The sequence below is a fragment of the Mesoplodon densirostris genome, chromosome 4 (genome assembly GCF_025265405.1).
Source record: "Mesoplodon densirostris isolate mMesDen1 chromosome 4, mMesDen1 primary haplotype, whole genome shotgun sequence".
NCBI classification, from domain to species: domain Eukaryota; kingdom Metazoa; phylum Chordata; class Mammalia; order Artiodactyla; family Ziphiidae; genus Mesoplodon; species Mesoplodon densirostris.
Window position 1 is genome coordinate 10484115 of NC_082664.1, and position 288358 is coordinate 10772472.

General features: G+C 46.5%; 2 protein-coding genes across 5 annotated transcripts; both read left to right on the forward strand.

The window, feature by feature from the left end:
• The first annotated feature begins 4923 nt into the window (after positions 1-4923).
• Positions 4924-122614, forward strand: CLMN (calmin). The gene is made up of 13 exons (XM_060097909.1): positions 4924-5005; positions 86606-86667; positions 90151-90246; positions 92885-92968; positions 98509-98601; positions 100347-100537; positions 102850-103043; positions 105007-105089; positions 110595-112202; positions 115072-115268; positions 119709-119769; positions 120378-120448; positions 122449-122614. The coding sequence occupies exons 1-13, from the start codon at positions 4924-4926 to the stop codon at positions 122612-122614; spliced, it is 2988 nt and encodes a 995-aa protein (XP_059953892.1).
• A 46270-nt stretch (positions 122615-168884) lies between these two features.
• Positions 168885-238322, forward strand: DICER1 (dicer 1, ribonuclease III). Of its 4 annotated transcripts, XM_060095687.1 has the most exons (29): positions 168934-169347; positions 188538-188601; positions 190109-190209; positions 194109-194297; positions 194946-195108; positions 196095-196225; positions 197165-197299; positions 197753-197913; positions 200004-200172; positions 201437-201909; positions 207661-207793; positions 209024-209266; positions 209858-210012; positions 212598-212730; positions 213721-213796; positions 214468-214607; positions 216302-216481; positions 216710-216923; positions 217127-217280; positions 218273-218455; positions 218734-218839; positions 219276-219451; positions 220417-221197; positions 223997-224152; positions 227211-228096; positions 230143-230411; positions 233123-233285; positions 233377-233452; positions 233805-238322. In XM_060095687.1, exons 4-29 carry the CDS (start codon positions 194154-194156, stop codon positions 233968-233970), a joined length of 5766 nt encoding a protein of 1921 aa, XP_059951670.1. In that variant the 5' UTR covers positions 168934-169347; positions 188538-188601; positions 190109-190209; positions 194109-194153; the 3' UTR covers positions 233971-238322. The 4 variants fall into 4 exon arrangements, with proteins under 4 accessions (XP_059951671.1, XP_059951672.1, XP_059951670.1 ...); XM_060095686.1 differs by lacking the exons at positions 188538-188601; positions 190109-190209 and having other exon boundaries at positions 168984-169347; XM_060095688.1 differs by lacking the exons at positions 188538-188601; positions 190109-190209; positions 194109-194297 and having other exon boundaries at positions 168885-169347.
• Positions 238323-288358: the final 50036 nt, after the last annotated feature.

The window sequence follows — 288358 nt, forward strand, 5'->3', positions numbered from 1 at the left end:
TCTCTACTACCAGCCTTGGCATCATTTCCCGCAGTATTCCTGGAAGTGGGTAGCAATCAATGGGGAAATTTTAGCAGGAAAAAACGAGCAGATGGACAGACACTTGGCATTCCTAAGGCATAGAGGAGACCCTGACTCTTGAGGAGCCCAGGGCTCAAAGAGTTTTTAGAGTTACGGTTTGGTGAAGTTAAATACAATTTATTTATTCATACATGCAACTAAGTTTTATTGAGCACCTACTATGTGCCCAGCATGGTACTGGGCTCTGGTAAGACAGTGACGAATTAGGCAGCCCTGTTTGCACAGCATTCTTGAGAAATTTGCAGTAAAATGGGCTTAAGAGGCATGCACAAGTACAAGAACAGGTGCCACAAAATCCCTTAGCCAGCCACCAGGTACTGTCAGTTCCACTCTCTGAATATCCTGAGAATCCATCTCCACAGCAGCTGCTCTGGTGTGGACTACCACCGTCTGGCACCTGTGCCACTGAGACCAACAGGGTCTCCCGAGCTCTGATCCCTTCCCACACTGCAACTCAAGGGACAATGTGACCCGTTTTCATCCTGCAAAGGCTCCTCTCTGCCCTTACAACAAAGTCCAAACTCCTGTGCTGGGACATCTCCTCACAGGCAGATTCTCAGTCTTGTCCTCTGTTGGATCCTCATGCAGGGCCAGGCCACAGGTGGGCATTCAACCAATGTTTGTTAAATGAATAAATGAGGCGGGATGGGGGGCGGGAGGATGGTCTTTACCTTACAATGCAGCCTCATGACATCATAATGCAGATACCCTGCCCAGAAGATGATCTTGGTCTATTTGAAGGATGATTATTGGTTTATCTAGCTAGGATGCATCACAACCTCTTAACTGGACTTAATATGAAACTCCTAACAGTTTCCCTGTGCTGATGAGTGCTATGACTTTAACGGAGCTATGATTTTTACAATGTTATATAAACATGACAAGGCATAGGTGTTTGGGGCAGTGAGGGCTAGGGACAAAGTCTGGTCTTGCCTTACTCTGTGATTTTGGACAGGTTACTAAGCAGTTTTAAGCCTTACTCTGTGATTTTGGACAGGTTACTAAGCAGTTTTAAGCCTTACTCTGATTTTGGACAGGTTACTAAGCAGTTTTAAGCCTCATCTAAAAATGATCCCTGCCTAGCTGGCTTAACGAGGTCACTGTGAAGACCAGATTCGCTCTGGTTGAGAAAGGACTGTCCAAACCCTAAAGGGCTGTCCACACAAACGGGGCCATGACAGTGACCAGAGAAAACAGCTTCCCACTATAGGATGTCCCCATCACACTCCTCCCCTGGAAGTGGTTGGGAGGGTCCACCAGGATTATCTTTGTTGTTTGTCTTCTTTCCCAGTGGGCTTGTGGGTGTGGTGATGTAAACCATCTGTCCAGATGATCTGCGTGAAGTCATCAGTCTCCACTTGCAGAGACAGGAAGATCACTGCGCCAGATGTTGCAAAGTCCTTACGTGGGCAGGGATGTTGGGTTTGATGATCTCTGAGGTTCAGACCAGGGATTCTCCGCAATTCTTTTCCTTTCCCTTGGCAGGAGTCAGTTTTAAACAATGACAAGGATTCTAGCAGAATTGGGCAATTTCTAGAAAATCTGTTTCTGGAAACTCCCGGGAAGCCAAGCCTTCAGGCAGACTACTTTTCCTTCTCCAAAATAAAAGTGCAAAAGAAAAGTAGTACTGTTAATTCATGCAAGAGGGCAAATAACCGAATCCCCCTTGCAAGTCACACGGCCCTCTCTCCCAGCCAGAACTCCAGACCCGGGAGGGAGGCTGCACAGGCCTGAGGAAGGAAGGGACATTTCACAATGTGGTCCTTGCCCGGTGCCCAGCAGCATGGGTTTTGCCCATTACCAATATGCAAACATTTTTTGATCACCTCCCCAGAAGTTTGCTTGGGCCCAGGACATGGAGGAGGGGGTCAACTGTTCGTCATTTGGTCCCGGCTTTCTGAGTTCAGGTCAATAATTAGTCATGTATTCATCCATTCACTCAATATTGAGACCTGCCTCTGTGCCAGGCACTGCGCTAAGTGCTCAACTAGAGAAATTAAGAGACACAGCTCTTGGTCTCAAGTAGTTCACAGTTCATGAGAGGGCGGTAACCATCAAGTAAACATATTATACAAGAGTAATCCAGATAAAGGTAAAGGGCAGGGAACAGGAAAGGGAAAGGGCATTTCAGAGGCAGCGGACTGAGTAGAAGCCTGGAGGTGACCGGGTGTGGCCATGACCTGCAGTACTTGATCAAAAAGTGTAAAACCAGGATTGACGGACAAAGAGGTGGCACAGGGACCAGTTGGGGAGGACCAGAGTCCAAAGACACTGAAGGGTAGAGGGGTGATATGGACACATTGGTTCAATGACTATTCAAGTACCTTGTAGAGGCCAGCCTCATGCTCAGGGCTGACGCAGGCTCCCATCCCACTTTAAAAACCACCTAAAATTCTTTCCATTTTGATGCAAAGAGACGTTCTTTGGGCTGGTGATCCAACATCCGGTACACAGTTGGTGCTCCATCCATGGTGACCGTGGCCCCTCCCTGCCAGGGGGTTGTTGCCACCTATGGCACGTTCCCCAAAGATGCAGCATTTCATTCACAGGAACAGACATCGTTGTACGATGAAAAATGGCCCATCCCTGCAGCTAACATCCACACCGCGTGTTTAAAGCCTTCTATTCCCTGAGATCTTAATGTCAAGGAAGGCTGATTCTCTTGGCTCTTTACTTGGAAAAGAAAACGACTTTCCTTCCAACTTCAGCCCATAACAATTATGTGAAATAAATTGAAGTGTAAAAACAGGAGATGGCTAGCCGATGGGGCACAATTAGGTAAGGTTTGGCTTCTAGTACCCTACTCTGCAGACACAGAAGCAGACCCTGCCCCCTGGAGTGTGAAATGACCATGCACTTTTAAATCAAATCGGGGAGAAGGTAGCACCAGCCTCAGCCTGGGGGCATGTGTTTGGACACCCGTGGGTCCCCATTGGCAACACGGGGCCTCCACTGTGCTCCCAGACCCGCAGATGAGGTGAGCTGGGGCAGGCTGGGAACTCCTGCAAAGGGCCTCCAGAGGTTAAAAGAGAACTTATTGGTTTTCTGTCTGATTGTAAAAATATGTGCTCATGGCGGGAAACTTGGCAAATGGAGAACAAGGAGAAAGAAAAAAGCAAGCTAGAGCTCCGCACCCTGACAGTAGATTCCCGTTCGCCCTCTGGATCAACGCCCCCCACGGGAGACGCAGTGCACGCGGGCAGCCACGTCCCTGGCTGTGCCATGGGGATGTCTCCACGGACCCCCTGCCCAAACTGCTGTCACAGCGGTGGTTCCCTTCATCCTTCAGGCTCAGCTCCAAGGTCCCCATCCCAATGACTTATCCCAAGAGGATTTTTTTCTTGAACTCACTTCTGTTTGCAGTTGTCTGGTTTCTTTGTTGGCAGTCCGCTGTTCCCAGGAATTTGCCTAAGGTAAGACATCTTCAGCTTAGGGCCCTACCTCAAAGGCACAGGGTCTGTCTATCAGCGGGGGCTCCCTAGTTACTTGTTAATTAGGAAGTAGGCTATCTGGGTTTCTAGTACTTCAGTACCATAAATATGGCAACGATGAGCACGGCCCATATATATAAATGCTCACTGAGCCCTACCCGTTTTTTCTCTCCTGGAATATCTCATATATAAGCCATTCTCTCTTCTCTCTTTCTGCGTGTGTGTGTCGGTATTTGTTTTCTGGAAAGGGTCAGAGTACTGAGCTGGGGGCTGGGACCTCAAGTCCCTAGCTCATTCTTCAGCCGTCGGCAAATTCCAGAACTCCAAAGTCTCCTTTTTTCTGTGTTTTAAAAACCAATAAAGAGCTCTGCCTAAGGTATGAGTTGTGAGCACCAAATAAGAGAAGATCCTGGAACTCTCAAGACTCAAAAGAAACAGTGAAGAAACACACACACACACACACCCCACCGGAAAGGCCCATACTCATTTTTCACTTTCAGTAAAGCCCCAGAGAGGGTCACTTGGAGATTCAGGGGCCCTGGACTCCATGGGGTACCCTAGCTCCCGGGGTGTCGGCTGCTTCTCCCTCCTCCCCAGAATCTGGGGTCATCTCTGGACTGGATCCCCGGGGAAAAGGTTCCCAATATCCAGACCCAGGAAAGAAGTCTTTCTCTCCTCGAGTCCCCAATCTGGAGACAAACGAGCGAACCTCCCACAACATCATCTCCACACTCGCTGGCCCCCTACCCAGCCCCTCCCGATGACGGTAGGTGTCCTTGGGGCGATAGGCACGGCTTGGGGGACCCCCCTCCGCAGGGGGCTGCCTCCCCCAATTTTGCGGGGGCAGAGGACCTGGGGTAGAAGAGTGTGGGTGTCAGGTTCCTATCTGGGACCCGGCTGGGGTGGGGGAGGCGCTGGGAGTAAGGGTGGGAGGGAGTGGGCCCCCCTGGGTACCGGGACCCGCGGGCTCACCCCGGGTTGCGTCACCCGGCCCACCGCCCACTGAGACATCACAATCAGAGGGCGGGGACCCCGCGCCTCATTACCAACCCGTCTGCAACCAAATATTCCAAGCAACAAACACCCCGGAAAAAAAAAAAAAAGAAGAAAGAAACCAGCCGGAGTCCAGCCTCCCTCCCCGCCCCTCCCCCTCGCACCCCGGGGCCCCCGCCCCCGGATGCGGGAGTGAGCGCGAGCCAGGCGCCCCGCTCCCGTCCGCTGCCCGCCGCCCGCCCGCGGCGGGGGCGGCTCGTCCGCGCGCCCGCCCCGCCCGCGCCCCGCCCGCGCCCGCGCTCCTCCGGCTCCGCGGCGCCCTCGCCGGGTGCGTGCCTCTTGCACGCCCGCCCGCCCGGCTCTCCGCGCCCGCCGCCCGCGCCCGGCCCCGGCGCCCCGGCCCTGCTGCCCGCGCTTCATGGCTGCGCACGAATGGGACTGGTTCCAGCGCGAGGAGCTCATCGGACAGATCAGCGACATCCGAGTCCAGAACCTGCAAGGTAACGCGCCCAGCCTCCCGGAGAGGGTCGCGGAGCGGGGGAGCCCGGGAGCCCTGGGAGCGGCTCCCCCCACCCCCACCGAGGAAGCTCAGACCGGCGCTGCCCCCTGCCCCGTCCTGACCCGGTCCTGTCACTTACGGAGGGGAAGGGGGTCGAGACACCCTCCCCCAAACCCCGGCATTGCCTCCCCGGCCAAATGAACAGTGGCCCAGGGGGTGGGGAGGCACACGTGTGTGTGTGTGTGTGTGTGTGTGTCGGGGGGAAGCATCCCATTTGCTTGCGGGGGGCGGGGGCGTCACGATTCCCACCCCCGCCAGCCGCAGCTGCGAGTTTGGAGAAGTTTGTACTTGGGCCTTGGGGGCGGCGGCCCAGGTCAGGGAGGGGAGGAGAAAGTGAGATGGCGTGTGTGCGTGCGTGTGTGTGTGTGTGTGCGCGTGTGTGTGTGTGTGCGCGCGCGCGGCCCAGGTCAGGGAGGGGAGGAGAAGGTGAGATTGCGTGTGTGCGTGTGTGTGTGTGTGTGTGTGTGTGTGAGTTCACACAGTTCTTAAGTACCTCCGGGGCTAGGGGAACTGAATGGGGTGCGGCGCCTCGGGGTGGACGGGGGAGAAGGAGGTCAGAGGCGCGGGTCGGTGGGGTCAGGCGGCCTCTTTGTTCGGGGAGCTGCCCCTCCCCCGGCCCGGGGGTCACCCTGCCAGGGGTGGGAGCGGGGGGTAAGGGCGAGAGGCCGGCCCGCCGGCGCGCGACGCTGGGACCTGTGTCTGCCTTGGGACAAGGTGAAAGAGACGCTTGGGAGCCGGCAGGTCTGACAAGGGCTGGTGGAGGGGGGGGGGGTCTCCCGCCACAGACGACGTGAATTTATCTTCCAGAGGAGTTTGTTCATTGTGGAAACTTAGCACAAACATATTTAAAGGAAAAAAGTCACCAACAATCACCCCATAACCCATGCACACACACACACACACCCCACACACGAAGAAAGCCGCTTTTCATGGAGGTGTACTTCCAGCCTCTTTCTTTTCATATGTGGACTTTGCAGAACTGGACAGAGTTCCACCTTCCGCCTCTCTTCACCCACACAGACCTGGACAGGGAAGTTTAGCAGCTTCCTCTACGGGCTTGGGTTTCTAGAGATTGCAAGGTCAGGGGGCGGCTCAGAGAGAGCTGGGAGGCCTGGACAGAGAGGGGGTGGGGCCGTGGGTCCCCCCTCTCATCCCAAGCAGGTGCCCTGCCTTTACTGCTGGAGGGCAGAGAGCCCCAGCGGTCAGGGTGCAGTCTTGCGGGGTGACTAGGCAGTCAAGTTTAAACATTACGCCTGATAAAATGTTTCCTGGGAGCCCACATGGCCTGCTCCACCCCTAGGTTGGGCAAGGACAGTGCAGGCAGAGTTGACCTGCCGTGGGGAGGAGGGGAACCTAGTGCACTGGACACTGGAAACTTGAGTTTGCTCTGGGCTCCCCTGATTTTTTCTTCAGTGATTTGTGTAAAGTAAGGAGGATTGAGCTGGAGATGCTGAAAATGATCTTTTTCGCTAAGCCTCACGTCTGGGTCCTGTTGCCTGAGAACTGACATCCTATTTTGGGGGTGGGTGTTAGTATCTTTTGCTGAGATGGCATCTGGTTTGGGCTGTCAGGTTGTGTGTGTGTGTGTGTGTGTCTTAGGCAATCAGTGGGTGTTTATTAAGCACATACGAACCAATTCTTGGTGCAACAACTTCCTGCACTCCTCAACTCTCGGTAGAAAGGAGATCGACTTTTGTGAAGGGATGTTCAACAATATGAGCAGCTAGTTACACCTGGAACAGTGAGAGAAGGCTTCACTCAATGGGGACAGTTTGAAATGGGTCTTGAGGGTTGGGTAGGAGTTCACTGAGTGGGCTCCTCTCTCTCAGCTCCCAGTGAACTGTCCTCACTTTTAGGCAATTGCCAATTGCAATTTGAGCATCAATGGGCTTTGCCATTTTAAAAAATAAACTTTTAACTTTATGTATATTAATGATTATGTGCATGTATCTAAAATATGCATTAATCTCAAGTACAAGCCCAACACATTTTTATGTATGGATACACCTGTTTAACCACTGCCTAGATCAAGATGTAGAAGTTTTCTAGCACCCTGGATGGATGCTTTGTCTCCCTTCCCACTCCCCTCCTCCAACAAAGCAGCTACTACTTTTATCTTTATTGCTGTAGTTTTGCCTCTAGAACTTCTTATAAAATTGAATAGCACAGTATATATACTCTTTTGAAATGGCCTTTTTTTTTTTTTTTTTTTTTTTTTTGCGGTACGCGGGCCTCTCACTGTTGTGGCCTCTCCCGTTGCGGAGCAACAGGCTCCGGATGCGCAGGCTCAGCGGCCATGGCTCACGGGCCCAGCCGCTCCGCGGTATGTGGGATCCTCCCGGACCGGGGCACGAACCCGCGTCCCCTGCATCGGCAGGCGGACTCCCAACCACTGCAAAACGGCCCGTTTTTGCTCCACATTATGTTGGTGCGATTCATCCATTTTCTTGCTTGTATCAGTAGTTCCTTTTTTAAGAGAGTTTTTATAAAACTACTGAGGCAGTTTTACATATTGTAAAATTCAACCTGCTTTAAGTTTATAATTCAATGCTTTTTAGTAACTCTGCAGGGTTGTGCAAACATCCCGACAATGCCGTTGGGGAACACTTTCATTACCTGCTCACGGCCCCTAGTGCCCAGCCTCTGTGTCAGTCTCGCTCCCAGCCCTAGATCCAGGCTGTCCATAGTTCCTTGTTTTCGCCGAGGACTCTTCCATCATATGGATGTACCACAGTTTGTTGATCTGTTCTTCGGTGAGGGGCGTTTGGGTTGTTTGCAGCTGGGGGCTGTCCTCAGTGGATGGAGCTGTCAGTCCTGGCAGGCGCTGTGGAGTTGCTGCCCAGTGTCGCTGAGGAGAGGCTGGGAGAGGCAGTGGGCCAGGAATCTGTCTTGTCTCTCTCCATCTTTCCCTTGGCATCCCCGTCTCTTAAGGATGCTAAACAACCATTTTCTCTCCTTGTCTCTGTGGTGCTCAGGAAGTCCAGCCAAAGGGCTGGGTCCAGAAGGCGGCCCTCGCCATGCTTAGAACGTCTGCCTAAACCAGCTGGTGGGTGTTGGCCGGCCCTGGACGTGTCTGGGTGACATATGGGCCATGGGCGGGGGCCTTGTTCATCTGAACTCAGCATGGGTGGTAGTCATGAGTCCAGGCAGAAGGGTTGTTTTTCAAACTCTGTGCTTCTTTCGCGAGCACAGGTAGAAGCAGTTGTCGTGGTGATGGGACGCTGGGTACAGGGGAATTTCACAAATCTGCCATCATAGGGACTGAGGCGGATCCCCAGCCTCCATCAGGCTTTTGTCTATGGCCCTGTGGAATTGTGGAATCCATGCAAAATATGACTGTGATGTCACCAGACCATCCCCCAGGTCGGGGGGAGCAGGGCAGAAAGCGTGGCCTCTCCCAGGCGGGCTGTGACAACTCACTGTACCTGACACATGGGCACGTGAAGTCCTCTTGATGTGCTCACTTCGATGGCTCAGAAAAGTGTCTGTAAATGAAGGACTCCCTGGCAGGGAGCATGATGTCCATCTGGGCGAAGCTGCCTGTGCCACTCTCACAGGGTCCTTCGCAAGGAAACGGGGGCGGCCCAGCTGTTGACCTTTTCAGAAGGGAGAACGTGGAATTGCAGGATGTGGGCAGCTGCCACCTGGTGGCCCCCACTTCCTTGGAGCCTCATGGGGTAGAGCTGAGGTTGGAGGCGGCACTTCAGGTCTGTGCCTTAGTTCTCAGCCGGGCTGTGGGCAGCAGGGGCTCCGGTGCCTTTCCGATGACAAGGCTGCCTGGCTGCCCCCTCTCCCTCTTTGACTTGGCCTGAGGGTCCAGCTGAATGCTCCACCAGTTCCGAGGTCCCCTGCCTCTTGGTCCAAGGCAGGTGTCAAGCCAGTGTTTGGAAGATGCTCTCGTTTCTGTAGGGAGCCTCCACCCGCGCCCCCCCCCCCGCCAAGATCCATAGTCCTTTTCTGCTGAGTTTAGCAAACATGTGCCAAGCATCTAGCATCGTGCAGACACCAGGAAATGCAGAGTTGGTTCTTGTCCCTGCCTTGAAGGAGCATGAAGGCATCACGGCACCCGGCCAGACCGGGGTTGGAATTTTCTGCTTCTGGCAGCACAGACGTCCGTTCAGTTCGGGACCGTCTCCTGTTGCTCTGGTGCCTGTTGGGTCTGATGCTGTGAACTTTGACCTCATTGTTCCGGAGCGACTTGGCCAGAGTTGGAGGTGGACGGAGTTAGATTAGGCTGGGCAGATGTGAGGCTTTCCCACTGCATCTCTGGGGCAGCCAGCTAGGTAGGGGTGTCCAGCACGGCCAGCTGAGCCCCGCTGGCTGGAGCTCCCTGAGCATCAGCCCTTCCCCTCTGCCTTAGTGCCTCCCTCAGTCAGAATTTCTTGGGAAGCAGTACCACCCAGGGTTAGCAGACAGAAACTGTGACTCAGGGCACTTGGAACTGACTGCCAAACAGAGGTAGTAATAGTTAACCCGACTTCCAGCAGCCTGTGTGCCAGGCACGGCGCGAATTGCTGTGTTTTAATGCTTCTGCAAGCCTTTAAGGCTGTGTCAGAAGTGGAGAGGTAGAATGACTTGCCCAGGGTCGTGGGCTTGTAAGTGGAGCTGGGCTTTGAACCTGGGTCAGACTAAGGCGCACTTCCCATCGCACTGGCTCTGTAAATCCTGGGCAAAGGCTGCAAGGGTGAAGGAGCTGGTAGCCTCAGGTCTGGGAGCTGGGAGGGCCTCTCAGAGTGGGGGCCTTGGAACCAGACCTTGAGGGCAGAGCAGAAACTTGACTGCATGAGTTCTGTGCTGCACAGCCCGGCAGGCAGGAAAGTGGCTGGGATCTCCTGAAGGCAGGCTCAGGGGCGGGACTGTGCCTGCGTGCTCAAGATGGGCACTTGCTTGCCTTATTACCCACTTCCTCCTTTCCTTCCACCGGCCCAGGCCCTCCTCACTCCTGCCCAGTCTCCGCAATGACCTCTTGATGGCTCCGGGCCTTGTGTCACCTCCTTCAAGCCACCCACCACCCAACCACCAACACATGTCCCTGCTAATGCCTTCAGCGGGTCTCCAGGGCCAACCTCTGGGCCTAGGGCAGCTCCTGTCCACCCCAGGACTGACAGCATCATTGTCCACAAATGCCGGGATGTAAGAAAGGTCAGGCTGCACTGGTTTACTGGGTCAAGTCCAGGCCCCTTTGCCTGACGGGTGAGGCCCTCTGGGGTCTGGTTCGAGATGCCACACCAGCCTCCCCTCCCACTCCCCGCACCCAGTACCCTCCCCTCCCATTCCTTAGGTTCTTATCTCCAAGCCTCTAGACCTCCTGTGCAGACAGCCATGGGATTAGGGATGTCGCCTGGTCAAAGTTATCCAAGACCCACAGGAGCCAAGGAGCCGAGAGGGGACCTTTCCTGCTTCTGTCTCCCTCAGCTCTTGGAGGGCACAGCAAGCTGCTGGAGGTTTCTGTATAAAAACCAAAGAATACGGTATTCGTCTTTCTCTTTCTGACTTCACTCTGTATGACAGACTCTAGGTCCATCCACCTCACTACAAATAGCTCAATTTCGTTTCTTTTTATGGCTGACTAATATTCCATTGTATATATGTGCCACATCTTCTTTATCCATTCATCCGATGATGGACACTTAGGTTGCTTCCATGTCCTGGCTATTGTAAATAGTGCTGCAATGAACATTTTGGTACATGACTCTTTTTGAATTATGGTTTTCTCACCAAACGTAAAATAGATAGCTAGTGGGAAGCAGCCGCATAGCACAGGGAGATCAGCTCGGTGCTTTGTGACCACCTAGAGGGGTGGGATAGGGAGGGTGGGAGGGAGGGAGACGCAAGAGGGAGGAGATATGGGGATATATGTCTATGTATAACTGATTCACTTTGTTATAAAGCTGAAACTAACACACCACTGTAAAGCAATTATACTCCAATAAAGATGTTAAAAAAAAAAACAAAGAAAATCAAAATCAGAGGTTTCACCATCCTCCAAGAACTTGTTGCCCATTAGGGCCCAGCACCGGGGCTGTGTGCTTGGTTCTAAAGGATGAGTCATCATGTAGGACGTTGCTTTCGGCCCCCCAGCTGGAGTCAAGTCACTGGCTTTGAGTTAACTCTGGATTTTGCCCACAAAGGGCTGTGTTCCAGCCCTGGCTGCATCCCTCCCTCCGGGTGTGGATTCTTCTCGAGCAGCCTTTCCAGGTGGAGCATTTGAGCAGCTGGGGAAGACACAGTCAGGACAGGGCCGCTGAAGGCCTGGGTCTGGGTCCTGGCTTTGCTGCTCACTTGCTGTGGGATCCTGGGAAATCTCTTCGCCTCCCTGTGCCTCAGTTTTCACATCTGCAGAAGGAGAGGGCTGGACTCTCAGGGGCTCACATGGCCCACCCACCGCCGAAGTGGGTGTAAGGAGGGTGGGACCTGGACAGAGATGCCCACATAAAGCCATTGTCCTCCCAGCCCCTGGAACACGTGGGTGGGTGGCCGTCGTGCAGCTCTGGGCACCGCTGAGCACAGCTGGCTGCGTTCCTGAATTCTTTTCACTGCCAGGTGCAGGAGACTCACTCCCACTACGGGTTCCGTGTAGAAAGGGTCGCAGTTCATGAGCTCTGTTGTTAAAGTACATGTGGGTAAATGATGTACCTTCTTGGTTTATGCTTGGCTGATGAATTATGTGTTTCTATGAAGAGCCCAGGAAAGGCCTGGGATACCTACTCTGAACTAGCTGGGCAGAGTTGAAGGTGCCCTCGGGGAGGTTTAGGGACCTGCCCACGGTCCTGGCAAACTGGGCGGAGGGGGGCACGTCCTGCACATGCACATTTGTACTGAGGAACGTTCGAGACCAGGTAAAACAGAAGCCCGCCGCCGAAAGGGTTTGTCAGCTGTGAGAGGGAAGCCCTCCATCCAGAGGGCAGACCCCGGAAGAGGTTTCTCCCTGAATCCCTTGTTAGTGGCCACGGTCGTGGTTGACCTTGACTCCATCAGAGCAGTCCCGCAGGGTGAGGTGAGGCTTCTGAGCAGATCCAGTGCTCTGGGGAAACAGCCCTTTGCCCAAGAGGCCAAGATTACATTAACCTCCCTCTCGGACCCGGGGAACACTCTGGCATTTAATTTTTGCCTGGAACAGCTGAGGCACGGGCAGAGTCCTGCCCCACAAGCCAGAGGTCACGCCTGCTCCGCTTCAGAGGGGAAGAGAGAAAAAGAAAGTAATTCTCTTTTTAGTGGTTGAACCATTAAAAGTAAACTCCCGGTTCCCATAGCAACCTTTTCTTATTTCCTCCACCCCCTCCCTGCACCTCTTCTTTTTAAAAACAGTGGTGGATTGTGTCAGCCACAGAAGGAATTAGCGGCGGCATCAAACATCACAAGTGTGGCTTTAAAGAGTCTTTCACAGTTCTTTCCCCTCACTAGTCTGTCTGCTTTGCTTTCATTAATTTTTTTTCCTATCAGAGCAGGGATTGGTGAACTACGGTCTGAAGGCTGATCCAACCGGCTACCTGTTTTGGGGAATAAAGTTTTATTGGAACACAGCCATGCCCATTTGATTGCATATTATCCAGGGCTGCTTTTTGCACTTACAATGGCAATTGAGTAGTTGTGACAGAGGAGATCCACAAAACCAAAAATATTTACTCTCTGGCCCATTTGGAATGTGGGAATCCAGAGAGCTTCCTGTGGGGTGGCAGGGACCTTGTTCTAGACCCAGACTCGGGGCACCTGACAAGTAGGAGATGTTTGTGAATGGCTGCTGCATGTGTAACAGCCCAGCCTTCTTTGCAGAGGGCTGATGCATGCCTGGAGTGGGTTCTGCACCCGCTTTAGAAATGGACTTCCCCACTGGAAGGCTGGCCATTTGTTCAAATAATAGTTATTGAGTCCTCCCGCAAATGCTGGGAGCTGGGATGGAGGGATGGATGGGACACTCTGGGAGTCCCTAGTACCCAGAGGACACGGGCATCATGAGGCTAAGATGAGCATTTTAGGACTGAGGATGCCAAGGTGTGTGCTGCCAGGAATATGGGGGGAGGGGAGGCATGGTCCAGCCTTAAGGGTGGTGGCCTGGAAAAATCTGTAATCCCAAAGGCAGGCAGTGTGGAACCAGGGGGTAGGGGAGTATGGTAGGGGTTTGGCAGGGGCCTCTTTGGTGAGATTGCAGCCAGGGTTGGGGGGGGCCAGTGCAGGGGAGTGGGTCCCAGAGGACCCATGCAGCTGCATTCCCCTTGACCTTCCTGAGCACCGGGATCCACTGCTTCTTGGAGGTGATGGTCCAAAGCTCCAAGGACCACGAAAAGCCAGGGAGGATTTGGGGAATTTTGCAGAATCCCTGGAGTCATTCTGGTGTCAACCACCTCCTGCAGAACTGGGGGGTCTAACTGGAAGACACTGGGGATCCGATGACGTCATGCCCCACTCCTGCTTCCCCCTCCTGGGGGCCCTCCAAGTAGGCAGGAGCCTTTGCAATATTTATATCCCTTTTCAACTATTTTTAATCTTCTACGGTATGACATACTTAAAAAGCAGCAGCGTTCCGTGGCCTTCTCGCTGCGAACTGGGGCGAGGTGGGGAGAGGGCACAGAGATGGCCTGACAGTTTGGTGGTGAAATAAGTTAGCCCTCGGATGGGGTCCTCCGCCGGCCCCTCCCTCACCTCCCGCGTCCTCAAGCGTCTCTCTCATCTACACCTTTCCTTTCTTGCCTGCTTTTGCGAACATTCTCCTTGTCAGTTGCTAGGACCACTGTTTTCCTGCTTCCGGCTTCCCGGGTCCCACTTCAGCCCTGAGATCCGGTCTCTCCCTCGCCAAGTCCCTCCTCTACCAAGACTCCTCTTTGCCCTCAGGCAGAAACCCTGCTGTGTGTTCTGGGCACCCTCACTTCTGCCCTTTCTGGCATCAACCAGCTGCACCCGGAAATCATCCTGTTTATCCCACAAACCACTCCTTTCTCGTCCCTGTACCTTTGTCTGCATGGCTCCTTCTGCAGAGAATGACCGTGGCCGCACCTACGGCAGCCTCCCTATACCCCGCCTTGGGGGACTTCACAGCCACCTCCCCTGGACTTCCTGCCGCCCAGCCCTGAGTAGGTCCCTAGAGGCGTGCCTGCATTTTTGTCCCACCAGCCCCCAGCACGGAGTAGGTCGCCAGAACTGTTTGCCAAACTCCTGTCGGCTGAACTATGGTCCACATCCTAATCCCCGGAACCTGGGAATGCGTTACCTTCCTGGGTAAAAGGGACTTTGCAGATGTGATTAAGTACAGAATCTTGAGAGGAGCCCAGGTTATCCAGGTGGGTCCCATTAATCACAAGCATCCTTATAAGAGGGAGGCAAGAGGGTCAGAGAGGAGATATGTTGATGGAAGCAGAGGTCATAGCGATGCCATTGCTGGAGGGAGCCATGAGCCATGGAGTGCAGGCAGCCTCTAGGAGCTGGAAAAGAGAAGGAAATGGATTATTTTCCTAGGGCCTCAGGGAACACAGTCCCGCTGATAATTTTGATGGTAGCCTGTCAAACCCATTGTGGACGTCTTACCTCCAGAACTGTAAGATAATACATTGGTGTTGTTTTAAACCTCTAAGAATGTGGTAATTGGCGACAGCAGCAACAGGAAACTGATACATGAATGAATCACAAGTGGCTTATCAAGCCTTCTCCTTTTTCCTGGAAGAGACACATCTGGGGGACATTTGCACACCTGGAATACCCTTTAGGTTCTGTGGGAGTGTGATGGACACCCAGGGTGGTGGCGCTGAGCTGAGTCTGAGCCAGGAGTGCAGAGACCTGGGCTCTGGTCACAGGGTTGGCGCTGCTTGGTTGTGGAACCTGGGAAGGCTGCCTGACCAAGGGCAGCAGGGCAGGACTTGAGCGGACAAGAGAGGGAGTCTGCTTGGGCTACAGAGACTGTCTGCCCAGAGGTCCAAATGCAGCAGTGCTGTGATCCGAGATACACACCGGGCTGTGCATAACCAGGGGACGACGTCATGGGCTGGCCCTGTGGCCTATGTCCTGGGGCCCTGGCGGTGTGGATGGTGTAGCAGGAAGCGGGTAATGACACAGCAGCCTCCAGGTACACACCCTGTTGTTTGGACCCTGGGCTTCAACGTGCTCTGGCACCAATAACATCTCTGTTCTAATCGTTGTGTTGTTTTAGAGTTGAGATACACGAACTCTGGAAACGCTGATAACTCTGAGTGAGTCAAGTCTGGAATATTTAGGATAAACATTCTTCTATTTCATGTGAAATATCAAAGTCTATTTGGAAAACAAGAGAGCATCATTAGAGGATTGGCTTATATGCAGTTCCTGATTTTTTTCTACATTACATCAAGCATTAAACGTACAATTATGAGGATCTTAAATTCCCAGAGAATGGGAGGAAAACCCTAATCGTGCCTCACTGTTTAAGTGTGGCTGAATGACGTCATGCTGCACTTCTGTTGTTTCATTTATTTTCTTGAACTTCCCCTCTCTGCTAGGTTGAAGGTCACCCCATAACCTTCACCGCTCTGCTTCCATCGGCTCCATGGTATTGTTTATGAAACCAATAGTGATCATTGATAATGACACTTCCATTTTTTCTCTTTCTACTTATTTTTATAAAACAAGGATGAATTGCAATCAGATGTTCCAGTAACTCCCCAAACATGCGGTACAATGAAGACGGCAGTGTAGCTAAAAGGCTCCCCTGTGCTGTAGCTAGGCCCCTTCCTTGTCAGGGTGATTTAGCCAAGACGCAACTTGAGTGACTAAAGAGAATTTGGGGCATTGCTGTTGTAAAATGTATAATATAGAGTACAGGTTCTATAAAAATCAGTCAAGTCGGGGGTTGTCTTAATTGGTTATAGGGCATTGATGTGGTGATTATGGGGAGTCTGGGGGATGGGGGTTGACCCCTTGCTGGGTCCTGCACTGCATCTTCCAAATAACCCCTGTGGTGGGCATTATTATCTATCTGCCCAGAAACTAAGGCTGAGCAAGGGTGTCATGAATGCCAAGCTACTGAGCTAGTAAGCCGTAGAACCAGGAATCAGAACCAAGTCTGGGAAGAGGGAGTACGTTGCGGGGAGGGGACGCTAAGAGGGGAGACTGATGGGATGTGGCCTTGGGGGAGGGGAGAGACTTGATGAGCCCTGGCTCAAGGCCTCGCTGGCTGTGGATGGGCACTTGATTTGGAACCCAGGAAGAAAGCTGGGCCAGGCTAAAGGCTGTTTGGCAAGCAGTCAGCCAGCCTTGGGTATTGCTTCTTATCAGAGTGGGCTCAGTGACTCTGCTGTTTATAGTCACCTACGTACCACACTCCTCACACTGTGACAAAGTAAAGTCTAAATTCCTAACTGATGATTCCTGACTAGTGATTCCCAGGGGCAGATCTGAGAATTGAGGGGACAAGGGTCCCCTTTTCAGAGGTTGAGAAGACGAAATCCTTGTAACCTTGAATTATGGCAGAAGTGACTGGAGGCAGCCATGGGAAACCAGCCTGCCATCCTCATCCTGGGCCGTACTATGGCCGTGGCAAATGATAAAGCACAGTCATCCCCATGACATCATTTTAATTCTCCTGGAACGCTCTGAGGCTGGTGTCATAGCCCCACTCTACAGATGCAGACACTGAGGCCCAGCGGAGTTCAACCACTTTGCTCTGTCCCGCAGCTAGTGAGCAGCAGTCTCAGGTTTTCTTTCACACTCCGGTGTCTGGGACTTACCCTGGACCTGCATACCCACCAGCACTTGCTGAGGCTGGTCTGTGCCAGGTTATTCACTTTCCCTTCATGTACACAAGGGACTGTGTGTGTGGAGCTCTCCCTTGGAGAACCAGTCTGGCCTTTGAGCCTGACTCTGATCGAAAACAAAACGAAACATGATACCTTCCAAATCAAAGCTGAGGGCCTTGGACCTGGGTGGCAGTGTGTTGGCAGGCCTGGGTGATAGCCTGTTGAGTTCCCAGAAGTGTTGTGGGCAAGAGCTAAGTAGTGGCATGTGATGACTCACTTGTGGGGCAGTGGGGGGATGAGGTGCCATGATGCCACAGGACCAATGATGGGCTGGCAGAGGGGGAGGCCAGGAACCAGACAAGTGTTACCCTTGATAGACTGTGACCACCCAGGGTGGGCACTGCTGCACTTGGATTTGCTATTAGTGGTGGCTTGTTGACTGTTGGTTTGCCTTGGTAGACCAGAAGGCTCATTGGATCGGTCCCTGGGGCCTGTCCACCACTGTGTCCCAGGGCCTGGCCTCCTGTCACAGGCTCAGTGTGTGCTCAGTTCATACTGGTTGAATATATGAATGGAGACTCACAAAGAAAGTGTAGATTCTGGGATCTAGCAGAACTGGGGTTTAAGTTTTAGCGTCTTTTTAGTGTTGCCTAGCTGTAGGTAGTCTGAGCCTGACAATATCTTTTTGGTGAAGAGGGGGATAAACCCAACTTCTCTTAGTTGTGAGAGCATTCGGTGATGTCACATGTCTTCATCAATGTCAGTTTCCCTCTCCCTAGCCTTTTCCAAGTCGTATGAGACTCTACTTCTCCATGGTTTATATGAAAAACAGTGGTTCCTCCTTGTTGCCCCTTTTCCCAGAGGCAATCGCTTGCAAATTATTTTAGTGCAGCAGTCCGCAGCCTTTTTGGTACCAGGGACTGGTTTCGTGGAAGACAATTTTTCCACGGACCAGGGCAGGGGGAAGGCTGGGGGGGGATATGGTTCTGGCGGTACATCAAGCGATGGGGAGCGGCTGTAAATACAGATGAAGCTTCGCTCACTTGCCTACCGCTCACTTCCTGCTGTGCAGCCCGGTTCCTAACAGGCTGCAGACCAGCGCCGGTCTGTGGCCCAGGGGTTGGGGACCCCTGTTTTAGCGGATGATTTTGGTATTTTCTTCCATGTCTGTAAATAACATGCACGTATTCCTTTGTCTTGAGTTTTTGGTTCTGGGTTCCTATTTCCTGCTATGGAAGGTAAGGCTGTAGGTCTCCCTTTTTACCTCTTTTAACCTCAGCTCTTTCCTGTTCTCCCAACTTCCTGATATATTGTCATCATAATTTTGGTAAGATCAGTAATTGGGGTTTACACTGTTCCCACTAGACCAGTGAGATTCAGAGCTTCGTCGTGGAGGAAATTATGATCACCTCTCCTGCTGTACTTTCTGGTTTCCTTGGAGTTAAAAACTGTCTACTGTTGTTGGCATATGTGCTTAAATTCTTCCTCAAGTTAGTGTTAGTGTTCTGGATAGCCCCTCACGTTGTTTGGATGCATCAGGTAAATTCTCTCCATTTCCTCTTCCTGAGCACTTCAGGATCCTCTGACCTGTCTCCAGTCTGGACTCACTGTCCCCCACACCTGGGACCTGGCTGTTACCTGGGCCGTCTGTCACCATCACCTGTGGTTCCCTTCTCTCCTGGGTCAGATCTGCCATTTCCTGTCTGCCTCGTATGGCTTCATCCCTTGAATACAGGAGCACATCCTTCCTGAGAAGGTGTGCCTAGGGGGTGAATTTTCTGAGAACTTGCACGTGGAAAAGTCAGCTTATTCTCCACTAATTCTTTTTCTTTAAATATTTATTTATTTATTTATTTTGGTTGTGCTGGGTCTTAGTTGCAGCTCGTGGGCTCCTTAGTTGTAGCACATGAACTCTTAGTTGCGGCATGCATGTGGGATCTAGTTCCTTGACCAGGGATTGGACCCAGGCCCCCTGCATTGGGAGCATGGAGTCTTAACCACTAATTGTTGATTGCTAGATTAGCTAGGCATCAAATTCAAGGTCGGGAATCATTTTCCTTCCAAGTATTGAAAGCCTTGCTCCACTGCCTTCTGGATTCCAGGGTTGCCGTTGAGAAGTGTGAAGGCATTTTTGACCCTTTGTGTGGCCTGTTTTGTTCTCTCTGGAAGCTTATAGAATCCTCTTTTTGTCCCCAGTGCCCTGAGACGTCAGGGTGACCAGCCTTGGTGCTGGCCTCTTTTCACCTGTCATGCTGAGCTCTTCTCAGTGAGACTCTTCCAGCTGGAACTATGTCTTTCGGTTCTGGGAAATTTTCTTGGATTTTTCCATCATGGTTTCTGCTCCTTGGTTTTCTCTAATCTTCTAGAACTCCTTGTATTTGGATATTGGTCCTCCTGGACTAATCCTCCGATTTTCTTATCTTTTTCTATTTTCCATCCCTTTTGCTTTTTTGCTCTACTTTCTGGGAGATTGCATCAATTTTATACTCCATATCTTAATCTACCACATTTTTAATTTGCAAGAGCTCTCTTATTCTTTCTTTTTGAATTTTATTTTATGTTTTTAATACAGCGGGTTCTTATTAGTTATCTATTTTATAGATATTAGTGTCTACATGTCAATCCCAATCTCCCAGTTCATCCCACCACCCCCCTCCACCCCCCACGAAGAACTCTTTCTTATTCTTAAGAGAAGTCCAGAATCTTGTCTTCCACACTGACAATAGTAATGATGGACAGTGGTGGCCGGGGTGATGCTTTGAAAGGCAGTGGTTGAGAGCACTGAGCCACATGGCCTGCTTTGAATCTCGCCTCTGCCACTTCCTTGCTTTGTGACTTCGGGCGAGTTATTTAATCTCATTATTCTTCAAACACCTCGTCTTCAAAATGTGAATAGTACTAATGTCTGCCTCAGGAGCTGCAATGATTACAGGAGTGACTACAGGGGAAGGGTTGAGAGCTGCCCATGCACACTGGATGTGCTGAAATGTGTGTGTTCCTTTTGCCTCTCCCTCTGTTTACTGCGTTTGTTTGGTCTGGAGCTTTCACGTTAGAAACTTCTTTCTTTAGCTGGCTGACTCATTCACAGTCCTTGGTTGGCTACTCATATTTAAGAGTTGGGAACTAAAAAGTATCCTGCAGGCTCTGAGCACAGGGGGCAGGACTCCTTGACTAGAGCTCCTCTGATGGGTGCCCTGTGGGTTGTATCACAGGGAACCCCGGTGTCACTATTTTTAAGTCTTTCCTCCTGGGTGGGCAGACTCCCCACGGAAGGGTCTTACAGTCTCCTGTCTGGAGGGTGAAGGTCGAGCTGCTGGGGGTAAGGGCTGGGGGTCTGGGAGCTGAAAGAAGGAAGAGGGCTTAGGACAGGGAGGTCCTCTGCATCCAATATGTGTAAAATCACTTAATCTGCCTGTTTTGAGTACAATTCACACTGAGACCTTCTGCTTTACCCTCTTCAGGGGATAAACTTCCAGCCTTGTGCCCGATGGAGGAGGGACAGTCCCCCAGCTAGGAGACCTGTGGGAAGGGATACCAGGACCTGTCTGGTTCTCTCCTCTAAGCCTCTTTTTGCGTTCCTCCGTCCCAGCCGCGTTTCTAGAGACACCTGTCATCACTCTTCCCTGAGCCTTTGGGATATCCGTGTTGTATGTTGGGTTGGTTATTGTCCTTTGTCGCTGCCACTTGGATATAGATTTCTTGAGTTGGGTAAATCAGGTATCAGAGTCTGGTCTTCTCTGCACCCTGCAGAATTTGTCCCTGTGTCCCCTTCTGTCCTTTGCCATCCTGGAAGGTTTCTATTCTATATACACAATACATCCAACAGCCAAGATCCCTTTACTCTAGGTTTTAGTGGAGCTTCCAGATGGACTGGAGTTAGAGCCCGTGTTCTGTGTGTCCTCTTCTCTGAGAAGTCACTCCCTCACCTTCCCAAGTGTCTCGGGACAGCCGCGGAGGAAGCTGGCAGGCGGGTGCTGCGTTCACCTTAGCCTTGAAGATTCCAAGTGTGAAGATGCTTGCTTGGCGATGTTCCCTTCCCTTTTGACTGTTTTCCAGAGCCCGCTGCTGAATATTTGTTACCAGGAGACCTCGGGAAACTAGCAGGAGGGCTTCAGTCACCTGATGGCTGTTTTCCCAGCCACACACTATGGTTACCTGGGGCTGGGGACCCAAGGCCTGGGGCTCAGGGATCTGGGTGGGTGGAAGGACTTCCTCCCATGAACTTGCCACTGAGCTTCCCCCAGGCCTCAACACCCTCGTCAGTGGGCTAAAAGCTCCTCTCAGCTTGACAAGGTGGGGTTTTAATCAGAACCCTGGCGCTAACCTTTACGCGCTTGTTTTTGCTGTTCTTGTTTTAAAGCTGCAGCCTCTGCTGCCCATGGGTTGCCTTGGCGCCTCGGGAGACAAAAACCAAACCACTGAAGGGAACAGGTTGTTTGGTTTCTACATTATTTGATGTTGGAACCCTTCCTGCTTTTATAAAACCTTCCCAAGCCCAAAGCCACAGGCTACCTGGGGGAGAATTGGCTGGGACCAAGCTTTGAAAGTTAAGCCATTCTGCATGGCAAGATTAAAGATTATCCAGCCTGAGCCTCCATCAGACACTGCCAGGCTGACTTGTCTTGATAGTCTAGATCTTTTTTTTTTGCGGTACGCAGGCCTCTCACTGTTGTGGCCTTTCCCGTTGCGGAGCACAGGCTCCGGACGCGCAGGCTCAGTGGCCATGGCTCACGGGCCCAGCCGCTCCGCGGCATGTGGGATCTTCCCGGACCGGGGCACGAACCCGCGTCCCCTGCATCGGCAGGCGGACTCTCAACCACTGCGCCACCAGGGAAGCCCCGATAGTCTAGATTTTTGAGTGGGTTGGATTACCCGGGAGGAGGAGCACAGGAGAAACACCCTTTGAATAGTACAGTAAGGACCGAATCAATACGTGACCCTCCAGGACCCCTGAAATGATGCCTCTTTATCCCGCAGCCCTTATCGAGTAAACACAGTTGATCAATAAGAACAAAACCAGAGAAAGAAGAGCCTGCTTGGTCTACAGCAGAATGAGGTGTTGGAAACCAGGGGTGAACTTGAATTTCAGCTCCTTCACTTTGTAGCTGTGGAACGTTAGCCAAATTACGTGTCCCGGCGGAGTTTTGATCTCTTCCACCTGTAATGTGACTTCAATCACAGGAATGCCCTCCCGGGGTTGTTTGGAGGATTCAGTGAAACTGTGATTGCTGAGTGCCCGATACTAATCAGGACCTTTTGAATAAATGTTTCTTTTTTTAAATTTAAAGTAAAAGAGGAATTGTGTTGGTATGGTGGTCGATGTTTGGGTAGGGGCTCAACTGAATGGCGTGAATGAATCCATCACTTAGTCAATATATTGAGGTCAGATTTGGTGTCTATACTCAGGGGTCACGTCCTGGAGACCACGGAGCAGTAGTGGACAAGTGCTAAGTAAGTCGTCTAGTTGGAGGCCTGGAGTCCCTTGGAGATGGGTGAGATGATGGGGGCCGAGCCATCCAGCAAGGTGCCGGCCGTGTAGCAGGACCTTGTGTTGGGTGGAGATTGAGGATGGTTAGGTGGAGGTTGACAGGGCTGGCTCTCCAAGTGAGGGAAGAGGTTGGTACAAGCCATGGTGCAGAGGCAGGAATGTGCTGGAGTCTTCCGAAGGTGACTGGGCCAGCCTGGGTGGGTGGGAAAAGGGCCCAGAGGGGACAGTGTTAGTGGATTCTCATTACGAATGAAGTGCCCTTTTGGACTCATTTTTCTCTGCCGCCATTTCACCCTGGGGGTGTGGCCTGGGCTGGCCTCTGGCCAGTATTTCACAGTGTGTAGGTATTGGGGGGATGCTGTTGGGTTTTGGAGCAGATGGTCCTCCTTGGGTGGGCTGTTCCACGTGTTACAGGAGATTTAGCATCCTTGGTTGAGCCCACAAAAATGCCAATCACGTGGGCTTCCCTGGTGGCGCAGTGGTTGAGAGTCCGCCTGCCGATGCAGGGGACGTGGGTTTGTGCCCTGGTCCAGGAAGATCCCACATGTTGCGGAGCGGCTGGGCCCGTGAGCCATGGCCGCTGAGCCTGCGCGTCCGGAGCCTGTGCTCCGCAACGGGAGAGGCCACAACAGTGAGAGGCCCGCGTATCGGAAAAAAAAAAAAAAAAAGCCAATCACGTGACGGTCGAAATCTTCCACTTGGGAGAGTGGTACCACTCATCTGAGTGCTAACAGGGCACCATGTATGCAGATGAAAGGGGGAAGCTGTGCTTTTCCAAAGAGCCGTCTCCACTCTCGTACACAGAGGAGCTATGGTAACCGTGTGTGCCCCTCACTCAAAAGAGTCTTTGATAGGAACCTCCAGCTTTGAGGCTCTTGGAAAATCAACGGTTGATGTAATAGTTGTTCTGTGAATTGTGTCCATTATAACCAAATCCTCGCCAGTTCTTGGAAGAGTCCAGCAAAGTGACGCAACAATGCTTGACCCTTTGGACTATTCTGTGGAAAATTACTCAATGCGTTAGGTGCAGATGCTGCAACGTTTATTTGTTTTCCAAAATACTGCCTCTTTTCTCTCCAAGTCAAACCAACCAGAGCCCTTCTGGTTCTTGAGTGAATGAACTTCACACAACGGCCACTTGCAGCAGATGTTTGTTGAGTGCCTGCTTTGTGCCAGGTGCTCTTCCAGGCTCCAGGGAGATACAGCCCTCGTCTCTGGTCCATGGCAGGGTATCAGTCCCCACAGTCCCGCCAGGATATAAGGATGACTGTGATGGCGGACCATCGTGAGAGTGTCCAACAAGGGAACCCTGCAGCAGGTACCATGAAGGGCTTTCAGACAATGTGGCATTTTAAGTTGAAAAGAGAAGGATAAATGGGAACTAGCCAGATGGAAGGGGGAGAGGGACATTCCGTGCAGAGGACACAACTCACCCAGAGGCTGAGGGGGGGCAAGACCGTGGCTCATGGACACGGCTCTACTGACGGGAGGGGCCAGGGGTGGGCTTGGGGGCTCTATTCAGTCTGGAGCACCTCGTGTGTGGAACCCTTGAGCCCCACCCTGGGTGAAGATGTCTTTGGAGTTGGAGGTAGAGCTTCTGGATTTTTCCCATTCAACGAAGCAATAGATTGGGGCGCTGGGCCATTATCACAGGGACCAAAAAGTCTATGATTCGCTTTCTTTCTTTCTTTTTTTTTTTGGCTGCACTGCGTGGCATGTGGGATCTTAATTCCCTGACCAGGGATTGAACCCATGCCCCCTGCTTTGGAAGCACGAAGTCTTAAACCACTGGACCACCAGGGAAGTCCATCACTTGCTTTCCAATAGGCTCAGCTCTGAAGAGGGGCTCCCCACCGCTGATAGAACATGGGTTAGCTCTGACACTGGTTCCCAGAGTTGGGGTGCCTCGGGCGCAGCAGGCACTGTGGTACTGGTGCCCCGTGGGTATGTCCTCTCCTCTCGCCACGCCCATCTCTCTCATTTCCTCTTCCTGCCCTGACCCAGTCCAGGCAGATCTGCCTCTGAGACAGACTGCTCCCTTCAAGTTTCATTTTTCTGGGTTGGGGACGATGAAAATGCAGATGATGAAGGCAGTATATTCACCACCTGTATCACTGTCATGTCTCCATGTTGAATACCGACTGTGTGCCAAGAACTCTGTTGGGTATTTTATATTTAATTCTCACTGTAACTGTATGAGGAGGGGAATCGAGGCTCAGAGAGGTCAAGTACAAGGTTCATGGTCACACAGCTGGTGAGCGGCCAGGTCAGAATTCGGCTTTGGATATTTCTTGTTCCAAAACCTGTTGTTCTTTCTGCTAAGCCACCCTCATCCCCCAGTTGAGTCAGCCACTGTGATTAACAAGCACATGGCTCTGGCCTCATTCAGTCACCTCTTTGGACCTCAATATCCACAGTGTAAACTGAGGGGTGAGCTGCCTGCTACGGTAGCCACCAGTCACCTGTGCCTATCGAGACTGTGTCTAGTCCAGATTGAGATGTGCTGTGAGGGTAAAATGTAGAAGAAAATTGGAAAAACTTACAAAATTGGAAGACTTTTGGAAAAAGAATGTAAAACACGAATAGTTTGAAAATATTTTGCTTTAATGTTGAAATGAAAATACTCTGGATATAGTAGGTTAAATAAAGTATATTATTAAAATGAATTTTGCCTGTTTCGTTGGACCTTCTACAACATGGCTACTAAAAAATGTAACATCACACGTGTGACCTGCATTGTATTTCGACTCAGCAGGGCTAGGTTAGGCTATGATTTCTGAGAGCCTTTTAATGCTTCAATGTGCAGACTTCGGGGCTTGCATCTCTCTTCTTCCTGTGCAGTGTCTTTAAGCCCCAAGCCCCCTTTGACTTCCTTGCCCTATGGTTGACTCTCTAGGGGGGCTTTTATCCTGTCTCCTCCCTGACTTCTGACTCCATCGCAGGAAAGAAACTCACCTGCTCCAGCTTCACCCGCTGCCCTGGACCAGTTGTTTCACCTTTCTGAGTCTCAAGTGCCTCAACTTTCAAACGGAGGTGAATCTTGCCCTCCTCACAGGGTTGTTCTGATAAGGATGTTGGTAAAGCCCCACGCTAGCAGGAGCTCTACACGCACCCACCCCCTACTCAACATTCTGTAGCCGATGTTTGTCACCCTCCCAACAGATTCCAGTTGCGGTTGTCATCGTCCCTGCCGTGGATGGTGTCCATTTCATTTCTCTAGCAAATGTGTTGGTGATGGGATGCCGCAGAGTCAAATGAGCCACCCGCCCCTGCTGATCTGCTGGTCCCGAGTTGGGGGTGGTGGTGAGGCTGCCCCGCCCTGTGCCCTGGAGGCCAGGATGTGCGTTGGAGTCTGGATTTGACTTTGCACCTGGTGCAGGGAACTCAGAGGCTTCTGAGCAAATGGATCAAGTACGTACCTGGAATCCTCTCTCCGCTGGCCGTAGATCCCATGCTGGTCCATCTCTTTGGGCTTCAGGGGCCTCAGATCTAGAAGCTCTGGGTTTGAAGAGTTAAAATGGTCATTAGGGTACCAGTGGGTGAGCAGTGGTGATGAGGGGGCAGGTATAGGACAGAAGGCTGTGCTGTCTGGAACAGAGCCCTCACGTGCCTCAAAAGCCATGGGCTCCAGGGCGAGACCCCTGACCTCCCAGGCCCTGTTCCCCAAGGCACTTAGAGGAAACCAAGTCCTGCCTAATTAATAATGTATGCAAAGCCCTTGGCATGGTACAGCAGTGTGTACCCGCTGGGTTAATCATCTGTGGCAATTGCTGTTTTTGTTTTCACAGGGTTATAAAAGTCAGACAATCACATTTTGGGGCCACCACCCTAACACAACTGCCGCTGTTAGTTTTGTGTGGTCCCTTCTGGTCTTTTTCATATGAGTTTGTATTTTTCACACTTGTATCCCTTACCCGTTTGAGTCCTGCTTTTTCCTTTTCCCTGTCGCATCTGATCCAGCGCCTTCTTCCGTGCTGTTGGTGGCCTCCCTGGCACCCCGAGCTGGCGCCCCTAACCCCTCTGCCCTCAGCATCATATCTCAGCTCTTGTCCTTTCCTTGTCACTCTGCTGTGACTTGTCTGCTCCTCCATCAGACGCGAGCCCTTTGCAGGAGGGTCTGGTCTGAGCCACCTCCATGGGCTGGTTCAGCAGTGCCCATAGAATGGACACACTGCGTCCCACCGAGCACCCGGGCCGGACTATTCTTAACCAGCTCCCTCCTGGGAGGTGTGAGGTTGCTCTCCAAACAGAGTTGCCTTCTTGAGCATCTGGCTCTGTACAGCTGTCTCCACTTTGGGGTGATGTATTCTCAGGAGAGGGTCCCTGAATAACGATGACCAGGTCAAACATCGTGTGGCTCTGGATCAACATTCACGGTGAATTTTAATCTTGGGACCGCCTCTGCCCTTCTTTTTGGGAGTGGGGTTCTGGATCCCCCAGACTCCCTTTCACTCGGCACTTAAGCAGAAAATGAACTGTTAAGCCGGCTCTGATGGGAGAGGGTCAAGTGAAGAATACAAATGAAGCAGAACAGTCCAACCAAAGCTCGAGTGGACCCAGCTGGCACGGGTCACGGGGAGCCGATGGACGGCCGTCCTGGGAGAGCCAGGCATGCAAGCCGGGGAGTCCTCCAGGGCAGTGTGAGCCTTCAGAGCCACACAGGGCAGCTCCCTGAGAAAGGGGACTGTACGGGCAGGTGCGGCTGTGGTGAGGGGACAGGAGGAGGGGACACCCCAGCAAGTGTCAGGAGCCGGGGGTGGGACGGAGAGCACGGAGCTCAGAGCCCGACGGCCTGGGCTGAGTCCTGGCTCTGCCTCTGAGCTTGTTTCCTCATGCATAAAATGGTGCCGCTGTAAGGAGTGAGACCTGGCATCCAGCTGGTAACTCCACCAGTGGAGGAGGTTACTGTTACTGAGAACAATTCCCCTCTAGGCTCCTGGAGGGAGGGAGTCGGCTTCGTGCCTCGTGGAGCAGAGGTTCTCAAACTAGGTCAGTGGATCTCAACTCGGGGTGATTTGACCCCCAGGGGACGTTTGGCAACGTCTGGGGACATTTCTGGTCACAGTTGCAAGGATGCTCTTGGCACGTAGTAGGTGGAGTTCAGGGATGCTGCTGAATGTCCCACAATGCACAGGGCAGCACTCACCACAGAGAACGAGCGACGCAGCCCAGAGCGTCCACACGGCCCTGCCTTTGACGCCCGGGCATCCTCTGGAGGCCTTGTTGAACCACCGCTGGGCTCCACCCCCGGGAGGTCTGGGGTGGGGCCGAGCATTTGCATATCCAGCAGGTCCCCAGGTGCTGCTGGTCCCTTGAGACGGATCCATGAGCCAAGCGTACCGCCACCGCCTAGACTCCTAGCTGACGCTCTTTTGGGAGCTCACGGTGTGCCAGACGCAGCGTAAAGGGATCACCTGCATTTCACGGCCGTCCCCTAAGAGAGCTGCTTTTATCAGCGCCCCTATTTTGCAGATGAAGAAACTGAGGCTTGGGCTTCCCTGGTGGCGCAGTGGTTGAGAGTCCGCCTGCCAATGCAGGGGACATGGGTTCGTGCCCCAGTCCGGGAAGATCCCACATGCCACGGAGCGGCTGGGCCCGTGAGCCATGGCCGCTGAGCCTGCGCGTCCGGAGCCTGTGCTCCGCAACGGGAGAGGCCACAACAGTGAGAGGCGGGCGTACCGCAAAAAAAAAAAAAAAAAAAGAAAGAAACTGAGGCTCAAAGAATAGGATTCCCACTAAGTATCTGGACACATCACCCCCGGACGGGGGGCTGAGCTCTCCTCTGGAAGGGCCCGGCCTCAGCCCAGCGACAGCCTTCTGGCCCTGCAGCTGCCAAGAGGTGAGATCACCCGCCCCTTTGTCTCTTCCCAGAGTTCTGATTATCAGCCTCACAGAGGGAGGAAGGGGAGGGTCCCTGGGCTTTGGTCCCAGGCTCCAGAGGAGAAGGAGGAGGGGGCCCAGGAGGGCCCAGGAGAAGCCTGCAGGGCGCCAGCTCTGGGGACCTCTGGTCTCCCGTCCAGGCGGCTGGGCAGGACCTCAGGGCTCAGACGGGGGTGTCGCTTGGCCTGGCCCCTGCCCAGGTGCTCCCGGGGGCTCCCCCCCGCCTGGAGCCCCTTCACCCCCCTTTGTGTGGTGGGCTTTGGTGCCGGCAGCTGGAGCCTGACGGGCCCTCGGAGGACAGGAGACACTGGTGTGTGGACGGCAGTGCCGGTCTCGGGCAGCAGCGCCCCTCAAGCCGGGGTTTCAATCTTGCCTCCTCCTGTGACTTTGCCCAAGCGACTGTGTCGTGGGAAATGGGGGGAAGTTCTCCTACCTCCCGCAGGACTGGAGTGCAGATTAATTAATGCCCACCATCTCTGTAACCCAGACCCGATGCCCAGCAGGCCCTCCAGAATCAGCAGCTACTGGTCCTAAGCTGATGGGAGGCCCTGGCATCCAGACCAGCCTCCTGGCCTCAGTCTCCTCACCTGAGATGGGGGTTTGAAATGGCTGGCCTGCCTTCCTCACAGAGCGGTGGGAAGGTCTGATGAAGCCTGGATGAGAAATGCCCCTCCCTCTATACCCCACCTGTCTACCTTTGCCACTCACCACCTCCAGGCAGCCTTCCTTGATTTCCACCCCCACCCTGCTTCCAGTGCCCCAGTGCTTAGCCCTCTGTCCTCGAGTGGGTGTTGACAGCCCTCCCCTCCGCGTTGTGAGTCCTCATGGGGCCGGGGCCCTGCTGTGGTCCTCCTGTGTCCCCAGTGCCTGGTGCAGAATGAGTGCTCGACAAACATTGCAATGAAGGCATGGAATGGCAGGATGAGGGACCCGGTGCCTGAGGACCTGGTGTTTCTTGCTCCTACTTTCAGAGCATCTCCCTTCTGATATGGATCCCAGTGGGGGCTGGGCACTGAGGAACCCAGAAAGTTCTCTGTGGGCTCTGGGTTTCCCCAGCGGCTCCCTCCTGACTTGGATGAGCCTCCTTGGGTTAGGAGAGGGACTGGTGGAGCCACAGGGTGGACCCTGGGCAGCCTCATCGCCGCACCCTGACCTGTTGGCTCCCAAACCATTAGTGCTCCGAGGACAGGATTTTGTCTTGTTCATTCACTGATGCTTCCCGAATGTTTGGAACAGTGTCCAGTACATAGAGGACACTTGAAAACAGTTGCATGAATGAATCCTGGCAAGTGCTGGAAGTGGCTTTCTGTGGCGCATAGAAATACCTGGAACCTGATGGTAACGTAGGAGCTTTTTTTTTCTTTTTTCTTAAAGTTATTTATTTATTTATTTAAATTGTTTTGGCTTCGTTGGGTCTTCGTTGCTGCACGCAGGCTTTCTCTAGTTGCAGCAAGCAGGGGCTACTCTTCGTTGTGGTGCGTGGACTTCTCACTGCGGTGGCTTCTCTTGTTGCGAAGCACGGGCTGTAGGCGCACGGGCTTCAGTAGTTGTGGCTTGCGGGCTTAGTTGCTCCGCAGCCTGTGGGATCTTCCCGGACCAGGGCTCAAACCCACTTCCCCTGCATTGGCAGGCGGATTCTTAACCACTGCGCCACCAGGGAAGCCCCATAGGAGCTTTTAAAATACGTTTCCTTCCAAAGATACCTTGGAGTCAGGAAAAGCCGTGTGGAATCCCATACTGGCCACTCTGGCTGTGTGACCTGAGCAGGTTATGGCTCATCTCTGAGCTCTCTTTGCTCTGCCGTAAAGTGAGGATGAAATACCCAAATCCCGGGGGGTTAGGTCGGCTATGCTTGTTGTCGTGCAGCCATCTCATTTTATGTTTGCTTCTGCCAACTTGGCTGCCCCTTCTTTGTGGGTATAGATGTGCCTTTGTGAGCAAGAGCGTATGCTCCTCTGTTATGGGTCCTCCTGGGTTACCCTGGGGCCGGTGTTTCAGCCCGAGACTTCCGTAGCCTGGGTGGAGAGCTTCTTCCTCCCTCCTACAGATTGTGTGTTTGGGGGAGGTGACACTGACAAGTGGGGGAGTCGCATTCTTGTCACCAAGGTCACCATCTCTTTGCACGACTGACCCCTTCCTCCCCCCGGGGTCCCCGGGCTGGTGACTCTGTGGTCCCTTGAACAGTCTCTGTCTTCCTGTTCCAGTTTGTCTCCAGGGGTGGCAGACGGGACAAGAGAAGGCTGTGGTGGCCAAAAGGGAAGCCTTTCTCAGGCAGTGGGGGGTGACCTGGGATGGGCAAGCTGAGTCTAGCAGCTCACCCTCAGGGAGATCTTTCCGTCCATAACAAGAGAGAACACAGGCTCCCCGTTGTGCTTTGTGGTTAACTGGAGCACAAGACTTGTCAGGAGTTGGAGGTGGGGGGGGGGGAGTGGGAGAGGAGGAGGGCTGCAGGCAGGAACTGGTGGGGAATTGGGTGCGGTGGGGTGGCCAGGTGGGCTGGGTCTGGGTGGTGACTGACCTTGCAGTTGGAAGGATTGTCTAGAATGCTGTGCCTTGACAGTGGTCCTCTCTCTGCAAGGGCTGGCCAGGCCTTGGAGCAGCTGAAATATTCCTACCCTGTCGGTGGGAATGCAAAATGGCACAGCCGCTTCGGCAAAGTTTGGTAGTTTCTTATCCAGTGAGACATACACTGCGATTCGACCCAGCAGTTCCCCTTCTTGGTATTTACCCAGAGTAATGGAAACCTGTCCGCACACACAGCTATATGGGAATATATGTGGCCGCTTTATATCGTGTGCGTGGACACGATGCGCATGCCCTTCAGGCGGTGAATGGATGCAGGCGATGGTACCTCCAGACAGTGGAATGCTGCTCAGCCATGAGAAAGAAAGAGCTCCTGGTATACATAACACGCCTGGATCTCCAAAACACGCTAAGTGAAGGAAAAAGATTCTAATGGCTCTACATATGATTCCATGTAAATGACATTCTGGAAAAGGCAAAATAATCAGAATTTTAAAATGGCCTTGTGGTTATCAGGGGCCAAGAATTGGAGGAAGAAGTTTGGCTCCCATGGGGCATGGAGGGACTTTTGGGAGGTGATAGAATATTCTGTATCTTGAATGAGGTGCTTCCATGATTTTATTCGTCGAAACATGAGAAAGAGTGAATTTTACTATATGTAAATTATACTTCAATAAATCTGACTTTCTAAAGAGACAAAGAGTGAGAGGGAAGCCACAGACAAGCTGAGAATCTCTGTATCACAGTTGTTTTCGTAATGCTGGTGTGTCCATTTATACAGAACGGCACACAAGTGGCCTTTTTTGGTCCTGTGACCGCTGATGTAAGTAAGCCCTTTCTAGACTGATCTTTGAAATCTCTTCCTCATAAAAACCACAGGACCCCACTGAGCTCTGGGCATAGATTTACCTTGTAAGTGAGACTTTGCAGACTTCTTTCAAGCCTAGTAAAGTGAGACCCGCAGTGAGGGCCACAGGTAGGAGTCTGACAGCCACCCTTCCACTCCAGGCCCCACAGGCACCAAGCCCAGAGTTCTCCCTGGGAGCACACTAGCTGGCCTGCCTTTGCTTTCTTTGCCTCCGAGAGAGACCTGGGGGTGATGCTGGACCTGTCTCGATTAGGTTTGGCTGCGAGTTACTGAAAGACCCAAATAACAGTGTTATGAACAGATATGCGTTTCTGCGCGGGCAGCCCAAAGCTGGTAGGCCACTGTCCACCACAAAACTCTGAGGGACCCAGGCTCCCTCGAGCTCATCGCGCTGTCATCTTCCAGTGTAGCTCTGACTTCACAGTCCAAGATGTCTGCTAGAGCTCCAGCCATTGCATTAGTGTTTCAGGCAGCAGGATGGAGGAAGGGACAATGAAGAAGGGTCAAGGGGTGAACTCTAGCTCTCTGTTCGTGGAAGTTTCAAGAAACTGCCCCTTGGCGTTTCTGCTTTCATCTCATTGGCCAGCATGTGGTCACATGGTTGTAATTAACTGCATGGGAGGCTGGGAAATAGAGTCCATGGTGCCCACCTAAAAACAGGGGGTCTATTTTTATGGAAAAAAGAGGGAAGGGATATTTGAGGTGAGGGGCAACCAATAGTCTTTACTGTAACTCTCAGTTTCACCGTGTCTTTGCTGTGGGGCCTTGGACCAGTCTCTAACCTCTTGAGGTCTTACCTTTCTCATCTGTAAAATAAGCACAATAACTCCTTCCTCACTTGCTGGTTTTGGAAATGAAACAAGCTAATGTATATAAAATCCCTGGGGCACAGTTTCCCCATGGTAACCATTTTTATTATTCCCACTGTGTTTTCTGTAAATGGTCTCTGGTTATTAACATCTGGGCTAAGCAGGCACAGCGGAGAACACCATAAAGAGGGGACACACTTTGCAGATACCCAGGATCCAGTTATCTGACCAGATTTACTCAGCAATTGACTCTGATAGGCCCTGGGGACCAGGCTACTATACACTAGTATCACTGCTAACTTACTCTGTGGCAGGCACTGTGTGCATGCGACAATGCTCTTACCATCCCTGTTGGGCGTAGGGGGTGAGGCCTGAAGCACTGAGAGGCTTAGGGACGTGTCTAAAGTCACATGGCCAGTGCGAGGTGGGGGGATTTGAGCCGGGCAGTGTGGAGCAGGGTCCGGGTTCTCTCGGTGTGTCGTGGGTACCCATGGCTTTGTGCAGGGACAGACTGTGCATCAGGGCAGGACGGCAGGGCAGGGGGTCAGGCGCGTTACACGGGGCCATGGGAACCCCAAGATCAATGCCCCCTTGAAAGAAAAGTAACCGGGTAGAGAGATGGTGTAGGCGGAGGGTGGAGGGCACGCCAGGCAGGGGGAGGAGGTGGCGATGATGAAGCGAGCGGGGTGCGCCATCGGCAGTGGGCTAGAAGAGGTCAGGGCGATTTACTCCATTTCCGGTTGAAGTGCTGGTCTTCAGAATAATTACTGAATGTGGGGGGCGTGTCATCGACAATGCGGGTACCGAGTGATGTGAATCCCAGCCCTGCTGCTTGCCGGCGGTGTGACCCCTCTGAGCTTCTGATTTGTTTTTCCCCCTGTATTGTGGGCCCTACACCAAGCCTGGGTGAGAGGAGTGGGAGTTTCCACTCAGGAGGCACCTGGCACCTCTTGGCAGTGGCCTGTTCTCCCCTGGACTGTCCTGGCCGTGGCCCTCACCGGCTCTGTGGCCTCCTCTGCACCCGGCTGGGGGTCTGCTGTGCGGATGAGCCCCCTTGCATGTCAGGGTCCACAGTGCCCTCTTCCTTGGGTCCAGAGCCAGACCCTTGTCCTGCCTTTACACAGGCCCCCTGCGCCCGGGGGTCAGCCAGGTCCTCAAGGTGGGAGAGGGGCCCAGGCCCCCTTCATTGCCACATCGTTGACAGTCACATTGCCATCAGTGCCTTTTCTCTGCAATTCCCTCACTCAGAGAACGGGGAGGAGAATTTTGCTGCATTTAAAAGCCCCAGGATGGGGGCTTCCCTGGTGGTGCAGTGGTTAAGAATCTGCCTGCCAGAACAGGGGACACAGGTGGTTTGAACCCTGGTCCGGGAAGATCCCACATGCTGCGGAGCAACTAAGCCCGTGCACCACAACTACTGAGCCTGCGCTCTAGAACCCACGAGCCACAGCTACCGAGCCTGCCTGCCACAACTACTGAAGCCCGTGCACCTAGAGCTCATGCTCTGCAACAAGAGAAGCCACCACAGTAAGAAGCCCACAACAAAGAGTAGCCTCCGCTTGCCGCAACTAGAGAAAGCCCACACGCAGCAACGAAGACCCAATGCAGACAAAAATAAATAAATAAATAAAAATTTTTTAAAAAGCCCCAGGATGGACCTCAGGCTGCTGACAGAGTTCCTCTCCGTGTGCTAGACCAGTGGTTGTCTGATAATTTCCTCTTTTCACTTATGCGTGTTCCCCAGTTTCTCTACAAACAATATGTTGAGTTTTTACTAATAAGAAAAGCAAAGGTTTTGAAGAATGAGCTTCCAACATTTTGCCTGGTGCGTGGGAGGCATTCTTCCGGGCCCCGCCCCCAGTCCTGCCTTCCCACAGACACATCCACCCCACTAGATCATCTGTCTCCATTTTAGCCCACCACTGTAGATGAAAATGGAATGTATTAAAACTCATGAATAATTCACATTACAAAAGGAGTATTGGCTTTACAACGTCTGCTTTCAGAGTTCATTGTCTGACAAAGGCTGCCTAGAAAACCTAAAATGTTAGCCAGCCAGAGAGTGGAGCTACCCATTCTGTGCAGTTGTTGGCAGGTCATTCTCTCCTGGGCCTGTTTCTTCACCCAAAAAAAATACAGGGTTAGATTTGGCTGCCTGTTCTGATCGATGGTTTATGCCTGTCTAGGTAAGGAGAGGGGCCAAGTCTGGGCTTGGTGGAATGGCGTGCTGGGTTTGATTAGCAATGTCTGCTGTGACGCTAGTTGGGAGTATTTAACACGAGTGAAGGATTTACTGTCCCAGGACTAGATTATCTCAGAAATCTCTCCCCCCCCTTTTTTTTTGCCACTCTGTGCAGCATGCATGATCTTTTTTTTTTTTTTTTTTTTTTTTTTGCGGTATGCGGGCCTCTCACTGTTGTGGCCTCCCCCGTTGCGGAGCACAGGCTCCGGACGCGCAGGCTCAGCGGCCATGGCTCACGGGCCCAGCCGCTCCGCGGCATATGGGATCCTCCCAGACCGGGGCACGAACCCGTATCCCCTGCATCGGCAGGCGGACTCTCAACCACTTGCGCCACCAGGGAGGCCCAGCATGCATGATCTTAACCACTGGACCGCCAGGGAATTCCCATCTCAGAAATCTCTTTGACAGACTGTGTATCTATGAGCCGTACCCAGGGCCAGCCACATAATTGGTGGAGCCCAGTGCAAAACAAAAATTGGGCTCTGGCTGAGAGTGGGGACATCCGTCTCCTTCCCAGGAGCTCGCTGCCCCAGGCCGTCAGACAGGAGTTCCCTCTAGCCCAGGATGGGGCCGGGGCCATGCTTCCAGATGGCTGCGGGCCACTCCTTCTGTGCCTACAGATTCCCGGGTCCCCAGCGTCCCAGCCACAGACCTATAATGCCTCTCCCCCTATTCTCTCTCTGCTCTTGGGCCCAATGCCATCTTGTCTTTGGCACCCACCCCCCTGACTGTAAACCCTCCTCCATTGGCCCCCTGGTGACTGTTCTAGAACCATCAACTTCGGCAGCTCCATGAGGAAGCTGGCCTCAGTGCCTGTGACCTACAGGAGGCTGGAGCCAGGCTTTCAAAACTGCTGCCTGCCGGGAGCGGGGGCGGAGGGAGGGGAAGCCTGCCAAGACTTGGCTGTCAGGTGGGCCTCCCTTGCCCGCTACTCTCCCTCCCTCCCAGCACCTCTTGATTGGGCATCTACTATGTGCTAGACACGGTTCTAGGTGCTGCGAACACAAGGTGGTCCAGACAGACTAGATCCCACTCCTCTGGAGCTTCACATCCTCGTGGGGGAGATAAGCTGTAAACAAGCGCACAAATAATCAAAATCTGGATGTTAGAAGTGCCTGGAGGAAAATTAAGATGGCTTTAGGGAAGGAGGGGGTGGGGGAAGGGGAATGTGGAAGCCAAAATATTGGACCCCAAAGAAGTCCACATTCTAACCCCTGGAACCTGCAAATATGTGCCTTTCCATGACAAAAAGGCCTTTGCAGCTGTGACTAAGAGATTATCCTGGATTATCCGGGTGGGTCCAGCATAATCACACGGGTCTCTCTAAGTGAAAGAGGGAGGTGAGAGGTCAGAGTCAGAGTGATGCAGCTTGAGGAGGGCTTGACCAGCTGTTCCTGGCTTTGAAGCGGGAAGAAGACCACAAGCCAAGGAACATGCGTGGCCTTTAAAAGCTGGAAAAGGAAAATGCGTTTTCCCCTAGAACCTCCAGAAAGAATAGGGCCTTGATTTGGGCTCAGGGAGTCTCATTTCAGACTTTTGACCTCTAGCACTATGAGATAAATTTCTGTTGTTTTATGTCACCACGTTTGTGTTGATTTGTTACAGCAGCCAGGGAAGACTCATACAGGAAGCTCTTTGCGGTCAGGGGAAGCCTCTGAGGAGGTGAGCAATGAGCAGTAGCAGCTATGCAAAGATTTGAGTAAAAAATACTTTGGGCCTAGGAAACAGCGAGTGCAAAGGTCCTGGGGTAGGAGTCATTTGTGGGTCGCTCTTGTCATGGCCAGCTGTCACATGAAGTGACCTGGTCCTTTGATCAACATGAGAACTCTGACCTTTGCCCCACCAGGCCTCTGCCTCTGCTCATGTTTTTCCCTCTGCCCTGCATACTCTTTCAGCCAGCGCATTCCTACGCATCCGAAGAGGTCCAACCCAATGTCTTCTGAGAAGCCCCTCCCGACACCACCCCTGTACAGACTAACAGTTTCCCCCTTTTCCGTCCTCGGCTCTCATCATCCTTATTCTGTTGCATCAGTCACTTGTTTATACATCCGTCCCTCTGCTGGGCCATTCCCCAGGAGGAAAAGCTGTCTCTTTTTCTCCTATCTTTAGCACTTGGTACAATGCCTGGTATGCAGGAGGTGAAACATTTGTTGAGTACCTGAGAGCTCTGACCTGTGAACTGCTTTTTCTGAAGCCTCCTGCTTACCCTCTCCAGCTACCAACCTCTTGGATCAGCCTGAACTCACCAGCTTGTGGGCGTGGCAGCCTGAACACATTTTCCCCAGAGACAGTGTCCTCCACCCTGTAATCAGGACAAAAAATGCCTTGAGCTTATCACGGGGCCTTATCAGCCAGGAGCCCAGCAGGAAGCTCACAGGGGAGAGTCTGCAGGGTTTGGTGAAGGGCTGTTTACAGGGGTGGGGCGGGAGAAGGGCCCCAGCAAGGGAGGCACAGCCCTCGGGGACTCACGGCAGAGGTGGGGAGCTGTTACAGGCAAGGAGAAGGGTGGAACTGTGGGAACCCCCCAAAGCCGTAGACTGGCAAGGGGTCCCCGGTGGGAGCTGTGGGCCGAGGTGGGTGAATGCAGCCCTGGCTGAAACAACAACTGGGGAGGCCAGCATGAGAGCAGGGGGATGAATCATCGGGCCCCTCTCCACCCCCATCTGGTCCTGCCAGCATCTCCCAGTGGTCAAACCCAGCAGGTGGCCAGAGGACAGGGGTGCCCAGAAGCTGCAGGCTGGGGAGGGGTCAGCCTCCCAGATGGGGCATGAATTGGAGGGAGGGGTTAGGCAAATGGAAACTAAACAGCACAGGAACGTGCATCCTAATGTTCAACCCAGCACTTTAAAATAAGCATCCTTTTCTGCATGTTATTATAGAGCAAGGGTAACTTGCCCAAGATCGAGCTGCTGGGAAGGAACAGGCGAGGGAGGGAGCAGCAATGTGGGTGCAGGTCTGTCTCCCGGGTCTTTCTGCTCAACCTGACCCTTCCACCCAGTTGCCAATGGGCTTGGGTCCCTGAGCACCTACTGTGTGCAAGGTGCCTGCCAGACAAGCACCCCAGCCCACCTCCTTCCAGAGGCGTCCTGGGGTTCAGTCTCCTAGAGCCTAGCTTTCTTCATCCTTGCAACAATCACACTTTGTGATTCTGCGGTTGGGTGTGTTTTCTTGCTACCCCAAGGCAAGCAGGGACCAGGCACCTTGCTCAGCACTGTTGCCGCATCCAGTGCCTGGCGCATAATAGATGCTCAGTAAATACCTCTGGAAATATGCACGCATCCTACCCGTTCATTGCAGGTCCTTCAGCAGGCAGGCTGACCCTGCTGTCCGGGCTGCTTGGGGTGTAGTGGGAGGGTGTTGCCTGGGGCAGTGGGGCAGCTCTTCAGGGTCAGACTTCTCGCCGCACCCTCCTCCTCCCTCCCCTCCTCCTCAGCATCCCATTGGTCTGTTCTTAGTGGGGATGTGGGCAGCCCACACCCACCCCCAGCCAGGCATGGGACTGGCACCCTCCCTGCTGGCAATGAACAAGCTTTGGCTGCAGCATTAGGTGAGAGACTAGTGGAAGGGATTTTTTTCCTCTTCCTTTCTTTATGCTTCCGCCTTCCTTACCACTTGGAACCCCAGGGCTGATTTCTGAGGAGATCAGGTTTGTCTGATAGCCCCAAGGAGGGAGGGAAGGAGCCTGGGCCCCATTCTCAGCCTTGCAGGGACAGCTCAGCCTGGGGATGTGTTGTTGCCACGGATTTCTTTTCTCATTTCACAAAGCAGTGAGGGCTTCCTGGGGGCAGTGCACCAGCATGGCTCTGCCCTTCCCCACTGGCACGGATGCAGAGCCAGTTCAGAACTGTTCCTGGGCATGGTCCAGAGGGAACAGTGAAGACCAGAGCCTGGCAAACTTCCCAGGAGAGTTTCAAAAATATATATGTTCATTTGATTTGATTTAAAAATAAATTAGAGAAAGCTTTGAAAATAGAGGGGGAAAAGAAAGAAAAGTACCTTCACGCCCATTCACTCTGATATAATTATTGTCATTTGTATCTTTTTTTTTCATTTTTAATAATTTCCTAAATACATTTTTATTGGTTCTCACGGCCATAAAAGGCTCCGTGCAAAATTGCTTTCTGCTCTGCGTCACTCACCGACTTCCTTTTCCTGGGACTTGGTTGCCTCCATCTGATGATGTCTGATGGCTGGTTGGGTGAGCTGGGATTGAATTCGCCATGGCCTTGGAGAGGCACAGACTCCGGGCCTCCTGTCCCCACTGCATCCTGTGCTCTCACAGCCCTGGCCTCTCCGAGCCTTATCTTGCCCTCCCAAGCTGGTCTGTGCTAATCCTTGGTAATTTTTCTCCTGCTCCCAGCAAATCCTGGCTCCCGGGAAAGCTGGTGTTTTTAGCAAGGTGGGAGACGGGGCAGCCTGGGAACCTGGAGAGCAGGTGAAGCCAGCGGGCCCCCTCGGCCCCCTGAGTGGGCAGAAGGGAAAAGCTGTTCTCAGGCTTCTGACCTGAAGCTACTTAAAGTCAAGGGCATCATCTCCTGGGAAGGAAAATCAGTGTGTAAGACAGTAAGGCTTTTTCCCATAGCAAGCGGGGCAGCGAGTCCTGGGAGGGCAGGTCTCTCATTACTGGTCTTGGTTTGTGTTGTTGTTATTTAAACCATTCTAGGGGAGGTTATGGCATCTCTGGAGGCTTTTAAAAATAGCACAGTTTCTGGTTTTAAAAGTAGCACATGTCCACTGTATAAAATTGGGAAAATATCCAAAATATAAAGAAGAAAATAAAAATCATCTCAAATGGCACCCCCCAGAAATGACGACAATTAATATTCCCTTACATTTGCTTCTCAGGCTTTTTTCCCTGTAAATGTGTTGATGGTTTGAGCATAAATGGTTTAACGCACAGTCACTTGGACCTGCATTCTGGTCCCAATGTCACCGCTTACAAGCCGAGTAATAATTGAACTAAAGACTTCTCTCCATGTCTCAATCCCTTTCTCTGTGAAATGGGCCTAAAGTCGGACCTCCCTCACGGGCTTGCAGTGAGGCTAAATGACATGTTGGGCCCCAGCACAGCGCCAGGCACACGGTAAGCGTTCAACAGATGCTTGTCGCCATTAGCAGTTTTGGTCAATCGTATACACAATTTTGGACTCTGCTCTTTTTCATTTTGTATTAAGATCTCAGAATTTCCCTTTGTCTTAAAAGCTGAATAAACATCATTTCAGTGGCTGGTGAGAGTTCTCCCTATGACTTATTTAGCCACTGTTTACCATTCAGGTCTTCTCCAGCTTTTCACTGTTTTTGATACATCCCACTGTGGTGAAGTTCCTTGCCCACTCATTCATTCTCCGGGTTTCTGATGATCTTTAGGACAGATACGGCCGTGCAAACATACTGGGGTCACAGGCTACAAGAATGTCTGTCTGTGGCTAACGCAAGACCACGTTACTTTTCAGGCGGGTGATACCGCTTTACATTCCCTGGACGGCTTTGCTAGGACCGGTCTCCCTCCCCTCAGCAGCATTCTGTGGGGTTTGATGTTTATTTGCACAAGTAACCATCCCCAGCGATGCCTGTAACCAGGAGCCTCTGTGGATGAGAGGCAGACACTCTGGCCAGTAACATTTCCAGGGAGGATGCAGGTGTCCGGTTTTTGTTTTTTCTCTGGCATTGGCAGTATGCAACCCCAGTTATTAGCTCCGAGAAGGCGAGAAGGGCGGGAGCTGAGGGAACAAGATGATGCCGATTGGCGTGGACAGGAGGAGGCATCTGTTTACAGAGCCATCGCTAGGCAGCTGGACTCTCATTTCACGTGGCCGCAACAGGTGGTTTCCTGGATGGCGAGCCAAGTCCCAGGCAGTCAGGAGGCGCCACGCCTCCCACTCAGTGAGTGGATGGTGACATCAGTGACCAGGGACACGGAGGCAGCCCCAGTCCTGCTCCAGCCACAGCTGAAGCCTTTTCCAAGGTGGTTTCTTTTTAAATTGTTCCTCTTCTTTTGGGTTGGAGCCTAGCACATAGCTAAGAGGCTATTAATAATAATGAGAGCTACAGCGAATATTTCAGAGAGCTCCGCTCTTTCCAAGCATGTTTTCCTGTGATCTCCCCTGCAACCATCTGGGATGCATGCCCCTAGTAATCCTAGTTTCTGGGCATCATTATCCCTGGACTGCTGAGACTTACTGGTCCTGTACCAAACACCACCCCCTGCCCCCCACCCCCCGCCAATGAGCTCTTGGAATCTGAGCAATACAGACAAAACAAAACAAATATAAACTAAAATGACACCCATTTTACAGATGAGCCTCAGAGAGGTTAGCTTGTGCACGCTCACCCAGCTGAGGAGGGGCAGAGTCAGGATCTTACCAGGGTCTGTGTGTCTCCAAGATCCGTGCTTCTAACCTCCACTGTATACTCCCTTCACACAGCTGGTGTGACTGGGGCACCCACGGCCGTTCCACTGGGTGGGGCTGGGAAATTCGGAGAATAGCAAAGCTGATCTGACCTTCAGTACCTCACAGCATCTTAAGGAGGTGTGTGAGTTTCCTATGGCCGCTGTAACAGATTACCACACACTTCGTGGTTGCAAAGAACACAACTTTATTATCTTACACTTCTGGAGGTCAGAAGTCTGATGAGGTCTCACTGCCCAGGGACCAGCAGGGCTGCATTCCTTCTGGAGGCTCCAGGAGAAACTGTGTTTCCTTACCTTTCCTAGCTTCTAGAGGCCACCTGTGTTTCCCGGCTCTCAGCCCCTTCCTCCACCCTCAACGCCAGCAGTGTCTAACCTTCGGTCTCTGACTCCGCTTCCATTAATGGCTTTCTCTTCCGTCTTCTGGGTCACATCTCCCTCTGCCCCCTTCTTATAAAGATTTGTGATGACATTGGGCCCATCCAGAGAATCCAGTAGAGTCTCCCCACCCCAGACCCCTGCATCAGAGACTCTGGGTGCGGGGCCGGGCAGTCTGTGTGATTTGGATGCGCGCTCGGGGTTGACAACCCCTGCACTCCGGGGATGGGGACACACACAGACCCTTCTCTCCCTCTCTGAGTCCCTGAAAAATACACATCCGGCTGCTGCCTCCTGATGCAGCTGGCTCCCCAGAGATGCCGGGGTCCCAGACCTGTGCTGAGGAGGACAGGCAGGTTGAGGCCGGCCCCACACACCTGGCCCTCTGTTTGTGTGATGCACTGGGCTTCGGTGGAGACTGACCACAGGGCTGGGCTAGGAGGTCACAGAGACACTGCCTATCGGACAGAGGGTTTGTGGGCAGAGAGGGCTGGCGTGGGCGGACAGGTTTTTGTTTATTTGTATAGATGCAGACATGATGCTCAAATCCACAGGATTATCCTGGTTTGCCAAGTCAGCCCATCAGAATTGCCTCTCACTCTTTCTGCAGATTCACAGGAGAGGAGTGTCCAAGGGGAGGTTCAAGGAGCCGGCTTAGGCGGGTACTGGGATTCTGCGAAGGGTGATGGGAGCAAAGTGCAGCAACCCTGGGGGAACGTGACCTGGGAGGCAGCTTAAGCTATAGCCACTGGCCCTTTTTTGCTGGTTGCTCACACTTCCTCCCAAATTACAGATGTGCCTTTTACGTTGCATGTCTGTCTATCTGCAAAACCTCGTGCAGACTTTCTGTGGGTTCACATGGCAAGCGGAGGGTGCTGAGTGAAACCTCAGTGATCCCAAGTGATGTGCCACGAGGTCTGGGCCTTTGAACTTGCTGTTCTCTCTGCCTGGGGGAAAGGAGTCCCCCGTCTTCAGACGCTTCATCTTCATGTGTTTAACTCCTGGGTATTTTATTGTATTATTATTTTTTATTTGAAAATATAGTGTTTTTATTTTGGAGGATAACTTTTTTTTTTTTAACCAAAGTGCATAAAATTAACCATTTTAAAGTGTACAGTTCGGTGGCATTTAGTACATTTACAGTGTTGTCCAACCATCACTGCTATCTAATTTCAAAATATCTTCATCACCCTAAAAGGAGACCCTACACCCATTAGCAGTTAATCCCCACCCTCACCCCCAACTCCTGGCAACCACTAATCTGCTTTCCGTCTCTATGGATTTGCCTGTTCTGGATATTTCATGTAAGTGGAATCATACGATATGTGGCCTTTTGTGTCTGGCTTCTTTCATTTTGCATAATGTTGTCTGGGTTCATCCCTGCTGGGCTGTGTATCATTGCTTCATTTGTTCTTATGGATGAATGATATTCTACAGTATGGATATTACATCTCCCCTGCCCAATCTCACTATAGTGAGATTCTCCCATCTCACTATCTGGGACTTACTATTTTAAAGTAAATTTCAGGCATGGTGCCATTTTATCCATAAATATTTTAGTATGTTTCTTTAAAAGATAAGGACCCTTTAAAAAAGCGTGGCCACATTATCGTGGTCACACCTAAAACAATTCATGATAATTCCTTAATATCCTCAAGGAGCCAGAGGAAGCAGTTTTTCAGCCTGGCATTTGGCACCCAAGTTTACCTCGTCTCCTCTCCTCCTCCTCCCCCAGACCGAAGATCTCACATCGACTTTATCATGTGGTTCCACGTGGATCAATTGTCAGTGGCTGCCTGAGGGCTCAGTGCAGAGGTATTTTGAGGTTAAGTCTGGGATTGGTGGGAAAGTGCAGTGGTTGATTAATAATGCCTGTCATGGGCACCAGTGGAGGATGTGGTAGCACCATGGACCCTTTACTTTAGCCACAAATTTTAGAGAGTCTCTCTGCCTTTATTCCAGGAATCCAGGCACCTGTACATGCTCCCTGACATTCCACCCACCCAAGATCTTGCCCTGTTTAATACCCAGCTCAAAGTCCACTCTTCTGAAACCTTCCCAGGTCCTCCAGTCATAATTAATCTTTAACTCTGTTGGACTTTATGGGTCCTCTCCTGTGTCTCCAGAGGAAGAAGCCATCTTCTACAATTTACTCAGTCTCCCTAGCACTGTATCAACAGCACAAAAAAAGCTAGAGTATTACCTAGAAGCCTCAGCATTCAGACGTGGGCCCTGCCTTCCTGGCTGAGATTCATATTCTGTCTGTCTGTCTGTCTCTCTCTCTCTTTCTCTCTCTCTCTCTCTCTCTCTCTCTCTCTCTCACACACACACACACACACACACACACACACACACTTGAATTTTCATTTTTTCATTTTCTGGAGAGAATTCGATGACCTAAAGGAATGATTCTAGTGGGTATAATTTCAGGCACCAGCTAAGGATAGGTGGTTTAGGGTTTAATTTTCATCCTATTCAAAATCAAATTCTGAAAGCTGTGGCATCATGCAACAGAAAACAGCCCTGGAGCTGAATCCCCAAGAATTGCTCCCGCCCCGGCTCTGCTCTGTGACCTTGGGTGGGTTGCCCCCCATCCCCTGGTCCTCTGTGTCTCCCTGTGCACAAACGGGCGTAGGCTCCATGATCAGTGATCCCCCTGCCGGTCCTGCGTCTGATGGCCCTCCACTCTGCCTCTGACAAAGAAGGGGCTAGTCCTGCTGACGTGAGGGCTTTAAGCAAAAGAAGCAGGGAGGTGGTTAGAAGTAGCCCGTCTTCCCTGTCAGCACCCTGTTCTGGCCTTTTATATGCCTGGCTGCCCCTGACCAGGAGGAACGTAAAAACTTCCAGGACTGAGGCAGGAAATGCCCTGGAAATCAGGTCCCTTGACTCTGCCCCAGACCCCCAGGAGCCACTTCAGTGCCTGCCTGCCCCTGCATACTGGACTCAGCTGCCCATTTAAGCCGGCCTCACCCCATTCCCCACTGCCTCAGGGTCAACTCTGAACAAATCACTGGGTCTTTCCTCAGATCTGACCCTTCCCAACCCCCAGCCCCCAGCTCCTGCTCTCGTCCAAGCCCCCATCACATGTGCCTGAACTGATACAGCTTCCTAACTGGCTTCTTGACCTGTACTTGCTTCCCGCCCCAGCCTCTTCTCCATAGGCTGACAGAGTGGTGTTCTGACAAATAAAGTCTGATTTGGCCATTCCCTGTGGTTCTGTAGAAGTCCAAACCTTAGTGCAAGAAAAACGTTGAAGATCTGGCACTTGGCTTCTGCCCATCCTCTGCCCCTGCAAGACCAAACTGCTCATGCTTTTCTCACATACTGTTCCCTGCACATTCTTTTCTCCAGCAGCTGTGCCTGGTGAACTCTTATTCATCCTTCAGAGCCCAATTCACATAGTCTCATCTCATGCAGCTGATGCTCTGAAGAAAATGACTACCCATGACCAGGGACACGTAACCAAGTCCAGAAGGTGTGTCCCACAGCAGATAAGGGTGGAGCAGTTCTCTGGCAAATTGGGTGATGGAGGAGCACATGCCTACCCACTTCCCTCTCTCCCTTCATCTGCCAGTGTTGGAGTAGCCCATCTCTGTGCAAGGAAACAGCGTGTTGTCACAAACGGTCATCGGGGGTTGGAAGTCAGAATTTCTAACAGTTGCTTCCAAATGTCCATACGTGGATAGAAAGATTTCCGCTAAGAGTGACTTTGAATGGGTCCATCTTAATTTCAAGCCAAGATATGCTGTCATAGCAGATTAAAAGAAATCTCTGGAGTATTTCCCAGTGATAGACTTCGTTCTGGTTCTGCATAGTAGATTACTTGTGTGTGAGCATGAAATACCTGCCACCTATTTCCCCTGGCCTGATGGAGCATCTCTGAGCAGAGAGACCACTTCGCATTTTCAAGACCAAGGGATTCGTGCATCCAGAGGTCTCCTGAGGCAGGCAGTTTCAGACTGACTCAGAATACTGCCCGGGAAAGCGCTTATGTATCCTTTTAAAGCTTAGCCCCACAAAGCATCACCTCCTCTGGGAACCTTCCTTGATTTCCCCCAGTCAAGGGGATGAGGAGCTTACCTCTCCTGGAGATGGTCACTTGGGCTTATTCGCTTTTAGACCATGAGCTCCTGGAGGGCAGGGAGGATGTGTTTTCATCTTGTTATTTCTTGTGTCTAACACAGTGCTGGGCACAGAGTTAGTGCTCAGGGTTTGTTGAATGAATAAATAATCACTCGTTGATTGATTCGTCTGGATTTGGGGGAATCCCTGACCCCCACCTGATTCTCTGTGCTTTGCCCTCATCTTCCCATTTCATTTTTTCACTTCCTGTTTCTCTTCTGCTCTTGACCAGCCTAACTAATCTCTAATCACTGCCCGGAATTGCTGTACCAAAGTGACAGCCACTTTGTATTTGAAACATCAGAAGGAAAGTTAGCGAGCTTACCAAGATTTCCATCAAAAGGAGTTTGGATCATCAAGAGATATGCTTTGGCTATCTAGAGCCTGCGTGACTTGGAATAGCTCTGTCCTGATGACCTGCCTAGACGCTGTTCTTTGAAATGATTCAAAGGGGTCACAGGTGGGACATGAACTTGCACCTAAGACTGGCTCCCGACTTGCTCGCATCCCCAGAATGTAAATTAATCAGAAGTCTGATGTCTAAGCTTGATTCTTCTTCTTTGGACTGGCCTAGGTCCCCACCTGTAAGATACTCTTGGTGGCCCGGGACTGGGGGAAAGGGGCACTTGGCAAAGGCTTCTTGGCACTAACTCCATTTTATTCTGAGAGCACGTTGAGAAGGCCTGTCCCAAATGCTAGCCTCTGGTTAAGGCCTTGGTCAGTGGGGAAGATAGTGAAGGGTCCCAGCAGCAGGGGCCTCGGCAGTGTGACAGGCCCCTCCCTCCTTATGTCCCTGTATCCATGACACCAGGAAGTACCCGTTCAGGACCCTGAGATAGATTCCCTCACCCACTTCTGCCTGTCAGGAGGGGATGATGAAATTGATTCCCCCAAAGCTATTTCCTAGAGCTACTATATATTTCAATCCCTATTAATTTAAAAAAAAGTGATTACAGAATATTGCAAGCATTCACCAAAGTAGAAAGAATAAGGCGGTGAACCTTTTTCCCTCTGCAGCTTTAGCAGTGATCGAGCTGCTCGCGTGTCACCTGTGACCCCAGGCCGCCTCTCCCACCTGCCCTGGTTGTTTTGAAGCAGATCGCAGACCTCAGATCATTTTGTCCACAGATGTTTTGGCAGAGAACTCTAAAAGAGACTCAGCAATTCTTAGAGGGTTTAGATGGATCAGTGCCGCTCCTACCCCACCAGCCAGCCCGGCCCCAGCGTGAGCTCCCCGGCCTCTGCTACACTACTTCCCTCAGCTTCCACCTGCCCTTCCACCTCCTCGAACAAGCATCTTTTTTTTTTTTTTTGCGGTACGCGGGCCTCTCACTGTTGTGGTCTCTCCCATTGCGGAGCGCAGGCTCCGGACGCGCAGGCTCAGCAGCGGCCATGGCCCACGGGCCCAGCCGCTCCGCAGCACGTGGGATCTTCCCGGACCGGGGCACGAACCCGCGTCCCCTGCATCGGCAGGCAGACTCTCAACCACTGCGCCACCAGGGAAGCCCCGCAAGCGTGTTCTTATTCCTGCCTTATTATTGCCTTTCCGTGGGATGTTTGCATTCTAAACATCCCACAGGTGTCTGTGGTACTGAACTTGACACAGGGATATAGAGTGAATCTCACCGAAAAGATACGTACAACGTGCCTGACCTCTTTCAGAATCCATGCTCACCTGTGTTGTGCATGTGCATGTGATCATATAAATCTGCCACCCCATTTCCCTCAAGTCTCTACTCAAATGTCACCTTTTCAGTAAAACTTCCTTTGCCAGGGTTTCTTGACCTCAGCCCTAGAGACATGGTGGGACGGATAATTCTATGTCAGGAGGGGCTGTGCTGTGCATTGGAGGATATTTCACAGCCTCCCTGGTCTCGGCCCGCCAGATGCCGGTAGCACCCTCTCCCCAGTTGTGACAATCAAAAACGTGTCTAAGAATTGCCAAATGTCCCCTGCGGGCAAAATCGTGCCAGAATGAGTACTATTGGTTTAAATTTTAATCGGGAGAAATAAAACACCGCTTTTCATCCATTCGCCCCTCCACCCGCAATCTCCACCCCCCTCCCCTTTCATGTTTCATTTTTCTCTTTGGCCCTTATGCCCAGCTAACAGACTAGACATTTTACATATTTATCCTGTTGATCGTCAGCCTCTCCATATCAGACTTTCAAGTGTCAAGCATCTGGGACTTTTATCTGCAACATTTGCAAGATACCCTCCTATGCTGTTTCCCCAGGGCCTAGACCACTGTCTGACCCATAGGAGTGATCAGTAATTGTTTGCTGAATGAACAAGTGATCGTTTTATAACAATACTGCAAGACACACACAGGAGGAAGAAGGCAGTCAGGGGCTCCCCCACAAAGAGCCACAGGTTTGGAGACATCCTTCCAAGGCAGCGTGCTGGGACCAGCTCCCTGGGGCTCAGGACACGCTTCCCTCCCAACCAGTGGCCAGGGCCATGTGCCCAGGTGTCCAGGAGCCTGACAGGATATGACATCTGCCCACCGCTGCTGGGCAGAGACAAAGGCAGCTTCCTAGGGGATATGTTTACTGATCACATTATGGCATGATGACAGCTAATCACGGGTCCATGACTGCCAAGCATGGGCAAGGGTGGCAATTAAAATACCGACTGACTTCATAGTCCTGGATGTCTTGAGAAATTTGAAAGGTGTGGTTAGTGCAGTGTGGGTCTGATGGGGGGAAAAGAAAGAAAACAGGCGTTTCCAAGCAGAGCAATGGGGAAAAAAGACCAGAGGAGGGAGAGACGGCTATGGGTGTGCAGATTTGAGAGCTGAGCATTTCCAAGAGGAAACAAGCTGGAGCAAAAAAACGGGGGCAGGGCTTTCCTGGTGGCGCAGTGGTTGAGAGTCCGCCTGCCGATGCAGGGGACGTGGGTTCGTGCCCCGGTCCAGGAGGATCCCACACGTGGTGGAGAGGCTGGGCCCGTGAGCCATGGCCGCTGAGCCTGCGCGTCTGGAGCCTGTGCTCCGCAAAGGGAGAGGCCATAGCAGTGAGAAGCCCGCGTACCGCAAAAAACCAAAAAAAAACAAACCAAAAAAAAAACGGGGGCAGAGGGACTTCCCTAGTGGTCCAGTGGTTAAGACACTGCACTCCCAATGCAGGGGGTGCGGGTTCAATCCCTGGTTAGAGAACTAAGATCCCGCATGCTGCATGGCATGACCAAAAAATTAAGAAAATTAAAAAAAAACAAACGGGGCAGGGACTGCACGGCAAATGCGGGGAAGAAAAGTTATAATAATTGAGGAATAGAAGGATTGCAGTAAAGGGTGGAGTGAAACTGATCAGTAAGCCAGAGCCCTAGTCATGAACCCAAGAAGATAACAAGGTAAAACTCTTCCTTATCTTTCTCTGCCATAAACGTGCCTAGAGAAAAGGAAGTAAATCAGCTCTCAAACCATGTGGGTAAAGAATCTGTTCTCTATTTATCAACTGAAGTGGGTAAAGCGTTCAAAATTGGACAGCAGAGGGCTTCCCTGGTGGCGCAGTGGTTGGGAGTCCGCCTGCCGATGCAGGGAACATGGGTTCGTGCCCCGGTCTGGGAAGATCCCACATGCCGCGGAGCGGCTGGGCCCGTGAGCCATGGCCGCTGAGCCTGCGCGTCCGGAGCCTGTGCTCCGCAACGGGAGAGGCCACAACAGTTGAGAGGCCCGCCTACCGCAAAAAAAACAAAACAAAAAAACAAAAAACCCCCACAAAATTGGACAGCTGAACTGAGTTCAGAGTGAGATTCTGAGTGCAGGCTTGGCCGGATGGAAGATGATTCTGTAGGAGGCCTTTGAGAGGGTTCTGAGGATGGCATGCGATCATTTTCCTGTTGGGCCAGTTCTGACAAACAGAAATTTGTAGCTGTAAGTACTGTTATTGACTAAGGTGTGTAGTCAGAGTGGAGACCAGGTGGGTGAGGGCAGAGGCGGTACTTATGGAACCGCAGGTCAAGTGCCCACTCCCACTTACCTGCCCTGCCCCAGGCTAACTAAGATAGTCAAGGTTATTAAATCCCCTAGACGTAGCAGTGAGTGTATGGATGCACTAAGTGTATGTATGATTGTTACTGATCCGTCCCAAACACCACTGAGCCTTTTGGGGCCTTTCCTGAACACGCTTGTTTTGTTGGGAGTATTATTTATTTAGGGGTGAGCCAACCTCAGTTGGGGTGCCAGGCCCAATCAGATGGCAGAGCTGGCCACGTGCAGCTCCCAGTTATAAGTGAACTAGACTGTCATAAGCACTGCCACCTTCTCCTCCTTCCTGATAAGCACCAGGCCCAGATGAGACACACGGAACCCTCCTGAGCAGGGGTAAGGGATGACTTCTCCCAGATGTGTGACCTCTGATGGGATGGGGTGGGGGGGATTCACTGGTACAGATCACTCCAGAAATGTCCTCAGAACAGATGCCCACACCATCCTCCCTACACCTCTCAGCCTTCCTGACATCCTTGGTGGCTTTTCACCTGCTGTCCCTCTTTCTGGAACCTTCTCCCACCATTCTGCCAGCCTCTGCAGGGCCCAGTCCTTTAGAGTCTGCCGATTGGAGGGTGGGATATTATATGTGCATTTGTTTATAAAGCGCTAAAATATTTCTGGAAGAAATCACAGAAACCGCAACTAAATCACTTGCTTTGGGGGAGGGAAATTGGCTGGAGAGAAAGGGATGGGAGACTTCACTTTTATTATTTCATAATTCAATTTTATTTTACTTTTTGAATTTTGAACCAGGAGAGGGTTTATTCGAACGTACATTGTGAGGGAGGCTTTTCACAACCTCGGCCCCCATATTTTCCCTTCGGAGCACTAATGAGCAGCTTACAATTATTTTATGGATTCATTTGATGTGGCCTTTCTTCTCTCCTCTAGAACTTGAACTCCACTCAGCCAGGGCCCAGGTCAGCCTAGTTGTTTGGTATCTGGTACAGGCCTGGACACACAGCCTGACTTGATGGTTGGATAAATTAAGAAGGAATGAACTAACTCAGGACATGTGGCTGGTGTACTGTGGTACTGAACTTGAATCTATAGCCACCAAACTACCCACTTTAAATGCTGCTCCGGATGTCAAGGAGCTCACGGTTGTCCCTTGAGTTTACTGCTGAAATGCCTGAGATGCCGGGCCCCCCAGTACAGGGTCTGGCACCTAGTAGGTGTGCAGGAGAGATCTGTTGAGTGTGTAAATGGATAACTTCATCTCCCCTCATTCTGAAGCGTTTCGGAGTCTCCCTCACCCATTCTGTTCCCAGGCCCCACTGAGGCTTGGGCGTTGTCTGTTGCAGCAGTGAGCATGACTCTTATACCCCCTCATCCTCTCCTCCTACAGTGCCCTCCCCGGCCCTCCCCTCCGCAGCCAGCAGCCTCCCAGCAAACTCCTCCTCTATCTCAGCCTCCCCTCTTCTTCACAGCCTGCTCTACCCCCTGCTCATCCTTTCTCTCTCTATTTTTCTACTGGTGGACTGAGTACCTCCCTCTACCCAAGGACAATCCCTGATTTAACATTTTGACATTTTTCTTTCCACACTTTTCTCCATGCACCTATTTATATTTAAAAGAAGACAGGAGTTTAAAAAAATTTTTATTGGAGTCTAGTTGATTTGCAATGTTGTGTTAGTTTCTGCTGCACAGCAAAGTGAATCAGTTATACATATGCATATATCCACTCTTTTTTAGATTCTTTTCCCATATAGGTCATTACAGAGTATTGAGAAGAGTTCCCTGTGCTGTACAATAGGTCCTTATCATTTATTTATTTATTTATTTATTTATTTATTTATTTATTTATTTATTTTTTTGTGGTACGTGGGCCTCTCACTGTTGTGGCCTCTCCCATTGCGGAGCACAGGCTCCGGAAGCGCAGGCTCAGCAGCCATGGCTCACGGCCCCAGCCGCTCCGTGGCATGTGGGATCTTCCCAGACCGGGGCATGAACCTGTGTCCCCTGCATTGGCAGGCGGACTCTCAACCACTGCGCCACCAGGGAAGCCCTAGTTATTTATTTTTTATATAGTAGTGTGAATATGTCAATCCCAATCTCCCAATTGATCCCTCCCTCCCCCTTTCCCCCTTGGTAACCATAAGTTTGTTTCCTACATCTGTGACTCTAGTTCTGTTTTGTAAATAAGTTCATTTGTACTGTTTTATTTAGATTCCACATATAATCGGTATCATATGATATTTGTCTTTCTCTGACTTACTTCACTCAGTATGACAATCTCTAGGTCCATCCATGGCATTATTTCATTCTTCTTATGGCTGAGTAATATTCCATTGTATATATGTACCACATCTTCTTTATCCATTCCTCTGTCCATCACATTTAGGTTGCTCCCATGTCCTGGCTATTGTAAGTAGTGCTGCAGTGAACATTGGGGTGCATGTATCTTTTCGAATTACGTTTTCTCTGTACATGTACACCCAGGAGTGGGATTGCAGGATGATATAGTAGGTCTATTTTTAGTTTTTTAAGGAACCTCCATACTGTTCTCCATAGTGGCTGTATCAATTTACATTCCCACCAACAGTGTAGGAAGGTTCCCTTTTCTCTACATCCTCTCCAGCACTTATTGTATGTTGACTTTTTGATGCCTGGTGTGAGATGATACCTCTTTATAGTTTTGATTTGCATTTCTCTAATAATTAGTGACATTGAGCATCTTTTCATGTGCTTTTTGGCCATCTGTATGTGTTCTTTGGAGAAATGTCTATTTAGATCTCCCATCCATTTTTTGATTGGGTTGTATGTGTTTTTCATATTAAGCTGCATGAGCTGTTTGTATATTTTGGAGATTAATCTTTTGTCAGTCTCTTTGGTTGCAGATATTTTTCTCCCATTCTGTGACTTTTGTTTTGTTTATGGTTTCCTTTGCTGTGCAAAAGCTTTTAAGTTTAATTAGGTCCCATTTGTTTATTTTTGTTTTTATTTTCATTACTCTAGGAGGTGGATCAAAAAAGATCTTTCTGTGATTTATGTCAGAGAGTGGTCTTCCTGTGTTTTCCTCTAAGAGTTTTATAGTATCCAGCCTTACATTTGGGCCTTTAATCCATTTTGAGTTTATTTTTGTGTATGGTATTAGGGAGTGTTCTAATTTCATTCTTTTACATGTAGCTGTATAGTTTTCCCAGCATGACTTACTGAAGAGACTGTCTTTTCTCCATTGTATGTTTTTGCCTCCTTTGTCATAGATTACTTGACCATAGGTATGTGGGTTTATCTCTGAGCTTTCTATCCTGTTCCATTGATCTATATTTCTGTTTTTGTGCCAGTACCATATTGTCTTGATTACTGTAGCTTTGTTGTATAGTCTGAAGTCAGGGAGCCTGGTTCCTCCAGCTCCATTTTTCTTTCTCAAGGTTGCTTTGGCTATTCAGGGTAAAAGAAGACAGGATTAGTGCCCATCAACAAGAGAGCAGGTAAACAAATTGTGCACTAGTCACACAATGGAATAACATGGTACACAGAAATAATAATAATACTAAAAGATCAGACTATTGACACACGCAGTAATATGGATGAATATTGAACATTAACAGAACAAAAGAAGACAGACACAAAAAAAACTCTGTACTCTGTGATTCCGTTATGTGAAGTTTATCTATGGCAATGAGAGTCAAAATAGTGCGTACCTTTGGATATGCACTGGGAAGGGGCATGAGAGAACTCTCTGGGGTGATGGAAATGTTTACAGTCTTGATCTGGGTGGTGATTATACAGATATACATATAGGTTAAAATTCATTGAGCTGTACACTTAACTTTTGTATGTTTTGTTGTACTGAAATATGCTTCAGTTGGAGGGAATAAAAAAGAGAGTCTTGTGCTCTATGTACTGCTCTGTTCCCTGACACTTTCACCTCATTTGTTTAAGCATACTGACATTGTGTAGATCTGCCCTGTAATTTTAGTGGCTACATAGTATTCCATTGCATGGATTCATTTGTATCTTCAGACCAATTTTGTTCCCTGGTAGAAAATCCTTCTGAAATGATGTAAGAAGAGAAGAAAAACCCAATATCTTTGACATCATCTTTGTGCTTCTCAGGGATATGATTCTGCAGACAGGCCAGGAGAGCGTGGCTGCTGTTCTGGGATCAAATTGTTCAGAATATTTTGGTTCATCAGGAACAACTTATAAAATTGAGCCAGGTTCATCAACATTAAAAACTTCTATTCTGGGCTTCCCTGGTGGCGCAGTGGTTGAGAGTCCACCTGCCGATGCAGGGGACACGGGTTCGTGCCCCAGTCTGGGAGGATCCCACGTGCCGCGGAGCGGCTGGGCCCGTGAGCCATGGCCGCTGGGCCTGCGCGTCCGGAGCCTGTGCTTCGCAGCGGGAGGGGCCGCAGTGGTGAGAGGCCCGCGTACAGCACACACACACAAAAAAACTTCTATTCTTCAAAGGAAAGTGAAAAAACAACCCACAGAATGGGAAAAAATATTTGCCAGTCATATATCTGGTAAGGAACTTGCATCCAGAATGTATAAAGAACTCTTATGCCTCAATAGTAAAAAGACAAACAACCCAGTTTAAAAATCAGCAAAAGATTGGAATAGACACTTCTCCAAAGAGGATATACAAATGGCCGAAAAGCACACGAAAAGATGCTCAACATCATTAGGGAAATGAAATAGAAACCACAGTGAAATGCCACGTCACACCCACTAGATGGCTAAAACCAAAAAGACAGACAATAACAAGTGTTGACAAGAATTTGGAGAAATTAGAACCTTCATACACTGCTGGTGGGAATGTAAAATGGTGCAGCTGCTTTAGAAAACAGTTTGGCAGTCACTCAAAATTTCGAACAGTTACTATAGAATCTAGCAACTCCACTCATGGGTGCATACCCAAGAGAAATGAAAACATACATCCACACAAAAACTTGTACATGGATGTTCATAGCAGCATCGCAGAATTATTCAAAAACTGAATGTCCAAATGTCCATCAACATGAAATGGATAAATGAAATGTTGTGTATCTGTACTATGGAATATTATTCAACTGTAAAAAAGGAGTGAAGCACTGATTCATGCTATAACATGGATGAACCTCAAAAACATTATACTAAATGAAAGAAGCAAATCACAAAAAGCCACATATTATATGACTCCATTTATATGAAATGTCCCAAATTAAGGGAGGCAGAAAGTATATTAAAGTTTGCCTGGGGCAGGGAGGGGCATGAGGAATGGGGAATGACTGCTAATGGGTATAGTATTTCTTTTGAGGAAAGTGACCTGAAATTGGATTGTGGTGACGTTTCCACAACTCTGCACGTATACTAAAAACTACAGACCTGTACTTTAAATAAGTATATAGTTTGTAAATTATACCTCGAAAAAATGAGTGAGGCATTTGGCAAATATAAGGGGGAATTAATTATTTTTCTTTGAATTACCTGGAAAACGCTGAATGAGGTGATGATGATGGGGAGATAGTCAACAAAGACAGCATTAACTGGACCACGGTTTGGCCAAGATGTGGCACGTTGTAGGGGGAGGGTCCCCACTGACAGCCTGAATCCTGGGCTTGTCTCTCCTTGCTGGCTGTTTGACCCTGGCCAAGTCATCCCACTCCTTGGATTTTGTTTTCTTCTTCATAAAATGGAAACCAGTGTTAGGGGAATTCCAGCTAATCTAACAGATAAGCCCATACATCACAGTGGTTTCACGTAGCAGAAGTTAATTTCTTACTCATGCCAAGTCATACTGCCCTCCAGCTGGTAGATGGGATGGGAGAGAGAGGGCTGATGACCAGGCCGGGAGTGACACACATCCTTTCACCGCATCCATTGGCCAGAACTCTGTCACATGACCCCAGCTAGATACAGGGGCCAGGAGATGCAGTCGCCTCCCAGCAATGTCTCCACACTGTGAAAGGGGAGCCTGAACCTTGGTGGGCAGGCAGCTGGGCTGGGGGATGCAGGAGGGGAGTCTGGGAGTCAAGAGGCCACATCATTGTCCATGGGACCAAGAGTACAAGCCCTGTGGTGAGTTGAAAGGCACCATATGGACACAAAGTGCTGTAACCTTTATCACGAGTCACGAGCTGGGATGAAGTCCTTTCAGTTCTGCCAGGGTCAGGCCATCTGACCGCCTTTCAGGAGATCTGCCAATCAGAGGGGAAGCATATTTTTACAGGAACACCTATGAACTCCCAAATCAAAAGACCGTAGCATTGCTTGCTTCCTCCACTTCGTTCAGGTCTGAAGCCGAGGACTAGATGTGACCATCCCACAAGGCTCTGCTGACTCAGACGCTGACGGAGGCTTCTCCCCTGGCCTAGGCGTGAGTTGGGTTTCACCAGGAGATGGCTCACAGCTGCGAAGAGGATTGTGCTGTGGGGCTGTTGCTATAGAGAAAATCTGATTATATTCAAACTCAAGTTCATTCAACCAGAATATTCTTTTTCCTCAAGGCTGGAGAATGTCACAGGGAGGCCCTCCCTCCCTCCGCCTACTTCAGGCTACTGGAAGGCCAATGTTTAAGAGGGCCGTGTCTGAGCATGAAAAGAATGCCTTGTTCCTTCTGATCCCAGCCAGCTGCTCGAAATATGATTCACTGGAAATGAAAATGAGAAATTGATATGGTTGGAGCAATGGCAAACGGTTGCAGCCAGGAGGTCTGATTCACAGGTAGTGACTTTCTCCACTTTTCTACACTCACGCATGCCACAGTGCAGCCCTGTGTGTATTAGGGTTCTTCAGAGAAACAGAACCAACAGGATGTGTCTATGTATATAGATTTATTTTAAGGAATTGGCTCATGTGATCATGGAGGCTGGCAAGTCCAAAATCTCCATCAGGCTGGAGACCCACAGAAGAGTCGCAGTTCAAGTCCAAAGGCCATCTGTGGCAGAATCCCTTCTAACTTGGGGGAGCTCGGTTTTTGTTCTGGTCCAGGCCTTCAACTGATTGGATGAGGCCCACCCATGGTACGGAGGGCATTCTGCTTTCCTCAGAGTCTCCTGATTTAAACGTTGATCTCATTCAAAAAGAACCTTCACAGAAATATCCATAATGATATGTGACTACATATCTGGGCGCATAGCCCAGTCAAGTTGACCCATAAAGTTAACCATCACACCGGGTTTATTACAAACATGCTCACAGAAGTGGTGGGCTGGCCTGCAAAGTGCATGGATGCCAGGAAGCTTGGGTGTGAATCTTCCCTCCTGAATTTTCTAGGGAGGTAACTGTAACCTTTCCGAGCCTCTGTGGTCTTGTAAAAATGCTGGCCATTTATTGAGCCCCTTCTCTGAACAAGGAGAGTGGATTCGTGATTCTCCCCAGGTTTAAAGACAGGGCATTTAGGGGACTGGCCCAGGGTTGGGTTATACAGCTGCTTGGTGAGGAGTGGAACCTGGAATCCAGGTCTGACCCCCACGCCTGGCTGGTGCTCAGTCAGTAACAGGTTTTTCTTCAAAAGGCCCCTTCGGGGATGGTGGTGGTCAGTCTGGACTCGGAGAGTCTAAGGCCATAATGATGATGGTGACAACCTTCTTACTGGTGTTTGCTGTGCCAGCCATTTGTCTACGCTCTTCCCAGACACTCATTCAGTCCTCACAACCCCAGGAGGTGGGAGTGGCAATGATCCCCAGCTTTACGTCCTGCCACCCAGAGGACCAGCCATGTGGCCTGCGGCACGTTCCCTGACTCCCTAAGCCCAACTTCCTCAGCCAGAAAATGGTGAGAAAATCTGGAAAATAGCCCCTACCTTGAATTTAGTAAGATTGGATAAGATAGTATCTCTAAAGTACGTGTAGCAGAGTGCCTGCCTGGCAAACAGCAAGCACTCAAGAAACAGTTTTCTTTTGCTTAATTTATTTATTTTTGGCTGCGTTGGGTCTTTGTTGCTGCGCGCGGGCTTTCTCTAGTTGCGGCGAGCGGGGGCTACTCTTCGTTGTGGTGCACAGGCTTCTCATTGCAATGGTTTCTCTTGTTGCGGCGCACAGACTCTAGGCGCACGGGCTTCAGTAGTTGTGGCTCACGGGCTCTAGAGCGCAGGCTCAGTAGTTGTGGCACACGGGCTTAGTTGCTCTGCGGCACGTGGGATCTGCCCGGACCAGGGCTCGAACCCGTGTCCCCTGCATTGGCAGGCGGATATTTAACCACTGTGCCACCAGGGAAACCCCAAGAAACAGTTTTCTATTTTGATTAGGCATTTAATAAATGCCAAGTGGATATCTCTTGGCTGATTCTCTGCTTGCTCTAGATCATTTTTCAGGTCGTAGCTTGCTGAGCTGTTCTCCAGTCACTGAAACGTATTTGTCTTTCGTGGAGGGAGATAGGGTTGCTCTTCTGGTAAGCAGAACAGCTGCGGAAAGGCTAAATACTCAGTAGCCAGGCTAAAAACTGGGTTAACCACAGGGCAGATTGAGAAAATATCAACTTGAAGAGAGTCACCAGAGCTGGCTCTGAGATTGGCTTTAATGCTCTTGAACAGGTGATGACACTTGATTGCTGATGCCCTGCGAGAGGTGGGGAGACACGGGGAGAGTTCAGGTTGATTTCCCGGGACACTTGGGAATGCAGGCGGGGATGCTGGCTGAGTCTCAGCACCTGTCATCCAGGCTTCTGATGCTGGTTCTCCTGGGCCCTGGGCCGAGCTGCTGCTCGGAGGAGGAATTCCTAGGAAAGGCATCTGGAGAAGGAGCTACGTGCGGGTTGTCAGGATCCGTTCCTCATCAGAACGAAGTTGACGGATGCTTTAGGAGGCCTGGGAGTGAGAGGACGGTGATGGCTTCCAGGTTCTCGCTGTGGATGGGCAACGGGCTGTGGAGATCCCCGTGTTACCTGGCGGGACGGGGGAGCCAGCACACCTGCAGGCAGCCTAGGGTGGGCAGGGGCGGAAGAGCCACCTGCCAACAGCAGTTACGTGCTTTGCTGGGCCCACTGCAGAGGCACAGGCCTCAAGACCCTGGTGACTCTCAAACTGGAGAGTGCAAGGGGAAGCTGTTAATTACGTTCCTTGCACATTGTCCACGGATTCCGTGTTTGCACTCCGCCTACTCGCTAACTGGATTTGTAGCCCCCACATCAATACTCGTGGCGCTTTCTCGGTCATTGGCAGACGCGCACAGAGTGGCCAAACATTTGAGCATGGAACACACATGTTCCAGCTGAGATGGAACAAAGCATCAGTCTGTCTTCTTGTTTCAGTTCTCATGCTATCAACAAGTGTCCCTTCGAGGTCTAGCTAGTGCCACATTTTTAGCATTTTTGTGCTTTTCGCTGGTGATCTCATTGTTTAAAATGCCCCCCACACATCGTGCTAAAATTCAAGAAGGCTGTGATGTACCTTCAAGAGAAAATACACGCATTCGATAAGCTTTGTTCAGGCATGAGTTATAGCACTATTGGCGCTGAGTCCCATTTCTTTCTTTTATTTTTTTATTATTATTTTTTTTGCGGTACGCGGGCCTCTCACTGTTGTGGCCTCTCCCGTTGCGGAGCACAGGCTCCAGACGTGCAGGCCCAGCGGCCATGGCTCATGGGCCCAGCCACTCCGCAGCATGTGGGATCTTCCCGGACCGGGGCACGAATCCGTGTCCCCTGCATCTGCAGGTGGACTCTCAACCACTGTGCCACCAGGGAAGCCCCCATTTTTTTTTTTAATGATAGAAATAAATGTTTAATTACATTTAAAAGGCATAGCTGTGTATAAGAGCAAGCTATACATCTCCAAGGACAATGTATTAACATGAAACACAATGAACATAAAAACAACAGTGACTGACTGCTAACTTTGTGTGCTTCCTGGACTCTTGGAAATGAACACAGGAAAAGGTGGCCTGGAGGTTTTTTTTTCTTGCTTTCTGCTTTATAACAAAGTGAATCAGTCATACATATACATCTGTTCCCCCATCCCTTCCCTCTTGCGTCTCCCTCCCTCCCACCCTCCCTATCCCACCCCTCCAGGCAGTCACAAAGCACCGAGCTGATCTCCCTGTGCTATGCGGCTGGGAAGCCCCCATTTTAAAAAAAAAAATATTTATTTATTTATTTATTATTTATTTATTTATTTTTGGCTGCATTGGGTATTCATCATTGTGCACGGGCTTTCTCTAGTTGCAATGAGCGAGGGCTACCCTTCGTTGTGGTGCACGGGCTTCTCATTGCAGTGGCCTCTCTTTGTTGCCAAGCATGGGCTCTAGGCACACAGGCTTCAGTAGTTGTGGCACACGGGCTCAGCAGTTGTGGCTCGCTGGCTCTAGAGCCCAGGCTCAGTAGTTGTGGCGCACGGGCTTAGTTGCTCTGCAGCATGTGGGATCTTCTCAGACCAGGGCTTGAACCCAGTGTCCCCTGCACTGGCAGGTGGATTCCCAACCACTGCGCCACCAGGGAAGCCCCCTGAGTCCAATGTTAAGGAGTCAACAGTATATATTAAGTAAGGTGTCTTTAGACAGAAACACACATAAAACAAGGCATGTATTGATTGGTTGACAAAAATGTGGCCAGAGGTTCTCAGGAACCCAAACCCGTGTTTCCCCAAGCAATAATTCAGTACTTGCTAGTTCAGTGTTCGTGGTGACTTTCTAGAATGTGACTACTGTGAATAATGAGAATCAACTGTATTACCTTTGGTCAATAGGAACAAACTGGGTCATATAGGCACTTAAGACCTAATGCAAAGCCATGGCTTCCAGGAAGCCTCCTCTGGTTTCTCCAGCCTCTGAAGATCTTTCTCCTACCCTGTCTCACCCACAGTATGTATTATTTACCACTGATTTGACATGTGACATTGACTGCAAAATATTAGTCATTTTTCCCACACATTTATCTTACAGAATGACAATGGCATGAGCTTCTTGAAAGCCGGGAATGCGTTTGTTATAATTCTTTGGGCACTGCTCATAGTAGAGTGTGTTTGAGTCTTTCTGCAGATATTTGATTCATTAATTTGATTTGCATGTTGGATTCATCCTTTTAATGAGCAGATAAATGCAAGATTGAAGGAAGGAAGGAAGGAAGGAAGGAAGGATGTGCTTACTGAATGCCAGGCACCCACGGGAGGCAGTGATGATGAGAAAGTCCCAAGACAAAGAATCCCGGGTGCCGCAGTTGTGGGGAACAGAGAGGAGGTGCCTCCCCATCCTAAGATGGGTAGGGTGGACATCAGAGGAATTTCATGAGTAGGTGGAGAAAAGCAGGAAGGGTGTTCCATGCAGCGTGAACAGCATGTGCAAAGGCCCAGAGGCATGGTGGGCAGGTGTGTTAGGGAGCTACAAGACGTGCAGCAGCCAGGGGAGAGTGGGCGTGAGGAGAGGGGAGGACGGGCAGGCGGGCCGGGCCCCCGTGGCCTCGCATCTGCACGCTGAGGAGTCCTGAGTTAGGAAGGGCCTTTGGGGGGTTAAGCACTCAGGGGTTTGTGGTTAGCCGTGATGCACTGGTCCTTAATTAGCTCAGTGGCACACGCACATAATTCAGAACAGGTATCCACCCTGTGCTGGCTGGTGGGGTCAGAGGACTAAGGTGTCCCAGGGGCTCAGGGAGCTCATGCCCAGGAAGGGGAGACACAGACCAGTCAACTCCTTTCCCAGCCCCACCGGATGGGTGTAAAAACAGGATCCCCAAGCAGGTCAAGATCGTGTTTTTCTGTCCTACTCCCAGCAGCTCTGTGGGAACCGCGGCCCAGCCCTGCCCTCTCGCTTCCTCCCAGATGGTTCTTGAAACCCCAGGAGGGTCTGGGCAGAGGTGGGGGTGGGGCACCCTCCTGTGTCCTGTGAAGGACCCTCTCTGGCACCCGCCGGGCTGGTCCATGCTACCCTTCCTCCCTGCTCTGAGGTCAGGCCTGGGGTGGGGGCAGCTGGTGGACGGCCAGGGCCCAGCCAGCGTCCAGCCAGCGTCCAGCCAGCATCCGAGCTCTCCGCTTTGTCCTGTGTCACAGCCACACATGGTCACCTCCCTGCATCCTGCCCTCGGGGGGCGCTGTCCGGCTCCCACTCCTTTCCCAGCCCTGGTGGGCCAGCCGCTCATGCCTCCAGGTCCAGGAGCAATCCCTGAAGAAACACACACACACACACCACACAAACACACAGACACACACAACACAGACACAAACACACCACACAGACACACACACCACAGACACACACCACAGACACACACACACACCACAGACACAGACACACACACACCACAGACACACACACAGACACACACCACAGACACACAAACAACACAGACACAGACACACTCACAGACACACACCCACACCACACAGACACACACACACACCACAGACATACACCACACAGACACACACACACACCACAGACATACACCACACAGACACACACACACCACACAGACACACACACCACAGACACACACACTCACAGACACACACCATAGACATACAGCACACACACACACCACAGACATATACCACACAGACACACAGACACACCACAGACACACACACCACACAGACACACACACCACAGACACACACACACAGACACACACACCACACAGACACACCACACACACACCACAGACACACAAACACAGACACAGACACACACTCACAGACACACACCCACACCACAGACACACACACACTACAGACATACACCACACAGACACACACACACTCACAGACACACACCATAGACATACAGCACACAGACACACACACACACCACAGACACACACACCACAGACACGCACCACAGACACACACATACCACACACACACCACATACAAGTACACACACTATATACAAACATCCACGTACATCACATACCCTACACTACCTTTACACAGCCAACATACGACACACACTACTCACACATGCACACCACATGTACTACACACAGCAGACACACAAAAATACCCACACACAGTCTAGCCCCTCCAAACACACTACACATGTGCTATACACACCATACACATACACAAATATGTATATTTACACATCTATATACACAAACACACCATACACACATACACCACCTCCCCCACACCACATGCTACACACACATCCTACACAAACACACACGCTATACACAAACATCCATACACATCACCTACCCCACACACACCTGTACGCACAGCACACGTATCACACACACTACATACTCATACACCCCCCCATACACGTACACCACACAGCCCTCACACACACCACCCCTTACACACACCCCTACACCACACACAGACACACACGTAGCAGACCCACACGCACGCACACACGTACACGAGGTGCTGTGCCGCCTGTGGCCGCAGGGCCGGCCCCCTGTGCTCCCGCCTCCTCAGATGTGTTGCCTCCCAGCGCTGTGTTTTTCGTCTCTTGGAGCCTTTATTACAGGCCCCTCGGCCTGAGGCTCCCCGCCAGCGCTTGTTAGCATCAGGCACGCCACACGGGTCAGGCAGCTGCCCCCCGCCGGACGTGAGCTCACCCCGTCCTCCACACTGGGCTCTTTCGGGGCGTCCAGTGAACCACGCACACTTCATTCCCTCTTCTCTGGGGATGAGCCCACACCTGGAAGCTTCTTCGTCCCAGTACATAGAGACCCGGCTGGCTTTTCCCACCAGCCCTTCGGCTTAGAGCGGTCTGTCCAGGAAAGATGGAAATGTGTCACCTCCTGTCGGAACATTGTTGTCAAGGAAACAGCAGGCTTCCTTGAAGGACTGGCAAAGGACAGAGAAACTTCTGCAGCTCTTGGGGCAGCCTGACTGTTAGAACAGAAGGAACAGCTACCATTGCAGGTGTGCCCGTGAGGCAGCTTCCATGTGTGCCTGCTTTTTCCTTCTTATCACGACACACCCTGCACCCTGGGGCCACAGGTGTTGCTTTCGTAATTGCACAGGTGGGAAGAATGAATGTCAAGGCCTCTGTTCGTTTGTTAGTGCTGCGTAACAGAGTACCACAGGCTGGTGCTCTAAGACCAGAAATGTATTTTCCTACAGTTCTGGGGGCCAGAAGTTCAAGATCAAGGTGCCCTCAGCATTGGTTCCTTCTGAGATCCATGAAGGAGGGCTCTGTTCCAGGCCCCACTCCTTGCGTTGTAGACCGCCGTCTTCTCCCTGTGTCTTCACGTGGTCTTCCCCTGAGTGTGTGTAAGGACACCAGTCCTATTGGATTAGGACCCACCCTAATGACCTCATTTTAACTTAATTATCTCTGTAAAGACCCCATCTCTAAATACAGTCAGCTCTGATATCCTGAAGGGTTAGGAATTCAACATACGAATTTCTGAGGGGACACAATTCAGCCCATCACAGAGAAGTTAAGCAAATTACCCTGGACCACACAGCCGGCTGGTGGAGCTAAGAGAGAAACCAACATCTCCCAGCGGCAAAGGCCATGCAGGGCCAGAGCAGAACCCAACAGCAGTCTTCTTGGAGACGGTGGTCTCCCTGGCTCTGTGGGGACTGCTGGGGGTGAGGGGACTTGATGAGAAAGGATGGAGCAGAACAGAACCTTTCCATCCCTGCTGATGCCTTTATGTCCTCAGCTCCGGAGATGCCCTGCATTCCAACCAGAAGGACCCATAGGGTCAGGCATGGAGACCATTCCTTCTGTTGCACGTACTCAACAAATTCTAGTTCTGAAACTCCAGCAAGCGCCCAAGCCTCGTTTCTTCGTTGGTGAGATGGTGATAATAACACCTGCTTCTTAGGACTCCTGGTAGCAAGTGACAGAAACCTGACTGGAACTAATCTAAGCGCAAAAGGGAAGGAATCTGCTTTTAAATTTCAAGAAAGAGGAGCCAGAGAAGCCACTGGCAGGGTCGGGGTGAGGCTGAGCCCCAGGAGTAAAGGAATCCAGGACTCAAACATCACTAATTGTTTTGCTCCTCTCTGCATTTTGACCAGGTCTCTCTTAAGCCCTAGACCAGCTTTCTCCACCAGGTGGGAAATGTGGTCTCCATGAGCCCCCAAGTTCAAATATCATGGCTTCAGTCATGGGAGGGACATCTCCGATGTTCTCTGTAGTCCCAAGTCTAAAGCTCCCAGGGAAGTAGCTCATTGGCTCCGCTGGGCTCCCGTGGCCTTTAAGTCAATCTAACTGTGACCAGGGAGGGGCAGGGTCCTGAGACGTGGCAGGGTCCGAACACAGTAGCTGCAAACCCCTTATAACCCTGTGGCAGGGGCAGGGGAGCAAGTGGGCAGTCTCCCAAAGACAGAGTTTGAACACACCATCGTTGAGAAAATTAAACAAGATGGTGGTGAGCGCTCTTAGCTGGCTGCCTGACGCTAGTTAGCTTCCTTCTACTCCACCCACCCATGAGGTAATGCCAGTTAATTGGAAGAGATTAATTTGGATTAATGAGGTGCAGTTCAAATATTGTAAACACTTAAGCACAGAGTTACTCTATTAGCAAAACATTTTCAGTGGCTCCTGCTGGGTCTTTGTCAATGGATAGACACCTTATTTACAGTTGGCATCCTTCACGTCCAAGAGAATGACTTGGAATCTACTACGTGTGGAAGATAAAGAGGGAAGAGAGAATCAAAACAGTAACAAATAGCTCCTCGTCTAGACGCAGCTGGCAGCAGGTCCTCGACAGTTGTTTCACTGGATGAACGAAGTATAAGTCGTCTGTTTCACTCTGGCCTCTGCCTTGGTTTACTTCTCAAAGCTAATTCGCAAACACTGCAACCGGGATGAAAGATCACACCTTCTAATTCAAGGAATCCATAGGAATAATGGCCTCATTGTATGTTTGGTCCAAAGGAACCGCTTGGGTGGTATTCAAGGCTCTCTCACCGAGTGTCCCCCCGCACCCCCGTTTTTGCCCCACTTCTCCCTGCCAGGGAGCTGGGGGCTGACAGGTCTCAGAACCTACAGCCTTCTCTGTCCCCCTGCAGGGAATGCCCCCCCCCACCTCCCTCTCTGCTGACCTTGGACCTTCAAGTTCCTGCTCCAACTCCACCCCACACGGGAAGTTCCTGAGCGGGAGTTCCATCCACCACAACAGCCCTTCTCCGAGCATTGAGTTTCCCTGTACCTGTGTGCCCAGCAGGGTGCTGACCGGGCCCACATATTCAGCAGTTTTTCTCTCCTGCCAACACAGACACACACTATGCGTCCAGTACATTGCTCAGTTTCATTTTTAAATGAATAAATGAAGGAACGTCTAGCCAGGAGCCACCTGGTCATTTCAACGTCTTGAGTGAACATTTAAGAGATGGTTGGGAAGAGAGGTGTTGGGGCCTCACTGGGTACCCAGCCAGTGTGCAGGGCAGATGCCCTCCCAGGAGCACGGCAGGTGGGGGTTACTCTAGGCGGCTGGCCTTTCCCAGGAAGAAACGAGCTCATAAAGAAATCATTTTCTAAGTGTTAAGCCCGGCAATTCTCTGTTGAATCACAAAGCGACTGACTGGTTGCAGTTTCTTCAGGCAAGATTCACTGTCTCTCACACCACGAGAGAGTTCCTTCACACTAAACACTCATGAGCCTCATCAGATTGTGCTCTTTTTGTCAGTCGAATTGGGTTTAAAAGGATGTAGGGAGCTCCATGAAGTCCTTCCTGATCTGACAACTCACAACCTGGAAAGGTAGGCGCTGTGTGTCCCATTTTACAGATGTGGAAACTGAGGTGCCCATGAGATTGCATCTGAAACACACTCCACTTAGTTGTTTCCAGTTTGGGTGGTTGGGGGTCCCAGTGGACATGAAACTCAGGAGGGTTGGTGTCGGGGAAGTTGTCTGGAATTCACCCTCATTTCTGACACTAACTGCAAAGTTCAAGGGGTTCCCCAAACCACCCTCAGGTTTGATAATGCATTAGAAAGACACAGAGCTCACTGAAAGCGGTTCTACTCACATTACCCTCCTGGCACTGATGTGTGACAGTACACACAGGCATCCCCCACTAGGGAAGCTCGTGTGAGCTTCAGTCCCCAGGGTTTTTACTGGGCCTTCGTTAAGTAGGCATGATCGATCAATCGATTGATTGATTGATTGGTGGCCCACGTGGTTGTACTCAGTCTCCAGGCCCACTGGTACTATGTGACCCACAGCCCCCATCCCAGGTCACACTGTTGGTCTCTCTGACGTGGTCAGCCCCTGCCCTAAACGAGGACACTCCTGCTAGATGGCGTAGGTCACCTCCCAGAAGCCAAGGGCAAAGGCTAGTCCTCTCTTTGGCCAAAGTCAGATTCTGTGCTACTCAGAAGTGCTGGCAGGAACCAGCTTTGACTGGCCTGATGGCTGTACATGTGCTCACCCTATCCCAGGGCTGGGGCTTCCCATCTGCTGTTACTGCAGTGTGTCAAGTTCTAAGCATTCTGTAAACACCTGCCCTCACTGCATCCTCATGCCAACCCCACGGTGCTTTAGACTGTCCCCCCACTTTGCAGATGGGGACAGTGAGGGGACGCACTTTGCCCAGCAGTGCAGAGCCGGCACGTGGTGGAATCAGAATGCCTCGGGCCTTTACTGTTGCTGCGTTCATTTTTAAACTTTTTAAAAACATGAGTAAGTTGCCGCCCGACTTCAGATGGCCTGCTCAGCACCCCTCCGGTGCTCCTTTGGTAATTTCCAACTCCTTGGAGAAGGAAGGACCATCCTGAGTGCAGTGGTCTTGGGGCCAGACTCAGCCAGAGCTGGGAGGAAGAGACACAAAGCCGTAAAGCAGCCGGGAGGGAAGTTATTTTTCAATCAAGTTGGGCTTTGCCTGCTAATCCTTCCCTCTGCAGGGGCCGAGGGCAGAAAACTCTTCTCTGCGTGAAGACTCCAAGGTCTGGCCCCGGCCCTTGGACCTGAGTTTAGAACCTGGCCTTCAGCTTTGAGAATAAGCAAAAGTAAAGGAATGTCTCAGAAAACCACCAGGCCCGGAAGAGTTCCAACTGCTCCTTATGAAAGAAGCGATTGAAGGGAGGGAGGAGGGGGCCCCTCACCAACAAAGACGCCACAATTCTCTCCGTGACACCGCTCGCTCTAGAATTTAGAGCACATTTGCTTAAGACATTTAGAATTCCTTTTTTTTTCCTCCTGTCTGATCCTGAACACAAAATTCCCTCACCTCTCTGAGCCTCAGTTTCCTCATCTGTAAAATGGAGATATTAATACCCACCTCACAAGTGCCCAGCACAGAGCCCAGAACTCAATAAATATAGGGTCCTAGTTTTCACAGTTGAGGGTAAGAGAGGATCTTTGTGATTTTAGTGCCAGGATGTCAAGTCCTTGTTCTGTAATAAATGAGTTCTATTTATAAAATTGAAGACATTCTGGATCAGACACCTAAAGAACAAATGTATTTAAAAGAGTGCAAAGACCACTTGACTGGGAGATGAGTCTCTTTTACTACATCTCTGATTTTATAGGGTCAGTCAGTGAGAATACAGGATTCACTTTTACGGCCAGAGTGATTGGACCCCATCCACAAAACAAACATCAGTGGGCAGAGGCACCAAGGTTTTCCAGAACACAAGATGGCGGGTGGTGGTTTTATCATCATCACCTGAGAACTAAGAAGATGGACATTGTCTTTGGCCCTTCAGTGCTCTCCCACTCCCCCTCCACCCCCACGTGGGATCGCTGTGTGTAATCGCCAAATGCATATACCACATGGGAAATAAAAAGGGCCTCAGGAAACCTAGAGGTTAGAGAGGGTGATGTTTGGTTCCAGGTGGTCCCTGGAACAGATTTCCTGTATTGTCGTTAAGAAGCAGCCCTCTCCTAATACCCTTTCAAGATCTCATAGTCTTTGCCACCTTTTCGAACACCTTTCCAACCTCCCTGCTGCTCCTCCAGCCCACCCCGACACACGCAAACATTGGCTATCATCTCTGAGGATTTTGTCCCATGCCCCCCGCCATGTTGTTCAGAGGCCCCAAGGCATATACAGTATTCCTGAACCTTTGCTTATGCCTTAATGTACTGCAGTCATTCGTTCTTTGCACCCTGCAGTGAGAGACAGGCTTCCTGGCTTCGCGAGGTGACCTCCAATAGGATTAATCTGCAGGGTTTTAGAACCTGGATGACACATCCCTAGCTCTTCACAAGTTGGAAGTGTTTCTCATTTCTCACTCGGATTCAGCAGCCACCATTTACTGAAGTTGGATGATTTTTTTGAACAGAACATAGATGTTAGGGGGAAACATAAAGGAGAGGGAAGACATCATGGAAAACCTGGTGCCTATAACGTGGCCCCTGAGCCATCCTATCTTGAATCATTTTCCTCTGACTTCATGAGCGAATGAACGTGAAAGAGTTTTGCTATAGAAATGTAAGGACCCACAGGTGCTTATGCATAAATGTGCTTATTACTGAAGTATTAACAGCACCCCCAAACTTGGAACTAGCCTAACTATCCAACGATAGGGATATGGTTGAGTAAGCTTTGAAGAGTTTACGTTGGGTTTATCACGTCATACAAGAGAATGTGTATTGTGTCAGTTAAGATTGTGTTGAGCTGCAAGTAACAAAAACCCAACTTACAGTGACTTCATCAAATAGGATTTATTTATCTGCAGCCTGGAGATAAGCAGCTTGGGGCCAGTTCTGGGGCCCAGTAGAGCCATCATGGAGCCAGCTGCTTCTATTCACTGCTCAGTCATTCCTAGCAGTGACTGTTATGTTTTCTAGCTTCATAGTTTCGTGACTGGAAGCCAGAGGATTAAAGGCAAAGTAAACCTCAGCCTTTTCTGCTCCCTTTTACAGGGCACTCCTGGAAACCCCACCCCTAACTTCCTCTTCCACTTCATTGGCCAAGCTTTGTCACATGACTCCCCCGGACTGCGAGGGAGGCTGGGAAGTGATCATTTTTAAACTAGGCAGATTGCTGGCTCAAAATCAGCATTCCATTAGTTGAGAAGAAGGGAAGGACGAATGTTGGGGCGGCAAACAGTGGTTGCTACAGGCCACTCCATTAGCTACCCACCATCCATACATAACCTTTTTCCATCTCAGAAATCATATGAATGTTCCGTATCAGAGCATTCCCAAGGAAAAGTCAGAAAATTTCACTCTGAGCCAGGACTCAAAATCCAGGACCATGAAGAGCTCTGCCAGTTGCCTATCAGGTTTGAAAGTGTCTGTCTGGGGGCTTCCCTGGTGGTGCAGTGGTTGAGAGTCCGCCTGCCGATGCAGGGGACGCGGGTTCGTGCCCGGGTCCGGGAGGATCCCACGTGCCGTGGAGCGGCTGGGCCCGTGAGCCATGGCTGCTGAGCCTGCGCATCCAGAGCCTGTGCTCTGCAATGGGAGAGGCCACAACAGTGAGAGGCCCGCGTACTGGGAAAAAAAAAAAAAAAAAAAGAAAGTGTCTGTCTGGTTCCTTGTACCTATAAACTAAAAGATAAGTAATTTGCCTCCTCTCCCAATACAGCCAAGACACAGCGATGGAGCAGGGGCAAGATTGATGACAGTAATAATAATAATGACAATAATGATAATAACTATTACTACTACCCTTCAGGAAAGGTGAGAAAAGGTATTGAGTGGCAAACAACAGTGCCCACCCCGCGGAATACCATATGGCATGTATAATATGGTCGAAATTATGTTCAAACAAGCAAGCGAAAATGAAAAACATGTAGAGGAAGAATGGAAGGAAATAAGCTTGCCTTGGAATAATTGAATCCATGTGACTTTTTTTCTTTCCGTTGTATTTTCTGATTTTTGTGTGTGTTTTAGGTATCTATTAATTTTACAAACAGAAAATTCTTCTGTCAAATCTGGCATTTGGAAACATTTCCCCCAGTGGTATTAAGGATAAAAGATGAAAAAAGACTGCACGATGCACAGGGTTGGGTACACAGCAAATTTTTTAAAGTAAAGCTTAAAATTTCTATCACATGTATGCACATCATTTAAAAAATTAAATATACAGACAAGCTTGTAATAAAAATTGTAGTCTCCTTCCCTAGCTGTCTGCACTTTTAGGCCCGCTTCTACCGGGAAGCCCTTTTATAGGTTTTAGACTTTTGAAGATAGGGCTCTTCCTGGGTAGAAGTTGTGGTTTAGTGTGGGAGAACTGACGAAATATATGAAATCGCTAATAGCACAGCCTCGGAAAGTAGGCATCCCTCTGCAGAGGGACCCGCCAAGGTGGCACACAGCGTGGCAGGAGGTGGTAGTGACCTAAATTGGAAGGACTTAGAATAGTTCTGCTAATGAGCTCCGCCCTGGTTTACTGCGAAGTCTGGGAGTGGTGGTGGCATCCGGTGTCCCAGTCAGGGTTGAGGTCGGGAGGCAGTGTGCCCAGCAGGCTGGGTTTGACACAGGCTCTGGGGCCAGGCCTGGGTATGAAACCTGGCTCTGTTACTGACCACATGGGTGGCCAAACTCGTCCCTGCCTCGGTTAGCGCATCTGTAAAATGGGAATCAGGAATGTTCAAGTTAAGGACTGTTTGTTGTTGTTTTTAACATTTATTGATGTATTTAATTTCCCTATTTCTTCTTGCCCTGATTTTGGCATTTTATAATTTGCTAAGGATTTATTTTAGTTATGTTTTTGAACTTCCAGAATACAATTATTTTATCTTCATAACAATGTGTTTGGATCCAAATAAGGGCCATACATTGCAATCCGAGGGTGTCCCTTGAGCCTTTCTTAATCTATCGGTGTCCCTTTGTCTCTCTCTTTGAATTTGCAGTTTGCTTGTTGAAGAAATTAATGGGGATGCTTTTAACTGCAACCAACAGAAACTCACAAGAGCGTGATTAAGCTAAAAAGCTGCCTTTGCTCTAAGAAAAGTACAGGGATCCCACTGAATCCAAAGGCCAGGGTGTGTGTAGCAGGGCCTCGAGAATAGGCCCGAACAGAGCTCTCCTTTGTACGCTTTCTCCCTCTCCGTCTCTCCCACCCCATCTCACATCTCTGTGTCTCTCTTTCTTTCTGATTGATCTGTTTCCTCTCCAGTCTGGGTGGCAGCAAATGGCCCCTGTGCCGCTTGCTCCATTCAAGGGACCAGTCAGATGGAGGCTGGAATCAGACCCCGTCTGATTCCCAAGAAGGAGCTCAGGCCTAACCCTGATCCAGTGGTCGTGTTGTTGACTTTCAGGGTCCCACTGCCTTTACCACCTGGATCAATGACGAGGGAGGGGCATCCCCATACCAGGGGGTGCCCTGCAGGGAACTCAGGCATGCACACCACCATGACAGTACCCATCCCTTAGGGTCACGGATCAGAGAAAAGAGATGAGCCATGTGTAGCACAGGGCACACAGTGAGCCCCAAAATGTGGCAGCTTTAGCAACAAAAAACAGACACCAGAGACTCTTAGGAATCATGAAGATTAGTTCACGCACAGTGGTGTCACGTGGCACGGTGCCCCTTTTCTTCCCGAGGGGAAGCTAGACGCAGTATCTCCATTGGCTGTTCATTTAAGCCAAGTGCTGAGATGCCTAACCTGGGCCAGGTAGTGGTCTTTTTGCAGTCAGCCTTGTTCTCTTGATACCTGAACCTGGGAGAAATCCAGATCCAACTCTCACTGATAGAGCCATGGTGATTTGTTCCACCAGAGACAGATGGTCGTAAGCCCCTCAGGCCAGAGCACCAAAGAGTTGGTCCCCATACTGATTCCTGGGTATCTTCATCTGGGCTTTCTTGGTTCAGTCCTATAGATGCCACCTGTGACTTAGCTCTCTGGAACAGCCTGAGCAATACTGTAAAAAGGGAGAAGACCTAGTTTGTGTTCCTAGAGCCACACCCGGTGAGGTCAGATGGACAGATTGGAGGTCAGGGTCGCCGCTGGGAAGTGAGTGATCCAGGCTGTATCAGGATGAGCATGGTGGTTTTGGAGGCCAGATGCAATGAGCGCTGTGGTAGGTGGGCTTTCCATTGATTGACTGATTGATTCAACAAGGATCTCTACTTATACACCAGGCATGGGTGGGGTGGAGGAGGGTAACAACCATGTACAAGACACTCTGTTTACTTATGGATTTACTGATTCACATGTCTGTGCATTCATTTATTATACTCTGCTTTCTTGAACAAAAACATTTAAGGTAGTTTACCTGATCCATAAAATAAAGTTTTAAAGTTTATAAACAAAAGAATCTGTATCAGATTCAGTTGGCCCTCAATATCTGTGGATTCTGCGTCCGTGGATTCAGATAACAAATATTCCAAAAAACATTTCCAGAAAGTTTCAAAAAGCAAAACTTGAATTTGCCACGGGGACAACTATTTACGTAGCACTTACATTGTATTAGGTCTCATAAGTAATTTAGAGATGATTTAAAGTATATGGGAGGATGTGTGTAGATTATATGCAAATACTGCAGTGTTTTATATAAGGGACTTGAGCATCCACGGATTTTGTTATCCATGGGGGTCCTGGAATCAATCCCCTGCAGATAACAAGGTATGACTGTAATATTTTTGTAAAAACTGAGGTCCAGGGGAAAGTTAATATCCAGATATGCAGGCCACAGTTCCGCTCATTTGTTCAACTTGGCCTTCAAGTTTAATGAAGAATTTCCTGATGGCAAAGTGAAAAAGGAAATTGAACTGGTTATGAGATTCCTCCAAAGAGGAATATTTGCAGTGGACCCTGTCCCTTTGTATAAGAAACCTGTTCAAGAATCTGTTAGTGATACGGTTATGTCCCATCTTTTTGTGAATTAGTGTGTTTCCATCTCCTACATAAATATACAGACTCATTTTCAAGTAAAAATTCACCCCTAACCAACCTGTTACAAGAACTAGTTTTCATAGCATATCTGGTTGGAGGAATTACAGTAGTTATCAGGAGAGGTAGCAAAACCTTCTTCCAGCTCACCAGATTTTCCAACAGCCTAAAAAAAACATTTACCAGGGCTTTCTAGCCAGAATCTCAGAGTATCTGTGTGTTTTTAGTTTTCCTCTAAAACGTTAAGATTTGAAGAGCTGGAAATGTTTTGTATCCCATCCCACTGTTGGTCAGCTCTGATGGCCTAGCTTCCTGATATCAAACTGAAACCTGTCATCCTCTAGCTCCTAACTTGTACCCACTGCGCTTTCCCCTTTTCCATAAGACAAGCTTTGAGATCATGGAAGCCTGATTTTGGAGAGGTACTGAGTGCCTCATCCTGGGACGCATTCAAGTAGCCCCTGGACGACTGCCTCGACGGCAGTGTTGGATGAGAAGCTACCCTAAGTATTTAATGGCCTCTCCAGACAGAACACTGAACTGCCGAGTGCTCTGATGGGCAGAATAATTCTGGGTTCCTTGCGGTGCTAAGAAAATGGGTGAGGGAGATTACTCTCCTTGGACAAGGCTTAATCTGCTAAGAAATTTTGCCTCCGGGTAGCTCTGTTTGATTTTTTTTTTTTAAAGCCTGTTTCCATTTAAACTTTACAAAAGAAGAAGGAAAAAAAATAATGATTGTGTGGGGTTGTTTTCCTTCTCCATGTTTGCTCCCTTGGATTCTTCAGACAAAGTGGATATTTAGCAGGGAATGAGGAGGGAGAGGCTAGGTGATAGGACTTGGCTTGAAAAAGGCCGGCTGCTGAAGGAAAATAAGGACAAGAATCACTTAAAAGTCTGGTTGCCCAAATGTGATTTTTCTTCCAGTTTTGGTGACGGGAGGAGAAAATCCAGGTGGATTTCTCTGACTTGCAGGGACCAAATACTCAGTTTTTCTGCTGCTCTTATTTCCCATATACCTTCTGCCCCACCCACCCCACCACTGCTGTTTGCTTTTCTTATAACAGTAAACAGAATGCAAACAACCTCCTGCTCCTGAAGCCCCAAACTGACTTTTAAAAGTTGGGCTGTGGGGCTTCTCTGGTGGCGCAGTGGTTGGGAGTCCGCCTGCCGATGCAGGGGACACGGGTTCGTGCCCCGGTCTGGGAAGATCCCACATGCCGCGGAGCGGCTGGGCCCGTGAGCCGTGGCCACTGAGCCTGCGCGTCCGGAGCCTGTGCTCCGCAACGGGAGGGGCCACAACAGTGAGAGGCCTGCGTACCGCAAAAAAAAAAAAAAAGTTGGGCCATGAAGGGTATGGCCACCAGCAAAGTCTAGAATGGCTGATTAAATCAGGCAATGGGGCTTGTGAAGTCTAGAGCAGGGCTTGGCAAGCTGCGGCCCACCACCTGTTCTTACAAGTAAATGGAACACACCGTGCTCGTTTGGGTATGCCTTGGCTGCTTTCTACCACCACTGCAGAGTGGACGAGTTGCCAGAGACCATACAGCCTGCAAAGTCTAAAACATTTACTATCTGGCCCTTGACAAAAAAAATTTGCCAACTCCTGGCTGAGAGCAGTGGTTCTCAGCCCTGGCTCAGTGTCAGGGTCACCTGGGGAGCTTGAAAAATGCAGATGCCTGGGCCCCGCCCTCAGGGATTCAGATTCAATTAGTCTGGAATGGAGCCCAGGCATCTCTGATTTTTTTTTAAAGATTCCCCAGGTGACTGTGAGGGTTGAGCATCACAGGTCTAGTCTCAGTGGGTTTTGTAGGATTACCGAACTGGAATTTGACATTCTACAGGGTTCTACCCAGTGGCAATGGTCTGCCCTTGACCTCAGTGTGAGTGCAGTCCTTGAGGTCTGAACCATTATGGCTGTGGCATAAGGGAGACCTTGCAATGACAACATTCCTCCAGTGACCCTGGGAACTAAAGGTCCCTGAAGAAGGTTGAAGGTGACCCACATTACCTTGAGGTGTGTGTGTGTGTGTGTGTGTATACACTCAGGCATGCACACACACGTGGGCATGCACAAGTGTGTGCATTTGGATGGTTTGTGTATATAGATAACCTTTGTCTGTTTTCAAACATACGCATTTCAAAAAGGAACCCATGGTGTATGAAGCATTTGTATTTGTCCCATTGGCAGTCTCTGGGCTCTCAGGCTAATAATTAACAGGAAATTTGGGGACACTTCCAGCTTCAGGAGAACTTGACACCTCTTGCCTTTCCCCATCATAATTTCCAGTGTTACCTCTCCTGCTCAGGGCAGGAACTTCTGTTCACGCTGGTGTCACTGTTCGTTGGCAGTTTAAAGTTGTAAATGGGAATTTCAGGGTTTGTCTGTCCCCAGCATTTAAGGCAAATATTAACCAACTCGAGTTACGCTATCTTGGTCTCCCACGTGGCTCCCAGGGCCTTCGGCCCCTCCCAGCAGCTGTCCCCTCCCGCCTGCTCTCCAGGACACAGTGCTGTGTCTACTGCTTAGAATGGCCAACTCATCCCAGTTTGCCTGAGACTTTCCCAGTTTTAGCACTGGAGGTCCTGTGTCCTGGGATCCCCCTCAATCCAGGGCAAACCAGGGCAGTTGATCACCCTAATTCTAGAGAATCTCACAGCTGATTGGCCTTTGCATGTACATAAAAACATTGGCATCTGAAGGGTGAGTGTGGGGCTTTATTAAAAATGCAAATCAAGGTCATGTGTATGCAGCTGAGCGTTTTAATCTCCTTTTTAAAAAAGAGCTGAACCCAAGAAGTCAAGCTAATTCTTATTAGGCCTGTTTAAGCTCTGTTCGGAGACAAAACACCAGGTCAGCCTGTATTCTGCCGAGCTAACCTGGGTGTTAAACCGATTCTTTGTGAAGGTTCTTCAATAAGATGTTTGCTTTGAAGGGTTCCACCAGCCCAGAGGTGCCGTGGAGAGGGTATTGGCTCACCAGGCTAGACTCTTCCCTCGGCTGTGCAGCCAAGCACCTGAGCAGGTCACTTCCCCTCTCTGAGACTGAGTTTCCCCATCTGCACCAGAAGCACCATCGCTCACCTGTTGAGGTTGCCGTGAGGATTCAGTGGCGGAGTATTTCTCCCTGTGCCTGGAAGAGGCTACAGAAATGTTGACTTTTCCCTTCTCCCCTTCCTCTCTTGCGTAGGGGAGGCTGGTTCTCGCTTAAGGCAGGTATAAGCCTGGTTGGCCAGCTGCTATAATAACAATCCCCAAAGGACTCTGGCTTAACTCAGTGAAGGTGTATTTCTCACTCACTCAACAGTCCCACAGTGGTATTCCTCATGGGGTGGTACTACTGGGCGATCCTTGTCCCAGGGGGGATTTGGGAGTCCAGACTCCTTCCCTACTATGGCTCGGTCCTCCTCTACATCCTTGGCACAAGGCAGGAAGCATTGGCCTGGCCTTGTCTGAAAGTGGCATGCTTGGACCTCCCCGCGTACCATTGGCTGGAACGCAGCCATGAGGCCTCCACCACCTGCAAGGGAGGCTGGGAAATGTAGTTTGGCTCTGTGCCCATGAGAAAAAGGAAACAGGGTTTGCAAACACATGGGAGTCTCTGTCACAGGAAGTGTGGCTGCCTAATTCAGTGGCTGTGAGGACGCACTGAAGACATCCCCCATGAATAAATGTCTCTCTGTATTTCCAAAGCAGGATTCTACAAGAAAGTTGTGATCAGTTTTACCCAGAAAAGGGGTCTGGCTTCAGATGAGCTTGACTGAGACCAAGTGAAACACGTCTTTATTGCAGGACTTATCAGAGCCTTAAAAATACCGATCATAAATATCCATGAGAGGAAACAGAGGATGCACTATTTTTTTTTTTTTTTTTTTTTTTGCGGTATGCGGGCCTCTCACCGTTGTGGCCTCTCCCGTTGCGGAGCACAGGCTCCGGATGCGCAGGCCCAGCGGCCATGGCTCACGGGCCCAGCCGCTCCGCGGCATATGGGATCCTCCCAGACCGGGGCACGAACCCGTATCCCCTGCATCGGCAGGCGGACTCTCAACCACTGCGCCACCAGGGAGGCCCGAGGATGCACTATTTCCCAGCTTTACTGGGTTCCTCTTTTGAAAGTCCTCTTACAACTAGCCCTCTGCAGAATGTGGTTTGGAAAGCACTGTTTTAGAAGTTACTCAAGTTAGTATTCAGAAGCCAGGATACTTTCCTGAAAATACTGGTATTAGAAAAAAGAAAATCATCTTAATCTGTGGTCCACAAGGGAGAGTTCAGTCCCCCAGGAATCACGGTCTCCACAGGATGGGAAGAGAGTATGTTTCTATCTTGTTTCCCTTCCTTCCTTCCTTCCCTCCTCCCCTCCCTCTCTCCATCCTTCCTTGTGGGACCTGGCAAAGGAAGCCCAGGCGGACGGGGTCCACATTCTTCTTTTCCATGGTTGAGTGTAAGCATCGACCCATTTGCTTCCTGGATGGGTGTGCGAATGATCTGTCCGACGCCACTTAACTCTCCATCTCCGTTTCAACTGGATGCGTCCGGGCAGTCTGCCTGACTTGGTCATGTCACCCGGTCTGCCCATCTGGGTGGATGTTAAAATCCTTTTTCCCAACCTGGGTTTTCATGGCTGGCTGGCTGGCGTCATCTGTCATAAATCAAGGTGGACCGAGGTTGAGCCCTGAGGTTAGACAGGATCCCTCACAGAAAAAACTCGAGCGGGTTTATTTTTTTATGTTAGTCACAGGTACCCGCCCTGAATATATATACATATAGCTTAAAAGTTAATTTGGTGTGTAATTGGGACTAGCTGTTTAGAGCCCTGGGTTATGTGTTTGAGAGCAGCTAAGAAGCAGGGGCATGGCGGGGCAGGACGTGGTATGTTAATTGGTGGCCTCTGGGACCTGTGAGAGAATTGGATTTAAGTCCCCAGTTCGAATGAGCTTGGCAGTTTTATTGGAGTCTCCCCAGGTGCATATTGGGGAGACCACCGGTTTGCACAGGCTGGAGCCCGGACTCCCTCTTGGTCCTGAGGCCCATCGGCACATCCCCAGCCCCACAAGGGACAAAGGAGAGAAGGCCGCAGAGGAGCTAGAAAGGGGGTGAGAGGGCCCTGCCAGCTCTGCCTGCCACTTCCCTGCACACCGATTGGTAGGAGTTGCATGCTCCTTGGCCTGTGGTCCCAAGGAGGGTTTTGCATTTTATTACCAAAGTCTCAATAAAAGGGACTTGGGTCAGAGCAAACATTGGGGGAGGAAAAACAAAGGAAATTAAATGCAAAATCACCGCCGGTGCAAACCACTGGGAGGCCTTGGCTTTTAATACCACCAGAGCCGATGGTGGGAAGTAGCCCCCCGGAGTCGGAACCGAAGGCTGCTGGCCTGGTATTCCTGAAGCCTGGCTCCCCTCCTGCTGAAAAAGAAATTGCCGTTTAATTTGTTTCTGAGTTTTATTTCTCAAATGAACCAGCATGGGGCCATGTAATGAGGTTGTGTTTCTGGGAGGTGTTGAAAGATGGGGAGAGGAGTGAAACCACGAGGCAGGGGACCCGGCCTCTGCGGGGGGCGGCCGTGGGCTCCTGGGGGTCCAGCAGTGCCGAGGGCTGGGCGGGGACAGGCATGCAGGCCCCCCCGCAAGGGCTAGCTTCTTTATGTGCTGTCCGTGGGGCGGCGGGGGCCCTTGATCCTGGGTTAAAGATCCCCAGCTGATGGAAGGAGCTGGCACGGCTGAAGCGAGCCAAGGGGGACCCTTAGAATGAGTAGGGGTCTGAGCCATGGAGAAAAAGAAGGATATTTGGGAAGAAGGATAGTGGCTTCCCAGCCAGTGGAGGAAGTCAGCTCAGACCCAGAACGGGAAAGTGTATGTGTGTCTCGGGACGTCGCTCGTATAAGGTGGGGCAAGAGGTTTCTGGACCAGGATGCTATCGGACGAACCCCTTGAGACTGTCATCATCGGGGGCTGTGGCTTCCCCTGGAGCTGAGGTGGCCCTCTGTACAGACCCGGGCTTCTGGTGAACAAGGCCTGGGGTGCAGGAGCCAGCGCGTGCCAGGGTCCTGCCCTCACACAAAACAGGAGTAAAGCTTGAAAAATACGGGGCCTCCTGCCACCCTGCCTCCTGGATAGAGAGGGCTGAGTGGGGGACGTCAGTGACCTTTCCACTGGGGACAGGGAGGGCCCACCAAGCTGTCACCAGGGTAGCCACGCCCCATCCTACAGAAAGCTGTCAGTAGGGCCCACGTATGGGTCCCTGAAATGCTGTGAATTGTGAGAAGAAACAAGTCTGTTTACTGAGGTCCTCTATGTGTCCGACACACATACACACACACACACACACACACAGAGGCATCATCGTCTCATTTGGTAGTGGAAGGCGTTGTCTCTATTACACAGAAAAGAAACTCAACTTCAGAAAAGTTCAGCAGCTTGTCAGAGGTTAGCGATAACAGCTGCAGCTGCGTTTGTTCAGCACATGCGCTGTGCCCAGCTCTGGGCGAGGGCTTTGAGCTCCTGGAGGTGAGGCCACAGCTTGCCCCAGCCGCCTCCCTTCCATCCGGGCAGTGCCCCTGCGGCTGGAAACAGGTGCCCCCAGCTGCCGCATCTGGATGGACGTCAAAGGATAAGCCTCCCCTGCGGGATTCTGCTGTGCAGTCCTCCTAGGCAAGCTCTGATTCATCTCTCGGGAGTATCAGAGCAGCTGCATGAATTTAGTGACGTAAAGCATTATCAGGAAAAGCATTTTTGACAAAGCAGGAAAGGAATTTTTGTTGCCAGCGCCAATGAGCAATACTGTAGCCAACCCGGGAGCCCTATCCGTGTCTCCATCTCAGGGTGAGGGGTGGCACCGTGGGCCTGGCTTCAGAGCGCCGGCCCTTTCTCCTCTGCCAGGTGACGTCCCATTGCCATCTCTACTCTGCCCGAAGATGACCAAGGAACGGTGCCACTTGTCTCTTCCCAGGAAGACCTAGGTTCTTCAACTGTGTACTATCATAACCCCCGAGCTGGTTCAATTCAGATTCCCAGGCCCTGGCCCCAGAGAGTGTGACCCAGTAGGTCTTGGCTGGGGTCGAGGAATTAGCATTTTAACTGTCACCCCCGAAGCCCAGAAACTCTTGATATTAGAGATCCGTGGGCAATGCTTTGACGAATACTGAGTCTTTAGGTGATCACGTCGCAGTTGTGTACATGAGCACCCACGTGCATTAACTCTGAGCCTGTGTGTGTGCGCGTGTGTGTGTGCACGCATGTGTGTGTGTGTGCGTGTGCGTGTAGTTCTAGGAGGATGGTCATTAAAATGGCAATACTGGTGATCTCTGGGTGTAATGATTTCACGAGGTTTGAGATATATTTCTCTATGCTTTTCTTTCTTCCTTTCTTCTTTCCTTCCTTCCTTCCTTTCTTTCTTTCCCCCCTCCATGCAGCTTGCAGGATCTTAGTTTACCAGCCAGTGATCAAACAGGGGTCTCCAGCAGTGAAAGTACCAACTCCTAACCACTGGACTGCCAGGGAATTCCCTCTCTATGCTTTTCTATTATGATGAGCATATTATTTTCATCGACAGATAAAGCCATCAAGGCTTTCCCATGGGCGGGGAAGAGCAGACTATTATAGAGGAAATATTATATAGGAAGTAGGTTTGAGGGAAATGTGGACCTACGGAAAGACAGCCACAAATGTAAATGAGTCTTTTTTTTTCTTTCTTTTTTTTGCGGTACGCGGGCCTCTCACTGTTGTGGCCTCTCCCGTTGCGGAGCACAGGCTCTGGACGCACAGGCTCAGCGGCCATGGCTCACGGGCCCAGCCGCTCCGCGGCATGTGGGATCTTCCTGGACCGGGGCACGAACCCGTGTCCCCTGCATCGGCAGGCGGACTCTCAACCACTGCGCCACCAGGGGAGCCCCTAAATGAGTCTATTTTAACTCCCAGAGCTAGTATCCCTTTTTCTGTGGCTTCCAACCCCTGAGCCTGCCATTGAGAAGGAAGGAATGTCACACCTCCTGTTTTCAAATTGCCTGTTCTAGGCAAAGCCCGGGCCAAAGTCATGCCTTGGAATTTGGGATGGTGGAGTTGAGCCAGAAGGCTGGGCCGCCCCTTCTGTGCGTCTCTGGCGTCCCGGGCCTGACAGCCCCTCCCCGTCTCCACCCGACCTGGTGCTCGAGCATCCTGGCCGCCAGGCAGAGCTGGGATGGTGATTTTACAGCGCTGTTATTACTCCATTGTTGCCCAGTAAACCCACACCAGGCCCCACAAACACTCCTCAAGAAGGCCAGACCCTTCCTGAGAAATGGTTTCCTACACCTTTACAACGTGATAGGTGCCGTGGACAAAAGGGGCCGTTGGGTTTATGGAAACGATATAAAGTTTATAGAGTCTTGGCAGGGCCAGAAGTAGAAAAGGCCTGTGGGATGGGGGTGGGTATTTGGAGATGCAGAAGGCCCGGAAAGGGCAGCCGACCTTTGTGTGGAGACACCAGATAAAATACCCCAAGGGCATGCGGTGTGCCATGGGGCTGGGGGGAAGGTGGCCCTTCTGGAACAGCCGTTGGGAATGCCTTTCTGACGGATCCCTTTTGATCTTCACAGCATTCCTGTGGGGAAGGCATGGTTATCCCCATCCTGCAGAGGGGAGACTGAGGCAAAGGTATTTTGAAAGTTCTGACTTTCACCAAGGTCAGCTAATGGTCTAATGGTGTGTGACTCTCAGGTGGGCCTTCTGGGGCAGGCTAAATTCTCGCATTCTCTCTCCTGTGTATTGAGCGGCATGTCCTAGTTTCAGGAACAGAAAATATGGTCTCCGTACCCTATTTCTGTTTGGGACTCATCTGCTATTTGTGACCTAGTCTCACAGTCCCCTGGTGTCTTCGGTCATCACCTTGCCCTCCTATGGCTCCACTGTGCTCTTGAAGCTGATTTGTGCCCGGATTCACCCACTGGCCTTGGCTGGAATGGAAGTGAAGCCACCCAGAGGTTGGCTGTGGATCAGGGCAGGGCTAAAATGCTGTCTTTGCCTTTCAGGATCCCTCCGTGTCCCAATTCTATGGGGGGGGGGATCATCTTAGGGCCCCCAGAGGAGTCCCCCATGGAGTCTGAAATCACCTCCTCCCATCCCATCAGCTCTTGAAATTTCTAATTCATTTCTCCTTGTTTATGTGCCTTGCGGCATCCGTGTTTTCTCTCTCCTACTTGGCTGTGAATTCTTGGAGTGCAAGATTCCATGAATGCTTAATTCTTCATCTCTGATTTTGCCCACTGGGTTGGGCATAGTTCCCAGCAAGTAGTAATCATTGAGTAAGTATCAGCTGGGAGGCCGGCTGAATGGATGGATGGATGGATGGATGGATGGGTGGATGGATGGATGGATGGTTGGATGGATGGATGGATGGACTAATGAGTGGGTGGATGGATAGATGGGTGGGTGGATGGATGGATGGACGGATGGACGGACTAATGAGTGGGTGGATGGATGGATGGTTGGATGGACTAACGGGTGGGTGGATGGGTGAGTGGATGGACAGATAGGTGGCTCAGTGGGCAGACAGATGAGGCATATGTAGACTAACAGACACCCACTTCCTCATTTACACCCACTTCCTCGTTTGCACCCTTCTGCACAGTTAAACTAACAGCCTACGCCTGGTTCTCTTAGGCTTTCACTGAATGCACTTCTGTTTCAGGAGACAGATTTCGCTCTCTCTGAAGCCATATGGAGAAACCAGCCTGAGTGCTTGAACGTGTGTGTAAATACTTTACAATCCCCATAAACTTGTTTAAAGACAGGTGGGGGTGAAGATATAAACTGGGGCAGCCTTTTGGGAGGGCAGTCTGGAAGCAGCTATTAAATTTTCAAATGTGCCCACTACTAAGACCCAGCAGTTCCGCTTATCGTCGTCAGGCCTAAGAACTATAGTCACACGTTTGTGCACAGAGACTCACATGCCAGGTTGCCTGTGCCAGGGTGCTGGCTACTGCACTGCTCCGCACAGTAAAAAACCAGAAATAGCCCATGTCCATCAACAGTGGGACAGACACTAAACTATGGGAAGACCCACACTATGGAAAAAGCTGCAGAGGCAGAAAGGTCTCTCCCATCTTCTGGGAAGTTCTGGAACTCTGTAACTCATGGCCCTCAGCACATGCCCCCCTCCTGGCTTCGCTTCCATCAGCTTCTTTTCCTTCCTCCCTCCTCCCGCCTCCCACGAGAAACAGTTCACTAGAATGAGCTCTTTCATCCTTATGCCTGCTAGTCAGTGACCTTCCCTGACGGAAAAAGAGGAAAACGAGAGAGAAGCAGTTATGTGCATAATTACTGTCTGCTGGCTCTTCAATTAAAAAGATTGAAAGGCACAATATTAAAATTTGATTTACGGGCACCACTATCTACCTAATAATGAGGCTGGGAGGAAAAAAAGAACCACAGTTGCTGGAGAAAACCATAGCCTTTTTTTCTCCGCCAAGAGATAAATTGCCTCTCATTTTCTTATTGCTAAAGAAATATGAAATGGTTTTAAGCATATGTGATATGTTCTTCCAATATGTTGAAATCCAGAACTTAGTAATTTAGGAGTCCTCTGGCTCCGACATTTCCAGGAAGCTTCCTGAGAGGCGTAGCGTCTTGAGCTGCAGGGGCTGCTACTATGGTCTCCGGGGCGCCCAGACCCAGGCACTGGCACCACCGCCTATCACGGAAACTCCCTCCGGGTCCCCAGGCGCCAAGCCAGCTGATGCCACAGAGCCCAGGAGCGAGTGGGGAAAGCACAGACTCTAGTTCCAAGTCCTAATTTTGTGGCGTATTAGCTGTTTGATCCTCAGTTTCCTCATCTGTAACATAGGAACAATACCCTCACTAATTGCGTGACGCTGGGCAAGTGCCCCAGTTTTCCCATCTTGAAGGTCCCTCCCTGCGAGGGTTGTAGGAAGGATTAAATCAGTGAATGCGTGTAAAGTGCTTAGATGGGTACCTGCCACATAGCGGGTGTTCGGTAAATATTTTTAAAATCATTATCATTACTACTGCAGATGTCTTTGTCGTAATTTTTGGAAGAGATGGAATTCAAACCCAAGCCTTCCATTTCCAGGGAGCTGGCGGATGAGGGGCAAACAGACAGATGCTCAGCTCTGTCTCTCTGCAACTGATGTCTGGGGCAAGTTAGGGTACCTCTCTGAGCCCCATTTTGTTCATCTATAAAATACTAGTTTCTGCTTCGCAGGTGGTATTGTCAGGCTTAAAGATTATTGGAAACAATGTGTCCAGGACACAATTAGTGCTGGGTAGATAGATGGCAATGACTCTTGAAAAGGAAAGACCTTTCCTCCTAAGAAACCTGTTTGGGAAATTCTGTCCTGTGGGAGAAGGGGTCTGTGTCTGGTTGGCGTCTTCCCTGCTTTCTGGGGCTCTGCAGAACTCTCCCCTCCTGGGGGGCCCAAAGTATTCCCTGGCTCTAAAAATAATTGCTACAAAGAAAAAAAAAATGAGCAGCTATTGTGCCAGGAACCCTGTTGAGCTTGACCTCCAGGATCGCAGGTCAGTCTTTTTTTTTTTTTCTTTTTTTTTATTGTCCCATAAGTCCTTTAAGCTATCTTCACTTTTCTTTATTCTTTTTTTTTCTGCTCTGAAAGGAAGATTTTAAACAAACAAAATGAAAGGGAGCAGAATATGCCATCCCCAACTATGTCACTTTGGCATATTGACTTTTTTGAATTAAAGTTACGTAAGACACAGTCAGTGCAAGAAGGACACTCTGACCTCATTTGTCCTCCTGAAAGCAGGAAATACATCTTCCATATGAAAGGTACCCTCCCTACATCCGGAAGGTAGAAGGCATCCTTATCACCAGAGATAGGGAATTTATGGCCAAGAAGGCTGTATAAACAAACCTTGTTACTTCTTCACTGATTTGCTATCCCAAGCCCAAACCCCTTTGTCTTGTCAATTCTTCACAAATTTATTATTTTCTTGTCTAAAAGGTATAAATACTACCCGCTTTGGTCACTTCTTTGAGTCTCATATTTTTACGGACTCCCGTATGTACAAAATTAAATATGTTTAATTCTACTGTTAATCTTTCTTATGTCGTATTAATTATTAGACCAACCAAAGAACCTAGAATGGAAGAAGGAAAACATTTTCCTCCCCTACAAAAATAACATAAACGTGAAAGAAACAACTAAGCATAGTTAGCTATAAGGCCCTTACCACAGCTGATCTTTGAATGTAAAATCATGGAAAGGTACCAGTGTGGTTGTAAGTTCAGTTATGCTGTTTGTAGCACTAGGCTGTGTATGTATTCTGCACCCAGTTCCAGTGTGGGGGAGGGCAGTTGTTTCTTCACATCAAGAAATTCTTGGGCACCATCTTGGTGTCCTATAACACTACTCAATTCTGACACTATCTACATGGAGATAACATTAGATCCCATAGGTTAAGGGTTCAGTCCTACAAGGTGGTGCCTCTTCCTTCAGATGCCAATGGTAAGTCCAGGTTGTCACCTGTGCTTCTGACTGACTGGCTACAGATGGGAGATTCCAATGACTCCCTTTCCTTGGGTTTGATTAATTTGCTAAAGCAGCTCACAGAACTCAGAAAAATCTTTTATTACTAGATTACTGGTTTGTTATAAAAGGATATAACTCAGGGCTTCCCTGGTGGCGCAGTGGTTGAGAGTCCGCCTGCCGATGCAGGGGACACGGGTTCGTGCCCCGGTCCGGGAAGATCCCACATGCCGCGGAGCGGCTGGGCCCGTGAGCCATGGCCGCTGAGCCTGCGCGTCCGGAGCCTGTGCTCCGCAACGGGAGAGGCCGCAACAGTGAGAGGCCTGCGTACCGCAAAAAAAAAAAAAAAAAAAAAAAAAAAGGATATAACACAGAAAGAGCCAGATGGAAGAAATGCATAGGGCAAGGTATGAGGAAAGGGCACAGAGCTTCCATGCCCTCTCTGAGTACACCATTCTCCCCAAATCTCCAAGTGTTCATCAACCCAGAAGTTCTCCAAGCCCCCCCGCAGGTCAGTCTTATGGCAGCCTGGAAGTGGGCTGTCACTCATGTATCTTCATGGGGAAGATCAGATATGGGGATAGGTGACTGGCCCAAGGACACGAAGCTGGGAGGTGACCAGGCTAAGAGTCCAAGCCAGGACTGTCAAATTCTCTCCACCACCCTTTCCCGAGCCCCCTCCCAATCCCTAATCACTGACCTCCCCTCCTTCCCTCCATCCCAGCTCCCCTGACCCATCACTACCGCCAGGCAGGCGTGTGGCACCATCACCTCATGCTTTAAATTTGTATCTTCCCACCAGTGCTTCTTATGCTGGAGAGTCAAATGCCCAAATGCTCACGTTAGCTCGTGCCTAAGATTTTGTTCTGTGTGTCTGAATTCGTGGGTCTTTAATCTATTGAAGATACTCAGGGTTGGGCTGGAGAAAATGGATTCTTGGTGCTCCCCAGCCCCTTGCCAGCCTCCTTCTGGGAAGGTCTCCATGGGACCTCCGGGGTTCCCCATCCTACAGAGATTCCATAGACCCTCCCCTTGGGAAGAGGAGGGTGGGATTTTGCATGTATTTCTTTGCACCCAGCTAATGGCACTTCTTTGTTTTCAGTGGAGAGGGAGAATGTGCAGAAGCGGACTTTTACCCGATGGATAAATCTCCATCTGGAGAAGGTAAGCAGGGCACTCGGCTTGTTTTTAAGCGATGGATTCCTCCATAACTGAGTGCACAGTTCAGCAGAGCGGGGGTGAGGGTACTCTGTGTTTCTGTTGTGTTGTTGTTTTTCGTTCATTCATTTAAACATCTGTTGAGTGCATTCTCATTGCCAAGCGTCAGGCTCAGTGCTGGGAACATGAAGGTGAGTAAGACATGGGGTTCTGACCTCCTGGGGTTATCAGTCTAGCTGGGAAAGGAGAGGGTCCATCTTTAAATAGGGATCGCTGAGCAAAAGTTAGGAAACATTCAAACATGGGGCTGAGGGGATCTCGACCGCTAGTCTGGGGTGGTCAGGGAGGCTCTCGTGAAGACCCATTTATAGGTATTTGGGTTGACTGAAGCAAAAATTCCTCGCACTTTTTAACCAAGCCAGATTCCCTGGCTCATCACATGATGCTGCTATTGGTCAGCAATATTATCTGCTTGTTTGGGTGCATCGAGCACACATCTCCTTTAATCCTCAAGACAACCCTCCTACCCTGCACCCCCCATCCTGTTACGAACGAGGAAACAGAAGCCTGGAGACATTGAATCGCTTCTCTGCAATCCCACGACGGAGAAGAAAGCTCTTCCTGTGGCTTCTCCTGCCTATTCCGCTTTGTGACACCTCTTCTCCCCTTTTTCTTGTTTTGCTAACATACTCTGGCCAAGCAACATTGAAGCGCATTTTGTCTGCCGGCTTCTCAGGCACACAACCCCTAAAACAAAAGCAGCTGAACCAGACACAAGGATGAGCATCAGAGAAGGGGCGGGATGTGAAATGGATAAATAAACAGCTCGGAGGAGGAGAAATCTGAACCCTCCTCCACCACTAGGTTAGCCCCACCCCACCCCCACACCCCCACACCCCCACCCTGACCCCCACCCCACCCCACCCCACCCCCGACAGAGAACATTCTAAATTGCCCGGGGCTGGGGGAGGAGAGATTATTTTTCTTATTATAAGAAAGCTGGTTTATCAGGATTCATTTTACTCACTTCACATCTTCTTAAATTCTACTATCTGGTTCTCCAAATAGACCCAGCCGGTAGTCTCATGTCTTTCAAAGCTGGTGGTATTCAAGTATCCTACTTCAGTGAGTTTAATACCTATATTTTCTTCTCTCCTCTCCCCTTAGAAGGCACAGGAGTAATATTAATGGCCCTTAGAGTTAACGCCAAAGAAAGGTTCTTAGAGGAAATCACTGAAATGATTAGAAAGCAGAGAAAATAAATGTGGTTTTTTAGGAAGTGGAGCTCTTGACCAAAATTTTAATTCATGTAGCATAAACTTTAGGCCTATAATATTTCCCGAGCAGACGCTTGACCACCCGCACTTCTATTCCCCACCTGTAGAACGGGTTCCGCTCTGCCCAGGAGGCTCCTGAACTCTTCAGGGCAAAGTCTCTCTATGTCATGGATGAAGCGTTATAAATCGTTGCCAGTTGTTTTGACTATTGGTGCATTTTCGGCAGTGCTCACTCAGTGAAGTGTTATTTTTGGAAAAAAAGGAAAACCGTTCCCAAAATCTGAGTTCACTGAACTCCTAAATTAATGCCTGATGTGTATCAGGGTAGCTGGAAATTCCTCCTGGCAGACGGAGTTTAGTGTATTTCTTTCTTTCTTTCTTTTAATTAAAAAATAAATACAGAAAAGTACAGAGGGTAATAGAGCAAATACCCTCGCACTCACTCACCACCACCCCCAAACGAACCTCTGTTGGCATTGATTGCATCCAGAATTTTCTCCGTGGCCATGCTTCTGCTTCCTTTTTCGGGGCAGGTGGGTAGCACCCACTCTACAGATAAATCAGATAGCACCTAAAACTGATTCGTAATAAACAGGGCAAAATTCACAGCCCTGTTTCCAACCTTGAGACTTTCAAGAACAACTTTTCATGTAAAGGAAGCCCAGGAACTCCTTGGGGAAGTGGGCTTAACTGCAATTTGAAGGCTGTCAGAAATATTTACGGGGTCTCTGGCTTCTGGAAAAATTCCTTAATTTACCCAAGGAGTTAGATCATGAAGAAACCCCTGGCGGTGCTGTTTACTCGGCCATACCAATCTCATGAAGCCCATGGAACGTCTGGGGCCCCGAGGAGTGTTTTCACTGGAGTGGGTTCAATTTCTCCTCCTGCCATCTTGCAGATGGATGCCGGCCAAGGCCCCGCTCGCTGCTGCTGGGCTGAGGCTCTTACAGACACTGTCAATGGAAATTATTCTCCAGGTTCAGCTCAAAAGCAAGGTTTGGCCACGGTCGGGGCTGCTAACTGGAAATTTTGTGAGTTCATCTATCAGGGGCTGTTTTGTTCAGGTCTTGCGTTTCTGCCCTGCGTTAACGGGAATAACATTTCCGTAAGAGTCTTGGTAACCTGATACCGTCATGCTCTGTGTGGAATGTTCCTGCAGGGCAGTGGGGAGTTTGCAAAGAAAATAGTTTGCCTTTGCGTTCAAAGTCGCTGTTGCCCTTGAAGCAAAGCCCTTTTCTGTGCACCTGTGGGTGGAATTGCCCGGTATTTTGACTAACTGGGAGTCAGGGGGCTCGTATAAGAGGTAAGGAAATGCCACCTCCCGAATAAAAAAAGAAAACATGAACCCTCCAAAGCTTTCACGGGGAGGAGGACTTCCTGGAGAGGAGGCCTTCCCAGAGGAAAGGGTGCCTGGGCCACAGCTCCAAGATTTCCCTGGCTCTCTGATGGGTGACAGCCACCATTCCTGTCCCCCAATTAATCCGGTCTCCTGTGGGAACATGCCCCTTCGTTGTCCCCAAGAGCAGTAAGTGTTCTAATGCTCCCAAATGCCCCAATACCAGAAAGTCAATAGAATTTATGCCGGGGGGTTAATTCAAAATGCAGGTTCCTGGACCCTGTCCCCCAAGATTCAATAAATCCTAACCATCCTGCGTTAAAGGAGTTTTTATCAAGCTTGTTTAGTCAACAGAAACCTTTCTTTAAGTAAAGTCTTCCTGGAACCCTAAATAGAGGCCAGTAAGAGCTATCGAAGGGAGTGCCGTGACTCAGCCTCCTCTGGGACCCCACCTGCCCTCACAGGGCTCCGTGAAGTGCCCTGCTGAAGCTCTGTTCTGGGAAGCACAGTTAGGAAATCCCTGAGCTGGGACATCTGCCCAACAAGTTCCAGCTGGCCCCGCGGACCCCAGGCCACACCCAGCCAAACTCTTGGTGGACGCAACCCCGGTTCCTCAGACCTCCCCAGGTCAGAGAGGAAAGCAGGGGGCTTCTGACTTTTTCCACCCAGAGCCTCCTCCACAGCTCCCCAGCGCACCCACTGCCCACAGGCCACCTCCAGGGAGAGGGGATCGCTACCTCCTTGGATCGGCCCTGCTGCCTGTAAGCACATCTGGATGTCCGGAAGTTTTATCTCCAGTGAAACCTGCAGTTCTGAAATTGTTTTGTGGCTTACACAGATCACTAATCGGCTACTTTCTTTCCCCCTCTTCCACAGTGCAACCCACCTCTAGAAGTTAAAGATTTATTCGTTGATATACAAGATGGCAAAATCCTAATGGCTTTGTTAGAAGTCCTGTCTGGGCGAAATCTGGTACGTATGCTCCAGAAGGGTTAGGAAGAAGTAAAAATGCAAAGGAAAACATTGCCGAAGGGTTCTTTTCTGTACAGATCTATGTGTATGTACATACATACCTGGCCATCCATAAATCCTATGACGGGAAACCTGGGAGGGTGACATTCCTTTCTCGGTGACTAAGACTGATACATACAGTCATGTGCAACTAAGCAAATATACTTTAGCAAGTAAATAAACAAATGTCCCATGTTCTCTGTGAGTCCAGAGCTAAGGATCATGACTGAATCATGACAGTTTAGCTGGCCAGCCATGAAATGACCTAGAATGAGAGCTAAGAGTCAGGAAGATGGAGAAGAAAGGCATCTTATCAGCCAATATCTGTAATCCACCCGAGGCTAAAACTAGATACACAGAATTCTAGAAGCTTCTTGTGAGTACGACCAAAATTGAATTGAACCAGCTGATCTTGGGGTTCCTTCCACCTTGGATCTTCACCAGAGCTCTCCATGTTGCCTGTATCTGCTGTACAGAGGTCGGTCCTCTCTCCCCAATTCACAGAGCAGGGTTTAACAGCTTCCACACTGTTGGCGTTTCAGCTGGGGTAGTTCTTTGTCATGGGGGCACTGACCTGGGCATTGCAGGGTGTGTAACAGCAAGCATCCTTGGGTCTCTATCCACTGGATGCCAGTAGTACCCCCAGGTTTGACAACCAAAAATGTCCCCAGGCACTGCCAGAGGTTCCCTGAGGGGCTCAGTGATCTGGTCGGAATACCAGTGGTGTACAAAAGTGCCGTGATGGGGTATAGCTCAGCCCATGTGGACCTCTCTGGATTTGTTCTTTTTTTTTTTTTTTTAAATAAATTTATTTATTTTATTTTTGGCTGCATTGGGTCTTCGTTGCTGCGTGGTGCGCGGGCTTTTCATTGCGGTGCCTTCTCTTGCTGCGGAGCACGGGCTCAGTTGCTCCGCGACATGTGGCATCTTCCCGGACCAGGACCTGAACCGTGTCCCCTGCATCGGCAGGCAGATTCTTAACCACTGCGCCACCAGGGATTGCGCCCATCTGGATTTGTTCTTAACTGTAGCTTTAAAGTCAAGAGCCCCTACTTCTGTTCTCAGATCTAATGTGGCTGGAGTCTTATCACACCCCTTCCTTGCCTTTGCTTTCCCAATAGCCTCCCCACCCCGCCGCAAGGGGGCTGTGCAAAGTGATACTGTGAATTCTAATGAAGGGCAAAGCCACTGCAGTAAAAGGAGTACAGTAAGTCCCCTACATGTGAATGAGTTCCATTCCGAGAGCGTGTAAGTCCAATTTGTTCATAAGTCCCACAAAGTTAGCCTAGGTACCCATCTAACACAATCGGCTATATACCACTGCTTTTAGGCTTGCTTCCGGACATCCTGGGCTTGAAATAAAGATATTATACTACTGTACTCTATACAGTACTGTACAGTAAAGTACACAAAAGCACAACCACTTGTAGAGGATGCACGCACGTGGCAAGACACCAGACATGTGAACTAACTTACATGATTGGACGTGCAGATGCACATTCGCATCTTTGAAAGCTCACAACTTGAAGGTTCGTGTGCAGGGGACTTGCTGTATTTGGTTTCTTTGCACATCTCACAATGGGCTGGCAGCATACTCTCTAATAGGCTTCCTGAAAAAGCGCCTTCTAGCCCCTCGTTCTGTGTTCCCAGCAGCCCAGGCTCCCACTTTGCTGCCAGGGCACTGGTCAGGAGCTACCATGTCCTTGCAGGGCCTCTGTTGGGAGTCTTTGAAGTGGAGCCCAGCCAAGAACATCCAAGACCTCACCCATTAGCTTGCCTGGCAGTTCACACCATGTGGAAGTGATACCCACTGGCTTGCCTTATAGTGTAAAGCCACCCACCTGGAGGAGTGGGGACGGACTTCAGTTTCAGGATGAGTTTCCTCTGCTGGTGCCCCTAGTGGGTAGGACTAGCATTGTCAGAGTTTTTGCTTCTGCAGACATCTTTCTGTCTCTGTCTCTGTCTCTGTCTCTGTCTCTCTATGTTTCTCTGTGTCTCTCTGTGTCTGTCTCTTTCTCTGTCTCTCTGTGTTTCTGTCTCCGTCTGTCTGTCTGTCTCTGTCTGTCTGTCTCTCTCTCTGACCTGGGATAAATGTCCACAAAGCTCTTGGCCAGAAAACAGAAACATCTGCAGCCGCCAGGGAGGGCTTACCGGATGATTTAGCAGCTGTGGGTGACACTCCCGGCTGACGCTTTCTGCCCTGACGAAAAGCATCAGTGCAGTGAGACGAACATGTCACCGACAGTCTCTGGAGGAGGGAGGAGTATCAAAAGCCAGGAGCTGGGTCAGGGAGAAAAATTGGACAAATCTGTTCCTTGTTTAACCCCTGGATTCCCCTCCTTCACCAACTGGAGTGAGTTTGGTCCCAAGAACCATAAATAAGGTGACCGTCGGGGGCCCCTGAGGGTACGGTTGTGTATCCTGGGGCCCCGTGCCCGGGTTTGGATGGGGGCCGTGTGGGCTCTGCTATGAGCCCCAACCTGCTCTTGAGACTAATGTGAAAAAGGTAAAGAAAAAGACAAGCACGTCCAACGGCACCGCTGGGGACTGAGTGCCTGTCTTGGCTTAACTGCTTGTGTTGTTCTGGTTTGTGTTACAGCTGCACGAATACAAATCCTCGTCCCATCGTATTTTTCGGTTGAACAACATAGCAAAAGCACTTAAGTTCTTGGAAGATAGCAATGTAAGTATTTGAAACACATCTTGTTAACACAGACTCCCCTGTGACAAAAAGGACATAATTTGAAGTTCAATGCTGGTCAGAAGAGATGCGGGCAAAAGGGACCCTGCTGAGATGGTCGAATGAAACTAAGTTGAAATGTAACAGAACTCACGCAGCTAATCCATCAGCGAGAGATACAGTCCCTGACTCCCTGCCCGCCCCTCCATCTCTATCAGGTTCTCAGATGTTCAGAATTTAGTTGACATTTTCTTTTTCATTTTGGGGGCTAAGAGCATGTCAGCGTGAAAAACTTTTTCTTAGAACTCAGAATATGGGAGAAGCAAGGAGGAAAAGGGGGCTAAATGAGCCGGGGGAAAATTACATAATTCTGGCCCCTTTGATATAACTTTCTCGACTTAAATTAGCCTTTTCTGTGTTTTGAACTCTGCTTCACGTCCTTCAAAACTGGGAAGGAATGGCCCTAGAGGGATGAAATTTCCAAAGTTCCCCTTTCATTAAGTTTCACCAATTAAGGACCACGTGGGTCCCTGCATTGGGAGGGGGAGGGGCCGTGCAGTGGTGCTGGCACTTAGCAGCCCTGGGTTTCATCCCAGCCCTGATTCCCCAGTCTTCTGAGTCATTCTGTGACCCCTTAGCATCCTTTCAACACATTCGTTTTCTGCTTAAACCAGCCCCGATCAGATCCTGTTGTTTACCATCAGGAACCCCAAACAAATTGCACTTTGTGATGATGTTCTGCTGTACATGCCGATGTGTCGGACAAGCTGAGGGGTTTTTACTGCACTGTCGCCCTGCCTCCAGCACAGCCCGTGGAAGGAACTCTCAGTGTCACTCATTCAGATTCTAAGGCCTGGGCTGATAAGCCTGGATCCCCACCCATGTCCTGGCTGCCAAGGGCAGAGAAAAGCACCTTTGGCTTTTGAAGAGGGAGGTGTACTCTGCCTCCCATACTGTGGGGAAAGCCCCAGACCTAGGAGGGAGTTCAGGTGGTGACGGCCAAAAAGCATAGCTCTGGTCATAGCAGCATCATTCATAATAGCCAAAAGGCAGGAGCAACCCAGATGCCCATCCATGGACAAAGGGATGCACAAAATGTGGTCTATCCATGCAATGGAATATTATTCTGCCATGAAAAAGAATGAAGTGCTGATACAAGCCACAGTGTGGATGAACCTTGAAAACATTATGAAAGATGCCAGACAAAAAGGACTGCTTCTATGAATCGATTCCTATGAAACGTCCAGCAGGGAAATCTCTCGAGTCAAAAAAGAGATGGGTGTTTGCTCAGGGTTGAGAGAGGTTGGGGGATTAGACAAGTGACAGTTAAAGGGTATAGGATTTCTTTTTTTTTTTTTTCTTTGTGGTACGCGGGCCTCTCACCGCTGTGGCCTCTCCCGCTGCGGAGCACAGGCTCCGGACGCGCAGGCTCAGCGGCCATGGCTCATGGGCCCAGCCGCTCCGTGGCATATGGGATCCTCCCAGACCGGGGCACGAACCTGTATCCCCTGCACCGGCAGGCGGACTCTCTACCACTGCGCCACCAGGGAGGCCCAGGATTTCTTTTTGAGGTGATGAAAATGCTCTAAAATTATGGTGATGCCAAAAAACCATGGAATTGTATATTTTAAATGGGTGAATTGGATGGGATGTGAATTGTATCTCAATAAAGCTGCTTTTAAAAAAGCACATCCCGTTTCGTGAAAACGCTGGCCTCTCTGCAGAGTCAGTTTCGCCATCCGCCTCGGTGCTGACGGCACGTTCAGGGCACCGCTGCCACGGCTTCTGCTCCTGGAAAATGATGTAGACGCCTTGAGCCTCCATTTCCACATCTGTTACACAGAGGTGATGAAAGCCAAACCTACTCCAGAGAGTTGTTGAGGATGGACTGTGCCCGTCCAGGTGGGGTTTAGCCAGGTGCGGGCACAGGGCACAGGGCGAGGGCCGCGTTCGTTAGCTGTGGCTCCTGCTACCTCTCCCCAGCTCCACAGCTCCACTGTCTGCTCCTGGAAGGGAGCGTTAGGTGTGGCCCTTCTGGGCAGTGTCCACCCCTGAATTCCGAAGAGCGTTGTTCTTATGATAACGTGGGGGCTTGGGACCACTGCCCGGGATGCTCACTGTTCTTCCTTCCAGCTTGTGAACCCCTAAGTAATTTCCTCTCTGCCAGCTGCCACGTGCTGATGGGTCTGTACTGTAGGCAGAACTCTCCCCCTGCATGTACAAAGTGTCTTCTGTGGGCCCAGGGCTGTACTCAGCCTTGGGGACATAAAGCTGCATTAGGAGCACATCTCCGCTTCAAGGAGCTTAGAGCCTCTCAGAAGAGGCCTCACGCAGACAGCAGGCTGCTCATCAGTGCAGGGGCCCAGGGAGGAGCAGTGATCCTGCAGAAGCGAAAAAACAAACAGCCTGGGAGCCTGCTGGGGGGTGTTGCAGGGAGGACTAGCCCATGCTCAGGGGTGGCAGGCCTGGCCTTCTGTAATCCATCCCTAAATGTTTCCCCAACTGCAGTAGCTGCCTTATGGTACAAAAGAAAGAACAGTAAAGCTCCCTTCTCCTTTATTTTTTATTTAAAAATCTGGAAATATGCCAAATGTGGTTGTGTTATGTCAGCTCTTTGCCCCATTGGCTCCCGTGGCCGGCAGGTGAGACAGGTGAATGGCCCCATGGGGAGGAGAGCACCGGTGAGTGAGGCAGGTGGAAACTGGCATTTTGGTTGCAGTCTCTTTCCCATTGCCAGAATCCACAGAGCGCTCCTGGGCCCCTGTGGCCCCTTCCTGTCCCACTGTCCCAGCTGGAGGGAGGACGGGCCACAGTGGCTCTCCTGAGCCAAAAAAGTGCCCAGAACTGGGTGGTCGATGCCAAGCGGGTGCTGGAGGGGCAGCAGTCAGGTCCCACTTGCCCCAGGACTCAGGTGCTGTTAGTGTGGCCAGCCTCTGTCCCTCCCTCTCTCCCCCGAAACTATGAGGCTCAGAGCATGGTGTTCACTCCTGTGTCAGAGACCCGCTGCCCCACAGGACCAGCTCTGTGTCCTCCGGCAGGTCATTCAACCTCTCTGAGCCTCAACTTCCTCATCTGTGCAATGGGTATAGTATGACTAACCCATGAGAACCACTGGGCAGAAGTCAGCACTCCCCGGGGAGGGCATTACCGTGATGACCATTATCACTGCCCCACGATGGATGTGCCAGCCAGAGGGGGAGAAGGAATATTCCCAGAAGCCACTTGGTCCCTTTATTGTCAGTGTGGTGAAAACAACCAAGTTAGGGGGAAGAGGAGGAGGAGGACATTGTCCCTGAAGCTTCTGACTGATGTCTGGCTGCTACATCGTCTGTTTGCCAGGGAGAACCAAGCAGTGGCTGGGCACTCGAGACAAGGTCTTCGGGAATATCCATAATCCCCGCCTTCCCTCAGCCAGGCTCCCCAGTCCCTGTGGCCAGGAGAGCGCTTTATTCTCCAAAGGTGACGGCTGCTCCCCGCCCCCCCTCCCTGTCCCAAGAGGGTGCACCGTCCTAGTCCCCACATCCCTACAAGGCAGCTCTGTGATTTCTCACCTTGGGACACTTTTCATGAACCTCAGCTCAGAGGCCATGCTGGGCTTCCTCCAGGGGGTAGTGAAGGCCAGGATTGTCACCTTGACTAAGTGCTTTGATGTGACTCCCCCGTGCTGGGATGTGATCAGTGAGCCACAAAAACGGAGGGAGCTGCCAGAGCACAGGTCCAGGGTACACGATCAGCCACAGACCGCAGGTGATTCATCCCATGGGACATGTGGCCGTGATGAATATGGACGGACTATTGGGCCTGAATTTGATTGGCTTTGTTGTTCACAATATTGACAACTTCCTTCAGCCTCTAACCCGCCAGTGATGAGCTTGTGCTCTCTGGATTATTCTCTGGGCATCAACCTGCAAAACACACCTGAGCTAGGGACTCAGGATTCTCATCTGTGATTAGGAAAGCCCAGGCCCTACTGACGGGTGTGGTCAGAAACCCCTGATGAACTGGTAGGATCAGAGACCCATCTTTTCTTAAAGCCCCAAAGGAAAGAGAGAAAGAAGTATTTGTGTGAGACGCTCTCTTTGTGTTTTCTTTCCCGAGTCTCCTGAGCAGAATCTTATGAATCAAATTTGGATTTGAAAGTTTACCTTGGGACTTCCCTGGTGGCGCCGTGGTTAAGAATCCGCCTGCCAATGCAGGGGACCTGGGTTCGAGCCCTGGTCCGGGAAGATCCCACATGCCGCGGAGCAACTTAGCCCGTGCGCCACAACTACTGAGCCCATGCTTCGCAACTACTGAAGGCCGTGTGCCTAAAGCCCATGCTCCGCAACAAGAGAAGCCACCGCAATGAGAAGCCCACGTACGGCAACGAAGGGTAGCCCCGCTCGCGGCAACTAGAGGAAGCCTGCGTGCCGCAACAAGACCCGACGCAGCCAAAAACAGAAAAGAAAAAGTTTACCTTGATTTACTTGATTTCTGCTCTCCTCCCCCTGAAGAATGGAGTTTACATTTGGAAAGCGTGGTAAAGGATGAAGAGGCGGAAAAAGTGACACAGATGGATGTGGCCTGCAGTCTTCAATATTTACTCTCTGGCTCTTTACAGAAGTTTGCAGACCCCTGATCTACATACTCAGGTTTTGTTTGCGGAGTAAAATGATGGCTTAGGGCTGTGGTCCTCAAACCCAGGCGTGTAGCAGAATCACCTGGAGCTCCGGTTAAAATGCAGATCGTGGCCCCTCCCAGGGTTTCTGATTCAGTTGGTCTGGGGGAGAATTTGCGTTTCTAAGGAGTTCCCAGGTGACAAGGCTGATGCTGCTGGTCCAGGGACCACACTTTGAAAACCAGTGCCTCAGGCATTCGCCAAGGGCGATCCTCTGCGGTCAGAACATAGTTAAATAAATCACGTAATCTCTTAAGGGTTTGTTTCTCAAATATGCCCATTTGAACCAGTCAGTAGGGTATTTTGTTACGGAATGTTGCAGAAAGATGCAGAAACGCTGGGTAGCGGCCTCATCCCCACGCACTATTTCTAATGAGTAATGGATAATTGTCTTAGCTGTCCGTGTTCCTTGATCGCTGATGTCAGTGCTGCGTTTATCCAAAGACGTGTTATAAATCTGGAGGTTTGCTGGTGTTAGTGTAGTACACAGACCGCCCCTGGGCATTTACCGTCTGTTCTTGGAAAAGGATGACTTTCTTACTAGGTGTGTGTCCTGGGCACGTTACATTGACTGCTCTGGAATTTCTTTACCGGAAATACAGAGATAATAGAAGAATCTGTGATGTGGGGTTGTGAGGATGAGCTGGGAGGATGCACACTTGTAAGGAGCTTAGAATAGTGTCTGCGCGTGCGAAGTACTATGCACGTGTTTATTAGACACACTTACATACACTTTTGTAGGTTGGGGTCCCTGAGAGGTGGCCTGGGGCAGCACCGAACAGCACAGGTGAGAAAGAGAAACAGGCCCACGACGACAGCATCAGAAAATAACACGTTGCATCCTGTTTGGACACTCTTGTTAAGCTTATAAATTGCTTCTCTCCAGGTAAAACTGGTTAGCATCGACGCGGCAGAAATAGCAGATGGCAACCCCTCTTTGGTCCTTGGGCTGATCTGGAACATCATCCTCTTCTTCCAGGTAAAGTCATTTCTTTCCTGTAACACACGGTAATGATCTCCAGCAGCACAAGAGTGGAGCTGGATGGAGGGAGACAGTGAGGTTTCGTTTCTAACAGATTTCGACGTTTCTGTTTCCTGGGAAAGAACTGGAAGAACCTGGTTGCTAAAGGTTTTGAATTCCTGTGATTCTAAAAGTGACGTGAGCTCTGTTCTCCTCTTGGTACTTGAAGAGTTAACTATTTACTTCGAAAAGTAATTTTGTTCTAAAGTGTCACAAGAGCTGGGGAATCCTTCCAACCAAAAATTGAACTTGGTAGAGTTACTTTCCTAAAATGACTTGTATTCATCCGATACGGTTAAAGAGCCTGTCCAAAGATAGCTCTAGGAAGAGGTGTGTGTGACAGGAAAGACCTTGCTTTTCCATCCTGAGCACCCTCAGCCTCCATCTGGAAATGCAGGTTTTATAGAGCAAGGGCAGGGTCTGTGGCTGGAGTATGAAGGGGATATTTCAAATTGTGCTCAGGTTCTTTTTCCTGAGTAGGAGGGAGTGAGCTGATGTTTTATCTTCTAAAATCCCCCTCTTTTGAAATAGAAAATCGTGGCTCGTTGCTTAATGGGTCTCCCAAGCATAAAAATGATCTTCACGGAGGCTCATGCTTACATTTTAGAGAAGAATGAGCTCAAACAAGGCTTGGAGACAATAGCCTTGAACTTATAAAACCAAAGGCTCCCTCTGAGCTTCAGTTTCCACATCTGTGAAATGGTAGCAGTGCTCCAAATATGTGGTGAGCATCAAGAGATGCTACGTGGGAAAGCCCTCTGTCAATTGTACAGTGTCATATACAGGCTTCGGTTACTGATGTTTGTTCTTCAACTCCCTGATAGACTGGAAACGTCCTGAAATGTGTAAAAAGTCCTTAACTCCACTCTGGATCGTCATTCATTTATTTGGTAAATGTCTAGTGAGTTTCTCCCATGTGCCAGGCTCTGAGCATACAAAGTCTTGCTCTCACGACTTTCTGGTGTCTCAGACAAGTCAGTCCCATATTATAGAATTCTGTGGTGCAGGCCATGGTCAGCATATGAGCAGAGTGTTGTAAAAGCTCCAAGCTGGGGCAACTATCTCAGAGGGGGAAGGGGGGAGGGGAACACTTCCTGGATAAAGTGACACCAGAGCAGGGTTTTAAAGAATGAGGAGTTCGCTAGACAAGTGCCTCTCAGACTTTATTGTGCAAACCAATCACCTGGTATGCGGGTGGTATTGAAATGCAGAGTCTGATTTCGTAGGTTTGGGGCGGGGCCTGGGGTTCTGCATTTCTCACAGGCACCCCGTGGTAAGAGCACATTTTGAGTAGCCAGGAGTTCAGTGTTGGAAGGGAGGGACATCCAGGCAGCAGGACCTGGGTGAGCACAGGCGGTGGGGCTTGAAACAGCATGATGCACTCTGGGAGCGACGGCCATGGAAGGACGGGGTAGGGGTAGGTGGAGTCAGGTCAGGAAGACCTCATCTGCAGCCTCTGGCCAGAGCTAAAGAGACTCCAGGAAGACATGATTTTCCCTGCAAAGCATCACTGCACGCACCACAAGCCACAAGAAACAGCCAGGCCATCATGAGTACTGCCCTGACCCCCGACACACGACCCTCAGGAAGGGGTTTCTCCCGATCTGGAGAACCAGTTCTGCACAGCTGGTCCCTCCAGCCGGGGTCCCCGAGGGACCGAGCTGGGTCTGCCTCCGGGGTCTGAAACACCGTTTTCCTTCCAGATTAAAGAACTCACCGGCAACCTCAGCAGAAATTCTCCGTCTTCCAGCCTGTCACCCGGCTCGGGGGGCACAGACTCAGACTCCTCCTTCCCACCCACGCCCACCGCAGAGAGGAGTGCGGTGATATCGGTGAAAGACCAGAGGAAGGCCATCAGGACACTGTTGACATGGGTGCAGAGGAAAACAAGGAAGTAAGCCGCACGCCCTGTTCCCCAGCACCCCGTGCTGCCAGGCAGGGGGAGGAGGGCTAAGAAAAAGGGCATCACCGTTTACTCAGTTATGTGCCCGGAGCTTCACATAGACCCTCAGAAAAGGGATTCTGTCAGTTTCTGTTTCTGCCACAAAACTGTATACTCACCCCATGTTTGGTTTGCAGAAAGCTGATGATAGAATTTGAATCGAAATCCCAGGGGCCTTCAACACATTAAACCCCAATGTGGGGATGGTCCTTGGATCCTAATAACATGGACACATTTATTATTAAGCTTCTGGGTATCTTTCAGAGTCTGTACCTACTTAAAAACGAGTAACGATAAAGGCTGCAACCTATCAGAGTCAGGTCTGGCCCTTCCAAAACTGAGACAGGTGAACTGGAACCAAGTTCCTGGCCTTCTGTTTAACCCCTTCCAGACTGGGGAGACCCTGGTGAATCTCTTACCTTTCTAAGCTGCATCTGTTAAGATGGTGACTTACCATTCACCCCCTTATGGGAGAGTTAGGGTTAAATGAAATAAACTCTGTGAAAGCACCTTGCAGAGTACCAGCACTTAGTAAGTGCTCAGCAGCGGATCCTGGCTCCCCAGTGTATGGAAATAAAAGATGGCAGGAAAAGGGCTTCCCTGGTGGCGCAGTGGTTGCGAGTCTGCCTGCCGATGCAGGAGACATGGGTTCATGCCCCGGTCCGGGAGGATCCCACATGCCGCGGAGCGGCCGGGCTCGTGAGCCATGGCCGCTGAGCCTGCACGTCCGGAGCCTGTGCTCCGCAATGGGAGAGGCCACAACAGTGAGAGGCCCGCATACCGCAAAAAAAAAAAAAAAAAAAAAAAGAAAGAAAGAAAGAAAACAAAAGATGGCAGGAAAAAATAAAAGATGAGAGAGAAGTTGGATCTTTGGGGTTTTGATTAAGGGGTTAAGCGTGATAGAGTTGATTAATGTGAGCAACCAGTAAATGGTATTTTAAAATAAATCAACCAAAAGTGAGCTCATTGCCAGGAGTTAGGGTGGCTATAACAGAGAGGAAGGGCCTTTGAGGGGAGTAGAACAGTCTGTATCGCCATTGTGGCACTGGTCACAGGAATGGGTGCTTGTGACAAAATGTCACGGCACTTACACCATCCCCGTGACACTGAAGCCAATGAAATCCTAATTCGGTCTGTGGTTTTAATAGCCCTGTACCCACGTCGGCGTCCTGGTTCTGATAACACACGCCGGTAACGTAGGATGCTGCCGTTGAAAGAAGCTGGGTGAAGGGTCTACAGGGGCCCTTTGTACTGCTGTTGCAACTTCTTATGAATCTCAAATGATTTCTAAATAACAGGATTTTTTGTTTTGTTTTGTTCTTTTGCGGTACGCGGGCCTCTCACTGTTGTGGCCTCTCCCGTTGCGGAGCACAGGCTCCGGATGCGCAGGCTCAGCAGCCATGGCTCACGGGCCCAGCCACTCCGCGCCATGTGGGATCCTCCCGGACTGGGGCACGAACCCGTGTCCCCTGCATCGGCAGGCGGACTCTCAACCACTATGCCACCAGGGAAGCCCCAGGATTTTTTTTTAAAAGAGAGTTCAGGGATCACAGTTGAGAGATTGACAGGGGCGGATATGGTCTCAAAGGATGGAGTCCAAAGGAAATTAGTGCCTGGCAGGATTATCTATCTTTGTCACTTTTAATGTTATGATTTTATTTATATTAATCATGACATTAGCTATCCCTTAGTGAGTGGCTTTCATGTGCCATCTGCACTGCACATTAAATTGTCCACGTGACATGGCCGTTTTGGGGGATTCAACCTAATACTTGCCCATGACAGCTGCCCTGTTTTATAAATGAGTTTGAGGCTTATAAGGCCACAGCACTGGAAGCACAGTGGGGCAGCCGAGTGTGAACTTGGGTCTTTCTGGCTCCATTTTTTTACACAACACATCTATGTTTGCTGCATTTTGAATATCACTGATAAAAGGAACAGTGTATAAAATGACTCCTTTATATATATGTGTGTATAAATATGTATATATCTGGGAATTGGGAAACACAAGGTTCTATTATGTCTATTATGTCTATACATAATATGTCTATTATGTTCTATTATGTCTCCTCGTGTGCTGTACACCTTCCTATCCTGTTTGTCTGGAAAAGGAAATACCAATGGTTCAGTGCAGCTATCCCGATCCTCAGGGCCTGGGGCCTCTTGGCCTCCCCAGGTCAGCAGCTCCCAGCCCCGCTCGGAGGCCAGCGAGGCATCCTCGAGTCTGCTTACTGACCTGCACTGAGGCTGCTCCTTTTCCTCAGGTATGGCGTGGCGGTGCAGGACTTTGCAGGCAGCTGGAGAAGCGGGCTGGCTTTCCTGGCAGTGATCAAGGCCATCGACCCCAGCCTGGTCGACATGAAGCTGGCGCTAGAAGACTCCATGCGGGAAAATCTAGAGAAGGCTTTCAGCATCGCTCACGACGCCCTTCACATCCCCAGGCTCCTGGAGCCAGAAGGTAGATGTGGTTCTCTCTCTCTTTCTCTTTCTTCGTAATATATATATATATTTACGTATGTAACACCTGCCGTCCAATCTGGAGAATACGGAAACATCTAATGAAGTCGTTTTTGTATCTCCTGTATTCCTGCCACTGAGCTCATTTTCCCAGTATTTTTCCTTACATCTAATTACAATTTTTTTACCTAATTGGGATCATTCAGTGTATGTGTGGTTTTGTAGCCTACTTTTTTTTAAACCTAACATTATAATTGTGACATAAGTATGCTGAGAGGAGGTCTTCATTACATATTTTTATTGGCCACATAATGGTCCATTTAGTGGGTGCACCAAAATTTACTTAGCTCTTTCCTACTGGTGGACATCGAGGTTCTTTCAGAATAGTCATGTTTATATATAACGCTGTGATGAACATCTTATTGGTTAAAGCTCAGTGTGCATCTCAGATTATTTCCTCCAGGACCAGGTCCCAACAGCGGAATGAATGACACAGCTAGAAAGTACACACCTTTTTAGGGCACTTGGTTATCTCTGTCAAATCGCCTTCCATGTGGATTAGGCTAACTTAGGACTCCCTCTGGCAGTGCGTGAGGGTCCCAGCTCAACAGACTCGCTGATGGGGCAGGCAGTGAGCTGGCTGCTGGCAGGGAGGGACTAAGACAGTAGAGAACAACAGAATCTTGGGTACACGGAGAGCTGGAGTCTTCATTCCACCTTCTCTGCTCATCAGCCACTTGTGAGGCTTCACTCAAATCATTCCCCTTCTCTGGGCCTAGATTTCCTGAAGTGCACAATAAAGAGAAAAAACCTCCCTGGTCTGTGGGATCCTTCACGATCAAGCATCCCAAGATCCCATGTAAAAACCGTGTGTTCTTGTTGGTGAGAATGTAAATTGGTGCAGCTCTTACGGAAAACTGTGTGGAGGTTCCTCAAAAAATTAAAAATAGACAATCATGTGATCCAGCAAACCCTCTACTGAATATATATCCAAAGGAAATGAAATTTTTAAAAAAACAAAAATAAACCAACCACCTCAGGAAATCCCTGGCAGTCTAGTGGTTAAGACTCAGTGCTTTCACTGCTGTGGGCCTGAGTTTGATCCCTGGTCAGGGAACTAAGATCCCACAAGGCGCACTGCATGACGAAAAACCCCCCCAAAACAAAAAAAAAGCCCCCCCAAAACAAACAAAAAAAAACAAAAACAAAGGAAATGAAATTGCAATCTTGGAGAAATATCTGCACACCGGTGTTCACTGCAACATTATTCACAATAGGCAAAGTATGGTAACAACCAATGCGTCCAACAGTGGATGACGAGATAAAGAAAATGCAGTGGGTATGTTCAATGGAATATTATTCAGCCATGAAAAAGAAAGAAATCCTGCCATTTGCCACAACACAAATGAACCTGGAGGACATTATGCTGAGTGAAGTAAGCCAGGCACAGAAAGACAAATACTACATGATCTCACTTATATGTGGAATCTAAAAAAGCCAAACTCATAGAATCAGAGAGTATAAGGGTGGTTACCAGGGGCTGGGAGTTGGGGGTAGGGTGGGAAAAGTAGGGAAATGTACAAACTTTCAGTTATAAGATGAATAAGTTCTGGGGAGTCTAACATGCAGTATGGTGACTATAGCTAATAATACTGTATTGTGTACTAAAAATTTGCTAAGAGAGTAGATCTTAAGGTTTCTCAGCACACCAAAAAAACCCAAAAAACAAAAAAGGTAACTCTGTGAGGTGATGGATGTGTGAATTAACTTGATTGTGGGAATTATTTCACAATGTATATGTATGTCAAACCATCATGTTGTACACCTTAAATATATACAATTTTCATTTGTCAATTATACCTCAATAAAGCTGGAAAACAATTTTTTAATTAAAAATGTTTTAGATAAATAAAATAAAAACCGTGTTTTGCGTGTCCTTCTAACTCCTGTGTCTCTCTTAACAGACATCATGGTTGACACGCCAGACGAGCAGTCCATCGTGACTTACGTGGCTCAGTTTCTAGAACATTGCCCGGAGTTGGAAGCCGTATGTCTGTTTTCCTTACCTATAATTCAGAAACCATACATTTCCATCAGCTGGCGATCACATGAAGCTTGGGGTTCGGGCTGTGTTGTTCTGTGTGACAGCCGTAAGGGTCAAAACTCGATCTCAAGCACCTTGAGCGTTGCTTTGCCACTTATTCATTTCAAAATCATAGATAACGTGTATGACATTTAAAAGCAGAGTGGGAAGTTAGGCACACCTCTTACAAACCTTCCCATCCCAAACTTTATTAAGATTAGAAGAGATGCCCACTTGTATTATGAATCAGCTACTTGATCTTCCTAGATGTCAGATGGAACATTTTAGCAGTCTACCAGATTTTATCAGAATGTGAAAAGTCCTCATAGGCAGTGACCATTCAAAAGCATGCCTTTTTATTTTCAGAATCTGAGTATACTTGGTGACAGACTTTTTGGAGCAGAATCAGACCTTTTTTTTTTTTTTTTTTTTTTTGCGGTACGTGGGCCTCTCACCTCTGTGGCCTCTCCCGTTGCGGAGCACAGGCTCCGGACGCGCAGGCTCAGTGGCCGTGGCTCACGGGCCTAGCCGCTCCGCGGCATGTGGGATCTTCCCAGACCGGGGCACGAACCCATGTCCCCTGCATCGGCAGGCGGACTCTCAACCACTGTGCCACCAGGGAAGCCCCAGAATCAGACCTTTTAGAAGTTGTCATGGCTCTGTTGAACCTCCAGCCAACCCGTGCATAAGCCCAAGATGATAATAACGCTGATCACAAGGATAACAACAGTCCTTTATTGAATTTACTGGAAATCTGCTGAACACCTACTGCTGGCACAGGGGAACTTAGCAATAAAAAGATGGATGAGGTCCCTGACCTTTTGTAGCTTTGTTCTAATAGAGAAAACAGTTGACAAGTCAGCAAACACATCATCATTTCAGGTAGTTAGACGTACTAGACAAAAAGGAAAAAAGCATCAAGAGCTAATACTTGCAGGGAGAATGGGCTGCTCTTGTAGCTGGAGGCTTGTCAGGTAACCATCCCTTGTGTCTCTGGGCTGACTGCCACCTCTGCAATTCCACTTGACTTGGTATCATTATTTTCATTTTGTAGAAGAGAAAACAGGTACTCTAAGAGGCTTAAAGAGCTCTCCAGGGTTGCCCAGCTACCAAGTGCAGAGCTGGGGTTTGATCCCAGTTCTCTGCGGTTGCAAAGTTCAGGCTTTTAGATTCCTTACAACATATGCTGAAACTGAGACCCCATTTGGCATAGCTCAGAAGAGCCAGACTGGGTCTTCCCCAGGATGTGGCTTTCATTCCAGTCCCTACCTATGTGTGTGTTTCCCATCTGTTTCTGGCCCACAGATCACTTTCCAGGGTGCTTTAGAAGCAGGCATTCCACCGGCTGGAATGTCCGTTCTTCCACTTGAAGCTGTGTGACCTTGAGCTGCTTACTTAACCTCTCTGATACATGTCTCTATGAGATGCCATCTGTAAAATGGAAAGATGACTCACATTTCAGAGTTACGTGAAGAATAAATAGATACATAAAGTACTTACTCCTGTGCGTGGCACAGCAGTTGATGCCCAGAAAATGGTGGTGATATTATTTTGTACTTTAATCTTCATAGACCATTACTAAATTCTGAAATACTAGGCACCAGGGCTTTTATTAGCCCTGAGCTCTTAAGCTGTAGGCAGAGTTTAAAATTAACTAAAATTTATGATATTTGTGTGAGTCAGGGTCACGGCCAGGATTCAGTAGATCTGACCCTTGGATCCTCCCCAGTGCTGGGGTCAGAGACTAGGGTTGGGGCAAGAGAGGTTGAACAAGATATGATACCTGGTGTAGGTCATCCTGACTCACGGAACACAGTGCATCACCACAGAACAGTCCATTCACATCCCCAGGGGAATACAGATGAGCCATCCCAGCTAATCTAGACTCCCATTAAACTGCTGGGTTTTTTTTGTTGTTGTTGTTGTTTTTGCGGTACGCGGGCCTCTCACTGCTGTGGCCTCTCCCGCTGCGGAGCACAGGCTCCGGACGCGCAGGCCCAGCGGCCATGGCTCACGGGCCCAGCCGCTCCGTGGCATGTGGGATCCTCCCGGCTCGGGGCACGAACCCGTGTTCCCTGCATCGGCAGGCGGACCCTCAACCACTGCGCCACCAGGGAAGCCCCCTAAACTGCTGTTTTTTTTAAGCTTAACAATTCAACTGAGTTTAGTACATTTCAGTAAACATTCATTAAGCCCTGACCGCGTACCAGACACTGTGCCTGGCTTTATGGCCCGACGTACGGTTTATTTGGGTAGACATACCGTATGCACTTGCAAAGAATGTGTCTTGTGCAGTGAAAGCTTTGACAGTCTTTAAATATCAATTAGGTTGAGTTGGGTAATATGCTGTTCTAATATCCTAGGGACATACTGACTTTTTTTTTTGCTTTTCCTATCCATGAGTGTGAGGGAGAAACGTTGAAACTCTCTGACTCATGATTGTGGATTTGTTGCGCTTCTCAGTTCTGTCAGCTTTTGCTTTATGTGTGTGGAAGCCCTGCCACACATGTACACACATGTAGGACCGTTGTCTCTTCCTGACGACATCATCAGTTTATGTCTATTTTTATTTTAGTTTGTCTTGGAGTGTCCTTGGTCTGGCAGGAATATAGCCATACCAACTTTCTTAGGATTAGTGTTTGTGTGATACATCTTTTACCATCTTTCTCCTTTCAGAGTACGCTTATGTTTAAAGCACATCTCTTGCAAATAGTATAGAGTTGGGTCTTGTTTTTTATCCATTCTGACAAGAATTAGTGTGTCATTTTATTCGTGTATTTTTTTACCATTTACTTCACGTAGTCTACCAGCTGGCTTGTTGTTTTCTATTGGTCCTATCTGTTCTATGCTCCCCCGTCCTTCCTTTCTAACTGTTTTTCTGATTATTCAATTACTTTTTTTTTTTTTTTATGTGGTACACGGGCCTCTCACTGTTGTGGCCTCTCCCATTGCGGGGCACAGGCTCCGGACGAGCAGGCTCAGCGGCCATGGCTCACGGGCCCAGCCGCTCCGCGGCATGTGGAATCCCCCCAGACCGGGGCACGAACCTGTGTCCCTTGCATTGGCAGGCAGACTCTCAACCACTGCGCCACCAGGGAAGCCCTCAATTACTTTTTTGGTTTCCATTTTATCTCCTCTGTTGGCTTTAAAACAACATCTCCTTGTTTTATCTTTTTAGTAGTTTTCCTAGGGGTTATAATATTCATCTTGAACGTAACTCAGTCTACTTAGGATTACTATAATACAACATTAAATAAAACGCATATTTATATATTTGTATATATGCAACTATTTCATTCCACTGACCTCTTCTCCATTCCTTTGTGCTGTTATTGCCTGACTTTCTTCTGCACATGTATTATTTGTGCTTTAAACAGGAGACATTTTAAGAAAACTTTTAAAATAGTCTTTTATATTGGCCATACATTTACCATTTCAGGTACTTTTCATTCCCCCCTTCAGCTCCAGGCTTTCATCTGTGATCCTTTCCTTCAGCCTGAAGAAAAACCTTTGTATTTCTTATAGTATAGGTTAAGCAGTTATTTTAGACTCTTTATTTACTAGTTCTAACCCCAGGTTATCTCTGGGTCTACTTCTAATGACTATTGTTTCTGCTGATTATGGGTCTCTTCTCTTGCTTATTTGTGTCTTAAATTTTTTTTATTTTATGCTAAACCTGGTGTACAAAAGAGCAGTACAGTTGAGGTAGATGACATTTTCCCCCCAGAGAATAGAGCCCTTTCCCAAACAAGGGCCTATAATGAGGAGCTGATCATTTTGACCTTCTCAAGAGTTGATAAGGGTTCTGTTGCAGTTTTATTTAATTTCAGCCCTCCAGTTTCAAGTAATTGTATAATGAGGTCAATCCACTCTCCCTACCAGTGCATTGGGAGCCAAGCTCTGCAGTACCAGCAAGATTGCTCTCTGCTTTTCAGCCCTGCTCTCAGCTGCTGCATCTTTTTGTTTCTAACTGAAGTGTAGTTGATTTACAATGTTATGTTAGTTTCTGGTGTACAGCAAAGTGATCCAGTTACATACATATATTCTTTTTCATATTCTTTGCCATTATGGATTATTACAAGATATTGAATATAGTTCCTTGTGCTATATAATAAGTCCTTGTTGGTTATCTATTTTATATATAGTAGTGTGTATATATTTACCTCAAACTCCTAATTTATCCCTCCCTTGCCTTTCCCCTTTGGTAACCATAAGTTTGTTTTCTATGTCAGTGGGTCTGTTTCTGTTTTGTAAATAAGTTCATTTGTATCATATTTTAGATTCCATGTATAAATGATATCATATGATATTTGGCTTTGTCTGTCTGCCTCACTTAACTTAGTACGATAATCTCTATGTCCATCCATGTTGCTGTCAGTGGCGTTATTTCATTCTTTTTTATGGCTGAGTAATATTCCAGTGTGTGTGTGTGTGTGTGTGTGTGTGCGTGCGCGTGTGTGTAAATATATACACCACATCTTCTTTATCCATTCCTCTTTTGGTGGACACTTAGGTTGCTTCCATGTCTTAGCTATTGTGAATAATTCAGCTGCATCTTACTTAGCAAAAGTCCCTGTGTGGGAGAATTAGTATATGAAGAGAACTAGTTTTGTGTTTGGGCCCCTTCTAGTTTCAATCTCTCATGCCAGCCCACACAATCACTAAATATTTAGCTGATCTTTCCTTATCTCGGATGAGTTCGCTCTCCTGTCCATACCCAGACCAGGCAGTGGCCCACAGGTATGAAGTCACGGACAATCTCTGCTCACTTAGGAAGGGCTCATCCTTCTCCAGAGTTCAGTTCATTGATATGTCTTTGCAGCCATAGCTTTAAAAAAACACATTTGGGGCTTCCCTGGTGGCGCAGTGGTTGAGAGTCCGCCTGCCGATGCAGGGGACATGGGTTCGTGCCCCGGTCTGGGAAGATCCCACATGCCGCAGAGTGGCTGGGCCCGTGAGCAATGGCCGCTGAGCCTGCGCGTCCGGAGCCTGTGCTCTGCAACAGGAGAGGCCACAGCAGTGAGAGGCCTGTGTACCACAAAAAAAAAAACAACAAAAAACCACATTCTTTTTTTTTTTTTTTTTTGCGGTACGTGGGCCTCTCACTGCTGCGGCCTCTCCCGTTGCGGAGCACAGGCTCCAGACGCGCAGGCCCAGCGGCCATGGCTCACGGCCCAGCCGCTCCGCGGCATGTGGGATCTTCCCGGACCGGGGCACGAACCCGGGTCCCCTGCATCGGCAGGCGGACTCTCAACCACTGCGCCACCAGCGAAACCCCCACATTCTTTTTAACTTTGGTGTTCTCACATTTCAGCAGGAGCAATAGTCATTTGCCAGTCTACATGTGCATCAGAACACTCCATTCCTTCTGAAGTGCTTTTTCCACTTCGGTGTTTGTGTTTTGAGAGGGGACGTTACGTGACACTTAGACGCTCTGCTGATTTCACGTTGCCCTATATTTCTTGGCAGGAGGATTTTGCGGATTCCGACAAAGAAGCCCCTATTGAATCCACCTTCGTTCGCATCAGAGAAACCCCTTCTGAACAAGAGAGCACCGTCTTCCTTCTGACTGAGAATGGGGAGCGTGCCTACACCGTCAACCACGAAACGAGCCACCCGCCACCCTCCAAAGTCTTCGTCTGTGACAAGCCTGAGGGTGTGAAGGAGCCCTGCGTTACCAGCCGGGAGCTGGCAGACAGCTGCTCTGAGTTCATGCACCAGATCATTGACCAGGTTCTCCAACCAGGGCAGATCAACAGCACCAGCGAGCTGGCTCCAGAATCTTCCATCTTATCATCCAGAAAGGACAGCCAGAGGTCCACCTCTCTGCCAATCAAGAAAACTGTGCACTTTGAGGCTGACACCTACGGGGATGCCTCCTGCAGTAGGGACCCTTTCTACAGTCCAGACCTTCGCTTCGAAGGAAGCCCAAGAGAGACCAAGGAGTCGTCCAAGCAGGACGGACAGGTCTTGGCAGCTGAGGTTGCTGAGGAAACACCGAAACAGGAGGCCCCAGAGATCCTGGAAGCAGCCTCCAGTGAGGCCCCCAGCGACGTGTCTTCAGTGGATGGTAAGGTCAGTCATCCTCCAACTCCCCAGACCTCTCCCTCCTGGAATGGGGCGTCGGAGAGGGCAGCTAGCCCAGGGGAAGAGGGCCGTTCCCCCTCAACTCTGGGAGAGGATACCATTGTGGCCGATTCCATGGAGATCAAGGTTAAGCTGCTGACTGTAGAAGCTATGGATAAGGAAGACTCTTTCGAAGGCATACCATTAAAAGCCTCGAAATTTAACAGCGACCTCGTAGATTTTCCCTCCACCAGCCAGGCTTTCTACGAGGTTCCTTCGCCTCATGAGAAAAAACCTGCCGAGGAGGAGGTGTCAGAGGATAGTGCTGAGAAGTTGTGTAAAAGGAGAGGTAAATCTGCCCACAGGAAGACAGATGTGGATGAGCCCCCCATAAAGCCCAACCAGCAGGAACCTCACAAGGATCCTGGACCAGAAGACCAAGGCTATTCTTTGGCCCCTGAGGAGGCACCGGTGGATAAAAAGCCAGAAAAGGCCAAGCACGAGTCCCCCTGGCGCTGTCGGGGTGAGGAGGACGGGGAAGCCGAGGGCCCACGGGGCCTTGGGGGAGAATTGCCTTCCAATCCACCAAGCAGCAGCAGCAGCTTGGAGACCCTCTGCAGCTCCAGCGAAGAAGGCCTGGATTTCAAGCCGTCTCCACCACTCTCCAGGATCTCCATCATCCCCCATGACCTTTTCTACTACCCGCATTATGAGGTTCCCCTGGCTGAGGTTTTGGAGGCTTATGCAGAAGGCATGGAGGATTTGAAAAACGAAGAAGTGGACCTCGAAGAGCCAGAGGGGTATCTGCCGGGCCTGGGGGCTGGGGAGGATGAGGCCAGGGAGGCCGAGGCCTCCCAGAGCAGCTGCAGCTTCCCTGGGCTGGGCAAGGACCACCCCCAGGCCAGCATCGTGGAGGATGCCAGACCAGCCTCGGAACCCAGGCCGCCATCCCCGCAGGAGGACCACCAGCCAAGGGAGGACGCAGAGAGGGTCCCCGTGCAGGACCACCAGGTACTTGACTGCGGGTTCGGGAACGCTGAGTGGGGAATTCTGTGCTTCTCCTAAGCTCGGCTTCTTCCTCCATAAAATAGAGAAAGGCAGCTTCCCTCACAGGCATCCCAGGTCCAGAATTTAAGGAGACACTCACTCAGGCTCAGGCAAGGTCAGGGTTAGCACCCGAGAGGAGCACTTGTCAATTTTGCTCCCTGGGTGCCTCGTTGGCCTCCCCCTAGTCTGGGCCCTGCCCACAGGCTGCCAAGGAGATCTGATGAGGTCGTGCTTGAGGTGCTTGAGGGTCCAGCATAGTAGTAGCAGAAATCACTTTAAGTAGTAATCGCAGCTCTGCCTAGCATGCGCTTAGTGAAAACCAAGCCAGACCTCACACTGGACTCCAGCCTTGATTTTTAAAGGCCTTTTGCCTGTTGAGCACTGTTGTTTGGCTCCTGTGGTTAGAAGTGGGCTGTGTAGACAGGGCAAGGCGGACGCGCACTTCTGAGCCGGAGCAGCTGGGCACGTGCTCTTCTGCCACCTCGTGTCTCCACGTCCTCTGGCCCAGCAGCTTCAGAGGGGCCCCCCAGAGTGAGCAGTGAGAGGGTGTGGGGAACCCTGACTGCATGTCCCTCTGGGTGCCCCTCCCCGCCCTCCCCTCCGGACAAGCCCACCTCCTCCCTGCCTCCCAGCCTGCCTCTGGGCTTTGCTGGAGCTGGTCCCCCATCTGGACGCCCTTCCCCACACTTGGCTTGGCGAGCGCTTACTCATCTTCAAAGCCCAATGCCAACAGCACCCCCTCCCGGGAGCCCGCCCAGCCCCTCTCCAGGCAGAGCGGTCACTCTTCCATTTATAGTGATAACATTCTCGATGGTTCTCTAGTGGACTGCTGCTGCTTTCGTGGGTTGTGATTTTCTCTCCTGGGAGAGAGTGAGCATTTGTGTATTAATCTCTGGGCTCCAGAGGCCAGCCTGACAGGAAACAAGGTGCATTGCATGACAGTTTGGGGTATCAGGTGAGGGCAGGTAAATTAAACCCTGAGGTGCTAGGAAGTCAGGACAGGACCCAGCGGAGGCCCAAAGGTGCTCGGAGGGGTGACAAAGCCTTGCCCTGGGGAGGCTGCAGGAGAAGGGGAATCTGAGTAGCCTTAAAAGGCATTTAGGATTTAGATGGACCAGAAATGGTAGCATCGTTTATGGGTTTGCCAGCTCCAGGCGGTGGGGAGTAGCTGCCCGAGCACTGGGGGCCGCAGAGTTCTCTGACACTAAACAGTCTAGAAGCCACGTGTGGCCGGACCTATCCTTTGGTGCCGAGCACCCATTCTCTGTCCGTTTTCGGCTGCAGAAGAGGGCTGGGTGGCTCCATAGGTGCAAGAGGCCTGCCTGCCACCTTCCCCTTCCGCCCAGGGGCAAGGAACCTAGTCCTGTCCCCTGCCCCTAGCCCTCAGTCTGCTGTCTGTCAGAGCAGGCTTGTCCTGTGGGAGACCCGAAGATCCGGCGGGGTGAGAAATGCCCCTCAGTGACATCAGGTCTCGGGGTCCCCAGGTTGGGGGACGACAACAGCAACTGGGGTGATTCTCTGGATTATTACAGGCCAAAAGTTCTTTTAGAACAAAAGAAAGGGGACTGGGGTTGCCCTGAGTTGCCTTTCTGCCCCTCTGTGTGACTTAGAATGGCTAATGAGCGCCTGAGTTCCCCTCCCCCAGTGATGGAGTGTGGCCTGTGGGCACTCAGATTAGGCGTCCGACGAGCAGGTGCCCACTGCTCCCAAGCACACCTTGCCATTGGCTCCCGAGTGTAGCCCTAGTCTTGATCCCTGTGAGTGAGCAGGGGCGGGGGAGGGGAAGGGGTGCAGCCCAGGAGGACTTGCCTCCTGACCGAGAGGATGACAGGGGGTGGAGAATTTCTCTGATACCTGGCCCTTCTTTAAAAAGAAAAGAGAAAACTGTCTTCTAAATGGACTAGAAAATGGCAAGTTCTACTTCTAGTCTTTAAGAAAATGAGTCCTCTCCTCATTTCACCTTTCCGAAAAGGTAGCATTTGCTCCTTGATGATGGAGGAGCAACTGGCCTTTCAGATTGCTGAGGGCGGTTTTAATTTCTGCAGGGAGCTTTGTTCTCCTGGGCTGCACGGCCGGCCACTCTGATCCTCTTGTTGGGACACCTGTTGAGCAGGTTTTTCCAGCCCCTGTGAGAATGCTTGAGAGGTGCTGCCAGCAATTCTCACGCTTCTCCATTTCACGTGGGGGCATCACTGGTGGGTTTCAGAGTGCCTGGGCGGGGGGGTGGAGGTCAAAGATCTTCCTTATCATATAAATGCTACAAAGGTGGCACTACCATACACCTTCGGCCAAAAGCACAGTGAAGATCCATCTCTCCAAACACAGGAGCCACCTTCACACCCCTTGGCTCACCTGGCCTCTAGGATTTGTTCCTCTGTTTAAGTGGATGACGGTTGTGTGAAGGGTCCAACCACTGTCCATTGTGAGGGACGTCCTTTATAGGAAGCACTGTGGTATAGTGGGAAGAGGCTGATAATCATTATACCCATTTGACAGACAAGGAAACCAAGGATCAGAGAGATAGTCAGTTGCTCAAGGTCAGATAGCTGACTTAGCCAGGATTTGAAACCAGGTCTTACTGACTGTAAAACCCATGCTGTTTTCGATCAATTAGTCTGGAGCATTTGGAACTCTGCCCGGGGAGCAGCAGTTCGGGTGGGCTTCTCCTCCATGGTGGGCTGTGCTGGAAGGAACCCATGGAAGAGGCAGGATTGGAAGGGGCACCCTAGCTGGCCCTCGGAGTCAAGGTGGAGCAGGGTGCTGCTGGGTGGTGTCACGCACTCAACATGTCAGCATAAAATTCTGACTTGTGTTTGGTTGTCATATCCTTCAGTCCCAGGAATTTCCAAACTCGGAAAACTTAGCAAACCCATTAGAAGAAAAGGTAATGGAAGAACCGATCAGCAGTAAAAAAAAGGAAAAAAGAAAACATGTGGACCACGTAGAAAGTTCAATATTTTTAGCACCCGGAACTGTTTGCTCCTCAGATGACCTGGAAGAAGACACCTGTGACCACAATGTCCTTTCCAGGTATTTGATTAACAACTTCTCACCCCAGAGCCTGAGCTGGGAAGCTACTCTCTGAACTCATCCCATTTCCAGTTTCTGATTGGATGGGGGATGCAGGGGTGGGGCTGGACAGCAAGGGAAACAGATTCAGGCAAAGTCCTCTTTCTTCACACCTGGGCTCCCCCACTGACCTCCCCCAAACAATATCAGACCTGCCCGTAATCAGCAAAACCAGAAGCCCCTGAACTTTGCCTTCTCTCCTCACTCCAAGGAGCTTTGGGTGGAAACTGGCAGTGAGCAGAGAGGTGGCTGAACCGTACATAGGGGTCGGGTATGAAAAGTAATAGCCTTGGAGACTCTGCCGGCCGTCTGTGGCCCCTGATAACCTACGGTCAGGCTAGGTAGAGACCAAACTTAGCCGTTTATAAGCATCTTACAGGATCAGTAGGGAGGCACTGCATATGCGTGGAGGGGACCATGTATCACTGTCGCATGGAAGCTGGACTTTAATATGACCGCTTCACCCACGAGTTTGGGTCCAAGGCAGTAAGGGTGGTCGATTCACCACAGGGGAGGAGGAGGCAGGGAGGATACTGAGCTCTGAGTGCCAGGAAGCGTGTAGCACACATCTGCTCTGTCACTCTGAGGCCACTGGATGGTCCGGATTTGTCCCGGGGAAAATAGGTAGCTGCTGAATGTCAGAAGACCCTGGTCTCTCCCCATTATCCCTCATCATCACAAAGATCACCATTTACAAGCCCTTATGTATCGGGCATTTCCCATACATGTGTTCATCAATTCTCGTGGGCACCCCGATAGGCAGGTAGGTGGGATTGTGCATCGCTGGGAAGCTTGGAGGGTACCTCCCAGCTTAGGAGATGGGACAGCTGGGGTCTTGGACCCAGACCTGTCAGGTGCCATGGTCCACGTTCCTTCTGTGACCCCGCGTTGGCTGTGCTGAGTGAGCCATGCTGGATGTAAAGGGAAATTATTGAGATAAGCCCTGGGGGAGTGAGTGGGGGAAGCGCATACAGGGAGAGCCGGAGGAGAGGCCGGCCGGTGCCCTGCTTCCCACCTGCCCTCCTCTTGGCTCCCGTGCTGAGCTGTGGGGGACAAAGGGAGGGCAGACGGGAGCCCGGGGGAGCAGGCTCAAGGCACCACGGAAGGCTGCTGCTACCTTAGCCCGTGACTCCCAGAGTCCTTCTGCCTGCCCTTGGCTGTGACTAGCCGGCAGACGTCTATGTCTCACGTGCAGCTGGACCCGACCCCGCCCTAAGTGCAGATGAGCGCTTCCAGGCAAGTGGTCCAGGGCTGTCATCTACTCAACCAGAACTCAGGAGGGGCCACTGGTCATTTGCCAGACTGCCCCGCTTCTCCCTAAGCAGTCTTTGAGCGGTCACTACGTGATGGGGACATGGGGACTTCGGAAGAGGTCCGCCACGGCTCCGCCCTCCAGGATCTCCCAGCTGGAGGGAGAGGAGACGTGCTCCGTCTATCCTGCTGGGACTGGGTGGGCACCTTAGGTGTGAGAGGCAAGTGAGGTTTCCCGGTGAGACCTCAGAGGCAGGCGGAGAGGGTCAGGGCAGCCTAGGCGCTGAGATGTCATTTGACTTCCGCCTTGAGGGATGAGTGGGATTTGGGTTTGGGAGAGGGAAACGGGACTTTCCAAGTGGAAGAAACAGCCTGAGGAACAGCTGGCACGTAGCAGGCACCTCAGGTAATATTTGTTGAATGCGAGGGGGCACGGGAGGAGAGACCAGGGGGGCATGGTGGGGCAAAGCAAGTGAATTGGGTGCGTGCTGCTTCGGAAGGACCAGCAAAACCTGCCCCGGTGAAGATGGAACCGTGGGGGAGGGATGTGGAAACCTAAACCGGTATTTCGGTGTCTGTGGGCGTGAGGCCTGGCTGACCTTTCAGTGCAAAGGTTTTACTCCGATCTCCCAGTTCCTCCATCCCATCTCACGTCAGGCAAAGCTGTAGCTATTATGAAGCATTTTCGCCGAGGTAGAAGCTACACGCCAAAAGTAATCAGACAGCATAGAGGGGCGCTCATGCCCACGAATGAACGCGCACCCCGGCGCCCGTCCTGTGCTCACGGCCGTCTCACCTGCCCTCCCCGTTTTACACTCGAGAGAACTGAGTTCAGAGAGGTCATTGCCTGGCCGAGACTATGGAATGAGAGAGCCCCGGCATCTCTCTTCCCAGGGAAGGCACAGGATGTTTTCCTGGCTGTCAGTCACCCCCTTGGCTTCCCGTTGGTCTCAGCAGAAAGGCCGCTGGTCCAGAGCCTGCAGGACCCCACCCCTCGTGGCCTGTCCCCCAGCCTCATCTCCGTCCACCCTCGGTCACCCTCTCCCCCATCCCTAGCACACTAAGCACCCTGGCCTTAGTTGAGGTCCTGGAATGCCCCCCAACATAAGTTCCTTCATCCTTGAGGACCCTCTGTCCCCTGCCTGCTCCCTTGGGTCTCAGCTCCACTACCACTTCCTCCAAGCAGCCTTCTTGGATTCTTCCAGCCTATTTTTGATTCCCCTTTCTGTATTCTCATAGCCTCTGTTCTTTTCCTCCACAGCATTGATCAAAGCAATAATTTCTATAATCATTTATGGAAGGATGTATTTATCACCTGCTCCTCCCCTAGACGGTGAGCCAGCTCCCTGGAGGCAGGGAGGGCACACCAGCGTATCCCAGCATTTAGCTCGGCACCTGCCTTATAGTCGGCATCCAAAGAACAAGAGTTCTTCGCGGGGGATGATGAGTGAATGGCTGTGCTCGCAGTCCACGGCAGGCTCCTGGAGGAGTGGGTCCTCAGCATCTAGCTCGGGGCCCCGCACACAGTAGCCTCCTGATCATGCTTTGCTGAAAGAATGAAGTTCGGGATGCAAACATGAATACGTCTCATAGTGATTTGACTATAACACAAAAACCACCTTCAAGAAAGCATACTGAAAAAAAAGGGGGAGAGGGAAAAATGAGATCCACCCCCCCCCCAGGGATGAGCTTTTTTACTAGAAAACATTACAAATATGTGGTCTGGGGGGGAGTGGAGAGTGGTCCTGTGTTTCCAGGACCACTTGTTGAGTTGACTCTTATGGGCACTGTTGGGTTCCAGGCACCAGTGTCTTTTTTTTTTTTTTTTTTGCGGTACGCGGGCCTCTCACTGTTGTGGCCTCTCCCGTTGCGGAGCACAGGCTCTGGACGCGCAGGCCCAGCGGCCATGGCTCAGGGGCCCAGCTGCTCCGTGGCATGTGGGATCTTCCCGGACCGGGGCACGAACCTGAACCCATGTCCCCTGCATCGGCAGGCGGACTCTCAACCACTGCACCACCAGGGAAGCCCTATTTTTTTCTTTGTAGGTGCATTTTGTTTCATTTCTGTGCTGTGATACCAGCCAGGAAAAACTAGCACAGGCTTTGGATTGAGGAAAAGGACTGAAGTTTCCCTAGGCCTAGCCCCGCCCCTGGCATGTAGTAGGTGCTCAAAACCTGCTAGCTGGAAACGTGCCCCAGGAAAGGGAAGAGCTTGGGGATGTTTGGAGGACAGCCATGGGCGGGAACAACAAGGCTGCCAATCATGGGAATAAACTCGTGAGTCAGGTGCCTCTTTCCCAGACCCCATAATGCCACATAGTAGGTCTGCCTTGAGGAAACTAACACGACTGTCTCTGTATCAGGCCCATCCACATGCAACACCTCTTTCTCCTGTGGAGCAATAGGGCAGGGCCACTTTGACCTGCAGTAGGCTAGTATCCCCGCCAGCTCCATGAAGTAGGTAGGGTGGGAATGATGATCCATTTCACAGATAAGGAAAACTGATCAGAGATGTAAATACTTGACCAGGGTTGCCAGTTAATCATCCAGGAGCCAGGATGACAGCCCAGGCCTCTGGTTGGGTATCTTTTTGCCTTAGCCCTGAGTGAGCCAGCTTTATTGGAAGATCAGAGGAACACATCAGCCTCAAAGATATAGTCAGAAAATTAGCCTTCTCGTGTATGAAAGGAAAAGAGGTGGTCAGCCCAAGAGCTAGGCAGTCAGCAGCCTGTGCACAGCAGGGAACACTGCAAAGGGAGTCCAGGGCCCAGGTCTCAGCCCAGGTCTGACTTTAGCTTGCAGAGGACATCTGGTGAGTTCCAAGACTACGGGATACTTAGAAAAAGAGATCCCTTCCTGCCCCCAAATCCTATGATTTTTAAGAATATGTGGTCTGCTTTCTATTTGAAATTCTTTCTCACTGTTTTTTTTCTTTTTTTTTCTTGTTAACGAGGGCTCAGTGTGTCCCTTTCACATCATCCTGCTGTTTGTAAACACGCTCCACCCCGAGTGGGTCTACTGGATACCATGTCTCATTTCCATCACTAGGTCAGAAATCAGAGCTTGCCTAACTCCACATGTGGCAGCCTCAGGATGGGGGCAGCAAGAAGTTCTTGGTGGCACCAATTCAAAACGTGTGTTTATTTTGCAGGACAAGTCACAGTGACTCCAGCATTTACGTTCAACGACATGCTAATAGGTCTTCGGAATCGGTTAGTATGTGAATTTCTTCTTCTTTCATCCGGCCCCTGCTAATCAATTCCTTTCCATCCTTCCTCCTCCCCAGCCCAGAGCTTTGAAATTACTGACTTGCAACAGCTATGCTTTGGGATAGAAGACAAGCAAATTGAAACCTTGTCACTAAGCATAGTCCGATCAGATGTCCAGTTTGGGCAATAGGGGATGTAAATAAAGTGATGATTTTAAAGCCCAAAGGCATCTTTGTCATAACAAACGCATCTAAGACCCCACCCCTGCACACACATCCAGAAAGATCACGTTCAAAGACAGAGGTGCCCCATAAGCAGAGGGTTCACTTTGTCTTCGCAACCTCTTAGCTGTGGATGTGTTGGGACCCAAAGCCCTGGGATCCACAGCTTGCCCTGATTCAGGTTGTTATGGAGGAGGGGACCCTTCCGTCCCCCCGTGGGAATAACGTAGAACACTGCATAGTCATTTTACTTTGGAACTTGATGTTCGCAAGATTGAGAAAATCATGGCATGCTCGACTCTGTATGTTTAAAATCACTTCATTTTCTGTTTCAGAGATTTCATCTTTACTAACTGGGTTGTGGGGTTTTGTTTATAAATTTCACTGTAGGATCGTTTTAGCTGTGTTCAGCTGAGGAACGCACCAGATCAGGATGACAGAAGAAACCGAACGTTAACCAGGTAGGTGGCAGTGGTCCAAGCTTGGTGGGGCTTAAAAGGATATTTTTTCTTTAATTACGCAGCCTACCTTCTGGGGGTGGCTATTCTCCAACAAGGCTGTGTTGGATAACAGTATTAATAGTCTGGACTCATGCAAGAAAATACCCGTTCTGGAAAAAATGAGTGGAAATTGAATATGAGTGGGAGGGGAAATTAGATATGAGTTCATGTTGATGGGCAGGGCATGGTTCAGAAAATGACTCGGTTTAAAGACAGGTCTGGGTCATGAGCCTGTGGCTGTATTTAGATGACACAGTGGTATAAGCTGGCCCTCCGAGGCAGATACAGGCAGAAGAGGTAGGGACGGGATACTGTGTGTGTTCTAAACGCAGTAGCCCCTGACAACTGTGTTCATTCTGTGTCACCACTGCAGGTACAATACTCAGAAGCTCACTGAGCTGATTTTACAGTTTTGTGGCATCAGAACAGACATGAAGAGGGAATGCAAACATGCCAGGATGTCTATGAAAGTATTTCTTACTGTTGGAGAACAAAATGACCTAGACTAAGAGTGTCGAATTGCTGTAACACGGCCCGTTTAGAACATAGGCAGGCAGAGAAATCTAAAACTCTGACAACTCTGAGATGCCCCTATCTCTGTTAAAGTTATTGAATCACTTAATTTAATTGAGTTTTTAAAAATATTTGCCACGGATCTGAATTGGCTTGGAAGGACTTAGATGATTGGAATGGAGAGACCTTGTCTGAAAATTGCCCAACACCCAGGAGTGTAATCTTTACAAGTCCACCTGTCTGGCTACTAAAAAAAGAGGCAAGATTTGTTTCCCTCCCCTGCCATAAAATGGCAATATTAATTCACGTTTTCCACCAGGTTTGACATCCTCATAGGAAAATAGTACTTTTAGCTTTTATGAGATAGAGTCTTTGAAAACTGAACCTGCAAGGTTGAGAAGTACAGTCGTGTTTTCCATGCTTTTGAGCATTTATTACCCTTGCAATAAAAATATACAGTTTAAAATTTCTCTAAAAACAGTTTTAAGGAGGAGAAAGAAATTCTGTCCGTTGTCTGTTATCTGTGTGGGAATCGCTCAGTTTCCAGACCAGGGCAAAGGTTTAATCCCTTCTTGGCCTGGCCTTTCACTGTATCAGGAGATGGTCTAGGGAGGAGGAGGTAGTTTTTGCTTCTCATAATCTCCATCACCCTGATGACCCTGAGAAGCCCCAAATGACCCTGAGAAGCTTACACTCTAGGTTCTACAAATGCATCTGCAAGCAGAGGCCCCCAAGCCCAACTGCAATCAGATTATGGCTTCTGACCCTTTCCTGTCACCACCACACAGTCCCCTTCTGGGCTTTCTCCACCAGGCAAAACTAAAATGTCACTTTAGCACTACCTTCTGTTAAAATAAGAGAAGAAAGATACATCTGACCAAAATCTGGTAACCTGGTAATTATTTGCAAGGTTAGATTCCAAAAACAAAAACAAAAACTTGGTGGTACAGAGGTGTGTCTTTTTGTTGCTGATGGCTGTTTTTAAATGATCAGGGAACCTCCGATTCTTTCTTCAGATTCCTTAGGAAGTCTCCTCTGTTCCTAGGGAAGAACAAAGAGGCATCAGCTTCTAACTCTGCGTTAAGGGCACTGCGGTGTAAGGGAAAGCATCCTGGACTGGGTGTAGACCTGGTCCAGGTCCCAGCTGTATCACAAAGTCATTGTATGGCCTTGAGCAAGCCCCCTCCCTCCCCCTCTCCATGAGGCTCAGTATACCCATCTGCAGAATGGGGCTAACAGTGCCTCCCTCTTGGCGCTGTGAAGATGAACTGAGTGGGGTTGAAAGCTCAAAGCACCCCGGGACCCAGCCCCCTCCGCCTGGGTCTGCACCTCACTGGGAAGCCCTCAGCTCTCCAGTTGGGCAGTGAGGCTGGCGTACAGGGAGGGAGGGGGCTCCACTGGGCTGGGGACCCACTTGTGACTGCCTTGGTGTGTCTCCCCTCCTGCAGGAAGGCCAACAACTTGGAAGAAGCTGGGCTGCAAGAGATCCACAGCCCACAGAGCGACTCGCTGATGCAGTTCGTCCAGCAGCCAGACACGATGTCCTTTATCTTCCTCTGGCTCCTGGTTTACTGCCTGCTACTCTTCCCCCAGCTGGACCTCAGTGGACTCTGATGCGTGCGTCTGCATAATAAAACAACAGGATCCTGGCCAGGGGTGGGCAGTCTCCTTACTTCCTTTTATTGCCTGTTCTGGATGGGGCACTTCTGCAGGTGGTGGAGGACCTCCGAGGAAACTTAAGACTCCCTCTCTCCACTTTTCTTTTTCACGTTTCCTTTTTCTCCTGTAAGTCCTAAGCATGCTTTTCTCTTTGGCTGTGGACTCAACAACACTCAGGTGTGTGGCCAGATCCTTGGGCGGGTTTGTTTGCGTGCCTTGCTCTGTCAGGTATTAAGCTTTGTTACTAGTACTCATAACTGGGTCTTAGCTCGCCCCACGTGCTGGTTTTTAAGGTCCCAGATGGACCTGAGTTTTTCGCCTTCTGATGAGAAATAGGATGGATGCCTCAGGGAGACCCCCACTGGGAAGAAAACTGCCCTACTTTCCTCTGAGAGGGGAGTCTGAGGGAAGGTGCTGGGGGTCCATGCACCTGTTGTGGTCTGGTGATTGGTCGTTTCCTTTGGGGGGGTATCAGAGCAGCACAAAGCTGCCGGGTCCAGCAAAGGGCGTCCGTGAACGGCAAAGTTCGAGGAAAGTGAAGGCTAGGTCGTGAGCTGCAGTGCACACTTGTTCACCCTCGTTTTCTTTTTTTGTGGGGGGCATGCATTTTAATTTTGCTTTTGCATTGATTGAACTGAGGTAAAGCTGTGATTTGCAAACCTTTCCCACCTATGGAATCCTCCTTTCAAGTGGATTCTCAGGGGCCAGTCTAGTTGATACATGAAAAGCAGAGCTTTGGCTGACACAGGGCAAGGCCTGGGATCCCTCTCGCTTTGCCCGGGCAGCTCCCAGCTTCCACTCGTGCCTCCTGAGGCATCTGTGCTAGTACCCAAGCCCTGCAGGGCACTGTCCAAAAAAAGCCCCCGAAAGCCCCGAGGAGGAATGCAGAAGTGGCCTGGCTGAGAATGAGCTCTGACTGATGTTAGAGCAGGAAGTGGTCCAGCACGTTCCTGCTCCGAGAGGGCTTTTGTGCACACCTGCCTCACAGTGCGAGTCTCAGCACGGGCATCTTCTGTGGTCAGTTAGGATGGGTTTCTTGAAAAGGAAAAGGGTTTCTGGAAAGCACCCCGAGAAGTAACCAGAACAGGCAGGTGGTGAGAGGACAGTGGCATCCGCCTGCCCTTCCATCTTCCTTCTGCCCTGGGCTCCCTCCGCTTCCTGCTTCCTGTCAAGATGCAGGCCATGCGTTCCTGTGTATTACTTCCTCCTCCCATTGTCCTCCCCCTCAGAAAGCGTGTCTGTGGTGAGACTTATAAAACCACAGCCTATTAGGTCAGGAGGGGCATTCAGACAGCATCTCCTCTGCTGAGCCCAGAGAGGCGGAGATGGTTGACCAAGATCACACCGCCAACCAGGAGCGGACTTGCAAGTGTACCCAGGCCCCCTGATGCCCCATCCAGAGCTGTCCCCTCTTTTAGGGAACTTCCATTGGGCCCATGAATGTCCTGAAAAAAAAAATAATAATAAAATGAAGAGATAAGAATGTCCTCATTTAAACAAAACCAAAATTTTTAGGTCAACCACTGACCTTTGTTTTTTCTCGTGTTTTTCCCATGAGGAAGCTTTGTTCGCTTTCAGGCTCATTGGATGTTCCTTCTGGAATACCCTCGAGAGCTCTAACAGCTTGTCAGCTGACACACCAGCTTTGTTGGTACTCCAGGAATCACGCTTCTCTCTCAGCAAGGCAGGGATTTGCTTATTTCAAGCAGGGGGTCTCAAGTTTACAGAATTCCAGCATGGCCAAAAGAATTGACGTAGCGCATTTGAGTCGATGACAGCCAAAGCCTGGCCTCTAACCCGCTCTGGCTATAGGCTGCTTTCTCTCCACGAACGAATCTAAGCCTTCCCAGCTGAAAGCTGTTGGGGGTTTGGAGCGATTCCATCTCGAAGGCCTAGTGTCCCATGGAAAGTGAGCTAATTAGTGACCTCCCTGGCATCACTGAAAGCTGAAAGATACAGATCATAACGATTATGTGTGTGATATTTTATAACCCTGGACACCATGCAGTCCTCACCTAAATTAGATGCTTGAAAAGCCAGGGAAGAGCTGACCCAAACATTAATCATTTCATTTTACGGGTCTAGACCTTGTTCAGAAAAGTCTCTGCAGGTTTCTTCTCTCACCCATTACAAAGTGTCATGTTGTTTAAAACCATCCACTGGCAAGATGCCTGAAAGTCATTTGGTTCAGGGTGGCAGCAAACTGATTTTTTTTTTTAAAGAAAAAAAAATCTCACTTGATTACAGGCGTGTGTGAAAGAAGTCAGATATAGAAGGTGGGTGAGAAGCCTGAAGGACAAACCACTCCATGGCTTCTATTTAAGAATTTATTTTTAATTCTTATCAAGTAATACATGTTCCTAGTTTAAAAAGAAACAAATACTATAAGACTTTTAACGAAAACGAGCAATCCCCTATGGGTTGCTTTCTAGAAGTAACACTTTCACCTCTTTTAGCTGTTTCTTCTAATATTTACCTTCGCATTTCTACATAACATGCTTATTCTTCTTTTATTTTTAAAATTAATCTAGAAACATCTACTGGCTTGCTACCGTGGTAGAGAAGGATCTTGCTCTTACCCATACTGTGCTTTGTTTTTCCAGTATAGTTGGATGTGTTATTTGGTACATCTCTCTTCATTGTGGGCATATGAGGACTGTTAACTCGTGAGCCAAGTAGTGTACTATAGTTACACGTCCTTTCTCGTCACATTTTTTCTCCCTCCTTGATGATGGATGATTGATGATGATGATGATTTTGGTGTGGCATGTTCCTTCGTAACTTTCTTAGAAAAGAACGTGGGAAGTAAATATTTTGAGATTTTGTATAACTTAAAATATCCTTTTTCTGCCCTTACCCAGGTGTAGCTGGATATAGAATTGTGGGTGGAAAATAATACCCTCCCACCCACCCACCCCCATCGTGGTTGTTGAGATTCCTGATGCCATTCCGATTCCCAGGCCTTTAGCTGTGACTTGGGTTTCTCCACCCTCCTGGGAAACATGTAAGATCCCTTCACTCTTAGTGTTCTGAACTGTCCCGATGGTGTTGTACCCTTGATGGTGTACCTCGTGCTGGGTTCTCATGAGAAACTTCTTAAATTTTCTTGTAATTGTTCACATTCTTTCTTTCTGTACCACCTGCTGTTCCAATGTTGGACTTCCCAGGCTAGACGTCTAATATTTTTTTATCTTTTCTATTTCTCATCTCTTAATTTTTTTTGATCTGCTTTCAAAGGTAGTTATTTAGCTTTATCTTCTCAATATACCTGATGAATGTTTTATTCATTTTTAATTTCCAAAACGTTTTATAGTGTCCTGTTCTTGTTTCATGGGTGCGGAACTTATTTCTCTGTGGATGTTCACGATAGTGGGGTTTGGGGGAAGTTCTTTTCTGCTCTCTGTTTTGCCTTTATTTCCTCTAAGTTCTCTTTCTCTTAGTCGCACTCTCTCTCTTTCACATTACAGGTTTTCTTCAGATATCTAGTGATCCTGTGGATCGGTTCATGTGTAAGAATGATACATCACAAAATGGATAGGAAGTTCTGTGTGTCAACTGGTGGATTTTTCTGTAGGGTCCCCAGGTGGGCGCCTGGACTCTTCATGGGAGCACCACACATATCAATATTTGCAGGTCTTTTCTCACTGTGTTTCTTTAGAGATATTTCCACTTCTCTGCTGCCTGAGATAAAGGGACATAACGCTGAGCTGCTAGTAGCCTATGCAGGGCCCTCATGCAGTTTCAAAAAGGGCATTCCCTCTGAGTGGATGGATGACTTAGAAATAGGTGCCCCTCTGAGCAGAAGCCACCCGTGGGCACTTGGCCAAACTGGCAGGAGGCATCTTTTGCCTCTTTCTCCAGGGAAAGGCTTGAGGAACAGAGTAAGGGCTAGGTTTTAACTCGCCAATTGCCCCCTTAGCCAGGCACCTTTGTGCCGTGCACGGACTGGAGGGCCGTACCCAGAGATGCCGGCACACACCTGGGCGCCCGCATCCTGGCTCTGAGCAGCCATCTCATCACAGTCGGCGTGTGGACTCACTGAATCGCTCCCGCTTCGCTGTGCCTGGCGTCCCTGGGTTAGAGCTCCTCCGCTTCCCCCCGAGGAGCAGGCTGCTGACGCCGCTGGGTGCAGGTGCCTCCCCTCTGCACAGGCGGTGCGTGGTGTTGCGATTCCTCGGCCCTGCTCCCGTCTCCCTCATTTCTGCCCCCGCCGTAAGTGGGTTGGCATCTCGCGCCTGCTGTCACCTCCTCTTCATCCCTTTGTCTTTATGATTCCATCACTTCCATTGCTTTGCTCTTATTTCCCTGGGGTTTCACCGGGGAAGACACCATCTTGAGTCGCAGGTCCCACGTTTGCTGTCTCCCTGCTTGTTAGGTGGCTCGCTGCTCTGTGGGCACGCTGGTGAACGTGCCCGGAGTCCTGCTCAGCCACGGTCTGCGAGTGCCTTCGTATAATGCTGGGCCAAGTGAGGAGGGGCGGGAGGGCACCTGGAGCTCCCCTGGATGCCCCAGCACAGATAGGACTCTCCTTCCTTCCCTCCTTTCCACCTCCTGCGCCGACGAAACTATCTTAGAGCTCCCGTTCCCCGCCACACTCCCGCTTCTCAGAGTCATGCACTTTCTAGGTTTTCTTTGCCACCGTCACTTCACTGGGAAACAGGTCGTCCGCACTGGTGTCGGCCAGCGAACAAACTGGCTGCTCCCTCTCTTGGATGGCCGTTTGGAACTTGGTGAGCAATTCCTCCTGGTCAAGCCTGGCCTCTGTAGGGAGTGGGGCTCCCACCAGCACTGGGAACCAGGGAGTACCCCACTCTGTGCCCCCCTAGAAGCCACCCTGGGCACAGGCTGCTTCTCCCTTTCTGGGGTTCAGCTCTCTCTCCCCGTCCCCATGCAGGGCGAGCCTGCTCTTTGTGAGGGTCGAACTCATAGAAGGCAGGAGATTTGGAGGCTGCCTGCCTGTGTAGTCGATCTTCCTAAATTATAGGTTATTTGATAGCCTTAGGGATCACGGAAGGGTCTAGTGCCTCATTTAAGAAATGAGAAAACTGATGATCAGGAAGGAGAGATGACTAGTCACACTGCTGGTTAGTGCCCTCGGGAGGGACGTCTGGATGCCAAGTTTTCTACAGAACTCCAGCCTCCAGCCACTGCAGCTACACTGCACCTCCCTCGTCACCAAGGACTCAGAACATCACAGAGCTGATCTCTCAGACACAAGCCAGAGTAAACAAGGAAAGAATGTATCTCTGAATATCAGAATTCACGGCGGTTTCTTTGTTAAGGATTGTTCTCTTTCCGTGGTCGTGTCATTGGAAAGTGCACACTCTTTCATGCAAGCTCGGGTTTTCTTAACTCTCCAGGAGGCCCACTGCTGTTTGGAGCCGTGGCCTCTCTTTCCTTTTGGCTTGGAGACCTTCCCAGCCATTTCTGTTCACGTCCTCAAGTCCCCGAGGTGGTCTATGTGGGAGTTTCAGATCGACGTGGTTCCTCAGAACCTTCCCAGTGATACTCTGGCCGGGAAACAAGAGCCCACGAAACCCTCCGGGTCCACATGTGTTATTTCTCTTGCCCTGACATTGCATCATCTCTGCTGAAACCGCCTTTGGGGAGAGACTGAACGTCTTGGGGCTGCAGCTGCTGTCTGGAGTCCCCACTGAATAGCAGGCTCTTCCTCCGGCCCGTCCAGCTGCTCTCAGGATGAAGGCCTTGGCCTGGGCTGAGCAGCTGAAGGCTGAGAGCTGGCGTGAGTGATCACTCGCTTATTTGCTGGAAATAGCGGCGGAGTTCCCCGTAATGGTTAGCCAGTGTCAGGGAGCCAAGAAATGAGACATGGGTTCTTTGCTGGATGTTGAGTCCTGTAGATCTTTTCGGCTCTTCCTCTTGTCAGGCACCTTGTTGAGGAACAATAGTCAGCGCAGGGAAGTGAGCCCAGTACCCGTGAAGTGTGGACTCTGCATGCATTGCGCCCAGAATCTTCCATTCCCGTCTCATGCAGACCCCGTGGCTTCAGGCGCCAGGTGAGCCCTGGCCCTCCTTGCTCGGACGTGTGACAGCACCACAGTGACCTGCAAGCCTTCAAAGTCCTCCACCCCCGTGGGCGCGACCAGCTTGGGAAGGGGCAAAGGCCTGGAGACTCTGAGCCCCTACTTCCCTAGGGTCAGCAGAGGTCATCAGAGTTCTGGGGCCCCTCTGACCTTTCTGGAATTGCCGGACCCCTCAGCGGCGGGAAGACCGACTTAGGTGCTTATAATTTGTTCTGAGAACCTTGATGAAAACCCAGCCCTGGGCTGTAGCACCAACAAGCCAGAAAAATATCCTTGTTTATGGGAAGAAGACAGCCAGTATTTTACGCTGTTTGACCACATGGTTTTAAATACACACACCACTCAATAATCCACCGCCCTGCTCCCACTGCTAACTTCAAAATCCCTGACACTTAGATGTCAAGGCCAGCTTTCATCTAGCAGGAATCTCTTTAACTGAAACTCCCCCCACCCCTTTCTTTTTATCATTCCCTTCTCCCTTCTCCAGGAGGTTTTATGAAAAAGGGGAAGAGGGCAGGTTCAGGAATCAGCCAGATCTAAGTTCAAGTCCCAGCTGTGTCTCCAGATATCTGGATGACTGGGCAAATTACCTCTCTGAGCATCTTCTGTGCAGAATTGACACTCAGTACATATTTGCTGAGTGAATAATAGCTCCCTTGTGAGCTTGTTACAATGTCGTAAAATGCTCAGTAGCTCCGTGTCTGCGTGTCCCTCCTCGCCAAGCTTTGACTAGACCTCCTTTCAGTTCATTCAGTTTACCATCACTTCTTCTAGCCTCTCTCCAACCCGCCTCCATCTTGCCAGCTGCTCTCTCAAACCTAGCTCATGCCTTTTACAAGAGGAAGCCAAAGCCAGCGTGTACCCACGAACTCACTGGACCCTTAACAACCATCCCGGGAGGTGGTTCTTTCAGAGAGGAAGCTAAAACACAAGAAGGAAAGATAACAAGGTCATAGAGCTGGCAAGTGGCAGGACCGTGATCATGGACTCTTCCTTCCAGACGTTGAGTTCCACCCTAGACTTTGCTGCTTGTCACGCCTTTATGTGATTCTGATTGTTGGTGACTTTGGCCTAGTTGGCAAGCGTGGGTGGAAATCTCAGAGTTGGGCGGGTTTAGCAGTCGCATTGCACCCCTCACCTGGCGTTCTTCTCCTTCCCAAGTTTCTGCATACTTTGACCCCCACCCCATTATCAACACTGCTTAAATATCTCCTTCATCCTCATTTGGTAAAAATGACGAATATTGTCCATCAACTATACTTCAATTAAAAATAAATTAAAAATTTTTTAAATGACTGAAAAATTTAAAAAAAATTTAAATGACTGGAAAATTTAAAAAAAAATTTAAATGACCCCAAGTTCAGGTTTTAACCTAAGGTTGCCAATTGACAACCAAAAGGACTGCGTCTAAAGGGCCTTTAGCAGCCTAACCTCAGTACCTAACATCCCAGATTGAATGCCTTTAATTAATGCCCCCAGGTAGTCACTCTTCACTTCTTCTCACACATGCTTTTCAGAGTAGAAGTGAGGCTTCCTCCTTCAAAAAGCAAATCTCACTGTGCGGGGCAGAGCACAAGTAAAATAGGGATGAGACCATGGATGACTTGGAGGAAGTTGGAACTGGTCGGCCTGTGAGATAGGAATCATTATTTTTCCTTTGTTTTGAATTGACAAGTTGTGATTTTTGCATTGTTGCAGAAAGGAATAGAAAAATGTCTCTTAATAGGTTTGTTTTCCATTTTCAAAAGTTCAGACTTCTTTTAGACCCACCGGAAGCCAGTAATAGCCTATTCTCTGTAAGACTTTGCTATGAGGACAGCCACAACATGCCTGTGTTCCTAAATGTCATGCAAGGATTGAAGCACTTTTTAAAAGGAAACTCTGGGGACTTCCCCGACTGTCCAGTGGTTAAGACTCCGCCTTCCAATGCAGGCGGCGCGGGTTCGATCCCTGGTCGGGGAACTAAGATCCCACATGCTGCACAGTATGGCCAAAAATTAAAAAAAAAAAAAAAAAAAAGGAAACTGAAAGTGTCTGTAACCTAGAGAGTTGACATTATTCCAAAGTAGGATAGCACTGGCCTGGTCATCAGGACCCCAGGTCCTAGCTCCGGCCCACCTGCTGTGACACCTTGAATAATTCATTTACCTCTCTGGGTGGAAAGGTGGGAGACCTCTTTTTAAAAGTCTTTCCTAGGTTTAAAAATCCAAAGGTTAGCAAATTAGGTTTGTTTTTTTTTTAATCTCAGTAAGTGGCCTGTTTGCTTAGAATAAATGCACCTCTGCATTTGTAAGTGAATTCCAAAGCTTAGAGCATGGCTTCCGGCTTTAGTATCTGAGAAAGGTGCCTTTGGAAAGGGTTTGGTAAAATAAAAGGTAGTCTGTTGAAGGTGTGAGGTGAAAGTTTGGAGTAGAATGTGGGAGATCTGCTTCCTAGGACTCCCAGAACTAGACTGGTCTCCTTAAATTAAGTCAGCATCCGAGGCAATTTTCTTGGATTCTTTGAAATTCACAAGTTCAGCTGCAGGCATATATAGATGTAAACAACTGGACCTTTCTCTCCTTCCCATCTTTTTCCCCGTCCCCTCGTAGACTCGAAATAGATAGGCACAGAAGTTCCACTCAAATCAGAGGCTGCTTGCATTCTAGCACTGGATCCCTGAAGCCAAAGACTGGCATGTTTGTATAGAATGTCCCTGGGGTGGGAGTGGGACTGGGGTAAGGGGTGCCATGAAGCAGAGACCCTGTCTCCTTGAAATTGTACCCTGAGTTAGCTACCTGCATCACTTGCGTTGGTGTTGGTAGCATCAGCCAAAGACAAAGAGTAAAAGAGGCAGGATGGTTGTTCCCTACCGTACATGGTCAGGACCAATTATTAATCCTGGAAGCAGGAGTTTGTTCAAAATGTATTGTATTGGATGATGATAGGTATTTATTTTTTCAAGGTCTGTAATACGTTTAACAGATTTAATGCTACAGTTTCTTGTAATGTCATGGCAGGACTTAATTGATAATGTCTGAATATTTTTACTGAGAGCTCTAAGAGAACTATTGAAAAAAAAGCAAAATGTTATTTTGTAGTACAAGAATTATTTTGTCTATTTAGAACATACATAGCTGTAGCTTTGTAAAAAAGGTATCTTTGTAAAAAAAATTGTATGAACATGCACTCTTATTTATTGACTATTGTAAATGAAGATATAAATGACTATTTGCATAATTTATACCTGTGGGAAATTAACTGGAGTATTTGTTATTTGACGGTTTTCTATTAAGGACTATTAGGCTTGGTGCTATGATGAATGGTCTTGTAAAATTACATGTAACCTTAAGAAAAATTTTGAGTATAAATTTCATGAATTGACCAGCTCATTGATAATTCTTATTTCCATGTATGTTCACACCTTTGCCAACCAGAAATGATTCTATCTTTCCTTTGTTCCAACCAAGAGTACTATTGCCAGGTAAAAGTGACACCAATTGGCTGTAGAATTGTAGAGACTGTAGGGAATCTACCCTTTTAAACTATTAACTTGTCTTGAGCCTTTGCAGGTGAGCCTCCAAGAAGGAACAGTAATGGTAGTGGTGGTGGCTCTATGGCTGTGGAGTTACGCTGCCTGCTTGGGTTTGAATCCTGGGTCTGTCTCTTACCGGCTGTGTGATTTGTAACAAGTTACTATAGTAGCCTGGGTCTTCCAGAAAACAGAGCTTGAGTCAAACGTTATGTGCTTATGCATCAGTGCCAGGGGGATGGGGGCACGGGTGCAATCCCAGGGCAGCAAGATTGAGGCAAGGAAGGAGGGAAAGCAAATCAAAAGTGGCGCAACAGGTATTTATCGTGTACCTACTAGGCATCAGGCACTGTTCTGGTTGCTGAGAATAGAGTAATAAACGAAACCAAAGTCCTTGTACTCGGAGAGCTTACATTCTAGTGGCGGAGAGAGACATAAACATAATAGGTAACATATACAGTATGTCAGATACCTATCAATAAGTGCTGTAAGAATGATCAGGACAGGAGAACCAGTTTGGGGGTAGATGGGGAGGTGATATAGTGTTAATAATCACGAGAGCCCTCTTTGAGAGGGAGACATTTGACTAAAGACTTGAAGGAGATGCCAGGACAAGTCACTCGAATAACTGGAGAAGAGCTGTCTAAGCAAAGGGAGGAGCAGGTGCAAAGGCACTGTGGTGGGATCATGGCTGGTGTTTTTAGGGGACGCCAAAGAGCCTGGTGTGGCTAAAGTACAGTGAGTGAGAGGGGAGAGAAGTAGGTGAGGACTTTACTGGGGCAGGTCAGGTAGGGCTGTGTTGCATGTTATAAGGACTTTGGCCTTCACCCTGAGTGAGCTGGATCCCCTGGAGGGTTTTGAGCACATGTTGACTTACATTTTAGCAGGCTCACCCTGGCTGCCATGATGAGAATAGACTGGGGAACAAAGGCAGGGCACGGAGGCCAGCTAGGAGGCCATTGCAACAGTGCAGGGGAGAGATGACGATGGTACAGACCAAGGTGGGAACCGTGATGGTGATGAGCAGTGATTAAATTTGGATATATCGATACTACGAGAGCAGACCCTCTGGATTTGCTAATGGATTGGGTGTGGGGTGTGACAGAAAGGGTCAAGAAAGGCTCCAAAGTTTGGCTTGAGCAGCAGGAAGGGTGGAGGTGCTCTGGGCTGAGACGGGGGAGACATGGGAGGAAGAGGTTTCGAGTCTGAACTTGCCACGCTAAATTGAGATGATTGGTAGGTGTCTCCTTTCCCAAGTGTACACCGTCCTACAGTGTGGGGAATGCCCCGGGGGTGACTGATCACCTGCCAACCCCAGGATGGCCCAGCCCCGATGGCCCCTAGCTGCTCTGCTGCTATGTCACACTTGAGGCTTGGGAATCCCTGATGGGTTTTGGAAGCCCAGGTCCCCGGTGTACCAGGAGGCCATTCCCGAGGAGCCCCCATACTGGGTGCTCTCTCACTGCCCCCAGCTCTGCACCCCACCCCAAGGCGGGCCTTCCCTCCTCTCCCCCTGCTGTCTTTAATCTTTCGAACGCAGATGCCAGAAGGCCTGTCATAAACCTCCCTTGACATGTGCAGAAGCTGGTCCGTGCTTGAATGGAGAAGGTATAGGGTGAAAACACATCGAACTATCTGATCATATTAAAAAGGGGGTGGGAGGGTAACATGATAGGAAGAGAGACCCTGCACTTGGATTGCTGAAGCCTGTAACCAGCTGTGCATAATCATGTTTGAACTTGGGGGCTTGAGTCTTAATTTGGACTGGGTGGCGATACTACAGAAGGCTCAAATGAAGATGGGGTGATATTTTAATTTCCATTAATTGTCTTAACACGTAGGATTAGTTTTAGCTGCCTCTGACAGAAAACCCATAAAAGCAGTGGCTTAAACCCAATGGAAGTTTTACTCCTGCCTCTCTGAGAGAGAGGCCATCGATCCAGGTTGGCTGGACAGCTTCTCGTCCTTCCCGCGGCCCGCAGTGTTCTTCCAGCTGCGGCCTCCCTAGAGCACCATCTTTGTCCTCGTGATCCAAGATGGCGTCTGTCCATCCAGACCACACATCCGTATCCTGTGCTGTGGAATGGAAGGAGAGGCAGAAGTGGGCCACCCCGCCTGTAAGACTTCCCAGAAGAACCACACATCGGCTTTCATCCCATTGTCTGAGCTGAGTTCCTGGTCACAGCTGCCAGAGAGGCAGGAAGTGGGTCCTTTGACCAAACACTCTGCTCAGTGAATTGCTAACAGGAAGAGGGCTGTAGGACAACTAGCAGCTTTGGTGACACTTGGCTCAGTCCTGCCTGTCAGGTTGGGCCAGATGTGGGCAGTTTCTTCCTTACACAGTCTAGTATGGAAGGCCTTCTGGGTCCACGGGGCTAGGTGCCAGTGGTAAAGACAGGAATGAGATCAAGTCCATCCTTGGAAGGAGCTCTCTGTGGAGCTAGAGAGAAAAGTGATGCCTATGGAGGGCGGCTACCGTTTCTTCCTTTCTTCCTTTTTTTAAAAATAATAAGCATGAACATTTAATTGCATTGGAAAACATGGAGAAAAATCACACAACTGGATAGATGGTATCACTAAACAATCATGATGAGCATTGCCCAATGGGCACTGCTACCATTTCTAGAGTGCTCTCCCAGATGCTGGACTAGAAGCTCATTGCACGATCATAAATCTTTCAAAACATCCCGTGGGGTGGTGGCCACATCCTGCCCACGAGAAGGGGCGGGGAAAAAATGAAGGTGGGGGCAAAGGGGGGCAGGAAAAATGAGGGTGGGAAAAATGATTTCATTCACATGCTGCCCAGCCGAGTTAGAACAAGAACATGGGGCCACCAGACTTTTCCCATCACGTCAGCCTGCCTTCTGTGCCCCCCCAGAAATGGCCCCCGAGAGAACGTGAACTGCGGCACAGGGTCCACAGCCGCTCGGAGACAGGGCCCACACAGGCCCCGAGGGAGAGAGCAGGGCCAGTTCCGGTCTGAGGCCCACATCCTGCCCTGGGGCGGAAGACTGGACAGGGGAGCTTCCCTGGCCACCCTGTATCAGGGTCAGCTCTCCTAGGGACCCCGGATAAGTCTCAGCGTTCCCAGGCCTCAGTTCCTTCAAATGTGAAATAGCAATAACAGCCCCAAGGCAAGGCCTGAAATGAGATACTGTCTGTGAAAACACCCAAGAAATAACCCAAAGACAAATGTTCATGATGTTAGAAGAACATCCTTCTTTCTTTCTCCCTTAAACAACAGAGTCCTAAAGTTCCAATTATTTTTGTCTTATAACTCAACCCCCTCCTACCCAATATTCATCATTGGCAGACTCTTGTGCCACTGCCATAATCCTCGAAATGTCCTGACAGCTTCAGTGTTCTAGCTCGACAGCAGCATTTCTACCCTACAGTTCTCTCTGGCCCTGGGCAGCGATGTCCCAGCTACTGAGATTTCGCATGAAGGGCCAGAATTAATTCAGGTAGAGATCTCCAGCACTGCCGACAGTTTGAGAGTCCTTGTGTTAAGTCAACCCTACTGGGTTATATTGGCCAGTCTGTAGTGACCACAAAAAGAAACTAAAGGCTGAGTGTCATCTTTCATCTTGTAAGTTGATTTTCTGTTTGGGGGCGGGGGTGGGTACAGTTAGCTTTCAAATCACATAGGTGCCATTTTATGTGAAATTACTCGCTAAGAAATACCAACATGAGCTCAGTCCCTGGAGACCCTGGAGGGTCCCAGACGACACCCCTTGCAGGAATGTGCACCCAAAGATGGAGCCTGGTGAGCACCGTGGACTGGAGCCCTGCCCATCTGAGCACAGAGTTCCCTAAAATCAAAATCTAGGCCTTCCCAAGCTATCTGGTAAAGGACTTTTTTTTTTTTTTTTTTTTTTTGCATTACACGGGCCTCTCACGTTGTGGCCTCTCCCGTTGCAGAGCACAGGCTCCGGACGCGCCGGCTCAGTGGCCACGGCTCACGGACCCAGCCACTCCGCGGCATGTGGGATCTTCCCGGACCGGGGCATGAACCCGTGTCCCCTGCATTGGCAGGCGGACTCTCAACCACTGTGCCACCAGGGAAGCCCAGGACATTTTTTAAATGTATTTATTTCCAGTCTATCATAGACCAACTTTTGTAAAATACAATACAAATTAAATAGCCCCAAAATGATATTAAAAAATGACATAAAGAACACAAGTCCTAATTTTTTATTGTTAGATTCAATAGACAAAAAATTATCCTGTTGCATCCCTGGAAGATGAATTTACCTCGTAGAGGCCCAGGTGCCTGCAGGAAGCCAAGAGACAACCCCCATGAGTAGCACTGCCTGAAACCACCTGCACCTGCTACCTTCTAAAGGGAAATTATCATCTTTGTTTTTGTCTCAATGCAAGCACAATAGTTTTTCATGAATAGTCACTATTTATCTAAACTTCTAGGTCACAGCTGACTGGTTTATTTTCTAATAACTTTCAGTTTGCTTGCAAAGAGTACAAGGCACTTGACGACATGTGGTCTAATTTTGTTTTGATGGTAACCCTCTAAGTTTCATAAAGGCCTGTGGTATTTCTTATGTGACTGATGGTATAGCTGGACTGAGAAAGGTCATTTGATTTGATGAGGAGGAGGGACGAGGGGCAGTCCCACTGCAGCACCCACTTGAGGTAGCCGACACCACACAAGCCCATCCCCACCGGGGCTGCCCAAGTACCCTGGGAAGTGGCTGATGAAGGAGTCATAGGAGTTTTGTCCCAACCAGCCTGGACCGGTCCAGCCATGAGCCTCCCTCACTGAACACAGCTCTGGCAAGTAGGCCGGCCCACTACTAGAAGCATTACATCCTGCCAGGGCGAGACACTGTCTAGGGCCTGTGGCTACCAGAGATGTAGGAGATTTTGTCCAACTGTCACCCCGCAGACACAGGTGAATGCCTGGCTTCAGTAAACCTGCAACCTCCAGGGTCATCAAGGCACCAGGCAGGACTGAACCAAACCAGACTTCTGCCCACCTTTTTTTTTTTTTTTTGCGGTACGCGGGCCTCTCACTGCTGTGGCCTCTCCCATTGTGGAGCACAGGATCGGGACGTGCAGGCCCAGTGGCCGTGGCTCACGGGCCCAGCCCCTCCGCAGCATGTGGGATCTTCCCGGACCGGGGCATGAACCCGTGTCCCCTGCATCGGCAGGCGGACTCTCAACCACTGCGCCACCAGGGAAGCCCCTGCCCACCTTTTAAACACTCAGGGAGGCCTGGACACAAACTGGGGAGGGGTTCAAATCCCGAAATGTCCTTTTATGTACATCATGTGAAATAGTAGCTGGTGTTGCACTCCAGGGGCCAATGAGACCTGTAACCAGAGATGGACACCCCATTACATAGATGCTATGGGAAAATGTTTAGTTTTTCTAAATCTATCAGAAAGTAGTAGCTTTCACTTTTACCAACTGTGTTTTTTTTTTTTATTTTTTTTAATTTTTTTTATTTTACAAATTTAATCAGTTATACATATACATATATTCCCATATCCCCTCCATTTTGCGTGTCCCTCCCACCCTCCCTATCCCACCCCTCCAGGCGGTCACAAAGAACCGAGCTGATCTCCCTGTGCTATGCGGCTGCTTCCCACTAGCTATCTACCTTACGTTTGGTAGTGTATATATGTCCATGCCTCTCTTTCACTTTGTCACAGTTTACCCTTCCCCCTCCCCATATCCTCAAGTCCATGCTCTAGTAGGTCTGTGTCTTTATTCCTGTCTTACCCCTATGTTCTTCATGACAATTTTTTTTCTTAAATTCCATATATATGTGTCAGCATACAGTATTTGTCTTTCTCTTTCTGACTTACTTCACTCTGTATGACAGACTCTAGGTCCATCCACCTCATTACAAATAGCTCAATTTCATTTCTTTTTATGGCTGAGTAATATTCCATTGTATATATGTGCCACATCTTCTTTACCCATTCATCCGATGATGGACACTTAGGTTGTTTCCACCTCCGGGCTATTGTAAATAGGGCTGCTATGAACATTTTGGTACATGTCTCTTTTTGAATTATGGTTTTCTCAGGGTATATGCCCAGTAGTGGGATTGCTGGGTCATATGGTAGTTCTATTTGTAGTTTTTTAAGGAACCTCCATACTGTTCTCCATAGTGGCTGTACCAATTCACATTCCCACCAGCAGTGCAAGAGTGTTCCCTTTTTTCCACACCCTCTCCAGCATTTATTGTTTCTAGATTTTTTGATGATGGCCATTCTGACTGGTGTGAGATGATATCTCATTGTAGTTTTGATTTGTATTTCTCTAATGAGTAAAGATGTTGAGCATCCTTTCATGTGTTTGTTGGCAGTCTGTATATCTTCTGTGGAGAAATGTCTATTTAGGTCTTCTGACCATTTTTGGATTGGGTTGTTTGTTTTTTTGCTATTGAGCTGCATGAGCTGCTTATAAATTTTGGAGATTAATCCTTTGTCAGTTGCTTCATTTGCAAATATTTTCTCCCATTCTGAGGGTTGTCTTTTCGTCTTGTTTATGGTTTCCTTTGCTGTGCAAAAGCTTTGAAGTTTCATTAGGTCCTATGTGTTTATTTTTGTCTTTATTTCCATTTCTCTAGGAGGTGGGTCAAAAAAGATCTTGCTGTGATTTATGTCATAGAGTGTTCTGCCTATGTTTTCCTCTAGGAGTTTGATAGTGTCTGGCCTTACATTTAGGTCTTTAATCCATTTTGAGCTTATTTTTGTGTATGGTGTTAGGGAGTGATCTAATCTCATACTTTTACATGTCCCTGTCCAGTTTTCCCAGCACCACTTATTGAAGAGACTGTCCTTTCTCCACTGTATATTCCTGCCTCCTTTACCAAAGATAAGGTGACCATATGTCTGTGGGTTTATCTCTGGGCTTTCTATCCTGTTCCATTGATCTATATTTCTGTTTTTGTGCCAGTACCATACTGTCTTGATTACTGTAGCTTTGTAGTATAGTCTGAAGTCAGGGAGCCTGATTCCTCCAGCTCCATTTTTCGTTCTCAAGATTGCTTTGGCTATTCGGGGTCTTTTGTGTTTCCATACAAATTGTGAAATTTTTTGTTCTAGTTCTGTGAAAAATGCCATTGGTAGTTTGATAGGGATTGCATTGAATCTGTAGATTGCTTTGGGTAGTAGAGTCATTTTCACAATGTTGATTCTTCCAATCCAAGAACATGGTACATCTCTCCATCTATTTGTATCATCTTTAATTTCTTTCATCAGTGTCTTATAATTTTCTGCATACAGGTCTTTTGTCTCCTTAGGTAGGTTTATTCCTAGATATTTTATTCTTTTTGTTGCGATGGTAAATGGGAGTGTTTCCTTGATTTCACTTTCAGATTTCTCATCATTAGTATATAGGAATGCCAGAGATTTCTGTGCATTAATTTTGTATCCTGCAACTTTACCAAATTCATTGATTAGCTCTAGTAGTTTTCTGGTAGCATCTTTAGGATTCTCTATGTATAGTATCATGTCATCTGCAAACAGTGACAGCTTTACTTCTTCTTTTCCCATTTGGATTCCTTTTATTTCCTTTTCTTCTCTGATTGCTGTGGCTAAAACTTCCAAAACTAGGTGGAATAAGAGTGGTGAGAGTGGGCAACCTTGTCTTGTTCCTGATCTTAGTGGAAATGGTTTCAGTTTTTCACCATTGAGGATGATGCTGGCTGTGGGTTTGTCATATATGGCCTTTATTATGTTGAGGAAAGTTCCCTCTATGCCTACTTTCTGCAGGGTTTTTATCATAAATGGGTGTTGAATTTTGTCAAAAGCTTTCTCTGCATCTATTGAGATGATCATATAGTTTTTCTCCTTCAGTTTGTTAATATGGTGTATCACGTTGATTGATTTGCGTATATTGAAGAATCCTTGCATTCCTGGAATAAACCCCACTTGATCATGGTGTATGATCCTTTTAATGTGCTGTTGGATTCTGTTTGCTAGTATTTTGTTGAGGATTTTTGCATCTATGTTCATCAGTGATATTGGCCTGTAGTTTTCTTTCTTTGTGACATCCTTGTCTGGTTTTGGTATCAAGGTGATGGTGGCCTCATAGAATGAGTTTGGGAGTGTTCCTCCCTCTGCTATATTTTGGAAGAGTTTCAGAAGGATAGGTGTTAGCTCTTCTCTAAATGCTTGATAGAATTCGCCTGTGAAGCCATCTGGTCCTGGGCTTTTGTTTGTCGGAAGATTTTTTATCACAGTTTCAATTTCAGTGCTTGTGATTGGTCTGTTCATATTTTCTATTTCTTCCTGATTCAGTCTTGGCAGGTTGTGCTTCTCTAAGAATTTGTCCATTTCTTCCAGGTTGTCCATTTTATTGGCATAGAGTTGCTTATAGTAATCTCTCATGATCTTTTGTATTTCTGCAGTGTCAGTTGTTACTTCTCCTTTTTCATTTCTAATTCTATTGATTTGAGTCTTCTCCCTTTTTTTCTTGATGAGTCTGGCTAATGGTTTATCAATTTTGTTTATCTTCTCAAAGAACCAGCTTTTAGTTTTATTGATCTTTGCTATCGTTTCCTTCATTTCTTTTTCATTTATTTCTGATCTGATTTTTATGATTTCTTTCCTTCTGCTAACTTTGGGATGTTTTTGTTCTTCTTTCTCTAATTGCTTTAGGTGCAAGGTTAGGTTGTTTATTCGAGATGTTTCCTGTTTCTTAAGGTGGGATTGTATTGCCATAAACTTCCCTCTTAGAACTGCTTTTGCTGCATCCCATAGGTTTTGGGTCGTCGTGTCTCCATTGTCATTTGTTTCTAGGTATTTTTTAATTTCCTCTTTGATTTCTTCAGTGATCACTTCGTTATTAAGTAGTGTATTGTTTAGCCTCCATGTGTTTGTATGTTTTACAGCTCTTTTCCTGTAATTGATATCTAGTCTCATAGCATTGTGGTCGGAAAAGATACTTGATACAATTTCAATTTTCTTAAATTTACCAAGGCTTGATTTGTGACCCAAGATATGATCTATCCTGGAGAATGTTCCATGAGCACTTGAGAAAAATGTGTATTCTGTTCTTTTTGGATGGAATGTCCTATAAATATCAATTAAGTCCATCTTGTTTAATGTATCATTTAAAGCTTGTGTTTCCTTATTTATTTTCATTTTGGATGACCTGTCCATTGGTGAAAGTGGGGTGTTAAAGTCCCCTACTATGATTGTGTTACTGTCGATTTCTCCTTTTATGGCTGTTAATATTTCCCTTATGTATTGGGGTGTTCCTATGTTGGGGGCATAAATATTTACAATTGTTATATCTTCTTCTTGGATCGATCCCTTGATCATTATGTAGTGTCCTTCTTTGTCTCTTCTAGTAGTCTTTATTTTAAAGTCTATTTTGTCTGATATGAGAATTGCCACTCCAGCTTTCTTTTGGTTTCCATTTGCATGGAATATCTTTTTCCATCCCCTTACTTTCAGTCTGTATGTGTCTCTAGGTCTGAAGTGGGTCTCTTGTAGACAGCATATATATGGGTCTTGTTTTTGTATCCATTCAGCCAATCTGTGTCTTTTGGTTGGAGCATTTAGTCCATTTATATTTAAGGTAATTATTGATATGTATGTTCCTATTCCCATTTTCTTAATTGTTTTGGGTTCGTTATTGTAGGTCTTTTCCTTCTGTTGTGTTTCTTGCCTAGAGAAGTTCCTTTAGCATTTGTTGTAAAGCTGGTTTGGTGGTGCTGAATTCTCTCAGCTTTTGCTTGTCTGTAAACGTTTTAATTTCTCCATCAAATCTGAATGAGATCCTTGCTGGGTAGAGTAATCTTGGTTGCAGGTTTTTCTCCTTCATCACTTTAATTATGTCCTGCCACTCCCTTCTGGCTTGTAGAGTTTCTGCTGAGAGATCAGCTGTTATCCTGATGGGGATTCCCTTGTGTGTTATTTGTTGTTTTTGCCTTGCTGCTTTTAATATGATTTCTTTGTGTTTAATTTTTGACAGTTTGATTAATATGTGTCTTGGTGTATTTCTCCTTGGATTTATTCTGTATGGGACTCTCTGTGCCTCCTGGACTTGATTAACTATTTCCTTTCCCATATTAGGGAAGTTTTCAACTATAATCTCTTCAAATATTTTCTCAGTCCCTTTCTTTTTGTCTTCTTCTTCTGGAAGCCCTATAATTCGAATGTTGGTGCGTTTAATGTTGTCCCAGAGGTCTCTGAGACTGTCCTCTGTTCTTTTCATTCTTTTTTCTTTATTTTGCTCTGCAGCAGTTATTTCCACTATTTTATCTTCCACCTCACTTATCCGTTCTTCTGCCTCAGTTATTCTGCTATTGATCCCTTCTAGAGTATTTTTTATTTCATGTATTGTGTTTTTAATCGATGCTTGATTCATCTTTAGTTCTTCTAGGTCCTTGTTAACTGTTTCTTGCATTTTGTCTATTCTATTTCCAAGATTTTGGATCATCTTTACCATCATTATTCTGAATTCTTTTTCAGGTAGACTGCCTATTACCTCTTCATTTGTTAGGTCTGGTGGGTTTTTATCTTGCTCCTTCTCCTGCTGTGTGTTTTTCTGTCTTCTCATTTTGCTTATGTTACTGTGTTTGGGGTCTCCTTTTTGCAGGCTGCAGGTTCGTAGTTCCCGTTGTTTTTGGTGTCTGTCCCCAGTGGCTAAGGTTGGTTTAGTGGGTTGTGTAGGCTTCTTGGTGGAGGGGACTACTGCCTGTGTTCTGGTGGATGAGGCTGGATCTTGTCTTTCTGGTGGGCAGGTCCACGTCTGGTGGTGTGTTTTGGGGTGTCTGCGGACTTTTTATGATTTTAGGCCACCTCTCTGCTAATGGGTGGCGTTGTGTTCCTGTCTTGCTAGTTGTTTGGCATAGGGTGTCCAGCACTGTAGCTTGCTGGTCGTTGAGTGAAGCTGGGTGCTGGTGTTGAGATGGAGATCTCTGGAAGATTTTCGCCGTTTGATATTATGTGTAGCTGGGAGGTCTCTTGTGGACCAGTGTCCTGAAGTTGGCTCTCCCACCTGAGAGGCACAGCACTGACTCCTGGCTCCTCAATTTGGGATGATTTGTTGTCTATTCATGTATTCCACAGATGCAGGGTACATCAAGTTGATTGTGGAGCTTTAATCCGCTGCTTCTGAGGCTGCTGGGAGAGGTTTCCCTTTCTCTTCTTTGTTCTCACAGCTCCTGGGTCTCAGCTTTGGATTTGGCCCCGCCTCTGCGTGTAGGTCGCCGGAGGGCGTCTGTTCTTCGCTCAGACAGGACAGGGTTAAAGGAGCAGCCTCTTCGGGGGCTCTGGCTCACTCAGGCCCGGCGGGAGGGAGGGGCATGGAGTGCGGGGCGAGCCTGCAGCGGCAGAGGTCGGCGTGACGTTGCACCAGCCCGAGGCGCGCCGTGCGTTCTCTCAGGGAAGCCGCCCCTGGATCCCGGGACCCCGGCAGTGGCAGGCTGCACAGGCTCCCGGAAGGGCGGTGTGGACAGTGACCTGCGCTCGCACACAGGCTTCTTGGCGGCGGCAGCAGCAGCCCCAGCGTCCCACGCCCGTCTCTGGGCTCCGCGCTTTCAGCCGCGACTCGCGCCCGTCTCTGGAGCTCCTTTACGCGGCGCTCTTAATCCCCTCTCCTCGCGCACCAGGAAACCAAGAGGGAAGAAAAAGTCTCCTGCCTCTTCGGCAGCTCCAGAGTTTTCCCGGACTCCCTCCCGGCTAGCTGTGGCACATTAGCCCCCTTCAGGCTGAGTTCTCGCCGCCAGCCCCAGTCCTCTCGCTGCGCTCTGACCGAAGCCCGAGCCTCAGCTCCAGCGCCGCCCGCCCCGGCGGGGGAGCAGACAAGCCTCTCGGGCTGGTGAGTGCCGCTCGGCACCGCTCCTCTGTGCGGGAATCTCTCCGCTTTGCCCTACCCAGGTATGTGGGGAGTTTCTTGCCTTTTGGGAGGTCTGGGGTCTTCTGCCAGCGTTCAGTAGGTGTTCTGTAGGAGTTGTTCCACGTGTAGCTGTATTTCTGGTGTATCTGTGGGGAGGAAGGTGATCTCCGCGTCTTACTCTTCCGCCATCTTACCCGGAAGTCACCAACTGTGTTTTAAGTGGGATAAACGTCTAGGCTGCCCTCCCCTTCTCTAGCACATTCTATAACTCATGTTTCAGAGTCATTATTAAGAACTAATTCATGGACTTCCCTGGTGGCGCAGTGGTTGAGAATCCACCTGCCAATGCAGGGGACATGGGTTCCAGCCCTGGTCCGGGAAGATCCCACATGCCGTGGAGCAACCAAGCCCGTGCGCCTCAACTACTGAGCCTGTGCTCTAGAACCTGCCAGCCACAACTACTGAACCCATGTGCCACAACTACTGAAGCCCGCGCGCCTAGAGCCCCTGCTCTGCAACAAGAGAAGCCACCACAATGAGAAGCCCGCGCACCGCAACAAGGAGCAGCCCCCCACTTGCCGCAACTAGAGAAAGCTGGCACGCAGCAACGAAGACCCAATGCAGCCAAAAATAAATAAAGTAATTAATTAAAAGGAAAAAAAACTAATTCATCCCTGGGTCTATGGCCCTGGTAGATGTGGTCTCCACATCATTTAGGGACTAAATTCAGCTGCATGTTACGGAAATCTGGATATGATGCTTTCACCACACAGGGTTAATTTCTCACACAGGACATTGAAGCAGTTGGTCCTGAGGTGCAGTGGCTCCATGATGTCATCAAGGGCTCAGGTTTCTTCCGTCTTCTATTCTGCCATCGTAACGTGTGGCTTCCCCGTCATGGTCTCTTCTGGTCTCAAGATGGCCTCTGCAGCCCCCACCTCACATCTCTATGCCAAGAAAGTAAAAGGAAACTACAAGCAGAAAATAAAACAGACCCCACAGACTCTCATGTAAAACCCATTAGCTGACACTGAAATATGACCAGCCCTGGGCTGCAAGGGAGGTTGGGAAATGTAGTTCTGTAGCTAGGAATTTTGCTGCCCTGTGAGAAGGAAAAATCTGTTAATAAAGAAAGGAAGAACAAATCCTGGGGAGCAGCTGATCCTGTCTGCTCCAGCCTCCTCTTGTCCATCTTGGGAAATGGATTTAGCTCATTATTTTCCCAATGGAACAACTGATGTTAATGACCACTAATTAAGTATGTATTATAAACCAGAAAGGTTGTCAGACACTTCATGTTCATGTTCTCTTTCAACCTTCACAATAATACCCCCAAAGGTAGATTATTATCCTCCCCATTTTATAGATGAAGAAGTAAATGGAGACTGAGAAATATCAAGTGCCTCGTCCAAGGTGGCACACAGGCAATTGATGACAATATCTAAATTTTAACCCTGATGTCTCTGTCCCTAAAATCTAACTTTCCACTGTAGCTGAACATACATCTTGATGATTGCCTCAGAGGAAGGGCTGGGGCTGAGAGACTTTCATGCTGAAGATTATTCTTCGAAATTCAGCATTTTTGTATCCTGGCTATGTTCCTTTGCTGCCTGTCTCATGGGTTAACTCACTGATGTAAACAATCTGGTACGCAGTCTCAGATGGCCATCTGCTTTATTTTGGTTTCCACAGATATTTTTGTAGCAAAACTCCTGTAAACAAAAGTGCTTGAAAGTTCACTTGTCTCTTGGAGTCCAGTGGAACCTGAGTCTTAAGGAGATTGATCAGTGAGAAGTCTTAGTTCCAAGCAAAAGAAATTTATTCTGGATGATTAAGCAGAAAGAAGTAAATTAAGGTGATAGGGATGGAATAGGAATAATGCTCGGGAGGGGCTGGGGAGGGTGTTGTTTGTTTATTCCATTTGTATAATTAGCCATAAATTCCTCCAAAATAAACTAAATAAGTAAATAAAAGGATATGGACTTGTGCATAGAATTGTTGGGAGGGGTAGAGAGCCAGGTTTGAGGCTAAAGCTTGGAGAACAATACCCAATTTGATGAGAAAACCTCTGCAGGGGTCCTGCCCCACTGAGCCCTCAGGAAAGGCACCAGCCCCTACCCCCCGCTGCCCATTCAGCATGAGGAGCTCAACCTTGCAGGCCCCCACCATGGTTGCCTCCCCCAAAGCCAGATGCCCTCATCACCACCACACCAGCAGCAATACAAGAGCCTGTTTTCTCACTTTGCCCACTTCCAAATCAGTTTTACATGGGAGTGTCCATGCCATACGCTAGCTTCAATTCTCATAAGCGTTCTCATTCTTATATTGGGAGCAGGACTCCATAAGCAGGAATTTCTCTAGGTGTAGAAAGACCATTCAAAAGATGGGGGACGGGTAACACGAGGGATCCTTGCAGTGATGGAAATGTTCTGTATCTTGACTGTATCAATGTTAGTATTCTGGTTGTGATATTGTACCATAGTTGTGCAAGATGCCACCATTGGGAGAAACTGAGCTAAGGGTACAGAGGAACTCTCTGTATTATATCTTACAACTCCGTGTGAACCTACAATTATCTGAAAATAAAAGTTTAACTGTAAATGGCATTAAGAGAATGAAAAGACAGGCCATGGACTGGAAGAAAATATGTGAAAAACATTTCTGTTAAAGGAGTTGTATCCAAAATATACAAAGAACTCTTAAAACTCAATAAGAAAACTAACAACTCAATTGAAACTGAGAAAGAGATCTGAATAGACACCCACCAGTGAAGATATACAGGTAGTAAATAAGCATATGAAAAGATTCTCAACATCGTATGTCATTAGGGAACTGCAAATTAAAACAACATGAGATACCACTACATACCTATTAGAATGGCTGAGATCCAGAACACTGACATCACCAAATGCTGGCAAGGCTATGGAGCAACAGGAACTCTCATTTGTTGCTGGTGGGAATGCAAAATGGTACAGCCACTTTGGAAGACACAGTGGCAGTTTCTTACAAAATTAAACATAGTCTTACCATAAGTCCAAAAATTATGCTCCTTGGTACTTACCCAAGTGAGTTGAAAACTTATGTCCACAAAAAAACCTGTACATGAATGTTTACAGCAGCTTTATTCATAATTGCCAAAACTTGGAAGCAACCAAGATATCCTTCAAGAGGTGAATGGATGAAGAAACTGTGGTACATCCAGACAGTGAAATATTATTCAGCAATATAAAGAAATGAGCAGGAATTCCCTGGTGGTCCAGTGGATGCTTTCACTGGACATGCTTTCACTGCCGAGGGCCCGGGTTCAATTCCTGGTCGAGGAACTAAGATCCCACAAACCATGGCCCCCCCCCCAAAAAAAAGAGCTTTGAAGAAATGAGTTACAAAGTCATGAAAATATAGGGAGGATTCTTAAATGCATATTGCAAAGTTAAAGAATCCAGAATGAAAAGGCTACATACTGTATGATTCCAACTACATGACATTCTGAAAAAGGCAAAACTATGGAGACAGTAAAAAGACCAATAGTTGCCAAGGTTCACAGGGGAGGGTAGGAGGGGTGAATAGGGGAAACACAGAGGATTTTTAGGGCAGTGAAAGTATTCTGTACAATGCTCTAATGGTGAATATCTGACATTATACATTTGTCAAGACCCATTGAACTATACAAGACAAAGAGTGAACCTAATGTAAACTATGGTTCATCAATTGTAGCAAATGGAAGCAAGATGTCCATAATAGGGGAAACTGGAAGGGGAAGTAGAGTATATGGGAACCTCTGTACTTTCTCCTCAAGGTTTCCCGAACCCAAGAACTGCTCTACAAAATAAAGTTTACTAACTTTTTAAAAAATTAATTAAAAAAAAAAGATGAGGAACAGCCATGATTATAACAGGGAGTTACTACAGAATTACCTAGAGGGGTTAGAGGGGTGCAGCATTTAGAGGATTAGAGGATCCGAACAATCAAGTCACATAAGAGAGAGCATGAGTTGTAAATAAATACGCAGGTGGAAAGGGCAACCAAAGAAATGTAACTTACAAGTGCTCCTTTAAGCATGTTACATTTATAAAATGTAAATAAAGGTATTATTTTACACTTGCTAAATTAGCATACAATTTCAAATGTGCCCTGGTGTTCACCAAGCTGTGAGGAATGTGACAGGTTAATAATCCCTAACCAGTGGCAGTTAGGTAGCTACTGAAGAAACACTTCTGCTTGTAAGTGTGGTGAGCAAGAGCCACACAGATGTTCATGCCCTTGGACCAGAAAATTCTAGAGGTTTATTCTAAAGAATGTTTCCTGAGGACCTAATTCAACAGAAGTTATCAACTTATTGTGGGATATTATACTCAGGAAAAATGGCCTTGTCTCTCTAATAAATTGATGACATTTTAAAAAGCAGGTGTTGGGGGCTTCATGGTGGCACAGTGGTTGGGGGTCCGCCTGCCGATGCAGGGGACACGGGTTCGTGGCCCGGTCCGGGGGGATCCCGCGTGCCATGGAGCGGCAGGGCCTGTGAGCCGTGGCCGCTGAGCCTGCGCGTCCGGAGCCTGTGCTCCGCAACGGGAGAGGCCACGGCAGTGAGAGGCCCGCGTACCGCAAAAAAAAAAAAAAAAAAAAAAAAAAAATCATACCAGAGAGGCATTGTGAAGTATTTACGGGTAAGATGTCATGCTAAAGATAATCCAGCTTTTATGTACATGCACAGTTGGCCTCTGTATCTGCAGATTCAACCAACTGCAGACTGAGACTGAATTCCATCTGCAGTTGGTTGTATCCACAGATGCAGAATCCATGGATACAAAGGACCACTGAACTATGCTATTTTATACAAGGGACTTGAGCATCTGTGAAGTTTTGTATCCATGGGAATCCTGGAACCAATCCCCAGTAGATACCACGGGACTGTATTTTACCACAATTGTTTTTTAAATCCAGAAAAAAAACTGTAGGGTGTGGGGAAGTGAGCAGGATGAAGCAAGGTTGGCTAACAGTTGAAGATTTATGATGGGTACCTTGAAATTCATTATACATCTTTTATATGCTTGAAATTTTCCATCATAAAAAGTTTTAAAACATCCTAGTGTGGCCTACTACTAGCAGTGCCTTACTATCTGTTGTAGGTATTTAGCTCAGCACCTCCCCTCTTAGTAAAGACAATTTCCCAGCCTTCCTTGCAGCTACGTTCAGCCTTTCCTGTTATCAACATCCTACACCAGAGAGGTACATTTGTTACAACTGATGACACATCATGATCACCCAAAGTCCATAGTTTACATTAGGGTTTATCTCTGGCTTTTAATAATGTCTATTACTTGTTCCAAATGCTTTTAATCAGTTTTTAGGGAAACCCTTCAATAACATTTTCTAACAATTTATAGCTAACAAAGATAAACAGGGCAAGTGAGTCCCATGGTTTTTAATTTATTTAAGCAAAAAGAACTGATTAGTAACTGCCAAAATGTTAATAATTTCACCTGATATATAAAGTACAGAGTAGATCACAGTGGAAATATATAGCTCCATCTACTGTAAATACTTTGAATTGGATATCTCTGGGTTTTGTACTTTATGGATCTTAGTTTGCTTTCATGATGAATTTAATTTAGAGTTTTATAAGTGATTTCATGCTCTGAGCATTTTGCAAGACTCTGAGAGATATAAACATAATTAACACGAGGATGCTGCCCTCAGGAGCTCTGAACCGTTGAACAGTTTTAAGGCAGCCTCTAGCCCAGGCTGACATTTGGTGATCTGCCGATCCTGTGTTGCCCAAGAAGGGCTGAGGTTTGAAGATATAAAAGGAATTACTCTGCTTTCCCTAAAGCCACAGTCATTGGGATAGGATGATATTAAATGACCCTCGAGAGGGGCAAGGACTTTTGGAAAGTGTTGGAGAGGTGAGAGGGAAATGGAAATCTAGGGGTGAGGGTAAGGCGAGGCCATGGTGTTCTCAGTTACCCTCGGCTGACGAGCATTTCAGGGTAACCAAAGGACATGATCAGAGGTGATGGTTCCACGCAGGGCCAGGTCACCATACCCTGTAATAAGTGCTAGAATAAAAGTATATGCGAGGGGGGCCTCCCTGGTGGCGCAGTGGTTGAGAGTCCGCCTGCCGATGCAGGGGATACGGGTTCGTGCCCCGGTCTGGGAGGATCCCATATGCCGCGGAGCGGCTGGGCCCGTGAGCCGTGGCCGCTGGGCCTGCGCATCCGGAGCCTGCGCGTCCGGAGCCTGTGCTCCGCAACGGGGGAGGCCACAACAGTGAGAGGCCCGCATACCACAAAAAAAAAAAAAAAAAAAAAAAGTATATGCGAGGTGCCTTGAAAGGAGAGAGAAGGAAGGCTTCATTCTGCCGCAGGGAGTAGGGGCTGGAGCAGAGAGGCATCAGGTCTCAGAATGGGGTGACCTCAGGAGGCTTTGTAAGGGCACAGGAAGAGAGGAAGGGCATTTCAGGCCAGAGGTACAGCACGAAGTACCGCACAGAGGTGTGAAATGTCATCATGCGTTTAGGAAACAGGGTAGGCTGCTTGGCTGAAGCTTAGTAAGATGGTGGGGCAAGAAGATACATAAGCAGGGACCAGCTTCCGCAGGACCTTGAACTCCAGGGTGATAAGTTTGGAAACACTGGGGAGCACTGAGAACTTCACAGCAGGGTAGAGACGAGAACAGTCATCTGGAAGCAAAGCGGAGGTAGATTGTAGCGGGTTAAGACTAGAGATCAGAGAGACGGGTTGGGAAGCTATTATAGCGAGTTCAGAAGAGAAATAGAGGATCAGAACCAAGGCAGTGACAGTATAAAGAGGACAAAACAGACTCTCAGAAGGCGTTCAAATTCACCTCTGCAGTGGATGGCACTAGGCCACTACTGGACTTGGGTGACATCTTAAACAGGACAGGATGTTCAGAGAAGGGGTGATCGATCAGGTATCTGATTATGATCCACCTGTTGGCACAGTAAATGGCACCTAAAAAGTGTTCTATCCATGTAATCTATTATTATTACCGCTATTATTATTATTCTTACTTATCTCAAAAACTAAGGCATCTTTTGTTGATTTTTTCAGATATTCATTTTCATAGATACTTTGTAGGAAAGTTATATAATTGGCTTTCTTTATATTAAGCAAAATACAATCACTAGAATCACAGAGATCACTAGAAAACCTGTTTTATTGCATACAAGATCATTAAACCTTAAATCAGAGCCTTGGTAACTTAGTCTATTCAATGTTGCCCCATAAAGCAACTGCAAAGCATTAGGGTAATACTACACCTAGTTTACCTTCATCTCCTGCCCTCACACTGGACTGAGAGCTTCCCAAAGTCAGACACTAGGACTTATTTGCCATTGTGTCCCCAGTCTTTAGGGGAATATTAGAATATGGCCAGTGCTCCAAAGACTTTTGTTGAAGAATGAATGAATAAATAAATGGATGGATGGATGGATGGATGGATGGATGGATGGATGGATGGATGGATGGGTGGTTGGATGGATGGATGGAACAATAAAAAAATTAAATCCTTGAAAAAAATCCCTTCTTTTGGATTAAATATAACGTGTGTCATACTTGAACTTGGTCAAATGATTCAGCCAAGGGATGACTGGAATGAATCCTTGCCAGACACACTGGAACCCACAGTGAACAAGGGCCAGTCAGCTGCCCACCCAGGAGCAGCTGAAGTAAAGCCACCTACATCCCCCATCTCCAGAGCAGTTTTCTCAGCTAGCAAGATTCATCAAAGAGGGCAGGTTTTAGCCCAAATAATTTAGATTCAGTTTCTAATATTGTTCAGATTTTTCTGCAGACTTCACAGAATTTTTGTATTGGGATACTGATACCTCTACCAGAATAAAACCCCAAATGCCAGTGATCTAAACAAGGTACAAGGTTATGTTTATCACTGAAGTTTAGACTCAACGGTGGCTCCAAGATACTGGGATTCCAAGTTCTTCCATCTTGAAGCTCTGTCATCTTCAACATGCAGCGTCTGTCATCTTGTCTAAAACAACAGATCTAGTTCCCTACCACTGTATGCCCCACCCTATTCTAGTCCCAAAAAAGGGAGAAAAGAGGAGGTCATACCTAAAGGTTTGACCCAGAAGTTGCACACATTATTTCTGTTCACATCTCGTTAACCAAAACTTGGTCACATGGCCACAACTAGCTACCAGGGATGCTGGGAAATGAAGCATTTAGTTGGCTATCCATATGCCTCCCTAAAACTTCTATCATTCTAGAGCAGGGGTTGTTAGCCTTTCTTATGCCATAGACCCCTTTGTCAGTCTGATGAAACTGCTTCACAGAATTCTCAAACAAAAATTTTAATTAAAAAACGTTTAAAATAGTTGCATTAAAAATAATTGTGAAAATAGTTGCAACCGTGCTTCTTATTATTGCATTGATAACAAATATGGCAGCAGGTTTAATCACTACTATAACTTCAGAGCCATGATGAGCATAAACAAAACTTCAAGGTATCTGCAATCGTAATATGATATAAAAATATCTGTGATTCCTGCTGGTGACAAAGTCACAGGCGGTATTAATCCTACTGTGGCCATCACCTATATTCATAACTGAAGGAAATGCTAAATTTCAGTTAGAGGGTAGTCAAAACAAAGATGTGATTTTTTTCTCAGCCTGGTGCATGGGCACCCTGAATTCTACTCAAAGGATTTTTGGGGTCTGTGAACCTAGTTTAAGGACCCTCACTAATAGAATAAGAGAATGGAGACTGGATGGCATTAACAGAGTGCGCCACAAGCCCCATTTCAGTACATGCCCGGGCTCTGTGATCAGTACTCTCTGTATTAATGAAGGTTCAGTGAGGAGACAGAAACCACAGAGGAATTTGAAAGAGAAATTTTTAAAAAACTATTTTTTTTTTTAGTTTTGTAAATTTATTTATCTGTTTATTTATTTTGGGCTGCGTTGGGTTTTCATTGCTGAGTGCGGGCTTTCTCTAGCTTCGGCGAATGGGGGCTACTCTTCGTTGTGGTGCGCTGCCTTCTCGTTGCGGTGGCTTCTCTTGTTGCAGAGCACGGACTCTAGGCGTGCAGGCTTCAGTACTTGTGACACGCGGGCTCAGAAGTTGTGACTCACGGGCTCTAGAGCACAGGCTCAGTAGTTGAGGCTCGCGGGTTCTAGAGCATGGGCTCAGTAGTCGTGGCACACAGGTTCAGTTGCTCTGCAACATGTGGGATCTTCCTGGACTAGGGATCGAAACTGCGTCCCCTGCATTGGCAGGTGAACTCTTAACCACTGCACTACCAGGGAAGTCCCTGAAAGGGAAATTTTAATATAAAGAATTATTAACTATAACAGGGATTGTTGTCACGAGGGATTGACTATTAAGAAGAGAACGCTAAAGGATAGAGGAACTGCAGGTATAAAAAGGGGTGAGAGCTGATATCTGGAAATTGTCAGAGGGCAGGCAGGCTTACTGGATGTCAGAGTAGCTGCTGTGGTGTCATGCTGGCAGAACTTGCTGGAAATCCATCTTTTAGGTGCTTGGGAAAGCTGTTCTTGGAGAGGTACCTCACGGAGGCACAATGAAGCCACCAGTGGAAGGTGCTGGGTGCTAGGTGCTAGGTACTGCTGACCACTGTGTCCTTCAGAAGCCAGACTCTGGGGAAGCTACTTACACTGTGAAGGAAACCAGAACGTGTCTCCCCAAAATATGCCACTTTGGCATATGGATTATTTTGAATTACAAGCATTCAAGAAACGGCAAGTATAAGGACACTCTGATCCTCCTTTTTTCTTCATAAAAGCAGGAGATAAAACTCCTATGTGGGGCTTCCCTGGTGGTGCAGTGGTTGAGAGTCTGCCTGCCGATGCAGGGGACACGGGTTCGTGCCCCGGTCTGGGAGGATCCCACATGCCACGGAGTGGCTGGGCCCGTGAGCCATGGCCGCTGAGCCTGTGCGTCCAGAGCCTGTGCTCCGCAACGGGAGCGGCCACAACAGTAAGAGGCCGGCGTACCGCAAAAAAAAAAAAAAAAACAACTCCTACGTGAAAGGTACCCTCCCTGGATGAGGAGGAAAGAAGACATTCTTATCAGCGCAGAGGTAGCACCAGAGGAATCTGCAAATGAACATCAGTCCATTCATTTCCTCCCATGTATTTACCCTCCCACCTTCCAAGTTTGCCTTCCTTGGGAGCCTGAAACTGCTTTCCTTTGTCCTGTCATTTCTCTACAAATTTATTATTTTTTATTGAAGCTGCCATATCTTTGGAATTCTAAATCACCACTTTGAGTTACTTTTGGTTTAGGTTTCTCCCACGTGATGTGTGCTGCATGTTTTAACAAACTATTTGTTTTCTCTTGTTAATCTGCCTTTTAGTACAGGGGTCTCAGCCAAGAACTCAGAAGGTAGAAAGAAAATTATTTTTCCTCCCCTACAGCTGCAAGGCTGGGCACTGGGAGAGCTGGGAGCTGGGGGACCTGCTGCTTTGCTGTAACTGGTAATGCTCTAAGCTGGATGGCTTGTCAATAGTCCTTGTTTGATCACCAATTTGAAAATTTGCTCCATATTCCAGCCTTGTTTGCCCCCCATCTATGGTTCTGGGCTTCCGCCCAAGTTCTTGGTTTGTCTCCTGGTTCTCTAAGCAAAGGTTCAAAAACAGCCCTGGGGGCTTCCCTGGTGGCGCAGTGGTTGAGAGTCCGCCTGCCGATGCAGGGGACACGGGTTTGTGCCCCGGTCCAGGAAGATCCCACATGCCGCAGAGCGGCTGGGCCTGTGAGCCATGGCCACTGAGCCTGCGCGTCCGGAGCCTGTGCTCCGCAGCGGGAGAGGCCACAGCAGTGAGAGGCCCGCGTACCGCAAAAACAAAAAACAAAAAACAAGGGCCTCCCTGGTGGCGCAAGTGGTTGAGAGTCCGCCTGCCGATGCAGGGGATACGGGTTCGTGCCCCGGTCTGGGAGGATCCCATATGCCGCGGAGCGGCTGGGCCCGTGAGCCATGGCCGCTGGGCCTGCGCGTCCGGAGCCTGCGCGTCCGGAGCCTGTGCTCCGCAACGGGGGAGGCCACAACAGTGAGAGGCCCGCATACCGCAAAAAAAAAACCAAAAAACAAAAAACAAAAAAACCCAGCCCTGGATCCTGCCAAATAGAACTTGGATACTTTGCTCAGCCTTTTCTATCTCATTCCTTGGAGCCCCACACTATTATCTAAGTATCCTCACTTACCAGTTGGAATCTAATCACAAACTAGAAAATTATGTGAAGTCGTGATGCTGTCTGAGAATCTTATCTGCTACTGGGCCCCATGCAACAGAGTTAAGTCCTTTTGGACCAAGCCCAGACCTGTCAACATCTTTTGCATCCTGGGAACCTTGCTGACTCCAGTTTACAGGTGCCCTACTCTCACAAACCCCGACCCCCATCCAGTTCCTACTCTCTGCCTTTTCTCGTTGGTCCACTGCTGAGACCCATGATGACTTGCCATTATGGGCATCAGATAGCCAACAGCAAAGGTGGGAAGATCTAAGACTACCCTTAGGGAATGCAGAGGAGTTTCTACTGTTGTGGTTTTTTATGAGATGTCTAGAAATACCTCCACCTAAAATATCCTTTCTTTCTGCTGTTCCCCTGGGTCATCTTTCCTCCACCCCAAACACACACCTATAGCCCAGAGGCTCTCTCAATACTGGAAATACTATCATTTGTGATTTTCCCTTTTGGAGTGAAAATCATTGTGATTCCAGAAATCTCTTTCAGAATACTAATACATAACCCTGAGAGGGGCAATAACCCATCATTATCTATTAAAACTTTGCAGTGTCCTATTTCCTTCTTGCTTTCAATGAGCTGTCTGCAAATGGGGCCCTGAGGAGATAAATCACAGAACCCACAAGTGTGTGTTGACTATACACCCAGCTTGCCTAGGACAGTGCCAGTTTACAAGTATTGTTCTGATGTTATATTTAATAGTGTCCTATTTCACTATTGCCCAGGTTTTGACAATAAATTAAATAGTCACCTTAACGAAGTGGGATGAGTCAGGAGCATGTGTTTTTATTTCGGGAAGGGAAATCTGGAGGAAGGATTGAATTTACCAAGGAGCAGTGTGAAGTATTGGGAAAAGGTCGTTGGAAAGGAAAAAATGCCATAAAGAGTGTGGAAGACAACTTTGTCCACTTTAGAATTTGTCCTTACGAATCTCCCAGTGTCTCCCATGTGTCAGTGAACCTGGAAACATCATGGATTGGCTTTGGGAGAGCATAGCCTAGGGATAAAAAGTCTAGTGACTCAGCCCTTGAAGTCAGTCTTGGGCTTAAATCCCAAGTCCACTACTAACTGGTGTCTGACTATGTCCTTAATTACCAAATCTTCTATTGATAATCTGTGTCCTTGTCTATGAGCCAATTTATCTGCAAAATTGGGATAACAATAACAGCCACTCTTAAAGCAGCACTGAAAGTCAAATAAATTAATGCATGTAAGGTATTCAGCCTAAGGCTTGGGGCATAGCCATCACTTGATTTCATCAGTTGATACCACAGCAGTGGGTATCTTTGGGATGGTTTGTCCACCTGTCATTCTCTGAAAATCTCCTATCTCACTGTGGTAGGCTGAATAATGACCTCCAAAGATGAAATTCAAGTCTGAATCCCTGGAACCTATGAATGTTACCTTAGGTGGCAAAAGGCACTTTGCCGATGAGGTCAAGTTAAGGATCCTGAGATGGACAGATTATCCTGGATTATCTGGGTCAATGCTGAAGGTAATTATAAGTGTCCTTACAAGAGGGAGGCAGAAAGAGATTTGACTACAGAAGAGGGGAAGGCTATGTAATGTTGGCAGCAGAATGATGCACTTTGAAGATAAATGAAGGGGCCATGAACCAAAGACTACAGGTGGCCACTAGAAGTGGAAAAAGGCAAGGAGATGGATTCTCCCCTCGGGGGTTCCAGCAGGAACCAGCCCTGCCAACACATTGGCTTTAGTCCAATGAAACTGATTTCAGACTTCCGACCTCCAGACTTGTAAAAGAATACATTTCTGCTGTTTGAAGCCACTGAATTTGCAGTAACCTGTTACAGCAGCAATAGGAAACTAAGACACCCACCCACAGTGGGAGACTCGACAGCCTTGGTTCTCTCCCTTGGTCTAAGAGTGGACATGTGACTTAGGCTGGGCCAATCAGATTCTTTCTCCCAGGTTTGTGGAATTTTGAGCTGCGACTTGTGGGTGTTAAGTCACATACATGGCAGAACGCCAGAGAGATGGTGTGCCAACTTCTGTGGCCAAGGTTCTCATACCTGTCCTGCTTCCTGCCCTCCCCCCAGATTATTCAGCAATCCTTCGGATACAACAGGGATATATTGGGGGATTTAACAGTATCCTTCCAACAAAATCCCTTTGTCAATTAAGGTGGCAAGTTTTGGTTTTTATTAGTTGCCACCTCCCAAATTTGATTGATACAGACAAGCTGTAATGAACAATCAACTAAGAAAACAGCGTGTCTGCAACAAATCACTGGGCTGCAGCCTTTCTGGCAGCACCAGTTCAGGCTTCTGTGGCTTTAAGGCCGACAGCAATGGTTCCTGCCAGAAGATGCTCTGCAGCACATCTGAGCTGCAATGCCATTCCCAAGGCAAAACTCCTAGCAATGCTGGGCTGCTGAGGAAATAGCTCACCTTGGCCTGGCACAGTCAAAGGGGGCCTGGCACAGCTCATTTTGGGGGGAGGCCTCAAGGAAATGTCAATTTGAGTCAAGATGCACATTCTTGAGATGCTACTGGATTTTTGCTGAGAGACCGTGGGTGGGAAATTGGAGAAACATTTCCGCTGCTCAGTCGCCAAACCTCACAGGAAAGACAAGATGTGGAGAGTTTCACCACCCTAAAAACTCACGGTCCCACAGAGCACGCGGTGGAGCTCTTCCAAGTGGGTCTACTTCAGGAAGGAAGCCTGAAGCTGAAACCTGGGGCTTCACGAGAGGCAGCCACGGATGAAGCCTGTGGAAATGCGTTTGTTTCTGCTTCCAGTCTAGTCTATATTCTTTGGTATCTGTTCCAAAGCCGGTTCAGTGATGGTCACTTCAAAAGGACAGATGTCTTTGCCTTCAGGATTCATTCGTTCAGCAGGATTTTACTGAGCTGTTGCTTTGTGCCTGGAATGGTGCAACATGTGCATGAGGCACAAAGAAGAATGTGACACATTTCCTGCTTCCAAGGGGCTGCCAGCTCAGGTGGGGAGACACAGCGGGAAGGGAGGGGTGAGTGCCACTCACGCAAAGACTTGAATTCTCTTCTCTCTCTCTCCCTTCTCGCTCCCTGTCTTTCTTTCTTTTTACTTTTGCTGTGTGTGGACTTTGGAGATACAGGGATGAGTAAGACACACGCACCACTATTTGTGTCCTTGAGGAGCTCAGCTTAGCAGGGAAGTGGGCTGGGGGACCAAGGAGGAAGCATGAACTCGCTTTGGGGGAGAGGAGTCAGGGAAGTGACGTGAGGAGGTGACAATCAAGCAGAGTTTTGAAGAACAAGGAGCTCTGCAGACAGAGACAAGGGGAGAAGGTTTTCCAGCAAGTACCTAGAGAATAACTCTGTTAATAAGTCAAAACACAGGGACCCAAACACCCTGCCTTTGGAAAGGAGAGTGTTTTCCCAGCAGCACGAAGAAGTCAGTGTTGCTGGAACCTAGGCAACAAGGAGATCAGGGGGCAGGATGGGAGGCCAGAAACCCAGATCGAAGCTGGGTCATGGGCTTGAGTGCCATGCTCAAAAATTTGGATGGGGGCTTCCCTGGTGGTGCAGTGGTTGAGAGTCTGCCTGCCGATACAGGGGACACAGGTTCGTGCCCCGGTCCAGGAGGATCCCACATGCCGCGGAGTGGCTGGGCCCGTGACCCATGGCCGCTGAGCCTGCGCGTCCGGAGCCTGTGCTCCGCAACGGGAGAGGCCACAACAGTGAGAGGCCCGCATACCGCAAAAAAAAAAAAAAAAAAAAAAAAAGTTTGGATGGGGTGCAACTGAAGAGTTTGAGCAGTGGGACGAGCCAATCAGATATCTGTGTCAGAAAAAAACTGGTCTAGAAGCAATGTGGTATATGACAGAGAGAGGTGCCCCTAGATCTGAAAAGAAATGAGTTTTTAGGTGCCAGAGATTCCAGGGAATTCACACCTAATAGCCTCTTTTTTTCCTCTGAATTATTAAGTAAGAGAGAAGGTTATAACAGGACACTGAACAAGCAAAGGAGGTGGCTGACACCAGTGTTCAGGTCGGGATGGCATTCCGGGGGTAAGTTATGTGCATCCTGAGACCTTATTGATGGCAGAAGCATTGTATAGTGTTATGGGCTGGGCTGTGTCTCCACAAAATTCGTATGTTGAAGCCCTAACCCTCAGTATTTCAGAACGTGACTGTATTGAAGATAGGGCCTTTAAGGAGGTGACTAATGTAAAATGGGTAAATAATGGTGGGCCCTAATTCAATGAGTGCTGTCATCACAAGAAGAGGAAATTAGACATACAAAAAGAGACACCGAGGGTGCGGTACACGGAGGAAAGACCATGTGAAGACACGGGGAGAAGGTGACCACCTCCAAGCCAAGGAGAGAGGCCTCAGAAGAAACAAAACCTCCTAATATCTTGATCTCAGACTTCCAGTCTCCAAAACTTTGGGAAATAAGTTTCTGTTGTTTAAGCCTCCCAGTTTGTAGTATTTTGTTATGGCAGCCCTAGCAAGCTAATACATACAGTATGTCAAAATTCTCCCAGATACTGGATGTACATAGGAGAGTCTTAGTCTGTTTGGACTACTATAACAAAATATCACACGCTCGTAGGAATGACAGAAATTTATTCCTCACAGTTCTGGAGGCTGGAAATCCAAAATCATGGTGTTAGCATGGCCAGTTTCTGGTGAAAGCCCTCTTCTAGGTTGTAGACTGCTGATTTCTTGCTGTGTCCTCACATGATAGAAGGTGAAAGCAAGCTCTCTGTGGCTCCTTTTATAAGGGCACTCATCTCATTCATGAGGGCTCCACCCTCATGACCTAGTCACCTGTATAGGCCCACCTTCTAAAACCCATCAACTTGGGATTTCAACATATAAATTTTGGGGGACACAAACATTCAGATCACAGCAGGGAACTACCCTGGTAGTATTTTTATTCTGATTTGCTTGGCTCATGTCACACAGGGAAGATGTAAGAGAATTGCATGGAAGAAAATCTGTGAGGATGAGAACTAAGAGGAAAAACCATAATAAATTTAATTTGTCTAAGAAAATAGTTTGGTAAGGGGTAGTGAAGAGAGAAAGAATGATAAACTTACTTAAAATCCATTTTAAAGTCTGTAGTTTGATTTAACCACATTAAAAAAATCTGGGCAAACTTGATTTTGTAATTCTTAGCTCCCTTAGAAAATCGTTTATCAGAAGTACTAACACTGCATGAATGTTGCTTACTAAGTAAAATGCAATATAAATTAAGATTACGTGTTTTCCAAATGAAGAAGAGCTGATGCTAAGGTAGAGGGAAATTGTTTTATTCCAGTTGGTGGGAAAAGTCAATCAAATGCTGTGACACTGATGTGAGTACCACATGGCTGTAATTTTTCTGTTGTTTTATTTTCCCCTGTAGGAGTGAAAAGATACTGAAACTCTGTCGGAGAGCTGTTCAAGGTACTGGGAAAAGCAGAAAGTAGTTTTAGATAACTTCCTGGTAAAAGATTGCATACTCTGAAGGTCAAGGTTCTTTAGTTCTAAATTAAACAAGCCTCAGGGATTCAGTACTGATGTGAAGGCAAAAGACATCACTGAAGTAAAAGTCAACTTGAAAAAGGAGATGCCAAGAAATACTGAGTTAATTTCACTTAAGTCTAAAGAGAGGCATGATATAATTATGATCTGGGGCAATGAAAAAGATATTGAATGTGCTCCAACTGGTATATTTTTTTCCCACATTTTATTCTAACTGAAGATGCTATTTGAGTAGATTAAGTTTCATGTTTAGCTGTTCTAAGTATTTTGTGAAAAACAAGGGAAAATGACAACAAAATTTTAATCCTGTGACAAAGACTGCTAATCTTTTTTTTTTTTTTTTTTTTTTTTTTTTTTTTTTTTTGCGTTATGCGGGCCTCTCACTGTTGTGGCCTCCCCCGTCGCGGAGCACAGGCTCCGGACGCGCAGGCTCCGGACGCGCAGGCTCAGCGGCCATGGCTCACGGGCCCAGCCGCTCCGCGGCATATGGGATCCTCCCAGACCGGAGCACGAACCCGTATCCCCTGCATCGGCAGGCGGGCTCTCAACCACTTGCGCCACCAGGGAGGCCCAAGACTGCTAATCTTAATCACAGTTAGCAAGGCTTTTTGGTGAGGTGGAAAAGCTCTACTGCCTGGCAGTGTTCTAATTGCACCTTCAACTTTCTAGAAAATAGAGCCTTGGTGGTCTTGAAACCACAACTATAAAAAAGGAGAGTAAAACACTTATATTTTTACCTCCCAAATATGTCTAATTCAGCTACATCTCTCTCCCATTAAGCCTAACCTCATCAAAGCCACCACACCTTTCACACTATTGCAAACAAACACTTCAGTTTTGCTCTTCTCTATTTTCTACACTGGTTGAATGAAGTTAACTTTTTCAAATGTATCACATCATTCATGATCACATCACCTTTGGCTTAAGAACTTTTCTATGGTTTCTATGAAACAGTAAATCTTTAACATGATACACATGTCCCTTTGTGTTCTGGTGCCATTTTCCTATCTCTCATCTCTTGCTCTCTGTTTGGGTCAATACTGGACTTTTCAATTCCTTGAATGAGCCATAACTCCTTGTTTTGGGGGTTTGGGCATCCTGTTCCTTCTACCTGGACTGCTTCCTATCCTTTACCTGGCTACTAGTACTTCAGTTCCCTGGAGCCCTTTTGTAGTCAAACCTCTCCTCCTCACCTTTTGCCCCCAGCAACCACAGATGTGATTTCTTTCCCTATAGTTTTGCCTTTTCCAGAATGTCATATAAATGGAATTCTACAGGATGTAACCTTGTGTGTCTGGCTTCTTTCACTTGGCATAATACTTTGGTGATTCAACAGCGTCATTGCCTATATCAATAGCTCGTTCCTTTTTTTACTGTTGCATAGTCTTTCGTTCTCTGGATGAACCACAATCTGTTTCTCTATTTGCCAACTGATAGACATTTGGGTTGTTTCCAGTTTTCAGCTATTGTGAATAAGGTTGCAATAACATTCACATACAGGTCTTTACGTGGACATTTGTTTTTATTTTTTAAGGTAAACATCTAGGAGTGAGATTGCTAGGTTATATGGAAAGTATATATTTAAATTTATAAGAAATTGCCAAACTGTCTTCCAAAGGAGTTATTTGCATTCCCATCAGCAATGTATGAGAGTTCTAATTGTTCTATATTCTGGTCAGTCTTTTTAGCCATAAGGTTAGTTTTTTTAGCCATTCTAGTAGGTATGCGATGTAGTTTTAACTTACATTTTTCTAATGACTAATGATGTTGAGGAAGTTTTTATGTTTTTGCTATTTGTATATTTTCACAGATAATGCTTCTGTTCAAATATTTTGCCCATTTTTTTTAGTTGGGTTGTCTTTTTTATTATTGAGTTGTAAGAATTCTTTATATATTCTGGATACAAATAATTTATCAGGTACATACTTCAGAATTATCTTCCCCAGTCTGTGCTTGCCTTTCATTTTCTTAGCAGCATCTTCCAAAGAGCAGAAGTTTAAAATTTTGAGAAGTCTAATTTATCAATTTAAAAACTTTTCTGGTTTACAGTTTTTTTCGTATCAAAGGAAACTTTGTCTAACCCAAGGTTACAAAGATTTTCTCCCATGGTTTGTTCTAGAAGTCTTACCCTTTTAGGCTTTACATTTAAGCCAATGATCCATTTGAGTTCCTCCTCCTCCTCTTTATCTTCTCGAATCCCCCTACTCTTCCCTCTCCTTCTTCTTTGTCTTTAAATGTCTAATTGTCTCAGCACTATTTGTTGAAAAGACTATCCTTTCTCCATTGAGTTGCCTTGCCATCTTTGAGAAAAATCAATTGACTATATATGTATGGGTCTTTTTTTTGTGTGTGTGTGTGATGTTCTGTTATTTTCCATTGATCCAGATGTTTGTCCTTACATCAGTACCATACTATCTTGATTACCGCAGCTTCATAGTAAGTCTTGAAATCAGGTAGTTGCATCTTCCAACTTGTCAACTTCTACCCGCAAAAAGCCTGATGGGATTTTGATTGGAATCTATAGATCAATTTGGGTAGAACTGACATTTTCATAATACTGAGTCCATGAACATGGTACCTCTGATGATTTAGGCCTTCATTATTTTCTCTCATCAATGTTTTGTATTTTTCAATGTAAAACTTGTGCATGTTTTGTTAGATTGATCCCCAAATACTTCATGTGTTTGATCACTGTGATATTTTAAAATTTCAATTTCCAATTCTTTACTGATGCTATATAGAAATACAAGTGATTTTTGCATATTAACCTTGTATCCAGTGATCTTGGTGAACTCATGTATTAGGTCTAGAAGGTCTTTAGCAAATTATTTAGAACTTTCTACCATTTTCCTTGCTTTTAATTTTCACTTTTTATTTGAAAATAATTCCAAACATAAAAGATGCAAAAAATTTGTGATGTTTAATTTTATGTGTCAACTAGACTGGCCTAAGGGATGCCTGGAGAGCTGATAAAACAATATTTCTGGGTGTGTCTGTGAGGGTGTTTCTGGAAGAGATTAGCACTTGAATCATTAGACTGAGTAAAGAGACCCCCTCACCCTTACCAATGTACGTAGACATTATCCAATCTGTTGGGGGCCCAGATGGAACAAAAAGGCAAAGGAAAGGCAAATTCCCTCTCTTTTCTTGAGCTGGGACGCCTACCTTCTCCTGCCCTAGGCACTGGAGCTCCTAGTTCTTGGGCCTTTGGACTCTGGGACTTACACAAACAGCCCCCTGGTTCTCAGGGCCTTTGGACTCAGGCTGAATTATACCCCTAGTTTTGTTGGTTCTCCAGCTTCAGACAGCAGATTGTGGGAGTTTTCCATCTCCATAACTGCATTATGGAGCCAGTTCCTAGAATAAATCTCCTCTTGTGTCTGTCTATCTATCTATCTGTCAATCGATCAATTGATCTATCCATCTATCCATCCATCCATCCTTCTATTATTCTATATCCTATTGGTTCTGTTTCTCTGGGGAACCTTGACTAATACATAAGAACAAAGAACTCTCATATGCCCTTCACCCAGAGACTCCATTCACCTTTCACCGGTGATGCCAATAATATCTTTTAGTGCAAAAAGTGCCAAACCAGGATTACACTTTGTACTTGTCATGTATCTTCAGTTTCCTTCATTCTGAAACTGTTTTTTAGTCCTTTTTTGACCTTCATAATCTAAAATTTTTGAAGATTATAGGCCAGTCATTTTGTAAACTGTCTCTCAATTTGGGTTTGATGTTTCCTATTAAGATTCAAGACATACATTTTTGGCAGAAATACTGCAGAAGTGATGCTATAGTACCAGCTGTCGATTTGTCCCATCTCTTGTGACATTAATGCTCAGAGACAAATCTGGATGTCTCTGGAGACTCGTTTCCTTCCCTCTTTTCATAGCAGAGGTGAGAGCTGGCTGAGCTGCACTGAGCAGGGCTGTGGGGAGACAAGACATTGGGCTGGGTAGGCAAAGCTGTTCCTAGGACCCTCTGAGCAGACCTTTGCCCTTGGTATGCTTACTGCACTGGACATGTGGTTTCCCTTGATGTATTCCTTGCTAGAGAAACTAGGAATTCCCTAACCCCAGTTAGGCTAACATATAAATATTAATGCAGTGTGGGCTTGGGGCACGCTTTCTGTCTTGGGCTCTGGCTCTGTCTGTCCATCTGGCTGCTGGCTAAGGCAGGCCTTGTCCTGCTATAACTGTGGCCTGGAAACTTGACCATGGTACACACACAACAGCTATGCCTGGACTATGCTGTGTCATAAGGAAAGTTCAGGGGATTGTGTGCATCCTGCCCCTTGTCTGCATGTAAGTTTCCCTCAATAAGCCCCATGTTATAGCTGCACCACATGGCACTAGTGGTGTGTGTGTCTGCGACTCCTTGTATGCCAGTTAACTTTGAATACTTGAGTAAGGTGGTGTCTGCTAGATTCTCTTTTGTAAAGTTCTCATTTTTTAAATAAGAATTTTATGGGGAGATGCTTTGAACCTATGTAAATATCTCATTCTTTGTTCAACTTTTACCCACTAAATTTAGCAAACACTGATACTTCTTGTCTGATGATTGCCAAATGATGATCTTCTAATTCCATTATTCCTGCTAAATTTATTAGTTGTGATCTACTTTAAGCAAGAGTTATCTTTCCCCCCTATTTGGTTATTCATTTAAAAAACATCAGTGTGGACTCACAGCTTCTATTTTATTCCATGGGATAGAATCTCTTACTATCATAATTAATTTTGATGCTAAAATTGTCCCATATTTGGCCATTGGGAGCCCCTTCAAGCTGACTGCTTTGTCCTTTTGAAATTCTCCATCATTCCTTGAGCATTTTCATACTTTCTAGCACAATAAGGTGTTCCAGGCTTATTTATATATGATGCTTTCACATGTATATTTATTTTTATATCTATATATCTTGAAAACTTTGAATTCACATCAATACTTCCAATTCTGATCCAATCACTCAAGCCTTCTTGCTGTTCCCCTTTCTGCATTTTAACCCCCTTCTCCAACAGTGAGAAATCCGGCTCGCCTTATTCTTAACACAGTTTTTCTTTGTGAAGTCTCCCTGTACATGATAAGTCACCTGACTTTGCAGGACCGACTCTCAGTGTGGGCTCTGATGCCCACACTGAGCTGACTTCCTAGCTGAATATGGGGGTGCCTATATTCTCCTATGTAGATAGAAGAGTAGAGAGAACCAGTCACTAGAGAGGGATGCACAGATGAGACAGGCAGACAGAAAATAATCACAGAAGAAGGACACAGAGAGCACCTTCTGGGTTCCTGGAAGCTTTCCAAGCTAAGGTGCAGCTGTATGCCTGCTCGCAGCTTTTGTGAGAAGCTCCTACATCCTTATGATACATTTTCCCCTTTTGGTTAAGCTACTTCAGGTTGGTTTCTGTTACATGCAAATAGAGTCTTTTTTTTTTTTTTTTTTTTTTTTTGCGGTATGCGGGCCTCTCACTGTTGTGGCCTCTCCCGTTGTGGAGCACAGGCTCCGGACGTGCAGGCTCAGTGGCCATGGCTCACGGGCCCTGCCGCTCCGTGGCATGTGGGATCTTCCCGGGCCGGGGCACGAACCCGTGTCCCCTGCATCGGCAGGCGGACTCTCAACCACTGCGCCACCAGGGAAGCCCTGCAAATAGAGTCTTAAACAAAGGTATATTTATATCCTGGCTTGTTCTACAAAAAATAAAACAAATTGTGGAAATAATCAGGGAAAAGGGAAAATAAAAAATTAGCTCACAGAAAACGCATACCACATGATACTGTATTGTTGCTTAACATGCGCTGAAATATTAGCTCTAAGATTTCTTGTGATCCAAACCAAGTGTGAAACACCATCTCTTACAAGGTTTTACGTCTACAGATTTTAAACAAACCAGCAACTGGAGCATGAATAGATAGACCACTGGAAGAAAACACAGAATCTAGAAGTGAACTCTTCAACAAATGGCCAATAAACAGCAAACTATGTAGCCATCTGGAAAAAGAAAAATTGGATTCATACCTCACACCATATACTGAATCAGGTCCAAGAGGATCAATGTTTAATTGCAAAAGACTGGAAGTCAAAATGTCCTTCAATAGAGAACTGGTTAAATAAACTATGGGCATATCCCTGCCATTAAATGTTAAGGGGACTGAAAAAAATAGTGAGGAGTTCTGTATAAATTGCTATAGACATATATTCTTTTTTTTTTTTTTTTTTGTGGTACGCGGGCTTCTCACTGTTGTGGCCTCTCCTGTTGCGGAGCACAGGCTCTGGACGCGCAGGCTCAGCAGCCATGGCTCACGGGCCCAGCTGCTTCGCGGCATGTGGGATCTTCCCGGACCGGGGTATGAACCCGTGTCCCCTGCATCGGCAGGCGGATTCTCAACCACTGCGCCACCAGGGAAGCCCTAGACATATATTCTTGATATACTAAGTTTAAAAAAAACAGCAAGGTATAGTAAATGTGTATGGCACACTACCACTTTTGTAAATGAGGAACATCTTGGCTCGTACTTCATAAAAAAATTCTCTAGGAGAATGAGCAAGAAACAGTGGTTACCTGTTTGGAAGATGGGGACAGGTGTGGGGAGAATTCTTTTTACTGTATACCTTTTTATGCTAATTAATGAACCATACATATGTACTCCTCTTTTTAAAAATTCAAAAAATGGTTGAAAATCAGACAAACCTGCTGATGGAGAAGCTCAGCTAGTCTTGACAGATTGAGAGGACTGTAGGAGGGGATGGAAATTTTACCTGTCCACAAATTTCCACTGTAGTGAACCCCAGTGCCTATTCCCTAAGATGCCATCCTTCTCATAAAGGATTATCTCCAAAAAGGCTTTATTTATATTACTGGGGAGGTCTTCTGCCTACAGTGCAATATAAGTGCTGTATATACATAAGAAAAGTTATTTTTATGGAGGTCCGCCAAGTGCATTCTGACTACTTCCTAATTTTGCCCATGAACATTCTGTTTACGTGAAACGTCTTGCCAATTCACAGTAAGTATATGACCAAAATGTGAGCGTTGTAGTGATTGAATATACCAGCCCTGAAGCCAGACCGCCTGGGTTCAAATCTCAGTTGTTCACTTATTAGCAGCTTACTTGCTGGAGGTTATGAATTGTCTTCATCTGTTAAAATGGGGGGCAGTCACAGTATCTACTCCCAGGGTCCACATACCAATCAAAGCTTAGAACAGCCTGTCCAACAGCAATATATACGAGCCACGAAAGACATTAAACACTTTCTAGTATTTACATTGAAAAAAAAATATGTAACCCGATGTCAAAAATACTATCACTTCAAAACATGATCAATATAATCAATATTAGTGAGATGGTTTACATTCTTTTGTGGTAAAGAACACATACATCTGATTTCCAGCTAACATATCTCTATTAGGACTAGCCATATTTGAAGTGCTCAATAGCCACATGGAACTGGTGGCTGCTGTATGGACCAGCGCCGCCCTAGACACGTCTAGCACGTAGTATGTGCTAAGGGCTAACTCTTAGCAGAAGCATGGTTGCTGTTACCATTCCTTGTCTGAATCTATCAGGTGAGTCATCCGGAAGACAGGCCTACATTTGGAGATAAATTAATAGAATTTTCTTTTAGCCAGTCACTTACTGGATCTCTGTATTTTAATTCACAGCTGCAAGATGCAATACACGGTTCGGACCTCTGCAAATGAACAATTTACAAAAATGGGGCCGCTGCCCCCATCTCATTTTCTGGTTATCCCTGTTCCGGGGTGGGGCTGGGGGGGTGGGATTAGTTGTCTCCCCAGATGCGGAGGGCCCTGGACCACTAACGCAGGGGAAAAGCAGGCGAGGGGGACGGTCCTTTATAAAAGGTGCGGGGGCGGCGAAAGGAAATCCGAGCCCTGCGCACAACAATTACGACCATGGGGAAGGGCCTCGTTTGGGGGGCCGTGGGTGCCAGAAGGGGCAACAATGCAGGCGGACGAATTCCGAGAGCCAGCAGATTCTGCCGACTCAAGCGAGCGTCCGCAACCCCGGCGCGCGGGCCCGGGATAGTGGCGAAGGTGCCGAGCGGCGGGCAGTGGAACGTCCGGGTACCGTCCCGTGCTCTGGGCCGCAAACACCGCCTGGGCCTCCGCCGCTCGCGTCCACTGTCTCCCGGCTCCTGAGTGGCTGGGGCGCCGGGATTAACCTTTCACCGCCGCGCTCTGTCCAATCACAGGCTCGCTCTCATGCCGGCGCGGGGCGAGTGGAGCGTGGGGGCGCGGAGGGGGCGGTGCGGGCGCCGGTGGGATTCTCCAAGCCGTTGTGCGCCGTTGCCGCAGGCCGTGCGCGGGCTGCGGGCGAGCAGGGCGCTGCGCAGTCTCCGCAAGCGCAGGCGGGAGGGGTCGCGGCGGAGGCGCGGCGCAGCGCGGCGCAGGCTGCTTCAGGCCCAGGTGAATGGAGTAACCTGACAGCGGGGACGAGGCGACGGCGAGCGGGAGGAAATGGCGGCGGCGGTGGCGGCGCCGGGCGGCACCGGGAGGCCTGGGCTGTGACGCGCGCGCCGGAGCGGGGTCCGATGGTTCTCGAAGGCCCGCGGCGCCCCGTGCTGCAGGTGAGGCGGGATCCCGCGGAGCCGCTTTGTGTCCGGGGCGGGGAGCGGCCCCGCCTGGCCCCGCGCCTGCCTGGGCTCTGAGGCCCGCGTGGGCGCCCGGCCCGGGGCCTGCGGTGGCGAGACTCGCGCGGGTAGATGGCGCGGCCTCGCCTGGTCCCGGGCGGCGCGGCCTGCGGGCCGGGCGTCCACGCCGCCGGGCTTTGCGCCTCCCCGACCCCAGCGCCCATCCTGATTCGGTGCTTCCCAGGGACTTTGTGCGGTCGCCCTGGCACCGGACGGGGACGCGGGCGCCTCAGCTCCCGGAGTGGAGCGGGTCCTCGCAGCTCGCTCCCGGCCCGCGGAGAGCGGGGGTTTGACAGGTCCGGTTACGCACACGACGGTGGTACGGAGTCAGCCGCCGCGTCTCGGGAGCATCCTCGGGAGCCTGCTTGGTGGCGGTGGCCGCGCTGGGCCTCCTGGGTGGACACCTTCGAGGGGGCGGGAGAAAAGGAAGCCGGGCCGTCCGCGCTGGCAGGAAAGCGCGAGACTTCGGGGCGCGCCCGGCGAGGATTGTTCGTGTTTATTGGCAGGTGACCAGATCTGGGTCCCCAGGGACGGGTGGCCGAGGCCATCTTTAAGCCCCTCCTCTCCGGTGTTTTTGTGCCAGCACGCCTGGACTCTGCAAAGGAGGCTTTCTTGAGGGTTTTCAGTCTTTGGGGAAATCAGTGTATGTTTTAAGTTGGCACGGCAGACTTTTTGTAGATTTTCCAGAAAAGCTGAGCTGCCCCATGGCTTTGCCCGCAGTACAGAACTAACAGACCACTTAATGTGTCTTTAATGGCCTGAAGATTTGCCAAGACAGAGATGAGTGGGGCTCCTTGCTGTAGAGTGTTTAGTCCGTGCTTTTGTGAAGAAAGTCATGCTTACGGGGACACGTTACTTAACCCAGATGATAAGTCTATTGTTGTGACTATCACGGTTTAAAAAATATTCATCCGATTAAAGAATATTACTTTGAAGTCTTTGCTTCTTGACGTGCTTTGGTCTTTGACTTTTCTGAATCTTCACAATTCTGATTTTCAGTTGTCTTCGTGTTGCTTCTTTTTCAAATGCAGCACACTCAGTGAATGGAAAAGGGTACAAATTAGGAGTCACTCGGAAAATACTTTTTAAAAATGTGCTTCAATAAAAGGTTAACTCCATTGCAAATATAGCGTCCTAAACATTAAATTTTTGAAATAAAAATACCCATCTTAACCCAGAGCTCCAATAATTTATTAGAGGGTGGATGATGGCACAAGATGCTGAATGAGGCTGCTAGTGAATAGTAATTTTAGTATTAATATCTTTGGGAACTAGGTTGCCGTAATCAGTTTATTTTGCAAAGTGCTGTCTTTAAAGCTAGCTAGTAGCTATCTGTGGCATATGTATATTATATGTAATATATGCTGTATATACTTACATATATAATTATTTCAAAATTCTATTTTAGGACATAGTTTATAAAACTTTAAAGATTAGAAACACTACAAAGATTGCTTTTAATATGATCTTTATGAACATTTAAATGGCAGTGTTGGTTAATGGACTTACTCAAGGCATCAAAATGCTGTTTTAAGAAAAGATGTGCACATTTAATTTGGGGAGGAAAGACCTTCTATTCCTGTAGTTATTTCAATAAGGGCTTGTTTTACTTTTTATGCTGTCATCTGATGATTAAAGGTTAAGTTCTGTCTACTGTATTATATCTGTGGTGCTGTGTATGTGTTGTAAAGTGAGGTGGTTTTGTCATTGCTGAATTTTATTGTCTTGATTTAGAAGACGTTTTATTTTGATGTGGCTCATGATTCTTATTTGATAGTGATTTTGTGGTAGTAGATAGTGGGTAGTACTTTCAGTGTAGTGCTGCCTTCAAAGAAGGATGACTTTTATGGCATTGAGAGCTTTATTCCCTGCCAGTGTCTGATGTGTGAGATGCTTGTTTCGTTTGAGAAAATAGTTATTTCATCAACATTCTCTCCCTTGTGACCCTAACATCCTGTGGTCATTACTTGTGGCAAAGGAGAGAAGGGAAAACATTTATTCATAAGAAGTTCCTCCTTACTGTGTGCCAAAATGTTTCAGGTGCTTTTCTATGTGTTCTTAATCCTCACTGTGACCCGGAGACAGACTTGGTATTGTCTTATTTTACACGCAAGGAAGCTAAGACTCAGAGTTATGAATCTAGAAGTGGCAGAGCCAGGATTGAATCGTGGTTTGATTTAAAAATCTTTGCGTGTGGGCTGTCTTCCTTACGTTGCATTGCTGTTCCAAGTGGATTTTAGGGGAAAAACCTGTGTAACTTGCAGGTAAGTTTTTAGTTAATACTTGTTTAATGAATGGAACCCTGTCTTAAATGTTCAGGTGACCTTTGGTTATCTGAATAATTAAGATTTTTGACCTTTTTTTGTGGTAAAATATAACAAAATGTACCACTTTAACCATTTTTACGTGTACAGTTTTGTGGCACTAATTAACGTTCACCTTGTTTGCCTACCATCACCACCGTCCGTCCACCTCCAGAACTTTTTCGTCTTTCTCAACTGAAACTCTGTACCCATTAAACACTAACTCCCCATTCCACCCTCCTCCCAGGCCCAGGCAGCCACCATTCTGTTTTCTGTCTCTATGAATCTGCTACTCTTGGAACCTAATTGAAGCAGAATCATACAACATTTGTCCTTTTGTGGACTGGCTTGTTTCACTTAGCATAGCATCTTCCAGATCCATTCATGTTGTAGCATGTGTCAGACTATCCTTCCTTTTTAAGGCTGAATACTGTTTCATTCTGTATGTCCATTAATCCCTTGATGGACACTTGGGTTGCTTGTACTTTTTTGGCCTTGTGAGTGATGTTGCTATGAACATAGGTATACAAATGCTTGCTTGAGCCCCAGCTTCCGCTGCTTTGGGGTCTACCCGGAAGTGGTCGGATTGTTTCTAGATCATCAGAACACTAGACTCAGAACTTATTGCAGTATGAGTTTTCTCAGGGTTTTTCCAGGTGGTTATACTTCCCTACAGATAGGAACTTTTTGTTAATAGAAGACTTTAATCTTCTTGAGGTCCAGGATTTACTTGCTTTTATGATCTCGGTTCCTACCAGTGTTGGGCAAGTAACTGAATTCATTCAGTTGATCCATCATGGAGCCATGTTCTGCTCTGTTGGATGCCAGAGGAAGGTACTGGTCAGGTCCCTGTTTAACTTGTGTAAGTAGTAAGTTGGAGCCCAGTGATTTATCCTTGTGCTCTGCATTTTGGACATTCCAGAGTTCAGCTCATTCTCAAAGCCCGATGGATGTATATGTTTTATTATTTGTCTCCTTGGAGAAAGGATTTGAGATGGTCTTATGATAGACAGATGTTTGAGAGGACAGTGAAAATAGTGGTGAAGGTTGAGGGGTAGAGAGTGGAGAGAATTAGATGAGAAGCTCAGCGCAAGGATGATTAGCGTCTGCATGTCACTAAAGTTTTTTTTTTTTAAATATTTTATTAGTCAAAGCAAAAGAGGAAACAGGACTAATTATAGTTGGTATTGATTAATGAAAGGAAGTATAGCAGTTAATCAGGAAAAGCAGACTTTTCTCTTGTATGATGAATAAGCATTTGAATTCTTATGTAAAATGACATTAACGATATATGGAGAAAACGTTTTACATTTTATAAATGATGGAGAAATACTTTCCACATGCCATTTTAGAGCAACTGCATAAAGGCCTCCGGCATAATGGAAAAGCTTTAGTAATGTAGGTATACATGTTGTGGTGATTTGATGCATTAGTGTAGTTAGTTTCTCTTTCACACGATGTCCATCATGTATCAGTTGTCTCAGTCAGGCTTTTGACAGATGCTGAGGAATCATCCATTCCCAATGTACTCTTTTCTGGATAGTATAGGCAGTCAGGATTTTCCAGATTCTCTCTGCCAGTCTTTAGGAATTGTGTGTTGGTCTAAAAAGTAGGATTGCTTATATAGTGGTATAGCCTTATTTTTGAGGTCCAGCTTATGAAACTGAAATTTTCAGTCATGTAAGAAGGCCTTTGTTAAAATAAATTTTGAGTACAAAATGGCTTTCCTATTTTCCTAGAATTGTCAGTGAATTGTTGGTTCTCCTGTAATATGCAAATTTGCTATACATTTTAAGTAGGTGGCTAAGAAGATGCCACAAGAAAACATTGTCTGAGGCTGTCAATAAGACTTACTAGAAATAAGACACGAAAGACTTGAATTTTGGCCTTACTGTTCTGATTTTTGAAGCTCGTAGTGACACTAAATGTGCTGTGTTAAGGTTTATGGAATGGTAAGGATAGTAAGGGTAGAATAGAACAGTGCTGGCATAAAGAGGGTGCTCATATTTGTTGAGTGAATACATTATTTTTATATTAGTTTTTAAAGGACTTAGAAGCTAACAGTTTTGTGGAAAATGATACTGCTTGTATATTAAGGCTTTTAGAAAGACCATTACTATTCTGATTTTGGACAAATCATGCTGCCTCGTTCTTCATTAGTGAGGACTTATTACGTACATAGAGACATTGTGGATGGAGAGAAGAATTTCATAGAAGAAAATTGCTATGAAATTGGGAGTTTTCCTGGTATTGTAGGCTTTCTCATTGCTGAAGCTGGCTAACCCTGATAGCTGTTGTGGTTCTTTTTCAGGTGACAGCTCAATGTGTGCAATAAAGTAAGAATTTAGAAAACACATTTGGAAATTCTTTTTTTTTTTTTTTTATTTTTTATTTATTTTTTTTTTTAATTTTTTTTCTTTTTGCGGTATGCGGGCCTCTCACTGTTGTGGCCTCTCCCGTTGCGGAGCACAGGCTCCGGATGCGCAGGCCCAGCGGCCATGGCTCACGGGCCCAGCCGCTCCGCGGCATATGGGATCCTCCCTGATCGGGGCACGAACCCGTATCCCCTGCATCGGCAGGCGGACTCTCAACCACTGCGCCACCAGGGAGGCCCTGGAAATTCTTTTTTGATTAGAATATGTCAGCAAACCGGTTCAGAATTTTAAAAATAACGTGCTTAAAGAACTCAGATAATGAGAGAAGGATCTCAGTTTAAGAACTGATCTTTGACATGATGTAGAAAGGTTCTTTGATTAAGGAGTTAGATCCGTAACCCTGTTTGAAGGGAAAGAGAAAGGCCGTAGACTTTGAGATATTTTGAGATTTTTTTTTGAGGGCGAATTTAACATGCTGAGCCCAGAGCTTCGTGTGGCCTCTCCTCTCGCCCATCCTGCTACACTGCCATGACTCGTGTGGGTAGCTCTGATTAGTGGTATTTTAAGCTTTTTCCATTTTGCAGAATTAAATATTCGTATTTTATCAAACCATTATAAGGATGTTTCAGAGCAAGTCTTTGGTGTCAGAGAAACCAGGGTTCAAATTCTGATTCCTCCAGTTTATAGCTGAGGAGCACAGGGTGTCTGGCAGCCTTTCTGAGTCAGCTCCCTCATCTGAAATCCACTCATAATAATAGTACCTACTTCTTGAGGTTGTGAGGAAAAAATGAGTTTCTTAAACTCTTAACCCAGTTCTATCACATAACCACCATTTCATAAAATTTAGCTGATGTTATTTTGCTTCACATATGTACATTAGAGGAAATTTTGCTCTATTCTTAATATGATTTGATGATATTGTGATTTCCCCCAGAATTATGAATATTGAGATGTTACGCTTAGCTTTATAATGCAAGATAAAAAAGAAAAGAGGGTTTGAGTGCAATATTTCACAGACAAGTATTCTATATGAGGATTGTCTGTATTGGGTCAAATAGTTCAGCTACCTTAGTTGGGTCTCTATAATAGTGACCAAGCATAATAGTGCCTTAAGTATTGCTAAATTTCCCTATATAACTATCATTCTTATATTATGTATGAATAAATGCATCATCCTGAATCTATCTATCTATCTATCTATCTATATATATATATATTTTTTGTGTGTGTGTGGTACGCGGGCCTCTCACTGCTGTGGCCTCTCCCGTTGCGGAGCACAGGCTCCGGATGTGCAGGCTCAGCGGCCATGGCTCACGGGCCCAGCTGCTCCGCAGCAGGTGGGAACTTCCCAGACTGGGGCACAAACCTGTGTCCCCTGCATCGGCAGGCGGACTCTCAACCACTGCGCCACCAGGGAAGCCCTTGAATCTATATTTTAAAGCAGCATAAACTTTTTATATATATATCATATGTACTTGATATAGTCCAGTGATTCTTATTCTTTGGAGACTTCTGATTTGACAAAAGATATGAATCTTATCCCCAGAAAAATGTGCATGTGCATATTTAGAATTTTATATACAGTTATAGGAGGTGCAGGGACCCCTGCTGAACTCATCCGTACTCGCTGATGTAGGCTATGTGAACACAAAGACAAGTAATAGGTTAACCAAGGATACAAACATTTCAGATAATTGAGGCAGACATGATTAGTGGAATGAATGAACAATGTAAAATTGAGTGGTTAGGAAACCTGTGTTCTAGTTTGGCTTTGCTTCTAAATAACTAGATATGTTAAGGGCAGGTCACCCTGGCCTTTCTAGACTTAGTTTTGGTTTTCTCACTTTTAAAATGAGAACATTTGTAAGGCCCCAGGGTATCTTGTAGTCGGTAATCTTTGAAACATCTGTATAATTCAGGGACTTCTCCATTTCAAGCTGAATCTAAACTACATGTGAGACTTGGAAAAGAGAGGCTGCATTTACTGAGCATTGAGGTTTGTATGTAGTGACGATAAGAAAGTAGGTGATGGAATTGTGAGCTGTTCTGAGCAGGAAAGGTAAGGTGAAAACCATGGGAAGTGAGGCTTGGAAAGTAGGTCAAGTCGGATCGTGCCTTGAAAGGACGGCCAAATCTTTCAGAGACAGTTGAGTCTTTTCATCTTTTATCTCTGCATCTAGTACAGCTTGGTGAATGATTGTGAATGAATGAGAGTCTGATAGGAGCTGTTTAAACTCTTGATCTGATCAATATGATGAAGAGCAAGTAACCCACTGAGAGGCCTCTGGTACTATTAAAGAGGAAAAAAGTGTTTGATAGGCACCTTCGTATTTTAATTTTAAAAGCGTATTATATTTTGTACGGGACTTCCCTGGCGTTTCAGTGGTTAAGATTATGCGTTCCAGTGCAGGGGGTGCGAGTTCCATCCCTGGTCGGGGAGCTGAGATCCCACATGCCCCGCGTCCAAAAGGCCAAAACATAAAACAGAAGCAATATTGTAACAAATTCAATAAAGACTTTAAAAGTGGTCCACATTTAAAAAAAAAATCTTAAAAAAAAAAAAAGCTTGTTATATTTTGTATATAACACTACCGGGATTACCTACCTTTTCCAAGGGTCTTGTATATTGTATAGCTAAACATTAAAAAGAAAAAAACCCCTAATTTTAAAATCTTTATATGTACCTGTTACATATAATAAACTCAAGTAATTTATTTATCTTAGACCAAACATAATTTTGGTGTTCAGAGGAAAATGCAGAATTTTGTTGATTAAAAACATACGAACAAATAATAGAACAACCTAAATTAGGCATTTAAATGTAGTGTGTAAATTCTACTGGAGTTAAGGCAAGCTATAATTTCCAAATGCTATTAGTGCTTAAAAAGAGTAATTCTTTATTGCTTACATAATACATGGACTTTAGTTTCCAACCCTTCTTCAATAAAATATGTGAAATGAAGCATTGTCAAAGGGTGCTTTCTTTTGGGGATAATTTATAAAAAAAAGTTTTTGTTGACATATGACAGAATTCTGAAGGAGAATATTTATTGTTATTACTTAAAATCAGTCTTTGTACATCTCTAGCTTTTCTGTTGCGAAACATTAGGAGAATTCCGGGAAGTTTTTTTACATATGAATTGGGTCCATATTTGGCCAGGAGTAGGGAAATAAATAATTTTCCTAAGGCTTCTTTAGCATGCACACGCTTATACATGTGCATATGCACGCATGCACCCACGCATGTACACATGCAAAACTTATACATGTATGAAATCTGTCTTGCCTCAGCAGCAAATGCTCTGGCAAAATGCTTACCTGTATTGTCTATATTGAGTGAAGAAAAAGTTACATGGTACATTGTAGTTTCTATAATATTAATTTATCTAGTTTATTTCACTATGTCTGCCCCCTTTATAATAACCTGTCTTAAGGTAGCACTTAATTCATTTCACTAGAGAAAGAAGTCATCATGTAGTTTCTGTGTCAAGCAGTAAATCACGTTTAGTCTTCAGCTAAATGTGATAAAGGTGCCGGAAAAACTGGTGAGATATATAGTCTGTTGTTGTGTATTTATTGAGCACCTAGACTAGAAAGGCCAAGAGAAATATCCATAGTCAGGGCTGATTTCAGTTGCTAAGGCTTTATAATTAAAGCAGTATTTACTTATATGTGTTTATGCAGATTCAGTTAAAAGTAAAATATTCAGTGGGCATCTGTTCATCTTAAAATGGGTATACATTCTTTTCCACCCCGCTGAGGAGATCAAAAGGAACATATCCAGATACATATTTTGACGGGCAGATCAGTGTAAACAGACACTTCCTTTGAGACCATAGTGTTTTGTATATTGTGGAAATAAAAATAGGAATCAGACAAAATTTTAAGCAGAATTCTACCTCTCCCATTCATTAGCCACATGGCCTTGGGCAAGTTATTTCAAATCCCTTTAAAATGGAGATGTAACTTGTCTTAGTGTTGCTTTGTGGATTAAACCAGATAATAGAATATAAGTGCTCAATGAAGGTAAATTTCCTCCCTTTCCTTCTTTACTCTGGGAGCTTTTGATGTTTCATACTTGCCATGGTATATGAAGAATTTTTACACATTGTATTAAGGATTGTTTACTTCTCTTTTATTTTATTCTTTATTCATTTTTAATTTTTTTAATTAAAAAATTTTTTTTTTGCGGTACGTGGGCCTCTTACCGCTGTGGCCTCTCCCGTTGCGGAGCACAGGCTCCGGATGCACAGGTCAGCAGCCATGGCTCACAGGCCCAGCCGCTCCGCGGCATGTGGGACCCTCCCGGACCGGGGCAGGAACCTGTGCCCCTGCATCGGCAGGCGGACTCTCAACCACTGCGCCACCAGGGAAGCCCCTGTTTACTTCTCTTTTAAAATAAACTTTAAGTGAAATCAGTTTCAATTGATATACAGGAAAGTACATATATCGCAGGGGCACACAGTGAACATACCGGTAACCAGTGCCCAGATCAAGGAACAGGTATGACCTGTGTTTTATAAGGTCTTCTCAATGCCCCCTCCCAGGCACTTCCCTCTCCCCCCTCCAGCCCCCACCAAAAAGAGTAAACACCATTCTGACTTAATTATTTTTCCTTATTTTTAATTTTATATAGTGGAATTATATGGTAAGGTTTTGTGTGGTTTTTTTCACTTAATATTTTAAGTGTGTGAGATTCATTCTGTGTTGCATCATTGAGTTATAGCACTTAGTTATGTGATATGTCAGCATTTACTTATCTGTTATATTGTTGATGGAGATTTGGCTTGTTTTCACCTTCGGCTGTTACGAATAGTGCAGTTCTGAACATCCTCGTGCATGTCTTTTGGAGAATATTTGTACATATTTCAGTTGGGCATACACTTAGGAATGGAGTTACTGGGGGGCACGTGTATATTCAGCCATAGCAGATACTTCCAGGGCACAGTGCTGCCAGTAGTGTGCGAAAGTTCTCTAAGCTCCACGTTCTCCCCATCATTTAATGCCGTCTCTCTTCATTTCAGCTCTTCTGATGGGTGTGTGGTAGTAGCTCTTGGTGGTTTAATTTGTATTACTCTAATTGCTGATGAAGTTTATTGACCATTTTGGCATCCTGTGCTTTTAAAGACCTTTGCCTGCTCTCTATTTGCTTGTCTACCTTTTTCTTATTGCTTTGTAGCAGTTGATTATATATCTCCTGTTCTGGCTTGGCTTTTCACTCTCTTAATCAGTTCACTTTGTAAACGGAAGTTCTTAATTTTAATGTAGTCCAGCTTGTTAATTTCTTTCCTTATAATAAATTTTTGCTTCTCCCAAGAACAGGAAAGTATTCTTCTATTTTTTTCTAATAACTTTATTGTTTTACTTTATACATTTAGATATCCAGCTGGCATTGATTTTGTGTATGATGTGAGGCAGGAGTCAAGATACACTTTTTCCACCTAGATACATAATTAGCCTAGCTTTTATTTGAAAAGACCATCTTTTTTCCCTACTGTGCTACAGTATTGTTTTTGCCATTAATTAAGTAACCTTATGGGTGTGGGTCTGTTTTTACATTCTGTTCTGTTGCATTGTCTGTTCTTGTGCCAGTACCCATGCTGTTTTAATAAACTGATTGATTTTTGAATATTAGGCCATCCTTGCATTCCTGTGATAAACCACAGCTGTTCACGATGCATTATCCTTTGTATATATTTCTGAATTCAATTTGTTAATATTTTATTTAGTGTTTTTACGTTTTTTGTTTGAGAGACAGGTCTGTAATTTTACTTTCCTGTAATGTACTCAGGTTTTGGTGTCACGTTTATGCTGGTCTCATGTAAAGAGTTGGGAAGTATTCCTTCTTATTTCTGTCCTCCTGAAGAGTTTGTCTTTGAGATTGGGGTTATTCTTTAAATGTTTTGAAGAATTTACTAGTGAAGACATCTGGGCTTGGAGTATTTCATAATCAGTTTTTTTTTTTTTTTTGTGGTACGCGGGCCTCTCACTGTTGTGGCCTCTCCCGTTGCGGAGCACAGGCTCCTGACGTGCAGGCCCAGCGGCCATGGCTCACGGACCCAGCCGCTCCGCGGCATGTGGGATCTTCCCGGACCAGGGTACGAACCCATGTCCCCTGCATCGCAGGTGGACTCTCAACCACTGTGCCACCAGGGAAGCCCCATAATCAGTTTTCAATTCAATTTATTTAAAAGCTATAGGCTTCTTCACATTTTCTCTTTCTTAGATGTTAATTTTGGTAAATTGTATTTTTCAAGAAATTTGTCCATATCATCCAAAGTGTTCTCCAGAATAAGATATAATTGATATTAAAACATAACCAGGGCTTCCCTGGTGGCGCAGTGGTTGAGAGTCCACCTGCCAATGCAGGGGACACGGGTTTGTGCCCCGGTCCGGGAAGATCCCACATGCCACGGAGCAGCTGGGCCCGTGAGCCATGGCCGCTGAGCCTGTGTGTCTGGAGCCTGTGCTCCGCAACGGGAGAGGCCACAGCAGTGAGAGGCCCGTGTACCGCAAAAAAACACACAAAAAAATGACCAGATAAAACTTTGCTCTATGTGGAAAAAATTACAACTTTTTAAGAGAGTCATTTAATGATTTAATATAAAAAAATACTCTTTGTTGTGGTGTATGGAAGAATATAAGTGTTTAATATCACTGAAATTAGGTTTTTTATGTCCTTAGAATTTAGGCACAAGTATGATTTATATGGACAAATTTAGTTCCCTGAAAACTAACAGAGTTAGTTTCATGAAAATGATATTCAAAAGCTATCGGTATGTGACATCTGTAATTAGATTGGAAGCTAAATTTTTAATCTTTGGCCAAAGTTCACTCTGGATAAATTTGACTAATGAATTATAATTTAACATATTTTTTGTTGTTCTTGGAAGGATTGTTTCTCAGTGATAGTAAATAAAAATAAGTAGTTAAGGTATGAAACAGTAGTATTTTAAAAACTTTCCGGGAGGTGGGGGGCAGTCAATATTCAAATGGCCTCTACCTAAGAGTTGCCTATTAGTGGTGAGAATTGTCTGCCTTTCTTCGTGTATTCAGATAGATCCTACTTGTGCCTGGTACTCGGATTGGTTCTGGACATATGGATTATATATATTACATTACTGTCTTTTAACTGATATTGTTAACTTTGTGAAAATGTGACACTGGAGCTGAGACTTGAAGATTGAGGAGTGGATGGCCAGGGGATGGTGTGTGCAAAGGCTCTGAGGTAAGAAAGAGCTTGGTGGAGGGCCTAAGGCCCTGTGACTCGTGGGAGACGGAGGAGTTACCCAGCCCCAGTCAGGGAGAGGGAGAGGCAGGGTCACACATAGTAAGGATTTTAGATTTTATCCTAAGCGCAAAGGGAATTCATTGAAGGTTTTGAGCTGTCTTGCTGTCCTGGTTTGATTCATCACATTTCTCGTACCCTGAGTCACCTGGAGCTTTACGCTACATGAGTACTCTACTTTTGATTTTAATCCCTTTGTTTTTTTTCTGGGACTGATGCTTGTTGGTAGTCCTTGGCAAGAGGTTGAGTTTGGCAAATGACAGCTACTTCTTCTGCTCTTACTGTTGGATACTGTGTCTCAGTCACATTGTCTGTTTGCCATTCAGACAGTTTACTTACTGAGTAGGTCCCTTAGAGGTGCCAGACTTTATCTTTGCAACCATGTGTAAGCAGATACATATGGGGTATCCTCGTGGCTTTGCTCATGTTCAAACAATGTAGGATTAAAAGCACTAGGATACGGTATCCTTGCAGGATACGGTAGCCGCCAGTTTTGTCCTTTGTTCCAATGTGGGTACTTGCCTGTTTTCTTAAAGAGGACTGTAAAAATTCTGAAAGGTGGGACCAGTTATAGTTTTGGTTCTTGCTCTTCTTCCCATTCTCAGTAGTCCCAAAATTTGTGAACCATGTAGCATACTCTTAGTTGACCCTCAAGGAGAGGCTCTGAGAGTCTTTTTGAGCATGGTTCCCGCAGTCTCTCACCTCTTCTCCCCAGTATGTGCAATTCCTTTTTCCACAACAAACATCTTACCTATTTTTTTTTTTTAGTGATTTGCATAGTTGATTTACGCTAGAGTTAAATGTGTGTGTTGTGGATTATGTAGGGGAGAAAGAGGAGCCAAGGGGCTGCCATCTGTGTAGGTGCCATTGTAGAAATGAGGTCATTTGCCTGCAGTCTTAGAGCTAACGGGCTCGTTCACCACTCTGACTTTGGAACCTACTTCCTTTCCTCTCTTATCTGGATTCTTTCTATAATATATGTATATTGGGTTTAATTGTAACATAATTGAGTGAAATAAGGGTTGTTACCTTAGGAGACTGCATTTATTTTGATGCTGCTTTTCTTTCTTGAAGCATCTCTGGAATTCCTGTAAGAACGGTTGTGTGAGGGGGTGTATTTTTAATTGTATTTAGCAGTAGCAGATCTTCATCTTTCTTTCTAGATTAATTGAATTTTTGGAATTTTTGGAGAAGTTCCTTTGATCTCCAAGTGGAAATTACTGTAGGCAGTCAGGGATAGTGAATTGGAGCTAGAGATGGGGTGACCAACCATCTTGGTTCTTCCGTGGTTGGACTAGGTGGGTGGGTGGTTCCTGGGACAAGGGATTTCAGTGCACCAACAGGGACAGCTCCAGCCAAACCTATATTCGTAGAGGCAGTGATTGTAACCAGGAAAAGGAATGTCCCCTGTAAAGGGAAGAGTAAAGTTCAGGAGTCTCTTACTTTGTTGTATTCAGATGTTCTTGTCTATGGGCCTTGATAGAGAGTCATTCTTAGGCTGAGATTAAGTAGGTGACAACCCTTGGTGTATGCTGAGACTAAAAAGGCCCACAGGACGAGATTCTAATCCCTTTAGAGCTGTGTATAAGGCCCTTTATGGTCTTGCCCCTGCTTATCTTATCACTTTCATGGTCTTGCTGTTCTCCTGTGGGACACGGCTGCAGCACACAGCTTGTAATTCCCTCAACGCGACTTGGCTGGTTTCTGTTTAAATGCTGCTTCACATGCTGTCTCCTCGTCCCCATGATGTCCTTTATTATCTTCTCCCTAACTAGTGCTATTACCACACATTCTTCAAAACTGAACTCAAGTTCTCACATTCTCCAGAATACAAGTTTGCATGAGGGATGTCTTGCTTAATAAATACGTGTTGAATGAATGAGCAAATAATTTAAGGGGCAGGAGGTGCAATGAGAGATTTTTAAGTGGGGAAAACCACTTCAAATCTCACTCTTTGTACCTCTCACCTGTGGAGGCTGTGATACACTCGTGGAGTTCCAGGGAAGGCAGAGAGCGTGAGTGGTTGCACGTGGCTGTGGTGTAGGCTCTGCCTGTCACCTGGAACTTTGATATGTTTGCTTCCTGACTCAACATTGACTAAGCGTCCATCCATAATCATACGTTTCTTAGGCTCATTTTGTCTCAGAACTGACCTCTCTTTAGTAGTGAAATGTTCACATTGTAGCATCTTAAAGCAGCTGGACATAGAGAATTGTGGGCCCTTTTCCCTCATGGATGTTCTTATGTGTTGTAAAAGGTAGAACTGAGTAACATTCTTGTTGAACAATATTTTTGAGTAAAGTACAGAAACTTGGAATCAAACATTAACCTTAAAACTCACCTTGAAAGCTAGTGATGTATTAAATATTTACCTTTCTGAAAACAAAATTGCAAAGTAAGGGTCATTATAGGTAACTTGAAGGGCAGGGGCGGGTATCTGTGCCATTTTGATGTTTTGGAATGTTGTCTTTTTAAGAAGTATTCCAAGTAAGTGGGCCATTGGCTGGCAGCCTAGAGTTACTTTCTATATGGAGACTTTGGTGGATGGAATTTGTTAAAATGGTATTTGACCTGTATTCAACTTCAATTTTGGACAAATCTCATTTTAGGCATAATTACATTGAAATGTAAATATAATATGTTTATGTTACAGATTTTAGAGAAATGCAGAAATTTGTTTGGTTCATAGAGTAGTGCAGGAAAAGAAGGCTGGTGAATTTGTGGTTTAAGTTATAGAAACTGGGGTAAATTTTACCACATTCAGTGGCTTAAGAAGGGAGTTTTTTCCTCCAGTACTTAAGACAGAGTCATATATCTTTATTGTCTTCATCCTCAGTTTAAGAGTGTGTTTAATTCTGAAAGTAATAAAGTGTTCAAATTGTAGGGGATTTTAAAATGCAGAAGAAAAGTTTTAAGGAGAAAGAAATTACTTATGGTAGTAATCCCAGCCTCAATTTTGGGTGGAATTTTCTTTCCCTCCATTCCTCCCTTCCTCCCATTCTTCTTTTCTTTAGTTTTTAACTTGAGGACACAATCAGATCTTGCTGTAAATAAAAGTTTTTTCATTGAATCCCATAACATAAGCATTTTTGTTTATTATAAACTGTCATCATTTTAATAGCTCAGTTGAACTGTAGTTCATATAAAGTGAGCCATCCATGGTTTACCAAACCATTCCCTCACTCATTGTTAGACATTTAGAGTTTTTTGGGGAGGTGGGAGGGACATTTTTTGCTATTATAAATGGTAATGCTGAAGGGTGCATGTCTGAATGTAGTTTGTGTTAATGTTGTAAGCTAGATTTGTATGCAAGGATTTCTAATTAATAATGACAGATATGACAAAAGTGAAAATGGAAATATTTCTCTTGTGCTGTGTATTTAACTACCCAAGACTAAAAATTCCAGTGTTTAAATTCTTGGAATTATCCCTTTTCTCTTTGGTCTGTCACTCTTTGGTTTGACCTTAGTCTTTTCATAATCTATATTCACCAAAGAATAGTTGATAAATCCTTGAAATATTTATTTTATGTACAATGGGTATTTTGGATATTTCCCATCTTTTTGTTTTCTCTTTTCTTACACTTTATATTTTCAAAACTTGTCTGATGATGATGATGATGATGATGATGATGATGACGACGGTTACTTGCCCAGCTGTGTACCATTTCATTGCCTAAGAAATAGTTCAGTCATGTTTGCAGTGATGTCGGGGGAGCCAAACAGAAGTAGCACATAGTATTTTTTGGTTTTTGCTTTTAAAGAGAACTAGTGGACACAAAGGTGCTTAATTTTATTTTACATTATATACCATGTTTTGTGATTTAAGTTTGTTTGATTTTCATTGTACTGTAAATTCATAATGACTAGGTAGTTTGGAGTTTGTGGTTTTTCAGGTTCATCTGATTAAAAATACGGTATAGGGCTTCCCTGGTGGCGCAGTAGTTGAGAATCTGCCTGCTAATGCAGGGGACACGGGTTCGAGCCCCGGGCTGGGAGGATCCCACATGCCGCGGAGCAACTAGGCCCGTGAGCCACAACTACTGAGCCTGCGCGTCTGGAGCCTGTGCTCCGCAACAACAGAGGCTGCGATAGTGAGAGGCCCGCGCACCGCGATGAAGAGTGGCCCCCACTTGCCACAACTAGAGAAAGCCCTCGCACAGAAACGAAGACCCAACACAGCAAAAACAAACAAACAAACAAACAAACAAACTCCTACCCCCAACATTTAAAAAAAAAATACGGTATAAAATCTTGTATAGTAACTTGAACTTCGTATGAGAATAATTTTTTTATATTGAATCTTAGGACTGTACAACATTTTGGGTTTTTTAAGGAGTTCCTTGAAGTCTTTAAGAATTGTATGACAACAGTGGTTGTAGATAGAGACGGCAGTGTGGTTTCTGTAAAACTATCGTTCACTGAACATTTTCTGTGCAAGCACTTGTGCTCTACCAAGGTTAATATGCGTTTAATTACTTAATCCTCATAATAGGTGCTCTATTTGATAGGCAAGGAAACAACCTTAGAGAGAAGTAGTAGAGTCTCATAAACCTTGGTCTTCCTGACACTGGACTCTGCTAGCATTCAGATTATTTTAAATGAAAGCTACTTAAAAAGAAAGAAAGAGAAAGAAAAGACTGCTTTCTACATCCCCAGTGGCCTTACCCAGTGTCCCTCCCACATCAGAGGGCCTCGGTGAGGAGGGAATGACTAACTATATTCCAAAGTATTCAGAGGTGAGAGCATCGGCCTGACTTAGGAATTAACTTAAAACAGCCGCCTCTCTTTCTCCTCTAACTTTAATTTAGAAAAGGGAGGTTGTTGGGAGTTATTTGTAAATACCTTGGATCCTTCTCGTGTGCAGAGTCCTTCTTAGGAACAAGAGGAGGTGTTGCGCACTTAAGTTCTATCTTCATTTTTAAAACTGCTCTCTCCAGTGCAGTTGAGCCGTATATTTTAGGATTTCTTTACTGTTTTAAGTTTCAAGAAGTGGATTTTGTTATTTGGCGCGAATACTTTTTGAGAATTGGACTTTTTTTTTAAGCTAATGTTGGGGAAATATAATTAAAAACAAAATCTCCTCCCAACCCAGAAAATCTCTCCAAAAAAGTAGAAGGGAAGGAAGAATTTTTATTGAGTAAGCATTAAACTAGAATGTGATGTGTATCTCAGGCTATCCACTAAAGAGATTGCAAAGACAGAAATCTTATTCTTTTGTATAGCTAAGTGGTTACAACACTTTACACCCATGTTTTCAAGATAAAATTGCCAATTTTCTCGTATCTTTATGACTGGTGGTAGGTTTTGCAATTTGGAGTCAGTTGCCAAATTAGGCCGTCCTAGGAAACTGGGAGTTTGGGCATTATCTTTCTTGGTGATGACATGTCTTAAGGAAACATTCCTGAGAAGTGAGACTGGCTAAAGGCTTTTTTGGCTTTTACAAAGATTCAAGTACAGCACAAAAGGACTGAAAAAGAAGTTCTGGAAAAAAAAAAGAAGGGGAAGGAGTCCCTTTCCTTTATTTTCAAGTGGGAGAATTGAACCGCTTATTTTTAATTTGCCCTTACGTCAGCAACCTGCATTATAAACCTGTTATAAATTTATATCCATAGCCAAGGATGCTCTTAGCATTTAGGCTTTGGTTGGAGTTAAAATTAACGTCTTGGATCTCCATAGCGTATTTGTTTCTGTATTAAAGACTAGAAGCTCTTCAGACGTTTTTTAGTTTTATCTGTTAGCTTCCAGGAGTATTTTTGACACTGTTTTAATGTCACAATATTGACGTTGTGTGAGTGTGTTCTTTTGTTCACTATGGAACTTCATGGTAGTTGTGCATTTTGGGCCCCATGAGAGTAGGAATGAAATCTGGACAGTAATATTTGTAAAGTTAGTAGTATCAGAATCTGTGACACATAATAAAATGAATGAGTTGGAAGTTTTCTGTTACCAATTTTGAAAATATGCACCAGGAAGCTCTAGATGCCTTTAGACTTCAGACTTCCTAGGAGGGTTAGCTGTCTGTTGTTACAAGCCTTTGTCTGAAAGAGTACAGCCATATATGGGATCTAGATGCTAATTAGGTTAAGTTTGTTGGCTTATACTAGAACTTGACTGAGCATCTGGTATATGGCATGTCTTTTTCAGAGTTATCTTAAAGGGACCTATCAAACATGAGTTTTCATGTATGTAATTTAAATCGTAGTCATCAATTAAAATTAGAAAGCTTGACCTATTGGCTCCGTAGTATGAACATAAGTTGTCACTGTACTTGGCATGTTAACTTTCTAATTTATCTCTATACAGAATTGTCTAGGGAAGTAAGTTGGATAACTCAACAATAATTTTGTAACAGTGGAGTTGCATTAAATTTTAAAGCATTATCAGCTTATTATTTTGGCTACGGTGTTTCTAGAAAAGAGGTGAATATGAAATGGAAAGATGTCGAGCGTGACACATCAGGCCAAGTTGGTGTATTGCATTTGCATCATACTAGGTGGCAGTACAGAACGGAATTAAAAGTCAAAGCATGAGGTAGTTTTTGAAAACGCGAACTTACTCATTAGGAGAGTGAGGGGTTATAAGTTCATGTAAAGCATGATACTGACTTACTGTAGTCTTTTAGTATTTTTTTTTGTGTGTGTGTGTGTTACGCGGGCCTCTCACCGTTGTGGCCTGTCGCGGAGCACAGGCTCCGGATGTGCAGGCTCAGCGGCCATGGCTCACGGGCCTAGCCGCTCCGCGGCATGTGGGATCTTCCCGGACCAGGGCACGAACCCGTGTCCCCTGCACCGGCAGGCGGACTCTCAACCACTGTGCCACCAGGGAAGCCCTCTTTTAGTATTTTTAAAGCCAGATTTTACTGGGGGGAAAATGTAATTTACTTCCAGGAATTCTCCTTATATCTAATTGGATTGTACTAACAACTCTTAAAAATTCCCAATTGTAATAGAACATAATAAATACTGATTTTTAAAGGGCAGCCCTTTCATACAAATACTGTTTTCTTGATTCCCAATAGATAAATACAAAAATTGTTTTTATCAGAGATCTTATTCTGATAAGATAAATATCAGAAAAGTTTGTCAAGTAGGAAATTTCTTAAAGTTGTTTTTAAAAAATGAGTTGTATGTTCTAAAATATTCTCTCTGATTGCTTTTAGGTTACCTAGGTTATGAATTAATACAGACTTGGAAACTGAAAGAACTTAGAGTCAGCATTTTGAGGTAAATATGTACATACTAAAGTAGTGTTAAGGGTCTCCCCATTCTGCTTTGTTAACTTATTAGCAAAACCAATTTGTGTGTGAAATGAGAACGTTTAACCTCCACGCACGCACTATAGACTAGACTAGACACAAATAAGTGAAAAGAAACCACTGCCAGTTTGTTTTTCCGGAGCTTGTGGTAGTAGAGGCATTGTGGTTAAGGAGCATAAATGATATCCGGTATCAAATCTAAAAAAAGCAACATTTGTTGATTAAATCAAGCTTTTCATGTCAGTACTTTACGCTTTCTTATTTTCTTTTAAATTAATTAATTAATTTATTTTTGCTGTGTTGGGTCTTCATTTCTGTGCGCGGGCTTTCTCTAGTTGTGGCGAGTGGGGGCCACTCTTCATCACGGTGCGCGGGCCTCTCACTGTCGCGGCCTCTCTTGTTGCGGAGCACAGGCTCCAGACGCGCAGGCTCAGTAGTTGGGGCTCACGGGCCTAGTTGCTCCGCGGCATGTGGGATCTTCCCAGACCAGGGCTCGAACCCGTGTCCCCTGCATTAGCAGGCAGATTCTCAACCACTGCGCCACCAGGGAAGCCCTACGCTTCCTTATTTTTTGACTTATAATTTTGATTTTGATTTATCTCTTAGGATTATTTAGGACCACCCCTAAATTTAAGTTTCTCCACAGTATTGACATTGTTGAACTGTGTTCTTAAATTTTTATTCATAAATGAATTTTATAGAAGAGTTTATCATTAGATTAAATTGTTCTTTGAGTTTGTATTTTTAATTTCCTTTGAGAAATTGAAATTGCTGATAGATTTCATACTTGTAGTGAAAACTTACTGCCAGGTGATTTGGATTACTCAGCCAAGTACCTCTTCTGGTGATCTTCTTTACTTCTTCTTTTTTTTTTTTTTTTTGCTGTACGCGGGCCTCTCACTGCTGTGGCCTCTCCCGTTGCGGAGCACAGGCTCCGGACACACAGGCTCCGCGGCCATGGCTCGCGGGCCCAGCCGCTCCGCGGCATGTGGGATCTTCCGGGATTGGGGCACGAACCCATGTCCCCTGCATCGGCAGGCGGACTCTCAACCACTGCGCCACCAGGGAAGCCCTACTTCTTTTGTATATATGAATTTAGGAAATAACACATCTCTATCCTTTTATTTATTTATTTATTCCATTTCCCTAATCACCATCTTTAGAATTTATGTACTTTGTTTGATTTCCTTGTATTCGTTTTTAAATCTTTCCTCTAACTTTTCTCAAGACAGCCCACGTCCCACCCCAGTCTCTGGGAATTAGGCATGCTATTGTTATAGCTCATTCTCTTGTTCTTTGTTTTAGAATAAGACTTAGTATCCTAAAATAACCCAGATGTCTTTTGTTTAAATTTTAATACAAAGTAATGGCCTTTTATTCAGCTTTTCATATCCATAAGGCTTTCTTGTAGATGCATTTATATTTAGTTTAAGTACAGGAGTCTTAAACTTGGCTATTTTTGCATTTATTTTTAGAGCAGAAGCTTGGGTATGCTGTGATTTTCCAATAAACTGCTATCACAATGTCAAAATGCAGTTCAGACAACAGCAACACAGAGATCTCAAACATTAAGACGGTAAATCTGGGCTTTATCGTATGTGGAAAGAGGAAGAGAGTTTTTATTCATGTGTTTTATTACTAAGTTATTTCTAAATGAATCATACGAAAGCTATGAAACAACCTCACAGCTTTCATGAGTATTAATTGACCAGAAATTTGAAATCTGAGATTGGAAAACAGTCATGTGGATTACTCTGTTGGCTCTGCTGAAGCAGTTGACCGTAGTCAGTTAATCTGTGAAACTATAGAACTTTCACTTACCAGCAAGGATTCAGGGCTTTTCATTAAGACCAAGTTAAGGAAAAAGAAAATCTATTTAAACATGCCAAAGAAAGTAAAAATTGGCAAAATTATAGGTTTTTCAGTTTTCACATTATTGGATTACTTGTTGAGTTTTTTAATGTTGGATTTGCTTTCTTCAAATAGATAGTGTATCACTCTGGCCAGTCACTGTGTACTAAATGAATGAAAATTAATTTACATATTGTGACCTTCTGGAAATGTAACGGGGAGGGTTCAATTGTCGTCCTCCATTTCCCTGCAAATTCTCTCTCTTGTATCCACCCTTCAGGGTGAGTAGGAGTGGAGTAGGTATGGATTTCCAAACCAAATACTGTAGAAATAACTTTTGAACTATGATTCTGTTCTGTATGGTATTGTGTGGACATTCATGAATCTCTGATTCAGTTCATCAGATATTTATTTAAATGTACATATGGTACATTATACCAGGTAATTTAAGAGCTGCAAAGAATGAGACACACATCTTGTTCTCGTGGAGCATGTTTGCCAGTGTGCCAGTAAAAGAATAAGTCGTGTTATGTATTTGTCTCTGTGAATATATGCAATGTGATATAAGTTATAAAAGGCAAATAGAAACTGTTTGAAGGTTTTTATGTCACGCACATGGACAATATTTGCATTTTACAAACCTGTATTTTTTGTTTGCCATGTCTGGGGTGTGATTTGGTTCGGTAGGCGGTAGAAATATGTGTGAGACATACAGCTCTTATAGTCAAGGAGATCCTAGTCTAATGGGTCATATTTATTTATTTACTTTTTAAAACTCTTTATTTGGAAGTAATTTCAAACTGACAGAAAATAAGATTAGGACAAAGAATATGTGCTTTACCTCTTTTGCCCCATTTGCTTTATCAGTTGCACCCATTCTCTCTCTGTATATCTACGTGTAGTTTCTTCTTCTGAACCATTTGAGAATAAGTTGCGTACGTCTTGACCCTTTTACTCCTAAATATTTCACTGTATATTTGTCAAGAATAAGGATGCTCCCCTGCATAGTCATGGTGCGGTCATCAACTCAGTGAATGTAGCACTGCTGTATCTACAGCCTTATCAGTGGACTCTGTAATGGTCTTTATGGCATTGCTCTCAGGAAAGGATCCAGTCTGAGGTCAGTTACTGCGTTTAGTTATCATGTCTCTAGAGTCTTCTTTAATCGGGAACATTTTCATAGTTTTTCTTTGTACTGATACTGATAATTTTGAAGAATATAGTTCCCCCTTAAGAAAATGGAACAACAACAACAAAAAAGGAACATTCTTCTATTTTTTAGACTATTCTAAAAACAGACTTTATTTTTAAACTACTTTATATCGTCTATAATAAATTTTTAAATATTTAAATATTTATAAGTAGACTTTTTTAGACTATTTTTTAGACTGTTCTAAAAATAGAACATTCATTTATTTTTTAGACTATTTTCTGGCACTGTCATTATTATTAATGTTGTCTACGTGAAAAGAAATGATGACCGTGATAAGGAGGAGGGTTCCTGCTGTACATGGTTTCTGGAGGTGGAAGAAGTGTGTTTGGGGATTTACACTGCTGCCCTCTTTTCTCCTTTTAAAATTTCCATCCACCACCAGGATTTACGCTTCTTTCCTGATCCCTTGCACCATGTCTTTGTTTGGTCTTGGGTTAACATTTGGATTGGGTGAAAAGTGAGGTGTCAGGCTTAACAGTGATAAATCATCCTCCCAGTAAGCAGCCTGGAGTAATGAAGGAGAAGTACAGTTGTCCTTCAGTACCCACGGGAGTTGGTGCCAGGTCCCCTGCAGATGCCAGAATCCATGGATGCTCACGTCCCTTGCATAGTACAGTTGGCCCTCCGTATCTTTGGATTCATCCAACCAAGGGTAGATTCGACCTGCGGGTGTGGAACCCACGGATGAGGAGGACCGTAGAGATATCCCAAGAATGGTAGGCAGGTGGGAAGTGCCTGCAAATCTCTTGGGCCTTCAGCGTGACCTGCTGGATCTTAGGAATTTAGGTAAAATAGCCTTCCGCTTCAGGTTCTCTGCAGCGGTGTGAAGAAGCTTGAATGATCAGCCTGAGGGTGTTTATCCGGTGGGCCTGTAGAATTGAGAGAAGTGAATACTGAGTGTAAAAGGGGTAAAAGGAAAGGCTGTTGGGACTTTGATTCAGTAGAGAGTGAGCACATTAGTTCTCATGAAAGACATAGTTCTGCCTCACCCAGGCAAAACAATGACCTGATCGTTTTTCATAATGTACTCTGGAATGCTGCACTTGCCATCTCCCTCTGAGAGGGATAATGAGAATGGTTGTGCTGTCTGGTCCACGGGCACGTCTGCCTTGCTGAGGTCCTTCTCCCTGCAGCCATTTGCCCCTTTACCATTTACTTGAGATCCTACTTGTATTACCAGGATGTTGAATTCTTGTCAACTGAATTGAGCTCTGAAATCAGAATTTGGTATTACACCTATGCATAAAAGAGACTCTACTCTTGAGACTTCTTGTTGGATTAGCTGCAACAATTTAAGTCACTGTGTTGTACAATGACTATAAATTTAACATGTCAAGAGATTCAGAGTTTTTGTTGTCAAGGAACAAAGAGTGGGGATTCTTTCTTTCCAGTGTCATAGAGTAATAACAATGAACACTGCAAAGCAGTACAAGGGAGAAAATTCCCTTCTCCAAGGCAGGTAAATTCTGCTGATGATGGACTTTCACGTAGAGATTTGAAACCCTAACCCTCTCTCTGCAGGTTAGGAATTTTAAAAAGGCTGAATTATTATTTTCTCATTTTACATAATCATTTTTATCTTTGGGGAAGAATATATGCGATATAGAAGAGTCCTTAGATACCATGAAGTAACTTTTATTTCACAGAATGGTGTTGCCTTGTTTTAATTTATCTAGGATATGAATAATTTTAAAGATACATATGTAAATGGTTGAGCAGCTGTGCAGTTGTGATAGGTTGTCAATTGAGAAGAATGACCTTCTGTGTTTATGGTCCTTGACAAAATGACCAAATGTTGGCAGGCATTTGAATCCTTCCTGTGTGCAGGCACAGGGCGAAGTGCCTTCCATACAGTTTTCTCATTATTTTATCAATAGTAGCATCATAGAATTTACAAAGAATGTTTGAAATATATTTACGTATGGATTTACATGTTTTGTATATATACACATGTATTTTAAAGGACATCAATACTGTACATATTTTCTCTTAAAGGTATATTGTGGACACAGTTCTGTGTCAGTAAATACAGGTCTGTCTTATCTTATGGATTTATAGTATTCTATTTTAAGACTAGACCATAATTTACTTAGCTAATTTTTGATTAATTCATTTTAAGGTTATTTCTTGTTCTTAAGTAATAATGCAGCAATAAATATTCATGTGTTTACCTCTTTGTGCAGCTGCCTAATTCTTTTAGACAGGTTTCTAGGTGTAGAATTGCTGGGTTGGCGAGTACAGAATGCTTGACTTTTAAAACGATCCTCTTAGATCACGAAAAAGCTAAAACAATTATGAAGAGTTTGAAAAGGCCTCTAGGAATGATATTCTGATGTTCCTCTTGTTTCTGTGCTTTCTTTTGTTTTTAACCCTGCATGGTTGTGTAATGGTATTCTTTTTCCCTTTTGTAGTAAGCTGTGCTAGAACAAAAATGCAATGAAAGAAACACTGGATGAATGAAAAGCCCTGCTTTGCAACCCCTCAGCATGGCAGGCCTGCAGCTCATGACCCCTGCTTCCTCACCAATGGGTCCTTTCTTTGGACTGCCATGGCAACAAGAAGCAATTCATGATAACATTTATACGCCAAGAAAATATCAGGTACTAATGAGAACACTAATACTGGAGCATTTTCACTAAAATGGAATAAATTAGCATATAGTTGACACAACTTATATAAAACTCCTTTACCTTTTCAAGCTTTCCTCTTCTGATTAATTTTCTCATTCCAGATACTTTTTTTTCTTAATAGTCCTTTTCTTTTCTAACATCTGCTGGGTAATTGATTTGATAGTTTTATTGGTGAAATTTCTTTTTCTTTTTTTTTTTTTTCCCCTGTGAAAACCTCACTGTTCCTTAGTATCTATTTGGGTGTGTCTGTCCTCATGATCTGGGTAGGAATTGAGATTGGTTTGAACAACCTTGGACTGGCAGAAGAACCATGGTTATAGTCATTTCAGTTCATATTATTCTAGAGAAGTTTTCTGTCCCTGTGAAAATAATTCTTAAAGAAATTGTAAATGCCATTTCAACACATTTACACAGCACAGCTATGTGTAACCGGTATTGTAATGCCTCTGATGATTATTCTTATATAAAGATGTAGAACGTATGCTTTTTGAAGGGGCAGATTTGTTGGAGGAAGATTTTAGAAAACAGTGAAATTTTCTGAATTAAAACAAATCCAATTTTCTAAATTCTGTACTTAGATAAGAAGTGTATAATCTTTTTTTCCCACTGTATTTCTAGGTTGAACTGCTTGAAGCAGCTCTGGATCATAATACCATAGTCTGTTTAAACACTGGCTCAGGGAAGACGTTTATTGCAGTACTACTCACTAAAGAGCTGTCCTATCAGATCAGGGGAGACTTCAGCAGAAATGGCAAAAGGACGGTGTTCTTGGTCAACTCTGGTAATAAAAAATTATTTTATCAAATTGTGTGGAGGAAAACTGGATGAGATTTTATGGTTAAGCAGATTTTTTCTGTGGGTATTAAGTTAAACTCTTGAAAGTATAGAGAGGTTGATGAATAATGTGTTTGTTGAAGCAGAAATATTCTGTCTTATTTCTTAACTTTATAGTATTTCTCTGAAATGTTAGTCATCTTACTTCATAGGTGTTAAACTTCATTTTTTTTCTAAAACGTAATTGCATTTAATTCTGATTCTGCATTTCTTTTGAAGGATTACTTTCAGAATATAATCTGATCTAAGTAGTTATTTTTGTTTTTGATGTTTTAACTTCACAAAGTGTATCAAAAGGTGCTTGATTATGAAATAGCTAACTTTGATTTATGATCTTGCTATACCAGTTGTAGAAAGAAAGTTAGATGCTTAACTTAAAAGTTAGATATTCAGTAAGAGTTTAAAGTACTGGTTTTTATGTGTTTGGGATTAGATATTAAACTAAGAAGTATAAAATGTGAACATAAACTGCTCGGGTACTAATATAACCATGTCACTCCTCTTTTTTTTTTTTTTTTTTTTTTTAGATTGTCTCAGCATGTGATGTTCTCATGTGCTTTAAATACATATTAGTCTGTCTTATTTCTTGGTGATACAATCTGATTTTATTGAAGAAAACAGGAAGGGTGGATCTGGAGTAGTTGCCATTCCAACCTAGAAATTATATTCTTAGATTGGGGAAAAACACCTTTAAAGAAGTAAGGTGGTATAAGGCTCTCTGAAGTGAATGACAGAGGGTGGGGTGGTGAGTCTACTAAGTGTGTTTTGGAGATAACTGTGAAAATATGATTTTAAATTGGCTATCTAAAAAATTGGTGGTTAGGTGTAATATATAATAATAAGGATTTCCTTAACTGTTTAACTGTTAGTAGTCCAGAGAGCCATTTAGGGAAGAGTTCTCATATTCACACGGCATATTATATTTGTAATCAGCAAACCAGGTTGCTCAACAAGTGTCAGCTGTCAGAACTCACTCAGATCTCAAGGTTGGGGAGTACTCAAACCTGGAAGTAAGTGCATCTTGGACAAAAGAGAAATGGAACCAAGAGTTTACTAAGCACCAGGTAAGACTTGTAGAGAATTTTCACTTAATAAATCTGTACAGGTCCTTGGTTTATAAGATGATCTGTATATATGTTTTGGTTGTCTGAATTAGGTTTGAAAACTCTACTTTTCTGTACTTTGTCAGCCTAGAAGCTAGCCCTCATGCATTTTCTTACTATATAATCTCATCCTAAAGCCAAATAAATTACTGACATGTATTGCTCTTATTCGATAGAAAAGAAACAGCTTTTACAGTATGATTTACTTGCTTGAAAAACACAAATTCCTATGACCTATTTCCATCTTGCAGATAACTTGCTTTCAGAAAGTTTACTCTTGAGTTAAATGTCTTGAAACTGGAGACATTTCTTGGTTGAGATCTTAGCGTCTTTGATGGAAGACTTCCTCGTAGACCTTTTCATGTAGCCAGCTTGTGTTGAGGGCCTTTCGTGTGTTGGATCTGAAGTGGTTAAGAGATGCTTCCTAACTAACCTCAAGCAGTCCCCAGTTTGCTAGTATGTCTTACATATTGGGTTAAGCCCTCATTAATAAAGCACTTAAAATCCACAGAATGATAAGTCCCTATCTTCTTCCAGAAAACCTTGTCAGTTTGATGGGGAAAAACTGTGCGAATTGTTTTGTGACCTGATAAAACTGATAGGTCTTATCAGTCAAAATTATGGCTGTAGGAACCTAAAAACCTGAAGTAGATTTAGTAGATTTATCATAAAAACATGGTCTCCATTATTAAAGTTTCTTGTCTCTTTCCATGTTTTCCTAATTTTACACCTTGGTTCTCAAGTACGAGCTTCCATACGTTGAGGATTTGGATTTTAATTTTTACTGATGAGTTTCTTAACCTTCACATAAAATACAGTGGTTCCATAATCTGATTTCATAGAAGTGTGTCCAGGCAGGTGAATGGCATGTGTTGTATACTGATAGCAGTTTTATTTTAGGTTCTTGTTATGACTTGCTATGTCGCCTTGAATGTTTTGAAAAATGGTTACTTATCACTATCAGACATTAACCTTTTGGTGTTCGATGAGTGTCATCTTGCAATCCTAGACCACCCCTACCGAGAAATTATGAAGGTAAGTTTTTAGATTTTATCAGTCTTAATAATGCAGGTCAAATTACTGAGTATAAGCAATGTTTTTATAGATCAAAAGCAGTATTAGTTACCAGTTTTGGGAACTTGGTTCCAGTGTAGGAATGAATGAATGAATATTAAATTAATGTTCATTTAAATCCATAACCTATAATATTAAACTGTAATAAATGTATAACAAGTTCTAAATCTATAATAAAAATTTAAACAAATCAATAAATTATATGATCTATCATAAGTGAATTACATAATACATCATAGCATATTTAAATGTTCCTTTTTGATAAACTGATCTTTTAAACAAGCTACAGTAATTCTGTAAGTGATGCTCTTAGTATTTGTTAGGTCTTCTTGACATGTTTTGTTAGGATGCAGTCTCTTTGGTTAGGGCCTTGCAAAATGAATTCCTTACTGTCAGTATCTTTTGTTATGTTAGCTCTGTGAAAATTGTCCATCATGTCCTCGTATTTTGGGACTAACTGCTTCCATTTTAAATGGGAAATGTGATCCAGAGGAATTGGAAGAAAAGATTCAGAAACTGGAGAAAATTCTTAAGAGTAATGCTGAAACTGCAACTGACTTGGTGGTCTTAGACAGGTATGCACTTAGTATTGACTTGGCTTTAATGAGACCTGCTCTGACAGTGTTAGGCCCTCAGTCTCAGTGCCTTGCAGATAGTCTCTAAGAGAACAAGTGGCTCTTAAAAGGAGAGAGCGAGACTAAGAATTCCTCATCAGGACGGTCATCTTTGAATGCAGGAATCTGACGTCGTTTCCACAGAGAGTAACGGAGGAGTTTCTGCCTTAAGAGGAAATGTCGCAGAAGCGCGGGCCCATCCTATCTGCTGGTGTTGACGAGGACTGGGAACTCAGGAAATCGGCGTCCTTTTCTGTCAGCGTGGACACTTTGTTGTTCTGACCCACATGTCCCACATGATGCTTTGAAAGAGCATTTATTTATTTACAGGATTCAATATTTTACAACCTGCTTTAAAATAATAGGAAACACCCTCTAGTTTTTTTTTTTTTTTTTTTTTCCCGGTACTCAGGCCTCTCAGTGTTGTGGCCTCTCCCGTTGCGGAGCACAGGCTCTGGACGCTCAGGCCCAGCGGCCATGGCTCACGGGCCCAGCCGCTCCGTGGCATGTGGGTTCTTCCCGGACCGGGGCACGAACCCGTGTCCCCTGCATCCGCAAGCGGACTCTCAACCACTGCGCCACCAGGGAAGCCCCACCCTCTAGTTTTGAAAGTGGGTATGAATTTCTGAGAAGATGTTTATGACTTTGAGGTTTGTCTCTTTTCGAAGGGGTTGCTATTTTGAGTTTCATTAAAACGTGCAGACACAAACAGCCTTTTTGATCTAAGTTGGTGGAAGTGAGCGTATATAAATGAGGTTTTAAAATAAATATAACTAATTTAATACATATTAAAATACCCTTATTAGATATAGCCTTTAACAAGGTTAAAGATTACCAAGTGGTGGTTCTTAGAACAGTTAGAATAGAGATGACTTATTTCGCAGGTTATGAAGTTAAATCACACATGGGTTTTGAGTACTGGCTCCACTGATTGTAAGCCATGTGACTTCAAGTGAGTCATTTATTGTTCCTGAGCCTGTAAAATGGCATTAGTGGTTTCAAGGGATTCTTTGATGATCAGTTACATTGACATGGAAAACACCTTGCGGTGTACCTGTCATTCAGTAGGATTTTGGAGAGTTCTCTTTGTGGAGTGAGGTGAAAAGGTGACTTGTAGATTCATGAAACTTACGAATCCAAATGTAAGGTGAAATACAAATCTCATGGCCTTAAGGACATGCTGTTTCTGATTTTCCTGAGCTAAGACAGTCTATGATGTAGAAGTGAAAGGCTGTACTTCTGTTTTTATCTGACCTGAATTAGATTGGTAGGCCTGTACTACTTGACGTCTTTAGGAGAAGCAGTGGTATTAGAGTGTTGGGGTAAAACTGGTAAGTAGTCTATTGAGTCTGGCATTACCTAATTCGCAAAATGTGACTCTTAAAAATTCTCTTTGGGAATGATGAAAACTTAGTATTTAAATATGTCTTTATTGTATTTCTTTTCCTTAATTAATTATTATATGTGCTTTTAGGATTTTGTGTGTTGTTCTGGTTGTCGTATTATGAAAGTCATGAAAGATCCAAGGAATGATATTGTAATTGACTGAAATTTGGGGGAGCTTTCCTTATGAAGATACGTTAAAAACACATTAAAAATAAAATTGACATTTGCAAATGCTAAACGTTTTCAAATAGTATGGAAATGGATAAATTTAATGATAACACTTCCTCCCTATGATCTTCTCCCCTCCCCCTTCCCTATTTCTGCTTCTGAGAAATAATCATTATTGAGTTTCTTGAGTATTTTGACTAACATTGTTTCTCATTCTGGATGATGCCTAAGGGGGCAAAAGATGAAAGGCTAAACCTAAAAAACAAAATGAAAAACCTGGGATAACAATGCAGTAACAAAATTCATATTGAGACCTAACAGGCAAACATAGTACGGATAGAAGGAGTACCACTTTAGGAACGCTTGTTGTGAGCCTGCTTGTTATTCCAAATGAAAAGAGGAAGTTTCTTTTTTGGTTTAGATATATAATGGATCGTAATGCTGTAGTGAATTTATTGTGTATTGTGTATTGACAACTTTTGTTTCTGATATTAAAGATATACTTCTCAGCCATGTGAGATTGTGGTAGACTGTGGACCATTTACTGACAGAAGTGGGCTTTATGAAAGACTGCTGATGGAATTAGAAGAAGCACTTAATTTTATCAATGACTGTAACATATCTGTACATTCAAAAGAAAGAGATTCTACTTTAATTTCTAAACAGGTAAGCATATACAAAGTAAGTATGGGGAGTATAATAAAAGGCTTCTATTTATTTTTAATGTTGAAATGAATATTCTTCTAATGAGGCTGTTTTATATACGTTTTAGTTTAAGGCCTTACCTTCTTATCTCTGGACATTTTTCATTGAATGTATCGCATTGGGTTGAGTTTACTATTACCCGACAGACATCTATATTATTAAATATAGACCTCCCTGGTTTAAGGAGATGTCATGATTATTTAAGTATAAGAAATGAGTCCAGTTTTTTTTTTTTCTTGGTCAGATGAATTAGTTCCTGATCAAACCCCTGGGCTGAATGAATTCTGCTCTTTCTTTGTACGTAATTGGATATGAGCTCGGCATCCCTGAATAGTGCAGCTTTGAGAAGCAATTCCTTAGGACAGTGCTCTTCAAAGCGTGGGCCCTAGATGAGCAGCTTCCCTCTGGAACTTTTTAGACATGCAGATGACAGGCCCCACCCTTGACCTGCTGAGTTTGAAGCTCTGTGGGTGGGGTCCAGCTGTCTGAGATTTGACAAGCCCTTCAGTTATCCCGATGCCATTAAAACTTGAGAACCATTGTCCCAGGACTTTGCAGCCAGTTGTGAATGTTAGCACTGTATTGAATCTAAGTCTTAATTCTCTCCTGCTGATTTTTTTCTGGAGCAGCAGTGCCCAGCCTCTGCTCAACACTTGTCTTCTCATTAAGTCCATGTTCAACCCAGTGTGTCTTTTACTTGCCTGCTAGCTTTAATATGGATTTACATTCTGCTCTGAGCTAGGCTTGTAAGATGTGGCACTCTGGGCATAGATAAAGTTCAAGGAAAATTGTTTTGCTTTTCTTTGATACCTAAAATAAAATTACATACTCTGTTGCATTTGCATATACATATATATGTATATTCTGCTACATAGTTCTTTGCATATTTACCTGGAAGTAAATGACTCAGTTGTACTTCTAACTAATGACAGTTCTAAAATTGCTTTATTAACTGTATACAATTGCACCTTTTAATTTCTCTTATTGGATTATTTTCGCTGGGGAAAACAAAAGGATGGTTCTGGGCATATATATGAAAAAGTAGAGCTTGAAAAGACCATTGGCCCTTCCCCCTAACCTTGGGGAATTAACCTCAGTGTTTATATTAGAGGGGTAAGTTTCTTTTGAAGGGCAGACTAAAGATAACTTAAATCCCAGTTAAACTCCATATGAAAATAACTGCATGATTATTGTTTAGCATTTGGGCCTTTACATTGTTTTGTAGATACTCTCAGACTGTCGTGCGGTATTGGTAGTTCTGGGACCCTGGTGTGCAGATAAAGTAGCTGGAATGATGGTAAGAGAACTACAGAAATATATCAAACACGAACAAGAGGAGCTGCACAGGAAATTTCTATTGTTTACAGACACTTTCCTAAGGAAAATCCATGCACTATGTGAAGAGCACTTCTCACCTGCCTCACTTGACCTGAAATTTGTAACTCCTAAAGTAATAAAACTGCTCGAAATCTTACGCAAATATAAACCGTATGAGCGACAGCAGTTTGAAAGCGTTGAGTGGTATAATAACAGGAATCAGGATAACTATGTTTCCTGGAGTGATTCTGAGGAGGAGGAGGAGGACGAAGAAATTGAAGAGAAAGAGAAGCCAGAGACAAATTTTCCTTCTCCCTTCACCAATATTTTGTGTGGAATTATTTTTGTGGAAAGAAGATATACAGCAGTTGTCTTAAACAGGTAAATCTCTAAGATTAACATTTTTTCCATAGTAGAACAGGCAGCTTTTTGTTTTGTGAAGCGATATGTTGTAATAGCTGTAAGAGCTACCAGAAGGCTTATGTAAGTGTCCTGTACTTGGCACCATCATCGTAACTCATGTGTTACGCTCTACTGGGATTGACAGGATGTTTATATATACAGTAGCTTTCCCCAAAGGCTAGATTTGATATGATTGAGGTTGTTTCCCCTAAGGGATGCTAATAATCTTTTCTAATCCATTAAAACAGAGTGCAAGTGTAGAAAAATTGTTACATTACAGTAAAGCATTCCTTGTTTTATATTAATTGTTAGATTCAGTTAGATATTTATTCACCTGTGACTGTGACGTGTTAGGCAGTGTGTTGAGCATTTCACACCGAGCCTTCTCCTTCAGGTAAACTTAAAGATAAATTTTATCAGGGTGTTACTGTGGCTAATTTTTCTGTGTTAGCTTTTTTCCTTACCAGATGTCGATTCAAGTTGGCACCTTTGCAGTGAAAAGTTTTTAACAACTGGATTTGAAATTTGGATTGGTTCATAGACTACATATTAAAATTTTCTGAATCAGAAGAAAATAAAAATGTTAGGGAGGAACTCAGAGGATATTGGCAAAGTTGACAGCGAATGCCAGTTAGGGTGAATTCCCACCCTACCCCCTTCTTCAATAGAAGTGTGTTGTTCCTGAATGTAGACCCAGCCAGCCAAGGAGCTACACTTCAGATTTGTGTCAAATGGTCACTTAATGTATGGTTCTTTTGACTTGTGGATGGGTGCTCTCCTATTTATAAGGGCCAAAAGGGGTCCTTATTTTGCACTTCAATCTCCTTTTCTCCAAGATCCATTAATTGGCCCGAGTTGATCCCTGAGAGCCTTTTCTGCAAGTATTGATCTCTGAGGAGAAATTAAGCTTTGTTTCCTGAGGTAATTTGGGATTTTTTTTTTTTCAAACTGCTTCTGACTGTTTGGGGGCCTTGAGAACTTACTTGAGTAACGAGAAATTGGACTCTGGGGTAGTCATCTGGCGGTTTTCAGTCTGGTGATTTTCATAGTCATTGGGCCTGATCCTTATGATGAATATGAAGTAAAATAACTTTAGGTAGTGAATTACATTGGAATCAGAAGTTTAAGGTTGGAAAGGGACTTCACTGACTATCTAATCCAACCCACTTACTTTTATAAAAAAGAGAAAGGCCTCAGGAGGAAAAGTGATTTGCTCTGAGTTAAATTGCCAGTCAGTGGCAGAGACAACTCTAGAATCCTGATATTCTACCTCCTAGTTTTCAGTTCTTTGTATAATCATAATGCCCTTGGGTATGACAGAACACTAAAAACCAGTGCTTTCCAGTGGGAAGGCTGCCAGGAGACAGTCCAGGGAGTGCGTATCTGTTCTGGTTGTTTCTTAGAATGGGGGAAAGGCATTTTGGGGGTCAGAAAAGTTTAGTGTTGGCACAGTTGTAAGCCGAGTTATAGACATATTCCCTGCACCCATACAGGATGGTTTAAGAATTAAATAAATTTTCTGGGGCTTGGGGAGAAGTCGGGGTTCATTTTCTTCCTCTCCCCGCTTTTCTGCATGCATTTTTAAGTGTAGAGATGTACCCGCTTTCACTGCAGGAATATTAGCCTGAAAAGGTTTATCAGAAGTCAATGTTACTTCCTGTTGACTTTGAGGATCAGATTAGTTGTGATCAACTTTCATAAAATGTGGCTGGAATTCAGTGTTGGATGATGAATCAGGAGCGGTTTGAGGCTTGGCTTTATGGGCAGCTAATTAAATATACAATAGAGGTCTTGTCTCAGTAAGCTTTTTAATAAGCTTAGAAAAACTTCCTGAAATCCAGATTCTTTCCTTCCATCAGTTTAATGGGAGGAAAAACCCGTCTTCAGTGAACAGTTTCATGGGAGTACACTTGCTATTGTAATACACAGGCAGTTTTCTACTCTCCTAATTAAAAAAATAAATCACAGCTACTTCTATATATATAATGTAGTATGTGTACAGTCTTCTGTTTATAGTTTTTCTTTTGCCTTTTGTGTTTAGGGCTTTATCATTTATGATTTACCTTTATATATTTTTTAAAATTTCAGAACAGTCCATGAGGGAAGAAGGTAGATGTTTTTACTATATCATAGATGAGGAAAATAACACTCAGTTTGTGACCTCCTAAAATGATGAAGTATCAAGTGGCAGAAGGTGGTTTCCACTCTCCAAGTCTAGAGCTCTTTTCACTGTGTAATTTACTAGTATTGTGTGACTTTCACCAGTTTTTCCATGTCCTCTTTTAAAATATATATATATATATATATATATATATATATATATTTATTTATTTATTTAGGCTGCACTGGGTCTTAGCTGCAGTACATGGGATCTTTGTTGCGGCATGCAGGATCTTTAGCTGCGGCATGCATGTGGGATCTAGTTCCCTGACCAGGGATTGAAGCCAGGCCCCTGCATTGGGAGCGCAGAGTCTTACCCACTGGACCACCAGGGAAATCCCTGTTAATGTCCTCTTTTTAATCCAAGGTGCACCAGAGTTCATTTAGTTGTTATATTTCCCTAATTTCCTTTGGTCTGTTACAGCGTCTTCTTCGTTCCTTGTTTTTGATGACTTTGATACTCTTGAGGAGTACTGGTCAGGTGGTTTCTAGAAAGCCTCTCAGTTTGAATTTGTCTGATGTTTTTCTCAGGATTACACTGGGTTTTAGGATTTGGAAGAATACTACAGACAGGAAGTGCCCTTCTGGTCACTTCGTCTCAGAGGGATTCATGGTATTAACACGGAACTTCACTGGTGATGTTAAACTTCATCATGTGATTATGATTGCGTTTGCCAGTTTTCTCCACTGCAAAGTTATTGTTTTTCTCTTTTCTTACTTAATTCTTTGGAAGCAAGTCACCAAATCTAGTTTATCCTGGGGAGGGAGAGATTCAACTTCATTCCTGGAGAGGGGCTTATATATGTATGTTACAGAAATTCTTCTGTAGGAAAGTGTGTCTCTTTTATCCTATTTATCTGTTTATCTTTGTCGAATCATGTTCTTTTATCATTATGAACTCGTGTTTGTTTATTTTATACTTCGGTTATAATCTGATGCTAGTTTTTTTTTGTTTTTTTTTTGTACAAGTTGTTCCACCCTGGGCCATTGGGGGCTGTTTGAGGTCCGCTCCTGTGTCCCTTTGACATGCCCTCATCCTTTTGTTTTTTGAACACTTCCGTACTTTCTGGCACTACAAGATGTTCCAGGCTCATCTTGTATTTTTCTTGCATAGGATCAGCCATTTCTCCAAGGAGCCCTGGTTCCTTTTATTTCTACTCACTTTATAGGTGTATGTTTTGTGCAAGTTATTTAACTTTTTAAAGTCTCATCATCTTCATCTATAAAATAGTAATAATACCTCCCTCTCTTACTGGGTTGTTAATAAGAGACACTGTATATAAAAATGGCAGTCTTACCACCTGACATTGTACTTGGGGAGGCTGTATGCACACACATGCACTGTGACTTGTGGGTCTGTGCCAGCTGCGTTGAGTAAGATACAGAGATTGAGGGTAAGCATAAACTCTTAGTTTTAAGAGTAAGTTAGGTCTGCTGAATCTAATACAGTTATATTCATAAACTCTTAGTTTTTTATGTCTGCTGAATGTTATACAATTGGCCATTGAATTTTGATGCTTTTAAAGTTACATTTTCTTAGTAGTTAATTTTTGTGGAATTTTACAAAAATTTTGGTTTCAGGTGAGTTTGAGATTAGGAAAAAAATAACCAGTTCTTTGCTATAGATTGTTTGAGAAGCTCTGTGCACTAGAGAACAGCATTCTTTATCAAACAGCTTGCTTGTGGAACAACTCACATAAACTCAGTATAAAATTAAAAGAAACAAATAAGACTCTGTCCCAGCAATTCTGTGGTCCTGTGAAATCTCTAGGCAGTGTGTGTTACTCAGTAACAAGCTCCCTGACAACAGTAGACCTTGTTTTGTTTCTCTGGAAGCCCATAACTTTGCAGGGATTCCTTAAATTTATCTGATAGAGAAATTTTTCTCTTTAAACATTATCAGCATAGGTATATAGAATTCAACTATTGCTTACAAGAGATTTTTTTTTTTTATTAATGTGCACATTGTTTCTTCTCTTCCTGGCAGTACTGGTGAGAGTCTCATTAAGGAGAAATAAATTTACTTGTGCTTCTGTTTCTCAGCTAGTGAAGTCTACCAGATTTATTTTTTTAGTCAAATTAAAATACATTGTTTACCTAATTAGGAGTAACTTGAAATGCATTTTTTAAAACCTCTTTTATGTTCAAATTGATGCTAATTTACGTAAACTAAAATTGGAAGTATATATTATTTCTAAGATAATTAATTTCATATTTTAGATTTTGGGGCATGCTGTTTGCATGAAGCACTGTTTTCTGTTACTGATATCATAAGTTTATAATAACTAAATGAATCTTGGAACATATTAAAGAAGTTTCTGATTTTGAACTTTTTAAGTACTTAAACTATAGAGCAGACTCTCAAACTAACCTAGACACACAAGTGTTTTACTGATTTGGAGGCAGGAAGATATTCTAGATGGCCCTTCAAGGTTTCTTCCAGGGCTTTGATATTAGCCTGTTTCATGTACTTATTGGGGGGGAAAAAAAAAGAATGGTTTGACTTAAAGATGCAATTTTCTATTAGGAATTTATACTATGTTGTATGACTTCAGAAGAACCATATGGAATCGCTTAGGTCAGGTGTGGAACCATTTATCCTGTGTGCTGAGTTTTTGAATGTGGATATTTCCAAAATAGCTGTAATGGCAACACTAACTGTTAACCTTCTGCACCCATGTAATGTGAGCCCGTCCTGTAGCTCTTTTCCGTTTCTTAGTGGAGGGCCCGTCTGAGGGGACAAGCTTTCTGGGTTAATACAGAGGTGCAGGCAGAAAGGGGGATGAGCTCGGGAGCATGTGCTCTCTCCTGACAGGATGGGGTGGGAGCTCTCTTGGCCTTGCAGTGCCGAAGCTCAGTGGCCTTTTATGCAGAACTGTGGTCAGCGGCCTGCCCAGGGAGGGACATGAGCGTTGGGGGTGGAGGTGCTTAGCGGTGGATGGAGGCATCCCTTTCCCTAGAGCCGTCCTTCCAGTGGTACAGGGTGCTGGGGAAAAACTAAAAGAAATAGCGCACTTCTTTTCATGCACAGATGGAACTCTCTCACTACATGCAGAGGAGAATGAAGTATTCCTTTGGGGGTATTTGGTACTTTGCGTAAGTTTGGCCGTGGAGACAAGGGCATGACCATTGCTGCAAGTTGTGTGGGTGCTTAGGGAAGTGTGTTGAGAAAGAGTATGTGTGGTTTTTTCATTATAAGACTTGGACTAAAGCCAAAATACATGAGGAATCCATGTTTCTCTTTGCCTAGCGCTGTCCCCTCCTGGGCCACATTTCTATGAAGGTCATCACTGCCAAATTAGAAAGTTTGAGGGACTGTGACCATTTCATTCATCAGTGTAAATCAGCCCTGTATTTGGTGTTATAAGTATTTGGTCCACAGATCGACGCAGAGAAGAGCGGCAGTGATTTCTTTTTAAGCTAGTTGAAAAAAAAAAATACCAAGACTGTTTTGTTAGGTATGTTGGCAAAAGGATATGTATTTCCATTTTAAGGGAGACCTTACAAACAAAAGTTTAAATTTTTTTCCCTCAGCAGTGCTTAACTTCCAAATGTATATAATTTTCTTAGATTGATAAAGGAAGCTGGCAAACAAGATCCAGAGCTGGCTTACATCAGCAGCAATTTTATAACTGGACATGGCATTGGAAAGAATCAGCCTCGTAACAAACAGATGGAAGCAGAATTCAGAAAACAGGAAGAGGTAACCTAAGTTCAAATAATTGTACAATAACAATTTTCAGAACATATACAAACTTTGCCCATAGAAACTTCCTTTCTTTATAGTTCCTCTGCATTTTTTTTGTAATATAGAGTACTCGTTCATATAGAAACTAGCCGTCTCCTTTGCAGTAGCTGTATAGTGATTCATACGTTGAGAATCTATCTGGAAAATCAATTCTGTGTCTTCATTGCCATCACCCATTTTGTTTTCCTTTATTGGGCTGATGGCACACAACTGCATTTTATAGAAAAAGAAAGCTTGTGTAAACTTAACTCCTGTTGACTCCATACGACTCTGCAGCAACAAACTGAAATTTTTTCCTAGGAAGTGTTTTGTTTTCTACTTAAAGTCCTGCCTTGGTTGAATCCTTTAAAAATAACAATATATTTTAAAGATTTTGGCCTCATTTTTTTCATGCTTTTTAAGATTTTGATATAGGAAATAGCATTGTAAAGATGCTAAAACTTAATATAGTGTTCCAGCTTGCAAATAAAAACTTTTTATTTAAAATTTGTTATTTAACTTAAAAGTAGCAGAATAATTCACGTTGAAGTCATTTCTATGTGATAGCTCTGATAATATTCCAAGTTTGGGGAGTCTAATAGCCAGAGTCTGACAGATCAGTTTAAAACCCAACTTACTTTCGTATTTAACTTATTCTGGATTGGGAAATGATGTTACCTTAAATCTAGGATGAAAAAATTTTTCACTTTAAAAAAAAATCATTTCTGATCCCTTAAATGTGTCCCAAGATGCCAGAAAATAAGTAATGCTTTGCTTGTAATTTTTAATTCCAAGTGATTTAGGGATTTTAGTGAAAGAGTTTTGACATCTTTGGAGGGATGTTGGCACAAACTCACAGCCATAAGATCCCATTACGGAGGCTCAGAATAGCAACAGGACTCCAGAAGTGGTTCGTTTGGTCACTTTGGTTATTAAAGAAACCAGCACCTTCATCTTGAAGGCTGTGATTTGTCTGTGGGTGCTTCTGTGAAATAGAAAGGCACTTTGTTTTTCAAGTCATGTTCAGTTGAAAATGTCATGTGTTCATGCGTCTCGACTTTTGTGTGATGTTGTCATCCTCTTTAGCCTGGCCTGGACTAAGCGTGCTCAGAGTATTGTCAGAAATGACACTTGTCCCTTAATTTTACTACATTGTTTTCTTTGGAAAATTTCTTAGAATTGCTATCCTTGGTGGATTTTTTTCAGGTACTTAGGAAATTTCGAGCACATGAAACCAACCTGCTTATTGCAACAAGTATTGTGGAGGAGGGTGTTGACATACCGAAATGCAACTTGGTGGTTCGTTTTGATCTGCCCACAGAGTATCGATCCTATGTTCAATCTAAGGGAAGAGCAAGGGCACCGATCTCTAATTATGTAATGTTAGCAGATACAGACAAAATAAGAAGTTTTGAAGAGGACCTGAAAACATACAAAGCTATTGAAAAGGTAAGATTCATGTGTTACCTTTAAGTTGTTTTTATGTGTTTAGAAATAGTTTTTTCTTCAGAGAATAGTCTCAACAGAGCTGTGCAGTGTGTACACTATTAGAAAGTTGAGGGTAATTACACAGAGCCAGCAGTATTTTACAGTAAAATAGCAGTGAAAATGGTCATATGGATTATTGGGGAAGAAGACCTGGAAAGTGTACTGTTTATGTGGACAGTGTAGTAACAGTTGATTGTTTGAGATGCACAGTGATTTGAGAGTGATGACATAGCCCCTATACTCATGAAAGACTGGGGATCACTTGTGTGTGTGTGTGTGTGTGTGTGTGTGTGTGTGTGTGTGTGTAGGTAGGTACGTAGGTAAGTACAGTACCTTTTAAGCCTTGTTACCTGTATGGGGAACTTCTCCACACGATTGGAGCTGGAAAGGATTAATTAGGAGAAATTTTCAGCAGCAGGCAACTGTGGAGTATTGAAGTGTATTTAGGAGAGATGTTTCATGTCAAGAGAGCTTTTTCTGTAGGTACAGAAGCAGACAACTAATGGCAGAAAAAGCATTTGTTCTCATAAATTCTGTTTTTAAAATGTTCAGATCTTGAGAAACAAATGTTCCAAGTCAGTTGATACCGGTGAGACTGACATTGAGCCTGTTGTGGATGATGATGATGTTTTCCCACCATATGTGTTGAGGCCCGATGATGGTGGTCCACGAGTCACAATCAACACGGCCATTGGACACATCAATAGGTATGGCATCAAATCATTTGCATGGAAAGCCTGTGAGAATTGCTAGATTTAAGTCTAAACCTATAAGTATTGTGTCATTTACTTTTTGCAAACAGTCACCAGTCTTTCTACTTAGGGCCTGTGATACTTTGATGAGAGAAGGAAAAGAAGTTGCTTTTTTTTGTTCATTGTTCTTTTTTGTCAGAAGGCAAAAGCAGTGTTGCATAGTAATAAATGTTTAGTTCTCATTGGCAAGGCTGACATAATGAAGGCATCTGTATTTTAATTAGATTGAAATTAATTTTGCAACACTCTTTTATAAATCTTGAAACTTGTTTTGTGTCATGAATGTTGGTGGATATTGAATTTTCCATTAGCAGTAATGGAAGATTATGATAAATTAACCTTTTTTTTTTTTTTTTTTGAGTATGTTTTGTTTTACTTTGTCCTAAGTTGGTGATAACATTTCCAAGAACTAAGAAAAGCAGATACCTAGCTGGATTATGTAGCAGGATAAATTTTGTGCAGAGGCAAAATAAAGGAGCAGAAAACATAAGATTTTCTTTTTAACTTTTTATTTTGAAACAATTTTAGACTTTAAAATATTGCAAGAGTACTACAGAGAACTTACATATACCCTTCACCCAGAGAGACCCATTCAAGTTTCATGAGAATGTTCTTGGAGTGAAAGGGTCCAGTCCAGGATTGTGGGTTGTACCCATTTTCCTCATCTCTCTGGTCTCCTTCAACCTGGAACCATTCTTCAGTCTTTCCTTGACTTTAATGACCTTGAAACTTTGGAAGATGACAGGCCAGTCATATCTCAATTTGGGTTTATTTGATATTTTCTCACGATTAGACCCAGGTTATGTGTTTTCGGCCAGCATATCATGGAAGTGATGCTGCGTTCCTTTCATTCTCTCTAACGGGGTCACTCAGTGTTTATTTGTCCTCTTACTGTGGTGGTGACTTTGATCACTTACGTAAGGTCTGCCCGCTTTCTCTACTGTAAAGTTGCCTTTTTCCCCTTTATAATTAGTGGCTATTTCATGGGGAGCTGTTTTGAGATTATATGAAATTTATTCCTCTTCCCAGTTTCACCCATCAGTGTCAGTACTCAATTGATATTTCTTGCCTGAATTGATTATTTCTGTGATGTCTGCAAAATGGTGGTTTTCCGATTGCATTATTCTTTCTGTATTTATTGTCATTTTACTGTGAGGAAGAGCTTTCTCTTCTCTCCGTTTATTTGTTCCTTTTATTTTTTTATCCAATGTGAATTAATGGGCTCCTGTTTTATTCAGTCATTTATAGTCTTCTACTATCATTTATTTTGTTGTTAAAATTGTGTAAAATTTGGCTGGTGGGGGCCCCTTCATTCTAGCTTCTATGTCTTTTTAGCATGTCACCATTATTCTTTGAACATTTCTGTATTTTATGGCACACTAAGATGTTCTAGACTCATAATTTCCCTGCCCCAGCCTAGATATTGGCTATTTCTCCGAAAGGTCCTGGTTCCTTTTAGTGGAGAATGAGTCGTGTTTAGAAACCAAGATCTGCGCACTCGGTGTGTTCACTGCCTCGGGAGTATTACTGCTACCAGGCTGTTTAGTAGATGGAGCTAGAAAATGTTTATACCTATTCACATACACGTTTATATAAACATTTGTATAAATACACGTTTGTAGTTATTTCTGTACCTGACTACCTGTCTGCTGTTAACTCCGTTTTTTAGTATGACACCAGAGGGTTTATTCTAGCTTCCCTTTTTTCCATCTTTGTTCCTGGCTTTTTTAATAGTGAGGAATCGAATTCCCACTGTCCTCAAAATAATTACTTGACTGTTCAGTCTCCCTATATGTAGCAGTCTGCAGGGCTGCCGCCATGTTTAGGTGCCCTCATTGCACAGGTCCGGACCTTGCAGGGTTGCTGCCCATTCTGCTGCCCTCCTTGCATGCGTCCTGGCCCCCACTGGGTTGGCTTCCTGTCCCAGCACCCTCCTGACTTGGGCCCCAGCTCCCTCGAGGCTGGCTTCTTGCCCTGCTTGCAGTGCTCTCCTTGTGCTGCCACTGGGTGGTCGTCTTGTTCTGCTGCCCTCCTTTGTGTGAACACTGGGCCCGCTTCTGATGCCTTCCTTGCATAGACCCCAGTAGTTGGGGGCAAATGTAAGATCATTAAGGAACAAACACTGGCAGTTTATTCCCTTAACGGATTCTGAACAATACTTTCTGCACAGTCCAGACATAGCACTAGACGTATATGGCTATTTATATTCAAATTTCAATTTTAGTGAAAATTAAATAAAGTAAAAAACTTAGTTCTTTAGCTGCCCTTGCCACATTGCACGTGCTCAGTGGCCTCCCTGTCAGACAGCACAGATACAGAAAGAACATCATTGCAGAACGTTCCATTATGTATATAAATGTACTGTTCCATCTTATTGAAAGTTTGAAGCAGTGAAGCTCAGACTCCACATATAAATACCAATCCAGTAGAGGGGAAGAGGGGCATAAAAAACCCAAACTTTAGAATGTGAATATCAGTAAAAATTTTTTCCTCTGTTTCTCAGTTGTAGACTCAGCATCAGAATTTCTTTTTCTTCACAGATACTGTGCTAGATTACCAAGTGATCCGTTTACTCACCTGGCTCCTAAATGTAGAACCCGAGAGTTGCCTGATGGTACATTTTATTCAACTCTTTATCTGCCAATTAACTCACCTCTTCGAGCCTCCATTGTTGTAAGTTTAGAAAAAGAAATGATTGTGCCTTAAAATATGTCATTAATGGATTTGTTTTCAGCTTCTCTAAGGCTATTCAAGTTACAGGTAAATTTGGCTTTAAATCTACTTTAAAAAGTAAATTTGTAAATCTCTTTTGTAACAAGTCAACTATATGTTCAAATCTTCAATAGACTATATAATTTGTAGACTCCCAGAATTAGATTAGATGACCTCTGAAGTTTCCTTTAAGATCTTACTACTATAAACATTTCTGGCAGAATCATTGAGCTGTGGCTTAGATACTTATAGTGACACAGAATTCATTAAATGCAGCTGGGTTGCTCTAGTTATTTTGTTGTTGACTTGAAAATCAGCCTTTGTGTAACTGCTATCCTTAGTCTCAATACTGATATATTAAATTCTTACTAAAATTTAAATTCATCAAACTTGTAAAATCTTAGTTATAACTATGTAGGTTTTACTGGGCAGGCTTTTTTTAAAAAAATTAATTAATTTATTTATTTTTGGCTGCGTTGGGTCTTCGTCGCTGCGCACAGACTTTCTCTAGTTGCTGCGAGTGGGGGCTTCTCTTGTTGCAGAGCACGGGCTCTAGGCGCATGGGCTTCAGTAGTTGTGGCATGCGGGCTCGGAAGTTGTGGCTCGCAGGCTGTAGAGCACAGGCTCAGTAGTTGTGGTGCACGGGCTTAGTTGCTCCGCAGCATGCGGGATCTTCCCGGCCCAGGGCTCGAACCCGTGTCCCTTGCATTGGCAGGCGGATTCTTAACTGCTGCGCCACGTGGGAAGCCCTGGGCAGGATTTTTAAAGATGGCTCTTCAAATTATGGAGATTAGGATTTTTTAAAACTTGCTGACGTTTTTCAGAATGAAACTTTGTTCTGGTAAATTTCAACTTTAAAGATTTCGGGGTAGAGGTTTCATATATGTTTTACGCACTAATGATAATACAGCTTCTTGCATATATAATGGGCACCTTTTTTGTTACTTTCAGGGTCCCCCAATGAGCTGCATACGATTGGCTGAAAGAGTCGTAGCTCTCATTTGCTGTGAAAAACTGCACAAAATTGGTAAGAGTGTTGGAAAGGCACATGTAAATAAAAATAAAGTTAAAAACACTGTAAAACAAAAGCACATCAAGGGCTTTATAGGTGCCTAAGGATTTTGCGGGCTGTGAACTTGTTGCTCTTGGTGTGCTTTGGTGAAGGTAGATGTAGGTGTGATGTAACTGAAGATCCTGTGTAAGATGGAGGAGCTCTGTTTTCCACAGCTTAACAGCTACAATTTATTTGCTCCCATTTCCTGACCTCTTTTCAGTATAGAAATACATAAAAAGGTCTTCTAGTAACTGTTGAATCATGAACATTTGTGTTTTGTGTTTTAATGTATCGGTCTCAAATTAGTCTCTGTTAGTGTACAAATTAAAACTTTTTTTTAATGGGAAGACTCGTTTTCCAGTGGCATTTGTAAAGGGATGACGTGTGCTATTTTTCTGTTCATGTTTTTATTTTTTAATCTTAGAACAGAATTTATAATCCTGATCGTACTGAATATACAAATGTCAAAATAGACTTTGCTTTAAGTATCACATCTGATAACTTTCGTATTTTTAAAAGCACAGATGCTTTAGTTTTCATGACTTTTCCAGTTGCTTCCTAACATAGTGCTGTTCTGGATTATTCACTGATGAGTTAGAGAGGCAAAATCAGGATTGTTTGTTAATTCTCTTTAAATTTCTTAGGCGAACTGGATGACCATTTGATGCCAGTTGGGAAAGAGACTGTTAAATACGAAGAAGAGCTTGATTTACATGATGAGGAAGAGACCAGTGTTCCAGGAAGACCAGGCTCCACAAAACGAAGACAGTGCTACCCAAAAGCAGTTAGTATTGGTTAGAACTGAGCAAAAATCTACCCTTTCTGACTTTATTTCTTGCTGTATCAAGTCCAGATTCCTTTGCTTGGCTTCCCATACCCTTGTAATTTTGCTCCCTCTGGATCTCAGCTCATTTCCCTCCCTCGTTCACAGCTTCTCTCAGATCAGCCCCTTTGCTGCCATGTGTACACTGTGTACTCTTTCTCATTTCAGACATTGCTTTTGTTTTTCTTCTCAAAACGATTCCTGGACTCATCTATCAGATTCTATCCAGAGTGCATTAATTTCATTTAAAGAGACGTTCTTTGTTTCATTCACCTTAGTGTCAGTGTTCTTGCTTTACCTTATGTTTGGAGCTAAAACATAGAGGGTGTGTATGATAAAACAGGCAAGTGCCCATCCAGATGAGGGGCACACCAGCAGGTGCAAGCACAGTTAGGATGTGGCTTGACTGGAGTTAAAATTAGTTTTTTCAATGTATTGTGTCTAGCTGGATCTGTGGCGTAGTTCTAGCTGTAACCATACTGGGCTGAAGTACTTATTTAAAAAACATTTGTCAATATTTTTACCTTATAAAAACCCCAAACAGAAGCAAAAATTTTCTGTGTACTTTAATCTTGGCCTAAATGTATGATTTTTTTGTTTTATTTTTGCAGTTTTATTGAGTTTTTACTTTTTTAAAAAAGTTTGCGCCCAGCTAAGCATTTTCAAGATTCAAAATGATGTCAGTTTTTCAAAACTCATGAATTAAGTTATCCGATTTTCTGAAATGCTTATTTTCTCATATCCCATTTTCCTGCTCTAACATTTATCCTATATTACTGGACTAGTTTCATATGACATCATATGTTATCACCAATAAGTGTTTTGAGAAGCATAGTACTGCTTTGCATCCTGTTTAATTAATAGGTGCATTCTGTATTATCTGATATCCTATTAACTATAACTATCCCATAGCCAGCATTTCTGTACCTTTTAACTGTGGACATAATTATTTATGTTATTGAGCCTCAGAAACTGCAAGACTATTGGGTGAGGTTGTATGATTATTGAAAGTTTAGAAACAATCTTAGTTTAAGTCATGGTTTACTCCTTCAGTGATATGGCCATTAAAAAATGATGCTGATTTGTATTGACCCTGAAAGGTGTTCTCATTGTAGGAATTGGACATAAAAATCAGGTTATGATACAGTCTTTGTTTTGTGATTCCATTTGTAATGAAAAATATGTATGTGTATATATTTATATACATTTATTCTGGAATGTATACATTTATTCCAGAAAAAGTCTGGAAGATGATACAGTATATCACAGTGTTAATAAAGGTTATCTTTGAGTTTCAGGATTACATGGGATTTTAAAAATTTGGCTACCTTTATTTTCTGGTATTCTACAAGTGAGTAAAGACTAAGAAACCCAAGAAAGAAAAGAGTTTTTTCTCTAGTCAAAAGAAATAGATCAAATGCACAGTATTGTGTTGAAAGACCCTGCAGTGTTTGATGGTTTTATATGCTTTTGCAGACCCAGAAGTGCCGACTCTCCAGTGAGGTTAAGAAATTAGGTCTCCTGCCTTGGATATTTTCTCAGTTTTCTCTCATCAGCTTTTAGTAAAGCCAGGAATAAATTTGTTACCTTGACAACATCTGGAAAAGAGGTTAATACACTTGAACTTGATGCTTAATTTTTCTTTCCAATCCCAGATTCCAGAATGTTTGAGGGATAGCTACCCCAAGCCCGATCAGCCTTGTTACTTGTATGTGATAGGAATGGTTCTAACGACACCTTTACCTGATGAACTCAACTTTAGAAGGCGGAAGCTTTATCCCCCTGAGGATACCACAAGATGCTTTGGAATACTGACAGCCAAACCCATACCTCAGGTAGACGTTTCATAATAACTGTTTATGTTGAACTGTCTTGTTCTTTTTTTAAAAAGAAAAAGCTACTTTAACTATCTTCTGTTACCTCAGAATGTTTAATATTTTAAAATTAAGGTGCCTCTTCTGTTCCCCTGATACAAAACACCATTCCTTTTCTGAAGTTAAATGTTTGTAATGGACTGAAACATCTGCTAACCTTGGGGCTGCGTTCTTTTTCTTTTTGTTAAGATTCCGCACTTTCCTGTGTACACACGCTCTGGAGAGGTTACCATATCTATTGAGTTGAAGAAGTCCGGTTTCACGTTATCTCTACAAATGCTTGAGTTGATTACAAGACTTCACCAATATATATTCTCACATATTCTTCGGCTTGAAAAACCTGCACTAGAATTTAAACCCACAGACGCTGACTCAGCATACTGTGTTCTACCTCTTAACGTTGGTAAGAAGGACCCAGACTCTAAAATGTTTCTGTAAACTAGCTCAAAAGTGAAACTATTGCTTAACAATGAGCTCATTGTATATACTACAGAAATATCTTTGGTAACTCTGCATTAGACACATGTAATGAATGTATAGCTTGAGTAAAGATCTTACCTGTATTATTGTCTTTTAACAAGCTAAAGGGTCTTTTTCTTTCCCAAGTTAATGACTCCAGCACTTTGGACATTGACTTTAAATTCATGGAAGATATTGAGAAATCTGAAGCTCGCATAGGCATTCCCAGTACAAAGTATTCAAAAGAAACTCCCTTTGTTTTTAAATTAGAAGATTACCAAGATGCAGTTATCATTCCAAGGTAAGATTTTAAGTGGAAGGCTAAGTGGTGGTGATACTTCGTTTCAGAAGATTCCCTTGTTCATATGGGGAATGTAAGTGACCTGTGACTTTGGCATTGACGTTACTAACAGAAAATATAGGTATCTCTTCATGGTGGACCTGTTCTCTCCAGTTGACTTACTTAAAAAACAAAACCCAAAACACTGTTGATGAAGGGATTTTCCTTTGTGAAGGTCAGAGCATCTGGATGATGTTGATAGGCTTTCTTCTTAAAACCTCCATCCTTTTAATCCCCAAAGTCTTAAAGAATTTGGGTGTAAGTAATAGTTTATTAGAATTGTTAAAAGGCATAGTGTTATTAAGTTCAGTGAAAACAGTAAATTACTATGCTTTGTTTCTTATTTTGTAAAAATTTAGGGGATGGAGTTTTTAAGCAATAAAATTAAACATTGCACTTTTTAAAGAATTAAAGTCCTGGCTGCAATTCAGTCTTTGGTTTTTGTTTTTGTTTTTGTTTTCTTTTTTCTTTGTGTACTTCAAAGCCATATTTTAAATGTTAGCTAACACCAACCTATCAATATCATAAATGGCACAGTAATACATTTTATGTGGCAAGTGTCTTTCATGTTTAGCGTTAGTAATATACAAAGTATTTACTTGGTTGTTTAGATATTGAAAGTTTTCTATACTATTTATACTGATGAAATTAAGAGATATTTAAAGGTGCCATTTAGCTTTCATGTGTTACCAAAGTATAGATATTTAGAACAAGGACAGTAGTAAAATAGGGGAAAAGGGGGAGTCAGTTTTTACTTGATCTAAATATAGTTCTTCTTGTCTTAAATCCACTTGAAATGTATTATTTAGAATTGAAGTTTCATTAATGTTATTTATTTTTAACCTTTTTGAACTCTTTAAAATCAAATAATTTGCATTTCTGTATTAAAAGCAGTTGTGTTTTGAGAATAGTTGATTTAAATCAGAAAGTCACTGATTGTTTTTCCTTTTTAGATATCGCAATTTTGATCAGCCTCATCGATTTTATGTAGCTGATGTGTACACTGATCTTACCCCCCTGAGTAAATTTCCTTCCCCTGAATATGAAACTTTTGCAGAATATTATAAAACAAAGTATAACCTTGACCTGACCAATCTCAACCAGCCGCTGCTGGATGTGGACCACACATCTTCAAGGTAAAGGAGCTCTAGAAGTGACATTTTGATTTTACTTGTGGCATTATTTCCAGAGGTCAGTAGGCAGATGTGGAGGTTCACAGTCCACACAGCCCACCTGTATGTGGGCTCTGAACTCAGGAGGTCCTTTGCACACAGAGTTGCCTAGAGTGTGGCACAGCGGTATGCAGTTTAAATGAGCTCTTCAGGTGACTTGTACGCACACAGAAGTTTTAGAGCCACTTTGTGGGTGTACTTGTTTTTGTCTGTTTGATAAAATTATTTTGAAATTTTTATAGACTGAATCTTTTGACACCTCGCCATTTGAATCAGAAGGGGAAAGCTCTTCCTCTAAGCAGTGCTGAAAAGAGGAAAGCCAAATGGGAAAGTCTGCAGAATAAACAGGTAGTGAGTTAATTGTTACTAGCATAACTTAATGTTTTGAAAGATAAGTTTGAATTTTATTTTATCAAGTGCATTGAGTGATTTGTGAGGTTTTTGGAAGTTGCCCAACCCTTAGGTTTTGTTTGGCTTTAATTAATATGATGTATTGACTTCCATTCGAATGTCTTTTTGGTAAGTGTCAGAGGTTTGGCTTTCATACTTGATCCACTGATAGCAATTATATCATGAAATCATCCATGTAAATCCTAGGATAAATCCCATTTTCCTTAAAGGATTATTTTAAAAAATATTTTTAAGATTTTTTGCTAGTGTTTATGATTTTTGTCTTTCTTCATTAGTGAAATTGGTCCCAAGTTTTATTTTTTCTTCTCCTGTGTGCTTGCTTTCTATTTGTCTATCCACAATTTATATTTATCCCATTTTTGCTTACTCAAAGATACTGGTTCCAGAACTCTGTGCTATACATCCAATTCCAGCATCACTGTGGAGAAAAGCGGTTTGTCTCCCCAGCATACTTTATCGCCTTCACTGCCTTTTGACCGCAGAGGAGCTAAGAGCGCAGACAGCCGGCGACGCTGGTGTGGGAGTGAGGTCACTGCCCGCGGATTTTAGGTACGCCTGTGCTGTGGGCCACGAAGAGCTCGGCTCGTGAGGTCCTGCTGGCAGAGGAGCGGAATTGAGTTCACATTTTAATTGTATGTAGAATAATTTTTAAAAAGATTAGAAAGAAAACATGGATGCCTATCTGATACGTGAAATAAATGCATCGTTTGACTCATAAGTGAAAATCTATACATTGGGTCTATGAGTCTAAAGTTCTTGGGAAGTTACAGCCAGAGAGGAGAGCCTGAGGTCAAAAACAGTCATTCCCCCTTCAGAGATGGCAGTTAAAGTGAAAATGAAAACCATTGTTTGCCACTGCTGACATTTTAAGACGCTTCCTTTTTTACAAAATCAAATGTACATGAAAGAGCAATTGCCTCTGTGTGGCCTTTGTCTTCGTTATTTTCTTCTCACCTGTCAAGTCTCTGCATTCTAAAGAAATTAGCCAGTTGGCAAGACCAAGATGGTTCAGGAAATGGGGAACTTTATAATAGCAATGATCACGCCTACATTTATTGAGTACTTACTACAGCGTCAGACACTGGCTTAAATGCTGTAGCTCATGTCAGATGATTTCATTGTTAGGATCCTGTGGCGTAAGAGGTGTTAGTTCCTCTGCCAGGTGTGGCAGCTGAGGTACAGAGACGTGAAGTAAGTTGTCCCAGGTTACCCAGCTAGTTACCTGGCTGGCCTCGGGTCCCAGCCCTCGCAGTCGGTGGCTCTAGGTCCCGTAGGCTGGCCCCAGGCTTCATGAGCTAAGCCCCACACTGTGCAGAGACCCATGTCCCACTTGATGGTTTACACTGTGCAGAGTTCCAGGTATGTTGGTTTCTGCCTTGGAAACTTATTTATCTTCTAAGGTAGGAATATATTTATAGGGATCTTCATTTATTTAACTTTTACTCAAATTGCTCTTGCTCTCAGCCTAGCCTTTTTGAAGGATCTGATGAAAAGTTATAAAAATGTCTTTGCAGATACCCCAACTTAGACTTCGGGTGGAAAAAATCTATTGACAGCAAGTCTTTCATCTCAGTTGCTAACTCCTCTTCGGCTGAAAATGAGAATCACTGTAAGCACAGCACAATTGTCATCCCTGAAAAAGCTGCACATCTAGGTGCTACTAGGACCTTCTGTCTAGAAAATCATGACCAAATGTCTGTGAACTGCAGAACGTTGTTCGAGTCACCTGCTAGGCTCCAAATTGAAGTCTCAACAGATCTTACAGCAGTTAATGGTCTTTCTTACAATAAAAATCTTGCCAACGGCAGTTACGATTTAGCTAACAGAGACTTTTGCCAAGGAAACCATCTGAATTACTACAAGCAGGAAATACCTGTACAACCAACTACCTCATATCCCATTCAGAATTTATACAATTATGAGAACCAGCCCAAGCCCAGCGATGAATGTACTCTACTGAGTAATAAATACCTTGATGGAAATGCTAACAAATCTACCTCAGATGGAAGTCCCGCGATGGCCGCCGTGCCTGGTACTACAGAGACTGGTAAGGCGCTCACGGACAGGACGGCTTCTGAGCAGAGCCCTTCTCCCGGGTACTCCTCGAGAACACTTGGCCCAAACCCTGGACTTATTCTTCAGGCTTTGACCCTGTCAAATGCTAGTGATGGATTTAACCTGGAGCGGCTCGAAATGCTTGGCGACTCCTTTCTAAAGCATGCCATCACCACGTATCTCTTTTGCACTTATCCTGATGCTCACGAGGGCCGCCTTTCCTATATGAGAAGCAAAAAGGTAAGAAAGCGTCCTTTGATTTTGAGCAGTTACACTATTCAGCGTGTATAAAAGTGGTTTCAAGCATCGGATAGATTTCAGAGGATGAGGAAAGTGTTGCTGCAGGGATCGCCACACCCGACAGGGCAGCTGGAGCCTCCTCTGTACCCGCGTGGGAGTGACACTAAATTTAGTGTGGAATTAAGATTGAGGGAAGAAAAGTAACGAAGATAAATACTTAAATGATGATAAAAGAGGTGTCAAGGCGCCATGCACCTGCCTGACAAGTAACACACAAAACTGCTAAGCTCTCAGAAGGAAGGAGTATCGCTTGTGATCGGGGGGTGGGGGGTGTTAACAGAAGAGGTGCGTTTGTAGTGTGTAAACAGGGAACATATGGCAGAGCGTGTCAGGACTCGGTGAATAAACTGTGGAAAACGTGTGGAAAGATCTGAGAAAAGACTTAAAAAGGCGGGTGGGCTGAAGCTGTATTATGGAGGATCTTCAGTGCCAGGCTAAAGAGTCGGCACTGTTTTGAATGAGGTGCATGTTGAGGGTACTCCTTGTGTAAGGGACTATTAATATTAATAAAGCGGTAGTTTTAAGTGGTCAGGCTGAAAGCAGAATGCGGCGAGTTGAGAAGCAAAACCTAACCAAGCTGAGTGATCATTTGGGCCTTTGAAGAAGCCTAAGCTTAAGCAGAAAATGAGACAGATGTAGAGTCTGGCAGCAAGGAAAGCACTGAGGGGAGTGAGATTTCAGAGGCAATAAGAATTTTAGCCGACGCTTACAAGTACTTACTCTAGCCAGACACTACCCTCGTCACCTTACATATATTAATTACCTGATGTAATTCTGTATACTTCTATTTGTTTTATTTTTTTTTTGTAATTGTGTATACTTTAATCATCCCCATTTTATAGCCGAGGATACTGAGGCAGGAGAGATTACCTTGTTCAAGTTAACGTGGCAAGTGCGTGGCACGGCCTAGACAGTCTGGCTCTAGAGACCTCACTCTTGACCCTTACACTGACCTCCCTCTGAAGTTCCCTGTAGCACTAGGCACTGCACTGGGTGTTCCAGTCTTCCCAGCGTGCCCCTCAGCGGTAGATGACGTGCCCCCATTTTGCAGTTGAGGAAACTCTTGCCTAGGGAGTTTCGTTGGCTCGTGCAGGTCATCCGGCTAGTCTGGGATGGTCAGGAGCGTGACTGAGGCCGGAGCCTGTAGCCTTGCCCACTCTCCTCTGCCGCCTCCCGGTAGAGAGGGTGACGCGGTACTAACGACCGTAGCAGCTGGGGCGATGACGGGGCTGGTGCCGAGGAAGACAGAAGTGTAGGAGTCAGAGTTGGGCTTAGAGTTTTTAGACCTCATGGACTAGGAAGTGGAATGTTCGGGTCATTAAGACTTTAGGACTTAGATGCAGTCTGGGGAAACAGTCTTCGTACGAGTGATAATTGAGAACAAATGAGCTTTCCCAGGGGTGGTTGCAGGAGGAAAGGATCAGAGGCTGAGAATGAGCGTAAAGCAACAGCACACTCTTAGGGAAGAAAGAAATTATTTTCCTTTTTGAAAGTTCATCCATCGCCTGCTCAGAAAGCTCTGACCCCTTACGTGCTGCAGAAATCACCGTCCCTCCCGCAGCATGGTGGTGGAGGCCCTTTCAGGGCGCCCCCGCCCCCAAGGGTCCCGGCCGGGCTGCCGCCCCCGCTGTGCTTCGCGGGACCCGCGCACACACCCGCTGTCGTTCCTTCCCCGCCGCTCGCCCCGTTTCTGCGGGCTGAGCTCTGCCTGCCCCACCTGGTGCCTCACGTGGGCCCTTACTGAGCTCTTCTTCCCTTTCCACCTGGCGGACCACTTCTGCTGACTTTGAATGTGATTTCTGTCCCTTTCACGCCCCTGTCGCACTTTACCCTCTTGTTGGCATCTGTGATGCTGTGTTCCCATGGTGTGGAAAGGGAAGCCAGCGTGTGCGTAAGCCGTGCAGGCGGCGTGGGAAAGGGCTTCGGCCCAGAGTGAGCGTCATGGGGGGCTCCCGGCCCAGCCTGTGGGCTCCAGGGACCGCTCCTCTCCCTCGCTGCCCACCAGCGCCTCTCCGACGTGGGTGCTTGTTCAGGGGTATTGAGTTACGTGGAAAAAGGGCTCATGAAGTACTTAAATAAAAAGGAACCCAGTTTTTAGAAAATGAAAATGAGATTGACCGTTCTAGACCTTGGTTTCCAAGTAAAAACGAGATAGAAATATGGATTTGAGTAAATTAAGGAGGAGATGGAGGCCTTAGGAGAAACAGACTAGAGGGTAGACAGTAAAGCTGTTTTACTGATGACAGTAAACATGGAGCTTTTCTTTATTGCCTTTTGCTCTATTTTAAAATGGTTGAACAAAATATCTTGAAATGCCATCCAAAACTAAGGAATAATATTTGAGAAAGCATTGCAGTCGAAATGGTATTTATAGCTTAGGTTCCAGGAACAGAAAATTATTTTAGCTCCGTTCAGTGCCAATTTTCACTTTATAGCTAGAGTTCATGGTATTTCCTCCTTTTATTTCATTGAGAATATTGTGACATCTTGGACTTATGTGGAATTGCATTCTTTTCTATTTTGATAGTCCCAATTAACAGTTTGAATTTTATATCATCAGATTAAATGAGAATTTAATATTTCCTGTCATGAAGAGGTAGAGAAACTATATAGTCTGAATAATTGATGACCAGTTATGGAATATGAAGAATATTTAGCTAAAAATTATGTTAATGCCTTATATGAATTTCAGCAATGACTGTCTATGGATAAGTATCTTATAAATTTTTTCTGCTAAAGGTCAGCAACTGTAATCTGTATCGACTTGGAAAAAAGAAGGGGCTGCCCAGCCGCATGGTGGTGTCAATATTTGATCCCCCTGTGAATTGGCTTCCTCCTGGTTATGTAGTAAATCAAGACAAAAGTAACACAGAGAAATGGGAAAAAGATGAAATAGTAAGTTTTTGGTAACTGGATGGATTTATTTTTTGGTGAGGGGCAGAGTCTTGTTCTATTAATTTTTTGTTTCTTTTCCCTGGTGTGTTTATAGTAGAGTAGAAATTCAATATATTGAATTAATTCCTTTAAACAGACGTCTTTTCATTGAAGTTAGAACAGTGTTGTAAATTTGATAGAGAACAATTTCTGTGATCTTCCTTTTCCAAAGGCAAAAGAGTATCTGATGCTGTGACTCAAAAAAAAAAAAAAAAAAGCAAAGCTCTGTAACATTTCACTTTAATATTACATATTACGATTTATTGTAGATCCTTAGCTCTGTTCAGTGAAATGACTTTTCAGTGACCTATGATCTCCAATCTGTATGTGAAATAATTTCAGTAAAATCTTGCTTTTGCAGCTCAGAGCTTTCTCAGGACTATTTCTCCTCTTGTGACCTTAAAAAAAAATACATAAAGGTAGTTTTCTGGAAATAGTTTAAAATCTTGCCAATGACTTTAAGTCTCCAAACGTTAGCTGCAGCTGCTTCATTTTGTCCTGTCTCGAAGGCCACCAGAGGGCACCTCGGAGGGCCTTGCGAGCCAGAGAGCTGTGGAAGCAGTCTGTCCAGTGTGGTTGGCTGGGAGGCCATCTCGCAGGCAGTTTCATTTTTCAGGCATTTATTTTGCATTAATGATAAACTGGCTCGTTGTTACTTCATTTCCAGGTAGCATGCTCTGTGACTCTGTTTTGATTTTTACTTATTCATTGAGTATATTTTTAACTCGTGCAGTATTCGACTTACTACAGAAATTGAACTTATCTGGAAAAGCATAAAGAGAATATTTTAATGCAAGTTGGGTTAGAAAAATTATATGTTATTAATTTAGAAATAGAACCTTAGAGGAAGATGTGTAAGATTTTGAGAACTTTAGAGAAAATACTGCATTTCTTTGGAAAACATTCCAGTAACACATATCCTGCCTTATAAATCCTGTTTCGTAGTATCATTGGTTCTTTAAAAAAAAAAATTTAGCATAGAGGTGATGTTAGCGTGTCCTTTTAATTAAAAAAAATTTTTTTATTTTAAGATACAATATAAAGTTCTTATTTTCCTTAACATTTCAAATGACCTGGCACTTTGGTTCTTAGAATACATTAAATACTGTTTATATTTTCATTTAATAATTTCTACTTCTTGAAATGGACCATTATATGATATTGGAAAGCATATGCTGGATCCATTCCTGTTCTACCTGCCTTGCTCCTCAGCAAATAGGTTTTGCCTCGCTCCTCAGCAAATAGGTTTAAGTGAAAGCTTTGCACGCAAACACCGAAGGTGGGAATAACGCAGGTGGAAAGTGAACTTGAACCGTAAGAGGAGTTTCATGCTGGTGGTTTTTTTTTTTTCTTTGTTTGTGTTTGTCTTTTTTGTTTTTTTTTTTTTTTTTTTTTTTTGAGAGCTTGAAGTTCTCTTGGAAACCATTTAGTGAGGTAGACTCCCACTATTTTGCAGATAAAAAACCCCTGAAACCCAAAGGCATTAATGAACTTTGCCCAAGATCACACAGCTTATTTGTTGATAAAACCCAGCCCTTGTTGTGTGTTTTGCCAGTGTCTGGTTATGATAACATCTTACTAAAGATATATAAGGATTTTTTAAAATTAAAAATATTTAGTTTTTATTATTATTTTTTTAGTTGCAATAGTTTTAGTTTAGTTTTATTTTTTGGCCTTTTTTTCCTAAGGACCAAATAGTCAAAAACATCTCATGTTACCTTGGGAAAGTGTAATTTTTATTAGGTAATAGTCCTTACAGGTGTCCACCGTTCTAGGTTTTTTGTTTTTTGTTTTTTGTTTTCTTCCTTATTCTTGAAAAAAATTTGTAAACCTTTTAATTAAAATATACAGACAGATAGTTGTAGATATATGGATGGCGTGGCTCATTGCACTTATTTCTTTTCAAACAAATGCACTGTTTGTATCTCTTTTGACTGGCTTAAAATGAGAATATTTGCAGTATTTAAAAAAACGGTTGACAAAGTTTGAAAACCTTTTTATCAGAATACTCTGCAAAGTTGTCACTATCGAAATTGAAGCACACCCTCATTGAAGCACTCTCTCCCGCCTTTCCCCCCAAGTCAAGTCTTGTTTATTTATTTTTTTATTGAACAACAGAAATTTGGTATCTTTCTAGCATTGCAAAAAAGTTACATCATTACTGAATCCTGGCCCATTATTAAGGTTGTCATTCACAAATAAGCTTTTGCCAAAGAAATTGGAATTAGCAAAGATCTTCTGACAGAAATTGGATTGTTGTGTTTCATGTTAGTCTAAATTGTCTTCTATTTTTTGTCAGTTATGCTATAATCTGTTACTCTGATTATTCTAGCTCACCGAAAGGGAAAAGCATAATTTCTCAAATTCATAGCTCAGTTCACAGTGATCACTTTTAGTTTCCAAACAAAGTAGTTTAGTTTTACATTGTAGCGAATGAGCTTTGAAGTGGAAATAGGGACCAAAACTTTATTATAAAACCCCACTGTACATTTTTAATGTTATAAAGAAAATAATTTTATCTGTTTACATATCATTCTCTTATTTAATTGCAAAGATAATGCTTTTTCTACATCTGGAATTTAATTTTATTAATTTGAAAATCCTTTACAAAACATTTTAAAACTTTGTCAGCCAACTTGAAGCTCTCAGTGATCAGCATATGAGAGCTTTCCTTGTGTCTCCTGCTACAGTTAGAATTCTTAGCTGAAGTTTTGCCTTGTGGAGCTTAATTTTAAACTTTATATCCATGTATGAAATCCTTGACTTAAAGCTTCATACTGGATAAAGGTCATTTTATAACTTAGAAAATGAACATTCAAAGAACGTGTTTTACTTTGTTTATATGATTAAATAACTTATTTTATGTTAATTGAAAACAAATGGCCATGATTTGAAAGTTGCCTTTTAGTATTTGTGGTTGTCATTTGAAATTATCCATAACCCTTGCTTTTTTTGAGTCTCAAGCCCTTTTAAAAACAGCAGCTATGTCTCCCCGCCTTCCCCATTCTCCCTCTTTCAGACAAAAGACTGCATGTTGGCTAATGGCAAGCTGGACGATGACTTTGAAGAGGAGGAGGAGGAGGGGGGCCTGACGTGGGGGGCTCCCAAGGAGGACGCCGATGACGAGGAGGACTTCCTGGAGTACGACCAGGAGCACATCAAGTTCATAGATAGCATGTTGATGGGATCTGGAGCTTTTGTCAAGAAAATCTCGCTTTCTGCTTTTTCAGCCACTGATTCTGCCTATGAATGGAAAATGCCCAAAAAATCCTCCTTAGGTAGTATACCATTTTCATCAGATTTTGAGGATTTTGACTATAGCTCTTGGGATGCAATGTGCTATCTGGATCCTAGCAAAGCTGTTGAAGAGGATGACTTTGTGGTGGGGTTCTGGAATCCATCAGAAGAGAACTGTGGTGTTGACACAGGGAAACAGTCCATTTCTTACGACCTGCACACCGAGCAGTGCATTGCTGACAAAAGCATAGCCGACTGTGTGGAAGCCCTGCTGGGCTGCTATTTAACCAGCTGTGGCGAGAGGGCTGCTCAGCTTTTCCTCTGTTCGCTGGGGCTGAAGGTGCTCCCAGTAATTAAGAGGACTGATCGGGAAAAGGCCATGTGCCCGGCCAGGGAGAATTTCACCAGCCAACAAAAGAGCCTTTCAGGGAGCCGCGCTGCCGCCTGTGGGGCCGGCCCCCGCCCCTCCGTGTTGAAGGACGTGGAGTATGGGTGTTTGGAGATTCCACCGAGGTGCATGTTTGATCACCCAGATGCAGATAGGACCCTGAGTCACCTCATCTCGGGGTTTGAAAATTTCGAAAAGAAAATCAACTACAGATTCAAGAATAAGGCTTACCTACTGCAGGCTTTTACACACGCCTCCTACCACTACAACACTATCACTGGTAAGATGAGCCCCGGACCAGAGCTCACTGCTCTGAAAAGGAGGCCTCGTGTTCGTGGAGTTGTTCTGTAGAATCATGTGAAAAGAATAATCTGTGCGTGGACAGCCTTAGAGCTTAGTGTCCACGGTGGGGGGAGGAAGCACAGGAAAGGGAAAGGAGCCTTTCTTTTCGGGAGCGCGCACCGTTCCTTACCTTTGACGGCTGGGAGCGGGGCTGCCTCAGCTCCTCGTGTCTCTGTCATTGGATACGCAGCACAATTAGACAGGTCCGGGCCTTAGTGCTTTGGTGTGTTTTTGCCATTTTGTGCTACCCCCTTGTCCTTCTGATACCCGGTCACTGCTGCTGTTGGTTCTTGCATAATTTATTCGTATATTCTGGATGCCTTTCCACATCTTTTTATTGTTCTTCCTGAACAAAAAGGCCCCTCCCTTTAAGGCCTTTTAAAATCTAAAGATGAACCGATTAAAAGAAACGCCTTCACAGGAAGGTTGCATTGCTCTGACTCTGATGTCACCTTCTGCTTCGCGCCGTGCTCCGTGTTTTTTTCCCTCCTTTATTTAATAGGCTCCCAGTCCATTCGATTAGAAGGGAGAATAGGCGCCGAAGACCCAAATCGGCTTCAGGTTTCGAAACAGCCAGTCTGTATTTTTTTTTTTCTGTGTCAGAGTAATAAGCGCTTGAATTCAGAAAACCAAAGCCGAGTATAAAGTTTGTATAAGAAAAACAGTGTAGGTTAAGATGATCAGAAAAATGTAAAACCAAAAGTGAAAAATTATCTGACTCTGGACTAGAAAGACTGGGGAAACTAAAACCTGTTTTTCTTTGTGGAGAAGAAACGAGGCCTCCTTTTCTACCGCGCTCTACTGGCAGGAGCCCTGGGTTCTAGTCTGCCTTGGCCCCTGCTTCTGAGCTCATCGGCACAGCGGCAGCTCACTATCTCTGTTCCCGCCTCAGTTTCCACAGTTGAACGGCTTTTTTTTTTTTTTTAATTTGTATTGCTTTACGATGCTGTATTACTTTCTACTGTACAGCAAAATGAATCAGGTACACACACACACACACACACACACACACACACACACACACACACACACACACACACACACACACACACACACACACACACACACACACACACACACACACACACACACACACGTACGTATGTATCTCCCCTCCTTTTTGGATTTCCTTCCCGTTTAGGTCACCACAGTGCATTAAGTAGAGTTCCCTGTGCTGTGCTATGCAGTGTGTTCCCACTAGTTGTCTATATTTATAGCAGTATCAATAGTGTAGATGTGTCAGTCCCAATCTCCCAGTTCATCTCACCTGAACAGCTTCTTTGTAATCACTGTGAGAAGATAAGAGGTGTTGATCAGCGTCCATAACTTCTCACGTTTTGACATCGATCATTTTTGCTTAAGGTCTTTGCTCCACGACTCTCCTTTCTCAGCCTCTTGGTTTGTGTCAAATTCAACATTTTTCATTCAAGTTGAGAGGAAAACTGTCTTGTACTAACGGGCATCTTGTGCAGCAAATGTAACCCAGGAGTGGCGAGGCGTGGTATCACTCCCACACTTCCCAGAGTGTGAGTGGACAGGGTGCAGGGGTGACAGCAGAGCGTGGGGAAGGGCTACGTGCAGGGTCTGGCGTTCGTTGCTAGGTGACGATGTGTGATGGAGCCTTTAGAGTGGTGCCCCAGCACCTGCCTGGCCAGCCCAGTGCCGAAGGGAAAGGGTTCAGTGATGATGATGTCACTTGGGAAATGCTTTTTTCTTAACGAGCATTAGTCTTTTGGCCACTTAAAGATTTTATGGCCCCAATTTCTATGTAAGAAATATGCTTAATTTGTCATTAGAATTTGATTTCCAGAGGCTTCCGTATGATGTCAAATAATTTTGTCACTGAAGAATATATATGAAAATGAATCGTAATAAAAGTCTTTTCAGTGTGTCTGGGGGATCAGTTCTTTATCTGAGTTATTATTTGAAGATTGTGTAAATGTTTGTGCTGGAGCTCAGGGCTTCACTTTGGATCTTCCCTCAGATTGTTACCAGCGCTTAGAATTCCTGGGAGATGCAATTTTGGACTACCTCATAACCAAGCACCTTTATGAAGACCCACGACAGCACTCCCCAGGGGTCCTGACTGACCTGCGCTCGGCTCTGGTCAACAACACCATCTTTGCATCGTTGGCTGTGAAGTATGACTACCACAAGTACTTTAAAGCAGTTTCTCCTGAGCTCTTCCACGTCATCGATGATTTTGTGCAGTTTCAGCTCGAGAAGAATGAAATGCAAGGGATGGATTCTGAGGTTAGTGCCATTTTAAGATATGTTGAAGTCAGTGTTTAAAATAAGCCTTCCGACTAGGGTTCTCGACATAGCTGTCTAGAGAGCCAGCCGGAGGCCAGGGTTGTGGTCCCCAGCACGCTCTGCGTTTTCCAGGGAAAACTGAATGGGTCGCAGTCTTCAGGGAGGCCTTTTCAACTTGACCACTCATACTGTGGTCATTCTGGCGAGGAGAGAAAGCCAAGGGGCTTTCAGCTGCTTCACCACCCCCAGTCCTTGATTCGGGCTCCTGGCATTTAGGCTCGCCAGAGAGCTGCAGCCCTCCCCCTGCCCCCAGAGAAGCTTTAACCTCAGTGAAAGCTCGGCATGGTTGGTTCTGTCTTTCTTTCTGTTTAAAGTAGGTCAGAAGTATTTGCTGATATCTCAGGTAAGCATCACAAATGTATATTCTGCTTCTACTTGAAATGGGAAAAGCTCATTTAAAAACCAAACTTCTAAATTTTTAAGGACTGGAATTTGAGAGGTTTCTACTGTAAGTTCAGCCAAAGGTTCTTTGGTGATGGAGCTAATTCTAATGTGTTTGTGAACTATTTTGAAATTTTGTAGGAAAGGATTTTGCTGAGGTCTTTCCAGTCTCCTCTAATCCTTCACTAACATCCATCCACATACCTGGGTACCCAGGAGAGCACTTTCATTTCTTCTTCTCCTCATTCTGATTCCTTTGTTCTTCTTTCTGTAGATCTCTTATAAGTCATGGAATTCATTCATAACTCTGGTAGCCATTTTAATTACTCTTTCTTTAATTTGTACCTTCCTGTTTTTTTGTTTGTTTGTTTTTTTTTGCGGTACGCGGGCCTCTCCCTACTGTGGCCTCTCTCGTTGCGGAGCACAGGCTCCGGATGCGCAGGCCCAGCGGCCATGGCTCACGGGCCCAGCCGCTCCGCGGCATGTGGGATCTTCCCGGACCGGGGCACGAACCCGAACCCGTGTCCCCTGCATCGGCAGGCGGACTCTCAACCACTGCGCCACCAGGGAAGCCCCGTTCCTGTTTTTTAATCGCACAAACCGTCGTTAGGGAGTAGTGCATTTCCTTGGCTTCCTGTGAGAGAAATGAAGAGCCTGGGTTTTGAGGTGTAGCCACAGGGCAGAAGGGTCAAGCCCGTTGAACGGGATGGAGGACGTGCTGAAGGGGGACCAGTAGGCAGTGCCCTTCCTCTCGCCTTTCAGCCTTGCACACTCTTCCAAGATCAGTGGTCTGAGTTGGAGCACAGCTAGCAGTGAGACCAGGAATTAGAACCATCTCAGATATATTCAATATTATTTCTAGTCTCATTCTGTAGAAATACTTAAGCTTAGAAGTTGAGGAATTAGCTAAACCTAAAGTTCTCTTTTGATGACAGTTGGACATACTGGCTTTGTTAGTTTTTGTTCATTCTTTTCCTTCCCTTCATTTATATAAACATATGTATAGAAGTCACAAAAACTGATAGGGAATGTCATGGTCTGGCTTCTCTAACTTACTGTCTGATCTTAAGAAAGTCTCTCCACCTCTCTGGGCCCCAGTTTCCTCATTTGTAAAAGGAGAGAATTAAACTTGATAAGTTTAAAAATTCCCATCCACAACAGTAAGTACCTTATTTTTTCCAGTAGTCAGCATCTATTATATAGAACTTGGTGTGGCTAAACCATCCATTTAGAAATTACTATTGCCTCTTCTTTTTATTTCTCTTTCACAAGTAATGTGTGTGTATTTTAGAAAATACAGATAACCGAAATTAACATTTTGTGATGTTTTATTGCTAATGCACATAGACATGAAGTTATGTACAATATAAAATGAAATGATAGCATGCATAGTGTACCATACCCTATTCTTTTCACTTAATATATTGTGGATGACTTTCCCCGATCGTTAATAATTGGGATTACAACTTTCAGTAGCTGCACGCTAATGAGTATATGGCTATAATGTAACGTGTTTAAACAATCCTTCGCAACTGGATGGTTAAGGTATTTTTTGTTAGGGTTTGTAATCAACATGGATGCGGTAAATATACTTAAATATCCAGTTACCTCCTTAAGATGAATTCTTAGAGACGGAATTGCCACATCAAAGAATTATGAACTTTTAAAAGGCGTTTGATACATATGTGAGTTTTTATTCTGTTAATCTGAATACCTACTATGTGTCCGGTTCTATGTCATAGTGGACATTTATTAAGTGGTTTAATAAAAGGGGAGCTTGGAGGAAAATATCTTCCAAAGAGAATTTCCCTGTCAAAAAAGTGGCAGTTTACATTCCCCAAAGCAGTGTACACCCTTGCTTGCCCTGCACCGATGAGTATTCTGCTTGCTCCTTGCCAAGCCGCCAGGGGGTAGACCTGTTTCAGTGTGCAGTTCTATGATTATGAGTGAAATTTGAAAATTTTTTTCATCAATTTATTGACTATTTCCAGTTTGTGATAGGGTTGTTTTTGTTTTTATTTGGAAGTAATCTTTTCCTTTGTTGACTACAGAATACTAAATAGGGAAGGGCTTTTTTTTTTTTTTTTTTAAGGTAAGGTAATGTTTGTGAAGAACCTATTAACAGTGTAATTGGCATGTCATAAGTGTTTGATGTTGTTACCCTTGTTAAAGATATAGTAAGAGTCATATCCAGGAAAAGAAACACGTCTCTGTAGACTGCCTTTCAAAGCGGCCTTTTTGCTTACAAGTCACTTTTCTCCCTATAATAGCTTAGGAGATCTGAGGAGGATGAAGAGAAGGAAGAGGATATTGAAGTTCCAAAGGCCATGGGGGATATTTTCGAGTCGCTTGCTGGTGCCATTTACATGGATAGCGGGATGTCGCTGGAGATGGTTTGGCAGGTGTACTATCCTATGATGCGGCCGCTGATAGGTACAGTTGGCTCCCCTTCGAGAGAGGCAGAATCACAATTAAACACAACTTCAAGGGTATTAATCACATTAGTCTTTCATTTTGATTACAGAAAAATTTTCTGCAAATGTGCCCCGTTCCCCTGTGCGAGAATTGCTTGAAATGGAACCAGAAACCGCCAAATTTAGGTAAGCAAAAATATGCATGGAAAACAATTAACTTACTGAAAAGCAAGGGGGAAGAGTTCTCGAAGATGCCATAAACTAATGATTTTGAAAACTATTTACCCTGGGACATGCTCTTATGCAGTTGCTGTTTGTAGCCTGATTGACTTCTTTTTGTTGTGGAAAGTAATGCTGAGTTAGAGAAGGAGCGGCAGCCCTGTCTGTTGGTAGTATGCAGCAGTCATGACGCATGTTTCCTTCGCGTGGTGTCAGTTTGTATCGGGGACTCTCAGCCTGAGAGTACATACTCGGCGCTGACTGACTATAATAATAAATACTTCTGACTTCTAATTCAAGCTGTTTGGCTTTGTTACAGCCCGGCTGAGAGAACTTACGATGGCAAGGTCAGAGTCACCGTGGAAGTAGTAGGAAAGGGGAAATTCAAAGGTGTTGGCCGAAGTTACAGGATTGCCAAATCTGCAGCGGCCAGAAGAGCCCTACGAAGCCTCAAAGCTAATCAACCTCAGGTTCCCAACAGCTGAATCAACCCCTTTTTAAAATTAAAAAAAAAAAAACACAAAAAAACAACAAAAAAAGCAGAATAAGGTGGAAAATATTTAAGTTGAAAAGGATGATTTAAAACTGATAGTGAGTGGAATGAGTTGAAGGCAGACTTTAAAGTTTGTTTGATAACAGGATAGGTTACAGAATAAAACATTTAACCTATGTATAAAAATTTTGGAACTAACTGTAGTTTTAGTTTTTTGCGCAAACACAATCTTGTCTTCTTTCCTCACTTCTGCTTTGTTTAAATCACAAGAGTGCTTTACGGATGACATTTAGCAAGTGTTCAAAGAAATTATTGAGAGTTTTTGTTTTGTTTGGTTCCGTTTTAGTTTAATTCTGTCAGCTTTGCTTAGTGTTCGGAGGCCAAGGAGCTTAAACCTGGAATAGCCCCCAGGGTTCTGTTGAGAGCTCTTGACACCCGACGGTGTGTGTGGCCGTGCCAGTCCGGCATAGTTGATAAGCTGAGTAGAGCGATGCTGTCTGCGAGAGAAGTGTGCCAGTGTTCTTTCCTTTCCACATTATAGCGTGTAAGATGATGTTTCCTGGTCGCTGTTGCACTTAATACCAAGGGACAGATTTTTAATGAACATTGGCTGACACGTTGGCAAATCACATTTTAGTTTTCTCATGCCATGTTGTCTTGCATAAAAGAGGTTCTTGCCTTAAGAGTAAAACCCTCATGGATATTCTTTCATTTCTGATCTTTTTGGAACAAACTGTTTTACATTCCCTTCATTGTGTTATTATGCATTAGACCTTGAGACAGCGTGATACTTACAACTCACTAGTATAGTTGTAACCTAACTTATGACGGGATTATATGAGAATTTCTGTCATATGTGTACTGAAGACATTTTCAAAACCAGAATAGGAAGAGTCTAAAAAGTCTATGGAGTTTTTAAAATACCATCATAAAAATAATCGTTGGCTAAATACCCAATTTTACTGAAAACCTCCTGCTAGGTAGTTCCGCTGATGGAAATTGTTTGTGGCAAATAATTTTGCCCTGTAGGCTGTTGCTCTAACAAAATAAACTTTAGACATATCACACCTAAAATATGCTGCAGATTTTATAATGGATTGGTTACTTATTTAAAGAAGCAAAACAGAGCACCTTACCCTTAGTCTTCTCACATACATTTCTTACTGTACTTTTCAGAGTGTTGCATGCGTATTTCACCTACCAAAGCTGTGCTGTCAATGCCATGAAAGTTTAACATTTGCGATAAACTGCCGTAATTTTGATACATCTGTGATTTAGGCCATTAATTTAGATAAACTAGCTCATTGTTTCCATCTTTGGAAAAGGAAGAAAAAAGGCATTTTTAGGCATTTGCCTAAGTTTCTTTAATTAGACTTGTAGGCACTCTTCATTTAAATACCTCAGTTCTTTTGCATGCATTTTTTCCCCTGTTTGGTGCTATGTTTATGTATTATGCTTGAAATTTTAATTTTTTTTTTTTTTGCACTGTAACTATAATACCTCTTAATTTACCTTTTTAAAAGCTGTGGGTCAGTCTTGCACTCCCACCAACATACCAGTAGAGTTTTGCTGCAATTTGCCCCATTAATTATGCTTGAAGTCCAAGAAGCTGAGCGGAGGTGTCTAAATAATTTCCAGCACATCATTCGGAACGTGATGCCTCATGTAATGCTGCATTTATGTTTTAAATTGCAGTTGAATACTGTACTTCTTGCTTTATCTGCACCACCTACCCCCAGAGAAACACCTCTGTGCACGTGCACACAGAAAACTGTCAGCTCTGCTTTCTAAGGAGACCTGAGTGAAGGGGACATTAAGCTTCTCCAGTGTGATTTGTTGTCTCCAGTCTTAAACTTCGGTTGAGATCTAAATTATTAAATGAGCTTGAGAGCAAATCAGTTTGGGTGGACATGTTTTTAAAATATTTAATTCTGATTTGGAACCTTAGATTTCTATTTGGTTTTTTTAAGAAACCTCCATGTAAGATCTCCTGGCAATTTAAAACCAAGCATTTGTTGGATTATGTAACTGTAAATGTATACAATTAGCAAGTAAGGCTGTATAAGAATTTCACTTGTGAGGGTGATTCGTGATAAAGTTGTATCACAGATCTCTTGATAATTTATAAACTACCTGATGCCAGGAGCTTAGGGCCTTGCATTGTGTCTAATGCACTAATCCCAGTGTTAAGGGATTCACTGGCCTCCTGGCACCAAAATCAGATTGTTTCACAGTTACAATTCCCGTGGGGAGAAAAATGCCTCAATATATTTTGTAACCTTAGGACGAGTATTTTTTGTTAATACTAAAAAGTTCAGACTTGGATGAGATTAGGTCACACAGTCTCAGGGGTTCAGACTTCCTGCTACCATTCAAAATGTTTTATCAACAGCAAACTTTAGCTATTGCTTTTTAAATTTTTTTTGGTTGGAGGACAATAGCTGATTTTAATTGTGACTCACGCTTTGAAGCAATCTGTGATCCCCTGGTTACTAAGTTAAAAAATAAAAGCTACGAGTTAGACATATGAAATGGTTATGAACGCTTTTGTGCTGCTGATTTTTAATGCTGTAAACTTTCCCCTAGTTTCGTTTATTGAAATGTTTCCCATCCGTTAATTAAGGAAAAAAATCACTCTTGTCGCTCCACGTTACCACCTTGTCTGTCATCCTTTTGTTCCTGTGATTGCCACGTGAGACTGAGTGTGATTTGGAAACCCCCCTGGTGTGGTTGTGCGGCCAGCACACGCGGGAAGGCCTGGGCAGGCGCATTTTGAAAAGCAGCTGCAGAAATTCCTTACGATGATTGTGTGGAAGTGAGTTGGCATGAACCTTCACTGTAAATGTTTTTTTTTTTTTTTATAATACACTTTCAGCAGTCCTGACAATGCTGCGTTTTGTAATAGCTTTTTCCCCCTCTGTTCTGTTCATGTAGCACAGATGAGCATTGCACTTGGTACCATGCTTTACCTCATTTCAAGGAAAATATGCTTAACTGAGAGGAAAAAATGTGGTTTGGCCTCGCTGCTGTTTCGATTTACCGAATTTGAAAAAGATAATTATAATGCCTGCAATGTGTCATATACTTGCACAACTTAAATAGGTCATTTTTGTATGTGGCATTTTTACTGTTTGTGAAAGTATGACGAAGATTTGTTAACTGAACTCTTAATTATGTTTTAAAGATGTTTGTTACTTTTTTTTTTCTCTTTTACATTATGTGAAGTGATTAAATTTAGATTGACCTCTAACACTCCTGTAATTATCTTTTAAAATACTAATATTGTTCCTCTCTTAATAATAGCTTGCCCTCAGAAAGATTCAAATTGCCGTGCCTAAATAGCAAGAGACTGGAGGCTACTTTGGTTCTGTTGGTTCAGTTCATAAATACAATTATTCACCCAGCGGTCGGCTCTTTTAGTCATTACCTGACATCAGCCTGTGTAACTGCAGAGTGCAGAGACTAATCGAGACCCAGACCTACCACAGTTCAGTCTTAAGGCCCAGTTGATTTAAAACTTTCTGTCTTCCTCTGTTAGGGTGTCTAATCCTTTTACACAAAATTTAAGCCACCAAACGGAGACCTTGATGTCTTCATTTCAACTGCATCTGAAGTTCTTTTAGTGCCCCGAACCAGTTTGTGTTAGCTGCGGAATTGAAACTCATGTCTTGTTTATTACCTATATGGTTATTTTAATTACATTTAAATAGGTATATTTTTTCAACCACTGATTACTTTTCAGGAACTTAATTATTTCCAAATAAATTTCTTTATTTTATATTGTACATGAGAAGTTTTTAAGATATGTTTAAGACCAAGAATATTGAAATGATTTTAAAAGTTGTTGGATTCGCCAGTAGCAATATCTAGGGAATTTGCATTGAGACTATTGTATTTTCCACTAGCAGTGAAAATGATCTTTTGAAGCTAACTTGTAAATATATTTTAATCGTTAATTGTTTTTTTCTCTAGTCCATTTTTATTTGGACATCACCCACAATTTAAATTTTATAGATGCACTCAGAATTCACTGCAGCAGCAGGTTACATAGCCAAAATGCAAAGGTGAACAGGAAGTGAAATTTCTGGCTTTTCTGCTGTAAATAGAGTGAAGGAAAATGACTAAAATCAAGTAAAACTAACACATATATAATTTGATTGACAGAAAAATATTTACCATCACATGCTGCAGCTGTTTTTAAGGAACATGATGTAATTCATTCATACAGTAATCACGCTGCAGAAATTTGCAGTCTGCACCTTATGGGTCACAATTACCTTTAGTCGTTTTTTTTTTGTAATAATTGTAGCCAAGTAAATCTCCAATAAAGTTATGGTCAGTTCACTTTGTGTCCTTTTGCCTTTTTCTTTTCTTGTTTTGATTCAGGTCAAGTTTAAATAGTTGTAGCAGAAATGTCTTTAAAATGTTTTAATTCCATGGTCATCTGAAAATGCATACTTTAATATGATAAAATGTTGTTTACCAAGTTATGCTTCCCATCTACTGGTGGAGTTGTCTACTAACAATTGCCTTGTTCTTTTCTGATTTAAATAATACCAGTGTGTTTGCCTGAAATTCTTCCACACTGACTGATGTTTTCCAGGTCCTGGATTATCTGTGACACATTTGACACATTCCTTAAGTGAATTTGGTTATTCTGAAGTCAAGTGGACAGAATGTTCGGCTTCCAGGGTTTTAGGACACACTTCCAATACAGTATTGGTTAAGAAAGAATTCCATTATTTCAAGCTTTGACCTGACCTTTCTGTAACTCAGTAAACCAAGCACTAAAAGGAATGCCTTTGCCGTAGGAACAAGAAGGTAAGTATAAGTTTCTTAGAATGAGAAAAAAAAATTCAGTTTTCCTTCATAAGAGTTTAAATTAATCTCTTCCTTTCCCCTCACTCTGACTTCTCTAAACTGAAGGAGAGAAAAGTATACGTATTTTAATCCTGAGGAATTTGGTTGAGTTCTACGTACTTGCGTTCGTTAGTGTTACTGCCCAGAATTCACTGCGTGGTTCAGGCCAAGCCTGAGAGCCACAGCCCTTTCCCGCCACCTCGCCCTCCGTTCCTGTGGCTGGAACAGGGAACACAGCCAGGCCAGGCCAGGCAGATCAGCTTGCAGGTTGTGATGTGCATGAAAAGAATCCAGATGGAAGTGAGCTTTTTTCTTTTTGTGGATCTGTAAGTGTATAATGTAGGTATTGGATGGAATGGTGGGTGCTGGTTGCAGCCCGCTTAGGCGTGGACTGAGTTGTGATCCCCGCAGAGACACCAGGAGCAAGGTAGTGCCCTCACGGTAGACGCGCGGCCAGGAGCATTCCCGACCTGTGTGCAAGGCAACGTGGGAACAACTCGTAGATCTTTTTTATTTCTCTTTTTTCTTTTTGTGGTAAATTATACATAAAACTCAACCACAGAGCCATTTTTAATTGTAGAGCTTAATGGCATTTAAGTACATGCACATTGTTCTGCAACCATCACCACCATCTAGTTCCAGAACTTTTCTTCATCCCAAACTGAAACCCTGTACCCGTTAAACACTAACTCCCATCTGCTCCGTCCCCCAGTCCTGGTATCCACCATTCTGCTTTCTGTCTCTGAATTTGACTATTTTAGGTACTTACAGATAAGTGGAATCAGACAGTATTTGTCCTTTGGCGTCTGGCTTGTTCATTAGGGTCCAGCCGTGTTGTAGCATGTGTCAGAATTTCCTTCCTCTTTAGGGCTGAGTAACATTTCGTTGTATATATAATATATATAGACCACATTTTGTTTATCCATTCATTTGCCGATGGGCGTTGGGTTGCTTTCACGCTTCCACTTTTTGGCTGTTGTGAATATTGCTGCCGTGAACATTGGTGTACATTTACCTGTTTGAATCCCTGCTTTCAGTTCTTTAGCGTATGTATCCAGGAATGGAATTGCTAGATCACACGGTAAATTCTGTTTGATTTTTTGAGAAGCTTCTGTACTGTTTTCACAGCGTTGCACCGTTTTACGTTCTCGCCACCAGTGCACAAGGCTCCCAAGTTCTTCACATCCTCACCAACTCTTTATTTTTATTTTTAAATAGCTATCCCAGTGGGTGTGAGCTGGTATCTTATTGTAGTTTTGTGCTTGTTGGCCATGTGTACATCTTTGTAGAAATATCTCTTCAAGTCCTTTGCCCATTTTTGAATTGGGTTGTTTTTTGTTGTTGGGTTTTAAGGAGTTCTTTATGTATTTTGGATATTAAACCTTTATCAAGTTCATGATTTACAAATACATTTTTCCATTCTGTGGGTTGCCTTTTTACTCCCTTGAAAATTCTGTCTTGAAAAATTCTGAATTGCAAGACACGTTGGCTTCAAGGATTTCAGATAAGGGCTCCCCGACCTATAATAACTAAGATTCATTGAACACGTACGAGGTGCCTGGTCTGTCCTAAATATTTTACACATTTTATGCCATTTACTCCTCACCACGATTACAGAAATGGCAGCCTTTGGAGGGAAGTACAGCATAGTGCCTCACACTGAGAACTGGGGTCACGATGTCCGGCTTCCGGCACTCACTGTGCAACTTCAGGCAAGTTGTTAAGCCACCCTTAGCCCCACGTCCTTGCCTTTACAACGGGGGAGAGTCATTTGGCTTCAGTGAGGGTTCTTGTAAAACGCTGGGCTCAGGGCCCCACACATCCTAAGCCCATAATGAACACTCATTGTTACTATAATCCCCATTTTACAGATGGGAAAAATGAGGCATAGAGAAGGGAAGTAACTTGTCTGAGGTCACAGCAAGTCAGGGCTGGCCCTTGAACACCCATCTACTTAAATCAAAATGAGCGTTACACTGTCACTCAACAATTCCCTAATTTATGTGGCTCCTTTAAGATAAAGGTGAAATTAAAACATGTCAATGTATGTGTTATGTGTGTCATAGATTTTTCACGTTGAGAAGAAAACCAGATGGTGACTCATAAGGAACATGGGCGGCAGTTGTGGGATTTGTTTCTTTGTTTTGTATGTAACCCTAGTAGCTCCTGAGGAGAAGATTCATGGTCTTTGTTAGAGAGCCTGAGCTAAAACCTACCATTACTCTGTTACCCAACTCACATTAGTCTGGAAAACTAGGGATGTGCCCAGCGGCTGTTTAAGGGCTGTGCAACAAGAAATAAGCGTTTATTTTAACCTCTCTGCTTTTTTCCCTCCTGCTTTTGCATTCACTGTATTTTGAAAAGAAAGGAAAGCCCTTTTACCTCAGTAAAGCCACTCCCGTTACGCTGTAAGGTGCCATTAGAACAGAACCAAAATGAGTGAGTGAAGTTGGGCTGCAGTCCAAAGTGTGTGTGCTTTGCGTGCACGTGTACACACACGTGCACACACACACACAGCCTTGCAACAGAAGTGTGGCCCATGATGGCGTTTATGCCGTGCAAGGTGAAGGGGATGTTCCCCGACCTTGGTGACCTCCTCCCAGTTTTCCGTGGCTGGGGGACCGGGTGTGGTGGTTGGTGTGTGCACAGCCTCGAATCTATAACTAGGAAGTTATCGGGATGAAGCAGCGCCAGAGTGCTATGGGTGTCTTGAAATTTTTTTCTAACATTTTTAGGGAGTAATTTTTGATGAGCCTCTTACTAGTGCTGAGTGTTCCTGGGTTTTTGTTCTGAACCTTGCCTCTCATTCGTAACACTTCCTACCCACCCCCACTTTCCTATCAGAGCCTGAATCTGCCTTTGAGATGGAGACTTGAGTAGATTCCAGGGATGCTCATAGATGTGATATGGCAAAAACAAGTTCCATGGTTCTCGCTAAGTTTGGGCATTTATGGGTTAAACATAGTTGAACAGGTTTCTTTGCAGGGCTTCTCAGGTCCTTTATTATGCTGAAGTGCCTTGGGCCTGAGAGAGGGCTGCATTTCCCAAACTTATTAGACCACAGACACCTTCACAGTAGATCTTAGGTACCAGCATCCTGAGCAACACACTTGAAGACATGCCCTGCCAAGCACGCGGGCATTTGGTGAGCCATGTCTCTGACAGTGCCCACGAACCCAGCAGCCTGTGGTCGGTCAGCCAGTGGGCCCAAGGTCACACATGAAGGTGACAAGCAGCCCTTGCGGCTGATGAACTGGAAGGGACCCTAAGGGTTTATTCACTGTGTCACTTTGGCTCCCCAGGCATAGGTGAGTCCAAGTCCTGTTGTCCCGGCTACACGTGACTTGCAGTTGGCAGTCATGAAGTCATGCTCCTGTTGGATGTGTTTTCTGTTAAAACGAGTTTTGCTTGTGCAGGGGTTGGTCCCTGACAGTCCTAGAGCAGGACACACTTCAGGACCTTTGCCTCCTGCTGAGGGCTGCGCTTTCGCCATCTCAGGACAGTGGATGTTGTCTGCCCTGTCATCCCGAGTCTGCAGCTTTCAGGGAGGCCTTTCTACGTGCTGTTGACTCTGCCTAAAGCTCTCCTGGCCCTCTCCCCACCTTTTTTATTCATCCGGTGCGACCCTTCCTTGCACACAGAGCTGGGCCCCAGGCCTCCTGGGACATCTTCCCGTACCCAGCCCACCCTCAGCCCAGGTCCCCACCACAGCCCCCTACCCTTCTCACAGCACATCTCACACCACTGCCCCACCTCTCCACACGTCTGCGAGCCTCTGGAATGAAAGGACCGTGTCTAACCACCACCGTGTGTTCTGGGTCCCAGATGCCCCTGGACCATAGGAGAACCTCAGTATGTGCTGACCTCAGCCCAGTGCCGTGTGACCTCTATCTGCAGGTGTTAATGATTCTTCAGGAGACGGAGAAAGGGCAGGGTCAGGAGAGGGTTGAGGGTGGAGGCAGCAGAGAAGAGACTGGGGGAGAATCCCCGCTTTGCACAATGTCTTCACCGAGGGGAACAGGACCTGGATCCTCCTGACTACTGTGTCATAGTCTGGGGCGAAGAGTGGGTCTTCTGGTCCATCGGACACAGTTGGTTCACGCAGAGCTGAAAACCCAGTCGAGAAATGTCTGGAAGAGCATGTGCTTTTCCTGAAGATCTGGTTTGAATGGACACTGATCTTTTTTCCCCTTTTTGCTTTGACTACTCGGCAACTCAGAGCCAGATTTGCAGCAGGCCTACGGGTCACCTGTTCACTGAAAGATTTGTGGGCGCTGTCTGTGGGCGGCACTCTTCCAGGTGCTGAGGACAGAGCTGTGAGCGGCACGAAGGCCTCGTCCTCCTCACAGGCTGTCGCATGGCACGGCCAAACCAATGGGGAGTTGCTTTCCGGGAATAAAACCCTGTGTTTGTATTAGTTTCTCATTTCCCTTTGCCCTCAGCCCCCTAAGTCTCCATCCTATCCTGTTACAACATCTCTACAGTCATTGTCACAGATTTTGGGAATATGATGGGCTGTAACAAGCACATCGATACGCCTTGGTCCAGGATATGCATGAAGCAGTTACTAAGCATTCGGCATGAAGCTGACCTAAATTGAGTTGAGGTAGTTCTTGAGAAGGCCGGTAGCCCGGTAGAGTCACAGCTTTGAACTTTGTTCTGGCTTTGCTGTGACGTCCCAGTGGGCCAGCCTGTTAAATGGGTACAGCCGCAGCCCACACGCTGTTTTGTGAAGACAGGCAAGGCAACGGCCAGCCGTACTCTCCCGGGACAGGGGGCGTCGTGCTCTCGGTGTTCCCCTTCTCCCAAGCCCAGGCTCAAATGTGGGCAGACACAGTGGGACACAAGTTGATTTTATGGGAAAGTGTGTTTGAGCTTTAAGTTCTCTTAAGAGCCGTAAGGCCACTTTGGGTTTTGTTTGGTGGTTAGTTATTTTTCCTTAGATTTACCTAGTTTGGAATAAAGGGCTGAATCAGTCCTCTTAACAAGCCAGAATTCCAGCTTGAGGCTGTGTTTATAAATAGAAAATCGAGGCTTTCCAGAACTAAAGCTCACTAAAACCAATTCTGTTGACAAAGGGGAGGTACTGTCAGCTAGTGGTCTGAGCATTTCTAGGCATCGGGAATTTCTGAGTCCCAGACACGCCCCCAGGGTGATCCAGCTTTAACCCTCCTGTACCAAGGATGCTGAAAGGAGCCAGTCAGCTGGTGCTCGGGAGCCTGCACTGTGGCCCAGTCACTAGCCTCCCAAGGCCTCTGCCTCCCCTCTATACAGTAAAGGATGCAACAGCTGATAAAGCCACAAAACTTGAACTTGTGAATGCAGAAGGAATAGATATGAGTCATGGCTGGTCAAGATCATGAATTCCTAGAAGCCAAGGCCATGTTCTTGTTCTTTTGCTCGACTCATCAGCTATGCAATCATCCGCGAATGTCGCTTCACCATCCACTACAGTCAAGCCCTGTCTGGCCCCCCGAAGTCCATGGGATTCAGTCAGGTCTCTTACATTCCAGTCGGGTGGGGGTGGGAGGGAAGACAGATCTGAAAGAAATCTGATAGTTTTGGAGAATAATTGCCTGGAAGACAGTGAAACAAGGTAGTCTAAGCGGGTGGCATGTGGAGAGCTGTGGCCAAGGTTGGATTACAATGATAGATAACATTCATTGAGTGCTTACTGTTCTAAGCACTGTCCCTGTGGTTCATACAAGAGGAGGTTCGACCACCAGTTTACAGATGAGTAAGGATATGCGGAGATGCTGCTGATGTCCTTGAAAATGAGTAAAACACAAGACGCTGCATTCAGGGCTCAACTTATGGTGGGGACGATTGTGTATAACAAAATAACTTCAATCCCATGTCCTCTCCGATGAAGCGCTGACCAGGGAAAAGTGGAACAAAGCTGGAGAATTAATGGAACCTTTATGGAAGGAAGGGGCAATACTTGAGCTGGGTTTTGAGGGACGAGTAGAAGGTCTCACAGAATGTCTCCCTGTGGAAGCTGTTGGTCTGTGGCACTGTGGATATTTGCAGGCTCTTTAATAGACCACGTAATTCTTTGGCATGATGGATCCAGGGAGGCTCCTGAGACGTGGGTCATGTTATATGGCCATTTCATAAAGCCCTGAATGTTTTTGAGGAATTATTTAAAGGGAGCGATCACTGTAAGTCTTCAAAATTCACTCACACATTTTAACCCAGATTTATAATGTCGATGTGGCTAATTACATCCCTGCAGACATTCTGAGAGCAGGCTATATTTTTCTGGATGGGAGCTTTAAACCTGTACTTCTTTCAGCAAATCTCACGGTCTCAGGTTCCTCAGAGGTAAGGTGTGTGCGTGTGGCGGGTGGGGGTGGGGGGTTCAGCCAAACCAGTGATTCTGAGTTAGAATCACACCGAAATCAGAATGTCTGGGGTGAGGCCCAGGCATCTGCATTTAAAAGAAAGCCGCCCAGATGATCCTAATGTGTAGCCAAGGTGAGGGGCTCCGGGGGCGGAAGCAGGGTCTCCCCGGTGTGCTGTGGAACGCTGATGAGGCCCCTGCTGCCTTCCTCGGCCAGAACCATTCCAATTGGCTCTGTTCTATTCATTGAGCTTTCTTAGAACATTGTGTGGAAAGAAAGGGCCCTACTGCCAAAACTCACGTTTGAAAACCATTGGCCCAGAAGCCTGCTCGGACCCTCTGACTCTACATCTGTGGTTCTCTGTGGGATTTTCCCCCGCGGGCTGGATCTTGGTACCATTTCTGCACTTTGTAAAGCAGCTGCCTTCTCTCCCAGATCTGGCTACCTTGCCTTGATAGGTGAGCTGATTCCCAAATGTGGCAGCGGCAGCCTTACAATGAGAGCTTTGATGACCTCGTTGTGAATTACAGCACAGTGCCCTGGTGAAGGGTCAAAGGTATTTGAGATCCTTTGGGATCAAAGGTGAGGTATTACTAAAATGAGGCTCCATTTAATAGGTGATACATCTTGATATTGTAAGTTTAATATAGTTTGATGGTTGGAAATCCAGTAAATCTACTGTAAGAATTTGGTGTGTGTTGCATTTATGAACTATTTAGTCAGGTGTTTTTAAAGGTATGATTTTACTCATAAAGTACTAATTTTTATGGGCTTAACAAGCAAATTTCATATTGGTGTCAAGAAGGCTGCTGTTTGCGGGCCTTTGAAATGAAAAAAGAGAAGGTATTGTAGTTTTTTTTTTTTTTTTTGAATTATAAGAAAGCCCTTTGGTAATATTCACAGTAATAGTCAAATCAAGAAGTGGATTTTAGTATACTCCAGAGTATATTTTGGGATAAGAAAATGGCTGAATAAGAGCAACTTAAAAGTAAGTTTATATTTGATGTGTAGACTGTAAATATGAGGAAGGAGTACACATCTGGGGTGGAAATATGGCCACAGCATAGGAGTACACATCTGGGGTGGAAATATGGCCACAGCTTAGATGTCGGGGCAAGTCTACCAGGTTGGTGGGCAGGAGGCCCTGAGTTCATTACTAGTCATGCATATTTGTTTTCTACTGCTACAAATAACCATGCATTTGATGGGTCAAAACAACATGCATTCGGGACTTCCCTGGTGGCGCAGTGGGGTAAAACTCCACGCTCCCCATGCCGGGGGCCCAGGTTCGATCCTGGTCAGGGAACTAGATCCCACACACATGCCTCAACTGAGGAGCCCGCGAGCCTGCCCGCAGCAACCAAGACCCAGCACAACCTAATTAATTAATTGTTTTTTAAAAACATGCATTCATTATCAGGTTCTGTGGGTCAGGAGTCTGGGCACCAGCTTAGCTGGGTCCTCCACTCAGGTCTCGTGAGGCTGCCATCAAGGTGTTGGCTGGGCTGAGGTCTTATCTGGGCTCGAGGTGCTTCCAGGCTCACATGGTTGTTGGCAAAATTCATTTTCTTGCAGATGCAGAGCTCCTGGCAGCTTGCTGCTTCAAGGCCAGCAGGAGAACTTCTCTCCCACGTCAGTCCTTCTTTTCGGGGAAGGCTTGGACCCACCTAGGATAACATCAACTGACTCAGAGTCAGCTGATTAAGGACCTCAATTACATCTGCAAAATCCTTGCACCTTTGCCATGTAACATAACCTGACCATGACAGCGACGTCCCATCGTATTCCCAGGTCTCGCCCACGCTCAAGACGAGGGCATTATAGAAGGTGTGTATACCAAGGGGTGGGAATCCTGGGGGCACCTTAGAATTCTGCCTGCCACACCACAGATGTGACCCTACACGAGTCTCTTCACCTCTTTAGCTTTCCTTCTGATGTACTGTCAAATGGGGATGGTAATTCCTACCTGTCTTGGAGGGACATTGACAGCCGCACGAGATAATGTGTAGGAAATCGGGGTAAACTGGGCAGACCCCGGTGCGGTGCCCAGGCAGTGTGCTGCATGCCACGGGCAGGCAGAGGTGCCTGAGTGGAAGTATAAGATGTGGGGAGTGTTACCTGCTTTGGGCTGCAGGTACCACTGAATACACTGAGTGGATGTAAAAATGAAGACACCATGGACACATCTTCAATTCCCTTTCATTTGATCAGTGACCTGATGGGCACTGAAGTTGCTTATAGTTCACTTTTCAAAACAGTTGCTTTTCCAAATCCTCACACTTTGAATAATGACCACTGACATCGTTTCTGGATTGGGAATGGTTGCAGTGTCCAGTCGTTTACTTTGACTCCCTGATCTCCTCCCAGCCATTCACCAGGTTCAGAAAGACACCATGATCAACAACCCTGTGATTTGCCATATGAGGGCCATTCAGTGTGACGCATTTGCCCCTCCTCCCCACCTACCTACCCTCTGGCTTCCTGGTAGCCCTCCCCTAAATAGTCCCCGTCCATCAGTTTCCATTTCACAGCTAATGTAGAACCCAATTGGAGACAGATACGGACAGACGAATTTTTACACAGTTGCTGCAGGTCACTGGTTAAGTTATTGGTCAAATAATACTTTCAGTACAGATAACTGCTTTTGCCATTGCAACCTGGCTCTGCACAGCAGTAATTACAAATGCAGGGAAATGGAGGGGAAATCCATCTTATTTAAAAGTGTTTTAGTGTCAGCAAACACACTGTGATGCCATTAAGAAAGTTTTTGTTAAGGACACGCTCGACTTGAGGTTTTTAATTTGTTTGAAGTATTTTGCTAAAACAGAATTACGTTGGAGTTTACATAAAAGTAGAGAATGACATGAAAAGTTTTAACTTAAGCAGCAAAATATAAAGGCTAATCTTATTTAAAAGTAATATGTATGTCTTGATTGAGTGCCCAGATACACTCAACTGGGACTTTTTAGTGGAATCGGGTCTAAGCAGTTACACTGAGTTATACTGAGAAGGTTTCCCTGAGCTTATATTGCCAGGCCTGAAATACTCTTGTGGCTGCATTTAATAAAGAAACGAAAGTCTTGAGTAAGGGGATATGATTTTTTATGACAGAAGGAATGCAAATAACTTTTAGTCTCATTGCCTTGACCGGGTTTGGTTTGATTTGATGGAGTTTAATAATGACTTATAACCTGTGCTGACAATATGCAGGCCCTCACAACGTCATTTAACTCATTTATTCTGCTTGCTGTAAAAACAAAGAGATGGCAAATAAATATATGGAACGTTCATTGTTTGTCAGAGGGCCCAAGCCAAGAGTTTTCAGTGACCTTTTAAAATATGGTCCCAGGCTAGTACTAAAATGTCTGTCACTCAGCACACACACTTGCATGCTTTGGCCTTTTAACCCATGCATCTTGTGTTTTTCTCTTTCAAATGGGTGTATGAATTTCCAATCAGCTGCGGCGATGTAGGCTTTTGCATCAGAGGATTACTGTAAATTGCAGCCTGACAATTACAATACGCAGGGCACCGGCGAGTTATTAATGGGCTCGCCTACTGATGGCCTTTCCGCACAGCCTCGGACCTGCTGAGCCTCAGCCTAATTAGATCCAGGGGTAGAGGCCCCGGTGGATGAGGCGAATGGGGAGGGGGCTCACCGAGACCCCGCCTCCAGCAGAGGAAGATATCAATTGATTATGGATGGCTCCTGTCCGCCATGTCGGATCTCTAATTCACCTCCTCCTTAATGACTTGTATTGGCTTAAGGAGCTCTGCCTGATTTGACAGCATCAAGCTCAGCTGACAAAGACCAGCAGATGACTTTAATTGAAGACTTCTATGGCAAGAGATTTTATGCAAGACAGAGCAACAGTTCAACAGACACAAAAGAGGCTTGTAAAAAAAAAAAAAAAAAAAAAAGGAAAAGGAAAAGAAAAAAGTCGGCAGCAGTTGTAGAAGGAGACTGGGACCAGACCTGGAGTTAGCTACTTGCTTGCGTTTAGTTTACACTTTTTTCACCCCTTCGGTGGTGGGATCTGGAGGGGAGACCCCCTTTCCTACCCCCCGCCCCTGGAAATTCTGCAGCCGTCTCTCCTCTCTTGGGTTTCAATATTTATCTTTAGGGATGAATTATGTCCAGGCATAAATTATGTTTGACACATCTTGATGCTGGGGGAAAAAATTAAATTTTTCACTGCTCGGAAAAACATTCCCCAGAACATATCACACTCCGAGTGCGTCCTGAAAGAACTCAGCACGCTGTTTAGTTTTACAAAATTAAATGGACGGCCTGTCTGAAGCGTCGGAAGGGTGGAGGACAATGATCACTGAGTGAATGAATGAAAAAATAAAAAGATGACTGATAGGATCGCAGACTTGGAGCTCTGGGAGAGGAGGGGATGGGGAGGGCTAAGCGGGGTCCAGCCAGAACGCTCCTCACGGGTAGGGTCAGTTAGAAAACTCTTTAGGAGATGCCTTGGGTTTTTGGAGGGTCGAGACATTTAAAGGTATCGTGTCATCCAGGTGGTTGCATGGCCAGCATCTGCTGGGGGCCTCGGATGTGGCTGCCTTCTTAGATACTCCATGGGCAATTCATCTGATCCAGCCCCTAGGAACTCCATGTCCTAGTCAGCCAAACATCCTATACTTCGCCTCACCCAGCTTCTTACCAGGATCTGAATATGCCAAATATTCTCATACCTCTACCCTTTGCTTTTGGAACTTTCTCTGCCTGAATTTTCTTCCCTCCTCCCTCCTCCTTCATCTTGCAAACTCCTATTCACCCTTCAAGACATAGTTTGGTCACCTCCTCCAGGAAGCTTTCCAACTCCTCCCTTGCCCTCCCACTGGAGCGTTCTGACTCCAGAGCCTGCACTCTCGTCCACTATGCTGTGCTGCCTCCTACAAAGGGGTAAGGAAATATTTGAACATCTGACTAACCGACCAGAACACAGTTTGCACCCCAAGGGAGGTACCAAAGGGGTCCCACAGTTAGAGAGAGGGGAGTGATGGATTGTGGGCAAGGTGGGCGGAGGCGGAATCGGGGGCACCTGGGAAGGGAGGTGGATGCTGGCAGGACCCTGGAGCCGTGGTAGGAGCCGGCTTTCCAGGAAGCTCAGACTCCGGAAGTCAATTGGGCATCCGTGCCAGACGGTTTAAGGGCTGGGAATGTTGCCCAGAAGAACTGATTTGGAATGACAATGTGATTAGGAAACTCCAGAATCCAATAAGGCTAACAGTCTAGCTTGGTCCATATGTTATGAACAGATTGGCAGATGCCCCAACCCCACCCACCCCACCCCGAACAAGCAAATCCATACTGTTCAGCCTCCCCACACATGCCACAGTCATGTCCTCAACTTCCTGGCTTCTGCTCTGTAGAACAACTTTGTCTCTCCACCTGGCTGGCCCTACCCAGCTCTCAAGGAACCCCCCCGACCCCGCACCGCCACACACACCACCACCACCACCAGGAAGCCTTCCTGGATTCCTCCTCTTGGCAGAACCTTTCCTTGGGTATGCCTGCCACACACACCTATCACATGTTATCAGTTTTACTCTTTGCATTCCTGGATCCCACTGGGAGCTACGTGGGGGCAGATTCGTTTCTGCATCTGTACTCAGGGTGGCCACGTCTGTTGCTGAATGAATGTGAAAACAAAATGGGGGAGCTGATCCCAAAGAGCTCTCTTCAGCCACAAATCTGGGAAGTTACATTGCTTTAAAAAAAACCAAAACTTGGAACAGTTCAATGATTATTTGTCAGTGGGGATCTTTATTAGGTAATGAAGAAGCATTGTAATCAAGGCTATCTTATTTGGTTGCTGTGCTTTTACTGTGCGATGGGCCCTGTGTGTGTGGGGGGGAGGCTCCTGCCACAGAGATGACGCCAGTCCAGTTGGGGAGGTGATGCACAGAGGCAACCAGAGAGTGATGCAGTGAAACGAAACCCGTACCCAGACCAGGGAGATGCAGGTGATGGAGATGGAAGTGGATGGAGATGGGGTAGGAATAGAGACGGAGGTGGTGGAGATGGGAGATAGGTGGAGACAGGGTGATGGGGGCAGATGGAGGTGGGAATGGGTAGAGATGGAGGATGGATGGAGATGGGGATGAGGGAGGTGAGGATGAGGGAGATGGAGGTGAATGGAAAAGAGGATGGATGGGGAAAGGGGTAGATGGAGATGGGGGAGTCTAGATAGGAGATGGATGGAGATGAGGGTGGTGAGAGATGGGGGTGATGGAGATGGGGATGGATGGAGAAGGGGGTGATGGAGGTTGGGGGGTAGATGAAGGTGGGGGTGATGGAGATGGAGGGTGAATAGAGACGGGGATAGGTGGAGATGGGAGTGATGGAGAAGGCGATGATGGAGATGGGATAATGGAGATGGGGGTTATGGCTATGGGGTGATGGAGAGGGGGATGGACCGAGCTGGGGGGTGTTGAGATGAGGACATCCTGGGTCTTGTCTCAGAGGAAGGAGAAGGTGAGGACTCTGAGCTGTCATCCCTGCTGCGGGGATGGGGGAGTCCGAGCTCCTGCAGTGCAAGGACCATTGCAAAGTCATCTTTGTCTCCCTCATTGTCTAGTCCAGAGCCTGAAACAGGAGGTTTTTCAATGCATATTTAATGAATGAAGGAATGAATGCTGAATGTGCAGAGTGGCTCCTAAATCCACATTCCAGCCCTGACTTTAAGCCCCAGGTTGATTTTCCCAACGCCTCCCTAGCTTTCCCCAAGCCCAGCCTGTGCCCAGATGACCCACTTTTCCTCTGCTTTTCTTTGCTGGGTTGATGGCCCTGCTTTTCTCCATCTCCAGAAACATCAGGCCACCTGGCCCTGCTCCTGTCCTCACCTCTCTCTCGAAATGCCTATCCTCGCCGCCCCTCTATGACCATTCCGGGCTCTGCCCTCCCCTTGGGCCGACCCGGACCCTCCTCATGGCTCCTGAGCCACAGCCTCGTCTTCAGTCTTCCTCTCTTGCCATCCCTGTCCCGTGCAGCTGGCAGAATTTTTGGACAGAAACAGCTCAGATCATGTCCAGCCCTCCTCAAACCTCTTCCGCCTCCTCTCTCTTCTTCCGGCGCCATCCCCACCTACCCCGCCCCCTGGCCTCCTGGCTCACCCCTCAGCTGGCCCATCACTGCCGTTGTCTGGCTCCAGCCTTCCTCCTTCACCTCCTCTCCATCCACCCGCCTCCACGTGGGCCACACAGGACTAGGCCCCATACATTTGCCGGGTGATCTGTGGAAGCCGCTTACCCCTGACTTTGGTTTTTGCATCGCTGTGATGAGTGGGTTGTTTGGAGCGAATGGTCGGAGATGGAGTCGACATGATGTAACAGGGAGAAGCATAGCTTTGGACTCAGGCGGGGCTGGGTTCGAACCCAGATTGTTCTGCTTAGCAGCTGTCTGACCTCACCACGCGAGAGTGACCATGACCACACCATAGCAGGCGTTCTAGTGCCCAGTGCGTGTGCAGGAAATGTGCCTATCCTTACTGAAGTCTCATCTGTGTCTGGAAGACGACTAGGCATCCCTTTCCATCATCCCCAAGTGCGGGGAAGGGCGCTGCTCTTGGCTGCACCTCCATTTATTTTGGGGCCACCTTGCATTCTTTTTTCCGAAAGGGCGCAGCCCTCGGGAGCCGTGAACATCCGAGCAGACTAGCGCTGCCAGGCTGAGCTGGGGATGGATTGCTGGAACGAGGCACGGCCAGGTCAGTTGTTCCAGGACCGAGTTGGTCCCCCGATGTCCTCAGTGCTTTGGCCCCCTCTCCTTGTAGCCGTTCACTGGAAGCGCCTCATTAGGCCGCCTCGGGGAAGGCGGCCCGGCCGGCCTGTCAGACTTGCTCTGCCCGGCATAACTCAGGCCTTGGCTGGGCCCCTTGCCCTGGGCTCAAGGGGGCCCCCCAGGCAGACTGAAGTCATCCGTCCCTTTGCTCATCGCTCTGGGGAGGAGAGCGGAGCCGCCTTCCTCCCGGCTCGGAGGCTCCTGGAGGACAGTTAGTGAATTTCATCCTCCTTCCAAATACGCAGCTGTGATGGATGCGTGTTTTCTGGCCAAATCCAGCTGAAGTTGGACCCTGCATTTTGAAGTGTCAGGCTGCAACGAGCAAGGCTGGGAGGGTGGAGTGTAGGGAAGAGGACGTGGAGAGGGTGGAGGCAGGAAGAATACAGGCTGGAGATTTCTGCACTCAGGAGCTGGCCCAGAAGGGCACAGCCTGGAGGGTGACCCTGCCGGGGTGGCTGTTCCTGCAGAGATCAGGGCACTGATGCCTCCATGAGTGAGCCCGCTGGGCCCCGCATAAGGAGGCTCCAGTGAGAGGCATCCAGAGAAAGGAATGGCCTGTCAGGAGAACTGGGAGCTGAAACCCTAATCCCCCAGTGGGGTGTGGAGACGCAGCCCAGATTTCAGAGGCTGGGGTCTGTGATGACAGTTTCCTTTGCCCTCTGCAAGGAACGCCCAGACTAGGGGCCCCCTCCCTCCCCCCTCCTCCTCATGCTTTTGGAATCGTGCAATGTGAAAACTGCATGGGGCTTTCAGATCTTCCAGCAAAGTCCTTCCTTCCTTCTCCTCAGACCATTTTCTGAACGAGGAGACTGAGGCGCAGAGATGGGAAGTGGCTCATCGGTGTCCCCACCTACCTGGCTGTGGAGCTGAAGCAGCAACTTGCCTGGGACCCTTTCACTTATATACCCCACATGCTGCTTTCTTCATTTCCACTCCAGCCCCCATCCTCTGTGTTTTATGTTTCTTCTCCAGGATCCTTCTATTTTAGCATCCCCAGAGCAAAAGGAAGAAGTAGAGACAGAGGGGATTTGAAAAGAAGGTCATACATGTGAAATAACTGGAAAGGGGGTAGGAGAACTGCAGGGAAGTTCCTAGATGACAGACAGAAGGCATCTCCTGGTGTGGGGAAGGGAGGGTGGGGAGGAAGGGGCCGTGTAAGACCTGCAGAAAGAGAGAGGGGATAAGATGGGGGGAGGAGGACCCCCAAGAAGGAGTCTGTAGACCCAAGATCATGGTGGCTAAGGTGCCCTAAATCCTTTTTGAAATAATGTTGGGTATAAACAAATAAATGATGGTGATAGTGATGGTGATGCTGATGGTGGTGGTGGTGATGCTGATGATGACGATGGTGGTGGTTGGTGGTGATGCTGATGCTGATGGTGGTGGTGATGCTGATGCTGACGATGGTGAGGCTGGTGGTAGCGATGATGGTGATGTTGGTGGTGGTGATGATAATGGTCGTATTACTTCACTGTAGGACCTTGGGTAAGTCTTTTATCCTCACTGGGCTTCAGTTTCTCCATGTATAAAACAAAGAGGTTGAACTTCTGCCTCTTTTTCCCTCTGAGATTCTGTTATCCAAAGAAAGGCTCAGCAAAATGTAGGAAAATCTTTTAGGGAAGAAAGAAAAAGGGTTGGGGGAAAACAGGCAAGCGGGGACCAAACAAACAGAAACAGAGGAAACGTTTGTGCGGTCATGACACAAAAGAGCCCCCTCTCCTGAAAGCCTCTCTCCTTCCGGGACTGGGAAGGCTGTCCCCGTGCTTCTGGGAGATGAAGAGTTGCTCCGGCTGGAATGGAAGTGGGTTAACAACGGCACAGCCCACTGTGCGCTGACAGCACCTGATTTCCCAACCCAGAGAGTCCTCACCTGCTAATTACATCGACCAGGCCTGCCTGCGCAGGGAATTTGGCTTCACACAATCACAGCCCCACGCCCCAAAGGGTCTGGAGTAAATCATTAAAATATCAGGTTTCCCCGCCCCTGGGGGATGAGTAGGTGCTAAAAAGAGGCCAAGCTGGATTTGTCAAAAACCAATCAGCTCTCACACACCAAATAGCCCCACTCAGTGCAAGTAACCAGCTTGGGGTTTAGGGGAGTGAGAGGGGGGCAGACGGGGGCTCTGGGAAAGCGCTTAAGCCCAGGGCACCAATTAGTTGCCCTCAGGGCCAGACAGAGCCTTGGGGAGCCAGGGAAGGGCCCAAGTGTCCTGCCCGGCTGAAGGCAGGAGAAATTACCCCGTGAAGCACCTATAAGTTCAGTTTGCCACGAACTGAGGAACTTTTTGGAGCCCCGGGGTCAGTCTTGCTTGCCCCCTCCAAGGGGCAAATGGGCCCAGAGCTATGGCGGAACTTTGCAAGCTGCAAAGCACTAAGGAAATGCAATTTATTCGCACACTTTTTCAATCAAAAAAGTCATCTTACAGAGAAAGACAAATACTGTATGATATCACTTATATGGGGCATCTAAAAAATATAACAAACTAGTGAATAAAACAAAAAAGAAGCAGACTCGCAGATACAGAGAACAAACTAGTGGTTGTCAGTGGGGAGAGGGAAGGGGGAGGGGCAAGATAGGGGTGGGGGGGAAGGGGTAATTATGGGATTATAGGAAACCATGTGTGTGAAACTCTTGAAAATTGTAAAGCACTACAGGATTTAAAGAATTTTTCATTCAATAAAAGAAAAAAGTCATCTTAGAGCAAGACTGTGTGCCAGCCCCAGGGAGGCTCTGGGGACCCTAACATTCTGCCCTCGAGCACCTTGTCCTTTTTGATCCAGGTTGTCCCTTGGCCACTGTGACCACCCTTAGTCGTCATACTGGTTCATCCTCTGCCTGACCTTGAATGTGGGGGCTCCTCTGCCCCGGGGTCTGCTCTCCCCTGCCCTTTCCTCCTTCTCCCTGGGTGATGTCTTCTACCCTCATGGTCATAAGTACTCTCAGGGGCCAGGGCTTTTCAGGTCTGAGTCCCCAGTCCCACCAATCTTCCCACTTCCAGACCCATCTATCCGTCCATCTGCTGGACTTTCCTCTCGGATGGCCCTCAGCGTCAGCTCATGAAGCACCATCGTCTTCTCAGTCCCTCCAAAGCCGCTCCTCCTGTGCTTCCTGTCTTAACTGAGGGCACCTCTGTCCATCCAGCACTCCAAATTGGAAACCTGGGAGTCAGGCTCCTTCCCTCCCTCCTCCTCCCCTCCCCCCATCCAGTGAGCCCCGGTCCTGCCAATTCTTCTGTTAGAGCTCTCGGTGTTGGTCCTCTTTCTGAGCCTAGCTGGGGCAGCTGTCTCGGCAGCCCCCCTCTGTAGCCTGTGTGACTGACAGTCTTGCAACTGCAGGGCCACCTTCCAGAGGTTTTCACCTACTTTCTAGCTGAGGTCTAAGCAAGTCAGTCACCCCAAACCCTCGGTCTCCATTTCCTCATCTGTGGGGATAAAATATGCCTAATGCACAAGATTGGTGTGAGGTTCACACGAGGTGAGGTTGGTCCTATTTTCACAAACTGGGTCATGGATATCTTGGTGTGTGTGTGTGTGTGTGTGTGTGTGTGTTTATCCGTGTGCCAGGGAGTCCAAAGAGTTGCAGGGTACAATGAAGCACTTTTTAATAATGTCAGTTTTGCTCAATTCTTGGGGCCCAATATATACATTTTTCTAAATACTTTTATATTAAAATAAACACGGACCTATTATGGAATTGAATGCAAATCTTGCATCCACGTAAAAGAGTAACATGAGCTCCAGCTGATGCGGTTGGTGTCCTGCCCAGATCCCTTCGCCTTTAGACCTTCGGGTCTGACCACCCAACTCCCAGATGTTGGCACCGGCGTTTCCCTGGCTGCAGAAGCCCACACCACCCAGCCCCACGCAGGCCAGGAGATGAGCAGTCTCTGGGGTGGGCTCAACCTATGAGCAGCGGGCATGGGTGTGTCAATACCACAGCACCCAGGCTCACGCGGGTGGTGGGGGGAAGGGTGGACACTGTGAGGCCTGTGGGCTGCATTGGTCCCGGAGCCCCCAGCAGGACTGGGGGGCAGTTGCCCACAATGATACAGGCTTAATCACGCACCCCTTCTTGGCTGCCTTGGCCTCCCTGTCTCCTCTTGCCGCCCCCCCTCATGGTGTGTCTTGGGATCCTTCCTTCCCACCAACCATCTGCCTCCTGATCTCAGAGTCTGCTTCTGGGAGAATGAAACTTAGACCTGGGATGCCTACCAACAGCAACAGCAAGAAAAACACCGTAACAACAATAAGACTAGCTGCCAATTAGCCCGCTCCCCATTTTCCACGCGTCGTCTTCACTTCCTCTCGTTTCCCTGCAGTGGGTACTATTTACAGATGAAGATGCTGAGGTTTAGGTCACACGCGTGCCCGAGGCCTCACAGCCCATGAGAGTGGAGCTGGTATTCCAGCTCCTACAGAGTCAGAGCCCACACTGCAACCTCTAGGCAAACAGCCACTTTGACTGGTGCCCTTGGTGCAACCGTCTGGAAAGCTCATTGCTGGGGAAAGCGCTGGTGGGCTGTAATCCAGGAAGTCTCCACGTGGATGCGAGGCGCACCTGTGGCTGTTGAAAAGGAGTCCTACGAGTCCAGAAAATCTGCAGGCCGTCCCTCCCATCCCACTGCTCTTTTTGAAACACTGCCTTTCTTTTTTTTTTTAATTGAAGTATAGTTGATTTACAATATTGTGTTAGTTTCAGGTGTACAGCAAAATGATTTGGTTATACATATATATGTATATACCTGTATCCTTTTTTTGGATTCTTTTCTGTTATATGTTATTACACAATATTGAATATAGTTCCCTGTACTATACAGTAGGTCCCTGTTGTTTACTTTATATATAGTAGTGTGTATCTGTTAATCCCATACTCCCAATTTATCCCTACCCCCCCTTTCCCTTTGGTAACTATAAGTTTGTTTTCGATGTCTGTGAGTCTGTTTCTGTTTTGTAAATAAGTTCATTTGTAACATTTTTTTCAATTCCACATATAAGCGATATCGTGTGATATTTGTCTTTCTTTGTCTGACTTATTTCATGTATGATGATCTCCAGGTCCATCCATGTTGCTGCACATGGCATTATTTCATTCATTTTTGTATGGCTGAGTAATATTCCATTGCTTATATGTACCACATCTCCTTTGTCCATTCATCTGTTGATGGACACTTAGGCTGCTTCCATGTCTTGGCTATTGTAAATAGTGCTGCAGTGAACATTGGATTGCGTGTATCTTTTCTAATTAGAGCTTTCCTCGTTTCCGGATATACACCCAGGAGGAAACATTGCCTTTCTAACTGATGTCTTCCTTTCCCACTTGATACAGGCACAGGGCACGAGAACCACCATCTTCTCAACTTGCTGGAAGGACACCCCAGCCCAGGGGTGGACGCTTGTGGCCTTTTGGGAGGTGAGGCTGGCTCCACTCGGCCAGATGGGATATTTTATGAAAAGTGTGAAATCCAGATTTCCATATGAAATTTCCTCACTTTAAAATATTGACCACTATCTAAAAATGCTTAAAATCCACCATTTTGTAGCCCAAATAACCCCATCTGGGGGCTGAATTTTGCCCAGGGCCCACCAGCGAGTGACCCTGACTGAGACACGCCACCAGCCCCGGGGCTACAAGGGTAAACGGGCATCTGTGTTTCTGATGCCCCCCGACTTCCGTCACGGAGAAGGCAGGGACCCGTTCCTGGACCAGCCGCCTGAGAGGTGGAGCCTTTTGCTGGTACCCCCATGTGGGCTGAACAGGACCTCCCTGTGCAGCCTGGGAAACCGAGGCCAGCAGGGCAAGGAGGTGCCGCGTTGCCACCCTGCAGGCAGTGTCTGAACCAGAGAGGAACCTGCCGTCCCTGGTTTCCTTGGTGGCATCCCCACTGCTGGTTTGGCCCCGGCAGGGCCATGGGAGGTGCCCGGTTTGGGCGGCCCCCACGGGCACCCCTCACTGGCCTCTGTGGGTGGCTCTGCCCGTTGGTTAGTTTTCAGGGTCTGGGACTGTGGAGTTTGCTGACAACTGCCAGAGCCCTGATAAGTGGCGAGCCACCAGACTTCGGGACTGTGGCTGTTTATTTAAAACCTTACAAACAGTTTACAGCCAACGGAGCAGAGTTGACAGGCCAGGACTTCACTGCCCGGCGGCCCTGAGGGGCTGCGGAGAGAGTAGACTTCTAGCTGGTCCGAACACTTCAGGGACGCGCTTGCTGCTTGGGGCCACCTGGCTGGGCATCTCCGGGAGGCCCCTGGCTCCTGCCTGGCTTGACACACTCTCTGAGGTCCTCCCACTGATGTGGGTTGAATGTGCCCCTTCAAAAATGTGTTGAAGTCCTAACGTCAGATACGCAATAATGTGACCCTATTTGGGAATAGGATCTATGCAAATGTAATTGAGTTAGAACAAGGTCAAGCCGGAGTAGGATGGGCCCTATATCCCATGACTGGTGTTCTGATGAGAAGGCCAGGCCAAGACACAGAGACACAGAGAGGAGAAGACCATGTGAAGACAGGGACGAGGATTAGCGTTGGGCTGTCACAAGCCGAGGACTACCACGGATTGCCAGGAGCCACCAGAAGATGGAGGAAGCAAGGAAGGATTCTTCCCAGGAGCCCTCAGAGAAAGCAAGGCACTGCCGACACGTTGATGTTGAACTTCCTGCCTCCAGAGCTGAGACAGAACGCACTTCTGCTGTTTTTTGTTTTGTGTGTGTGTGTGTGTGGTACGCGGGCCTCTCACTATTGTGGCCCCTCCCGTTGCGGAGCACAGGCTCCAGACGCGCAGGCTCAGCGGCCATGGCTCACGGGCCCCGCCACTCCGTGGCATGTGGGATCTTCCCTGACTGGGACACAAACCCACGTCCCCTGAATCGGCAGGCGGACTCTCAACCACGGCGCCACCAGGGAAGCCCACTTCTGCTGTTTTAAGCCTGCCAGTGTGTGTGTTCTTTGTTACGGCCGCCCTAGGACATTGACTCACACACCCACCTCCAGGCCTGTGCTAGGGTCCCTTCATGGCTCACACCCGCCACACACACCTACCTTAGTACCACTCGGCCGTGTCTACCGGGATGCTGCTCGGGCCCCGCAGCTCAGCTTCCCTGCAGCAGGACCTGCTCGTGCTCCTGTGGTGGCCCCGGGCTCCTGGAGCAGGTGTGCAGGAAATTTGCAGCCACCTAGTGGCCAAGAGGACGTGGTTCTGAGCATGTCACTGCCAACCTCCTGGGACTCCCGGGGACAGCCAAGGATGGGGTTGGAAGAGAGAGAGGAGGAAGGCCTGTCTCTGAGGGTGGGGCAGGCAAGAGGAAACTGTTTGGTGGTAACTGTGCTCCTGGTCGGCCCAGGCGGGGGCCGGCCAGCCTGCCACTCAGCCCAGGCGGAGTTTGCAAATGCCTCCGACCAAGAGCAGCGGCTGTTTGACCTCAGGTTCTCGGGCTCAGCCCAGACCTACCGAACAAGAACCTGCATTTTACCAAGATGTCTGGTGACTTGCAGGCATGTGTTGTTGCAGAAGCTCCGGGCCTGGGACGGGGTGGGTAGCAGGATGGATGGACTTGCTTCTCCAGTGCCTCTAGCTCAGTTGGGTTTTCCACAGGAATTGGGGTGACCGATCCAAACCGGGGTCTGCAAGGGCTGATGTCGGGAGGAGAACATTCTGGTCTTCATGGGCCCCAAACTTGTCTTCCTCCGCTGCTTCCACCCAGGTGCTCCAAGCAGAAACCTGGAGGTCATCCGGAATCCTTCCTTCTCCTGAACCTCCACCCAGCCTGGTCCCCAAGACCTGGGGATTGTAAAGGAGCTCTGTTCTCTCTCCATCTCCACGGTCAGTCTCTCCTTCTTGCCTGGACGACTCGTAGAGACCCTAAAGTTCCCCTGTCCTGTGCAGACCTACCTCCTCTAAACCACTCTCTACCTGGTGGGCAGAATGATGCTAAAAACTCTAGTTCCCACCAAGTCAGGCTCCTGCTTAATTCTCAGAGCCCCAGCCCCTTGGCCCATCTTCAAAGAAGGACCCAAATCCTTGCCGCGGCCTGGAGGCCTGGCCTGAGCCGGCCCTGCCTCATCTCGTGCTGCTCTGCCCACACTCCCCGCTGGCAGGCACCACACCCCTCTCATCCGCCAGTGCTCCCTGCGCACCCCTTAACCGTGCAGGGCCTTTGTCCATGCAGTTTCCTCCACGTGGCGTACCTTCCCCCACCCCCCCTTTTCCTCTGGTCAATTGCTATCTCATCCTTGAGATGCCACCTCCTCCGGGAGGTCTTCCTGCACCCCAGACAAGGCCAGGCCTTCCTGACCTTCGCGTGCTGCGTCCCTGCTTTTCCCCTGCAGCCCTTGTCACGGTGCTGATTGCAGTGCCGTGTGCACCTGCTGGAGACTGGCGTATGCCAGGAGGGCAGAGGCCAGGTGTGCCTGTCTCCTGCATCCCCTGCCCGGCACCGTCAGCACTGCAGCCTCCCCTCTGGCCCCTCCAGCAATCCCTCTCCACTGGCGCCAGAGTGGTTTGGCTGAGGTGCCAGCCCGATCATGCGGTGACTTGCACCAAATTCCCTCGTGGAGCCCAAGGGCCACTGAGTGGATGAATGAGCAGCTGAGTCACAAAGGAATCTACGCAGGAGAAAAATGTGCGATTTCGAGGTAGTGATCAAGACAGTAAATGAAATACCCCACAGCGTGTCGGCAGTGCTGCTGACCTCTCCACAGCAGCCGCTTCTGTCGTTGTCATTTTGTTTTAATTGTTTGTGTCGAGGCCTGGTTTACAAGTACTAAAGTGCAGGAAACTTCAGGGTAGAGCTGGGTGCATTGTTACACATGTAGCAGCCAGGGAACCAGCACCCAGACCCAGATGTGGGGTATTTCAGGCCCTCCCGCTGTGGGCGCCCTCTCAGCCCCTGCCCCACCCCAGAGGCAACCACTGTTCTGGCCCCTATCACCCCCAGAGTTTTGTCTGTTCTTGAGTTTCACAAAACGGAGCAGGCTTCTCTGCCTGGCCTTCCTTCACTCCACCCATGTCTGGGAGATTCAGCACGTTGGGGGTGTGTGTGTGTTGCGGGGGGGACAGTTTGCTCTTTTTCGTTGCTGTGTAGTATTCCACCGTACAGAGCTGTCACTGCTTGTTTGTCTGTCTGTCCCTGGCATCTTACAAAGGACAAAGCTGGAACGTAGAGGCATTTACTAGCATGTCTGTGGTCACACATTTAATAAACTGTGATGCTGGAAATTGTTTTCTGTCCAAACTTGTGCCTATTCCTTACCTCCCCACCGTCTTTCTGGACAAAGTAAGTTGATTGGGAAACAGTCATCCAGGGCAAGGCAGAGGCTTCCCAAGAGCAGAGAGAAGGAAGGAAGCTTGGACCCTGGACATGATGACCTTGGGGACATCAGACCGTCTCCCCAGACTGCATTTCCTTCCCTACAGTGATCTGAATGGCCTCCTTAAAAAACTGGTGTGCAGAAAACTCTAATTCGAAAAGATACATGCACCTCTGTGTCCATAGCAGCAGTATTCACAATAGCCAAGTCATGGAAGCAACCTAAATGTCCATCAGCAGATGAATGGATAAAGAAGATGTGGTACATATATACAATGGAATACTACTCAGCCATAAAAAAGAATGAAACCGTGCCATTTGCAGCAACGTGGATGGACGTAGAGATTATCATACTAAGTGAAGTAAGTCAGACAGAGAAAGACAAATACCATGGGATATCACTTATATGTGGAATCTAAAAAAACAGTACAAATGAACTTATTTACAAAACAGAAACAGACTCACAGACATAGAAAACAAACTTATGGTTAACCAAAGGGGAAAAGGGCGGGGAGAGATAAATTGGGAGTAGGGGATTAACAGATACACATGATTATATATAAAATAGATAAAGAAAAAGGACCTACTGTACAGCGCAGGGAGCTATATTCAATATCTTGTAATAACCTTTAATGGAAAAAAATCTGAAAAAGAATATATATATATGTATAACTGAATCACTTTGCTGTACACTTGAACCATTATAAATCAACTATACTTCAATTAAAAATTAATTAATTTAAAAAATCATTGTGTCTTCAATAAGTAATATCAAATCTCCAAACAAATGAAGAAAAGAACAGACTCAATCTTGTTGTGTGATCTTGGGCAGGTCCCCTTCCTGCTCTGGGCTTTGTCACCTCCTCTGGGAAGCCAGAGGTGGGCTCTGGCCTGGGGTCCCAGCCTCCATCAGGCTGTGAGGCTCTGTGTCCTGTGGCCTCTCAGGAGACCGGGTCGGGCGACCTGGTCTGAGATTCCTCTGCTCAGCCGGGTCAGGCAGGGGCCACGCTGGGGGCTGTCCAGGGCCACGTTTGTTTGACTTGAGTCCAGCCCCTGGTGTCCGCAAATTCACTTTTGTTTATTTTCCTGAGAAGCTACGCAAGCCAGTGAGACTAAGCAGTCCAAGCCAGACGTGCGTTTTCACTGTAAAAATATTTTTGCGGGTCAGAAAATTGCACCAAAATGTTTTTATAGGCAAAATGCTGCCGTGTGCTGCTCGGCCCTGTGGCTGGCTGGCTGTGGTGGGTGGCGTTTCATATGTGAAATATGTCCAGGAACACATTTCAATAATAATAATAACAACAAACATGTAGGAAGCACCTATTATTTGTCTGGCAGTTTGCCAGTAAGTACCTGTGGGATGTTTTCACCCTCACCTCTCTTTCTGTGGTCAGTGTGATTGTCATCAGTTTCATTTTGCAGATGAAGGACATGAGGCCCAGAGAGGCTGAGTGACTTCCCTAAGGTCACACAGCCTGCTAGGAGCAGAGGCAGAATTAGAGGCCAGGTCTGTCTGACTTCAGAGGCTGGGTTCTTACACACTGTGGTGCCCATCTGAGGCCCTAATTCATGTCTGGGACAAACCCTGGGTTCTTCTATCAACATTTTTTGTGTCACTATGGTTTCTAGCAGTTTTCTCAGATGAAGTTACCTGTAAAAGTTTGCTGCCAGTCTAGAAAGAATGTAGAACATTCCCTGTGTATAGGACTAATAGAGCCAGAGTGGCCTTGAAGGTCACCTCCTATAATCCAAGGGGATTTGTTTACCATCCTCCTCCCTGGGGACAGGGCCACGGTGATCCATCTCAGTGTCTCTGGGCCTGGTACAGATTTGCCACTCATGATGCTTGGTCATAGATGACATGGGGTTAGGGTCCTTCCGCTCTCTGAGCGATGGGGCCCCACCTCTGGCTCTGCAGAGAAGCATTCCCAGGGAAGAGGAGGGAGGCGGTCACAGACCATGCCTGGAGCTGGGGCTCCTGCAACACTGGGGGCAGGACAGCCCATGGGACCTGTCCAAGGGGCAGCTCATGGCTGGGACCATGACATCCTCAGGTGGGAAATTTCAGAGGGGTCAGTCAAGCCCCCAGGACATGGGTAGGGGCTCGTCACCGTGGGATGAAGGAGAGTGCCTTGGCCATCGGCCCCTTTTCTGTGCTGAGCGTCCGTCTGCTCCTCGGCCACATCATGCCTGAAAGTAACATCATGACGCTGAGAAGATTACGTCCCACATTCTCACTGTTGGGTCTATACACCCAGAATGCCGCGCTGGCCCGGGCACAGAGGAGGTCTCTGTAAACAACTTTTGAACAAAACTGTATAATATTTAGAACCATTTAGTTCAGGATGACAGCCCTCTAAGAGGGCTGGATGTGACTGGCTCACATGTCAACCTGGAGATAAAAGGGGATTTCATACACCAAACGTTTTCTTTTAGAAATCAGGAGAGAGGAGAGCTGCCCAATTCTGGACTGCGTGTGTGTGTATGTGTGTTGGATCATGTGCGCATGTGTGTGTTTAGGTGCCTCTGTGTATGTGTCACATGTGTGTATGTGTTGGATGTGTATGTGTGTGATGGGGGAATGGGGATCAGCTCCAGGGTGGGCTGTGTTGGTGGCCACATGGATAGATGCCAGGGAGGGGTCCAAAGGGCTTGGCTGAATCAGAAGCTAGTGGCTGAAGCATCCAGAATTGAGTGGAGAAGTTCAGCAGTGATGGATCAGCCCCCAAGGAGGAGGGCAGGGGGTCAAGCTAAAGGCTCAGCAGGGCTTCCCTGGTGGCGCAGTGGTTGAGAGTCCGCCTGCCGATGCAGGGGACACGGGTTCGTGCCCCGGTCTGAGAAGATCCCACATGCCGCGGAGCGGCTGGGCCCGTGAGCCATGGCCGCTGAGCCTGTGCGTCTGGAGCCTGTGCTCCGCAACGGGAGAGGCCACAAAGGTGAGAGGCCCACGAAACGCAAAAAAAAAAAAAAAAAAAAAAAAAAAAGGCTCAGCAAAGGTCAGGTGTGAGACACAAAGAGGACCAGCAGAAGAGGAGTAGGGGAGTGGAGGGTGGAGGGCGGGCCCTCGGCACAGTAGCCAATGGGGCCGTGCTGCCGCTGCAGAGAAAGAGCGTCTCCGGACATCCCTGTGTGCTGGCCACCTGCCGAGCTCTCACCAACACTGTCACATTCAATCCGCCCCGGCCTCAAGGTACAGGACTCTTACTCCCATCTTCAGTGGACACACGAGATGACTTCTCCAAGGTCCCACAGCTGGCGAGCAGTGGCGCTGCGGGTGGACCCTTAGCTGGCGAGCTGCTGGGTTGTGTGAGGATCAGCTGCTCGTTGCAGGGATGATTCCACCTTCTGTGATGGTTACTCTTTGTGTCAGCTGGGCTGGGCCACGGTGTCCAGATATGTGACCAAACATCATTCTAGATGTTTCTGTGAGGGTGTTTTGGGATGAGATTAATGTTTAAGTTGGTGAACTTCGAGTAAAGCAGATTGCCCTCCCTCATGTGGAGGCCTGCAGAGAACAAAAGACTGACCTCATCCAATCAGTTGAAGGCCGGCCTAGAACAAAAGACTGACCTCCCCCAGCAAGGGGGAATTCTGCAGCAGACTGCCATTGGACTTGAGCTGCAGCGTCGGCGTCCTCCTTGGCTCTCCAGCCTGCCAGCCCACCCTGCAGATGCTGGACCTGCCAGTCTCCATAATTGTGCAAGTTAATTCACATATATATCTACATATTTATATATGGATATCTTATTGGTTCTGTTTATCTGAAAAACCCTGACTAAGACATCTTCTCGGGAGTGGAAGTCACAATAGGAGAAAGAGCCTCGGATTGGGCAACCTGAAATGGACTCAGATGGAGGCTTCTTGGCATCCTGCATGGCCCAGGAAGGGGGTCAAGCCAGGGAGCTGTGAGGGGTGAAATAGGTTCCAGAGCAAGTAGGAACATAGCAGAAAAGCGGGTGGTGTCTAGGCAGGGAGAGGGCAAAACGCCCGAGATTGGGCCCACCTCTGCCACGTTCTTGCTCTGTGACCACGTCCAAGGCATTTTCCTGCTACATGCTTCAGTTTCCCCATCTGTGCTGGTCTCCCTGTGTAACAGGTGGCCTTTGGGAACCTCCCTGTCTGGAATATTCTAAGATCTCCAGAGGAACAGAGCAGACATCAGGACCCCACGAAGGCCCACACTGTCCTGCCCGCGGCTCCTTCTACAGGCGCCTGCTAGTGACCTGCCCCTCCCCCGCCCACAGTGTGGAGCTGTGGGGACAGAGCTGGCAGGAGAGCAGGGTTCAGGTTCTTCTCCACCTTGGACTAGCTGTGTGGCCTTGGGCAGACCGCTTGAAACTCAGCATCCCTTTCCCCAGTCTACAGGAGGGAGCAGTGATGCTCCCTCGCTAGTTTGTTCTGAAGGTTAAGTAGGTGAGAGTGTGGGCCTGGTATTTACTCTACATTTGTAAAAAAATCACACCAGTGATTGTGGCTGATCTCCTGGAAAGGGCAGACGTGAAGTATTTGACCTTGCCTTCCTTTGGTAGGCTCACAAGCTGCATCTTCCCATGGATCCCTCTGGCCCTCGGGGGACACTCCCTTCAGAATGGAGTCACCACAGGGTGAACGAGGAGGGCAGGTGTGGGGTGGGACCTTGCTGTCCTACGTGACTGCAGCATGATGTGCTGAGGTTTGTGCTGGACCTTGAGAGCCCATGGCGCGTGGGGGAAATGCACCTAACAGGCCACAGCCCAGTAGGTGGCGCTCTACCAGAGGTGTTATAACTGGGGGCAGACGAGGGACAACAAACCTTGCCCCTCTCTTTTTCTGCACCAAAATCCATTGAAGATGAAAAGGACACAGCTCTTGGAACAACAGCAGTGTGGCACACAGGGAAATGGGCTCCAGTGCAACTCAGGGAAGGGCTTTGTGTCCATCACTTCTCTCCAATGGACAAGGGCTGCCTCGGAGGTGATGAGCTCTACGTTACTGATTTTCATTCATTTATCCAACCATGCCTGTTTCCCTCTAACCTGCCCTGCATCCACCCACCTCTCCATCCATGCACTCATCAATCCACCCAAGCAGCCATCATTCTACCCATCTATCCATCCATCCAACCATCCATCCATCCATCCTTCCATCTATCCACCCACCTACCCATCCACGCATCCATCTATCCAAGCATCCATCTTTTTATCCATCCATCCATCCATCAACCCACCTCTCCCTCCATGTATCCATGCATCCATGCATCCATCCATTCATCCTTCCATCCATCTCCCCAGCTACCTATCCATGCATCAATCCATCTAAACCTCCATCCTTCCATCCATGCATCCATGAATCTACCCACCTATCCTTCCATCCATCCATCCATCCATCCATCCATCCGTCTATCCATTCATCCATCTAACCAACCATTTATCCATCCACCTGATCCCAGGCGGCCTTGGCCTACAGCAGCTTGAAGCAGGATTTCGGTTCTCCAGTCAGAGATGGAAGTCAGGCTGCAGCAGTGAGAGTGCTGAATCCTAGCCACTAGACCGGTGGCCAGTGACAAGACCCTTGGCCTGTCAGCTTTGTAGAAAGTGAATTTCCACACAGAAATGGAAGTAGTGAAACAAGTAAAGTGTTGATTAGGAGGAAAAAGAGTACATATGGATAGACACACTGGTGGGCTCAGGGAGAGAGTCGTGCCCTCGTGGTAGTTTGAACCACTTATGTGGGACATTTTTTCCAGGTTTCCTTTGGCCAATCATCTTGCTTTGTCTGGTTCTGAGTCTGTATTTGGTTTGTCTCAGGGTCCTTCCATGTGTGCGCACGCATCTCTTAGCTAAGATGGATTTCAGCGAAGAGGTCTATGGGTAGGTTGACATCACTCCGTTTTTGACGTCCAAGGAGCCTTTCTGTTCACGTATAGTCAGGAAGGTCTCCTTGACCTTGAGAATGAGAAATATGTGGGCTCTATCTTTTATCTGGGCAGGGCTCAGCTTCTCTTCCTCTTCATCTTGGAGGATCTGTCCACAGGGGACAAATTTCTGCTTCTCAGCCTGGGTCCCATCTGTCTTCTGCATCACACCCATCTCTCCATCCAACCATCTAACACATCCATCTATCCACTCCCCAAACTATCTTTCTTCCATTCATCTACCTTTCCATCTACCCAACTATCCATCTATCTATCCTTCAAACGTATACTGAGAGCCCCATCTATATCAAGCTCTTTATTGGAATCCTGACGTTCAAAAGGTGACTGTGTTGTCCTTGCCACTGAGGGAATCCTGGGATAGTTGGGGAAATTCAGCTCTTCAACCTGAGGCCAGGTGGACCACCTGTTGTACACAGTGCTGAGGGGATTTCTGGGTGGGCAAGGTTGGGTAAGGCAGGACAGGGCGATCCTGAAGGGCCTTCCAGCTCAGACATTCGCTGGTTCAAGAACCATTTAATGATTTTCCTCATGTTTCAATGTCAACCACAGATCACTCAATGATATCTATTCAACCCTGACTGCGTGTACCTGGCCTCCTGTGCCGGCCAGCTGTGGGGATGCAGCCAGACTATGTCCTGTTCCCATGGAGCTTACACCCTCATGGGGAAGACAATCAGCAAATAAATGTGCGACAGACAATGATCAGTGGTAATAAATGTGCAACAGACAATGATCAGTGCTAATAAATGTGCGACAGCCAATGATCAGTACTATGCAGAAACACGCGGTCAGGGAGGAAGATGGAGAGATTTGTGGGGGGATGGGAGCTGGGGGGATTGGGGTGTTTTTTAGGTAGTAGGGTCAGGGAAGAGCTCCCTGATAAAGGGGCGTTTCCGCAAACACCCGCAGACAGTGAGGGTCTCTGGGTGACATGTGCAGAGGGCACGGGCCCTGAGGAGGAATTTGCTTGGCATGATCCAGAAAGAAGCAGGAGGCCAGCGTGAGGGGAGCGGCATTAGCAAGGGGTGGCTGGCAGGAGAGGAGGCCAGAGGTATCGGGAGCTAGAGCCTGAGGGGCTGTTGGGCCGCCCCAGGCCAGCTCAGTTCCCAGGAGGTGAAGCCCTGGAGAGTGCAGTGGCAGGATCCAAATACATATCCTAAGCGTCATTTGGGCTGCTTAGTGGGAGAGAAACTGTGAGGGGCAAAGATGGAAGCAGAGTCAGCGGAAAGCCAGGCGCCGGCCTAAGGAAGCAGAGTCAGAGGGAGGGCGAGGTTAGAACTTGCCCCACTCCCGGCTTTGAAGATGGGGGAAGGGCACACAAGCCAAGGAATGTGCGTGGCCCCTAGAAGCTGGAAGAAGCAAGACAATGGATTGTCTCTACAGTCTCCAGCACAAACCAGCCTTGCTTACACCTCGCTTTGAACCCTGTAAGACCCATCTTGGACTTCTGACTTCCAGAATTGTAAGAGAATAAATGTGTATTGTTTTAAATCACTATGTTTGTGCTCATTTGTTATTACAGCAGCCGTAGGAAACACATGCCTAAATTGGTTTCCTCTGAGGCTTCTCTTGATGGCTTGTAGATGGCTGTCTTCTTCCTGTGCCCTCACCTGGCCTCTCCACTATGTGTGTCTATGGTCTCTTCTTCTCAGACTCCTGTCAGACTGGCTTAGGGCCCACCCATAAGGCCTCATTTGAACTCAGCCACCTCTTTAAAGGCCCTATCTCTGAGCACAGTCACATTCGGAAGCACTGGGGGTTAGGACTTCCATATATGAATTTGGGGTGGGCACAATTCAGCCCATAACCCTTTGTAAGGTACAGGCTTGTTCCCCACTTACGAACTGGGAAACTGACTCTCTGAGTGGCAAATGACCTCGCCCAAGGCTTGTCACCGGCATGTGACTGGACTGCGTCCTGCCTATCCCGCTCCACAACTCCTCTAGCCACCAGGCCACGCTGCCCGGAAGGCAGACCGTCTCATTTCCCCGCTGCTGGGTCCCATCCCCCCAGGTGCACCTCGTCAGCAAGGGGGAGCCTGGCGAGAGCAGGGCCGCGGTCCTGCCGCGCGACCTCACACCACATCATGCGCCATCCCCTTGGCGGTGGCCTCAGTGTAATCAAACACCCCTGAGTCAGATGTCGCAGAATTAACAATCCTCCACATGGTATAAACAGAGTCTAAATCAAATGCCAGCAAAAGGATATTGCCTTTTAAATAGGTCCTGACAGCTGTGGAAAATAGTATGCCCAGCTAGAAGCCTTACATACGACAGACATTAATTCTTAAAGAATGCCTCGACGGGTCCTTTGGATGGTTTGTAAGATTTTATTTTATTATGGGCTGGATGTATTGAAGTAAGACTATAATCTTATTGTGCTCTGACCTCTGTTTTTATAGCTCTGCATAAACAGCAGTTACTGTATTAGATGGAGAGATGTTTACAGATGGAGAAATAAAAACATGCCAACTTGCTGTGTTGTAGAAACCTGAAACCAGCCCGAGGCAGGGCCTGGGTTTTGTACGTCAGGGGCCCCGTCCTGATGGGAGCAGACAGCTTTGACGGGCAGGAACACAGAGCAGGGCACAGGATCTGGGTTCCTTTCGGTGGGAGGACGCAAGCTCGTGGCTCCAAAGTGTCAGGTCTTTGCCGCCAACGTCCCTCTGAAGACTCTGAGATCCAGGCCTTTTGGATCCCCGGGTTGGACATGAATAGAAGAAGGCTTCCTTGCCGAAAGGGTTTGGTTTCTGTCTTTTGTGTTCGTTGCTTCACAGATGCGGAGGCTGTGCAGAGAGAGGACCCGGGCTTCAGCGCTGGGCTGACCTGGGCTTGGTCCTGACTCTGCTTAATGATTCTGTGACCTTGAGCTTCAACCCTCTGAGCCTGGGATTTCACCTCTGGAACGTGGGAGTGAAAACACCTGTCTCATAGGTTCTTGGGAGGAATGAAAGAGATAATAGACAGAAGGTGCTGGGCCCTCGGGAAAGATCCTTTCCTTTGGCCTCCGCTTTCCTTTAAAATCCTGTTCTATTTTCGTTAGGGAGGACCTGGTAGTCCTTGGGGAGCAGCCTTCTTGTGGCGGCCATAGGCCACTTTATGGCGTCCACTTGGCTCCCCAAAGGAGGGCCTCACCCTCTGGTCCTTCCTTCCCAACTCACAAAGCATGGAAGGCCAGCTGGGGCCCCATGCAGGGGGAAAACGAGACAGAGGGGCTGTCAGCAGTGGGGACGCTAAAGCGTCAGGAAGGGTGGCCAAGGCAGGTTTAACTGGGAAGTTAACCTTGGAGTGAAAACCCACCTAGTTTTCCACGTGAAAGTACATGTATGTACTTGGGAGAAGAGGACCCCGGGCAGGGGAAGCAGTGGAGGCAAAGGTCAAAGGACAGGTGCAGGCAGGGCTGGAGTGAGGGGACAGTGATGGGGATGAGGTCAGGGACATGGTGGGGTCACGTGGAGTCAGGTGTCCGGGTGGGTGTGTGGTCCGGTCACACAGATGGTGCTCCTGTCCACCTGCTTGGCACCAGGGTCCTAACGTTTCTTGATGGCAGGCCCCTGGGAGAGTTTGGGGGTGCTATAAACTGACTGTGTCCCCCCACCACATTGGTATATTGAAGCCCTAATTCCCAATGTGATGGTGTTAGGAGGTGGGGCCTTTGAGGGGTGATTAGGTTTAGATGTGCTCATGAGGGTGGAGCCCGCATGATGGGATTAGTGCCCTTTTAAGAAGAGTCACCAGAGCTTGCTCTCTGTTCACACACAGAGAGCTCCTGTGAACACACAATGTACATGGACACCCAAGCCAGGAAGAGAGGCCTCACCAGGAAACAAATCTACCAGCACCTAGGACTTGCAGCCTCCAGAGCTGTGTGAAATAAATATCTGTCATTTAAGCCACGCAGTCAGGGGTATTTTATGAGTGCAGCCAGGGCTGACTAAGGCCCTAGTCAGGGCGTTAGTTTGACAGGAGGTTCCCCATGTCAAACCATGCCTTGGACAGGGCTGTCATTTAGTTAGTAACAGCTAGGTCAAAGGATTGCTCAACAATTGTTAAAAATCAACCGTCCATTCCTAATAAACCATAATGGAAAAGAATATTTGAAAAAGAATGTATATATATGTATAACTGAGTCACTTTGTTGTACAGCAGAAACTAACATTGTAAATCAACTCTACTTCAATAAAAAAAATTAAAAAGGACCATCCATTGAGTAATTGTTAGAATGATTTGTTGAGCCATTTCTACTATAATTAATATCATCTGGTTTGTTTACATACACTCACATATATTAAAATAAATTAAATGCTTTTCAAAGTTGTATTTCTATATTGATTCATGTACTAATGTATGTTGTCATAGTAGTTGACATATATATAATCCCGTGTGCATAACGGTGGCTGCTGGAGCCTCTAAGTTTGCTGTCAACCCTAGCATTCTATGTTTGCTTCTTCTGTCCCTGTGTGTCTCAAGCCCCAAGCACCAATGTTCTAAATGTCACCCTATTCACCCCAATCCTCACCACCCCAGCTCATTGGCAGCTTCAGGCTGGGTCCTCCATCTTTACTTGGCCGCCTTCCACTGGCCATTTCTCCAGTGAAAACTCACTCAGTGTCTCTGAATTCATGTAACAAGAGTGGTACATATATACAATGAAATACTACTCAGCCATAAAAAGGAATGAAATAATGCCATCTGCAGCAACATGGATGGACCTAGAGATTGTCACACTGAGTGAAGTAAGTCAGAGAAAGACAAATATCACACGATACCGCTTATATGTGGACTCTAAAAAAAACGGTACAGATGAACTTATTTACAAAACAAAAATACAGTCACAGATGTAGAAAACAAACTTATGGTTACCAGGGGGGAAGTGGGGGGAGGATAAATTGGGAGGTTGGGATTGACATTTGCACACTACTATATATAAAATAGATTACTAATAAGGACCTACTGTAGAGCACAGGGAACTCTACTCAATACTCTGTAATGACCTATATGGGAAAAGAATCTAAAAAAGAGTGGGTACATGCATATGTATAACTGATTCACTTTGCTGTACAGTAGAAACTAACACAACATTGTAAATCAACTATAATCCAATAAAAACTTTTAAAAAATAAAATAAAATTCACCAAGGGAAACACAAACCAATTCTCATGATGGGAGTAAAGAAAATAAATACCGAAAAAAAAAAAAAAGAGTGTATTGCACATCTACTCGAGGTACTGGGGAGACGGCCGTGAACAAGACAAAAACCTCACCTCATGGAGCTGACATTGAAGGGGGAATGAGATCCAGAGATGTGATGTGTACTCCCTGCCAGGGGACAGTGAGTGCCAAGGAGAAAGACGGACCAGGGCGAGAGGATGGAGTTTAGGATAGAGTTCAGGCTGGGAGCATTCAAGGAGAGCCTCTCTAATGAGGCTTTGTTCCTGCTGACATGAAGGATTTCTTGGGTCATCCATCCTGGGTAGTTTGTGACTATTTCTTGTCCCAGATCAGGGCATTTTAGATGCAATAAGAAGCCTGTGGGGAAAGAGGAAAGCCCTGAAAGAATCATACCCATTTCTACAGTGTTTTTGGTTTATACTCGTTTCTGGGGCTTCACGTCGACCCATGTAGAGGGCAGGGCAGGTAAGGACACTGTACCTAGGGAGGCTGTTAGTGACCCTCCAAGGTCGGTCGTTAACCTAGCAGTGAAGCAGCAGATCCATCACGTTAGGCAGGTGCCGTTTCTGGTTGTCCGGCTCTGGAGCAGCGGGGCGGGCTCACCTTTCCGGAGCCCAGTGGGGGTCCCCTCTTCCCCCCTCTACATCCGTCCTTCCACCAGCATGCGCCTGCCCTCTCCCAAGTGTGGCATTGGACAAGAGAAGGGAAATTATGGCTCTCTTCAAATAGACCGTGGCCAGGAATGCAAGGGATGGCACAGACCACTTCTGGATGGTCCTAAACAGTGATGGACACTACAGTTCAAGTCAAAGAGCCCTCTTCACTGGGAAGTGTTGTCCTGGAGGGAAGGACTTTGCTCCAGAATTCCCAGAGCAGAGGATGTTGGAGCCGAGATGGAAGGAAGATGGTCCAATGGAGGAGGTATACAGGCTCCGCCCTCAGGCAGGTCTGGACTCTCCAATCCTCCTTGATTTGAGTGTCCGTGAGTCTAGGGCAGTGGTTCTCCACCAGGGACGATTTTACGCCCCAGGGGACATTTGAAAATGTCTGGAGACATTTTTGGTCATCACACCGTAGGGGGAGAGGGGCATATTTCTTGGGATCTAGTGGGCGGAAGCCAGGGATGCTCTTAAACAACCTCCAGGGCTCACTATTTCTCCCCCCACCCCCCAACAAAGAATGTTCTGGCTCAAAGTGTCCTTAGTGCAAAGATTGAGGAACCCTGGGGCAGATAGATGTTTAGCTCTGAAGAGGACCTCAGAAGTCAGGGTACTTTGAAGATTCAGAAACTGAGGCCCAGGGTGGGGAAGGGGCTTATGGAGGGTAACATGGTGAATCAGGGGTAGAGCCGGGGCTAGGACCCCATGGGGTCCTTATCCAGCGTGCATTCTCCTACTCCAGGCCAGCTCAGTCACTCGCTTCACCCCGGAGACCCCCGTCTCTGCCCGTGCTTTGCCTGTGTAGACATCAGTGCTCAGTCTAGCCAAGGGTTAAGGCAACAGTGTGCCCACAGCCCTGTATCAGTGTAGACGCAGCCCCTGCTCTCTGTGTGGCCACAAGCCGGGAACTTACTTTTACTTTTGCAGTTTTCCCCACTAGAATCTGGACCAAACTCAAACCAGACCCGCCAACTCTGAGCCACAAACCCAAGCAGGCCTCCGTGTGCATCCCTCTTATGGTCTAATGCAGCCAGCACAGGCAAGGGTTCACCCTCAACAAAAAACAGCAGCTTTGCTGCCTGTGGCCTGTGATAGATAAAAGCTTTGGCCTCTTTGGGACAAAGCGGTTCAGTTAAAGACTCCTCATTCCCAGATTGTCAGGGAGGGGTCTACAGGAAAGGTTTCCAGTGTGGGGTTTGCACGTGGCCATTTCCCCAGATGCTGCTTCTGAGACGTAGAGGCAGGGCTTCGGGTGTGAGCAACAAATAATCAGAGGAACATGTTCTCTTACTGGACCTCAGATCACACCAGAAACATATGGGATCCTCCCTCAGAATCTGGCTCAAAAATGAGACACTGTGTAGGGTGCCCGACTTACATACATGTTATCCAGCCACACCGGGGGGTGGGTCTGAGGGGTCCAGTCCCTTCCTCCTGTGGGAGCCTGGTCCATGGCTCTGGGTTGTCTGCAAGTTCCTGGCTGGGAGGCGACCACCTGGGGCAGGTGTCACCTGGTGTCCCAAGGAAGAAAGGGGGAGAAAGGTGGGTATGGAGAGTCTGAGTCTGGGGTCACACATCAATTCTATGTTTTTTAATTTTAATTTTTTTTTTTACTCTTTATTTTGAAATAATTACAGACTCACAAGAAGTTACAAACATAGTCCCAAGAGGTCCTGTGTACCCTTCTCCCAGCTTCTGCCAGTGGTGACAACTCATGTGCGTTATCAAAACCAGCACATCATTTGGCACATTGCAGGGACCAGGACCCTAAGCTTTGCTTGGATTTCTCCAGTTTTTACATGTGTCCACGTGGTTTTATTTTTTGTGTGTCTTTGTGTATCATTCTATGGCATTTTATCCCATTTGTAGATTCGTGTAACCACCACCAAGATCAAGATCTAGATGGTGTGCCTCAAGGAACTCTCTCCTGCTTCCCTGGGATAGTGACACCCACCTTCCCTGTGCCGGACCCCCCAGTACCTCTTATCTTTTCTGCATCTCTATGAGTTGCTCACCTCGAGGATGTCCTATCAGGGAGCCATATGGTATGTAACCTTTCGAGACTGGCTTTCTTCACTTAGCACAATGCCCTTGAGATCCATTCAAGCTGGTTCTTTTTTTGTGACCGAGGCATAGTCCATGGGGTGGACGTACCATGGTTTGTTTCATCCGAATCCCAGCAAAACTGTCAAGTCTTCCCAGTTGGTGGTAGCTGCCTGAGACGTGGTGACAAGGAATGGCCAAGCCTCGTGCCAGTCAGCAGAGGACATACCAGGGTGATCGGCAACATTCTTCCTATTCACTGATTCGCACATTCAATCAGTGCATTTATTTGGCACCGACTCTGTGCATTGTGAGCAACTCAGCGGTGAAGAAGAGACCCAATTCCAGAGACCAGTGAACTTATGGCTCAGTGAAGGAGACGGTACATAATAAATAAACAGGAAAATAGATAGTTATACCTTGTGATAAGGCCTTTAAGGAAAAGAGCCAGGATCTGGGAGAGAAGATAACTTCGGGTAGCGTGGATGCCTCAGTCTTTTCCCAGCAAGATGAAGAGGTGTCGTTTCATGGAGGGGAATGGCATTCCAGGCCCAGGGACAGCATGTGCGAAGACTCAAAGGCTGGAAAGAAGTGCACATTTTAGAAGAATAGAAGGAACGCAGAAGCGCTGAAGCATGATCCAGGGGGTGGAGCTCAGGTTGGGCTGGATCATGTGAGTCCTCATAGGTGGAGCATTTTGTCTCCAGGGCAAGGGGAAGGCTTCAGAGCATTTAAACAGAAGAGAAATGTGGTATGGTTTGTGTCTTACAAACACTGTGCTTGTTGGGGTGTGGATATTGGACCACAGCTGTGAGAAGGGAAGCCAGGAGACTCTTTGGGAGGTAATAGTGGCCTCCTGGGACCATGACCATGGGGGTCTGGTCTAAGTCTTTGGCAGTGGAAGTTAAGACAGGTGGACAGCTTGGAGAGGCTGATAGGAGGTGGAAGAGATGTGATCCATGTGTGGAGGTACCTCAGGGCCTGACACTAGCTTGGGCTAAGCGATGTTGCTCTGGGCTTGAGGTGATGGAGAAAAGGCTACTTGAGGTGGTAGAAAGAACGCAGACAAGCTCTGGGGACAGTGGCTCAGTCCAGATTCTGGCTACACCTTCTACTGGTGACCAGTGCTTGAAGTGACTTAGCTTCACCCAGCCTTTATTTTCTCAGCAGTAAAATAGGTATAATCATTATCCATAGGAGCTGTTGCAAGGACCAAATGGGATGCTCTGTGCATGGTACCAAGCACAGTGGCTGATGCAGCAGGCACTCAGTGGGTTATCATCATCTTCTCATCTCCTCTCTTTGAGGGCAGGAATTGGGTCTCATTTAGCCTGGTCACGCCAGCATCCAGCAAGTGCCTGACCCGGGGCAGGGGCTCCATAAAGGCTTGTTAATTTCTTCCCTTTCCTTGAATTTCCTTGAGAGTCTCCTTCTCCAGGGACACATGGACAGTGCTGGGTGGCTGTGAGGCATGGGGGTGGCAGTACAGCGGGCTGAGGGGACGGATTGGACTGCCTGGGACCCTTTGATGTGTTGGGCCTGGAACATTCTCTCTTTAATTTTTAGAGTGTGTGATTCATACTGCACGTTGGCTACTGGACCTCTAGAAAGCATGACCCAGGGAAAGGGGCTGGAAACAAAGACTTTGCAGGTCTAAGGGGCAGCAATCTACCATATTTCCTTCATTTGAAATGGATGATCTTTCTCTTTCCTCCTACTTGGCAGCGTTTTTGAAGTCAGGATACATCTTGCATCTGTGTGGCTACTCACCCCCCAGCCCCTCGCTGAATGATTGTTAAATCTTTCAGTTGATGGTATTTTATATTGAGGAAATCTGGCTGTGCTAGGCTTCCTGGCCCCGCCACCCCTTCTCCATGATGTATTAAGTCACTGTGAATTAGGCTGGATGAGCCAGACAGATCCTGTCTGAAGGTTTTCAGAGTCCCCTGGCGGTCTCTCTTTGCTGTCCAAAGCTTCTGAAAGTAGATGGAGGTATTTTATTATTTGGTAGCAGATAACTTCCTCAGCGCGATCTCCTGGGGGTTATTACTGATGAACTCAGAGACATTTGCTACTCATCAGATTCTGCCCTCTGACAACGCAAACTGTTAAAGGAGAGGAATTCCCGTCAATGACATGTGCACCACAGAGAGGGCATAAAAGAGATGCCCGTTGCCAGGCGACCAGTCAGAGGAAACTAACTCCCTTGCACCCTGTCCCCTGATGGTGGAGAATCATGGCTGTGCTTTAATGAACCGTGCGGGGTCCAGATGACCTCAGAGGGAGGTCAGCATCCAGTTCAGCAAGGGCACAAGCTCCTGTTTGGGTGTTGAGATGTGTGGGGTAGAAGGGGAGGTGAAGGGATGCTGGAGGGAGAAACCCTCTGGGCTCTGGGTGCACAGGGCTTCGGGGTGGGTGGGAGCCCCTGACCCTGTGGCCTCTGGTCCCCTGTGCTGCTCTGGGTCAGTGGTGTTGGACACCTGGCTGTGGGTGGTCCTGACTGTGAACATGGCTGGCCGTGAGGCTGGCCCTCCTGGTCTCAGTTCTGGGGTTTGAGGACACACTGGACCAGCCTCTCTCTTTTCCCAAGGACCGCCCTCAGAGAGGCGGCAGTGCCAGGCATGGGTCTGAGTCCCGGGCTGTCACTCTTTATGTGCTCCTCTTTGACAGGGGGAGGACAGGGCCCATCTCAAGGGATGGGGAGGTGCCTGGCACGGCAGGGGCCCCACAGGACAGGGAAGTAGACCTAGAACCCACTTCTATGCTGTCAGGATGTTATGATCGGCTCATGGCAACATGTCCCGTGAGGACCCAAGGGGGACATTTCTCTCTTCCTTTAGTCCCAGGCAGAGCTTGGGTTGCTCCAGCCCCAAGGGTTTGCTGTGAGCACCCAGGAGACAGAACCAACCAGTGTAGAGGTTTCCAGATGGTGGGACCTGGAGCCGGGGGGTCTGAGGGGTGGCTCAGGGCAGCTGTGAGGGCAGCGGGAGCGGAGCGGGTGGAGCTTGGGCTCCTGAGTCCTCCCCTCCCCCACTCAGAGCAGCCCCACTCCCATCTGTTTTAAAATATTGTGGCTCCTGGTGACAGGACTTGTAGAGAACTTTGCTCTTTGGAAGGTGCAATTCCAACTTGCAGGCCACCACGGCCCAAGTGCTCGGGACCTCAGTTTCATCTTTATTTCCTGATCTGACTCTGGGCTTGATCTTGTTCCTCCTGTTCTGGTTCCCTTTGGCTGATTTCTTCACAGCGTTTTTATATTACATGTTATGCATCTTTTCATGCTGCTCCAAATCCTTTTTGGTGTTGAGCCAGGCAAGATAAATTGACTAACAGTGTTTGCTTCTCTGTCCTCTGTGTCACTCTCATCCTTAGGGTCAAGGTCCAGGGCTATGAGTGGTAAGTCAGGAGGCGAGAGGGTGTGGGATGGTCCCGAGACCACCGACCTGGCATTCCCCCCCCTCCACGTACTGCCACATCCTGACACGCACACAGGCACCCAGTACCACTGCCGGGAGCACAAACGCTCCCCCTACCCTTGCCCAAACTATCTGGGAGACCAAAGGCTTGGGGAGCCCTGCTCCAGCCTGGGCCACATTCCTTTTCTAGAATGTTTGTTTGGTTTTTCTTCTGTCCTGTAAACACCTGGGGAGCTCGAGGGCATGGTTGGTGCTGGTTAAAGAAAAGCAAAGTGTAAGTCTCCAGCTCAGGGGTGGATTTAGGCTGGAGCTGGTCTTTCCAGCAGAGGTTGAAACCCTCAGTGGAAAAAGTGAGGGGTCAGGGCGTAGGAAAGTGGCGGAGCTGACTGACCACGGGTCCTGGGCTGGACTTGGGTTGGGAGCCTGAGATCTAGCGCTGCGCCGCCTGCTCTCGGGGCCCCTCTTCTGGGATGGGATGTGTGATGGCGCAGTCCCCTCCTAGCCGTGCTGTCCTGGAGGTGAGGACATAGGGCCACAGGGTGGCCCAGGGCCGAACAGGACTTCAGCTCCGTCTTCAAGCCCCTTGGCCGGCCATGGTGCAGACCTTTCCTAGATGTAGCCTTGGGCAGCGTGGCCCATCTTGTCTGGCTAGCGGGGAGGCATGTGGGTGGCCTGTTGTGTCCACTTGCGGCTCTGCGTCCTCGGGGCCATCTGGAAGCCTCAGGGAAAGGCGGGGGAGTGGCAGGACCCTGTTGCGTGTCCTCCTGGCTGGCCAGACTCCTCTCACCATGGGCACCTGCAGCCACCCTCAGACCCCTCCCCCTCCCTTGTCCCCCACCCCCATGCCCCGGTGCTCATTCCCATCCCATACTACACCCACACATGTCCTTTCAAACACACACACACACACACACACAGACACCCCTCCACAAGGACACCTCTCACTCTTTTCCTCCCCACGAAAGAGTGAGGGTGGGCGTCCTCTCCTGGAAGCATCATCATTTTGCCTGTGAGCCCACTTCCCTCCGCTACCCTGCACATGTCGGTCCTCCTGGCGTCAGCAGCCTGTTTCTTTGGGGACCTGCCTCTCTCCAGTCTCAGTACACAGGGTTCAGCTGGGCTGAGCCTACCATGGACCCCAGACAGTGAGCCAGGTCAGGCGAAGCAGAGGCCAGCCTCCTTCTGGCGCATGACCCAGCTCGGCCAATGGGAGCCCTTGGCTGGAACCTTCCAGAAGGAGGACGTCTTCTTAGCTGCGCCAGTGGACTGAGGATCCAGAGCTGTGTGGAGTGAACCCACACGGGGGATGCAGAGTCCAGCCCGAGGGGCGTGTTCCTCTGACACCCTGGGGCTCCCAGGGAGCCTGTGCCCGGTACCGGAGCCACCCTTGAACACCCCTACAGGTACCTATCAACCCCCTTTTGTCCCAAATCAGTTTGGGTTGGGTTCTATCCTTTGCACCCAAAGGCATCCCAAGTGTACGATGGGGACTTAGACGGCACCCGGCCTTGGGGCTCTTCCCTGCAGAGTGGATCCGCTGGGTGGTCAGGCTCGGTGGGAAGAAAGTTGGGGCACGTGGCTGCTTACACGGTGGAGCCAGCCCTGGAAATCAGGGCTCCGCTCTCGGAGTCCTTACTCCTCCTTCGTTTGTCCCCCTTCAGGGCAACTCCATGCCAGCTCCCCTAATGCCAGCCCATCAGGCTGCTTGGGGTCCCTCTGAAGAGTAACCAGTTCTTAGAAAGGTGGCAACCTGGCTGTCAGGTTGGTGAGGGCCCCGGCCATCCTTGGTTCCTCTTCGCAGAAGGCGGGTGGGGTTACCAAGGTCCAGGGCGGGGAGGGTGCCGGGACCTCAGCCAGGCCCATGCACAAGTCTCCCAGCCTTTTTTTTTTTTTTTTTTTTTTTTTTTTTTTTTTTTTTTTTGCGGTACGCGGGCCTCTCACTGTTGTGGCCTCTCCCGTTGTGGAGCACAGGCTCCGGACGCACAGCCTCAGCGGCCATGGCTCACGGGCCCAGCCGCTCCGCGGCATGTGGGATCCTCCTGGACCGGGGCACTAACCCGTGTCCTCTGCATCGGCAGGTGGACTCTCAACCACTGCGCCACCAGGGAAGCTCTCCCAGCTTTGTTTTGCTTATAGATATTTCTCAGTTGTTCTTCAACAAACGGGATGGTTTGACATATAAATAAACGATATACAGCAAAATCCACCCCCATAACAGCTGTCACCTCTTCCAGGGGGCTTTTCCAGCTCCCACCTGCCGAGTAGGAGCCTCCCTTCCCCCGTGTTACTTCTGTACTTGCCTTCACGTGGCACGTGTCACTCAGGGCTGGGGGTTTGCTTGCTTACGTCCTGCATGACATCCTTGGGGATATGGACTGTCTTCATCATATCTGTTTCCCAGCCTTCAGACCCTATCAGACACACAGTACGTGGTGAGGTTTATGTACTTTATTTGCTGAGGTTTATGTACTTTTTCTAGCCAGACAAACCTGGACAAGAGCTGGTCTCTTCCCTAAACCTCAGTTTCATCTGTGGCAAATGGGGTTAATAAAAATACTTATCCAAAAAGTGCTGTAGCAGATTTTGTTGATGCCAGGTCCTGTATCTCCTCAGCCCATCTCCAAGTTCACCTTAGTTGTGGTGGACTGTTTCTGGCTAGAGGATAGTTCTCCTTCTCAAGAGGCTGGGTCGCTCTGCTGCCCTGCCTGTGGGCGTTGTCTGGCTCCGGGTCACCATGAGGGTTGTCCCCAGCTGACTACTGCAACTCAAGAATTGCAGGGAAGTTATTGCCCTCAGAGAAACCCTCCACCAATGGGAGTGGGGGGTCCGTGGATAAATGCACCAGCCTCCACATCCTCCAATGGGACAATTCTGAGGTGTATTCCATAATCCCCGAGAGGGTCCCCAACCAGGTGGAGCCCCAGCGCCTGTAGAGGCAACTAATGCGTTAGCACACACTTCTATCCTGCTCGGCTTCTGCATCCCTTACTTACTCTTCCTGGGACAACCTCCAGATAAACAACCGCACCCAAGTCCTGGTCTCGGGGTCTGCTTTTAGGGAAGGCAAATGGAGACCGTTATTTTGAGGGTAAAATGAGGCAGTCCATCTCAAGAGCTTAGCACCATCCCTGGCATGTAGTTAAGGCTTAATAAGCGTGGGCCATTGTAGCTATATCATTCCCCTGTTAACATCATCAACACTGTTACCATCACCACCCTGTGATCATCAAAGTCAGGTCTTCTCTTTAGGAGAAACCTGCCTGATTAATGAGGAGAGATTCCCCCATATTTCCACCCCTCCCCCCCCGACTCCCCTGCACAGAACCTTGGCAGCGGGCACTTGGCACACTCGTGGCCAATCAGATGTCCCAGGATCTTGTCCCCAGTCCTGACACCTGCCAGGGACCCTGTCACAACTGCTCTTTCTGCTTTTCTGCCTTTGAACTGTAAGGTAGAGAGGTTCAAGTGTCCCCCTTGGAGCAAGGCCAGGGAACTCCGCCCCTCCCCATGGGCCTGGCAATCCCCAGCAGCCGCGTCCCAGCAGGAAGATGAAGTGAATAGCAGAAGGCAGTCATTTTCTGGGCCCAGATGGCTGCACCACCCCTGCTCCAGCCCCTCCCCAAACAAAATGCACATCCCTCCTGCTCCATGGTCCAGTGATTAAAGCAAACATATTCAAAGCAATGAGTTTGCCAAATCAAAGGAAAGACAAAGAATGCATAAAACCCCAGCAGTTTCAATTTCATATTGGAATATCAAAGGAATATTGAAATATAGGAATATCAAATACCAATTCGTTATTTTTTTAATGTTTTGCATTTACAGACTCAATTTCAATGGGCTAAAGCCTGCTGTCTTTAAGAAGCTCCCGTATAATATAAACTTCATTGGTTTTAAAGGAAACACATTGGAAACCTGGGGCACAGATAGGTTTTCTTTTTCCCTTTCTTGCACAGCTGCGAAGGGTCCATATGCAAGAAGATCCAGAGATATTTGTTGATTTATTAGTTAAGTCATCAAGGCCTCATGGAGGAGCTCTTATACGCTTGGTGTCACGCTGGGTGCTGGGGAGACGTGGAGAAACGGAAAGTGTGGTATGTTATTTTTTCCTGCCTTTGAGGAATCTCAGTCCTTCTCCTAAAGGAGGACCGACTCTTATCATATTAGTCTGAGTTCTCCAGAGAAACAGACCAATAAGATGTATGTGTGTATATATGTATATACGTGTGTGTATTTCTCTCTCCCTTTCTATCTCTCTATTGAGAGATTTATTTTAAGAAATTGGCTCATGTGATTGTGGGGATTGATAGTCTGAAATCTGTAAGTCAGACCAGCAAGCTGGAAATTCCAGCAGGAGTTAATATTGCCATTCTCGAGTCCAAAGGGAGTCCAGAGGCAGAATTCCTCGTCCTCAGGAAACCTGTCTTTGTACTTAATGTCTTCAACTGATTGGATGATGCCCACCAACATTATGGAGGGTAATCTGCTGTACTCAAAGTCTACTGATTTAAAAGTTAATCTTTACCCAAAGTCTACTTATTTAAGGATTAATCACATCTAAAAAGTACCTTCACGGCAACATCAAAACTGATGTTTGAATAAACAATTGGGCACCATAGCTTAGCCAAGTTGATGTGTAAAATTAACTGTCACACTTATCAAACTACCTAAAAGGAGTATAAAATCCAGTGCTGAATCTGGCTGGTTGCCAAGCCCCTCCAACGTGCCCAGCATTGTTTCAAGTACTGGAGAAAAAGTGGGAAATAGGATGGCAGGGCTTCAGATTCTCTACTGGTGGAAAACTGATAATGAGAAAGTGAAAAGATACATGAACGAGATAAGTTCAGGGGGTGGGGGGAGCCATGGAGAAAATGGACCAGGACAATATGATGAAGAGAAGTGACATGCAGCTCTGGGTGGAGGGAGAGCAACTTTGATAGAATGGATGGTCACCTCTTTGGGGAGGTGACATCTCAGCTGAGACCTGAATAACAGGAAGCAGCCAGTGATGTGACAGTTGGAGGGAAACGTGTTCCTGGCAGAAGGAAGAGCAAGTGCAAAGCCCTGAGGTGGGAAACAGTCTGGCATATTCTGAGATCAGAAAGAAAGCTCGTATGGTCAGAATGAGGAGAGAAGTGATGCATTGTGAGGTTAGAGGGATAGACGGTAGCTGGAATATTCTGGAATAAAGAGGCCGCTGATACTCTAAAATTGATGGGAAGTCTTTGGAAAGTGATAAGTAAGGGAGTGACATGACCTGATTTATGATTTTGGAGAATCAATCTGACTGCTGGTAGAGAATGGGTGTAGGGGAATAAGGGTGCAAATGGGGAGCCCAGTTACCAGGTTGTTGCAAAAATTCATGGCAGAGGAAATGGCTTCCTGAATGGCAGTGTGAGAATCTCTGCAAACCCCCTCCCTAGTGAAATACTGATAACTAGTGAAAATCATAAAAACACAACCATTAAAATCTCTGGAAATTGCTCTAAGGGCATACAGCAAATAAAGAGATATTTATTCAATAAAAGCTATTAAATCTGTGACAATGGATGTACAATCCACCCCCTCCTTTCCACTCCCAGCTTAGCACGACAAAAGCTCTACTCTGGGTGAGTGGAGTGAAGAATATAGGATCCACCCCTCTCCCCCTTGCTCCCAGTTGAGGCTACAAGCAGGACAAGATTACTGGGGCCCAAGTCACCAGCTTGCTCATAAGGTGGAATTTCCACTAGCAGAAGACCAACAAGATGTTAGAAGGCTTAAACAACACTATAAACCAACTAGATCTAACAAACATTCATAAAACCCAACAGTAGCAGAATACACATTCTTCTCACTGCGCATGGAATATTCCCTAGAATAGACCATATGCTAGGTCATAAAACAAGCTTTGATAAATTTTTAAATGGTTGGAATAATACAAAGTATGTTCTCCAACCACAGTGGAATGACATTAGAATCAATAGTAGAAGGAAATTAGAGGAATTCATAAATATGTGGAAATTAAACAACATAAATAACCAATGGGTCAAAGAATATATCACAAGGGAAATTAGAAAATACCTTGAGACTAATGAAATTGAAGATACGGCATACTAAAACAGGAATGCAGCTAAAGTAGTGTTTAGATGGAAATTTATAGGTGTAAGTGTCTATATTTTAAAAAGAAAGATCTTAAATCAATAACCTAAACTTCCTACTTATGATGCTGGAAAAAGAAGAGCAAATTAAACCTAAAACAAGAAGAAGGAAGAAAATAATAAATATTAGAAAGGAAATAAATGAAATAGGGAATAGAACAATAATAGAAAAACATCAATGCAGTCAAAACTTGGGTCTTTGAAATCATCAACAAAATTGACAAATATTTTGCTTGACTGACCAAAAAAGAAAAGAAAAAGGACTTGAATTTCTAAAATCAGGAATGAAAGAAGGACACCACAACCAACTTTACAGCAATAAAAAGGATTACAGTGAAATACTAAGAATAACTATGCCAACAAACTAGATAACTTAGGTGAAATGGACAGATTCCAGGAAACAGTCTATCAAAACTGAGTCATGAAGAAACAGAAAATCTGAAGAGAGCTATAATAGGTAATGAGATTGATTTACTAATTTAAAAACTTCTCACAAAGAAAAACTCAGGATCCATGGTGAATTCTACCAAACACTTAATGAAGAGTTGATAACAAACCTTCACAAAGTCTTCTAAGAAAGAAGAGGAGGGAACACTTCCCAACTCATTCTGTAAGGGCACTATTAGCCTGATACCAAGTTAGACACAGATATTACAGGAAAACTATAGATTAATATCTCATAAATATGGATGGAAAATCCTCAGCAAAGTAGTAGCTAACCAAATCTAGCAGTATATAAAAAGGATTATATACTATGACCATGTGGGATTTATCTTAGGAATGCAAGGTTGGTTCAACATCCGAAATCAATTGTTATATCAATGGAATAAAGGACAAAAACCTACATGAATATCTCAATAAGTGCAGAAAAATTATTGACAAAATCCAATACTCTTTTATGATAAAAACGCTCAACAAACTAGGAATAGAAAGGAACTTCCTTAACTTGACAAAAGCATCTATGAATATCTCACAGTTAACATCATACTTAATGGTGAAAGACTAAATGTTTTCTCCCTAAGATCAGGAAGAAGACAAGGATATCTTCTCTTGCCAATTCTATCTACCATTATATTGAAAGTACTAGCCAGGGCAATTAGGCAAGAAAATGAAATAAAAGTCATCCAGATTAGACAGGAAGAAGTAAAACTATCAGTATTTGCAAATGACATGATCTTATATATAAAAATCCTTTGAAAATTTATTAAGACTCTTTAACAAGTCCAGCCACGTTGCAGGTAAAAGATCAATATACAAAAGTTAATTGTATTTCTATAAATTAGCAGTGAATAACCTGAAAATGAAATTAAGAAAACAATTCCATTTACAATAGCATCAAAAAAATAAAATAGGGAGACGTTTAATTAAAAAGTATAAAATATATACTCTGAAAGTCACAAAACATTGTGGAAGAAATTAAAGAAGACTCGGATAAATGGAAAACTATCCCACATTCATGGAGCAGGAGACTTAATATTGTTAAGATGGCAATACTATACAGATTGATCTAGGGATTCCATACAAGCCCTATCAAAATCCCTGTTGGTGTTTTCTCAGAAGTTGGCAAGCTGATCCTAAAATCCAGGTTGAAATTCAAGGGACCCATCATAGCCAAAACAATCTTGAAAAAGAAGTACAAAGTTGGAAGACTCACACTTCTCAATTTCAAAACTTACTTCAAAGCTGCAGTAATCAACATAGTGTGGCATTGACATAAGGACAGATATATTGAACAATGGAATAGAATTGAGAGCTCAGAAGTAAACTCTCATATATATAGTCAATCGATTGTCAACCAAGATACCAAGACAGTTCAATGGGGGAAAGAATATAGTGTCTTCAATGAACAGTATTGGGACAACTTGAAATCCACATGCAAAAGAATGAAGTTACGTCTTTCCCTTTTCATTGCAGATTCAGTCCGTTCAAACCACCATGGAAATAAGAAGATTCTGTTGCTGAAAGAGGGAAGGGATGCTGGGAAAGCAAAAACAGGAATTGCCCACTGCACCTGCCACAAAAGGGCTTTGTGGTCCTTAGTTTGGGAAATGCTACATACTGTATCCCCCTCTTAGACATTCACAAGGCTCCTTGGCATACTAAAGGCTCTGAGAAGTCCTGCAGAAAAAGGATAAGAACTCTTAAAAGATTTAACCCAGCATTTAATAAACACTTTCATTTCATTTTATTTTGAAGCCCACTAATCAGCTTCCTATGAACCACAATTTTGGAATAGGATTGGGAAGTGCTGGGCTACATGACAATGCTTCCAGGCACCGTGTGTTCACATTTGTGACTCTTTCAAGGTTGTGGAGTATCAAAATATCAAAGTCCTAGGCTGGAGGGGGACACTGTGAACATGACAAGCCAGCTCACAGGACTCTGTGGAAAAGTGGTGGCATGGTTTGGGCACAGTTTGGCTGTCCCCTAGGGATGTCCACCATCCACTAATGTGTGTGGTTGGAGCAGGGAAAAACTCAACATGAGCCACGAAAGACATTCCCATGAAATTGCCAGAACACTGAAACAGGTCCGCCGCCACCCCAGATGGTCTGGGATGCACAACCTGGATTAATAAAATGGTCAGGAGTCTAGTCCTCTTGGAGTTGCTGGGGTTTGTACATCTTCACAAGTTCAAGACAAAATGTATGTATGTGTATGTTTCAGATTTGCTTTATGCAAATAGAAAAAGCATTGCGTTGGTTGTAACTTCATAAGTCTGGGAGATCAGCCTCC

Excerpts from the sequence above, each read along its gene's own strand:
- CLMN (XM_060097909.1), top strand. The coding sequence starts at position 4,924 with ATGGCTGCGCACGAATGGGACTGGTTCCAGCGCGAGGAGCTCATCGGA. Across the intron at positions 92,969-98,508 it reads AGTTCTTGGAAGATAGCAAT|GTAAAACTGGTTAGCATCGA; the intron begins GTAAGTATTTGA and ends GCTTCTCTCCAG. Across the intron at positions 103,044-105,006 it reads CAGGCTCCTGGAGCCAGAAG|ACATCATGGTTGACACGCCA; the intron begins GTAGATGTGGTT and ends CTCTCTTAACAG.
- DICER1 (XM_060095687.1), top strand. The coding sequence starts at position 194,154 with ATGAAAAGCCCTGCTTTGCAACCCCTCAGCATGGCAGGCCTGCAGCTC. Across the intron at positions 221,198-223,996 it reads CCTATATGAGAAGCAAAAAG|GTCAGCAACTGTAATCTGTA; the intron begins GTAAGAAAGCGT and ends TTTCTGCTAAAG. Across the intron at positions 233,453-233,804 it reads CCAGAAACCGCCAAATTTAG|CCCGGCTGAGAGAACTTACG; the intron begins GTAAGCAAAAAT and ends GCTTTGTTACAG.